This window comes from Mobula hypostoma, chromosome 3, assembly GCF_963921235.1.
Source record: "Mobula hypostoma chromosome 3, sMobHyp1.1, whole genome shotgun sequence".
Lineage (NCBI taxonomy): Eukaryota > Metazoa > Chordata > Chondrichthyes > Myliobatiformes > Myliobatidae > Mobula > Mobula hypostoma.
The window spans coordinates 130,030,477-130,318,834 of record NC_086099.1 but is presented as its reverse complement, the minus strand read 5'-3'; the positions used below and the strand labels follow the sequence as shown (position 1 = coordinate 130,318,834).

At 43.2% G+C, this 288,358-nt stretch overlaps 1 long non-coding RNA gene across 2 annotated transcripts; it reads left to right on the top strand.

Moving 5' to 3' along the window:
• The first annotated feature begins 75,098 nt into the window (after positions 1-75,098).
• LOC134344254 (uncharacterized) lies at positions 75,099-207,800 on the top strand. Of its 2 annotated transcripts, XR_010017402.1 has the most exons (5): positions 75,099-75,371; positions 144,472-144,591; positions 170,712-170,814; positions 206,779-206,903; positions 207,568-207,800. It is a non-coding gene; the product is annotated as an uncharacterized LOC134344254 (long non-coding RNA). The 2 variants fall into 2 exon arrangements; XR_010017401.1 differs by lacking the exons at positions 206,779-206,903; positions 207,568-207,800 and adding an exon at positions 178,182-180,564.
• The last annotated feature ends 80,558 nt before the right edge of the window (positions 207,801-288,358 follow it).

The following is a 288,358-nucleotide window of genomic DNA, read 5'->3' as shown; positions in this document are numbered from 1 at the left end:
CAGGAAAAGCTTTTCACTGTACCTTGGTACATGTGACAATAATAAAGCAATTCTAATTCCAATGTGGCATTCAGATCAATATCTATTACCTGCCTTTCCAAAGTGATAAATGACCAACTTATGGATTTCCTGTACATACAGATGTGCTCTTAACCAGCCTTGGAGAAACAGTCCACCTTGCAGTAATCAGACACCATTGTCTCTTAAGAACACAGACTTCCAGTTTCACCTGCAGAAAGCCATTTAAGAGAGACACTTTGCAGATTGACAAGCAATGACGGCTACTAGCACTTGTGAATGTATCATTCACCGTTACTTCATGCCCACAGAAACCAGCTATTCAGCATGGGACATCCTGATTCTGTACTATTTTAATTAAGAAGGGGAAGGCAATAAATATTCATGGCCCTTATCAACACATTCATTGCTGTGGAGGCAATGTTACCCTATTCAGAGTTATTGAGAGATTAGTGTCTTTTCTGTCATGGACAAAACCAAGTTGTAAAAGTCCATATATAAAAATGGAACCCATTCATGACTATGGGACTTCCTGTATTAGACATTGGTGAGGTGATTATAGTTGGAGTGCAGACCCAGATCTGGTATGTGTGAAAACATTCTTCTAGGGTGCATCACAACCTGGTATGGAAGTTGTCCTGTCCAAGACCGGAAGAAGCTGCAGAAGACCATGAACACAGCCCAGTACATCACACAAACCAATCTTCCGTCCTTGTACTCACTTTACACCGCACGCTGTCGGAGCAGTGCCTCCAGGATAATCGAGGACATGACCCACCCAGCCAACACACTTTTCGTCCCTCTTCCCTTCGGGGGAAGGCTCAGGAACTTGAAGGCTTGTACGGACAGATTTGGGAACAGCTTCTTTCCAACTGTGATAAGACTGCTGAACAGATCCTGACCCGGATCTGGGTTGTATCCTCCAAATATCTGGACCTGCCTCTCAGTTTTTTTGCACTACCTTACTTTCCCTTTTCTATTTTCTATTTTGATTTGTAATTTAAATTTTTATTATATTTGCTATCGATTTGTACTCCAGGGAGCGCGAAGCGTAGAATCAAATATCGCTGTGATGATTGTATGCTCTATTATCAATTGTTTGGTGACAATAAAGTAATAAAGTATGTCAAGGATACGGCCAATTGTAGGAATGCAGCAGTAATTGTAATTTTCTAGGGTAACAGACAACCAGTTCTGCTAATATTGACTTGGAACCCTTGTAGTAAAATTAGCAAGCATTCCAGATTTCACCCACATTCTAGGGAACTATGCTGTTCGGTTCTCTTCTGACATTGAGAGGTTTTGACAATCCAATATTGATTTGGGCAATAATTGTATTAAGAACATGGAAAAAGAAAGATTTAAGAATTTTCATTCAATATATTTCCTGCCCATCTAGCAAAGAGAATTAACAGGACACAGTTAAATGGAGAACGTCAAGGTGGGAAAATCTTTGGAATAGATCTGCTGAACTCATGCTGTGTCTCAGAGGACCCATTTCCCAATGCCCCTGCTGGGAAATGCAGCATGTTTGAATTCCACAACTGGATTTCATTGGATGCAAGTGTTGGAATGAGATCAATCATACAGTATGTGTTGGAATTTAGAATTTGCAAGCACGGTTATATGGGAGTCCCGAGTGTCCTCTCATTTATGAAATAAATGGTGGAAATTCCCTGTAGAATTTTCAACTATTTTGCAGAAAATCCTGACCATTTGTTCCTTAAATCCTCCTATGCTAATTAGAATTCTGGACTATGGACTCAGAATGAAATATGTTGTTTTGTAGCAGCAGTAATTTGCAACAGAATATAAAAATAAATGCTACATAAATATATAGAGGGAAAAAAAAGAAAAGAAAATATTGAGGTAGTGTTAATAGGTTCATTGTCCATTCAGAAATCGGATAGCTGAGGGGAAGAAGCTGTTCCTAAAACACTGAGTGTGTGTCTTCATTCTCCTGTACCTCCTCGATGGTTGCAACGTGAAGAGGGCATGTCCCGATCCAGGGACGTGAGTTTGAACCCCACCATGAAAGGTGGGAAATTAAATAAGAACATAGACGCAGAAGCAGGCCATTTGAACCCTTGCGCTTGATCCACCATTCTGTGCCAGTTTCCTGCATTAACTCATAGGCCGTGATAACCCTTTCTATCCAAGAATTAACTTTCCTTGGCCTTCAGAAGACTCAGCAACTGAATTTTTAACAGCCTCGGGTAGAGAAATCTAATGTTTGGATGAAGACATTTCTTTGCATCTCCGTTTTGACCCCATAATTTGAGACTGAAGCCTGGTTCATGGGAGACATTTCTGCATCTACCTTGACAGGCTGATTCAGTAAATTTCAGTTAGATCACCTCATGATCTTAAGCTGCAGCAGCCTTTCTCAACCATTTTGCCCTGAAGAACCCCTGTGTAAAAATTATTATCTCTACAGCTCACAGTACGTTAGTGTGATCAGTAAGTTGTAGATATAATAATCCAAAAATAATTGTCAATGCTCTTCTCAGTATAGAATGAATTTTTAGCCAACCTTTCTTGAAGGAAACAGATTATTAAATTTAGCTTACCTTTCTTGAAATTAATCTCATTCTTTCCCTTTCATAGATTTTAAAAACTCACAAGGCAAATACAATACATTTCTGTTTTCAATAAGACTCGAGACTTTCTGATATCCCTCCTCACTTTCAAGCTCAAGCAGCAATGGAAACATTTCAAGATTTCCTTTTGCAACATGATTTTTCCAAAGATTCAGTTTCCTTTTAAATCCAAGAATCTTGTCACATGAAGTCAAAACATTTTCTTTAGGGCTTTGCAAAGACTTGTTCAACTGGTTCATATGATGAAAACTGTCAGCTAAGTAGGCTGGTTTCTGCAGCCATTCGTCATCTTCAAAGCACTCAGCAAGATCTGGCTGCTATTTTCTGGAAAGTACCCCTGCAATTCCCCTTTCAGCTCAAACACCCTTTTGGGAACTCTTCCTCTGCTAAGTCACTGGATTTCTGTATGTACAGGAGACTGGTGTGTTCTTTGTTCAGGTTTTCACACAGTTTTTTTTTAAACATTCTCGAGTGAACTGGTCTTTGTCTAATAGAGTTAACCATTTTTGTAGTATCATCCAGAACTTTTTTTCATTTCATCTCCTAGAGGTTTTGACATCAGTACCTCTCTGTGAGTGAAGAAAGTAATGTGTTATGACAACATAAGGATTTTCTTTTTTTTACAGGAGAAATAAAACCTCGCACGGAACCAATCATTGATGAGGAACCATCAGTACACATGCCAACACAGTTCCTCCAAGACAGACCTTTTGTTTCCAGAGATGAAGTCAAAATATTAAATATAGTCATAGTCATACTTTATTGATCCTGGGGGAAATTGGTTTTCGTTACAGTTGCACCATAAATAATAAATAGTAATAAAACCATAAACAGTTAAATAATAATATGTAAATTATGCCAGGAAATAAGTCCAGGACCAACCTATTGGCTCAGGGTGTCTGACCCTCCAAGGGAGGAGTTGTAATGTTCGATGGCCACAGGCAGGAATGACTTCCTGTGACGCTCTGTGTTGCATCTCGGTGGAATGAGTCTGGCTGAATGTACTCCTGTGCCCACCCAGTACATTATGTAGTGGATGGGAGACATTGTCCAAGATGGCATGCAACTTGGACAGCATCCTTGGACTTTATATCTTGGCCTTCGCTTGTTTGGGGCAGTTCTTTGCAACAGAAAAAGCTCTTTTGGATTTTGCCATCATTTACAAATCTTACAAATGCTACAACATGACATTTATTTGTGAACTCACCAACCTGGATAGAGAAGCTGTTGTTTTTCAGTATATCACACAAAACCTCTTCAGTATCATGTGATATCTCAGCAATATGTTGCCTTATTGTACTATTTGAGAGTGAAACCTTTTCAATTTCTCATACTGCATCTTGTCTTAACACAGAGGTTAATAAAATATAAAAATAAACGGTATGATAAATAACTACAGGAAAACCACAAAGAATACAAAAACTTCACAATACAATCGCAGCGAGTAAAAATTCTTTCTTTAGAATAAAAATTTCCCTCCAGCTTTCTGCTACACCAGTAGTTTGTTCGCTCTCATTAGTCAGTCGGTGGCATGTAAGCGGGAGTTACAGAGAGAAGCTGACGTCACAGTTCAAATTGTGTGAAAACACTCAATCCTCAGAAAATGCACTTTATGCTCCTCATCAGCCTACCGTCCTCCCCTCCATGCAGTACAGCGCTCACCAATGATCAGCCTCCTGTCCTCTCCTCCGTGTAATACAGTACTCACCAATTATCAGCGTACTGTCCTTCCCCCATGCAAAGCTGTGCGCACCAATTATCAGCCAACCGCCCGCTCCCCCCGTACAATACAGCGCTCACCAATTATCAGCCTACTGTCCTGTCCTCCGTGCAATACAGCGCTCACAAATTATCAGCCTACCGTCTTCCCCTCCGTGCAATACAGCGTTCACCAATTACCAACAGCTTCCCCTATCTTAAGTCACAAACTGAGAATGGACTCAATCAAATAAACACGGTCACACTGTGCACGGCCACACTGGGCTGAGAGATCTCTAATGAGATTGCTAATGGGGCTGCTCGGTCACTGCCCACCACTGCGAGTGCTAGCATTGCGTGTTGTGCGAAGTTCAAAACATGATGCTCAGTCTGCTTAACCTCTCCTTGCATGGCAAGCTTCACTGTTGAAGGAATCAACGTGGAAAACCTCTCTCTTTCACAGGCTTGAACTGTACACAAATTGAAATTATTAAATAAATCAGAAATTAATAGCAATCATGAGGTTACTAGATTTAACAAAACTCATCTGGTTCACACATCCTTGAGGAAGGGAAGTCTGTTATCCTTACCTGGTCTGGCCTGTGCTGGACTCGAAATTCACCAGTGTGAATGTCCTAACTGCCTCGTCCATTGATAGACCATTAAAGGCGTGACAGTAAATGCTGGCATTGTCAAGGGGCACTCAGAACCCAGCTACAAGCTGGCATCTGACCAGTGCATCAGCTTTTACTGTCTATTTCGCCACAGTGTTAACTAAAGACACCCAAGAAATGAGTGTAACCTTAGTGACGTCTTAGATCACATGCATAATACGAGATGGAGGGAGAAAAGTAGGAAAATCACTGAGTCATAAGCATCGACAGCCTGTACCTATGGTAAGAAATCGCAGAGGGCCTTGTAGACATATCTGCCCTGCTTGTAGCCACTAGCGAAGTTCTAGAAGACTGGAGGGTGGCTAATGTTCTCCATTATTCAAGAAAACTAGCAAGGCCAGATTTGGGAACTACAGACCAGAGATCCTGACTTCAGTTGTAGGGGAAATTACTGGAGGGGATTTTGAGAGGTACTATCTTCCACGTTGTGGATAGTGAAGGCCAGAACAGCAGTAGACAGCATAACTCTCTGCACAGGCGGTCACGTCTGATGAACGTTTGAGGTTTTTTGAAGAGGTAATTAAGGGGATAGATGAAAGTAGGAGAGTCGATTTTGCCTATGTAACTCCCACTTCGGCTAGTGGCTTAATATAAGGGATGATAGCCCCTGGCCTGGCCAAACAAGAAATCTCATTTGGGTGGATGCTGCACGATGTGACCCCTGTTATAAATCAGTACCATGAAATAAAAAAAAGAACACAATATGTGATTAGCTGGTTGAGCTTTATAATTCTTAATTTGACTAATAGTTTAGTAAAGAAACAAAAAAAAGAAAAAGGGCCCATTCTCATGAAACAAGTCTATTGCGCAAGGATGGAGCTCACTGATAAAGCTGTTCGTCCATCATCGACCTCCTCCGATCGTCGCTGACCTTCGGACCCTCGCTCCAAGTCCTCTCCATCGGCGGTCTACCAACTCTCTCCATTCGCGTCTTCTCTCCTCATTTCTCCCTGGCAAAAGAACCTTGAATTCCCGACTCCCAGACACACAAGAAAGAACAACATCCCACTCATTGGCTAGCATGTCCCGTTATCTCTAGTCATAACCCAAACATTGCTGCTACAGAGAAACCATTACCTCAGCAGTGGTACATTACAGAGAAGCCATTACATTGGCAGTGAAACCTTTACACTCTCCCTCCACCAAATTTAGTCATGTCCTCATGACGTTCAGATAATTCGCCAACCCTTCCTGCAAAACACAAAGTCCAATCCAGGTGCACCAGGCAGTGACATAGCTTCCCAAAACAGTAGGGGTCCCACTCTGCTCCGCTGCTGCTACTTAAGCCAGCCTATCCAGTGGTCTCCTATTTCTCTGAGACCTCCGCACCCCCGCACCTAACTCTTCAGGTTCAGACACTACTGGGGTTACTTCCGGTCTACCTGGTGAGCCTCCCCCGACCTATCACTCATGCCCACCTCCAACTCGGACCCCTCTGTTCCGTGCCCAAGCCCCGCTTCCTCCCCTGCAGAGTTCCACTGCAACCCAGGCTGCCCACAGATAGTACCCCACCCCCAACTTCGCTTGACTCAGCGGGAGAAGGGCCGGAGTCTCTCTCTCAATCAATTGGGAGTTAGTGAAAGTCGGCATATACCACACATCCAGGTCCTCATCCTCTGAATCAGTATCCCTCTCAGGGGTGGGGGCCGGCCTAACCTCGCCTGCTGTGGGCCCTGCAGTTGTCCTGCATTTTTGCAGAGTTCTCTTATTAGATGGAGGCTCCAAGTTGGGCTTTGGGTCGACCTGAACCTCTTATCCCAGGGGCAGCAGGTGGTTCCAATGGAGAATCTAGACAGGCCCATTCCCATCATCTGGTTTCACCCGGAAAACTGGTAGGTTTGGCATCTGACTCTTCGCCACATAGGGCATAGCTGCCCAGCAGTCAGCCAACTTGTGCTTCCCAGGTAGCCCAGAATTCCTTATGAGGACTCTGTCTCCCGGCATGAGTTGGGAGAACCTCACCTTTTGATCATACCTCCTCTTATTTCCTCGATTCTGCTTGGCAGCCACGACCCCAGCTAATTCATAAGCCCTTTTCAGCTCTCTCCTCATATCAGACACATACTTCAGATAAGTCTTTGGGGGTAAGTCACCTTCGTCAGTTCCAAAACAAAGGTCAATGGGCAACCTTGCCTCACGCCCAAACATCAGATAATATGGCGAGTACCCAGTAGCTTCATTTCACGTACAATTGTAACTGTGAACCAGATGCCCAATATGTTGACTCCACTTGCTCTTCTTGCTGATCTCCAGGGTCCCAAGCATGTCTAGCAAAGTTTGATTAAACCTGTGGCTGGGGATCACCCTGCGGGTAATAGGGCGTGGTCCTCGATTTCTCAACTCCGAGCATGCCCAGTAACTCACGGATGAGTCTGCTCTTGAAATCCCATCCCTGATAACTATATATCCACCTGGGAAGGCCATAATAGATGAAATACTTCTCCCATAACACTTTTGGAACCATAGATGCCCTCTGGTCCTTGGTAGGAAAAGCCTGAGCATATCTAGTGTGGTGGTCCGTGATGGCAAAGACATTCGCCGTGTTGCTGGCATCGGGTTCTGTGGACAGGAAATCCATGCACACCAGGTCCAGAGCCCTGCACTCTGCAAGTGGGACAAGGGTGCTGCCCGCGTAGGCAGTGTCTTCCGCTGTATGCATCGAATGCATGAGTTGCAGTATTGTTGAACCTCCGGCTTCATTCAGGGCCAGTAAAACCGACCTCTGAGCAATCCATTGATCTTTTCAACCCCCAAATGTCCAGAATCATCATGAAATGACATCAACGCAATCCTCCGATACTTCTCAGGCAGAAACTGCTGGCAATGGCGAGGTCGGTCCGGGGGTGACGTGACCCGGTGTAAGATCTGGCTTTCCAATTCCAAACGAGGTCATTCTCACAGTAATGGAGGCACCGACACGTGTTTCATCTTCTTCACCTGAGCTACGTTTCCTTTTTCGACTGCTGCCCAAATGGTACTGATGCCCGGATCATCTCACTGAGCAGCAGCCACTTCCCCAGAACTCAATTCGGCAGCTGATTTGTCTTCAGAGCAGTCAGGTTACAGTAAACTTGGGGAACGGCGTCATCAGAAGCTCCCAATTGATCCACTGCTCGATCCTGCCCCTCCTTTCCCTCCGCCTTCGCCATGATGGCAAACTGACACATGGCCTTCACCCCTGGGGCAGGAACGCTCTCGCACTCCTCGTCCATGTCCAGTTCCTCATGCGCCCATTGGGACAAAGCATCCGCATCAATGTTCCGGCTCCCCGGCCGGTACTTCAGGCTGAAATCGTGGGCACTGGATTGGAAGCAGCATCTCCAACACCATCACACTGAGCACGAGGGCCCCCCAGGGCTGTGTGCTCAGTCCTCTGCTGTTCACTCTGCTGAACCATGACTGTGTAGCAATACACAGCTCGAAACACATCATCAAGTTCGCCGATGACAGGACCGTGGTGAGTCTCATCAGCAAGAACGATGAGTCAGCATACAGAGAGGAGGTGCAGCGGCTAACAGACTGGTGCAGAGCCAACAACCTGTCTCTGAATGTGAACAAAACAAAAGAGATGGTTGTTGACTTCAGGAGGACACGGAGTGACCACTCTCCGCTGAACATCGACAACTCCTCCGTTGAGATCATTAAGAGCACCAAATTTCTTGGTGTTCATCTGGCAGAGAATCTCACCTGGTCCCTCAACACTAGCTCCATAGCAAAGAAAGCCCAGCAGCGTCTCTACTTTCTGCGACAGCTGAGAAAAGTCCATCTCCCACTCCCCATCCTCACCACGTCCTACAGAGGTTGTATTGAGAGCATCCTGAGCAGCTGCATCACTTTCTGGTTCGGAAACTGCACCATCTCGGATTGAAAGACCCTGCAGTGGATAGTGAGGTCAGCTGAGAAGATCATCGGGGTCTCTCTTCCTGCCATTACAGACATTTACACCACACGCGGCATCCATAAAGCAAACAGCATTATGAAGGATCCCACGCACCCCTCATACAAACTCTTCTCCCTCCTGTCATCTGGTAAAAGGCACCAAAGTATTCGGGCTCTCACGACCAGACTACGTAACAGTTTCTTCCCCAAAATCATCAGACTCCTCAATACCCAGAGCCTGGACTGACACCAACCTACTACCCTCTACTGTGCCTATTGTCTTGTTTATTATTTATTGTAATGCCTGCACTGTTTTGTGCACTTTATGCAGTCCTGGGTAGATCTGTAGTCTAGTGTAGATTATGTGTTGTTTTACGTAGTTCAGTGTAGTTTTTGTATTGTTCATGTAGCACTATGGTCCTGAAAAACATTGTCTTGTTTTTACTGTGTACTGTACCAGCAGTTATGGTCAAAATGACAATAAAAAGTGACCTGACTTGACTTGACTTGACAGACAACGCAGCCAACCACCGATGGCCTGTGGCATCCAGTTTCGCCGAGGTCAGGATATAAGTTAGGTGCTGTTGTCTGTCCTCACCTCAAACTTGGCCCTGTAGAGGTGGTCACTCAGCTTATCCACCAGCGTCCTTTTCAACGCCAGAAATTCCAACTTGTGCCTGGGAGAGTTTTTCTCGGAGGGTAACAGACTCTGGCTGTCAAGTGCAACAGGCCTCAACCTGGTGCCCTGCTCCTGATACAGGACGCCCCCTAAACCCTCTTGGCTGGTATCCGTGTGCAGTACATAAGGAAATTGGGGGTCCGCAAAAATCATCACTGGCACCTGGGTGAGCAGCTCCTTCAGTGATTGAAAGGCCTCTTCACATTTTGCATCCCACCTCGGTCCAAAGGGCTCCAAAGGGCTAAGATACTCTCATTCTCCTGTCCTTTTTTCCCCAAGGGAGGGTGACTGCACAGAAGCTGATTCAATGGGTGACTCACTTTCACGTAGCCTTTTACGAACCTCTGATAGTAACCACAGAACCCGAGGAATGTGCGCAGAGCGCTCACAGTCTGTGGTCTTGGACAAGTGGTACCTGCCTCTATCTTAGCCGGATCTGTAGCTACTCCAGCCGTGAGACTATATGCCCAACATAGCTAACAGATGTTTGGCAGAAATGGAACTTGTCCAGGGAAAGTTTTAACCCTTCAGCTTTCAGGCAGCCCAGCACCTTCAGCAGCCTCACTTCATGTTCTTCCAAGGTGGATCCAAATACTATGAGGTCATCCAGATATACCAATACCTCAAGCAAGTTCATGTTCCCCACCGTATTCTCCATGACCCGCTGGAAGCTTGCAGGGGCTCCCAATACGCCCTGGAGCATTCTTTCGAACTGGAAAAATCCCAGGAACATATAAATGCCGTTTTATCTTTGTCGACCTCACTCATGGGGTTCTGGTAATATCCACTCTTCAAGTCCAGCACACTGAACCACTTCGCACCACTCAGGCAGGACAGCGCATTTTCAATCCTTGGGTCAGGGACAGTGTGCCTGTTCAGAGTCCTATAGTCCACACACATCCATACCTTCCCATTCTTCTTTCGGGCCACTACAATTGGGGACCCATAGGGGCTTCGGGACTCGGTGATGATTCCAGCTTCCATCAACTTACACAAATGCTGCCGAACATCCTCCACCTCTGCAGGGGCCAGTCGCCGAGACCTTTCTCTGAACGGGGTAACCTCAGTCACCTGGATAGTGTGATGCGTGCTCTTGGAACAACCCACATCAAATTCATCAGTGGAAAAGACGCCTTCCAGTTTCAACATCTTCTCTATCAACCTCCTCTTCCAACCCGCAGGAACCGGGGAGTCTCCAAAGTTGAATGACTCAGAGGTCAACTTTCCCCCCTTTTCCAATAGTTTCTCCCCGGCGTGTCTCGCAGGGAAACTAGACATTACTGTCACCAGGAACAGATGCGCCAGGGGCATCCCCCGCTTGAAGGTGACCTCCCTCTTCATAGTGTTCCTGGCAATCTCTGCCATCCTGCTTGCCTGTATAACCGAGGGCTCCTGCAATTCAGGCCTCACCAATACCCCAGCAGGAAATCCCAACTCCCCCTCGTGGTCTTCCAGAGTGTCCACTAAGAGAGCCTCGCCGTCAGGAACTCCGGGAAATTTGGGGGTCCAAATCTTGCTACTACCCTGGGCCGTACCACTATTGGCATCGACTGGGTGAACCACACAGTCCTTCGTCTAAATTCGGTATCCAGCCTAATGCAGCTACGCACTTCCTCAAAAGCAGCTCGAAACACCAGGTGCACAGACAATGTCCCCAGAAAGCTCTCACAAGCCTTCTTCTTGCAGGCCCCCATGAGCCTCCTCACAAGAGGGGTGTTGGTCCCCACCAGAATTGAAATGCTGCCCTTCAAAACAGGGTCAGGACAAACCAGCACTAATGTATCGAGAACCTCAGACATACCAAATCGGCCTCCAAGAACTCCAACTTCACTGACAAATAACCGTCGTACAGATAATCACTAACACTAAGCCCCCAGATCTCCAGTGCACTGAATGGGGTCAATGGCAAATGCTTCAGATACCAGTTGTAAAACGAATTATACAACAATGTGACCTGCGACCTGGTGTTGAGTATGGCTTTAGCATAAATACCCTCTATTCATAGCAACACACTGGTGCCTGGTCCCACTAAGTCTTCAGGAATTGGCCTTTCGCTTTCGAGGATTCCTTGGTACATTGCTGGGAACGTGTTTTCCCATAGACACCAGGCCATTCCCTCATTGGGTCTCCTCTAAGTTACTCTCTCTGCTTAGGTACCCAGGGACTCACTCTCCTTCTGTTGTGACACCTGCTGCCAGCAGCCCGAGCTCCATCGTATGGGGGGGGGGTGGTCACACCCACTGATAACAGCCGATATATCTCCGTTCTCAACTCTGCCACAATCTCCTCTACTGCTCCCCGGGGTAGGCTATCTGTGGTCACTTCACCGCAGGGGACCACTACCGAGGACTGTACCCTGCTGACGGAGTCTTCCCGCACCTCTGCCGTGTTCTCCTCTTCCTGTACCTCTCTGATCAGTTCAACAGAAGATGGAGGCGCATCTTACAAGACTGTCTTAGACCCCAAGCAATCAGGTCATTGGACTGGCCGCCCCGGCTAGCTGGTCCATTTTTAACTGATCCACCTCGGTTGCCTGAATGGCCCCTCTGAGCTGCAAGCAATTTAGCTGCCTCCCTAGCTGAAAAATAAAAGCAGAAAGCTTCTCCCCCTTCTCCTGACGCATGTTCTGAAACCCCACCATGAATTCCATTGGGCTTTCTGTCCGGCCAAAAGCATTGCCGAGAGCTTGCATGTAATTGACAGCTGTCACTACGGGATACCGCAACTTGACAGGTCTCACAACGTCAGCAGCCCGCTCATTCAAACTTCCAACCAATCTCTGTCACTCTACATCATCAGGGCACTGCCACACATCTAACAACAGTGAGGTCCGCTCTGCCCAAGTCTCATACTCCTCTTCCCCTTTAGGGGTGGGCGTTATTCCAGAGAACAGGTGGAGCCTGCCATAGCTGGGACTTTGAACCTGATTTTTCCATTTATTCGCCAGAGAGGTAAGGGCGGATACTATCTCAGAATTCTCACTCTTCACCGGGGGACGTGGACGAGTTAGACCAGGATCCCCAACCCTTTTTGCACCGCAGACCAGTTCAATATTGATAATATTCTTGCAGACCGGCCAACCGGGGCGGGGGGTGGGTAGTGTTCAAGTTCAACAGTGCGGGACATGGAATGAGGAAAGGTGCTGCTGACTCATATCGTTTCATATCGCCAAATCATATCGTTTCCTTGCGGCCCGGTGATTGGGGACCACTGAATTAGACTTTCCAAATCTGACCACTCTTTCCCCTCACTCCTGAGAAATGAGAGAACTCTGTCTGTGAAACCTCCGCCCCCAGCTACTGCTACGTCAGTGCTAGTCTGCATTAAAACGAGAGCTGCGCCCGCCACTTCATCAAACCTTCGCCCACAAGCGCAACCTTAACAGTACTTAACAGGTAAATTAACAATTCATCCAGATTACGAATATTTACCCCACTGGTTCAATGCTCAGGGTAATCACACAGCATCCAACCAAATGAATCCCGAACATAGCCCCCACAATTGTAACTCTCACTTCGGCTTGCAGTTTAATATAGGGGATGATAGCCCCTGGCCCGGCCAAACTTAAAAAATCTGGTTTGGGTGGATGCTGCATGATGTGCGCCCTGTTACAAATCAGTAGCCCAAAATAACAAACAGTACACAATATGCGATTAAACGATTGAGCTTTATAATTCTTAATTTGACTATATGATTAGTAAAGAAACAAAAAAAAAGAAAAAGAGCCCATTCTCATGAAACAGTCTATTGCTCAAAGTTGGAGCTCACTGATAAGGCCGATTGTCGACCATCGACCTCCTCCAATCGTCGCTGACCTTCGGACCCTCGCTTCAGGTTCACTCCTTCCGAGGTCTATCAAGTCTCTCCATTTGCGTCTTCTCTCCTCATCTCTCCCCGGCAAAAGAACCGTGAATTCCCGGCTCCCAGACACACAAGAGAAAACAACATCCTGCTCATTGGCTAGCATGTCCCATTATCTCCAGTCATAACTCAAACAGCAGTGGGACATTACAGAAAAGCCATTACATTAGCAGTGAAACCTCACAGTGTGTTACACCTATATGGACTTAAGTTAGGCCTTTGACAAGGTCCTACATGCAAGGTTAGGTTGCTTGGGATTCAGAAGGAGAAGACACCTGCTTCACCTTTCCTTTCCAGTCCTGGTGAAGGGTCTCAGCCTGAAATGTCAACTGTTTATTCCTTTCCAGAGATGCCGCCTGACTTGCTGAGTTCTTCGAGCACATTGTATGTTTTACATGTACATGTTCACTTACCTTTTGTTAATGGGCTTGCATTTCTGTTCAATACAAAATAATAATGCGGATTCTCTTTATTGCAGGACTTATTCAATATCATGCAGGAGTACCACAAATTTAAAAAGCTGGAGTTTGATGGAATGAAGGGAAAAGTGCTAAGTGGACACATTTCTCAAATGAGTCATGGGTTCTTGGAATGCTGCTTCAATTTTCAATCTCTCATTACTGCAGTAGGAAGTTCCCACCTGCGACAAGAAGGCAACAATTATACCAGTGCCCAAGCAGAGCAGGGTGAGCTGCCTTAATGACTATTGTCCAGCACCACTCATATCTATGGTGACGAAGTGCTCTGAAAGATTGGCTATGGCTGGTATTAACTCCTGTCTCAGCAAGGACCTGCACCCACTACAATTTCCCTATCACCACAATAGGTCTACAGCGGTTGCGATTTCATTGGCTTTTCCTGTCACCTTGGATCACCTGGACAGTACAAATACCTATGTCAGGATGCTGTTTATTGACTACAGCTCGGCATTTAAATACAATCATTCCTGCAGTTCTGATCAAAAAGCTCCAGAACTTGGGCCTCGGTACTTCCTCTGCAACTGGATTCCTGACATCCTAACTGAAAGACCACAATCTGCGCGGGTTGGAAATAACATCTTCGCTTCCCTGACAATTAATGCTGGAGCACCTCAGGGATGTGTGCTTAGCTCACTGCTCTAATCTCTCTACAGACATGTCTATGTGGCTCAAATGCTATTTATAAATTTTCTGATGATACAACCTTTGTTGGCAGAATTTCAAATGGTGATGAGAAGGTGTACAGGAGCAAGATTTATCAGCTAGTTGAGTGGTGTTGTAGCAACAACCTTGCACTCATTGTCGGTAAGACCAAAGAACGGATTGTGGACTTCAGGAAGGGTAAGTCCTCATAGAGGGATCAGAAGTGGAAAGAGTGAGCAACTTCAAGTTCCTGGGTATCTCTGAGAATCTAACCTGGACCCAACCTATTGATGCAACTACAAAGAAGGCATGATAGTGGCTATATATCATTAAGAGATTGAGGAGATTTGGTAAGTCACCAAAGACACTCGCAAATTTCTACAGATGTACCATGGACAGCATCACTGTCTGGTATGGGAGGGCTACTGCACAGTATTGAAATAAGCTGCAGAGAGTTGTAAGCTCAGTCTGCTCCAGCACGGGCACTGGCCTCTGTAGTATCTAGGACATCTTCAAGGATTGATGCCTCTAAAAGGCAGCATCCATCATAAGGACCCTCATCACCCAGGTCATGCCTTGTTCTCATAGCTACCATCAGAAAGGAGGTACAGGAGCCTGAAAGCACACACTCAAGGATTCAGAAACAGCTTCTTCCCCTCCGACATCAGGTTTCTGAATGGACATTGAATCCATGAACACTGCCTCACTACTTTTCTACTTCTATTTTTGCATTACGTATTTAATTTAACTATATATATATATATTTACTGTAATTCACATTTTTCTCTATTATCAGGTACTGCTGCCGCAAAGACAAGAAATGTCATGACATATGGCAATGGTATTAAACCTGACTCTGATTCTGACCCTTTGGATTGCAATGCACAGAACAAGTTGCCATATTTGGATTGGACTTTGTTGGAGTGGTGAGCCTTTGGCTCTTTGACACTTCAGCGAAGACAGGCTTCAGTCAGAGAAGGCAAAAAAGAAAAGCTCTAGATAAAGATGTTTTTTTTCCTTCCCTTCTTTACATCTGCTCAGTTAGGACAGTAGAGATGTCAGGCAGGGTAGTTGAATGCTCCTCTTGTGGAATGTGGAAAGGCAGGCAGATCTCCAATGTCTCTGATGACTACATCTGCAAGAACTGCAAGAAGCTGCAGCTTCTAACAAACCACATTAAGGAGTTGGAGCTGGAACTGGATGAACTCCTGACCAGGCAGGAGGCTGAGCGGGTGATAGATAGAACATATAGAGAAGCAGCTACACCCAAGGTGCAGGACACAGGAAACCAGGGGAAAGGGGTTAGGGAGCCAATGCAGAGTACCGCTGTGGCTATCTCCCTCAACAGGTATATCACTTTGGATACTGTTGGGGGGTGGGGGATGACCTAACAGAGGGAAGTCATAGAGGTAGTGTCTCTGGCACGGAGTCTGCCTCTGTGACTCAGAAGGGAAGGAGGAGAAGAGACATGCTGTGGTGATAGGGGATTTGTTAGTTAGCAGAATGGACAGGAGATTCGGTGGGCAAGAGTGAGATTTTCAGATGTATGCTGCCTCTTGGGTGCGAGGGTCTGGGATATCTCAGAACGAGTCCTCAGCATTCTTAGTGTGACATGGATGGCCAGAGGTCGTGGACAATGTAGATACCAATGACATGCATAGGAAGAGTGATGAGGTTCTGCATAAGGAGTTCAGGGATTTAGGTGCTAAGTTAAAGGGCAGGACCTCCAGGGTTGTGATCTCCCAATTGCTACCCATGCTACATGCTAGGGAAGTCAGAATTAGGAAGATTATATAGTTTAACATGTGGCTAAGGAATTGGTGTAGGAGGGAGGGCATAAGACTTTTGGACGGGTTATACATGAACCCGAAGGGGACCAGTATCCTGGCAGGAAGTTTTAATAGAGCTGTTATGGAGGGTTTAAACTAATTTGGCAGGGGGATGGGAACCGGAATAATAGAGTGGAGGAGGGGGAAAACAGAAATAAATCTAAGATAGTGAGCAGTAAAGATGTCAGGAAGGACAGGCGGGTGATGGGGCAAATTTGTAGCCATTGGGATGATTTGCAGTGCAATCAAAGCAAAAAGCACCAAATACTGGACTTAAGGTGTTATACTTAAATGCACACAGTGTATCGGAAGGATAGGCAGATAGGCAGAGGGGGTGGTGTGGCTTTACTGGTAAGAAATGATATTAAATCATTAGAAAGAGGTGACATAGGATAGAAAGGTATAGAATCTTTATAGGTTGAGCTAAGGAATCGCAGGGGTAAAAGGACCCTGATGGCAGTTATATACAAGCCTCCTAGCAGCTGCAGTGATGTGGACTACAAATTACAACAGGATATAGAAAAGGCTTGCTAGAAGGGCAGTGTTATAATAATTGTGGGGGATTTTAACATGCGAGTGGATTGGGAAAATCAGGTCGGCACTGGATCTCAAGAGAGAGAATCTGTAGAATGTCTATGAGATGGCTTTTTAAAACAGCTTGTTGTTGAGCCCACTAGGGGATCGGCTGTACTGGATTGGGTATTATGTAATGAAGCAGAGGTGATTAGAGAGATTGAGGTGAAGGAACCCTTAGGAAGCAGCGATCATAACATGATTGAGTTCACTGTGAAATTTGAGAAAGAGAAGCCGAAATCCAATGTGTCGGTATTTCAGTGGAGTAAAGGAAATTACAGTGGCATGAGAGAGGAACTGGCCAAAGTTGACTGGAAAAGGACACTAGCAGGAAGGATAGCAGAGCAGCAGTGGCTGGAGTTTATGCGAGAAGTGAGAAAGGTGCAAGACAGGTATATTCCGAAAAAGAAGATATTTTCAAATGGAAAAAGGATGCAACCGTGGCTGACAACAGAAGTCAAAGCCAAAGTTAAAGCAAAGGAGAGGGCATACAAGGAAGCAAAAATTAGTGGGAATACAGAGGATTGGGAAGTTTTTAAAAGCTTACAAAAGGAAACTAAGAAGGTCATTAGAGGGAAAAGATGAACCATGAAAGGAAGCTAGCAAATAATATCAAAGAAGATACTAAAAACTTTTTCAAGTATATAAGGAGTAAAAGACAGGTGAGAGTAGATACAGGACCAATAGAAAATGATGCTGGAGAAATTGTGATGAGAGATAAGGAGGTGGCAGAGGAACTGAATGAGTATTTTGCATCAGTCTTCACTGAGGAAGACATCAGCGGTATACCGGACACTGAAGGGTGTCAGGGAAGAGAAGTGTGCGCAGTCTCAATTATCACAGAGAAAGTACTCAGGAAGCTGAATAGTCTAAGGGTAGATAAATCTCCCGGACCAGATGGAATGCACCCTCGTGTTCCAAAAGGAAGTAGCTGTGGAGATTGTGGAGGCATTAGCAATGATCTTTCAAAAATCAATAGATTTTGGCATGGTTCTGGAGGACTGGAAGATTGCAAATGTCACTCCACTATTTAAGAAGGGAGCAATGAAGCAAAAAGGAAATTATAGACCTGTTAGCTTGACATCGGTGGTTGGGAAGTTGTTGGAGTTGATTTTCAAGGATGAGGTTACGGAGTACCTGGAGGCATATGACAAGATGGGCAGAACTCAGCATGGTTTCCTTAAAGGAAAATCCTGCCTAACAAACAGATTGCAATTTTTTGAGGAAATTACCAGTAGACTAGACAAGGGAGATGCAGTGGACGTTGTATATTTGGATTTTCAGAAGGCCTTTGACAGGGTGCCGCACTTGAGGCTGCTAAACAAGGTAAGAGCCCGTGGAATTACGGGGAAGTTACATACATGGATAGAGCGTTGGCTGATTGGCAGGAAACAGAGAGTGGGAATAAAGGGATCCTATTCTGGTTGGCTGCCGGTTACCAGTGGTGTTCCACAGGGGTCCGTGTTGGGGCCGCTTCTTTTTACGTTGTACATCAACCATTTGGATTATGGACTAGATGGCTTTGTGGCTAAGTATGCTGATGATACGAAGATAGGTGGAGGGGCCAGTAGTGCTGAGGAAACAGAGAGTCTGCAGCGAGACTTGGATAGATTGGGAGAATGGGCAAAGAAGTGGCAAATGAAATACAATGTTGGAAAGCGTATGGTCATGCACTTTGGTAGAAGAAATAAACGGGCAGACTATTATTTAAATGGGGAGAGAATTCAAAGTTCTGAGATGCAACAGGACTTGGGAGTCCTCGTGCAGGATATCCTTAAGGTTAACCTCCAGGTTGAGTCGGTGGTGAAGAAGGCAAATGCAATATTGGCATTCATATCTAGAGGAATAGAATATAGGAGCAGGGATGTGATGTTGAGGCTCTATAAGGCACTGGTAAGACCTCACTTGGAGTACTGTATGCAGTTTTGGGCTCCTTATTTAAGAAAGGATGTGCTGATGTTCGAGAGGGTACAGAGAAGATTCACTAGAATGATTTTGGGAATGAGAGGGTTAACATATGAGGAACGTTTGACCACTCTTGGACTGTACTCCTTGGAGTTTAGAAGAATGAGGGGGAACTTCATAAAAACATTTCAAATGTTGAAAGGCATGGACAGAGTGGATGTGCCAAAATTGTTTCCCATGGTGGGGGAGTCTAGTACGAGAGGGCATGACTTAAGGATTGAAGGGTGCCCATTCAGAACAGAGATGCGAAGAAATTTTTTTAGCCAGAGGGTGGTGAATCTGTGGAATTTGTTGCCGCAGGTGGCAGTGGAGGCCAAGCCATTGGGTGTATTTAAGGCAGAGATTGATAGGTATCTGAGTAGCCAGGGCATCAAAGGTTATGGTGAGAAGTTGGGGGAGTGGGACTAAATGGGAGAATGGATCAGCTCATGCTAAAATGGCGGAGCAGGCTCGATGGGCGGAATGGCCGACTTCTGCTCCTTTGTCTTATGGTCTTATGGTCTTAGGGATCATTGGGCTGTCTTCCAGGGAAGATAGGATCTGTACAAAAGGGACAGTTTGCACTTGAACTGGAGGGGCACTAATATCCTAGTGGGAAGGTTTGTTAATGGTGCATGGTGGGGTTTAAACTAAAGTTGCAGGTTGATGGAAACCAGAATGCCAGAACAGTTAGTGGAGAGGTTGTGGAGGCAGAGTAAGACCTCAGACAAAATCAGGAATCAAAAGGTTGAGCATTTCGCAACTAGTGTCCTCAGCTGCATATATTTCAATGCAAGAAGTATCGTAGGAAAGGCGGATGAGCTAAGGGCATGGATCGACACCTGGAATTATGACTTGGTAGTGATTAGTGGCACTTGGTGCAGGAGGGGCAGGACTGGCAGCTCAATATTCCAGGGTTCTGTTGTTTTAGACATGACAGAGCGGGAGGTATTAAAGGAGGAGGGGTGGTGTTACTAGTCAGGGAAAATGTCATGGGAGTGTTCCATCTGGACAGCCTGAAGAACTCATCTAGTGAGGCGTTATGAGTGGAATTGAGAAGTAAGAAAGTTATGACCACCACATTAATTGGACTATATTACAGACCACCCAACAAACCTAGGGATTTAGAAGAACAAATTTGTAAAGAGATCGCAGACTGTTGCAAGAAACATAATGTTGTTATAGATTTTAGATTTTAGATTAGATTTAGGTTATGAGGACACCCAGTCCTCTTTTATTGTCATTTAGTAATGCATGCATTAAGAAATGATACAATATTCCTCCGGTGTGATATCACTTAAACACAGGACAGACCAAGACTGAAAAACTGACAAAAACCACATAATTATAACATATAATTACAACAGTGCAAGCAATACCGTAACTTGATGAAGAACAGGCCTTGAGCACGGTAAAAAAGTTTAAAGTCTCTCGAAAGTTCCATATCTCACGCAGACGGGAGAAGGAAGAAAACTCTCCCTGCCATACCCGACCACAGTTCGACTCCGAGTCGTCCGAAAACTTCGAGTTCCGATCAGCCCTCTGACACCGAGCACCGAGCACCATCTCTGCCAAGCGCTTCGACCCCAGCCCCGGCCGCCAGCAGCAGGCAAAGCCGAGGATTTTGGGGCCTTCCCTCCAGAGATTCGTGATCGCACAGTAGCAGCGGCAGCGAATCGGGCATTTCAGAAGTTACTCCAGATGTTCCATCGTGCTCTCACGGCTTTCTCCATCAAAACAGAATTGTGCACGATTAAAATCATAGTAAATGATTTTAACTTTCCACATATTGACTAGGAATTCCATACTATAAGAGGTCTAGGCAGGATAAGTTTTGTCACATATGTTCAGGAAAGTTTCCTTAATCAGTACATAGATCCCAATGGGAGAGCATACAATACTGGATCTGCTATTAGGGAATGAGACAGGTCAGGTGACAGAAGTTTGTGTAGGGGAATGCTTTGCATCCAGTGACTGCAATACCATTTGTTTCAAGTAAATATGCAAAAAGATAGGCCTGGCCTGTGGGTTGATATTCTAAGTTAGAGAAAGGCCAATTTTGATGGCATTAGAAAGGATCTGGCAAGTGTGGATTGGGACAGGCCGTTTTCTAGCAAAAGTGTATTTAGTAAGTGGGAGTAGGTCAATGGGAGTAGGCAGTTTAAATGGTTTGGCATGAACTGGATAGGCTGAAGGTCCTGTTTCTGTGCTGTACTTCTTTATGACTCTAAGAGATTCCTTCTCATTTTCCTTCGTCATGCTTTAGTAAAGTGAAACTGTAGTCTTCAGAAGTCCATAGTGCTGATGTTCCTTGGAGTTCTCCTGATCTGTTACGATACCTGAGATTGGTTAAATTCTCAAAAAAACATTTGTGATTTTCTGCAGTGGAACTTCACATGAGGAAAGAAATTCTGTTGTTTCATAGACCCATCAATAATTACCTGGTCTTTTGGAAACTTGGACACAATGAAGAATTCTTTTCCTATTCCCATGGAAAGCAGCTATCTGTTTAGTTATCTTCATTAATGTATTTGATGAAGATCTGGAGTCCAAGTTAACTGATGGTGAAAATATCTCCTGAGGTAACTTGAAAGGATTCTTGAAATTCCAAGTGGACCCACCAAGTCTCTAGTAGTGACATCTTTGCAGTTGAAGCTATCTAGGTTGTTTTATATTGCTTCTGTAATTCGTCTCAAAAGTTTCCCTAAAAGGAGCTAACCAAGAAAATTTATGGCAATGCGAAGATCTGATCTGCTTGTAATATAATAGCATTGTCTTTAGACCCGGAGACATAACAGACTAGGAACATGGGCAATTCAAAGAGTTGAGCAGCATCATCTATGGTGGTGGTTGGGGGAGGGGAGAGGGGCGAGGGGCTTGCAATTGTTGATACTTTGCATTTTCATTAAAATACCCTCAATCCTGAAACATTGTCTCATACCAAAAGGATGACAAATCCTCTGCCCTCCCCCCAGAGATGCTGAGTTCCTCCAGTGGATTGTTTGTTGTTTCATCCTCAGTCTTTTTATTCTTTGCCCCTTAAGTAAAATACCTATACAGGTGCGATCATTGCAAACCCATACTGACATGTTTTGATGCCTTATCCCCTGTAAGGAAATAGGTTTCCGGATGAGCTTTGAATGCAAGGAGTGGATACAATGAGATGCTGCTGTAAAGAATTAGATTTTGCACCTGTGTTGATTTAAATGTGATGAACATTAAATTACTATAGAAGGGATTTACTAAATGCAACTCCAATTCATATTGGAGATTGGAAAAGTGCTTGATTGTCAAAATGGTCAAGTAATTCACATTTTTTTAGGATAATGTACTTGTGTTAGCATCAGGATACATATTTAGCTGCAGCCATCTTATGAAAGATCAATAACATCACTGATGATGGAGCTTGTATTCCTATTTGAATCCGCAATAATGTTTTGTTTAACAAGATATTATGCAGGGCAAGAAAGTGAGATGTGTTAGATATTTAAGGCAAAAATTCTATATACATAGATAGAATCAGGAATTGTGACTCCACAGAAAATGGAACTCTGCAGCACAGGAATAGTTCCTTTATCCCTCAGCGTCTATGCTAACCATGATGTACATTGGCTGCACCTGCTGTATATTCCTCAATTCCCCACCTGTTCATCTGCCAGTTTAAATGCCTCTTTAACATTACTACACTATCTGCTTCCATCACTTCACGTAATGGCACATTTCTACCACTCTACATTAATTTAAAAAAAGCATTGTAAATCTCTTTAATTTTCCCCCCACTTAACTTAAAGCTATGCCCTCCAATATTTGACATTTTCACTCTGGGGAGATATGCCCTGACTATCCTTTCTTTGCCTCTTTTAATGTTATATACCTGTATCAGATTGTTCCTCAGCCTTTAAAGCAGCAGAGAAAACAACCTAGTTTTATCAGCTAATATTCTGTCATCCAGGAGCATTTTAAGCTGTGGTCACTCACTTTGAAGTGGCTATACCAAACTTCTGCATTAATATTTGAGTAATATTGTAAATATATTGTTTGATTAAGCATTTTTTGTTGTTTACATTATTCATTAGAGGTTATATGTAAGAAGTATGTGAATGGCATATGTAATTATGCTACAACGCCATTTCTGTGTGCCTCACTAAAGAAAAACTAAATACACACCCTTCCCAGTTCCTGGTTCCCGGTTTCTCAATTAGTTTTTGAAGTTACAAAATAGTGGGGATGAGACAGTTTTAAAATGAACCCAAGGTGACTACCTATCTGTTGAAGTGCAGCATGTTTTATCTTGGGGAGGGGAGAGAGACACTCGAGTTAAAAAGAAGACAGATAATGGACGAAATTCACAGATTCATAGACAGTGAGTACCAGGTGATAATAATAATAAATTTTTTAAAAAGCACAATTGGCTGGCTACATTGGAAAGCTAGATGCATTCAGTTGTACACCGGATAACTAGATAATGCATACTAAATGAATTGAGCAATATTTTGAAGCAAATGAAATAACCAATGAAATGTAAGTGCCAGTGTTACTGAGTGCAATACGTGGAAAATTATACAGTTTGTTCAGAAGTTTAACTGTGCCAACCAAACCAGCTGAAAGTAATGCTGGAACTTTTAGAAACAAAACCATTGTTGATTGCAGAATGCTTTAGGTTTCATAAGCAGAATCAAAAGGAAGGGAAGTCCATATCAGCGTATGTGGCTGAACTGAAGGGATTTCTGAACATTGTCAGTTCAGTAATGAGCTTAATGATACACAGAGAGATCGTTTAATTTGTGGAATCTTACAAGAAACACTCAAAGATCAGAGGCATTCACATCTGGTGACCAAGAAAGTTACAAGAGGTCCAGGTACAATCTCTGGAAATCCATCTCATGGAGGAAGTGGCAATTCCGGATGAAACTTGAAGCATGTAGGATGCTCGACAGTTGTGGCAGGGCATGAATACTGTCAACTCTTATAAAGTTAAATCAAGCGACATAGATGTCAGCAGGGCTTTGCTTTGCTTCCAGATGAGCTCAATGCCTTTTAAGCTCAAAATCACTGTCAAAACTTGGAGGAGCCATGATAAATTCCCACTGCCCACTGTAGTAGACCATGTATATATGTTGTAACTCGGTTACCTGTCTGGACACACCCCTCTGCTGACTGCCCCTGTGGCTCCTCCCACAGAGTCCTGTATAAAGGTGTTCGTCTTGCCCCTCCCCCTCAGTCCAGGGGCAGACACTCACTGTGGAGGTCGTATTGTACAGCGAATAAAAGCCTTTCAGTATTTTTACCAAACCTCAGTCTTTTGGAGTAATTGAAGGTGCTTCACCCACAAAGTGATTTCAGTCACTCAGGCCGATATGCAAGCAAGCCTTTAGGAGGGTGAACCCATGAAAAGCATCCAGCACAGACAGAGTAACTGGCCAAGTACTTGAAGACCTGAGTTGATCAACTGGCTGGAGTCTTCACTGAAATCTTCAAGATCTTGTTTTGACAGTACCCATCTGCTTCAAGCGGGCTTCAATTATACCGGTGCCCAAGAAGAATATGGTAACCTGCTTCACTGATTATTATTCTGTAACAATTACGTCCACAGTAATGAAGTGTTTTGAGAGGTTGCTGATGAAACATATTAATGTCTACCTGAGAAGCAATGTGGATCTGCTCCAATTTGCCTACCAGCACAACAGGTCCACAGTAGATACCATCTCACTGGCTCTTCACTCAACCTTGCAACATCCGGACAGCAAAGCTGCATACATCAGGATGCTCGTTATCAATTTCAGATCAGCATTCAATACTATCACCCACTCAAAACTAATCAATAAGCTTTTAGACCTTGGCCTCTATACCTTGTTGTGAAATTAGATCCTCAGTTTCCTTACTTTCAGATCCCAGTCAGTTCAGATTGGCAACAATATCTCCTCCATGATCTCCATCAGTACAGGTGCACCACAAGGCAATGTGCTTAGCCCCCTGGTCTACTTGTCTTACACTTGTGAATGTGTGGCTAAGCACAGCTCCAATGCCATATTCAAGTTTGCAGCTGGCACCACTGTCGTAGGCCAAATCAAAATTGGTGATGACTCAGTATATAGGAGGGAGATTGAAAATCTGGCTGAACGGTGCCATAACAACAAACTCTTACTCAATCTCAACAAGACCAAGGAGCTGATTATTGACTTTAGGAGAAGGAAATGACGTCCACGAGCCAGTCCTCATCGGAGGACCAGAGATGGAGAGGGTCAGCAACTTTAAATTCCTCTGTGTTTTTATTTCAGAGGACCTGTCCTGGGCCCAGCATGTAAATGCAATTACAAAAAAAAAGCACAACAACACCTCTGCTTCCTTAGGAGTTTGCAAATATTCAGCATGATATCTAAAACTTTAACAAATTTCTATAGAAGTGTAGTGGACTACATTGCAGCCTGGGATGGAAACACCTAAACCCTTGAATGGAAAAATCACCAAAAAGTAGTGGATAAGGCCCATCATAGGCAATGGTCTCCCCACCATTGAGCCCATCTACATTAATAGCTGTTGCAGGAAAGCAGCGTCCATCATCAGGGACCACCACAGGACATGCCCTCTTCTCGCTGCTGCCATCAGGAAGAAGGTACAGGAGCCTCAGGACTCACATCACCAGGTTCAGGAACAATTACTACCCCTCAACGATCGGGATCTTGAACCAAAGCGGTTAACTTCACTTGCCCCATCATTGAAATGTTTTCACAACCAATGGACTCACTTTCAGGGACTTGTCCCTGATGTTCTTTATATCTATTGCATTTATTTATTATTATTGTTTCTTTTTTTGTACTTGCACAGTTCTTTGTCTCCTACACTCTGCTTGAACGTTCAGGTCGAGCAGTCTATCATTGATCCTGTTATGGTTACTATTCTTTAGATTTATTGAGTTTGTCCACAAGGAAATGAACCTCAGGGTTGTATTTGGTGACATATATGCACTTTCATAATAAATGTACTTTGAACTTTGAACTTCAAAATGCTCCAAACTGAAGCACAACTCACATTAAAAAGAGCTGTTGATATTGCTGTATCAATGGGAACAGCAAACAGAGGTGTAATTGAGGTACAGTCAGGAATGAAATTGAGCCTGAACAAAATTGTAACATTTAAATAGAAACCTGCCTGGCCAAAAAAATTGTGTTACCATTGTGGTAGGAACTCACATACACCAGACCAATGAAGGTTTAAAGATCAAATTTGTAGAAAATGCAACAAAGTAGGACACACATAAAAAGCATGTAAATAGACTGCACAGAGAAGAAGAAAAGATAAAACGTCAAGTTGCAGTTTCAAAAAGAGAACTAATCTGCATGTTGTTGACGAAAAGTCTGATGTGAGCGACACAGGACTGCATAGACTTGAGATTTACAATGCAAATACTAACTGTAGGCAAGCAATCAGGCTTACACCAGAAAAGAACGGCAAATTAATTAAAATTGAATTGGACACTCCCTCAGCTGTTTCTGTCATTCCACAAAATGAGTTTGAACATTTCAAAGATATTAAACAGTTCCTCCTCATCTTTTCAACTCTCATTCCTTTTGTCAACTCACAAACCCTTTGTTTAACTCATCCATGATTTAAAGTAAATGATCCCTTGGTATCTTGGGGGAAGGGGAAAAAGCAATATCATTGGCATCAAAACAGGTCCTTCAACAGCGATCGTATGCAGACTCAAACTGTAAGTTAACCTTTAAGGAATCCTCCTCAAGGACTCCCAAGTCCCTTTGTGCCTCAGTGTTTTGTATTTTCTCTCCATTTAGAAAATAATCTGCTCTTTCATTTCTTCCATCAAAGTGCATGACCATACAATACCTGACACCAATCTTCTTACTCTTAGCATATCTATAGAATCTGTTAGGATTCTCCTTTACCTTATCTGCTTGGGCAAACTCATCTTCTTTTAGCAATCTTGATTTCTTTCATTCCTGGGATAATTCTTGTGAACCTCCTCTGGACCCTCTTGAATGCCAGCACATCTGTTCATAGGTAAGGGGCCCAAAACTGCTCACAATCCTCCAAGTACAGTCTCAACAATGCCTTTAAGGCCTCAGCATTACTTCCTTGCTTTTCCATTACAGTCCTCTCTAAATGAATGCTAACATTGCATTTTCCCTTCTTACCACCAACTCAATCTACAAGTTAACCTTTAGAAAATCCTGCACAAGGTCCAAAATCCCATTACACCTCTTGTTTTTGAATTTTCTTCCTATTTAGAAAATAGTCCTTCTACCAAAGTGCATGACCATGCACTTCTCTACACTATATTCCATCCGCCAATTCTTTGTCCATTTTCCTAATTCTTTCTGCAGACACCTTGCTTCCTTAACACTACCTGCCCCTCCACCTACCTTTGTTTTGTCATCCAAATAATTGACATATAATGTGAAAAGAAGCAGTCCCAACACCTGTCCCTGTGAAACACCACTGGTAGCCAACCCCAATAGGTTCTCTATATTCCCTCTTTTCACCTCCTTGTCAGCCAATCTTCTATCCATGCTGAAATCCCTCCTGTAATACCATGGGCTCTTATTAAACAGCTTTACGTGCAGTAACTTGTCAAAGGCCTTCTAAAAATCCAAGTAAACAACATCTACTGATTCTCCTTTGTCTATTCTTCCTGTTATTTTCCTCAAAGAATTTCAACAGATTTTTCAGGCAAGATTTCCCTTTAAGAAAACCGTACTGACTTCAGCCTCTTTTTATCATGTGCCCCAAGTACCTGGAAACCTCATCCTTAACAATGGACTCCAATACCTTCCCTACCACTGAAGCCAGGATAACTGGCATTTAATTTCAATTCTCCTGACTCCTTCCCTTCTTAAAGAGTGGAGTCACATTTGCAATTTTCCAATCCTCCTAAACCATTTCGAGATTTTAGTGATTCTTGAACGATCATTACGAGCGCCTCCACAATCTCTTCACCTACCTCTTTCAGAACTCTGGGGTAAAGTTGATCTTGCCGCGTGACTCACTTACCTTCAGACCTTTCAGCTTCTTAAGCATCTTTTCCTTACTAATAGCAACAACACTCACTTCTGCCTCCTGACACTCTCAAATTTCTGGCATTCTGCTAGTGTCTTCCACAGAGAAGACTGTCACAAAATACATTTTAAGTTCATCCACCATATCTTTATACCCCATTACTACCTCCCAGAAGCTCTAGCCATTTCTGTTCTGCCGTCATCCCTGCTCAGTTCCCCTTTGGCCAGCTCCACTCTCATGATGCTGTAATTCCCTTTACTGCCATGTAATGCTGATACATCTGAATTTAGCTTCTCCCTCTCAAACTGCAGGTAAATTCTATCATTTATAATCATTGCTTCCTAAGGCTCCCTTTACCTTGAGTTCCCTAATCATACTCTAGAACCTAGAGTATGTCACCACCTTTGAAGGATTTGATTTTCTTTTTTACTATCAGAACCCCTCTGTTTACTTGCCTGTTCTTTTGATACAGTGTGTATCCTGAGATGTTTATCTCCCAACTGTGATCTTCTTTGAGCCCCGACTCAGCAATGCCCACAACATAATACCTGCCAGTGTCTAACTACACTACAATGTCATCTACCTTATTCTGTATACTGTGCTCATTCAAATATAACAGCTTCAGTTCTGTATCCATCACCCTTTTTGATTTTGGCCCCTTTGGCCTACACATTAACTCATCTTACTGACTGCAATTTTGCCCTATCATCTGCCTGTCCTTCCTCACAGTCTAGTTGTATACTAACTGCCCCATCCTCAGCCCTGTCACTCCATTTCCCACACCCCTGCCGAATTAGTTTAAACCCTCCCCAATAGCTCTAGCAAGCCTGCCCGCAAGGATATTGGTCCCTCTTGGGTTTAGGTGCAACTCGTCCTTTTTGTACAGGTCATCCCTTCCCCTAAATGGATCCCAGTGATCCAGAAATCTGAAACCCTGAACCCTGTACCAATTCCTCAGCCACACATTTATTTGCCAAATTAAAAAGAGAAAATCTGCAGATGCTGGACATCCAAGCAATACACACAAAACGCTGGAGGAACTCAGCAGGCCAGGCAGCATCTATGGAAAAGAGTACAGTCGACGTTTCAGGCTGAGACCCTTCAGCAGGACTTTCATTTTATTCTTACCCTCACCGGTGCAAATATTTACATGATCATCACCTCAAAAAGCTAAGTTTAATATATTTTTAAAATATACAAATTTTACAAGTCTTTTAATACGTTTTAAACTTTTAGGTAAGTCCCCTTTTTATGATCTCTGATCTCCTGTCACAATTTGCTGAGAGATCGGGCTTGGTGAAGATTTGACCTTGCACAAGTTAACAGGCTCCATAGATGCGGGCATGAAACCAAAGATGGCTAAACCATTGAATAGGATAACCATAAAGTGGCCTGGATGACTGAACAAGACTATTCTTTTTAAGTATCTCTGTTCATATTGGATGCAGAATTGACCGGAAATTCACCGTCCATTATTCATGCCTGATGTAGCAGCGGCTGCATTATACACCGCTTCCTGAATACAGTTCTATTGACTTCAACGGACCCAAACTGTAGAAGTGAAGTAAACCACACACTTACAATTAGTGTATGTATGCACATTTAACAGGAGAGCAAAGGATTTTTAAAAGAAATTCTGAAAGATACGGTGGGTATGTTTTATTCCTTTGAAGGTAGATGTTTGCAAGCCCAGCTCTTGTTGCCCCATGGCTTATTAGAATAATACGGTGCAGTGAAAGACCATAAAGGCTTTGCTGGGCAAGAATGGGCTCAGTTAATCTCACTCCTCAGTTTATAGACCTGCAGGCTATGGTTCCTGAAGTGCTCGTCTGTACATTAGGATGGCACCATGGCATAACTAATTGAGCTGCTCTGTTATAGTGTCTGAGACAGCCATTCAATCCTGATCTTAGGTGCTCCTGGTGTGGTTTGCACATTCTCCTGATTACATGGGTTCCCTCTGGGTACGTTAGTTTCCAACCACATCCCAATGATACTGGGGTGCCAGGTGGGGGGAGGGTGGTGTAGTTGATGGGAATGAAGGGAGTTTTTAAAAAATGTACTTAATGTAGGGTTATAGACAATAGACAATAGGTGCAGGAGTAGGCCATTCGGCCTTTCTAGCCAGCACCGCCATTTAAGTGAGTAAATGATGGTCAGCTTGGAGTGGGTGGGCTAAACAGCCTGCTTCCATTCTGGATGACTCTCTGGTGAAGAGCAGTTTGTGAACATAAAGTCGTAGAGCTATACAGCGTAGGAACAGGCTGTTCAACCCAACTCATTCATACCATCTAAGATGTCTACCTGACAGAGTTTCACTTGCCTTGTTTGCGACTTTCCTAAATGTGTATCTATACCAAAGTATTTCAGATATTGTAATTGTATCATCTCTACCACTTTTTTTGGCGTCTTGCTCCACATCCCCACCATCCTCCATGTAAAAACCTTCCCAATCAGGACCCTTTAAAATCTTTCCCTCTCACTCCAAACCTATGTCCACTAGTTTTAGATTTTCCTACTCTGCGAAAAAGGCTGACTGTCCACGTTGTTTATATCCTTCATAATTTTATAAATCTTTATAGTCACTACCCAACCTCCTAAACTTCAGGTAAAAGAGTCCCAGTTTATCTCATCTCTTCTTACAGTTGTAACTCAAGACCTCCAATGCCAGCAACATACATATGAATCTATTCTGCACCCACGCTAGCTCAATCATATCCTCCCTGTAGCATGACAAACAAAACTGCACACTAACTCCATGCAGTCTCACCAATGTCTTGTATATCTCTAACATGATGTCCCAGTTCTTGTACTCATTGCCACAATTGATGAAGGCAAAAATGCCCTATTTCTTCTCCACCACCTTGTCTACTGCTCCTGCAGCTTTCAGGAAACTATGCACTTGTACCTTCAGGTCTCCTTGTTTTATGACCTTCTGTAGGGTCCTGCCATTCACTGTGGATAGCTTGCCCTGGTTTGCTTTCCCAAAATGCATCACTTTGCACTTGTCCGGGTTAAATGGGATCTGCCATTCCTTTGACTGCATTCCCAGTTGACCTTTATCCTATTGTAACCTTAGATAATCTTCTTCACTCTCCATCACACCAATTTTGGTGGTATCTGCATACTTATTAAACATACCTCCTACATTCTCATCAAAATCGTTAACCTATATGACGAAGAACAGGAAGCCCAGCACTGATTTAGGCAGCAAGCAACTGCAATCTCAACAAATGTTCACTCGACCACCACCTTCTGACTCCTCCCACCAGATCAATTTAATATCTAATTGGCTAGTTCACCCTGGATCCAGTAGTGGCCAATAAAGCTTTCAACCTCCATGTCTTTGTTGTGGGTGTAATTCTATTTGTAGGCCTTTGTATTTTGTTCTGAATTTTTCTTTCCACTCAATATTCTTTACGTTGTGTCTGTACAACTACTTATCGGTTAAATAAAAGCATAGATGTGGGAGAAGAGGTTAACTGGAATATTCACATTGCAGGCAGAGAGAGAGAGACAGAGAGATAATATAAATATTATATATCAATGCCCCTAGGTAAGTTATCAAACCATATACAGTATAGTGCTAAAGGGAGTCATAGCTCTAAAACAAATAGTTCCATACATTGTACTTTACATCCTGTAGATTGTTTGTGCAGCAGAGGGTAAAATTTAGTGATCATGTTACCAGTTTATTAACTTGTGAAATATTTTAAATGACATTAAAATATTATTCCCAAAGCCAATGCGCCAAAAGCTCTCTTTACATCCCTATCAACCTGTTGATGAAACATGGACCTGTATTCCTAGATCCCTTTGTTCTACCACACCCTTAGTTCCCTACCTACCCTATCTGGTCCTAACGTCGTGCAACACATCACATTCATCTGCATTCAATTCCATCTGCCATTTTCAGCCCAATTTTCCAGCTGATGCAGATCCCTCTGCAAGCCATGATTGTCTTAGTTGCTGTCCACTATACTTCCAATCTTGGTGTCATCTGTAAGTTTGCCGATCCACTTAACTACATTATCATCCAGATCATTGATATGGATGACAATCAATAAAGGACCCAGCATGGACCTCTGCAGCACTCCACTAGTCACAGGCCTCCAGTCAGAGGCAACCATCTACTACCACACTTTGGCTTCTCCAACAAAGCCAATGTCAATATATTATGTATATACATACATACAGATCAAACTTTTGTTGCTATATATATAAAGTTTTCAAAGGAAGTAATTCAATTATATATTACCTGAGTTTGCTCTTCTCTTTGAATTCTCAGAAGGATCTGGGTTCATGTCCCACTCCAGAAACTTGAAAATGTACATTGATTCCTCACTGTTCTACTTTGGGAGTGGTGTACCCATTCAAAGTGTAAAGAGCCTGAATAGGTGTAAATTTGACACCAGTGTTTTAAATAAGAATTACCTCTATTGACCTGGCAAATATTTTTCTTTGGAGGTGAAAAACATAAAGTGTATAATCACATTGCTGTTTATGATTTCTTGCTGTGCACAATGTCACTGTCAGAAACCCTTTGTACAGTAATGGCCACAGTCCAAAAGTTTGTCTTTGAAGTGCTTTGTTACTTCCAGATATCATCAAAATCATTATGTGAGTGTAGCTCTTTGCTTTCATTGAATAGTATATTATTTACGAGAAATGTCGTCTCCTCATATGAGCTATCAAGGATATTATCAACAAGTTGCTGCACGGAAGTCAACCTTTTCCTTACGTAAAGCTCTGCGGTCTCCATCGAGGTGCTGACTCAAATTTACTTCTTATTTAGGTTCATAGGGATGACAATCAGAAGATTAGAAGATTAAAGATTAAGATAAACTTTATTTCAAAGTTCGAAGTACATTTATTATCAAAGTATGTATACTATATACAACCTTGAGATACGTCTCCTTACAGGCAGCCACAAAGCAAAACAAAAACCCAATTGAACCCATTACAAAATAGAAGACCGTCAAACACCCAATGTGCAGAGAGAAAAAAAAACTAATTGTGCAAGCAATAAAAGTAAGCAAATAGCATTCAGAACAGAAGTTCAGGAAAGAGAATCCACAGACACAAAGCCAGCAGCTGATTCAGGAGCCTATTAGTTGCAGACCGTACCCTCAGATCAGCGCAGAGATGTGTAAACCTAGCAGAGCAGCTAGCTGAACCGGCCTGTCCCTCGCCTCCGGCCCTGACACCCTAACCTTTTCAATCTGGCCTGCTGCTGAAATTGTCCAAACCTTGAGGTATTCCTTGCTATCGGTGTTACGAACTCACGGGTTTCGTTTACTGTGGACTGTCACTTCAAGAGTGCCTAAATAAAGTGCCTAAATAAGAGCGCCTAAACAGGCTGCAAGTCAGTCAGTGAACTGACTGTTCACTGATGTTGTTCGCTGACTGACTTGCAGCTTGTTTAACTTTAGAACAAGGACACAGGCAGTCACGGTCAGAAGTCAGTCGAGAGAGAGAGAGAGAGAGAGAGGGAGAGAGAGAGAGAGAGAGGGGGAGAGAGAGAGAGAGAGAGAGAGAGAAGCTGGTAGGTTCAGCTTGTCGCAGCTGAGGCTTGGAACTCTGTTATGCCCACAAGGGTGGGTTAAACATCGGCACGGAGTGCATAACAGAATGTGTGTCTGTCACTTTGTATAATCCCAAAGGAGTGGATTTTTCGGAATATCCTATGGAGACCACTCCTGTGTTAACCCTTGCCCGGGTATGTTGTGTGGTAATCCCTTGAAGACGATATCACTGTGACAGATCATTTTCGGTGATAACTCGTATGTGGATTTGGAACAAAACGACGGACAAGATCTTCGACGACAATATTTTCGTTTACCTGGGGAATTCGATGTAACCACCTTTTCTCTACGTTTCACCCTGGATTACAAATATCTCTCTCCTCTCACTTATTCCGTGGATGACTGAACTTTCCCTACTTTACCATCTTAAGACTCTAAGCTTTATTTCCCCAAGCTTAACTTAGTTTGGGAGCTATATTACACACATAACACTGTTAACATTTGTTTATCTTGGTTAAGTTACGATATTATAAATAGATATTAATAAGATTGGGGTTTTAACATTAAAACCCGACTCAGTGTGAAATCTCTTGCTGCTTGTTTATTTCTAAAATGTTACAGTTTGTAATATCAGACCCAGGCGTTACCACTTCGGTAACCTCTTGGACCCGGGTAAATGTCACATGTACAGTGAAACATGCAATCGAATGCATTGTTTTCAGCAAATCAAATCAGCGAGCATTGTGCTGGGCAGCCTGCAAGTGCTGCCATGCTTCTGCTGCCTACGTCGGAGCCAGAGAAAGGAGTTCAAAGACATGTGATGAAGGGCATCTGTGGATGAGGAAGAGGGCTGGCGGCCCTCCAGGTCGACAGGTTAGGAGAAGACCAGGGAGCTGTGTGGATGTGACTAAGTTAGAAAGAGTGCAGAGAATATTCACAAGAATGTTGCCTGGATTGGAGGATCAGAGTTATAAAGAGAGATTGAATAGGCTGCGTCCATTTTTCCTGGAGCAAAGGAGACTGATTATGAGAGGCATGGGCCTGGTAAAAAAGCATTGTTTGTTTCCCATGGTGTCTGGAAAACTAGAGGACAAAGGTTTAAAGTGAGAAGGCGGGTGTTTAAAAAGGATCTGAGGGCAAAATCACACAGATTGGTTAGTATCTGGAATGTGCTGCCAATGATGGTCGTACAGATGGAGGCAGGAATGGTTTACAAAGCACTGGCCAGGTACATAAATGAGCAAGACATAGCGGGATGTGGAATAAATGCCGGCAAGTGGGATTAGTAGAGTGAGGCACAATGACTAGCATGGAAACGATTTGTTGAAGGGTCTGTTTTTATGCTGTATGACCCTATCGCTCTATTCTTGAAGACAACTAATTTCACACATTGATTAAACCATCGAAACGGTAATAACAAAAATACCATCAAGATCTATTAAGAAATTTTAAAATCTTATGATGTTAATCAAAACCTATTTTTGTTTTTTTCTTGCAGTATCTACAGTTTATAAATTAATTAGAATGAATGTTGAAACATTTCTTTAGAAATCTTGAAGGCCAGTTAGGAATGTAAATCAGAAATATGCAGAGATGCTGACATTGCTGATAAGTGTGAGGAACAGATTTGTTTGTCATGGACAAACAATGTCCATATGATCTGCCAGTTCACCCTGGATCAGCCTGGATTCATAAAGAGCAAATGTAAAACAGATTTATTTAGTGTGAACTTTGACCATCAGGTGTAATTAGAGAAACATAGAAACACAGAAAATCTATAGCACAATACAGGCCCTTCGGCGCACAATGCTGTGCTGAACATGTACTTACTTTAGAAATTACCTAGGCTTACTCGTAGCCCTCTATTTTCTAAGCTCCATGTACCTATCCAGAAGCCTCTTAAAAGACCCTACTGTTTCCGCCTCCACCACCGCCGTCGGCAGCTCATTCCACGTACTCACCACTCTCTGCGTAAACAACTTACCCCATGTCCTCTGTACCTACTTCCAAGCACCTTAAAACTGTGCCCGCTCATGTTACTCATTTCAGCCCTGAGAAAAAGCCTCTGACTCTCTACATGATCAATGCCTCTCATCATCTTATACACCTCTATCAGGTCACCTCTCATCCTCCATCGCTCCAAGGAGTAAAGGCCAAGTTCACTCAACCTATTCTCATAAGGTATGTTCCCCAATCCCAGCAACATCCTTGTAAATCTCCTCTGCACCCTTTCTATATTTTCCACGTCCTTCCTGTAGTGAGGTGACCAGAACTGAGCACAGTACTCCAGGTGGGATCTGACCAAGGTTCTATACAGCTGTAACATTACCTCTTGAACTCAGTCCATTGGTTGATGAAGGCCAAAGCACTATATGCCTTCTTAACCCCACAGTCAACCTACGCAGCAGCTTTGAGTGTCCTAAGATCCCTCTGATTCTCCACACTGCCAAGATCTTACCATTCTGCCATCATATTTGACCTACCAAAATGAACCACCTCACACTTATCTGTGTTGAACTCCATCTGCCACTTCTCAGCCCAGTTTTGCATCATATCAATATCCCGCTGTAACCTCTGACAGTCCTCCCAACACCCCAACCTTTGTGTCATCAGCAAATTTACTAACCTATCCCTCCGCTTCTTCATCCAGGTCATTTATAAAAATCATGAAGAGAAGGGGTCCCAGAACAGATCCTTGAGGCACACCACTGGTCACCATCCTCTATGCAGAATATGACCCGTCTAAAACCACTTTTTGCCTTCTGTGAGCAAGCCAATTCTGGATCCACAAAGCAAGATCCCCTTGGATCCTATGCCTCCTTACTTTCTCAATAAGCCTTGCATGGGATACCTTATCAAATGCCTTGCTGAAATCCATATACACTACATCTACTGCTCCACCTTCATCAATGCGTTTAGTCACATCCTCAAAAAATTCAATCAGGCTTGTAAGGCCCGACCTGCCTTTGATAAAGCCATGCTGACTATCCTACCTCTCAGGATCTTCTCCATTAACTTACTAACCACTGAAGTAGGACTCACTGGTCTATAATTTTCTAGGCTATCTGTACTCCCTTTCTTGAATAAGGGAACAAATCTGCAACCCTCTAATCCTCTGGAACCTCTCCTGTCCCCATTGATGATGCAAAGATCATTGCCAGAGGCTCAGCAATCTCCTCCCTCACCTCCCATAGTAGCCTGGGGTACATCTCGTCCGGTCCTGGTGAGTTATCCAACTTGATACTTTCCAAAAGCTCCAGCACATCCTCTTTCTTAATGTCCATATGCTCAAGCTTTTCATTCTGCTGCAAGTCGTCCCTACAATCGCCAAGATCCTTTTCCACAGTGAATGCTGAAGCAAAGTATTCATTAAGTACTTCCACTATCTCCTCCGATTCCATACACACTTCTCCACTGTCACACGTAATTGGTCCTATTCTCTCACATCTTGTCCTCTTGCTCTTCACATACTTGTAGAATGCCTTGGGGTTTTCCTTAATCTTGCTCACCATGTCTTCTGATGGCCCCTTCTGGCTTTTCTAATTTCATTCTTAAGCCCTTTCCTGCTAGCCTTATAATTTTCTAGCTCTCTATCATTACCTAGTTTTTTGAACCTTTTGTAAGCTTTTCTTTTCTTCTTGACTAGATTTTCAACAGCTTTTGTACAGCATTGTTCCTGTACCCTACCATCCCTTCCCTGTCTCATTGGAACATACCTATGCAGAACACCACGCAAATATCCCCTGAAGATTTGCCACATTCCTGCTGTACATTTCCCTGAGAACATCTGTTCCCAGTTTATGCTTCCAAGTTCCTGCCTGATAGTTTCATATTTCCCCTTACTCCAATTAAATCCTTTCCTAACTTGTCTGTTCCTATCCCCCTCCAATGCTATGGTAAAGGAGATAGAGTTGTGATCACTATCTCCAAAATGTCTCCCGCTGAGAGACCTGACACCTGACCAGGTTCATTTCCCAATACCAGATCAGTACAGCCTCTCCTCCTGTAAGCTTATTGTGTCAAGAAACATTCCTGAACACGCCTAATAAACTCTACCACGTCTAAACCCCTTGCTCTAGGGAGATGCCAATCGATATTGGGAAAATTAAAATCTCTCACCACGACAACCCTGTTATTATTGCATCTTTCCAGAATCTGTCTCCTTATCTGCTCCTTGATGTCCCTGTTACTATTGGGTGGTCCATAAAAAACACCCAGTAGAGTTATTGACCCCTTGCTGTTCCTAACTTCCACTCACCGAGACTCATTAGACAATCCTTCCATAGCTTCCTCCTTTTCTGCAGCCGTGACACTATCTCTGATCAGCAGTGCCACGCCCCCACCTCTTTTGCTTCCTTACCTGTCCTTTCTGAAACATCTAAAACCTGGCACTCCAAGTAGCCATTGCTGCCCCTAAGTCATCCAAGTCTCTGTAATGGCTTCAACATCATAGCTCCAAGTACTGATCCACGCTCTAAGCTCATCTGTTTTGTTCATGATACTCCTTGCATTAAAATAGACACATCTCAAACCATGTCTGAGCGTATCCCTTCTCTATCACCTGCCTATCCTTCCTCTCACACTGTCTACAAGCTTTCTCGATTTGTGAGCCAACCGCCCCTTCCTCTGTCTCTTCAGTTCGTTTTGCACCCACCAGAGATTCTAATTTAAACTCTGCCCAATAGCCTTAGCAAACCTTCCTACCAGGATATTGGTCCCCCTCGGATTCAAGTGCAACCTGTCCTTTTTCTACAGGTCACTCCTGCCCCAAAAGAGGTCCCAATGATCCAGAAATCTGAATCCCTGCCTCCTGCTCCAATCTCTCAACCACGCATTTATCCTCCACCTCACTGTATTCCTGTACTCACTGTCATGTGGCACGGGGACTAATCCTGAGATTACTATCTTTGAGGTCCTACTTCTCAACTTCCTTCCTAACTCCCTGTAGTCTGTTTTCAGGACCTCCTCCCTTTTCCTACCTATGTTGTTTTGTACCAATATGTACCACGACCTCTGGCTGTTCACCTTCCCACTTCAGGATGTCATGGACACAATCAGAAACATCCTGGACCCTGGTACCCGGGAGGCAAACTACCACCTGTGTTTCTTTCCTTCATTCACAGAATCACCTGTCTAACCCCTGAACTATAGAGTCCCCTATCACTGCTGCCATCGTCTTCCTTTCCCTACCCTTCTGAGCCACAGGGCCAGACTCTGTGCCAGAGGCGCAGCCACTGTTGCTTCCCCCAGGTAGGCCATCTCCCCCAACAGTCCTCAAACAGGAGTACTTATTGTTAAGGGGGACAGCCACAGGGGTACTCTCTAGTATCTGACTCTTGCCCTTCTCTCTCCTGACTGTTACCCACTTATCTGTCTCTCGAGGCCCCAGTGTGACTACTTAGCTATAGCTCCTCTCTATCACCACCTGACTTTCTCTGACCAGGTGAAGGTCATTGAGCTGCATCTCCAGTTCCCTAAAGTGGTCCCTGAGGAGCTGCAGCTCGATGCACCCGGCACAGATGTGGCCGTCTGGGAGGCTGGGAGTCTCCCGGACGTCCCACATCTGACACCCAGTACAGAACACCAGCCTCACAGACATACTTCCTATTCGATTAGATTAGATTCAACTTTATTGTCATTGTGCCGAGTACAGATGCAAAGCCAATGAAATGTAGTTAGCATCTAACCAGAAATGCAAAGAATAGTGCTATTTACAAAATAACTGTGAATAAAAATTAAGTGGTACAGCACACAAATATAAAAGTACTGAGACAGTACAATATGGGTGCAATACTGCTTAGTGCTGTGATGTGAGGTTCAGCAGGGTCACAGTCTCAGGGAACAAGCTCTTCTTATCCTTCGCAAGTAACTTACCTCACCTCAGCTCGTTATCGCCGAAGCCCCGTTGAGCCAAGGCCTTCCTACTCTGACTCTGTTTGCCACTCCTCCGATGCCCGCTGTATAAAGCTGTCTTCTTTTTTAATTTTTAAATTCTTCCCGCAGGTCTAACTCATTGATGTCCACATGCCTGCACAGTCATTCCTTGATTGACTGATCTTATGATTAAGAATGTAAAAATGAAGTCTATAAAATACGTCCTGGAATTTCAAGGGAATTCTTTAAATTGTTGTGTTATTAACATATACATGGTTTTCATAGACCTTCCCTAAACCTAGTAATCTTCTGCCAAGGTTACACCAAGAGGGGGGAACATGGAAATTGTCCCCTGGAATATCTTGTAATTCTGCCTGACTGGAATTACATGGGTGAATTCCTCAATAATTTTTCTGTAGATGATAGGAAAAATGATTAAGCCTCATTCCATTGAATATAATTCACTTATTATAACCCAGGAGCAAATCATATGGTTTCTGTGGACATCTCTGATGAGCTCTGCATCAAGAGGTTCTTATTCCTTAAAAATTGCACCGGAGCTGTTTAATGAGGATCTCAAATTATTCTCATCTCTTTCGGTGATTATGGAGGTAACACTGATGTCAGATTTTACAGCGTAGATTCCTTTCCAGTAATATTTCAAGTTTTTGCAGTATTAGTCACTTACACTGAGATTGTTGTTTAGAACAGCATGCTCTTCAGTAGTTTGCATTCAACAGCTCAGTAAAAATGCCACAAAATCCCATGGATTGCCTTCATTACTGTCTTTGTTTAATAGCAAATGCTCAGTATGCTGGAGTTGACTTCATTGTGTGAATGCACAATTTGTCCTATAATTCAGAAAGTGCTTCAAGACACGTCAGTGGTTAAAACTGCACGAGAGCTTCCATAGTCAGGTATTCAGTATTCCCCAAGTCTCAATGAAGAAATTGCTATAAATGAGTGATCTACAGAAAGCAGATATATACCCTCCTGTAGCTGTATCATGACTAAACAGTAACACTGCTGTGGAGCTTGAAGTGTTGATAATTTTCTCTCAGTTTTCCAGACTTTATAGCTTACACTTACTTTTAACCCAACCTCCATCTCCTCTGCTTGATTAAAGGTGTTAATCTTTCTTCCAAGATTTCAGTCACTCAACATCATAATTTCTCCTCAATGTCTTCCCAGAAATGCTTCTAGCCATCCTCTGGCTCTTTTCCTGTTAATATATTTCATTTTTGTTTTATGTAATCACAGGCAAATACATGGCAGGTGAAGGGAAATAGAGTCGAGCCCTATGAAAGAAATGTTATATATATAATTCATACTTGATTTTCTTCAGATTTTTTTGAAAATGGCTGTTTCTTAGTCAGAAGTTCTTTGGATGTCATGATATTCTTAGTCAAGTTTAATCTGGGAATCCCAGTCACTTATGGAAGTGAAATTCAATGGCTTTCAGAAGTCTGGGGCCAAAATGAATAATTCTCAAATAGGTAGGGGAATTGTGACACAAAATTACCCCAGTTGATTTAATCCAGGCAATAAGACCTCTTCATGTCCCCTCAGGGCCTGGTATGGAAACACTGATGCCTTTGAGCTGAAAATCCTACAGTAGGTAATGGATTCGGCCCAGTACATCACGGGTAAATCTCTCCAAATTTTTGTGCACATCTACATGAAATGCTGTCACAGGAAAGCAGCATGCATCATCAGAGATCCTCACCACCCAGGCCATGCTCTTTTCTCACTGCTGCCATCAAGTAGAAGGTACAAGACTCACACCACCAGGTTCAAGAACAGTTACTACCCCTCAACCATCAGGCTCATGAAAAAAGGGGATAACTACACTCACTTACCCATCCACTAAGATGTCCCCACAATCAATGATCTCACTTTAAGGACTTTTTATCTTATTATCTCCTGTTCTTGTTATTTATTGCTATTTATTTATTTGCTCAGCTTGTCTTCTGCACTCAAGTCTCCTGTTATAGTTACTATTCTATAGATTTGCTGAGTATGCCTGCTGGGAAATGTATTTCAGGATTGTATATGGTGACCTACATGCACTTTGATAATAAATTTACTTTGAACTTACATAATTTCAGCTCTAATTCCCACACTGATTGCCAGAGTTCTATCAGCAGGGGTTCCATAATCAATGTGAGAGTTACTTAATTCTTGACTGGATTTCCCACCGGAAAGGAATGTTGTGGCTAGTGCAGATGTGAGAGCTAAATTTAACCATGGAAAGAAGAACAGTAGCTGACCACAGAAGAACACTGGTATCCATTGTCTTTGCTGAAATGGTAGGTAGAACATAAAACATACAATGAAGAACAATAGAGTACAGAACAGGCCTTTTGGCCCGCGGTGTTGTGCAACCTTATAAACTACTTTGAGATCAACCTAACCATTCCACCATTCCCTCCTCCATTTTGCTATCAGTCATGCGCCTATCTAAAAGTTTCTTAAATGTCACTAATATATCTGCTTCTACCACCACTACTGGAGCCACATTTCACGCACGCATCACTTTGCGTTAAAAGAAAGTTACCTCCGATATCCTCCAATCACCTGAAAATTATATCCCCTCACATTAGCCATTTCCATCCTTGGACAAACTCTCTGGCTATTCATTCTCCTCCCCTCCAAAGGGAAAAGCCCTAGCTCACTCAACTTTTCCTCATAAGGCATGCTCTGTAATATAGACACCTTCCTGGTAAATATCCTGTGCACACTATGCTTCCACATACTTTCTACAGGGAGGTGAGCAGAAATGAACATATTATTACAAATGTGGTCTAACCAAGGTTTTATAGAGCTGCAACATTGCCTTAGATACTTGAACACAGGCAGACTATGCTCTATCTGCAACCAAACTCTTCCGACTCTGCGTAAGCCTGTTCTGAACCCACACACCCATGTTTGTCTGGATTGAATATCTCCTGATTTTCTGAGCTTACCATAGGGAACCTTTCAAAAACCTGACTAAATCTATAAACACCACATCTACTATTCTATTTAATCAGTGTGCTTTGTCACAACCTCAAAGAATTCAATCAGGCTCCTGAGGCATGACCAGCCCATCAAAAAGCCATACTTTTTGACTGTCCCTAATCAGACTATGCTTCTCCAAAGGTTTGTAAATCCTGTCTCCTGAAGTAAGATTCACTGGGTTGATAATTCCCTTTGTTGAACACAGGAATAACACTTGCCATGCTCCAATCACCTGGTCCTGTTGCCAACGAGGACACAAAGATCATCATCAAAGGCACAGCAATCTCTTCCCTCACTTCCTGTAATAAACTGGGGTATAATCCCATCTGGGTCTGGGGAAGTATCCATCCTAATGTTTTCCAAATTTTCTAGCAGATGCTCTTTCTTATCTTCGACATGTTCTAGTAGATAAGCCTGTTTTACTTTGTCTTCACGTATGTCTAGGTCCCTCTCACAGGTGAATACTGAAACAATGTATTCATTAGCAACCTTCCCTATGTTCTCCAGCTCCATGCACATTTCCTCTTCTATCCCTCCCTCTGGTCATCATCCTGTTTTTTTCAACATATGTGTAGAATGCCTTGGGGTTTTTCCTTAATCCTACTTGCCAATGTCTTCTCATGGCCTCTTCTAGCTCCCCTAAATCTATTATTCAGCTCCTTAGAGTCATAGAAAAATACAGCACAGAAACAGGCCCTTCGACCCATCTAGTTTGAGCTGAACCATTTAAACTGCCTAGTTGCATCAGTCTGCACCTGGACTATAGCCCTCCATACTCCTCTCATCCGTGTGCTGTACCTATTCAGACTTCTGACTATCTTGTAACTCTCTTGAACCTTGTTTGATCCTTGCTTTCAAAAGTAAGCTTCCTTCTTCCTCTTGACAAGTTATTCCATACCTCTTGTGAACTATGTTTTCTTCATCCTTCTATCCTTTACCTGCCTTATTGGGACAAACCTATCCAGAGCACAATACAAGTGTTCCCCGAACAACCTCCACATTTCTGTTGTGTATTTCACTGAGTACAGATGTACCCAATTTATGCCTCCAAGTTCCTGTCTAATCACATCGTAATTTCCCTCTCTCATAGTTAAATACTTTCTCATACCAACTGCTCCTATCCCCATACAAGGTTATGGTAAAGGTCAGGGAGTTGTAGTCACTGTCACTGTAATGCTCACCCATTGAGAGATCTGACCTAGTTCATTACCTAGCACCAAATCCAGTATGGTCTCTCCTCTAGTTGGCCTGTCTACATGTTGAGTCAGGAATTCTTCCTGGACACACCTAACAAATCCTACCCCATCCAAATCTTTTGTACCATGGAGGTGCCAATTAATATTATGGATAATGAAGTCCCCCATGAAAACAACCCTGTTCATTTACCACCTTTCCAAAACAGCTGCTGACCTGTTCCTTAGCGTCTCTGTTGTTTTTTTTGGGGGGGGGAGGTGGGGTTTAAAGAATAATTCCTTGAAGAATAACTTCCTGTTTCTGACTTCAACCCACACTGACTCAGTAGACAATCCCTCCATGACATCTTCCCTTTCTGCAGCTGTGATACTGTCCCTGATTCGTAATGTCACTTCCCTACTTCTTTTATCTCCCTCCCTATTCCTTTTGAAACATCTAAACCCCAGAAAATTCATCAGCTATTTCTGCCTTTGTAACAGCCAAGCCTTCATCTTCATAATGGGCATCACATCTTAGGTCCATGTAGTGACCCATGGCATAGTTCATCACCCTCGTTCCTGATTCTTCTTGCATTAAAACAGACATACTTCAACCCATCCTACAGACTGCAAATTTGCCCGATCAACTGCCTATCCTTTATCACAGTCTCACTACACACTGCAACTACACTGCACCAACTGTCCCATCCTCTGATCTACCACTCTGGTTCCCATCCTGTCACCCAGCTACCTGCCTCCTGCAACTTAGGGGCGACTACCTCCCTGTAGCTCTTATCTATCACCTCCTCATTCTCCTGCACGAGCTGAAGGTCAGCCAGCTGCAGCTCTAGTTTGCTAGCACAATTAGTAAGAAGCTTCATCTGGATGCACTTTATGCAGACGTAGTTCAGAACTCCTACATCTGATATGAAGAACACACCAGTGACCCTAGAACCATTCCCTCTACTCTAGCTAGTCCTATAGACAAGGAGAAAAAGGAAACTTACCAGAAACCTACCTTAGCTGCCACCTCTTTTCACCGAATCCTCTTGAGCCAGTGTCTCGAGCTTTCCACTCTTAAAACACTATGCGCTCCAGTAATGGCTGCTCAGCTTAACCCACACTTATTTTATATGCCATGGCCGAGAGCCTAATAAAGCACAATATCTCAAGCCTGCTGAAAATTTCTAAAAGGTCCTGCTTTTGTTTTAAATCTCATGGTCAGTTCACTCAACAAGTGACTCGTTGTAATGTCTCAAGCCCCCTAAAAAGATTTGATAGGCCCTGCTTGTGCACTCTGGTTCGGCAAGGCCCTGTCTTATTTGGTAGTGTACATGCTGAATGACAGTGGACTACACTTGACTTGACTTTAATAAGTAGCTGGAAGTAGCTAAGCGACATCAACCTCCAAAACAAAATAAAACGACCAAGGCTGATCAAACGACTTCCAAACAAAAGAAAGAGGAAGTGTCTCAAGGCTTATATCCCCCACCTGGTTAGGCTAAGACAGCCTGAGCCCACCCAGATTCGGGTCCGGATGAAGTTTTAATGTTACCAAAAGCTATATGACAGAATCCAAGAACCCGACCCCTGCCTTATAATATTCTAGCAACCGAAGCCGATGAGCAGCAGGGGTCCAATCCCAAGCCAAAGAATTATCTAGGAAAGATGTGCCCACTTTCAGGGTCGCTTCTGCACTGGTGGAAAGGACTGAAAAAGTGGGACATGGCTATAATTTGCGCAGTAGATCAGGAAACGGGGTGAAACAAAAAGAAGCGAAGTCAGAACTAGATTCTGTTATGCAATATCCAAAAATTATGATTGACACCTCTGCAGTAATCCAGCCGTGGCTTCGTTTGAAGTGTGGGTTGTGATATAGGATGCCCCTAATCCCATCAATAAACTGCGCACCTTCCATAATTGGTTGGGACAAATTAGTGAAATTTATAACCCCTTGCCAGGAGGTGTTCAGATGTTATCGAAAGCGGTGTACGGAACCACTTGGCATGCAGTACAAAGCACTTTTTAAGTCATTAGAGGAACAGAGGGAGATTGAGCACAAAACAAGAATGACGTAGATGTTACCTGAGAAACATGGTTAAAGGGAGAGTGCAGGGCTGCCCGTCAGCATAGTGATTTTGGAGAGGTCATTGGGTGTATGCAAAAACAAGGAGAAAATGTAACTGACTTTATTTCCTATTCACATATAACATGGGAGCCGTCTGCTGGAATAGACTTGCAGGATGGCTCTGCTCTAGCAGTACAGACACTCTGTAACTGCCTAGCGACACTTAATATCTACAAAACCTCCTCCTGACATGAAAACCTCTGATGCATTTACATTGCACCGCCCTATATACTGAAACATCTCTGCCGAGTTATTAACAAAAGGTCCTTTCCATACTTAGGGGAGCAGAAACTCTTTCTTTTACCGGACGCATCTGTTGCGGTCCAAAGGCCGTAATGGCAGAGGTGTCATTGAGTGAAGAACAGAAGGAATGATTTAAAATGCCAAACTCAACACCTCATGTCACTATAGACATCTAACCCCTGTGACTCCCAGACAGCTTGGACCTACGCTGAAGACTTTACAGGAGTTAAACCCCACACAGTGAATATCTCTGCCCAATACTCATGCTACTCTGCAGCTTTATTCCACTCAGGCTGGATGTATAATCTTTACCCCTATCCATGTTAAACCAGAGTCTGAATGCTTGCTCGCCCTGCTCTGCCAGAGTATGCCGTACCCCTGTTGCTATCGCCCTCCCTGGGGGCGATGCACAAGAATCATGTGGGACTTGTACATTCCGCCCCGCCAAGCAAAGTATGTCTGACGACCAATGCTGTTCTCCAATTTTACTAATTCCGAAACTGGGCTATAATAATGAGTGGCATTTATATAGCCTAAGGGCTATAACAAGATATCTGTACTTCGTTCTCCCATAGTACTCGATACCAATGTTATCCTCTCCAGTATTCCCGGCACATCTGAATGTTATTTTGGTTATTTTGGCCTGTTCTACCCATTTCTCCATCCCAGTACATAAGGATAGTCAATTTATTTTTCTTTTATGTACAGAGGTAGACAATATACTTGGACCAGGTTGCCTCAAGGACATACTGAGCTCACCCCCCGCCCCCCACCCCGTTTATGCCACAGTAGTCAGACAAGATTTAAATGCCCTTTGGGCTGCCAGGGGAAAGTAGAATTTTACAACATGCCAACGATCTGCTTGTTGCCTCTCCGCCCAACTCGATTGTGAAGAACGCACTGTTGCCTCACTGAAACGGGAGATAAGGTGGCCCTCACTAAACTGTAGCTTTGTCAGCCCATTGCACAGTATTTGGGACACATGCTTTCACAAGGAACTCTGCAACTTACCAAAGAACAAATTGCAACTATTTTAATGCGTCACCTCCTCGTATCCGAACTGAAATGCTTTCCATTTAGGGAATAGTCAATTATTGTAGACATCGGATTCCTGAATATCGAATGATGGATGTTCTTCTTCAACAAACGTCATTACCGAGCATGTCTGTCGAAATACGATGGACTCAGGAAATGAACAATGTATTTCATGCTCTTAAAATTGCTTTGTGAGCCTCCCCTGCTTTGGGCATATCTGACTGTTCAGTTCCTTTCCAATGATTTGTTAATGACCGCCAAGAATTTACTAGCAGCATTTTAACGCAAAGACATGGGGGCCTCAGTTGAGCCATTGCTTATTTTCCTGTCTAATTACCAGCAGTCGTAAGAGGCATGTCTGGTTGTCTACAGTCTGTAGCCACCACTACAGTTACGGTAGAAAAGTCCAATCCTATAGTTTCGGCCCGAAATGTTGGCTGTGCTCTTTTCCACAGATACATCCTGGCCTGCTGAGATCCCCCAGCAGTGGGTGTTGCTTGGATTTCCAGCATCTCCAAATTTTCTCTTGTTTCCAATCGTATTGTATTTGATCACCCATGTACAGTTTTGGCTTCCCAAGCAGTTTTGCGTCTTTTAAATTCAGCAGCCACGCAACATCTTACGGCAGCAAGGCGAACAGGTTATGAGGTCATGTTGCTCTCTAAACCCAATCTTTCCTTCCAGTGTGCTCCTGCACTAAACCCCGCTTCTCTTCTTTCATTAATTGAGATTGAGGATAACACACCTTGCATGATTCTGTGGCAGGTAGTGGAAGCCACCACATCTCCTTGTCCGGACCTGCAAAGTACTCCTCTGGACAACCCAGACCTAATTCTCTTTATTGACCGATCTCCCTTTCGCCCATCCGATACACAGAGGCTCTCTGGAGATACTATTGTTTCTTCTGTTGAGTTATATGCACTTGGGTCTGGTACTTCAGGACAAGCAGCTGAACTGATTGCTCAAACCCATGCTCACACGTTAGCAACAGGGAGGTCTGCTACCATTTATACTGATTCTCGATATGCTTTTGGAGTGATGCATGATTTTGGCACTCTTTGGCAACGCAGAAGATTTGTCATGTCCTCAGGTAAGCCGGTTCAACATTTTCAATTAATTATTAATTTACTCCAAGCTATTCTACTACCTTTACAATTGGTGATTGTCAAGTGTGAAGCACATATGGGGGAGAAAGATGAAGTCTCCCACAGTAATGCTGTGCCACCTCCACTGTTAAGCAAGCTACAATGTCCCAGACCTCTGTCATCAAAGTTACGTCCCGGCAGCAACAGTATTCACTCAACTTTCTGCTCCATGACATCAGTGCAGCACAAGAACAGGTCGATGCAACGGATTTCTCAGGCAGCACACAGAGTCTGGCTGGTGAACTCACCCAGATAGACGCGTTGGGATTCCTGCATGCCCTCATAAACTAGCACATGGGCAAGATCATGCAGGAGATGGAGAGACCTCTCATGCCATCACACAACAATGGTTTGCCCCGGGAATATCGGCAGCCGCTCGGAGAGAATATGAAACCTGCGTGATTTGTTTACAAAACCATAGAACATTACATTACGGCATAGAAACAGGCCTTTTGGCCCTTCTTGGCTGTGCCGAACCATTTTTCTGCCTAGTCCCACTGACCTGCACACGGACCATATCCCTCCATACACCTCCCATCCATGTATCTGTCCAATTTATTCTTAAATGTTAAAAAAGAACCCACATTTACCACCTCATCTGGCAGCTCATTCCATACTCCCACCACTCTCTGTGTGAAGAAGCACCCCCCCAATGTTCCCTTTAAACTTTTCCCTCTTCACCCTTAACCCATGTCCTCTGGTTTTTTTCTCCCTTTGCCTCAGTGGAAAAAGCCAGCTTGCATTCACTCTATCTATACCCATCATAATTTTATATACCTCTATCAAATATCCCCTCATTCTTCTACGCTCCAGGGAATAAAGTCCTAATCTATTCAACTTTTCTCAGTAACTCAGTTTCTCAAGTCCCGGCAACATCCTTGTAAACCTTCTCTGCACTCTTTCAACCTTATTAATATCCTTCCTGTAATTTGGTGACCAAAACTGCACACAATACTCCAAATTCGGCCTCACCAATGCCTTATACAACCTCACCATAACATTCCAACTCTTATACTCAATACTTTGATTTACAAAGGCCAATGTACCAAAAGCTCTTGTTATGACCCTGTCTATCTGTGATGCTGCTTTTAGGGAATTTTGTATCTGTATTCCCAGATCCCTCTGTTCTACTGCACTCCTCAGTGCCCTATCATTTACCTTGTATGTTCTACCTTGGTTTGTCCTTCCAAAATGCAATACCTCACACTTGTCTGTATTAAACTCCATCTGCCATTTTTCAGCCCATTTTTCCAGCTGGTCCAAATCCCTCTGCAAGCTTTGAAAACCTTCTTCACTGTCCTCACCTCCGACCTTTTTGTCATCAGCAAATTTGCTGATTCAATTTACCACATTTTCATCCAGATCACTGATATAGATGACAAACAACAATGGACCCAGCACAGATCCCTGTGCCACACCACGAGTCACAGGCCTCCACTCAGAGAAACAAAAGAGGTAAAACCCCAGCGAAGTTGGATCATTTACCAACACCTTCAATAGTTTACAAATTGATTATGCACACATGCCCGCACAAAATGGATCCAGGTATATGCTGGTGATTGTTTTCAAAACGGATCGAAGGTTTACTAAAAGAAGGATGACGCTCGCACCACAATAAAGTGTCTCATGAGAGATATAATCCCGAGGTTTAGTGTCCCCACGAATATTAATAGTGACAAGGGACCTCATTTCACAGCTCAGATCACCGATGCTCATCAACCCCACTCATCATGATTGGTAGAATGTGTGAATGGGATACTTTAAAACACACTTGCAAAGGTTTGCTAAGAAGCACGAGTAAAGTGGCCTGAGGTGTTGCCTGTTGACTCCTGCGCAGACAGGCCTTATGCTATAAGCATGCTATAAAAATGATGGAAATACCTTACAATATTCATAAACTCTCTATGAAGCTGTACAGGCAAACAATGCTAAGGTTATGCAGGCATTGCCCAGGCTAGGGGCAAAAAACACTCACCCCTTCAAACCAGGATATCATGTGCTTATTAAATAACTAGATAAAAAAAATCTTTCTCCGAATGGAAAGGTCGATACCACGTTTTTCTGACCACTAGAATGGCATTGAAAGTGGCAGGAAACCTGAGTGGTCGCACTCACGGAACACGCTGTAAACTCGGTTGCCTCTGACAGCGGCAGTGGTGCTTGAGAAAAACACAAGAATTAAAAGGAAGAGAAGTGGGTCAAGAAGCACTGGCAGTGAATAACAAATAAACATTTCAAAACCATGAGGCAAAACCGTAGAAATTCTATGGAGCTGGGCCTGGCCGTCTACTTGAGCACTTCAACCAGATGTAAACGTGTCGTTTTGTCTTGCCAAAAAAAACTTTGAACATGCGAAAGGACAAACCCACCTGAATTTACAGAATGCGTGTAATCATAAGGACGATTGTGACAGTTTCACCAACTGTTATGTTTGTATGGCTATTCTCCACTCATCACAATGCCCATTCCAATTAAGACATCTGCCTGTGGCAAAGGAGCCATCATTATGTTAGCTAGTTGGGTTGCAATCTTATAATATCTCTAATAGCAGTTTGGCTCAGACTTGTTTGAATTCTGTAAAGTATCCAGCTTTAAGTAACTCTAAGGTAGGGGGAAATACCACCAACAATTTTACAAAGTTATGCTCTCTTAATTTTTCCAAGTTCCAGACCGAGTAAACAGCTCCAACACTACAACAGTACCGAGAGAAGTGTTTGTGAAGACCCGTGTTGTCCTAGCCGCGGTCTGTTTGTGCTCAGGACCAGAGTCTAAGGGAAATCGGTTAGGAATTCACCACAGAACATAGAACATAGAACAGTACAGCACAGTACAGGCCCTTCAGCCCACAATGTTGTGCTGACCCTCAAACCCTGCCTCCCATATAAGCCCCCAACTTAAATTCCTCCATATACCTGTCCAGTAGTCTCTTAAACTTCACTAGTGTATCTGCCTCCACCACTGACTCAGGTAGTGCATTCCACGCACCAACCAATCTCTGAGTAAAAAACCTTCCTCTAATATCCCCCTTGAACTTCCCACCCCTTACCTTAAAGCCATGTCCTCTTGTATTAAGCAGTGGTGCCCTGGGGAAGAGGTGCTGGCTATCCACTCTATCTATTCCTCTTATTATCTTGTACACCTCTATCATGTCTCCTCTCATCCTCCTTCTCTCCAAAGAGTAAAGACCTAGCTCCCTTAATCTCTGATCATAATGCATACTCTCTAAACCAGGCAGCATCCTGGTAAATCTCCTCTGTACTCTTTCCAATGCTTTCACATCCTTATCTATAGTGAGGCGACCAGAACTGGACACAGTACTCCAAATATGGCCTAACCAGAGTTTTATAGAGCTGCATCATTACATCGTGACTCTTAAACTCTATCCCTCGACTTATGAAAGCTAACACCCCATAAGCTTTCTTAACTACCCTATCCACCTGTGAGGCAACTTTCAGGGATCTGTGGACATGTACCCCCAGATCCCTCTGCTCCTCCACACTACCAAGTATCCTGCCATTTACTTTGTACTCTGCCTTGGAGTTTGTCCTTCCAAAGTGTACCATCTCGCACTTCTCCGGGTTGAACTCCATCTCCCACTTCTCAGCCCACTTCTGCAACCTATCAATGTCTCTTTGCAATCTTTGACAATTCTCTACACTATCTACAGCACCACCAACCTTTGTGTCGACTGCAAACTTGCCAACCCACCCTTCTACCCCAACATCCTGGTCGTTAATAAAAATCACGAAAAGTAGAGGTCCCAGAACAGATCCTTGTGGGACAGCACTAATCACAATCCTCCAATCTGAATGTACTCCCTGCACCACGACCGTCTGCTTTCTGCAGGCAAGCCAATTCTGAATCCACCTGGCCATACTTCCCTGGATCCCATGCCTTCTGACTTTCTGAATAAGCCTACCATGTGGAACCTTGTCAAATGCCTTACTAAAATCCACATAGATCCCATCCACTGCGCTACCCTCATCTATATGCCTGGTCACCTCCTCAAAGAACTCTATCAGGTTTGTTAGACACGATCTGCCCTTCACAAAGCCATGCTGACTGTCCCTGATCAGACCATGATTCTCTAAATGCCCATAAATCCTATCTCTAAGAATCTTTTCCAACAGCTTTCCCACCACAGATGTAAGGCTCACTGGTCTATAATTACCCGGACTATCCCTACTGCCTTTTTTGAACAAGAGGACAACATTCGCCTCCCTCCAATCCTCCGGTACCATTCCCGTGGACAACGAGGACATAAAGATCCTAGCCAGAGGCTCAGCAATCTCTTCCCTTGCCTCGTGGAGCAGCCTGGGGAATATTCCGTCAGGACCCGGGGACTTACCCGTCCTAATGTATTTTAACAACTCCAAAACCTCCTCTCCCTTCACATCAACATGTTCCGGAACATCAACCCCACTTATATTGTCCTCACCATCATCAAGTTCCCTCTCATTGGTGAATACCAAAGAGAAGTATTCATTGAGGACCTTGCTCACTTCCACAGCCTCCTGGCACATCTTCCCACCTTTATCTCTAATCGGTCCTACCTTCACTCCTGTCATCCTTTTTTTCTTCACATAATTGAAGAATTTCTTGGGGTTTTCCTTTACCCTACTCGCCAAGGCCTTCTCGCTCTTCTTGCTCTTCTCAGCCTCTTCTTAAGCTCCTTTCTTGCTTCCCTATATTCCTCAATAGACCCATCTGATCCTTGCTTCCTAAACCTCATGTATGCTGCCTTCTTCCACCTGACTAGATTTTACACCTCACTTGTCACCCATGGTTCCTTCACCTTACCATTCTTTATCTTCCTCACCGGGACAAATTTATCCCTAACATCCTGCAAGAGATCTCTAAACATCGACCACATGTCCATTGTACATTTCCCTGCAAAAACATCATCCCAATTCACACCCGCAAGTTTTAGCCTTATAGCCTCATAATTTGCCCTTCCCCAATTAAAAATTTTCCTGTCCTCTCTGATTCTATCCTTTTCCATGATAATGCTAAAGGCCAGGGAGCGGTGGTCACTGTCCCCCAGATGCTCACTCACTGAGAAATCTGTGACCTGACCTGGTTCATTACCTAGTACTAGATCTAGTATGGCATCCCCCCTAGTCAGCCTGTCCACATACTGTGACAGGAATCCGTCCTGGACACACTTAACAAACTCTGCCCCATCTAAACCCTTGGAACTAATCAGGTGCCAATCAATATCAGGGAAGTTAAAGTCACCCATGATAACAACCCTGTTATTTTTGCACCTTTCCAAAATCTGCCTCCCAATCTGCTCCTCTGTATCTCTGCTGCTACCAGGGGGCCTATAGAATACCCCCAATAGAGTAACTGCTCCCTTCCTGTTCCTGACTTCCACCCATATTGACTCAAAAGAGTATCCTGCTACATTACCCACCCTTTCTGTAGCTGTAATAGTATCCCTGACCAGTAATGCCACCCCTCCTCCCCTTTTTCCACCCTCTCTATCCCTTTTAAAGCACTGAAATCCAGGAATATTGAGAATCCATTCCTGCCCTGGTGCCAGCCAAGTCTCTGTAATGGCCACTACATCATAATTCCATGTATGTATCCAAGCTCTCAGTTTATCACCTTTGTTCCTGATGCTTCTTGCATTGAGGTACACACATTTCAGCCCTTCTACCTTACTGTCTTTACACCCTTTATTCTGCTTCTCTTTCCTCAAAGCCTCTCTATATGTTATATCTGGCTTTACTCCATGCACTTCTTTCATTGCTCTATCGCTCCGGGTCCCATCCCCCTTGCAATTTTGTTTAAACCCTCCCGAACCATGCTAGCAAACCTACCTGCAAGGATATTGCTCCCCCTCGAATTCAGGTGCAATCCATCCAATCTGTACAGGTCCCACCTTCCCCAGAAGAGATCCCAATGATCCAAAAATCTAAAACCCTGCACCCTGCACCAACTTCTCAGCCACGCATTCAACTGCCATCTCCTCCAATTCTTACCACCACTGTCATGAGGCGCTGGCAGCAATCCTGAGAACGTCACCCTTGAGGTCCTGTTCTTCAGTCTTCTGCCTAGTTCCAGAAACTCACACTTCAGGACCTCATCCCTCTTCCTGCCTATGTCATTGGTCCCAACATGTATCACAACTTCTGGTTGCTTTCCCTCTTGTACCAGGATGTCGTGCACCCGGTCAGAGACATCCCGGACCCTGGCACTCGGGAGGCAACAAACCATGCGGGTGTCCTTCTCATGTTCACAAAATCTCCTGTCTGCTCCCCTGCCTATAGAGTCTCCAATGATGACAGCTCTCCTTTTCTCCATCCCACCCTTCTGCACCACCGGGTCAGACTGAGTGCCGGAGGCCCTGCCACCGTGACTCACACCTGGTTGGTCGTCCCTGCCAACAGTATCCAGGACGGTAAACCATGTGCTATTTTTTTTGAACCCCTGACATAGTGGCCCAACAAATCTGAGAACATGACCAACAAGGTGTACTGGGCAGGTCAGAAATGGGCTAATATCACTATTCTTCATTCTTATAGCATGTGGACCACTGTGGAAATATATGGGGTGCCTGGGATAATGTGGACTTGTGGATCAAGAGACTACCAGGTGACTTTAAAGGTATAACTCATGTATTGGAACATATGTGCCAACTATGAGATGAAATATAGAGGCAAAATTCTCAGGCTTCTCCTAAGGGCTGGGATTTCATTAGATGGATTAAATCAGTAGTTGTTGATGGGGTGTTTGCCTGGTTACAGCCCCTCTTTTATGGACTTATTGCCCTCATTTGCTTGGCAGTAGTTATTTGTTGCACCTTGCAACTGTGTATTTGACCTGTACCCCTTCCCAGTCAAAGACAAAAGAGACTGTCGCATTACTGTTGTGAAATTTGTTAACTTAGCGGCAGAAGTACAATGCAGTACATGATAATAGATGTAATGCCCTGGTTCAGGTTTCTACTGTTATGCTGTGAGGTAGCTTATATTAGCAGTTTTCTGTAAAAGCCATGCCAAGTGTTGCATGCTGGAAAATGTATTTTGGCTTCAGCTAAGATAAGGACCCTTGTTGTCCAATTTAGGAATGTGAATCAGCCAATCAGGATTGTGGGATTTAAGAGGAGGTTGTAGAGAGTTGTGGGAAAGAGTTTTCTCAAGACAGTAGTCTGGTTTGGGGTCTTTGGTGGGAACTGCAGAGTGGGGCACAAGGGAAGATACCGCAGAATTCCATTGGAAGGGAAGTCCCCACTGCAAGAAGTGCTTTGTGCAGATGAATGGCTCCAAGGAGGAAGGGCCAATACTCCTGAGAGAGAGCCAGTTCATTCGTTATGTGCACATTGGACTGGTTTAACTGTAATGGGCCCTTTTATTTTCCTTTTCTTTTTCTGTAACTATTTATTAAAGTTGACAATTTGGTACATATACATTATTTATAATTTTATGATCTGTTATTTCTGTGCTACTGATAACTGTGTATGACCAGCATTTACACAGCATTCGCCCAGATTGAGGTTCCTTTAATCAGAACATCATGACATTCATGTATGGTTGAACCCCAAATCATACTGACACTAGGCGTATATTACTTATGAAAGGTGGCCTTCTCATCACCGACTCATGTGGCTTCTGGCAGAATTAGCTAATGAGCCAAGTCTGTATATGCAACCCAGTGAGAGGGTTATATCTGTGGGGTGCCCGTCCGGACTTTGGGAATGCTGTGTGAATTCTGTTTAAGAATTGATTCAGCAGTTTATTTGTGTATTTAAGCCAGTGTTTAAACTAGTGTTTGTGGAAAGTGAGGTGCATCATAATTAAGGTACTTTATCATGGATGTTGGTACGTGGCCAGTGGTTAAGATGTTTGTTTAGTGATCTGAAGGTTGCTAGTTTGAGCCTTGGCTGAGGCAGCGTGTTGTCTCCCTGAGCAAGGCACTTAACTATACATTGCTCTGCGACGGCATCGGTGCCAAGCTGTATGGATCCTAATGCTCTTCCCTTGGACAACGTCGGTGGCGTGGAGAGGGGTGACTTGCAGCATGGGCAACGGCTGGTCTTCCATACAACCTTGCCCAGACCTGTGCCCTGGAAACCTTCCAAGGTGCAAGTCCATGGTCTCAAGAGACTAACAGATGCCTATATATAAATATCATGGATGCCCCGGGGATTAAGGTTTGGTGCAATTTGAAAAAGATATCCATAAGTAACTCTTGTGTCTTGAGCGGGGTGGATGTCAGCATTGCTGATGAATTGCTACTGAGAGTGTTGAGCTCTGTAGAAGTATTGGGAAAAGTTGCATTGATTGAAAGGCATTTTGACCAACCAGCTGGTAAGGATGTCGTGTTAGTCCAGGCTACAAGTGATATATCTGAAGTCATGCTCCCTGATGGGAAAGGGGCACCAGGAGAGGCTGGGCCAAGGGCAGTTCATATTTTTAGAGAAGTAGGGAATGTAACTGAGGGTGAAGACTTTAAAGAGAAGTTTTTCTCATTTCTGCAAGATGAGGGAAAGGAGTTGTCTAATGGGTCCTTCAGTGATTAATTTAAATTCTGAGCTGGTTTCAGCTATTACATCATTGGTTGATAAATGCCAAAGTATACCTGTGGAAAGCCAAGGTTATTGTAGGTTGGGAGTGTTCTCCAGAGTCAAGCCTGCACCTGGTGGGGAAGAAGAATATGAGGCTTGGGCAGAGCAGATATCTCAGTTACTGGACGAATGGCAATGCTCAGATAATATGAAAAACAGAGAGGGTTAGAATTCAAAGAGTCCGGCGGATGATATAGTGAGGTTCCTAAAGGCCGAAAACTGATTAGCCATATCTGCTAATTACTTCCAAGATCTGGAAGATGCTATTGGCATTGCTGAAAGTGCAGCCAATCTTAGGATGAAGTTTAGGCACACATTCCTGGAGGAAGGAGAGAAGTTGTCTGCCTACCTTTTCAGACTGGAGAAACTGCTGCATTGTTCGTGCTACAAAAGAGGCATTCTACTGTCTGAGAGAAATTGATTGAGGATGGAGCAAGCTGTGAAGGGTGTGGTGTTACATGACATGATCGCTCTACGTATTCGAATGACCTGCCCTCCTCCATCTTCTACCAAGTAGAGAGGAGGAAAACGTGATTGAGAAGTGGAACATTTCCAAAAGCCAAGTAGTGTCTTCAGTGGCCTCTGCTGCTAAATTGACGCCTGATCCACAGAGACAGAGCTTTGAGGGAGGCATGAGGTGGAAAACCTTCAAGTTGAGCTGACTCGATGGATGTCTGCTAATGTTTCAGCTAAATGTGACGTGTCCGATGGGAAACCTGACCCACCTGTAGGACTTACAAAGCAGAAGAACGCTGCTGAAAAGGATCGCTTGCCCGGAGAAGCAACCAGTATTTTCTGCTACAAATGTGGAGAAGATGGACGTTTCAAGCAACACTGTGAGGGACAGGAAAATCATTGAAGAATAAGTCAGCAGTTAATAAAACAGAAATGAAAAACTATGGAGGGACCTAGTAAGGGAACAGGCTGGCATCTTGGAGAGGATACATTCCCATCAGTGTATCAAGGGAAATACTAAAGTTCAAAGCACTATTCTTGAAGGCTTAGTGGGACTGAGCTCTGATGTATTCATACAGATTGAAGGTGCTTATGCTAGAGCCATACCTGACACAGGTTCTCAAGTTATTTTGCTTTATAGGTCCTTTTCCGACCAGTATTTGACACATTTGCCATTGATGCCCCTCAGTGCCCTTGAGCTTTGAGGGCTTAGTACTGATGAGTACCCGTACGATGGTTATTTGTTGTTAAGACTGAAGTTTTTGGAAGTAGATGTTGGAGTAACTGAGACTATTGACACACCAATGTTGGTCTGCCCAGATCCAGTTGGAAAAGGTGAAGCTTCCATTCTTGTCTGAACAAATACATCCACTGTGAGCAGGCTTGTGGGAAATTGCAAGGAGAGAAATGGAGAGAACTTTTTGAAAACATTGTCCATTCACCCTGTGTTCGGAGCTGCTTTTAAGAAAGTGCAAGTTCCTCCTAAGCGGGATGATAAGCAGATGTGAGGATCTGTGTGTAACACCCAGTCTAAACCTGTCATGTTACATCCTGGAGGAGTAGCTAGAGTGACAGGAATCCCCAAGTATGCTGGAACGCCCAATGCCTTGGTCATCCAGGTGGATGCTCCTGATGATCAGGAGGAAGAGTTGCAATTACCTGCAGGATGTGCTGGTGAGACCTGAAGTGCAGAAACCTTCAGCTGTCTATGCAAACCGGATGACGGTGATTGTTAGGAACACCTCAGAAAGAGATGTTACCCTCAGACGTAGAATGCCGATTGACCATCTTTTTCCTATGATGGCGGTGTCTAGTTCTCCTGGATCAAGGAAGTTGACATTGAAGTCATTCAACTTAAGAGACTCACTGATACCTGAGGAATGGAAAAGGAGATTAACTGAGAAGACGTTGGAACGTGAAGATGGCTTTTCTACTGACAGGTTTGATGTTGGTGGCTCCAGGATTACTTGCCATACTATTAGTGACAGAGGACACACCTTTCCAAGAGAGGTCATACCAGTTAGCACCAGTGGAGATTGAACATATTTAGCAGCACCTGCTTGAACTGAAGGAAGCTGAGTTCAGTCACGGGGCAGGGGGGCCTGAGCTGCTGGAGGGTACGAGTGATAGACAGGGGGTGGCATCCTCTGGTAGACAGGAAAGCTCACAAGAAGGTGCTAAGCAACACACATAAAAGTTGCTGGTGAATGCAGCAGGCCAGGTAGCATCTCTAGGAAGAGGTACAGTCGATGTTTCGGGCCAAGACCCTTTGTCAGGACTAACTGAAAGAAGAGTAAGTAAGAGATTTGAAAGTGGGAGGGGGAGGGGGAGATCCAAAATGATAGGAGAAGACAGGAGGGGGAGGGATGGAGCCCAGAGCTAGACAGTTGTTTGGCAAAAGGGATATGAGAGGATCATGGGGCAGGAGGCCCAGAGAGAAGGAAAAGGGGGAGGGTGGGAAAAACCCCAGAGGATGGGCAAGGGGTATAGTGAGGGGGACAGAGGGAGAAAAAGGAGGGAGAGTGAAAGAATGTGTGTATATAAATAAATAATGGATGGGGTACGAGGGGGAGGTGGGGCATTAGCGGAAGTTAGAGAAGTCAATGTTCATGCCATCAGGTTGGAGGCTACCCAGATGGAATATAAGGTGTTGTTCCTCCAACCTGAGTGTGGCTTCATCTTTACAGTAGAGAAGGCCGTGGATAGACATGTCAGAATGGGAATGGGACGTGGAATTAAAATGTGTGGCCACCGCAAGATCCTGCTTTCTCTGGTGGACAGAGGTGGACAGAAGGCTGAAGAAACTGACAATGAGCTAAGAAGGTCTCAGTGAGTCAGGAGACCCCCAGATAGGCTGGCATATGATGCACCGGGGAGACCTGACTGTTGTGTCCATCCCAAAAGTCCATTTACAAACAGATTGCGGCTCCTGAAATCACAAAATTCATTTGATAATGGTTCAGTAAGTTCCAAAGTCATGAGGATATGACTATTTTTGGTGGGGGGAGAGCGTAATGTCATGCTTAGGATTTCTACTGCTATGCTGTGAGGTAGCTCATATTAGCAGCTTTCTGTAACAGCAGTGTGGCACGTGGGAAAGTGTGTTTTGGCTTCGACGAAGATAAGGACCCATGTTGTCCAATTTAGGAATGTGAATTAGGAATGTGCTAGTTTGCTAGCACAATTAGTAAGAAGCTTCATCTGGATGCACTTTATGCAGACGTAGTTCAGAACTCCTACATCTGATATGAAGAACACACCAGTGACCCTAGAACCATTCCCTCTACTCTAGCTAGTCCTATAGACAAGGAGAAAAAGGACACTTACCAGAAACCTACCTTAGCTGTCACCTCTTTTCACCGAATCCTCTTGAGCCAGTGTCTCGAGCTTTCCACTCTTAAAACACTATGCGCTCCAGTAATGGCTGCTCAGCTTAACCCACACTTATTTTATATGCCATGGCCGAGAGCCTAATAAAGCACAATATCTCAAGCCTGCTGAAAATTTCTAAAAGGTCCTGCTTTTGTTTTAAATCTCATGGTCAGTTCACTCAACAAGTGACTCGTTGTAATGTCTCAAGCCCCCTAAAAAGATTTGATAGGCCCTGCTTGTGCACTCTGGTTCGGCAAGGCCCTGTCTTATTTGGTAGTGTACATGCTGAATGACAGTGGACTACACTTGACTTGACTTTAATAAGTAGCTGGAAGTAGCTAAGCGACATCAACCTCCAAAACAAAATAAAACGACCAAGGCTGATCAAACGACTTCCAAACAAAAGAAAGAGGAAGTGTCTCAAGGCTTATATCCCCCACCTGGTTAGGCTAAGACAGCCTGAGCCCACCCAGATTCGGGTCCGGATGAAGTTTTAATGTTACCAAAAGCTATATGACAGAATCCAAGAACCCGACCCCTGCCTTATAATATTCTAGCAACCGAAGCCGATGAGCAGCAGGGGTCCAATCCCAAGCCAAAGAATTATCTAGGAAAGATGTGCCCACTTTCAGGGTCGCTTCTGCACTGGTGGAAAGGACTGAAAAAGTGGGACATGGCTATAATTTGCGCAGTAGATCAGGAAACGGGGTGAAACAAAAAGAAGCGAAGTCAGAACTAGATTCTGTTATGCAATATCCAAAAATTATGATTGACACCTCTGCAGTAATCCAGCCGTGGCTTCGTTTGAAGTGTGGGCTGTGATATAGGATGCCCCTAATCCCATCAATAAACTGCGCACCTTCCATAATTGGTTGGGACAAATTGGTGAAATTTATAACCCCTTGCCAGGAGGTGTTCAGATGTTATCGAAAGCGGTGTACGGAACCACTTGGCATGCAGTACAAAGCACTTTTTAAGTCATTAGAGGAACAGAGGGAGATTGAGCACAAAACAAGAATGACGTAGATGTTACCTGAGAAACATGGTTAAAGGGAGAGTGCAGGGCTGCCCGTCAGCATAGTGATTTTGGAGAGGTCATTGGGTGTATGCAAAAACAAGGAGAAAATGTAACTGACTTTATTTCCTATTCACATATAACATGGGAGCCGTCTGCTGGAATAGACTCGCAGGATGGCTCTGCTCTAGCAGTACAGACACTCTGTAACTGCCTAGCGACACTTAATATCTACAAAACCTCCTCCTGACATGAAAACCTCTGATGCATTTACATTGCACCGCCCTATATACTGAAACATCTCAGCCGAGTTATTAACAAAAGGTCCTTTCCATACTTAGTGGAGCAGAAACTCTTTCTTTTACCGGACGCATCTGTTGCGGTCCAAAGGCCGTAATGGCAGAGGTGTCATTGAGTGAAGAACAGAAGGAATGATTTAAAATGCCAAACTCAACACCTCATGTCACTATAGACATCTAACCCCTGTGACTCCCAGACAGCTTGGACCTACGCTGAAGACTTTACAGGAGTTAAACCCCACACAGTGAATATCTCTGCCCAATACTCATGCTACTCTGCAGCTTTATTCCACTCAGGCTGGATGTATAATCTTTACCCCTATCCATGTTAAACCAGAGTCTGAATGCTTGCTCGCCCTGCTCTGCCAGAGTATGCCGTACCCCTGTTGCTATCGCCCTCCCTGGGGGCGATGCACAAGAATCATGTGGGACTTGTACATTCCGCCCCGCCAAGCAAAGTATGTCTGACGACCAATGCTGTTCTCCAATTTTACTAATTCCGAAACTGGGCTATAATAATGAGTGGCATTTATATAGCCTAAGGGCTATAACAAGATATCTGTACTTCGTTCTCCCATAGTACTCGATACCAATGTTATCCTCTCCAGTATTCCCAGCACATTTGAATGTTATTTTGGTTATTTTGGCCTGTTCTACCCATTTCTCCATCCCAGTACATAAGGATAGTCAATTTATTTTTCTTTTATGTACAGAGGTAGACAATATACTTGGACCAGGTTGCCTCAAGGACATACTGAGCTCACCCCCCGCCCCCCACCCCGTTTATGCCACAGTAGTCAGACAAGATTTAAATGCCCTTTGGGCTGCCAGGGGAAAGTAGAATTTTACAACATGCCAACGATCTGCTTGTTGCCTCTCCGCCCAACTCGATTGTGAAGAACGCACTGTTGCCTCACTGAAACGGGAGATAAGGTGGCCCTCACTAAACTGTAGCTTTGTCAGCCCATTGCACAGTATTTGGGACACATGCTTTCACAAGGAACTCTGCAACTTACCAAAGAACAAATTGCAACTATTTTAATGCGTCACCTCCTCGTATCCGAACTGAAATGCTTTCCATTTAGGGAATAGTCAATTATTGTAGACATCGGATTCCTGAATATCGAATGATGGATGTTCTTCTTCAACAAACGTCATTACCGAGCATGTCTGTCGAAATACGATGGACTCAGGAAATGAACAATGTATTTCAAGCTCTTAAAATTGCTTTGTGAGCCTCCCCTGCTTTGGGCATATCTGACTGTTCAGTTCCTTTCCAATGATTTGTTAATGACCGCCAAGAATTTACTAGCAGCATTTTAACGCAAAGACATGGGGGCCTCAGTTGAGCCATTGCTTATTTTCCTGTCTAATTACCAGCAGTCGTAAGAGGCATGTCTGGTTGTCTACAGTCTGTAGCCACCACTACAGTTACGGTAGAAAAGTCCAATCCTATAGTTTTGGCCAGAAATGTTGGCTGTGCTCTTTTCCACAGATACATCCTGGCCTGCTGAGATCCCCCAGCAGTGGGTGTTGCTTGGATTTCCAGCATCTCCAAATTTTCTCTTGTTTCCAATCGTATTGTATTTGATCACCCATGTACAGTTTTGGCTTCCCAAGCAGTTTTGCGTCTTTTAAATTCAGCAGCCACGCAACATCTTACGGCAGCAAGGCGAACAGGTTATGAGGTCATGTTGCTCTCTAAACCCAATCTTTCCTTCCAGTGTGCTCCTGCACTAAACCCCGCTTCTCTTCTTTCATTAATTGAGATTGAGGATAACACACCTTGCATGATTCTGTGGCAGGTAGTGGAAGCCACCACATCTCCTTGTCCGGACCTGCAAAGTACTCCTCTGGACAACCCAGACCTAATTCTCTTTATTGACCGATCTCCCTGTCGCCCATCCGATACACAGAGGCTCTCTGGAGATACTATTGTTTCTTCTGTTGAGTTATATGCACTTGGGTCTGGTACTTCAGGACAAGCAGCTGAACTGATTGCTCAAACCCATGCTCACACGTTAGCAACAGGGAGGTCTGCTACCATTTATACTGATTCTCGATATGCTTTTGGAGTGATGCATGATTTTGGCACTCTTTGGCAACACAGAAGATTTGTCATGTCCTCAGGTAAGCCAGTTCAACATTTTCAATTAATTATTAATTTACTCCAAGCTATTCTACTACCTTTACAATTGGTGATTGTCAAGTGTGAAGCACATATGGGGGAGAAAGATGAAGTCTCCCACAGTAATGCTGTGCCACCTCCACTGTTAAGCAAGCTACAATGTCCCAGACCTCTGTCGTCAAAGTTACGTCCCGGCAGCAACAGTATTCACTCAACTTTCTGCTCCATGACATCAGTGCAGCACAAGAACAGGTCGATGCAACGGATTTCTCAGGCAGCACACAGAGTCTGGCTGGTGAACTCACCCAGATAGACGCGTTGGGATTCCTGCATGCCCTCATAAACTAGCACATGGGCAAGATCATGCAGGAGATGGAGAGACCTCTCATGCCATCACACAACAATGGTTTGCCCCGGGAATATCGGCAGCCGCTCGGAGAGAATATGAAACCTGCGTGATTTGTTTACAAAACCATAGAACATTACATTACGGCATAGAAACAGGCCTTTTGGCCCTTCTTGGCTGTGCCGAACCATTTTTCTGCCTAGTCCCACTGACCTGCACCTGGACCATATCCCTCCATACACCTCCCATCCATGTATCTGTCCAATTTATTCTTAAATGTTAAAAAAGAACCCGCATTTACCACCTCATCTGGCAGCTCATTCCATACTCCCACCACTCTCTGTGTGAAGAAGCACCCCCCCAATGTTCCCTTTAAACTTTTCCCTCTTCGCCCTTAACCCATGTCCTCTGGTTTTTTTCTCCCTTTGCCTCAGTGGAAAAAGCCAGCTTGCATTCACTCTATCTATACCCATCATAATTTTATATACCTCTATCAAATATCCCCTCATTCTTCTACGCTCCAGGGAATAAAGTCCTAATCTATTCAACTTTTCTCAGTAACTCAGTTTCTCAAGTCCCGGCAACATCCTTGTAAACCTTCTCTGCACTCTTTCAACCTTATTAATATCCTTCCTGTAATTTGGTGACCAAAACTGCACACAATACTCCAAATTCGGCCTCACCAATGCCTTATACAACCTCACCATAACATTCCAACTCTTATACTCAATACTTTGATTTACAAAGGCCAATGTACCAAAAGCTCTTGTTATGACCCTGTCTACCTGTGATGCTGCTTTTAGGGAATTTTGTATCTGTATTCCCAGATCCCTCTGTTCTACTGCACTCCTCAGTGCCCTATCATTTACCTTGTATGTTCTACCTTGGTTTGTCCTTCCAAAATGCAATACCTCACACTTGTCTGTATTAAACTCCATCTGCCATTTTTCAGCCCATTTTTCCAGCTGGTCCAAATCCCTCTGCAAGCTTTGAAAACCTTCTTCACTGTCCTCACCTCCGACCTTTTTGTCATCAGCAAATTTGCTGATTCAATTTACCACATTTTCATCCAGATCACTGATATAGATGACAAACAACAATGGACCCAGCACAGATCCCTGTGCCACACCACGAGTCACAGGCCTCCACTCAGAGAAACAAAAGAGGTAAAACCCCAGCGAAGTTGGATCATTTACCAACACCTTCAATAGTTTACAAATTGATTATGCACACATGCCCGCACAAAATGGATCCAGGTATATGCTGGTGATTGTTTTCAAAACGGATCGAAGGTTTACTGAAAGAAGGATGACGCTCGCACCACAATAAAGTGTCTCATGAGAGATATAATCCCGAGGTTTAGTGTCCCCACGAATATTAATAGTGACAAGGGACCTCATTTCACAGCTCAGATCACCGATGCTCATCAACCCCACTCATCATGATTGGTAGAATGTGTGAATGGGATACTTTAAAACACACTTGCAAAGGTTTGCTAAGAAGCACGAGTAAAGTGGCCTGAGGTGTTGCCTGTTGACTCCTGCGCAGACAGGCCTTATGCTATAAGCATGCTATAAAAATGATGGAAATACCTTACAATATTCATAAACTCTCTATGAAGCTGTACAGGCAAACAATGCTAAGGTTATGCAGGCATTGCCCAGGCTAGGGGCAAAAAACACTCACCCCTTCAAACCAGGATATCATGTGCTTATTAAATAACTAGATAAAAAAAATCTTTCTCCGAATGGAAAGGTCGATACCACGTTTTTCTGACCACTAGAATGGCATTGAAAGTGGCAGGAAACCTGAGTGGTCACACTCACGGAACACGCTGTAAACTCAGTTGCCTCTGACAGCGGCAGTGGTGCTTGAGAAAAACACAAGAATTAAAAGGAAGAGAAGTGGGTCAAGAAGCACTGGCAGTGAATAACAAATAAACATTTCAAAACCATGAGGCAAAACCGTAGAAATTCTATGGAGCTGGACCTGGCCGTCTACTTGAGCACTTCAACCAGATGTAAACGTGTCGTTTTGTCTTGCCAAAAAAAACTTTGAACATGCGAAAGGACAAACCCACCTGAATTTACAGAATGCGTGTAATCATAAGGCCGACTGTGACAGTTTCACCAACTGTTATGTTTGTATGGCTATTCCCCACTCATCACAATGCCCATTCCAATTAAGACATCTGCCTGTGGCAAAGGAGCCATCATTATGTTAGCTAGTTGGTTTGCAATCTTATAATATCTCTAATAGCAGTTTGGCTCAGACTTGTTTGAATTCTGTAAAGTATCCAGCTTTAAGTAACTCTAAGGTAGGGGGAAATACCACCAACAATTTTACAAAGTTATGCTCTCTTAATTTTTCCAAGTTCCAGACCGAGTAAACAGCTCCAACACTACAACAGTACCGAGAGAAGTGTTTGTGAAGACCCGTGTTGTCCTAGCCGCGGTCTGTTTGTGCTCAGGACCAGAGTCTAAGGGAAATCGGTTAGGAATTCACCACAGAACATAGAACATAGAACAGTACAGCACAGTACAGGCCCTTCAGCCCACAATGTTGTGCCGACCCTCAAACCCTGCCTCCCATATAAGCCCCCAACTTAAATTCCTCCATATACCTGTCCAGTAGTCTCTTAAACTTCACTAGTGTATCTGCCTCCACCACTGACTCAGGTAGTGCATTCCACGCACCAACCAATCTCTGAGTAAAAAACCTTCCTCTAATATCCCCCTTGAACTTCCCACCCCTTACCTTAAAGCCATGTCCTCTTGTATTAAGCAGTGGTGCCCTGGGGAAGAGGTGCTGGCTATCCACTCTATCTATTCCTCTTATTATCTTGTACACCTCTATCATGTCTCCTCTCATCCTCCTTCTCTCCAAAGAGTAAAGACCTAGCTCCCTTAATCTCTGATCATAATGCATACTCTCTAAACCAGGCAGCATCCTGGTAAATCTCCTCTGTACTCTTTCCAATGCTTTCACATCCTTATCTATAGTGAGGCGACCAGAACTGGACACAGTACTCCAAATATGGCCTAACCAGAGTTTTATAGAGCTGCATCATTACATCGTGACTCTTAAACTCTATCCCTCGACTTATGAAAGCTAACACCCCATAAGCTTTCTTAACTACCCTATCCACCTGTGAGGCAACTTTCAGGGATCTGTGGACATGTACCCCCAGATCCCTCTGCTCCTCCACACTACCAAGTATCCTGCCATTTACTTTGTACTCTGCCTTGGAGTTTGTTCTTCCAAAGTGTACCACCTCGCACTTCTCCGGGTTGAACTCCATCTCCCACTTCTCAGCCCACTTCTGCAACCTATCAATGTCTCTTTGCAATCTTTGACAATCCTCTACACTATCTACAACACCACCAACCTTTGTGTCGTCTGCAAACTTGCCAACCCACCCTTCTACCCCAACATCCTGGTTGTTAATAAAAATCACGAAAAGTAGAGGTCCCAGAACAGATCCTTGTGGGACAGCACTAATCACAATCCTCCAATCTGAATGTACTCCCTGCACCACGACCGTCTGCTTTCTGCAGGCAAGCCAATTCTGAATCCACCTGGCCATACTTCCCTGGATCCCATGCCTTCTGACTTTCTGAATAAGCCTACCATGTGGAACCTTGTCAAATGCCTTACTAAAATCCACATAGATCCCATCCACTGCGCTACCCTCATCTATATGCCTGGTCACCTCCTCAAAGAACTCTATCAGGTTTGTTAGACACGATCTGCCCTTCACAAAGCCATGCTGACTTAAATGCCCATAAATCCTATCTCTAAGAATCTTTTCCAACAGCTTTCCCACCACAGATGTAAGGCTCACTGGTCTATAATTACCCGGACTATCCCTACTGCCTTTTTTGAACAAGAGGACAACATTCGCCTCCCTCCAATCCTCCGGTACCATTCCCGTGGACAACGAGGACATAAAGATCCTAGCCAGAGGCTCAGCAATCTCTTCCCTCGCCTCGTGGAGCAGCCTGGGGAATATTCCGTCAGGACCCGGGGACTTACCCGTCCTAATGTATTTTAACAACTCCAAAACCTCCTCTCCCTTCACATCAACATGTTCCGGAACATCAACCCCACTTATATTGTCCTCACCATCATCAAGTTCCCTCTCATTAGTGAATACCAAAGAGAAGTATTCATTGAGGACCTCGCTCACTTCCACAGCCTCCTGGCACATCTTCCCACCTTTATCTCTAATCGGTCCTACCTTCACTCCTGTCATCCTTTTTTTCTTCACATAATTGAAGAATGTCTTGGGGTTTTCCTTTACCCTACTCGCCAAGGCCTTCTCATGCCCCCTTCTTGCTCTTCTCAGCCTCTTGTTAAGCTCCTTTCTTGCTTCCCTATATTCCTCAATAGACCCATCTGATCCTTGCTTCCTAAACCTCATGTATGCTGCCTTCTTCCACCTGACTAGATTTTACACCTCACTTGTCACCCATGGTTCCTTCACCTTACCATTCTTTATCTTCCTCACCGGGACAAATTTATCCCTAACATCCTGCAAGAGATCTCTAAACATCGACCACATGTCCATTGTACATTTCCCTGCAAAAACATCATCCCAATTCACACCCGCAAGTTCTAGCCTTATAGCCTCATAATTTGCCCTTCCCCAATTAAAAATTTTCCTATCCTCTCTGATTCTATCCTTTTCCATGATAATGCTAAAGGCCAGGGAGCGGTGGTCACTGTCCCCCAGATGCTCACTCACTGAGAGATCTGTGACCTGACCTGGTTCATTACCTAGTACTAGATCTAGTATGGCATCCCCCCTAGTCAGCCTGTCCACATACTGTGACAGGAATCCGTCCTGGACACACTTAACAAACTCTGCCCCATCTAAACCCTTGGAACTAATCAGGTGCCAATCAATATCAGGGAAGTTAAAGTCACCCATGATAACAACCCTGTTATTTTTGCACCTTTCCAAAATCTGCCTCCCAATCCGCTCCTCTGTATCTCTGCTGCTACCAGGGGGCCTATAGAATACCCCCAATAGAGTAACTGCTCCCTTCCTGTTCCTGACTTCCACCCATATTGACTCAAAAGAGTATCCTGCTACATTACCCACCCTTTCTGTAGCTGTAATAGTATCCCTGACCAGTAATGCCACCCATCCTCCCCTTTTTCCACCCTCTCTATCCCTTTTAAAGCACTGAAATCCAGGAATATTGAGAATCCATTCCTGCCCTGGTGCCAGCCAAGTCTCTGTAATGGCCACTACATCATAATTCCATGTATGTATCCAAGCTCTCAGTTTATCACCTTTGTTCCTGATGCTTCTTGCATTGAGGTACACACATTTCAGCTCTTCTACCTTACTGTCTTTACACCCTTTATTCTGCTTCTCTTTCCTCAAAGCCTCTCTATATGTTATATCTGGCTTTACTCCATGCACTTCTTTCATTGCTCTATCGTTCCGGGTCCCATCCCCCTTGCAATTTTGTTTAAACCCTCCCGAACCATGCTAGCAAACCTACCTGCAAGGATATTGCTCCCCCTCGAATTCAGGTGCAATCCATCCAATCTGTACAGGTCCCACCTTCCCCAGAAGAGATCCCAATGATCCAAAAATCTAAAACCCTGCACCCTGCACCAACTTCTCAGCCACGCATTCAACTGCCATCTCCTCCAATTCTTACCACCACTGTCATGAGGCGCTGGCAGCAATCCTGAGAACGTCACCCTTGAGGTCCTGTTCTTCAGTATTCTGCCTAGTTCCAGAAACTCACACTTCAGGACCTCATCCCTCTTCCTGCCTATGTCGTTGGTCCCAACATGTATCACAACTTCTGGTTGCTTTCCCTCTTGTACCAGGATGTCGTGCACCCGGTCAGAGACATCCCGGACCCTGGCACTCGGGAGGCAACAAACCATGCGGGTGTCCTTCTCATGTTCACAAAATCTCCTGTCTGCTCCCCTGCCTATAGAGTCTCCAATGATGACAGCTCTCCTTTTCTCCATCCCACCCTTCTGCACCACCGGGTCAGACTGAGTGCCGGAGGCCCTGCCACCGTGACTCACACCTGGTTGGTTGTCCCTGCCAACAGTATCCAGGACGGTAAACCATGTGCTATTTTTTTTGAACCCCTGACATAGTGGCCCAACAAATCTGAGAACATGACCAACAAGGTGTACTGGGCAGGTCAGAAATGGGCTAATATCACTATTCTTCATTCTTATAGCATGTGGACCACTGTGGAAATATATGGGGTGCCTGGGATAATGTGGACTTGTGGATCAAGAGACTACCAGGTGACTTTAAAGGTATAACTCATGTATTGGAACATATGTGCCAACTATGAGATGAAATATAGAGGCAAAATTCTCAGGCTTCTCCTAAGGGCTGGGATTTCATTAGATGGATTAAATCAGTAGTTGTTGATGGGGTGTTTGCCTGGTTACAGCCCCTCTTTTATGGACTTATTGCCCTCATTTGCTTGGCAGTAGTTATTTGTTGCACCTTGCAACTGTGTATTTGACCTGTACCCCTTCCCAGTCAAAGACAAAAGAGACTGTCGCATTACTGTTGTGAAATTTGTTAACTTAGCGGCAGAAGTACAATGCAGTACATGATAATAGATGTAATGCCCTGGTTCAGGTTTCTACTGTTATGCTGTGAGGTAGCTTATATTAGCAGTTTTCTGTAAAAGCCATGCCAAGTGTTGCATGCTGGAAAATGTATTTTGGCTTCAGCTAAGATAAGGACCCTTGTTGTCCAATTTAGGAATGTGAATCAGCCAATCAGGATTGTGGGATTTAAGAGGAGGTTGTAGAGAGTTGTGGGAAAGAGTTTTCTCAAGACAGTAGTCTGGTTTGGGGTCTTTGGTGGGAACTGCAGAGTGGGGCACAAGGGAAGATACCGCAGAATTCCATTGGAAGGGAAGTCCCCACTGCAAGAAGTGCTTTGTGCAGATGAATGGCTCCAAGGAGGAAGGGCCAATACTCCTGAGAGAGAGCCAGTTCATTCGTTATGTGCACATTGGACTGGTTTAACTGTAATGGGCCCTTTTATTTTCCTTTTCTTTTTCTGTAACTATTTATTAAAGTTGACAATTTGGTACATATACATTATTTATAATTTTATGATCTGTTATTTCTGTGCTACTGATAACTGTGTATGACCAGCATTTACACAGCATTCGCCCAGATTGAGGTTCCTTTAATCAGAACATCATGACATTCATGTATGGTTGAACCCCAAATCATACTGACACTAGGCGTATATTACTTATGAAAGGTGGCCTTCTCATCACCGACTCATGTGGCTTCTGGCAGAATTAGCTAATGAGCCAAGTCTGTATATGCAACCCAGTGAGAGGGTTATATCTGTGGGGTGCCCGTCCGGACTTTGGGAATGCTGTGTGAATTCTGTTTAAGGATTGATTCAGCAGTTTATTTGTGTATTTAAGCCAGTGTTTAAACTAGTGTTTGTGGAAAGTGAGGTGCATCATAATTAAGGTACTTTATCATTGATGTTGGTACGTGGCCAAGTGGTTAAGATGTTTGTTTAGTGATCTGAAGGTCACTAGTTTGAGCCTTGGCTGAGGCAGCGTGTTGTCTCCTTGAGCAAGGCACTTAACTATACATTGCTCTGCGACGGCATCGGTGCCAAGCTGTATGGGTCCTAATGCTCTTCCCTTGGACAACGTCGGTGGCGTGGAGAGGGGTGACTTGCAGCATGGGCAACGGCTGGTCTTCCATACAACCTTGCCCAGACCTGTGCCCTGGAAACCTTCCAAGGTGCAAGTCCATGGTCTCAAGAGACTAATAGATGCCTATATATAAATATCATGGATGCCCCGGGGATTTAGGTTTGGTGCAATTTGAAAAAGATATCCATAAGTAACTCTTGTGTCTTGAGCAGGGTGGATGTCAGCATTGCTGATGAATTGCTACTGAGAGTGTTGAGCTCTGTAGAAGTATTGGGAAAAGTTGCATTGATTGAAAGGCATTTTGACCAACCAGCTGGTAAGGATGTCGTGTTAGTCCAGGCTACAAGTGATATATCTGAAGTCATGCTCCCTGATGGGAAAGGGGCACCAGGAGAGGCTGGGCCAAGGGCAGTTCATATTTTTAGAGAAGTAGGGAATGTAACTGAGGGTGAAGACTTTAAAGAGAAGTTTTTCTCATTTCTGCAAGATGAGGGAAAGGAGTTGTCTAATGGGTCCTTCAGTGATTAATTTAAATTCTGAGCTGGTTTCAGCTATTACATCATTGGTTGATAAATGCCAAAGTATACCTGTGGAAAGCCAAGGTTATTGTAGGTTGGGAGTGTTCTCCAGAGTCAAGCCTGCACCTGGTGGGGAAGAAGAATATGAGGCTTGGGCAGAGCAGATATCTCAGTTACTGGACGAATGGCAATGCTCAGATAATATGAAAAACAGAGAGGGTTAGAATTCAAAGAGTCCGGCGGCTGATATAGTGAGGTTCCTAAAGGCCGAAAACTGATTAGCCATATCTGCTAATTACTTCCAAGATCTGGAAGATGCTATTGGCATTGCTGAAAGTGCAGCCAATCTTAGGATGAAGTTTAGGCACACATTCCTGGAGGAAGGAGAGAAGTTGTCTGCCTACCTTTTCAGACTGGAGAAACTGCTGCATTGTTCGTGCTACAAAAGAGGCATTCTACTGTCTGAGAGAAATTGATTGAGGATGGAGCAAGCTGTGAAGGGTATGGTGTTACATGACATGATCGCTCTACGTATTCGAATGACCTGCCCTCCTCCATCTTCTACCAAGTAGAGAGGAGGAAAACGTGATTGAGAAGTGGAACATTTCCAAAAGCCAAGTAGTGTCTTCAGTGGCCTCTGCTGCTAAATTGACGCCTGATGCACAGAGACAGAGCTTTGAGGGAGGCATGAGGTGGAAAACCTTCAAGTTGAGCTGACTCGATGGATGTCTGCTAATGTTTCAGCTAAATGTGACGTGTCCGATGGGAAACCTGACCCACCTGTAGGACTTACAAAGCAGAAGAACGCTGCTGAAAAGGATCGCTTGCCCGGAGAAGCAACCAGTATTTTCTGCTACAAATGTGGAGAAGATGGACGTTTCAAGCAACACTGTGAGGGACAGGAAAATCATTGAAGAATAAGTCAGCAGTTAATAAAACAGAAATGAAAAACTATGGAGGGACCCAGTAAGGGAACAGGCTGGCATCTTGGAGAGGATACATTCCCATCAGTGTATCAAGGGAAATACTAAAGTTCAAAGCACTATTCTTGAAGGCTTAGTGGGACCGAGCTCTGATGTATTCATACAGATTGAAGGTGCTTATGCTAGAGCCATACCTGACACAGGTTCTCAAGTTATTTTGCTTTATAGGTCCTTTTCCGACCAGTATCTGACACATTTGCCATTGATGCCCCTCAGTGCCCTTGAGCTTTGAGGGCTTAGTACTGATGAGTACCCGTACGATGGTTATTTGTTGTTAAGACTGAAGTTTTTGGAAGTAGATGTTGGAGTAACTGAGACTATTGACACACCAATGTTGGTCTGCCCAGATCCAGTTGGAAAAGGTGAAGCTTCCATTCTTGTCTGAACAAATACATCCACTGTGAGCAGGCTCGTGGGAAATTGCAAGGAGAGAAATGGAGAGAACTTTTTGAAAACATTGTCCATTCACCCTGTGTTCGGAGCTGCTTTTAAGAAAGTGCAAGTTCCTCCTAAGCGGGATGATAAGCAGATGTGAGGATCTGTGTGTAACACCCAGTCTAAACCTGTCATGTTACATCCTGGAGGAGTAGCTAGAGTGACAGGAATCCCCAAGTATGCTGGAACGCCCAATGCCTTGGTCATCCAGGTGGATGCTCCTGATGATCAGGAGGAAGAGTCGCACTTACCTGCAGGATGTGCTGGTGAGACCTGAAGTGCAGAAACCTTCAGCTGTCTATGCAAACCGGATGACGGTGATTGTTAGGAACACCTCAGAAAGAGATGTTACCCTCAGACGTAGAATGCCGATTGACCATCTTTTTCCTATGATGGCGGTGTCTAGTTCTCCTGGATCAAGGAAGTTGACATTGAAGTCATTCAACTTAAGAGACTCACTGATACCTGAGGAATGGAAAAGGAGATTAACTGAGAAGACGTTGGAACGTGAAGATGGCTTTTCTACTGACAGGTTTGATGTTGGTGGCTCCAGGATTACTTGCCATACTATTAGTGACAGAGGACACACCTTTCCAAGAGAGGTCATACCAGTTAGCACCAGTGGAGATTGAACATATTTAGCAGCACCTGCTTGAACTGAAGGAAGCTGAGTTCAGTCACGGGGCAGGGGGGCCTGAGCTGCTGGAGGGTACGAGTGATAGACAGGGGGTGGCATCCTCTGGTAGACAGGAAAGCTCACAAGAAGGTGCTAAGCAACACACATAAAAGTTGCTGGTGAATGCAGCAGGCCAGGTAGCATCTCTAGGAAGAGGTACAGTCGATGTTTCGGGCCAAGACCCTTTGTCAGGACTAACTGAAAGAAGAGTAAGTAAGAGATTTGAAAGTGGGAGGGGGAGGGGGAGATCCAAAATGATAGGAGAAGACAGGAGGGGGAGGGATGGAGCCAAGAGCTAGACAGTTGTTTGGCAAAAGGGATATGAGAGGATCATGGGGCAGGAGGCCCAGAGAGAAGGAAAAGGGGGAGGGTGGGAAAAACCCCAGAGGATGGGCAAGGGGTATAGTGAGGGGGACAGAGGGAGAAAAAGGAGGGAGAGTGAAAGAATGTGTGTATATAAATAAATAACGGATGGGGTACGAGGGGGAGGTGGGGCATTAGCGGAAGTTAGAGAAGTCAATGTTCATGCCATCAGGTTGGAGGCTACCCAGACGGAATATAAGGTGTTGTTCCTCCAACCTGAGTGTGGCTTCATCTTTACAGTAGAGAAGGCCGTGGATAGACATGTCAGAATGGGAATGGGACGTGGAATTAAAATGTGTGGCCACCGCAAGATCCTGCTTTCTCTGGTGGACAGAGGTGGACAGAAGGCTGAAGAAACTGACAATGAGCTAAGAAGGTCTCAGTGAGTCAGGAGACCCCCAGATAGGCTGGCATATGATGCACCGGGGAGACCTGACTGTTGTGTCCATCCCAAAAGTCCATTTACAAACAGATTGCGGCTCCTGAAATCACAAAATTCATTTGATAATGGTTCAGTAAGTTCCAAAGTCATGAGGATATGACTATTTTTGGTGGGGGGAGAGCGTAATGTCATGCTTAGGATTTCTACTGCTATGCTGTGAGGTAGCTCATATTAGCAGCTTTCTGTAACAGCAGTGTGGCACGTGGGAAAGTGTGTTTTGGCTTCGACGAAGATAAGGACCCATGTTGTCCAACTTAGGAATGTGAATCAACCAGTCAGGATTGTGGCATGTGCGAGGATGTTCTAGAGAGCTGTGGGGAAGAGTTTTCTGAAGGACAGTAGTCTGGTTTGGGGTCTTTTGGTGGGAGCTACAGAGTGGGACACAAGGGAAGATCCTGTAGAATGCCGTTGGAAGGAAAGTCCCTATTGCAAGAAGTGCTTTGTGCAAATGAATGGCTCCAAGGAAGAAGGTCCTATACTCCTGAGGGTGCCAGTTCATTCGCGATAGTCTTCGAGGGGAGTTCTGAATGTGACAAGTGCTTTCACGATGACCGTGGGTCCAGCACGTGAGTAAAGAGATACACCATCAACTACTTCATTATGAGCTCCAACATTATGTGCACATTGACCTGGTTTATCTGTACTGGGCCCTTTTGTTTTTCTTTTCTTTTTCTGTAACTGTTTGCTAAAGCTGAAAATTGTTAAATATACTTTCTTTATAATTGGTGTTCAATCTGTTATTTCTGGGTTACTGATAACTGTGTATGGGCAATATTTACACAGCATTCACTCAGATCGAGGTTCTTTTAATCAGAACATCATGACATTCATGTTTGGTTGAACCCCAAATCATACTGACTCCGGACGTTTATTGCTTATGAAAGGTGGCCTTCTCACCACTGACTCATGTGGCTGTTAGCAGAGTTGGCTAACAAGCCGAGTTACTATACGAACCCCATTGTGTGGCTTAAGTGTAGAAAAATAAAGAAGTAAATCTATAACAGAAAGTATATATATGCATATTAAATAGTTAAATTAAAAACATTGCAATAACAGATGTAACATTAAAAAAGTGAGGTAGAGTTAATGGGTTCAATGTCCACTTAGGAATCGGATGGCAGAGGCTGTTCCTAAATGGCTGAGTGTGTGCCTTCAAGCTTCTGTACCTCCTTTCAGACGTTAACAATGAGAAGAGGGCATGATTTGACCGATGGGTGTCCTTAATAATGGACACCGCTGTTCTGAGGCACCACTCCTTGAAGCTGACTAATTTTACAACTTTCTGTAGGTTCTCTCAATCCTGAGCAGTAGCCTGTCCATACCAGACAGTGATGCAGCCTGTCAGAATGCTTTCCACGGTACATCTTTGAGTGTTTTAGGTGACAAACTAAATCTCCTCAAATTCCTAATGAAATATAGATGCTGTCTTGCCTTCTTTGTAGCTGCATCAATATGTTGGGACCAGGTTAGATTCTCAGAGATCTTGACACCCAGGAATTAGAAGTTGCTCACCCTCTCCAGTTCTGACCCACCTATGAGGATTGGTATGTGTTCCTTCGTCTTAGCCTTCCTGAAGTCCACAGTCAGCTCTTTTGTCTTACTGACATTGAGTGCAAGGTTGTTGCTGTGACACCACTCAACTAGCTGGTATATCTTGCTCCTGTACGCTTGTCCATTTTTGTTCCGAATGCTATTTGCTTTCTTTTATTGCTTGCTTGTTTTTCTTTTCTCTCTGCACATTGAGTGTTTGACGGTCATTTTTATTCGGGTTCTCTTGGGTTTCTGTGCTTTGTGGTTGCCCAGAGGAGAAAATTTCAAGGTTGTATAATGTATACATACTTTAATAGTAAATGTACTTTGAACTTTAAGAGGTGAAATACCTTCAGATGATGAATCAATCTGACATCACACTTGGAGCTGCAGCTGTCTTTGAGAAGTTGTAAACTCTGACTAAGGTTTTTTAACTTTGCCTTTTCTGAAGAAGTGTGTATTATTCCAATGAGGCATCATAATTTTATTTTAATTAATACATGAAAAATACTCAGTTAAAATTACTTTGGCAATGAGATTGATTGGTGTGTTCTATTTTATGGAGGTCACTATTTCAGAGTACAGTAACCTGTCAGTAAGAGAGATATCTAGAGGAATTTTAATTTACCCCAAATACCCTCATCACTATCCTGGCCTCTTGTTAATTTTTTTGGAATTGGTGTTAATGTCCTGTTTGATCTCTTGAGATTAGTGTCTTTTAAAATATGTTTTATTTCCCTAAAAGTTAACTGAATCCACTTTAGTACAGGATTTAGAAGGTTTAAGCATGTAAAATAGGCACATGGATGATAAAAATGGATGGTTATGCAGGAGGGAAAGGTCAGATTGATGTTAGAATATGTTAAAAGTTCGGCACAACATCACGGCTGAAGGGGCTGTACTGTGCTGTCATATTCTGAGTTCTCTATGTTCATGTAGTTAGCATTGGAAAATTCCACTGCATTTACCATAAATGAGTCATTTTTTGGCCTTTGTGTAATAGAAATTGTGACTGCCAATGAAAGGCATTGGAGAGAACCTTTATCCAGCACACACAAGCTGACAGTATTTGGAAACACACTGGAGAAAGGCTCTCTGACTCAGCATTACATCACTTTTTTATATGCTAAGGATCAAAGGTAATAACAGGATAATTTCTACAGTTACAATGCATTGATATTGCTTCCTTTGAGTTGCATATAATTTTCAATCACCTAATCTTTACACCAACAGCCCCAAAATGAGTGTTAATCACTGCTATCTCTGAGCTGATGCACACATATGCAGAGGGATAGATAAGACAGAAGTAGGAAAGTTGTTTCCATTGGTAAGTGAGACGAGAACTAGGGGACATTGCCTCATGATTCAGGGGAGAAGATTTAGGACGGAGATGAGGAGAAACTGTTTTTCTCAGAGAGTGGTGAATCTGTGGAATTCTCCGCCCGGGGAAGCAGTTGAGGCTTCTTCACTAAATATATTTAAGAAACAGTTAGATAGGTTTTTACATAGTAAGGGAATTAAGGGTTATGGGGAAAAGGCAGGTAGATGGAGCTGAGTTTACGGACAGATCAGTCATGATCTTATTGACTGGTGGGGAAGGCTCGATGGGCCAGATGGCTTACTCCTGCTCCTATTTCTTATGTTCTTATGTTCTCTGCTGTCAAGTCCCAGTCAAGGATTTCAGATTCTGAATAAACCAACAATTGCAGGCTTCAGGCTTTCGAGCTACATAGGATTTCCTGACTGAAGGCACAACAAGGCTTTTGTCCACCATCTGAATCTTGTCGAGCAAGTAACCTCAGAGGAGCAACAGCTTAATTGTTTTTTGTTCCTCTTCAGATGTGGACAAGATCATGAGACCAGCTTCCTGATAATGCGTGCTAAAGCTCAGAATCATTAATGCTTCTGACCTGGCTGGTCTACACATGGGGTAAAATTCTTAAACTTGCAGACCATCTTACTTCAGATCAGTTCATCAGTGTGAACTGTAATAGCAATTATTTGCAATTCAAGTTGAGAGTTTAGCAAAATTTTGAATTCTGGTGGGTATTTAGAAAGATATTTATAAGCATTATATTTGAATACTAGAAATATAAGTTGTAGGATTATCAGAGATGTTTGATAATGATTGCTACTCATTGCACACAATAGATTCTGCAGATGCTGGAAATCCAGAGTGACATTAATTTCTCTATCTTCCGGTAATTTCCCCCACCCCTCCTTCCCTCTTCTTTCATTCCCCACTCTATTTCCCCTTTTTCCTCTTCTCTCCTCCTTCCCTGCCTATCACCTCCTCTGATATCCCTCCTCCTTCCTTTCCTCCCATGGTCCACTCTCCTCTCAGATTTCTTCTTCAGCCTTTACCTTTCCCACTTATTACTTGCAGCTTCTCACTTCACTCCCACTGCCCCACCAACTGGGCTTCACCTTTCACCTTCCAGCTTGCATGTCGTCCATCCCCCTAGCTTCTTGTTCTGGCTTTTTCCCCCTTCCTTTCCAGGAAGGGTCTCAGCCAAACATGTTGAAAGTTTATTCCTTCGCATAGATGCTTACCTGACCTGTTCAGATCTTCCAACATTTTAGACCAAAAGACCACAAGACTATAAGACCTGGGAGCAGAATTAGACCATTGAACCCATCGACTGTGCTCCACCATGCTTCCGTCATAGCTGATTTATTATCCCTCTCAATCCCCATTCTCCTTCTCCCTATAAACTTTGACACCTTGACAAATTAAAACCCTGTCAACTACATTAAATATACCCAATCACAGCCTGCGCTGCTGACTGTGGCAAAGAATTCCACGGATTTACCACCATCTAGCTAAAGAAATATTTTCTCATCACTGTTCCAAATGGACATCCCTCAATTCTCTGCCTGTGCTTTCTGGTCCTAAGCTCCACCACTATAGGAAACATCCTCTCCACAACCAACCTGTTCAATATTCAATAGGTTTCAATGAGATCCCCCTTGATTCTTCTAACCCCTAGCATATACAGGCCCAGAGCCATCAAATACTCCTCGTATGTTAACCCTTTCATTCCTGGAATCATACTCATGAACATCTTCTGGACACTCTCCAATGGCAGCACATCTTTCTAAGGGGCCCAAAACTGCTCACAATACTCCAAGTACAGTCTGGCCAAGGCCTTATAAAACCTCAGCATAAGATCCTTGCTTGCGTATTACAGTTCTCTCGAAATGAATGCTAACATTACATTTGCCTTCCTTACCAGCAACTGAACTTGCAAGTTAACCTTTAGGGAATCCTGCATGAGGATGCCAAATCCCTTTGCTCCTCTGATTTTTGAAGTTTCTCCCATTTATAAAATAGTCCCTGCCTTTATTTATTCTACCAAACTGCATGACCATATACTTCAGTACACTGTATTCCATCTGCCACTTCTTTGCCCATTCTCTGAATCTGTCTAAGTCGCTATGAAGGCACCCTCCTTCTTAAACACTACCTGCCCTTCCACCTACCTTTGTATCATCTGTAAACTTGACTACATAGCTATTAATTCCTTCATCTAAATCATTGACGTACAATGTGACAAGAAGCGGTCCCAACCCTAAACCCTGCGGCATACTGCTAGTCATGGGCAGCCGATCAGAAAAGGCCCACTTTCCCCCAATTTTTGCTTCCTGCCAGTCAGCCAACCCTCTACCCATTCTAGAGTCTTTCCCAGAATACCACGGGCTCTTACTTTGTTAAGCAGCCTCATGTGTCGCAGCATGTCAAACGCCTTCTGAAAATCCAAACAAACAACATCCACTGACTCTCCTTTGCCTATCCTTCCTGTTATTTCATCAAAGAGTTCCAACGGATTTGTCAGGCAAGTTTTCCCCTTTAGAACACCAGCTGACTTTGGCCTATTTTGTCATGTGCCTCCAAGTACCCTGAAACCTTATCCTTATTAATGGACTCCAACATCTTCCCAATCACTGAAGTTAGACGAACTGGTCTACAACATCTTTTCTTCTGCCTCTCTCCCTTCTTAAGGAGTGGAGTGACATTTGCAATTTTATGGCCCTCAGGAAACATTCCAGAATCTGGTGATTCCAAAAAAGGTCATTACTAATGCTTCCACAATTTCTTCAGCAATCTCTTTTAGTACCCTGGGGTGTAGTCCATCTGGTCCAGGTGACCTACCTACCTTTAGACTATTCTGCTTCCAGACACCTTCTCCTTAGTAATACCAACTTCTGCCCCATGACACTGTCACATTTCTGGCATTCTGTTAGTGTCTTCCACAGTGAAGACTGACACAAATTGTAAGTTCCTCTGCCATTTCTTTGTACCCCATTATTCCCGCCCGGGTGTCATTTTCCAGTGGTCTGATATCCACTCTCGCCTCTCTTTTACTCTGTATATATCTGAAATTTTTTTTTTGTATCCTCATTTATAGTATTGGCTAGCTTATCTTCATTTCATCTTTTCTTTATTTTTAGTTGCCTTTTGTTGGTGTTTAAAAGCTTCCCAATCCTCTACTTCCCACTAATTTTGGCTATATTGTGTGCCTCCTCTTTTGCTTTTATGCTGTCTTTGACTTCCCTTGTTAGCCATGCTTGTCTCATCCTCCCTTCAGAATACTTCTTTATAATTGTGATGTATCTTCCCTGTGCCTACTGAATTTCCCCTAGAAACACCAGTCATTGCTGTTCTGCTGTCATCCTTGCCAGTGTTCCCTTCCAATCAATTTTGGCCAGCTCCTCTCTCATGGCTCTGTAACTCCTTTTACTCCACTGTAATACTGATACATCTGATTTTAGCTTCATTTTCTTAAACCACAGGGTGAATTCTATCATATTATGATCATTGCCTCCTAAGGGCTCCTCTACATTGAACTTCCTAATCAAATTTGGGTCATTACATAACACGCAAACCAGATTTGCCATTCGCCTAATGGGGTCAACTACAAGCTGCTCTAAAAGACCACCTCATAGGCATTCTACAAATTACCTCCCCCCTAATCCAGCACCAACTGTATTTTCCCAATCTAACTGCATATTGAAATCCCCCATGATTATCGCAACGTTTCCCTCTTTACATGCCTTTTCACATGCCTTTTCTATCTCCTGTTGTAATTCATAGCCTACATCCTGGCTACTGTTTGGAGGCCTGTATATATGGTAACTTCTGTCTTTTACTCATTGCAGCTTCTTAACTGTACCCACAAGGATTCTCCACCTTCCGAACCTACAGTATGTCACTTCTTTCTAAGGATTTGATTTCATTTTTTTTAACCAACAGAGCCACTGCATGCCCTCTGCCTACCTGCCTGTCCTTTTGATACGATGTATGTCCTTGGATGTTAAGCTCCCAACTATAATCTTTCAGCTACAATTTGGAGATGCCCACAACATCCTAACTGCCAATCTCTAACTGCACAACATGATCATCCACATTATTCCCTATACTGTGTGCATTCAAATATAACACGTTCAGTCCTGTATTCATCACCCTTTTTGATTTTGGCCCCCTGTTACACTTTAACTCATTTCACTAATTGCAATTTTGCCCTATCATCTGCTTGTCCTTCCTGGCAGTCTCTCTAGACACCGCAACTACCTCCCTGTAGCTCCAATCTATCACCTTCTCATTCTCCTATATGAGCCAAAGGCCATCAAACTGCAGTTCCAGTTCCTTAACACAGTCTCAAAGGGGCTGCAACTCAATGCAATTCATGAAGTTGTAGTTATCAGGGAGACTGAAGATCTTCCAAATTTCACACAGCTCACAAGGAAATTACCACAACCTCTGATCCATTCTCAGTTCACCATATACTAACAGAAAAGAAAACTTTAGAAACTTTCTTTCTTACTTACTTAAACCCTCTGCCTGTGCTGGCTCAAGCCTGTTCTCACCTAACCATTTTGAGCCAAAGCTAGACCACTCTAATAGTGCCCCACTCCAACAATGGCAGCTCCTCTCTCACCTCCTTTCTTGTTTTTGGCCCCGTGCTGGTTGCTGCCCTCTGAAAACAAGCCAGAAAGTACCCAAGTTTTTTTTAACCTAATGCTGCATCACCAAGGTACAGCCTCTCACGCTCATTGCTGCCCATTGAGAAAAAAGCCAATAAGAACCTGTGCTAATTTTAAACCTTGTGCTATGCCATCAATTAACAACCTCTCAAGTTGATTGCCACCTGCCAAGAAAATATTTGTATGTGCTACTGATTACAACTGCTTCAATATCCTCTTTGAATCAAAAAATCCATAGCTAAATAACTATGCTTTATCTGTTCCCTGGCAATAAATAAGCTTCTAATCCAAATACGTTAGATCTGAGTGATTTTTCTGTACCTTGAGTATGCTATGCTGTAGAGGGACATCAATTCCTTAAAAGAGTTTGATAACTTTTGTTATAAATATGCAACACATTGTAACCTAGTTACAATGATCAACTACTTACTTCCATCTGATTTCATTATTGTTATTAGAGGGATATGATTATTTCTTCCAATCAGAAAGTATTGTTAACATTCAGTCAGTGCTTTAAACTTGTCAAATTAAAGATGCTGCTTTAAGCAAATAATTATTCAATTCATCACTCATTTGTCCGTTTTTGATTCAGAATGTCCTTCAGGCTATTCTGGTAGAAAGTTACTATTAATAAAGTAAAACCCGCTAACTATTGCTTACTATTTGTAAATGCTTTGGTATGTAGGAGCCTTGGATTTAATATTGAAATGGTACAATAAGCTGAAACAGACAGATTTTGGAAGTGCAGTTGATTTGCAATGAACTGGTAGCTATTGATACACGGTTGAAAGCTGGTGAGGAAACAGTTGCCTGGCAGAGCAAAAATTGTTGGATCTACGTTATGCAATTGATAGATATGGTATATGATGACAAGTTGGGTTCAGAAGACAGAAGGAAATGTGGCAACTATAAACTTACTGTTGAAAACTTGGACTGAATGCCCTAAGTTTACAAGGAAATATACCTAATAGGATCCTCCGATGAACTTGGACACCAGAGAAGACAGAGTAGCCAAACGTTACAAGTTGGTGAGGGAGTCTGAATCCACAATACACAAATTAGTTAAGGTATGCTTGAAACATGATTTGATAAGTATGAACATACATGATTTCCATCTACAGTGCTGCTTTGAAAGTTATTGGGTGTGCCACAACAAAGGACAAATCCATAATTTAGACACCCAAGCAAGTACTTGCCTTTGTAGGAAATTTAAATAGTGGATTCTGCAGCCAAAAAATGGGAAGAATAACATATCAGTAGATTTGAGGTTACAAAAGCTGCATATTTTACAAAGAGTAATTATCAACTCTATTTAAGAAATGAGAAACCGTTGTTGCCAGTTCAATACAACACATGATAAATGTGCACCATACAATGACTTTGGAAAACCACTGTGCTCCTTTATAAATCACAACTGAGACGCACAACATTATTTCAATCACTTAACTCTGTGCTTTCATAACTCTTAATTAATTGCACAACTTTCACAACTTCACAACGTTTACTTTCACAGCTTCCAGTGCTCGCAACTTGTATTCAGATATTAGCCACTCTTGATGAAGGACTTGTGAGTCCCTGACTCAGGGTTATCTTTTTGAGTGGTTGAATTCTGGAGGCACTCTTGCTGGTCATCTCATAAGCAGGTTGTTATAAGCAGTGGATTATTGGCACCCAATTGCCCACCATTGAGAACATCTACCATAAACGCTGCCTGGGCAGGGTGAAAAGCATTATCAGGGATGCATCTCACCCTAACCATGGACTTCTTACTCTCCTCCCATCCGGTAGGATCTACAGGAGCCTCCGCTCCCGCACCAGCAGGCACAGGAAGAGCTTCTTCCCTGAGGCTGTGACCCTGCTGAACCTCACATCACAGCGCTAAGCAGTATTACATCCGTATTGTACTGTCTCAGTACTTTTATACTTGTGTGCTGTAGCACTTTTTTATTCACAGTTATTTTGTAAATAACACTATTCTTTGCATTTCTGGTCAGATGCTAAATGCATTTCATTGGCTTTGTATCTGTATTTGGCACAATGGCAAGAAAGTTGAATCTAATCTAATCTAATCTTAATGTTCTTTCACGCACCTTCCATACATTGTTTAGTTCTTTATTGCTTTTCTGCAGCTTTAATTTCAATCCTTTTCCATAGGAGCCTGTGTTTCCTTAAAATCTTCAAATTGCTGTGAGCTGAATCCTACAATTAGCTACTTGGATCGCAAATTACCAGAGAGTTTATCTGAGATTTGTAATCTATCAAACAATATGATCCCACAATATGTCAAGTTCCAAACACCCCGATCTGCTTATTCTCTGTTCCAGAAAGCTAACAGAGCAATCTTTATAACCTCTACAGGGCTATAACCGTCTCAGCAATATTATCACTTGAGGCTGACCAAGCATAGATTGCACAAACTTCCCTCACTGTGCCCCTTTGTTCTGTTGTTTCTGACATGTCTTCCTGCGCAGCAGAGTATCCACCCATCTCCGGGCAGGATACTTGACGTCGCCCTGGCTGCTGAACCATTTTGCCTTCAGTGCTTTCTTTTGTTAAAAAAAAAACAAACATTCACGTAAACCCAGTGGCCACTTTATTAGGCATCTCCTGTACCCCTGCTGTTTCCCAGGCGCTTCAAGGTTCGACGTGTGGTGCATTCAGAGATGCTCTTATACACACCATCGCTCTGACACATAGTTATTTGAGCTACTGTTGTACTGTTGGAGACTGTTGTAGATAAACATCTCCGGAGATCAGCGGTTTCTGAGATACTCAACCCATCCTGTTAAGCACTAACAATCATTCCATGGTCAAAGTACTTCTACTTTCTACTTCTAATAAAATAGCTACTGTGTGTATTATTAATCTTTGATTCCAATAAACAGTTACAGGGAATATAACCCTTTAATTCCTTTTTAATAGAAGTGGATTTGGTTGTGTACTCTGAGGGCTCTAAGTTTTTTTTTACTTTTGTTTGTATTCTCTGTTTTTTTAATTACAACTATCTGTGTTGTTGCACTTCGGTTTTTATGTTAAAAATGTGTTATTGTCAGTTCTTCTCTAGTTTACATTTAAGCTACAATTGTCCTTGATTTCTTCCAATTAATTCTCCGCGACCTTGCAGATGTCTAATTAAGTATCCTTGGACTTTTGTCTCTCATCAGAATAGAATTTCGTTAATGATTCTGGGGTTTTATCAGCTGGGCGCAGATTCTTCCGTGCCCTGGAATTTATTTAAAGGGCTATGCTAACACGTGCTTATTCAGTCGTCTGATTCTTGCCTAGTGTAGTTCTGATCGAGTTATCCAAGGTGTTGTAAATGTAACTGTTTTAGTTCAGTAAGATTCCTAACCTTTCCGAGTCCCTATGTGATCCTGAGCTTGGGTCCGAAGATACAGCGTGACTTTATGACCGAGACACCCTTGGATCTAGCAAGATTCAACATTTGGTTGACTGTGGTACAGTGCGGTAGCCGGTCGGCACGAAGAGATGCTGTAAGAGGTGGCCGTGTCCGTCAATACCTTTTCAAAGATCTGCAGAGCCGGGTGATTCAGGAACATCTCCGACTGGGCCAGAAGGAGTTGAAAGGTCACCCAACCTGTCCAGGCCCTAGCACTTTGATGGGGACCTTCCCATGGCTTTCTAACTGCTCTTTGCTCTTCGATCCTTTCAAGTTTCCACTGAACGGAGCAGGGTACCAGATATGATTTCCCTCCTGTCGGAGAAGTCACTGGCACCGTGGGAGACAGATGCTCCGGAATGTTCGACTATTGACACCGTTCGTGGGTTCCTTGAGAAGGATCTCCTACCAGCCGGTCGGGTGCCAGCAGACGGCTGGCGGACTCCCTTGTATGCGATAGGAGTTGCGGAATGTGGCCGAGTTCCGGACACTGGCACTTGAGAGCGGGTGAAATAGAGCAGCTCCCGTCGCCATGTTCCACAGAGGACTGAATGAAAAGATCAAGGATGGACAGGCCGCCCGTCAACGGGCTCATGAGCGCGGTGGACTGATTGACTTGGCTATCCGACTCCAATATCGGATGTCGGAGCGCCACAGGGAGCATCGCGTGAGTTCTCCTGATCTGGCTCCTTCTCCCATCCCCGTTCTTCACCCACATTGGCGACCATTCCAAGTAAGTCACCGTAAGCGTTCCCACCCGCAGCCGAGCAAGACCTGACTCTCCCCTGCTGTGCGGGACAGGAGGATGGGGGAGAGGCTTGCGCCTATTTTGCGGAGAAACGGGGCACTTTCAACCTCCTTGTCCAGAGGTCGGGGAACTCCAAGGGCCTCTAGTAGAGGAAGGTTTGTGACGGTCCGGGAGGTACCTCCTAATCCCACGGCCTTTGGGGTACATGTGCTCTCTTTATTGGCCTGGGAGGACGAGGCCCTTCGGGGATATACAGACACCGACTCTACAGGTAATATTTTGGTTCTGGAGATGGCCCGACTGATGGAAATCTTGGCAGCGACCGCTCTTGATGGTAGACCACTTCAGCCAGGAAAGGTTTAGAGCCCCTTCGCTTCCTGATAAGCGACCATTCTCATTTCACCTCGTCTATCCCCTGGGATTCTTTTCATCTGGTTGTCACAGCACGGCCCCCGTTATAGACTGGTCTTCTGGTAATATCCTGGGCTGGGCTTCCCAGCTGCCACAAGGTCTGCCGCTCCAAGCTTTCCGCGTTACCAAGCCTGTCGCCCGTGTTTCCGAGTTTGAGACCCATCTTCTCAAAGAAGTCTCGTCTTCTCTCCCCGCATTCCCCCCTCCCTCCTCAGCATCCCGACCTACTTGAGTTTTTGAGTGAACAGATACCGCCCCATCGGCGCTTATGATTGTGCCACAGAGTTATTGGCAGAGACCTCTCCACCACGAGCAAGACTATTGTCCCTATCAGACCCGAAAGGCTGGCCCTGGGCAAGCGTATTCAAGAGCTACTCGCCTCGGGGATTATCCGATCCCACACTTCTGGGGAGCAGCGTTCTATTAATAGTAACCAAAAGAGCCTGAGCTCTTGCATCGACTATAGGGACTTAATCAAAATGAGAATCGCTACCAATTTCCTTTAATCAATACAGCGTTTGAATTTCGCAAATCTGGACCCGATGAACGCCTATAAATTAATTCGTATTCGGGAAGGGGATGAGCGAAAGAAGCCGTTACTATCCCGACAGGTCATGATTAGTGATGTCTTTTGGGCTGCTCCACGCTCCAGTGGTCTATCAGTTCTTCACAGCCTGTTAAATAATCGCCTGTTTGTGAAGCCAGAGGAGAGATCTCCACGTCCCCAGAGTGTCCTATTTTGTGGGGGGGGGGGAGAGGGGTGTGATTTGTCATCTCCCAAGAAAATGTTCTCGTCGACCGTGTGGAAACCCGTGCATTGCGAGACTGCCCTCCACCTACTTCTATTAAACAAGTTAAGCTAATTTTTTTTGGGGGGGGGTGTTTCGTAAACTTTTAAAGGTTTATTTGAAACTTTAGCTAAATGGCGACCCCTCTGCGTAATCTGACCAAAAAGACACCGGGTTCTTTCCGTTGATCCTCGAAGGCGGAGAAAGCTTTTAATAAATTCAAGAGCCCGTTTCGTTACGGCCCTAGTTCTGCGTCCACCTGATCTCGAGCTACCCTTCATGTTGAGGTAGACGCCTCTGATATTAGGGTAGATGCCGTTCTCTCGCATCTCTGTGCTTATTTTTCAAGACTTGTCCCACCAAATGAGGTGAAGTTCGACATCGGGATTGCAGAACTCTTGGCGGTGGAGTTGGCACTAGAGGAGTGGAGGCATCGACTTGATGGTCTAGGCAGCCATTCATCGTCTGGATGGACCATATTGGCTTCTATTCAGGATGCGAAAAGGCTGAAACCCGGCAAGATGGCTGGCCATTGTTTTCAATTGTTTTTAATTTTATTATAATGTATCATTCTGGATCTAAAAATTAGAAAACCTGATGCATTAGCGAGACAATTCGAGCCCCCCAGATATGGTGGCGAGACTGGAGCCCATTATACCGGGAGATAGGTTAATGACTCCAATCTCCTGGTACGTCGATTCCCAAGTTGGGCAAGCTCTAAAGGGAGTAAGTTTTCAGAAGGTGGTTCCCAAGTCGATTGTGTGCCCTGCCTAAATTGCGATCTGAGGCTCTTTAAATGGTATCACCCGTCTAGGATCAGCGGTTGGTGGCGCTGGTCGTGAATGGCGTGGGGATGTTGGGAAATGATGTAGGCTCAGGTGGGGGTGGTGGGGGGAATCTGGAAAAGGAGCCACAAATGGAAGGTTCGGTGAGTGCAGGTTGGCGGGAGGAAGTTGGTATGAAGCTGAATCTAAATCTAGAACACGGAAAAAGAAACATAACTGGCGTACCAATCGTGAGTTAGAAAGCTACGACTGAGGAGGCGGCGCAAAGGGCGGGGAGCGAAGTTTAAAAGGAAAAGCTTCGCGGGAACTCGGCTATAGGAGGGCAGCTGACCGAATCATAGTGCGGAGAGGTGGTTGGAGTGTGGGCTGCTGCTGGAAGCTGGCTGTGTTTTGCTTGATGCGTGAGTGTGTTTTGGAACCTGTTGAGGGAAAGAGAGTGGGGAAGGAACGGAAATTGCTGGGAGGGGGTCGTGTGGGTCCGGTAATGGCGGACAAGATAAGAGGCGGGGTTGAGGGAAAGAAAGTGGAGAAGGAGAGGGATAGAGATAGAGACTTGGGACCAGAGGTAGGCAGCTGGGGAGAGGTGGATTATTGTGAAGGGAGAAATAAAGGGAATGAGGAGGTAGTGAGGGGTTGGATGAATAAAAACCAAGACAAAGGGAATAAAAGAATAAGAAATGATAGTGGAGAAAGCTCTGAAAGTGAGGAAGATGAACAAGCTCAGAGAGGAGGTGTTGTCATAATTAGGTTTAATGAGAAGGCTCAGGGACATATGAAGAAAATTAACCTGTTTGTGCTAACAACAACACTGACAAATAAGATAGGGGAAATAGTATTTGCAAAAGTCCTTAATGATGGCAACTTATTGGTAAGATGTGCGAATGAGGAACAACTTGAGAAAGCACTCAAGCTAAAAGAGATAGGAAAATGCAAGGTGGAATGCACTGGGAGAGTGGGAGCACAAAACAGTGGTTGTAAAGGAGTGATCACTGGGATACCAATGAGTATAAATATGGAGGAGATCAAGAGGAATATCAAAGGAGGGAAAGTAATGAATGTTCAAAGACTGAAAACAACAAAGGAGGGAGTGAAAAATGAAAGTGAATCAGTATTGATTGAATTTGAAGAAGAAAGAGTGCCAAGGAAGGTGTTCCTGGGTTTCATGAGTTACCCAGTAAGGGTGTATGTGCCAAAGCCATTGAGGTGCTATAATTGTCAAAGGCTTGGACACGTGGCTAAAAACTGTAAAAGGCAGAGGAGATGTGCTAGATGTGGGGGTGATCATGAATATGGAAAGTGCGGAACAGGAGTTCAACCAAAATGCTGCAATTGTGGAGGAGCTCATAATGTGGCATATAGTGGGTGTGAGGTTGTGAGACGGGAGACTAAAATTCAAGAAATAAGAGTGAAAAGAAAGATCACTTATGCAGAAGCTGTAAGAATGTCAAGAGAACAGAATAATGCTCCTAATGAACAGGGAGCAATAGGGATATGAGAGATGCAACAAAGAACAAATGACAGGATTTATGTAGACAAAAAGGCTCTAGTAACATTCATTGCAGGAGTGATTAATAGTACTGCTGAGGTAAAGTCAAAAAGTGACAAAATTCAGCTGGTGGTAAAAGCTGCAGTAAACCATTTAGGGTTAGTAGGACTGACATGGGAGGAAGTGAGGGAGCACCTCAGTAATCAGTCAAGCCAGGAAGTGTCATGTGTTGGTTAATACTAATTATGGTGATTCTTTTACAATGGAATGCAAGGAGCTTACTGGCCAATAGCCAGGAATTCAAGCACTTTATTAAAGAAATGGTTGTAAAACCGGATGTAGTGTGTATTCAGGAAACTTGGTTGAAACCAACTTTAGACTTTGTGGTATATGGGTATACAATGATAAGGAAAGATAGAAATCTAGGGGGCGGAGGGGGTTGTGCTATGTTAATCAAGCAAGGTATACCATATAGGGTACTGGAGAAAGGAGATGATCAGGAATACATAGTGGTGGAAGTGTGGGAGAGTGGGGAGGGAGTGGTTATAATTAACTACTACAATCCATGTAAAAGGTTGGATTTGGACAGCCTATTAAAGATACAAGGACAAAACAGACATAAAGTAGTGTGGTGTGCAGATTTCAATGCTCATAGCACAATATGGGGGGATCAGATTACAGATCAAAATGGAAAGGTAATTGAAGATTTGATGGAAGAAAGGGATTTGGTGTGTATGAATGATGGTAGCGGCACAAGGATAGATATAACAACAGGAACTGAGTCAGTGTTAGATATTACGTTAGTGTCTAATACCTTGGCTGGCATTAGTAACTGGGGAGTTTGGACTGCTTCAACAGTAGGCAGTGATCACTACCCAGTTTTGTGTTCAGTGGGTGAAAGAGTTGAAGTAAGACCAGGTGGCGGAACCCCAAAGTGGGTGTTTGAAAAAGCTGATTGGGGTAAGTTCCAGAAGTTGAGTGAAGAAGGGTTGACAAAGATTGATATTTCTGGAAATGTAGATGAATTAAACAGTCAGGTGACTTCAGCAATTATCATGGCAGCAGAAGGGTCTATACCTAGGAGTAAAAATAGGATGAATAGAAAACTGGTACCATGGTGGACAGAGGAATGTTGTCAGGCTGTAAAAAACAGAAATAGAGCATTCAGGCTAGTTAAAAGAACCCATAATATGCAGCATTTGGTTCAATATAAGAAAGCACAGGCAGTGGTGAGAAGAACTATACGTCAAGCTAAAAGGGCAAGTTGGAGGAGTTTTTGCGACAAGGTAGGAAGAACAACACCTGTGGGAGAGTCTCACAGTTAAGCAGGAGGGAAGGAACAGATGATATAATTGTTGATCCATTTACATTAGCAGAAATGGTGAGAGCAATAAAGAGATCGAGACCAACCTCCCCAGGGAAAGATCTGATATGCTCTGTGATGCTAAAAAATCTAGGAGAAGGAGCGCTCTTGAAGTTGCTGCATTTTTATAACAGAGTGTGGGAGGAGGGAAGATTACCAAGTGCATGGAAAGAAGCAGTAGTAATTCCAATAAGGAAGCCTGGCAAGGATCTGTCAAAACCCACTAGCTACAGACCAATTGCATTAACATCAAGTATATGTAAGATAATGGAAAGGATGATAACAGAAAGGTTATCATATGAGCTTGAGAAAAGGGGAATGCTGGCAAGTTATCAGAGTGGTTTTAGAAAGGGAAGGAATTCCATGGACTCAGTGATTATGTTAGAGACTGAAATAAGGAAGGCCCAGGCAAATAGAGAGTCAGTAGTGGCAGTGTTCTTTGACATTGAAAAAGCCTATGATATGATGTGGAAGGAAGGATTATTAATTAAACTGCACAAGATGGGGGTTGGTGGGAGACTTTTTAATTGGATTAAAGATTTTTTGGTTGGTAGAAAAATTCAAGTTTGGATTGGATCAGAATTATCAAAACAGTACATAGTGGAAAATGGCACACCTCAAGGTAGTGTGATTAGCCCATTACTTTTCATGATTATGATCAATGATGTCTTCACAAAGGTACCAGTGGATATAGGTAGGTCACTGTTTGCGGATGATGGGGCCTTGTGGAAAAGAGGCAGGAACATGGACTATATAATCAGGAAACTACAAGAAGCAATTGATGAAGTGGTGGAGTGGGGTTATGATTGGGGATGTAGATTTTCAGTAGATAAGACTCAAACTGTATTTTTTACCAGGAAAAGGGTTGAGGTAGGGAAGAAGTTAAGGATGTATGGGGTTGAATTAGAAAGGGTTGCATCATTTAAATTTCTGGGAGTTATATTTGATTCACGATTGACATGGGCAGACCATATCAGGAAAGTTGAGGAGAAATGTAAAAAAGTAATAAATGTGATGAGATGTTTGACTGGTAGGGAATGGGGAGCAAGTTGTTCAGCTTTGAAGAGAATGTATGTGGCTTTAGTAAGATCTGTATTGGATTATGGAAATATAGTATATGGATCAGCAGCTAGGTCTCTTATAAGGAAACTGGATGTGATTCAGGCTCAGGCCTTGAGAGTGTGCAGTGGGGCTTTTAAAACGTCACCAGTGTCAGCCCTACAGGTAGAAATGGGAATAATGCCTTTGGAACTAAGAAGGATGCAACTGATGGCAAACTACTGGGCTAACTTGCAGGGGCACAATGATTCTCACCCTACTAAAGGAGTGTTGCAGGAGTGCTGGGAAAATGGGAGGTTTCAGAGGGATACCTTTAGTCGGGTAGGGAATGATATCGCGAAAGAATGTGGAGTGTTTGATCTGAGGATAAGTCCTTCAGTAGTTTATCCGGTTGTAGCTCCATGGAAGCTTGTATGGCCTGACATAGACTGGCATTTGTTAGAGGTAAAAAGGAAAGAAAGATATAAAACAGATTTGGTAAATGCATTTAACTGTCATGTGATGGAAAAGTATAGTGATTATACTCACATTTATACAGATGGTGCGAAGGAACCTGAAACAGGAGTGACAGGGTTTGGGGTGGTAATACCGGCAAAAGAAATTGGAATCAGCAGAAGAACATCTAATTAGTTAGGGGTGTTTACAGTGGAGATGCTGGCAGTGTTGGTTGCGTTGCAATGGGTGCAGAAAGCCAGACCATCCAAAGCATTGATATGTTCAGATTCATCCTCAGTTCTAGCAAGTTTAAGGTCTTTTCACACAAACAGTCGGCAAGATGTACTTTATGAAGTCCTTCAGTTAGTTACAAGAATTGCAAATCAGGGAGGTCAGGTAAAATTTCTATGGGTTCCAGTACATGTAGGGGTGAAGGGGAATGAGAGGGTGGATGAGTTGGCAAAGAGGGCGTTAAAGAAAATGTGGAAATGCACATTAGTATCAGTAAAGCAGAGGTTAAGTGTGCAATCTGGGAAAAAGTCAACCGAATGTGGCAAGAAAGATGAGACGGAGGGGAAAGGGAGGCATTTATATCAAATACAAAAGAGTATTGCAGTTACTAGGGTAGGTAATGGAAACAGAGGAGAGGAAATTGTGTGGACTAGGTTAAGGCTGGGGCATTGTGCATTAAACAAAACATTGAAAATGATAGGGAAACACCAGACAGGATTGTGTGAGGAATGTCAGGAAGAGGAGTCAGTAGAACATGTAGTTCTGAGTTGCAGGAAGTATGGGATACAGAGAGAGATGATGAGAAATAAATTAAGGGAGTTGGGGATGCAGGAATTCACATTAAAAGGGTTGCTGGGCATGGGTGAGAGCACAAGTCTGGGTATTTTTAGCGTTTTTAAGGGGTACAAGGGTTTTTTATAGAATATGACGAATAAACAGGAATAGGATACTAGGATGGTCAAAGATGGGAGGGTGGTGTGTGTGCGTGTCTAGTGCACATTCTGGAGCAGAGGGTGGCGGTAATGTACCATTAAGCTGGATGCCAACCGCCGTTAAACAAGATACAGACAGACAGACAGAACTCGGCTATAGCGGAACGAGAGAGCAAATTTATTTGTTTGTTTGGTTGGTTGGCTGGCTGGCGGCTAACGCGTGGCTGGGCTGGCTGAGGTGGACTGTGGAAGCGGGGCGGCGGCTGGCGGACCAAGCGAACTGCTGGGGTGTTGTGGGGGACATTCTGTGGGAATATTGACCGACAGCCTGTATAGGTCCGGAACGATATTCGTACATGGTCCCTTGCAAACTCTGATAGGATGGCAGGGAGGGAGACTGATGGTGATAGCAACAGCACAGAGTGTGAGTGGGAAGAGGTGGGGAGAGGGACTAAGAAAAGGAAGGTGATGGGTCGGAAGAGAAAGAAAGGAGGTGGGTCTAGTGTAGCTGGATCGGAAAGTGAGGGAAGAGAAGTTGAGGGGAAAGGCCCGAGAGCAAAGTTGCTAAATGCTGTAGGGAGATTTGAGGGGGAAGGGGGAGTAAAGAAAATTGATCTGCTTAAGGTAACAAAAAAAAATCAGAGGGCAAGTAGGGGAAGTGATCCATGCGAGAATTTTAGGAGATGGAAACCTGCTGATAGGATGTAAAACCGAAGAGCAGATGGAGAAGGCAATGAAAGTGACTAATGTTGGGAAAGTCAAAGTGTCCAGGGTTGTAAGAATTGGAGCACAAGGGTCAATGGTTGCAAGGGGTTGATCTCTGGGGTTCCCCTCAGCGTTAATATGAAGGAGCTAGTGGAGAACTTGAGGGTGAGGAATAGCTCAGTGAAGAGTGTGAAAAGAATGACAAGGGGAGCAGAGAAAAGGGAGACTGAAACTGTTCTGGTAGAATTTGAGGATGATGCCTCCAAAGGAGTGATATTTTGGATTTCTAAGATAGTGTAAGAGAATATATACCAAAGCCTGAGGTGTTTCAATTGCCAGGAGTTTGGGCATGTGGCCAAAGTATGCAAAGGAAAGAGAAGATGTGCAAGGTGTGGTGGGGAATATGAATATGGAAAATGTAGAGAAGGAGTGAGACCAAAGTGCTGTAATTGTGGAGGTAACCATAGTGTAGTGTACTGGGGATGTGAAGTGTTGAAAAAAGAGATGGAGGTGCAGTGGATAAGGGTGAAGAAAAAGTCTCATATGCTGAGGCAGTCAAGTTGGCAGGACAAAAGAAAATGAATGAGGAAGGATGTAGCAAAGAGCAAGCGGCAGCTAAAGAAAGACAAGATAAGAATGCATGGATAGAGAAGAAGAAATTGGTGACCTTTATAGCAGGAGTGGTAAACACAACGTATGAGATCAAATCTAAAACTGTAAGGATTCAAATTACTGTGAAAGCTGCAGAGCACCATTTGGGTATGATAGGATTAAAATGGGAAGAAGTAAATGATGAACTCAGAGTACAGTCGAGTCAAGAGACAGTATGTGTGGGTTGATATTACTAATAATGCTGCTACTTCAATGGAATGCAAGAAGCCTGATTACTAATGGACAAGATTTCAAGCAGTTTATAGCTAGTAGGAGAGAAAAGCCAGATGTTGTGTGTATCCAGGAGACCTGGTTAAAACCTAATTTAGATTTTGTTTTATATGGTTGTGAGGCAGTAAGGTGAGATGGAGGTGGGGGGGGGGTGAGGAGGAGGATGTGCAACTTGTGTAAAGCAAGGTATTCCTTATAGAATACTAGATATAGGAAGTGAACAAGAGTATGTAGTAGTAAAAGTATGGGCTGACAGGGAAGAGGTGGTGCTTGTGAATTATTGTAATCCATGCAAAAGACCAGAGTTAAACAAGCTTGAGATAGAAGGGCAGGATAGTAGGGCAGGATAGTTGTAACGTTGTTTGGTGTGGTGATTTTAATGGACATAATGTATTATGGGGGAGTGACAGAATGGACATCAATGGTCAGGTAATAGAGGAGTTGCTAGATGAGAAGTATTTTGTGTGCCTAAATGATGCCAGTAGTACTAGAATTGATGTTAATACAGGTGAAGAATCTGTGCTTGATATTACATTAGTATCAAACTCCATTGCATCAGTGTGTGATTGGTTAATGTATCAAGAAGGAACTGTAGGGAGTGATCATTACCCAATCTGGTGCAAGATAAATATTTCTGCCTCATTGGTCACAGAGAATACAGGTGGGAAATGGATCCTTGAGAAAGCCAATTAGGAGAAATTTCTGGAAAAAAAGTGTTAGATATCTAAGTCAGGTCAGTGATGGAGTGGACACAGAAACACTTGACAGCCGTATTAAAACAAGGTATAATATCAGCTGCATTAGAATCCATTCCTAAAAGTAAAGAATGAAGAAGAGAATAATACCATGGTGGGAGGATAAGTGTAAGGAAGCAGTGAGAAATAGAAATAAGGCATTTAAACTGGTTAAAAGAACTCATAACTTCCAACATGTGATTCAGTACAAACAAGCTCAGGCAGTAGTAAGGAGGACAATAAGACATGCTAAAAGAATGCACTGGAGAAAGTATTGTGATTCAATCCGAAACACAACTCAAGTTGGAGAAGTGTGGGGGATGATAAAAAGGATGGGAGGGGACAGGAGAGAATGGAGGTACCCAGTTCTGGTTGATGGAAATGTGACTGCAGTAACAAATAAGGAAAAGGCAGAGTTGTTGGCAAACACTATTGTTATGGTACATAGTTCTGATAATTTGTCTGAGAAGAGAAGAGGTAGAGAGAGAACAAAAGCTGAAAATATGGAGGCTTTATGTAGGAAAACTAACCTTGATGGTGTGCAAGATGTCCCTTTCAGCATGGGAGAATTAAGAAAGGCACTAGATAGAACAGGAAAGACTGCACCAGGTAAAGATGAAATATGTTATAGTATGATAAAACACTTGAGTGAAGGAAGTCTGGAGAAACTACTTCTGTATAACAAGGTCTGGGATGAAGGGAGCTGGAAAGGGGAAATAATTATTCCAATAAGGAAACTTGGGAAAGATGCTAGCAGGCCAGGAAACTACAGGCCAATTGCCTTGATGTCACGTGTATGTAAACTTATGGAACATATGATAAATGAGAGGTTAGTGTACTTGGAAATAGAGGTACGGTGGCTACGTATCAAAGCGGGATCAGGAAAGGAAGGAATACTATGGATCCAGTGTTGTGTCTAGAGGATGAAATAAGAAAAGCTCAAGTAAAGAAAGGGAGAGTGGTTGCAGTTTTTTTGATGTTGAGAAAGCTTATGATATGTTATGGAAAGAGGGGCTCCTAATCAAGCTACATTTAATGGGAATCGGGGGGGGGGCGATGTTCAATTGGGTTAAGGACTTTTTAAATGGGAGTACTATTCAGGTGAAGATAGGATCAGAGCTATCAAGCCAGTATGTTGTAGAAAACAGGATGCCTCAGGGGAGTGTAGTGAGTCCAACTTTATTCTCCATTTTGATAAATGATATATTCATAAATATTCCAATGAAAGTGGGGAGGTCATTGTTTGCAGATGGGGTTTTGTGGAAAAGAGGGAGAAATATTGAACATATAGTTACGAAAATGCAAGATGGAATTGATCAAGTTGAAGAGTGGGGGACAAAGTGGAGTGTTAAATTTTCAGTGGAGAAGACAAAAGCCATGTTCTTTACAAAGAAAAAGCTCGGGACCTAATTTGAATCTGTATGGAAGTAACCTGGAGAGAGTTGAAAGTTTTTGGTTTTTGGGAGTGCACTTTGACATGAGATTAACATGGAAAGAACATGTTAGATATATAGTTACTAACTGTAAAAATGTGATAAATGTCATGAGGTGTCTTGCTGGATTGGAATGGGGTGCTGATTTTGCATCACTGAGGTATATTTATGTAACATTAATAAGATCAAGATTAGACTATGGAAGTATTGTATATGGGTCAGCAGCAAAATCTGTGCTAGCAGAACTGGATACCGTGCAAGCTCGGGCTCTAAAGGTGTGCTTGGGAGCGGTTAGAACTTCCCCAGTGTGTGCACTCCCAAGTTGAAGCAAATGAAATGCAATTGGGGCTGCGGTGTAAACAGCTGGAGGCCAATTACTGGATTAATTTAAGGGGGCATGGTGATAGCCATCCTACAAAATGGGTGTTGCAGACATGCTGGGAGAAGGAGAGGACACAAAAAGAAAGTTTTGTCTGGACAGGAGAGAAAACAGCAAAAGATATGGGTGTATACGATAAAGAGTTTTGTCCAAGTGTGGTGTGGCCTGTCAGACATTTCTGGGTATTAGAAGATCCCTCTATAGATTTGGAATTGCTTAAGATTAAACACAGTAATGAGATGGCTGATATACTCAGTGAATATCATCGTTATAGGGAATGTAAATATAAAGACATACAGATTTTTATGGATGGATCAAAGGATCCAGAAACAGGTGCAACAGGGTCTGCAATTGTTGTGGCAAGTTATCGAGTGGAAGTTAGCAAGAGAACACCTGATTGCTTGAATGTATATGCAGTTGAAATGTTTGCCATATTGTTAGCACTAGAATGGAGTGAGCAGGTTGATTGTAATAATATTGTGATATGTAGCGATTCTGTATTGGCCCTTGCAAGCATTAAGGCGGTTACAGCTAGAGGTCACCAGGATCTGCTTTATGAAATCCTGTTTGCAAATTCAAGACTGGCTGGACAAGGCAAAAATATTGCATTCATGTGGGTTCTAGCACATTTGGGTATTATGGGAAACGCGACAGCGGATAAGCTGGCAAAGGCAGCTGTCAAAAAAGAATCTATAGAGGTCAATATCAAACGATCAAAATCAGAGGGGAAAAGTATAGTGTGGAGAAGGATAAATCAACAATGGCGGCAGCATTGGGATAGAGCAATAAAAGGAAGACATTTACATTCAATTCAGAACAGAGTAGATATGGGAAGAAGTAGGGGAATAAAGCAAAAGGAGCAAGTAATTATAAGTAGACTGAGAACTGGGCACAGCAACCTTAATGGTACTCTGGCCGTCGTAAATAAACATCCAACAGGTTTTTGTGATCTATGTCAGGAGACTGAAACAGTAGATCATATCCTTATTTCATGCAGGAAATTTGCACAGGAAAGGCAACAAATGTTACAACAATTATGCAAAGTAGGACTGGTAGAGAACAGTGTTAAAGGGTTATTGGAATGCGGGGAGTGATCGGGGAAGAAATGGTTGTTTAGTTTTTTAAGGGCGACGGGACTGGAAAGACGGCTTTAAAGTGAATGGACAATGAGGGCGATAAATCCTGAAGATGGCAGTAATGCAACAGTGTGGCTGCCAACTGCCGTAAAAACTCAAGGAAGAAGAAGAACTCGGCTATAACCGGCTCACCAATCGTGTGTCGAGAGCAGGAAGGTTCCGGCATAAAAGGGAGACACTACCTAGCGGAGTGGTCTGAGTCACAGTTGTAGGGCTTTAGCTCATTAGGGCTTCAGCGAGGTAAGTGGATAAGTGGACTTCGTTTTTCCCATGCATTTTGTTTAGGAATAGAGAGCATGTCTGTAGGGTTAGTACTTTGCTTTGGCTGTCAGATGTGGGAATCCTGGGAATTTTCCAGTCTCCCAGATGGCCACAGCTGCGCCAGGTGCGCTGAGATGCAGCTCCTGAGAGACCGTGTTAGAGATCTGGAGCTGTGACTTGATGATCTACTGCTTATTGGGGAAAGTGAGCAGGAGATAGATGGGAGCTACAGGGAGTTGGTCACCCAGAGGCTGCAGGAGTTAGATAAGTGGGTTAGATGAGGGAAGAGCTCCGATAGTAGAGAGCATCCCTGTGGCCATCCCCATCAGTAATCGTTATCTCGTTTTGGATGCTGTTGAGGGGGATAACCTGACCGGATGACCATGGCGATTGGGTCTCTGGCACAGAGCCTGGTTCCATGGAGCAGAAGCGAAAGAGGAAGATGAGGAATGTGGTAGTCATCGGGGATTCCATTGTGAGGGGAACCGACAGGAGGTTCTGTCAGCCTGATGGAGATACCCGCATGGTGTGTTGCCTCCCAGGTGCCAGGGTACAGGATGTCTCGGATTGGGTGCAGAGTATTCTGAAGGGAGAGGGTCAACAGCCAGAAGCCTTGGTATGCATTGGTACCAATTACATGGGTAGAAAAAGGGAGGAGGTCCTGAAGAGAGAATTCAGGGAAGTTGCGTAGGAAGCTGAAAAGCAGGATCTTTGGGGTAGAAATCTCGGGATTGCTGCCTGTGCCACGTGCTAATGAATGCAAGAATATCATGATCAAGCATATTAATGTGTGGCTGAGAGACTGGTGTAGAGGGCCGGGCTTCAGATGCCTGGATCACTGCGGCCTCTTCTGGGGGAGGTATGACATACATAGAAAGGACGGGTTACTCCTGAACCCAAAACGGTCCAATATCCTAGCAGGCAGGTTTAATAGAGCTGTTAGGGAGTGTTTAAACTAATTTGGCAGAGGGATGGGAACTGGAGTAATAGGGCCGAGGAAGGAGAAAACAGAAATAAATCAAAGATAGCATGCAACAGAGATGATAGGAAGGACAGGCAGGAGATGTGGCATAATCACAGCCAGTGAGATGAGTTACAGGGCAATAGAGGCGTGGTGCAGTTAAAATAGAAAGCAACAAATACTGGACTGAATATGTTGTATTTGAATGCACGCAGCATAAGAAATAAAATGGATGATCTTGAAATTCGGCTACAGATTGGCAAGTATGACGTTGTGGCCATCTCTGAAACTTGGCTAAAGAATGACTACCATTGGGAGCTGAACATCCAAGGATATACGGTCTATCAGAAAGATAGGTTAGTAGGTAGAGGGGGTTGTTGGCCAGAGATCAAGGACAGGGAAGGCAGACAAGCTAGTTGTCTTTATTCTTCCCCCCCCCCCACCCCCATTTTGTGGACTCTGAACAGTTTCTTGCTCTTGGATAATCTAATCGGAGCAACTGAATGTGGACACAGGAAGCTTCAGGTAATGATCGGCTAAACCTGAGACCATTCTCAAACAAGTAGCCATTTGTTATGTAAAGGACATGGACTCTAAACTGATTCTTGACTCTGGGACAATCTAATCAGAGCAATAAACCTGAGACCATTCTCCAAGAAGTAGCTACTTGTTATGTAAAATTCCAGACCTGCAATCGGTAATCTTGTTAGACTCTGTCTGGGTTGCTTCATTTAACTGGTTTGGTCCAGTAAAGGCACAAATACACAAGGCTGGGATGGGCGGAGCCATGAAACAATGTTGGCCGTAGCCCTGAACAATGACCAGTAGGAAAGTGACTCAGGTAGGTCAGGTGACCTTGAGCCAATGGGATGGAGATCCAATGGCTCAATTGATGAGGAACAGTATAAGAGTTAGGAGCTCCAAATACGCAGGGGTGATAACTCTCCAGCAACCAGAGACCAACTATTGTGGGTGAAGAGTATCCCACAGACATGTGGAGAGTGGACCACGAGGGACGCCTGGCCACTATAGACTCCTTTCCCAGGTAATATCTTTTTGTCTTCATTGACTGTTCATAGGGATCAATGGTTCTAGTAGTGTCAGGGGTTCTAGAAGGGAGCATACAGATAGATAAGAGTGTGAGTCCACCTACTTTTTTTAGTTGAAATATTACTTGTCGGTACCTACATATTCTCTGTGCCTCACTGATCATTATTACAAAGGGTGATTCTTGTAACAGGGTGGTGTGACCCCTGTGTATAAGAAAAATAATAAATCATTAGAAAGGAATGACATAGGATCAGAAGGTGTAGAGTCTCTATAGGTTGAGTTAAGAAATTACCATGGTAAAAGAACCCTAATGGCAGTTGTATACAGGCCTCCAAACAGCAACCGGGATGTGGATTACAAATTACAGCAGGAGATAGAAACATAGAAACATAGAAAATAGGTGCAGGAGTAGGCCATTCGGCCCTTCGAGCCTGCACCGCCATTTATTATGATCATGGCTGATCATCCAACTCAGAACCCAGCCTTCCCTCCATACCCCCTGACCCCTGTAGCCACAAGGGCCATATCTAACTTCCTTTTAAACATAGCTAATGAACTGGCCTCAACAGTTTGCTGTGGCAGAGAATTCCACAGATTCACCACTCTCTGTGTGAAGAAGTTTTTCCTAACCTCGGTCCTAAAAGGCTTCCCCTCTATCCTCAAACTGTGACCCCTCGTTCTAGACCTCCCCAACATCGGGAACAATCTTCCCGCATCTAGCCTGTCCAATCCCTTTAGGATCTTATACGTTTCAATCAGATCCCCCCTCAATCTTCTAAATTCCAACGAGTACAAGCCCAGTTCATCCAGTCTTTCTTCATATGAAAGACCTGCCATCCCAGGAATCAATCTGGTGAACCTTCTTTGTACTCCCTCTATGGCAAAGATGTCTTTCCTTGAATTAGGGGACCAAAACTGCACACAATACTCCAGGTGTGGTCTCACCAAGGCCTTGTACAACTGCAGTAGTACCTCCCCGCTCCTGTACTCGAATCCTCTCGCTATAAATGCCAGCATACCGTTCGCCTTTTTCACTGCCTGCTGTACCTGCATGCCCACTTTCAATGACTGGTGTATAATGACACCCAGGTCTCGTTGCACCTCCCCTTTTCCTAATCGGCCACCATTCAGATAATAATCTGTTTTCCTATTTTTGCCACCAAAGTGGATAACTTCACATTTATCCACATTAAATTGCATCTGCCATGAGTTTGCCCACTCACCCAACCTATCCAAGTCACCCTGCATCCTCTTAGCATCCTCCTCACTGCTAACACTGCCACCCAGCTTTGTGTCATCCGCAAACTTGGAGATGCTGCATTTAATTCCCTCATCCAAGTCATTAATATATATTGTAAACAACTGGGGTCCCAGCACTGAGCCTTGCGGTACCCCACTAGTCACCGCCTGCCATTCTGAAAAGGTCCCGTTTATTCCCACTCTTTGCTTCCTGTCTGCTAACCAATTCTCCACCCACACCAATACCTTACCCCCAATACCAAGTCAGAAGGGCAACGTCATGATAATCGTTGGGGATTTTAACATGAAAGTGGATTGGGAAAACTAGGCCAGTACTGGACCAAAAGAGAGAATTTGTAGAATGTCGAAGGGATGGCTTTTTAGAACAGCTTGTCGTTGAGCCCACTAGGGGATCGGCTCTGCTGGATTGGGTGTTGTGCAATGATTCAGAGGTGATAAAAGAGCTTGAGGTTAAGGAATCCTTGGGGAACAGTGATCACAATATGATAGAGTTCATTTTGAAATTTTAGAAGGAGAAACTGAAAGCCGATGTGTTGGTATTTCAATGGAATAAAGGAAATTACAATGGCCTGAGAGGGGAACTGGCCAAAGTTGACTGGAAAGGGACACTAGCAGGAAGGACAGCAGAGCAGCAATGGCTGGAGTTTCCGTGAAAAATGAGGGAAATGCAAGACAGATGTATTCCAAACAAGGATTTTTTTGAATGGCAGTAGGATACTACCATAGCTGACAAGTGAAGTCAGAGCAAAAGAGAGGGCATACAAGGGAGCAAGAGCTAGTGGGAAGATAGAGGATTGGGAAGCTTTTAAAAACTTGCAGAAGAAAACTAGGAAGGTCATTAGAAAGGAAAAGATGAATTGTGAAAGGAAGCTGGTGCCTAATATCAAAGAAGACACTAAAAACTTTTTAAGTGTATGAAGGGTGAGGGTTGAAGGTAGATACAGGACCAATAGAAAATGATGCTGGAGATATTGTATTGAGAGACACAGCTGGCAGAGGAATTGAATGTGTATTTGGCATCAGTTTTGGTGGAAGACATTTGCAGTATACGGGACATTCAGGAGTGTCAGGGAAGTGTAGTACATGCAGTGAAAATTACGACAAAGTGCTCAGGAAACTTAATGGTCCAAGGGTGGATAATTCTCTTGAACCTGATGGAATGCACCTTCGGGTTCTGAAGGAAGTATCTGAAGGAATTAACAATGATCTTTCAAGAATCAATAGACTCTGGCATTGTACTGGATGACTGGAAAATTGCAAATGTTACTCCGCTATTTAAGAAGGGTGGGAGGCAGCAGAAGTGAAACTATAGACCTGTTAGCCTGACATCAGTGGTTGGGAGGTTGTTGGAATCTATTGTTGGAGATGAGATTATGGAGTACTTGGAGGCACATGACAAGATAGGCCAAAGCCAGCATGGTTTTCTGAAAGGAAAATCCTGCCTGACAAACCTATTGCAATTCTTTGAGGAAATTACAAGCAGAGTAGACAAGAGATACAGTAGATGTGGTGTACCTGGATTTTCAGAAGGCCTTTGACAAGGCGTTGCACATGAGGCTGCTTAGCAAGATGAGAGCCCATGGAATTACAGGAAAGTTACTAGTATGGGTGGAGCATTGGCTGATCGGCAGAAAACAGAAGGAATAAAGGGATCCTACTCTGGGTGGCTGCTGGTTACCAGTGGAGTGCCACAGGGGTCGCTATTGGGACCGCTGCTCTTTACAATATGCCAATTATTTGGGCTATGGTATTAATGGATTTGTGGCTAAATTTGCCGATGATACAGAGATAGGTGGAGGAACAGGTAGTATTGAGGAAACAGAGCCTGCAGAGAGACTTGGATAATTTAAAGGAATGGGCTAAGAAGTGGCAAATGAAATACAATGTTGTAAAGTGTATAGTCCCACACATTGGAAGAAATAAACAGGCAGACTATTATTTAGATGGGGAGAGAGTTCAAAATGCAGAGATGCAAAGGGACTTGGGAGTCCTTGTGCAGGATACCCTAAAGGTTAACCTGGTTGAGTCAGTGGCGAAGAAGGCAAATGCAATGTTGGGATTTATTTTTGGAGGTATAGAATATAAGAGCTGGGATGTGATGTTGAGGCTCTATAAGGCACTCAAGCGACCACACTTGGAAGTATTGTGTGCAGTTTGGGCTCTTTATTTTACAAAGGATATACTGACATTGGAAAGGGTTGAGAGAAGATTCATGAGAATGATTCCAGGAATGAAAGAGTTACCATATGAGGAATGTCTGGCAGCTCTTGGACTGTATTCCCTGGAGTTCAGGAGAATGAGGGGGGATCTCATAGAAACATTCCAAATGTTAGAATGCCTGAACAGATCAGATATGGCAAAGTTATTTCCCATGGTGGGGGGGGGGTCTAGGACAAGAGGGCACGACTTGATGATTGAAGGACACCTATTTAGAACTGAGATGCAGAGAAATTACTTTAGTCAGAGGGTGGTAAATCTGTGGAATTTGATGCCACGAGAGGCTGTGGAGGCCAAATCATTAGGTGTATTTAAGGCAAATAGGTTCTTGATTTGCCAGGGCATCAAAGTTATTGGAAGAAGGCAGGGGAGCGGGGATGACTGGAAGACTCAGCCCATGATTGAATGGTGCAGCAGACTTGATGGGCTGAATGGCCTACTTCTGCTATATCTTGTGGTCTTATGGTCTTATAATATTGGAATGATTTCAAGTGATGGTGAGGCAGGGTGGGATATTTTGGGGGGGGGGGCAAGTAAGGAAAAAAGATTTCAGAGTACAGTATTGTTTAAATTTGACCCAGAACAGTCTTCTATCAATCCCATTAAATTAACTAGAGTTAAAAACCAGCTATAGGGCATACAAATTGTGCTCTTGCTTTAAGAGGAGGTGATGTGTTCACCTTTCTTAAGATTAAGAAAGTGTGAGAAGGCATTCTGTTTGAGGACTTTATTTGGGGGGAAAAGTTGATACCTATGTTGCCTAATGAAATAGAGATATTAAAAATGTTATAATGGATGTTCCAGTAGATTTCAATAGATGTTAAATCTCATTTATTGGAAGGCATCATTGTTGTTCGTCCTTCGTAGTTGAAGATGACCATGGCTTCAAAGTCAAATGGGAGATTGGTGGCTGTGGGTCTGGAGGTGACTGATGAGGCCAATCCGGGCCCTGAAGGCTCACCCACATGTGGGACACAAGTGGGTGGGTGCTGTCGTGGCAGTGGATGCTGTTTGGGCCTTGCACACAGCACGCTTTCGTTGCGTCTCGATGATGTGCCTGACTTCAGCTGCACGGGCTCCTGTGGTGATCTTGCTGCACCAAGCTGGACGGTCGAGGGCAAGCGTCTCCCATGTGTTGATGTCGACACCCAGGCCTTTGAGGGACGCTTTGAGGCAGTCTTTGTAACGTTTCTTCTGCCCCCCGACAGCGCTTGCCCTGACACAGTTCTCCGTACAGCAGCTGCTTAGGCAATCGGCTGTCTGGCATTCTGACCACATGTCCAGCCCACCTGGCTTGGGCTTTCAGCAGGAGGGTGTAGACGCTGCAGAGCCCAGCTCGTTCCAGGATTTCCGTGTCGGGGACTTTGTCCTGCCACCTGATGTGGAGGAGTCTGCAGAGACAGCTCAGGTGAAAGTGGTTGAGCTGTTTGGCGTGTCTGCTGTAGACAGTCCAGGTCTCGCTGGCATAAAGGAGGGTGGTAAGGACCACTGCACAGTAGACCTTCAGCTTGGTGGTAAGACTGAGTCCTCTCCGTTCCCAGACGTTCTCACGGAGTCTCCCAAAGGCGGTGCTGGCTTTGGCAATCCTGTTGTTGACCTCAGCGTCTATATTCACTGCGCGAGAGAGTATGCTGCCCAGGTAGGTGAAGTTGTCGACTGCCTGGAGGTTCTGGCCCTTCACCGTGATGCGCGGCTCCTGGTATGGCTTTCCTGGGGCAGGCTGGTACATAACTTCGGTCTTTTTGGTGCTGATAGTGAGACTGAAGTTGTCGCAGGCTTGTGAGAAGCAGTCCATTTCACGCTGTATCTCCTCTGTGCTGGCGTTGAGTGCGCAGTCATCAGCAAACAAGAAGTCTCTGATGACAGTCTCTCGCACCTTTGTAACTGCCTGCAGGCGCCTAAGGTTGAACAACCTGCTGTCAGTCCTGTATCTGACGTGGATTCCTTCTTCGTAGTTACGGAAGGCATCTGTCAGCATGGCAGAGAATACCATACTGAACAGAGTTGGGGCAAGAACGCAGCCTTGTTTGACGCCATTTGTCACTGGGAAGGCCTCCGACTCGTTGCCGTCATCCAGAACTTTCACCATCATACCGTCGTGGAACTGCCGGACGATTGTGATGAACTTGCTGGGGCAGCCAAACTTCTCCATGATCCTTCCACAAGCCTTCTCTGCTGACCGTATCGAAAGCCTTGGTTAGATTGACAAAGGTCACGAAGAGGTCGCTGTGTTGCTCCTGGCATTTTTCCTGGAGTTAGTGCGCAGCAAAAATCATGTCCACGGTCCCACGTTCAGCACGGAAGCCGCACTGGCTTTCTGGGAGCAGACCTTGCTCAAGATGTTGGAGAAGGCAGTTGAGCAGGATGCGGGCCAGAATCTTCCCCGCAATGGATAAGAGGGAGATGCCTCGGTGGTTGTTGCAAGACTGGCGGTTGCCTTTCTTCTTGTAGATGTGGACTATGCTGGCATCTTTCAGCTGTTGCGGGACCTGTCCCTTTTTCCACATGGACTGGAAGAATACAGTCAGCTTTTGCATCATGACAGGGCCTCCTGCTTTGTATACCTCAGCAGGGATTGCATCGGGTCCTGGCGCTTTGCCACAGGAGAGCTGCTTCACTGCCTTTCTGACTTCATCTACTGTGGGGAGGGTGTCGAGGTTCTTGTTGATCTCTGCCTGGGGCAGGCGGGCAATGGCCTCGTCGTTGATGTCGGCAGGGTGGTTAAGGATGTTGTTAAAGTGCTCAGCCCACCGATCCACAATCTGCTTCTTCTCTGTCAGCAGCTGCGTCTCATCTGCTTTGAGGAGGGGTGAGGAGCCGGAGGACTGAGGTCCGTATACAGCCTTAAGCGCGTCGTAGAAGTGCTTTATGTCGTGGCTGTCTGCATAGCCCTGGATTTCATCGGCGTTCTTCCTGAACCAGCTGTCCTGCATCGCAAAGTTTTTCCTGCACCTTTCTTCTTGCGTTGGTAAAGGCATCTTTCTTGTCTAGCGACGGGTCGTTCTGATGCGCTCTGTAATGTTGATGTTTCTCCGTTAGTAGTGCCTGTATTTCTTCATCATTCTCATTGAACCAGTCTTGGTTTCTTCGGGTTGCTGGTCCGAGATGTTCGAGGGTGGAAGTGTAGACAGCGTGTCTGAAGGCTGTCCACTGTTCCTCAACGCTGGTCCTGTCATCCTGTGGTGTGTCTGGCAGTCTGCCTTCAAGATCATCGACGAATTCTTCTGCAACCCTGCTGCTTTTCAGCTTGGAGACATTCAACCTCTTTGCAGTCTTCTGCCCTTGGGGTCTTCTCATGGGCAGAATGCGAAGCCTGAACTTGGACACAATGAGGCGGTGATCGGTCCAGCAGTCGGCACCACACATGGCTCTTGTCACTCTGACATCCATCCTGTCCCTCTTCCTGGTGATGATGTAGTCAATCAGATGCCAGTGCTTCAAGTGTGGGTGCATCCATGAAGGTGAGATTAAGGAGGTAGAGATTGCAAATAGAAATGGGGAAAGGATGGATAGTTTATCTGTATTGATATATTGAGGTGGAACTTCCTGATAAAGTCTGGGATGTTAGTTATAATGTACAAGCTTGTATTCCATCTCTGCTTGTATATTACAAATGTCAGATTTGTTCATGTTGCAGCAGTATGTCGTGGAAAACTGTTGTAAGTGTGGTGGGGAGCAGGAATGAAGCTTGTGAAGGTGTAAAGTTCAATCACAATTGTGGAGGAAAATGTGTAGTTTGGAGGATGAGAAGTACTTAAGAAGGTAGCTGAAGTTCAACAGGTTAAATTCTGTTAAGTGTATCTTGTTCAGAGGCTATGCAAAAAGTTGAACCAAACGTTGATAGTGTTAATATTCAGGGAACAGAATGTGAAGTCAGTGCCTATGTTAGCATCACAGTTGTCTTACTAAAGATGCTTTACTAGTTGACAAACTGAAATTTGTGATGTTTATAATGGATGCAGTGAATTGAACTGCTCAGACATCTAGTTGTACTGAGAAAATAAAATGATGTGCTAAGTTGCTGAAGTGTCTTTGTATAATTGCTTTTATGGATCCATTTGGAAGAAGTGCACAGATGCAGTAGCTTGTCATCATGCAAGGCTGCTAAGAGGGTTCCAGGATAAAAGGAAGACACTGCCCAGCGGAGTGGTCATCGAAGAATGGTTGTCGGAGTAGCATGAGTCAAGGTAGTAGGGCTTTGGCTCATTGGGGCTTCAGCGAGAACGGGCCTAGGTGAGGTAAGGAAGTAAGTTACTTTCATATCTTTTCTTCCTCTAACTTAAGAATAGTGGGTATGACTGCAAGGCCAGTTTTCTGCTCTGGCTGTCAGGTGTGGGATACCTGGGAGACTTCAGGCCTCCCTGATGGCCACATGGCACCAGGTGCATTGAGCTGCAGCTCCTTGGAAAGACTGAGTTGGGGAACTGAAGCTGCAACTCAATGACCTTTGGCTTGTTAGGGAAAGTGAGGAGGTGATTGATAGGTGCTACAGGCAGATAGTCACACCAGAGCTACAGGAGACAGTTAAGTGGGTGACTGTCAGGAGAGGGAAGGAAGAGTGTCAGGTAGTGGAGAGCACCCTTGTGGCTGTTCCCCTTAACAATAACCACTCCATTTTGAATACTGTTGGTGGGGGTGGGGGGTGGGACTGACCTAGCAGGGGAAACAATAGTGGTCGTGCCTCTGGTACTGAGTTTGGCCCAGTGGCTCAGAAGGGTAGGGAATGGAAGAGGATGGCAGCAGTAATAGCGGGGCCTGTATAGTTAGGGGGACAGATGGATGATTCTGTGGGTGTGGAAAAAGAAGCATGGATGGTCGCTTGCCTCCCAGGTGCCAGGGTTGGTGATGTTTCAGAACTTATCTACAATATTCTGAAATGGGAGGATGAGCAGCCAGGGGGTAATGGTACATATTGGTACCAATGATGTAGGTTGAAAAAGGGAAGTGTTCCTGAAAGCAGAAAACAGGGCTGAGAAGCAGGACCTCAAGGGCAGTAATCTCAGGATTTCTGCTTGTGTCACACTAGCAAGGTTGAGGTGGCGGATAAATGCATGGCTGAAGGATTTGAGCAGGGAACGGGGGCAGGGATTCAGATTTCTGGATAATTGGGATGACTTCTGGGGCAGGTGTGACCTGCACAAGAAAGACAGGTTGCACTTGAATCTGGGGGGGGGGGGCAATATCCTGGCGGAGAGGTTTGCTAATGCTATTGGGGAGGGTTTAAACTAGATTTGTGAGGTGGGGGGACCAAAGTGAAGAAGCAGAGGATGGGGTGGTTGCTGCACAAGTAGAGACAGCCTTGTAGGGAGTTTGTGAGGAAGGATAGGCAGATGATAGAGCAAAGATGAACTCGGCCAGATGGTTTGAGGTGTGTCTATTTTAATGCAAGGAGTGTCATAAGCAAGGCAGATGAACTTAGACATCCAAGTCTCTGTAATGGCCCCAACATCATAGTTCCACACATTGATTGGCAGTCTCGGGCAGGAATGGCTACTGAGTGTGCCAGGCCTTAGGACGGGGAAGGAGGCAAAAAAGGTGGGGGCATGGCATTGCTAATCAGGAATATTGTCATGGCTGCAGAAAAGGAGGAAGTCATGGAGGGATTATCTACTGAGTCAGTGTGGGTGGAAGTCAGAAACAGAACGTGGCAATAACTCTATAACTCTACTGGGTGTTTTTTATAAACCCTCCCCTTTCCCCCCCCCCCCAATATTAACAGTGACATCAAAGAGCAGACAGGAGGCAGATTCTGGAATGGTGCAATAATAATAGGGTTGTTGTAATGGGAGATTTTAACTGACATCCCCTTAGAGCAAGGGAGTTAGATGGGTTGGAGTTTGCTAGATGTGTTCAGGAAGGTTTCCTGGTGCAATATGTAGATAAGCCAAGTAAAGGAGAGGCTGTACTAGATCTGGTAATGGGAAATGAATGTGGTCAGGTGTCTCTCTTGCTGGGAGAGCATTTGGAAGAAGTGATCACAGCTCTATCTCCTTCACCATAGCACTGGAGAGGGATAGTAGAGAATTTGGGAAAACATTTAATTGAGGTAGGGGAAAATATGATGCTATTAGGCAGGAGCTTGGGAGCAGAACTTCTCAGGCAAATGCACGGCAGAATTGTGGCAAATGTTCAGGGAACATTTGCATGGCATTCTGCATGGGTACATTCCAATGAGTCAGGGAAAGGATGATGGGGTAAAAGAACCATGGTGCACAAAGGATGTGGAAAATCTAGTTAAGAAGAAAAGTTCAAAACCTAGGTAGTGATGGTTCTAGAATATTGAGGTTGCCAGGAACAAGCTTAAAAATGAAATTAGGAGAGCCAGAAGGGGCTATGAGAAGGCCTTGGCGAGTAGGATTAAGGAAAATCCTAAGGCATTCTACAAGTATGTGAAGAGTAAGAGGTTGAGCCATGTGAGAATATGACCAATCAGGTGTGATGGTGGAAATATGCATGGAGTCACAGGAGGTAGCAGAGGTACTTAATGAACACTTTGCTTCAATATTAACCAGAGAAAAGGACCTTGGTGATTATTGGGATTAGTTGCAGTGGACTGAAATACATGAGTGTACAGACATTTAGAAAGAGGATGTGCTGGAGCTTTTGAAAAGCATCAAGTTAGATAAATTACAGGACCGGATGGGATATACCCCAGGCTACTGTGGGAAGTGAGGGAGGAGATTGCTGAGCCTCTGGCGATGATCTTTGTGTCATCAATAGGGATGGGAGATTTACCAGAGGATTGGAGAGTAGCAAATATGTTCCCTTGTTCAAGAGACGGAGTAGAGATAACTCAGGAAATTATAGATCAGTGAGTTACTTCAGTAGCGGGCGAGTTGTTGAAGATTCTGAAAGGCGAAGTTTATGAGCATTTGGAGATTAGGGATAGTCATGGCTTTGTCGAGGGCAGGTCATGCCTTATGAGCCTGACTGAATTCTTTGAGGATGTAACAAAACACATTGAAGGTAGAACAGTGGATGTAATGCATATTGATTTCAGTAAGGCATTTGATAAGGTTCCCCATGCAAGGCTCATTCAGAACCTAAGGAGGTGTGGGATCAAAGGAAACCTTGCTCTGTGGATCCAGAATTGGCTTGCCTACGGAAGACAAAGAGTGGTTGTAGATGGTTAATATTCTGTGTAGCCCCTCCCCCCCCCACCACCCTCAGGGTTGCTCGGCTCGCTGTCGTCTAGGGAAACCGCCTCGGCCCTGCCAAACTGAGTAATCCGTTTGTGTGGATGCTGTGTGAGGTACCCCACCCCGCCCAAATAACAGACAATACACCAGATGCAATTAAATGATATACAGTTTATAGATATTACTGGAACTATATATTTAAAAGAGAATGAAATATAAAAGGAAAATAAAAGGCGCCACACTTATCAAAGTTCAATCTCTTCGTGCACAATAACCGTTGGAGCTCAAGGACCACCTTCTTCACCCTGCGACCCCTCGGACCACCTCGACCGACCGCCTGAGACCAACAGCAGTGGTCGACCAGACGCTCCACACGAGTCCGTCTCCGTTTCCTCGCCGAATGTCCCGCTCGGGGTCTGACCCCGTTAGCGGACTCACAGCACCTGGTCCATCCTCTTGTCTCGCTCTCCTTCCTTCTCCCCCAAAACCCTGCGCATACAGTATCTTCAAATACACCAAAACCATAACAACTATCCCAATTTGTTAATAGCACTCTCTTATCACACACTAAAGCAAAAACAAACTGTTAGCGCAAACTTTCTCAGCGTTTAACACAACAAAGCCGCATTCCCCAGATTAACATAACAAAGACGCCATTTTAATTAGCCTCTGCAGTAACATAAAAGTCGAAACCCCCTTACATCTGCATGGAGGTCGGTGACCAGTGGTGTTCTACAGGGATCTGTTCTGGGACCCCCTCCTCCTTATGGGACCGATGGCACCTAACGACAACTCCTTTGCTTGCATCTTTGGAAACAGCTCTATTTCCATCTTTATTATCTCTATTTTCCCATTCAGAGTTCTTCTGAAGACCCTGACCTGCAGTTACACACTGACTATAGTTCTTTGCAGGAATGGGACCTGTTCTCGAGGTTTCACAAATGGCTGTTATTTGGCATGCCAAGGACATGGCCTAAGAGATTTGCTAGCCTTCAGAGGACTGAGATTTCATTGGTCTGGAGATTGGGGGTGGTGGGTGCAGGTTGGAGGTTGGTGTCCAGGCAGGAGATTCATGCGTCGTGGAGATGGAAGATCTAAGGGTGTGTGCCCTGAGATCTTTGGGCACAGAGCTCAGAAAAAGCGATGCAACAGACTTTTAACGTAAGCCAACGAGTTGTTTGTTATGTCTCTCCTCTCGCTGTGAAACAGACACCTCTTTCTCCCTTATTGGGGGGAGAGAGCCTGTGTTATGTCGAATACCAGGTGAACAAGTTGTTGAAGTGCTGCAAGTCTGTGTCTTTGCTGTTGCTTTGCTCGCACTTGGTGCTCAGTGGCGGGTGCCAGTGCCTTTTCTTTACCGGCGGGGGGAGGGGGATTGGTGCTGCTTGCACACGAGACGGAGGGGAGCTGGGGGGACTTTGGGCTTCTAACATTTAACTGTCATTCATTCTCTGGAGGCACACCTGCTTTTTGTGGATGGTTGCAAAGAAAAAGCATTTCAGGATGTATTTTGCATACATTTCTCTGACATTACATGTAACTTTGAAATCTTTGATCTGGATGAAGATGTAGAAGGGTGGGTTAGTAAGTTTGCAGATGACACAAGTTAGGGTGTTGTGGATAGTCTGGAGAGTCATCCGAGGTTACAGTGAGACATCAGTAGGATGCAGAACTGGGCTGAGAAGTGGCAGGTAAGTGTGAAGTGGTTCATTTTGCTAGGTCAAATTTGAAGACAATATAGTATTAGTGGTAAGACTCTTGGCAGCGTGGAGGATCAGAGAGATCTTGGGGTCTGTGTCCATAGGACACTCAAAGCTGCTGCGCTGGATGACAATGTTGTTGAGGTGTATGGTGTGTTGGCATTCATCAATTGTGGGATTGAGTTCAAGCCGTGAGGTAACTTTGCAGCTATACAAGACCTTATTTAGACCCCACTTGGAGTACTGTGTTCAGTTCTGGTCATCTCACTACAGGAAAGATGTGGATACTATGGTGAGTTGTCTGGGTTGGAGAATATACCTTATGAGAATAGGTTGAGTGAACTTAGCCTTTTCTCCTTGGAGTGCCAGAGGATGAGAGGTGACCTGATAGAGGTGTATAAGATGGGGCATTGATCATGTGGATAGTCAGAGGCTCTTTCCCAGGGCTAAAATGGCTAACATGAGGGGCATAGTTTTAAGGTGCTTGGAAGTGGGTACAGGGAGAATGTCAGAAGTAAGTTTTTTCCTCACAGTGGTGGGTGCGTGGAATGCAATGGTGGCAACAGTGGTGGAGGTAATTACAATAGGGTCTTTTAAGAGACTCTTAGATAAGTACATGGAGCTTGGGGAAATGGAGGGCTATGCAGTAGGGTAATTCTAGGCAATTTCTAGAGTGGGTTACATGGTTGGCACAACATTGTGGGCTGAATGTCTTGTAATGTGCTGTAAATTTCTATGTGGGAAGCAGTAAATGAAGCTCTGATGGGTGGGGTATCTATTTCAGTCTCATTTTGAAGATATGTAATGGGATTAAGAATTTGGCAGTAGAATGCAAGAAGCTTGATATCTAATGGTCTAGACTTGAAGTTTATTTCAGATTTATCAAATCCTCCCAATATTGTTTGTAACCTGGTTGTTACCACATTTAAGTTTTTCTTTGCAGGACTATATTTTAATTGAGAGTGTTGGGTTAGTTGGCAGAGGGGATAGTGTTCCAAGTTTTACAGGGAAAGGGATAAGGTATTTTTGGATGTGAATGAAGTTTATGAGGCACTTGTACTAGAAATATTTGATTCAACAAGTAGGGGTATTAAATTTCTAAATTTTTACAACCCTTGTGGAAATTTTTTTGATTTGTTAGGAAGTATGTAACTCTAGTTCAGTAAGGGTTTTGTGGTGTGGGGATTTTAATGTGCATTGTTCACCGAGGATTTGATAATTCTGTTTGCAGAATGATGGTAACAGTTTGGTTGTAGAATAATTTTTTAGATATTTCCCATCTTGTGTGTCTTAATGGTGGGAGGGATATAAGATTTAATGTTCATGATGGTTCTGAAACTGCTATAGATTTAACTATAGTTCCTAACATTCTGGCTGGAGTGACCGAGTGGGATGCCATGGGAGGTGAAACATTGGCAGTGATCATTTTCCTACTTTTATAAGCTTGGATTTGTGTAGGGAGCAGGAGACCACTTCTAGGAGTTGGAATTTTGGTAAAGCAAATTGGGAGGAGTTTAAGGTTTGTGGTGAATGTCTGTCAGGGCTGAATGTTGAGAATGATGTGGGTTTTTGTAAAGAAAGGTAATGTCACATTCATCAAACTGAGTAGGAAGTGATTCCTATTTTTAAAAAAAGCCATTAATAGAAGGGCTGTATCATGGTGGACTGGAGAATGTGCAGGGACAACTGGGAGAGAAACAAGGTGTTTAGGAAAGTTGAGAAGTATCACTCTGAGTGACCTTGAGTATAAAGGGCAGAGTCCATGGTGAGGAAAATGAAGTTTGCAATAAAGGTTTACTGAGGTCATAGTGTGATGGTATTGGGAGGGATATTAAACTTAGATGTTTGGGGAATGATTAAGAAAATGAGGAGGGAGAGGAATTCATAGGGCTAATAACATTCCAATATTGATTAAAGAAGGTAATGATTGTTACTGAAATGGAGAAGGTTGAGTTATTGGCTTGGTCATTACCTGCAGTTTTTAATCAAGATAATTTAAGTGAAGAGGCTAAACAATGTAGGAAAAAGGTTCTAAGTGAATACCCTGAAGCCAGCTGTAGCAATGATTGTATAGGTGATGCAGAGTTTTCTTTGTGTGAATTTAAGAAAGCTATTAATAGTACAGGTGACACAGCTCTAGGCAAGGATTGTTATTGTATGTTTAAACATATTGGTGATACCTCCCTTGATAATATTTTGCATTTAGGCTATCTCCCCCCCCCCCCCACCACCCCATGGATAGTGGCAGTAATAGTGCTTATTCTGAAAGTGGGGAAACCCCCGTTGGATCCTTATAGTTATAGACCAATATCACTAATATGCCATTTGTGTAATCTTATCGAACATATGGTAATAGAGCAGTTGAACTGTATTTTGGAAAAGAGAATAATAGCATTTTATCAGAGTGGATTTTGGAAAGGTAGAATGGCTGTGGATTCAGTTTTGTTTGGAAGATTTTGAGAAAGCACTAGTAAATAGAAGTAATAGCAGTTTTTGATATTAGAAAGGCAAATGTTATGGAAGGAAGGCATTTTGATTAAAATATGGAAATTAGGAGTGAGCAAGTCTATATGATTTGTTTCTTTTTGGATGGTCTATACAGGTGGGTAAGGTGTATTGGGGTTTCTATATATGGAGAGCAGGACCCCACAAGGCAGAATTTGTAGCCCTTTATTGTTTAATGTTATGATTAATGGTATTTTCTCTGAGATGGGCACTGGGGTGGGTAAATCACTTTTTGAAGATGTAGCTTTATGGAATAGAAGTTAAAAAAAAAATTCAATTTGACTATATAGGACGCATTTGGCAATAAATAAGGTTGAACAGTGGGCAAATAGATGGGGGGGTGGGTTAAGGTTTCAGTAGCTAAAACACAAGTTGTGTTTGACAGAGGATCAATTGACCTGCACTTGATTTGAAATTGTATGATCAAACTCTTGACGTGTCAGTGGTAAGATTTCACTGCATATGACTAGGTAATAAGCTGACATGGAAGCACCATATCAGTAAAATACTTGATAAATGTGAAGGAGCACTAAATATTCTCGTGTTTATTCTTGGTGCTACAGTAAAATCTTTGAACTACTGTGACAAGAATACACATAGATTAAGATGTTAGCTGGCCTGTGCTGGCACCAGTGGGATCAGCAGTTGGTCTGCCACCTGTCTTCAGGAGAAAGAGAGATAAGGAAAACAATGGAGCAGCACTTGGAGATGTTAATGAAGGGACAGGAGAGTTTAACAGAAGGAGACACGGTCTGAGAGCTGTCAAGATTGGCTCCTCTTTGAACCCTGAACTGTTTGAAGTGATAGACAGGCGATCCCCAGCAGGGGGATAAAAAGGGACAGGTTCGTTAAGGCAGACACACACGACACCCTGAGGTAACGAGACCCTGGAAGCGGTGCATCTCCCACAAGTCGGTGGGAAGTTTTGGAAGGCTGGTTGCGGGACCAAGCCATAGACGCACAGGGTGGAAAGGCACGATCGGCGGGAACCTCGTGTGTGTATGCCCTTGCCTGGGTGCCAGGTTCACTGCAGAGAAACGATCGTATCTGGAAACGGAGGGGTCACGGTTGGTGACCTCAGAAGACATCACAAAGGGCTCGCCCGAAAGCTGACTGCGAAGAATATCGAAGGTCTATGTGGAAGCTGTTTGAATATTCATTTGTTTTGCTCTCTCTCTCTCCTCCCTCCCCCCCTCCCCCCCCCCCCACTGTCCATCTCCCACGGCAGTGATTACTGCGAACTGAACTGAATTCAATTGAACTGAACTTTGCGTCACTTTGAAACTGGTCATTTACCCCTGGACAACGATAGAGCTTGACTGATCCTGTTATCCTAATTCTGTGTACATGTGTGTTTATCATTGCTGAACTGTTGCATTTATTATCCTTTTGATTAGAGTACTGTGTTGCTTGTTTCTTTAATAAAACTTTCTTAGTTCTAGTAATCCAGACTCCAACTGAGTGATCCATTTCTGCTGGTTTGGCAACCCAGTTACGGGGTACGTAACATAAGTGGGGTTCTCGTCCGCGATTTTGAACGCTAAATTTGGGACAGAGTAAATTGATTGGGTTAAAATTCCCGAAAGAAAGAAACGACAAACAGCAGAAATGGAGGTTGAGGGATTTATAAAGGCGCCGACCTTGGAGGCATTAGAGGATGCCAGGAAAGCGGAATTGGTAGCTGTGGCCAAACGGTTGAATCTTGCTAAGGGGAAGTCGACAATGAGAGAGGAGATACACAGAGCTATCGTAGAGCACTATGTATCTAAATGTGTGTTTCCCCAAGGGGAGCTGGAGGTGGTGTCTATTGAAAAACCTGCTGGAGACGCGGTATAGGTGCAGCTTGAAAAACTGAGACTCGAGCACGAGTTCCGGGTAAGGCAGTTGGAGCGAGAAAAAGAGAGGGACAGACAGTTGGAGAGAGAAGAGTTAGAAAGATGGGAGAAAGAGAAACAGTTAGAAAGGCAGGAGAGAGAGAGACAGTTGGAGAGAGAGGAGAAACAGAGGGAAAGGGAATTCGAGCTGGAGAAGTTAAAGATAAGGGCAGAGCAGGGGCCCGTGCCGAACCAAGGTGGAGGGTTCCGGGCGACCCAGGAGGTTAGGCTGGTTCCCCCATTTGACGATACCGACGTGGATCGGTACTTTCTCCATTTCGAAAAAGTTGCTACAAGTCAGGACTGGCCGAGGGATAAGTGGGCTGTTTTGCTTCAGAGTGTACTGAAAGGGAAAGCCCAACAAGCTTACTCAGCTTTGTCCCATCTTTGATGCCCAGAGGTATGAGGTGGTGAAAGAGGCCATCCTCAGGATTTATGAGTTGGTCCCAGAGGCATACCGGCAGAGGTTCCGGAATGCGAGGAAGCAGTGGGACCGCACGTATTTAGAGATTGCCCGTGAGATGCAGACATATTGTGAGCATTGGTGCGCCTCGAAGGGGGTAGAGGGGGATTAGGACAGACTGCTACAGCTGATCCTGAATGAGCAGTTTAAAGGTGGTGTCCCTGAGGGTATGAGACCCTACCTAGATGAGAAAGAGGCAGCCACGTTAGCCACAACTGCTAAGTTGGCGGATGAGTACGTGTTGACGCATAAAATGAAGTTTGCCCCGAGTAAAGGCTACCAGAAGGGTCGCCAGGATGGCGGGGAGAGTCCGCCAGAAAAGTCAGTAAGTAAGCCGGGGACTCGTGAGAAGGATAAGGTAGACCGGGAGCAGTCTGGTAGGAAGTCTCCTGGGGTTGTCTGTTATAATTGTGGGAAAGTCGGACACTTTGCGTCCAGGTGCTTTGTCCCAAAGGAGGAGACGGGAAAAGGAAAAACGGGGGTTCCGACTGGCTGTTTTGAGCTGGCAAACCAACCTCCAGGAGAGAAGAGGTCAGATAAAGTTCAGGAAGGGTGCGAGAGATTTATCTCGGCCAGATTTGTGTCGGTGAAGGAGGGGTTAAACCCAGTTCCAGTACGGATCTGGAGAGACACGGGAGCTTGTCAGTCACTGATCTTGAGGAGTGTTTTAGACTTTAGTTCAGAGACCGAGACTGGGGAGGTCAGTGTGATCAAAGGCATTGGAAAAGGGACGGAAGCCGTGCCTTTGCACCAGATACACCTACAAAGCAATTTGGTCTCTGGACTAGTCACGATTGGGGTGAGGCCCAAGTTACCGATGGAAATCTTGCTCGGTGATGATCTCGCCGGGGGAATCGTGTTCCCAGCTGTGAGATTGACAAGTCAGCCTGCCAGCATTGAGGCCCCGCCCATGGACTCGCAGGTTTATCCCATTTGCGCAGTAACTCGACGGATGTCGAGGAAGGCTGCAAAGGCTGAGATACAGCTAGCTGAGACGTTTCTGCCAGCCTTGTACGAGGAGGGGGTAGAAAGTGAAAAGGAGGAGCGTGGTGGAACAAGAGGAGGTGAGGGTGCTGAAGCAGACTTAGCATTAGCCAGGAAGGACTTTATACAGGCACAAGAGCGAGACGAGGAGCTGATGGAGTTGGCGGAGATAGCTCTCTCTGACGCAGAATTGAAAAGGGAGCCAGTGGGCTATTATGTAAAGGAGGGAGTACTAATGAGGAAATGAAGACCACGTACTGTGCCCGCAGATGAGGAATGGGGAGTTGTACACCAGGTGGTAGTGCTGAATATTTATAGGGGTGAGATTTTTAACCTGGCCCACAAAGTACCCCTTGGTGGACATTTTGGGGTGAGGAAGACAGTCGACAGAATTATGAAAGAGTTTTACTGGCCGAATATGAGGAAAGATATTGTTGAATATTGTAGGCGATGTCATTTATGTCAGGTGGTGGGAAAACCAAATCAGGTCCTGCCTAAGGCGCCCCTTTGACCGATACCCACTTTCGGGGAACCTTTTTCTCGAGTAATTGTGGATTTTGTCGGTCCCCTGCCCAGAACTGCGAGTGGGCGGGAGTACGTGGTGACTATGATGTGTGCCGCCACCAGGTTTCCGGAGGCCGTGCCCCTGGCCAGCGTAAAGGCTCCCGCAGTGGTAAAGGTGCTTGTGAAATTTTTCACTACGGTGGGACTGCCCAGGGAAATCCAGTCGGATCAGGGGAGTGTCTTCACATCTCACACCTTCCGACAGATGTTGGATGAGATGGGAGCAAAGCAGATTTTGGCCTCCGCGTACCACCCTGAGTCACAAGGGGCGTTGGAACGATTCCACGCCACATTAAAGACCATGATTAAAATTTACTGTCAAGAAAACGCTAGGAGCTGGGATGATGCTTTGCCCCTCTTATTTGCCGTGAGGGACACAGTTCAAGAGTCATTGGGGTTCAGCCCATTTGAGCTCGTCTTTGGTCATCGGCCCAGAGGACCCCTGACCTTACTAAAAGAGCAATGGTCCAGTCTGGCCGTCCAGGTTAATGTGATTGATTACGTTTTAAAATTTCGTGAGAGGCTTGAAAGGATCTGTGACCTTGCAAAAGAAAATCTGCGACACTCCCAGACTAGAATGAAAAAATGGTATGATAGGTGTGCCCGCGAAAAAGTGTTCCAAGTGGGCGATCGGGTCTTAGTTCTGTTCACAGTGGTAGTCAACCCCCTCCAGGCGAGATTCCACGGTCTGTACAAGGTAATTCAAAAGATAGACCCTTTGAATTATGTTATCGAAATGCCGGACAGGCGCAAACCCACACAGTTGGTACACATTAACATGTTAAAAGCCTACCATGATCAGAAAGAAAACCTGGTTGGTGTTATCACGGAAATTAATGAGGCTGGGGTGTCGAATGAGACGGGGAAAACCCATCTCGAGAAGATGAATATGGTGCCGACCCGATTGGAGAACTCTATTGTTCTGGCTAAGTTTGCTGATAAGGTCTCTCACCTAACCCCCGAACAAAGCGGGCCATTGATAAAGCTAATTCACCGGCACGCAGATGTATGTCCTAATGGCCCGAGGCGATGCAAAGGGACGGTGCATGATGTTGTGGTCACCTCAGACCAGCCTATTAAACAACACCCCTATAGGATGAACTTGGAGAAGGGCAAGCTAGTGGAAAAAGAAATTGAACACATGCTAGCCACTGATATTATTAGGCCATCCAAGTCGGAATGGGCATCTCCCTGTGTGGTTGTCCCGAAAGCCGATGGGAGCATCCGATTCTGTACAGATTACAGAAAGGTGAATGCTATCACCAAAACTGATGCTTACCCCATCCCGGGGTGGATGATTGCATCGATAAAGTGGGCAGAGCTACGTACATCACCAAGATCGATTTGCTGATGTGTTCCTTTAACCGACCGGGCTAGAGAAATCTCGGCATTTGTCACTCCCTCTGGTTTATACGAGTATAATGTTCTACCTTTTGGCATGAAAAACGCCCCAGGAACCTTCCAGAGGGTGATTAATTCAGTAATAAAGGGACTAAGGAACACAGAAGCATATATTGACAATTTAGTGGTCTGGAGTGACACGTGGGAGGAGCACATTGTGGCGGTAGAGGAACTGTTTAAACGGCTGTCCGAAGCCACCCTGACAGTGAACTTCGCAAAAAGGGAGTTTGGCCACATGAAGGTCACTTATCTGGGATTTGTGGTAGGACAGGGGCAGCTGGCTCTGATGCAGGCTAAGGTGTGGGCTATCTCGGAGGTCCCCACCCCGACAGACGAGAGCCCTGAGAAGGTTCTTGGGGATGGTGGGGTACTATAGGAAGTTTTGCAAAAACTTTGTGGATATTTCCCTCCCTCTCACTAAGCTTTTGCCAAAGAATGCGAAGTTTGTGTGGAACGACCTTTGCCAACAAGCCTTCGAGAATCTGAAGGCGATTCTGTGTCACCATCCTGTGCTAAATGCGCCTGATTTTTCAAAATCCTTCTCCCTAGCAACAGATGCTAGCGACGAAGCTGCCGGGGCGGTGCTGTTGCAGACCGACAAAGAGGGGGTTGGGCACCCAGTCGCTTACTTTTCCAAGAAATTTAATACCCATCAGAGAAATTATTCCACTGTGGAAAAGGAGTTACTGGCCATCATACTAGCATTGCAACATTTTGAAGTTTGTTTGGCCGGCATGGAAACCACTGGTAATTTACACCGACCACAACCCTTTAGTGTTTTTGGCCACTATGAAAGATTAAAACAAAAGATTGCTAAATTGGAGTCTGGTGCTACAGGAATTTGATATCAAAATTACACATATAAAAGGAACGGAAAAGGTGATTGCTGACTGTCTGTCAAGGTGTTGACAACTTCAAATTTGCTGTATTAGCCAAATAGCTGATAAAGATGTATATTTGTGTGTATCAAATAATATATTCATGTTTGTAATTTTTACCCTGGTAAAAACCCTTAAAGGTGGGAGGTGTGACGAGAATACACATAGATTAAGATGTTAGCTGTCCTGTGCTGGCACCAGTGGGATTAGCAGTTGGTCTGCCACCTGTCTTCAGGAGAAAGAGAGATGAGGAAAACAATGGAGCAGCATTTGGAGATGTTAATGAAGGGACGGGAGAGTTTAACGGAAGGAGAGCTGTCAAGATCGGCTCCCCCTTTGAACCCTGAACTGTTTGAAGTGATGGACAGGCGATACCCCAGCAGGGGGATAAAAAGGGACAGGTTCGCTAAGGCAGACACACACGACACCCCGAGTTAACAAGACCCTGGAAGCGGTGCGTCTCCCACAAGTCGGTGGGAAGTTTTGGAAGGCTGGTCGCGGGACCAAGCCATAGACGCACAGGGTGGAAAGGCACGATTGGCGGGAACCTGGTGTGTGTCCGCCCTTGCCTGGGTGCCAGGTTCACCGTAGAGAAATGATCGTATCTGGAAACGGAGGGGTCACGGTCGGTGACCTCAGAAGACATCACAAAGGGCTCGCCCGAAAGCTGACTGCGAAGAATATCGAAGATCTGTGTGGAAGCCGTTTGAATATTCATTCGTTTTGCTCTCTCTCTCCTTCCCCCCCCCCCCAACTGTCCATCTCCCACGGCAGTGATTACTGCGAACTGAACTGAATTCAATTGAACTGAACTTTGCGTCACTTTGAAACTGGCCATTTACCCCTGGACAACGATAGAGCTTGACTGATCCTGTTATCTTAATTCTGTGTACATGTGTGTTTATCATTGCTGAACTGTTGCATTTATTATCCTTTTGATTAGAGTACTGTGTTGCTTGTTTCTTTAATAAAACTTTCTTAGTTCTAGTAATCCAGACTCCAACTGAGTGATCCATTTCTGCTGGTTTGGCAACCCAGTTACGGGGTACGTAACACTATTTATATTAGCTTAATTGGATCTACACTCGATTATGGCTGTGTGGCTTGCTAATGAGCTTCATAAAAAAAAAAATTAGTTTGGATATGATACCATCACAGGCTTTAAGACTGTGGTGCAGTAAGTTTGTCTGCAGATTTCAGCTTTACTGGTCGAAGTGGGACAATTACTCTTGCAGTTATGGAGGTTGAAGGTGATAACATGCTGGATTAATTTGAGGGTGCAGAGAAATAGTTGCCCTGTTGAGTGTTGTGAACATCACAGGAGTATTTTGTTTTGGGTGGCAGGGTTCTTATTGCGTTAGGGATGTGGGTTCGCTGGATTATAGTGTCATAAGAGTACAGCACAGAAACAGGCCCTTCAGCCCATCTGGTCCATGTCAAAGCCAGTTAAACTACCTACTCCATACCTCTACCATCCATGTACCTCTAATCTTCACTTAAACATTGAAATTGAGCTCGCATGCACTACTTGTGCTGGCAACTCATCCCAAGTGCTCACAGCCCTCTGAGTGAACAAGCTTCCCCTCATGTTCTCAATAAACTTTTCACCTTTTCCTGTTAACCCATGACCTCTGGTTGTAGTCCCACCCAACCTCAGTGGGAAAGTCACCAGGATCAGATGGGTATACGGCAGAATGGTACAAAGAATTCAAAAATGAGTTAATTCCTGTCTTACTCCCCACACTGAACTGGGCTCTAAAAAAGGCGCAAATGCCACCAAGCTGGAAGGAAGCGATAATCTCAGCTATACCGCAAGAAGGCAAGGATGAAATGGAATGTGGGTCATTTAGACCAATACACGTTCTTAATGTAGATTATAGATTATTTACCTCCATGGCCAAACGATTAGAAGAGTTTCTACCCATACTGATACATAAGGATCAGACAGGTTTTATACAACAATGCCAAACACAAGACAATATACAAAGGACACTTCACATTATGGATCATATACAAAAAAAATAAAATTGAAGCAATAGTGGTAAGCGTGGGCGCTGAAAAGGCATTTGATTCGGTTAATTGGAATTTTCTGTACAGTGTTTTGCATAGATTTGGTTTCAATGACACAATTATTAAAACTATACAGGCACTATATGACAATCCTACTGCTAGGATTAAAACAATGGATATTTATCAAATAGTTTTACCTTAGTGGCGCAAGACAGGGTTGTGTATGGTCACAGCTACTCTTCGTATTGTATCTGGAACCATTAGCTCAATACATCACACAAAATGAAGATATCGGGGGAATTACTATTTAAAGGACAGAGCATAAATTGACCTGTTACAGGGATGACATTTTGATCTATCTAGGGCAACCAACTTGCTCTTTACCTAAATTGATGCAATCCTTTGAAAATATGGTCAATTATCAGGATACAAGATCAACATAGATAAAACCCAATTACTTTCATATAACTATAGCCCACCAAGAGAAATTGAAAGTAGATATCCCTGGGCATGGCAAACAGAGTCTTTCAAATATTTGGGCATCATTATGCCAAAAGATTTGGCAAAATTATCAGAATGCAATTATCAGCCTATATATAAAAAGTTAAGTAAGATATAACAAGATGGAACATTATTCCTTAGTCTCAGTTCAAGGACTGAATCTATTAAAATGAATATACTGCCCAGACTACTATATCTCTTTCAGACCCTACCAATAGAGATTAATCAAAATCAATTCAATAAATGGAACAAAATGTTATCAAGATATATTTGGCAAGGTAAAAGGCCTAGAGTGCATCTCAAAACTTTGCAATTAGCCAAGGGAAAGGGGGGATGGGGCCTACCTTCTCTTAGAGATGATTATTTTGCAGCACAGTTGAGAGCTGTGATATGTTGGTGCAACCCATCCTATGACACTGAATGGAAAAACATTGAGGAGAGGATACTTCCCATCCCCATACAGGCAATTTTGGCTGATCACAACCTACAAAGGTACTTAAATACTATTGATAACCCATGGGTGAAATGGACTCTTAAAATATGGAAAACCATTAAAAAAAAGAATATAAACTAGAGGGAGATATTGCAATTCTTAAGTGGTGTGCATATGACTCAGATTTTACGCTGAATAAACTGAATGCTGGATTTAAGGACTGGACAGCTAAAGGAATGACAGTTCTTTGCAATATAGTGAAAGAAGGAACACTGTTCAGTTTTGAAATGCTCAAAGAGAAACACTTATTAGAAAAACAAGACTTTTATCAGTATTTACAGATACGACAGTATATTAATAGGATGGTTAGAAATGTAACCAAGGCAAGAACATGTTTGATAGAGCTATTTAGAAAAGCATATAATTCAGGTAGTGGTAGTAGAATCATTTCAAGCGTGTATAAGGGTTTGTCAAATCTTAAAACATATTTGACTTCATACATTGAAACAAAATGGGAGAAGGAAGGAGGGATAATTATAGCTGAGAAAGAATGGACAGTAATATGGATGTATCAATGGAAGTGTACCAGTTCACAGAAATGGAGGGAGTTCGGTTGGAAAAACTTGATAAGATATTTTATTACACCCTCTCAGAAATCCCATTATGATAGTAACCTCCCTGTTTGCTGGAGAAATTGTGGAAATCAAAATGCAAACCGTTATCATATTTTCTGGGAATGCCCCATTATCAAAGACTATTGTAGTGGGATACACAATGCCCTACAAGACATCTTTAAATGTGAAATACCCTTAGCCAGTAAGACCATATATTTTGGGTATATACCTGAAGAATGGTTGAAAAGAGATAAATATTTAATGAATATACTGCTGGTGGCTGGTAGAAAGACTCTTACCAGGAAATAATTATCACAGGAGAGCCCAACTTTAAATGTATGAATGGAAATTACAATGGACATTTACAAAATGGAGAAGATAACAGCATCTGTTAATCATAATTTGGAACAATGTTATTCATACTGGGAAAAATGGTTTAACTACATAACACCTCATAGGCCTGATTTTATTCTCACAAATCAATTAATATGTTGTTTTAAAAAAAAATCACTCCCTACTTGTACATAGTTTTCTCCTTTTGCTTCTTTCTTTTCTCTCTTTTCCATGTGTATACCTCAGATAAATATTATGTGGAAATTTGTGGCAAATATGACTATGATATATATGTGCAATATCTGAAATACATCTTATGGAAATGTTTCTTTGATGATGAACTTCAATAAAAAATAAATCACAAAAAAAAGAAAAAGCCTAGTGGCATTTACCCTATCTATACCTCTCTTTATTTTGTATACCTCTGTCAAATCTCCTCTCAGATGTGCCCTTTCTGCTAGGATAATTACATTTGTATATAATATGTTCCACTGTAGCTTTCTCAGTAACCCCAGCTTGTGTTTTTTTTCCCTAATGGCTTTAGTTGATTATTAGGTTGCATGATTTAACAATGTCTATGGATCCTGATATGCCTGAGGGTCTGCTGGTCCATCACATTCCTTGCCACTATTTCAGTTGGGGTCGATAAGTTTGCTGATTCATTCCTTTAACCATGCTACCTGAGAGAACACAGAAATTCTCATGCAGCAGGATTTCTGTATACATAGTTTCCCTACTGGTATTGTTTCAGACAGAGGTCCCCAACTTGCCTGAATTCTGCAAGCATTTTACAAGTTGATTGGGGCTACCTCGAGGCTTTTCTTGGTTCTATCCTCAGAGTAATGGACAGACTGAGAGGACGAACCAGGACCTTGACAGAACCCTTCGCTGATGAGTATCCAGTAATCTACCCTCTTGGAGTGACCATTTAGTCTGGCCCACAATGCCCTTCAACATTCATCATTGGGTATGACTCCTTTCAAATGTCAGTGTGCGTTTTGGGCTCCATTCTTTTCTGATCAGGAGGCAGAGGTTGGGGTCCCTTCAGCTGAACAATTTGTTCATAAGTGCCAACAAAGTTAGCTCAAGACCAAAGAGATCAGCCTGGCAACAGGACAAGGCCAACAGAAAGCACAGGCTGGGTCCCTCTTTCAATATTGGTCAGCAGGTCTGTCTTTCAACTAAATATCATCCATTCAAACTAGCAGAAACTACCCCCTCACTTTATCAGTCCCTTTAAAATCACTAGGAAAATTAACCTGGTAACAAAGAAGTTACATCTTCCCTGTTCTGAGGATTCATCTCACCTGTCATATTTCAACTGAAACTTTTGCATTGCAGCCCCTTGGTCCTGATTCCAAAGCCACCCCCACCATCACCCCCATCCCAAGGGTCATAGATGGCAAAACTGTCTACATCTGCAAACTGCTTAATTCCTGGAAATTAAGGAGAAAACTACAATACTTGGTAGTCTGGGAAGGATGTGGTCCAGAGGAATGGTGTTGGGTTCCTTCCAGGAATATTTTGGATCCTGACATTGTTTCAGAATTCTACAAATGTTTGTATTTATACCTACATAATCCTGGGCTGCCACGACCTGGTTCTGTCACAACCTCTGGCTGTTGGTAGATTATTGAGGGCTCTGAGATTTTTGATGTTTGTTTTGTATTCTCTGCATTTTATGACTATCTGTATTGTTGCGCTTTGGGTTTTTGTTATTGTTGGGTCTTCTCGTGTTTATATTTAAGCTGCAACTGTTCTTGATTACTTCTAATTCTGAGACTTTGCAGATGTCCAATTAAGTACTGTATCCTTGGACTTTTTTTTTCTCATTAGAATGTTAATTGTTAGCTTGTAATTCGAGGGTTTTATCAGCTGGGCAGATTGTTTCGTGCTCTGGAATGTGTTTAAAGGGGCAGTGTTAACCCCTCATTTGCTAGGTTGCCTTGATCCTTGCTTAGTGTAGTTCTGGCTGAGTTCTCCAAGACTTAAGTTCAACTGTTTTGTTAATAAAACTCCTAGTTTCGTTTAGCCCTTCTAAGTCTGTGATCCTGTGTGTGGGTGCAAAGATGCAGCGTGGCTGTCATGGTCCGGTCTGTGGACTTGGGACTCCAGGTCTTCCAGCTGTCGCTCGTTTGGTTGAGTTAATCATAGGCACCTGATTCCCGTCTTGGGGCTTGGAATATAAGTGGCCTTGGGGTCAACTGTGGGCTGTTGGTTTGTCTTGTCAAGATTCCCTGGGAGCAACCTGCTGGTGGAAGGTTAGAGCGGCCACTTGCCATCTTTAGGCTGCATTAGAGAACCATCACTTCATGGAGCCTTGTTGTCAGTAGTTGGAGCCATCTTTGCAATATGGATTTGGCTCTTTCCCGGGCCAGCTGAGTAGCTGTCAGCCACTCTGAGCTAGGTAGGGATCTGGCTGTTTCCGTAGCCAGCTGAGGTTGCTGGCCAAACTGAGACTTGGAGCTTCCCCAGAGCAGAGATGGAACTGTCTGTTCTTTGGTGTTTGTCTCTTCTTGTCCTTGCCTCCGTGGGGTAAATCAGGCCGTTTTGCCCTTGCCCTGTGGGGGGGATCTGTCTTGTCCTTGCCTCTGTTGGGTAAGTCCGGCTGTTCTGCCATTACCCAACAGGTGGACCTGCCCCACCTTGGTGTGGAGATAAAGTTGAGTCCCGGCTTGTCTATGGATGAGTGCCGGGTCTATGTCTATGTTCTGTCCAGTCTCATGTTAGTGTTGTGTTAAAGATGAGTCCCGGCTTTTCGAAGGCTAAGTCCCGGCTCTCTGTTGATGTACAGTTTCCAGTCTGTCTCTAAGCTCCAGCTTCCGAGTTATCAGACTCTGCATTCCAAGATCCCAGACCCCAGCCTGCGACCTGAAGACTCTAGACCCCAGCCACGTCCTGTCCTGTAGTCATGTCATGTCCTTGCCTGGTTCTGGGGTCCGAGCCTGAGGCAAGACCCAGGTTCTGGGTCCTTGTCCAGTGTCTGGCTTGGAGCCCAAGCCCAGGCTCCTAGTGCATAGTTCCTTGTCCAGTTCCCTGTCTTGTCCATGTCCTAGCCCAAGTCTGTGTTCTTGTCCCTGCTCCTTGTCTGTATCCTATCACATCCCTACTCTAGTCAAGTCCTGTTCCTTGTACTTCAGTGTCTGTGTCTTGCTTTTGGGTCCACTGCCAGTGCCCTCACTGACAGTGGCAGTCTTAAGAATCAGGAGTAATTCTACTGAACATACAGAATCTGAGTTTTATCATCGTTGTGTTCAAATTCAATGAACAGTCTTGCCATCGGCGTAAGAGTACTGCCAGACGATCTGTCTTTTTCACTTTGAGTTTGCTGCAGTGCTCTGGAAAATCTCCAGTTCTGATTGTCATGTATGTGATGTAAAGGATGTAAGATCAGCTCAGTGCAAATCCAAAAACTACAGGAGCTAGAATTTTAAAACCAAATCTATAATCTGTATCTATGTAATTACTAGGTAATTCTATATCTGTGTGTCATAGCAGCGTAGCAGTTAGTGCAACTTCATTACAGTTTGAGTGCCAGAGTTTGGAATTCAATTCTGGTGTCCTCTCAGGAGAGTGTACATTCTTCCCATGAACGCATGGGTTTCCTCCCACAGTCCAAAATTGTACTGGTTAATTGGTCACTAAATTGCCCTGTGAGTAGGCTAGGATTTAAATGGATGAGTTGTTGGGAGGCATAGCTAGTTGGGCCAGAAGGGCCAGTTCAGTGCTGTAACTCTGGCTCAGTGGAATGTCATAGCAGGAGCTATGCTTGCATGGTACAGCCCTGACCTCAGACTCTCATCCCATTGCAGCATACCACTACAATTTCAATAATGCCGACAAACTGCCACATCTTGTCTACGTGGAAGGCGTTGCAGTTCGCGGTTCTAACACATCGCAGCTTTGTCACACTTGATCACCTACAAGAGAAAATCTGCAGGCGCTGGAAATCCGAGCAACACACAATATGCTGGAGGCACACAGCAGGCAAGGCAGCATCTACTGGGGTTGGGGGTGGGGGGGAGGGGGAATTCAGTTGACATTCAAGGTAGAGTCCTGCTGAAGGGTTTCGGGCCAAAACATCGACTATACTTTTTTCATAGATGCTGCCTGGCCTGCTGACTTCCTCCAGCATTTTGTGTGCTGTCAGACTTGATGGGGTATGTTTGTTTGACGTACTGTATTGCCATTTGGTTTGTGTTCATTCTTAAAATGAAGTGGTTACAACTTGTTTTGTGAATGGAACAGATTTTGTTTTAAATCTCCAAAGATGTGATCACGCAGTATTGTTTTCTGATTGACAGGAGAATCTGACTGTTAAACGCAGCTGTGGTTACTGACTTATGGAAGGCCCATCTGGAGTAAATTGATAATAAAGTTTTGCATGATTTCTTCAATGCTATTTTATGCTCTCTGGAATTCCTCATGAGAGTATTGAAGCTATATTAAAACCACCTCTTCTGTTTGTGTCACAAATGATTCCAAATACACCAGAGACCACATTCAAACTATCACTAGACAAGAATGCTGCTGATGGATTCTATGATTCAGTTGAAAGGATTAGTTAGCAACACTTACAAAATGGCTGCACAAATGAAGCAAGTTTCTGATAGCCTTCAAGTGGATAATTACCAGGAAATTCTATATCTACTCCTATTAAATTTTAATACAGTGAAAGTTAAAAATGAGATGTTGCAATCCAATTTTTATCATCACTGCTGGTGGCTGCAAAACTGGAAATGTTTGACTTTTACTACCTTAGTTTGAATTTTTAAAATGGTTGCTTTTCAATGATCCTTGCTGTAACCAAATTTTTAGGCTTTATATTATAGGCCTTATGGTAATAGCAAAACAGCAGACATGAGGAAATCTGCAGATGCTAGAATTTCAAGCAACACACATAAAAGTTGCTGGTGAACGCAGCAGGCCAGGCAGCATCTATAGGAAGAGGTACGGTCGATGTTTCGGGCTGAGACTCTTCGTCAGGACTAATTGAAAGAATAGGTAGTAAAAGATTTGAAAGTGGGAGGGGGAGGGGGAGATCCAAAATGATAGGAGAAGACAGGAGGGGGATGGATGGAGCTAAGAGCTGGACAGTTGATTGGCAAATTCTGTCTGGGTAGCCTCCAACCTGATGGCATGAACATTGACTTCTTAAACTTCCGCTAATGCCCCACCTCCCCCTCGTACCCCATCCATTTATTTATTTATATACATACTTCCCCTCCCCCTCCCTCTCCCCTTTGCCCATCCTCTGGGCTTCCCCCTCCCCCTTTTCTTTCTTTCTCCCTAGGCCGCCTGTCCCATGATCCTCTCATATCCCTTTTGCCAATCAACTGTCCAGCTCTTGGCTCCATCCCTCCCCCTCCTGTCTTCTCCTATCATTTTGGATCTCCCCCCCCCCCACTTCCAAATCTCTTACTAGCTCTTCTTTCAGTTAGTCCTGCCGAAGGGTCTCGGCCCGAAACGTGGACTGTACCTCTTCCTACAGATGCTGCCTGGCCTGCTGCGTTCACCAGCAACTTTTATGTGTGTTACTCAAAACAGCAGGATGCTCCCAACTGCCAATTGTACATCAGTAACCAAGAGATTGAACAAAAGACCAGCTTTAATTACCTTGGTAGCTTTATATCACAAGATGCTAGAAGTAAAGTAGAAATAAAAAGAAGAATTGCCATTGCCAAAACCAACTTCAGGTACATAAAGCGTAAAGGAGGTGAGAGTACATATCAGAATAATGGGGGACAAGGAAATGGTGGGCAAATTAGGTAATTTGCATCAGTCTTCACTTAAAGACACTAGCAGTATGGTGGAAGTTCCGGGGGTCCAGGGTTATGATGTGTGTGGAATTGCCATTACTAGGGAGAAAGTCTTGGGGAACCTGGAAGGTCTGAAGGTAGATGAGTCACCTGGACCAGATGGTATACACCCTACAGTTCTGAAGGAGGAGGCTGAAGAGATTGTGGAGGCATTAATAATCTTTCAAGAATCACTAGATGCTGGAATGGTTCTGGAATACTGGAAAATTGCAAATATCACCCCTCCAAGAAGGGAGAGAGGCAGAAGAAAGGGAAATTATGGGCCAGTTAATTTGACCTCAGTGGTTGGGAAGATGTTGGAGTTGATTATTAAGGATGAGGTCTCAGGGTACTTGGAGGCACATGATAAAATGGGCAGTAGTCAGCATGGTTTCAAGGAAAAATCTCACTTGACAAATCTGCAGGTATTTGAAGAAATGACAAGCTGGATAGATGAATGAGAATTCGTTGATGTGTACTTGGATTTTCATAAGGCCTTTGTCAAAGAGCCACGCATGACGCTGCTTATGTTACAAGCCCATAGTATTCCAGGAAAGATTCCTAGCATGGATACAGCAGTGGCTGATTAGCAGGAGGCAAAGTGTGCAAATAAAGGGCCCTTTCCTGGTTGGCTGCTGGTGACTAGTGGTGTTCCACAGGGGTCTGTTGGGACTGACTCTTTTTGTTGTATGTCAATGATTAGGATGATGAAATTGATGGCTTTGTTGCTAATTTTACAGATGATACAGAGATGGGTGGAGAGGCAGATAGTTTTGAGGAAGTAGAGGGCCTACAGAAGGATGGGCAAAGAAGTGGCAGATGTAGACATGCACTTTCGTAGAAGAAATGAAGAGGTTGACTATTTTCTAAATGGTGAGAAATACAAGAAACTGAGTCACAAAGGAACTTTGGAGTCCTTATGCAGGATTCCGTAAAGGGCTGCTTACAGGTTGAGTCTGTGGTGAGGATGGTATAAGCAATCTTGGCATTCGTTTCAAGAGGACTAGAATGTAATATTGAGATTTATAAAACACTGAGGCCTCACTTGGAGTATTGAGCAGTTCTAGGCCCATTATCTTAGAATGGTTTTGCTGAAACTGGAAAGGGTAAAAAGGAGATTCATAAATGATTCCTGGATTGAACAGCGTGTCATATGAAGAGTATTTGATTGCTCTGGGCCAGTATTCACTAGAATTCAGAAGCATGAGGTCTTAACAGATTGAAATCTATTGAATGGTGAATCTTCTCATAGTGGATAAGGAGATGATCATCCTTTAGATGAGTCTAAGACCAGAGGGTACAGCCTCAGAATAGAGGGGCACTTTTTTAGAACAGATGAGGAGGAATTCCTTCAGCCAGAGACTGGTGTGTCTTGTATTCACTGCCCGAGACTGCTGTGGAGGTTAAGATTTTATGTATATTTAAGGCAGAGGTAGATAGATTTTTTGATTGGTCAGGGCATCAAGGGGGATTGCAAGAGACTGGGGCTGATAGGAAAATGGATTACATGATGAACTGATAGAACACACATGAAGGGCCAAATGGCCTAATTCTGCTCTCGTGTCTAATGGTCTTGTCGTCTGCATGGCTCCATGCATGGTAAGTCGTGTCTAACCAATCTTGCAAAGTTTGAGGAAATTAGCAGGAAGGTGGTGGATGTTGTCTGCATGGACTTCAAGTCATTTGACAAGGTCCTGCAAGGGAGGTTAATCAAGAGTTTCAATTGCTCAGCCTTCGATATGAGGCAGTAAATTGAATTAGACCTTGGCTTTTTGGGAGAAGCCAGTGACTGGTAGTAGATGCTTGCCTCTCTGGAGCCCTGTGACTTGTACTGTGCCTTGGATTGGTGTTGGTTCATTGTTTGTCAGCAATATTAATGATCTGGATGTTGTGGTTAATGGCACCAGCAAATTTGCGGGTGCCACCAAGATTAGGGGTTTTGTTGGACAGCACCGGTAGTTATTGTGGCTTGCAGAGAGATTTGCATCAGCTGGAAAAATGGACTGAAAATGGCAGATGAATTTAATACAGGCAAGTGTGAGGTTTTGCACCTTGGTAGGACCAACCAGGGTAGGTCTTACACAGTGAAGGTAGGGCACTGAGGAATGTGGTAGAACAAAGGGACCTGGGAATACAGGTTCATAATTCATTGAAAATGGCATCAATGTTAGGGTCATAAAGCTTTTGACACATTGTCCTTCATAAGTCAATGTATTAAGTACAGGAGATGCAATGTTACATTGAAGTTATACAAGACATTGAGGCCTAATTTGGAATATTGTGCAATTTTGGTCACCTACTTACAGGAACAATGTAAAGAAGGTTGAAAGAGTAGAAAGAAAATTCACAAGGATTGCAGTCTGGAGAACCTGAGTTATTAAGGAAAGATTGAATAGGAAAGATCAAATGGGTTAAGACTTTATTCCTTAGAATGTATAAGATTGAGAGGAGATTTGATAGAGGTATTTAAAATTGAGGGGTATAGACTGGGTAAATGCAATCTATACTTTTCCACTGAGGTTGGATGGGACTACAACCAGAGATTGTGGGTTAAGGGTGAAAGGTGAAAAGCTTCAGGGGAATATGAGTGGAAATTCTGTAAATAAGGTGGATGATTGGTGCATCACTGCTCTTAATGACGATGATATCTGTGAAATCTCTCCCTTAGAACAAGATAACACTATTGGGCAATGGAATTACCGGTTACACAAGAATAAAAGAGACCCTTTCTATTTTTACCAATTCAGCTCACCAGGAGCTGAATGCCCTGAAGGAAGTGATTACAAATGCAAGAGATAAGCCAACCTGTTAGTAGTGAGAACATAAACAAGTAAAGCAGTGCCGATGAGACATTTTTCTACTGACTGGGATATTATTGTGTATGTGAAGGTGAAGTGCATGGATGTATTTTTGTTAAGATAAAACGGTGTTTTCTTTGCATTTCCTTGAGTTCTCATCCTTTATACTGAGACAGCGGTGTTGATCAGGGTAAGCAGCAGAACAAGAGCAGTGTAACTAAAGTTACCTGACTGAAAATAGAATACATTCTACAAAGGGCATGGTTGCTATATCATTAGATATTTCATTTGCACAGAAAATGACAGCTTGCAAAACATGCACCATCCATAGAACTGTCTATTGAACCATACTGCATATGAAAAGGCCCTTTAGCCCATAAATATCTGTGCCAACCAAACAAATTTTTAACTAACCCATCTGTCTGCACAAGGTCTGTATCCCTTCACTCCCTTTGTTTCTCTCCCTGTCACTAACTCGTGGAAGCCCATTCAAAGCATCTCTGTGCACAAATAGTATGTCTTTAAAAATTGCCCCCCTCACCTGTATCATTTGTATGCTGGGGAAAAAGACTACCTACTCCATGCTTCTTAATTTGGTATACTTCTGTTGGGTCACCGATCAGCCTCTGGCGCAAAAGGGAAACCAGCGCGAATTAGTGCATCTCTGTTATCGCTCGTTCTCTAGTGCAGGGTCCATCCTGGTAAACCCTCTGCACCCTCCAAATCCTCATTCTTCCTGTAAGTCAGTGACCATGTAATACTCCAAATGTGACCTAACATACATTTTGTACAGCTGCAATATAACTTCCCCACTTTTTATTTACTGAGATACAGGGCCCCGTAAAGCCATGCCACCCAGCAAACCCACCCCCTCCCTCGATTTAATCTGAGCCTAATCACGGCAATTTACAATGACCAATTCACCTACCAACAATTTATCTGCCTACAATTCAATTGATCCTTGTAGAATCCTTTGACAATCTACCTCATTATGCACAACTCCACCAATTTGTGTTGCATGCCAATTTATTAATCAGCCCATCCACCTCTTTATCTAAATCAGAAACAAATCCAAATCCTTGAACACCACTGCTCAGAGACCTCCAGTCAGGAAAAAATGGCTTCCCCACTCTTCTGTCTAATATGGCCAAGCCCATGGAATCTATCAAATCTCCATTTGTCTTCATCATTGGATCAGGCTACACAATGGACCTTGTTGAAAGCTTTACTGGAGTCTATGCAGACAACATCTGCTGCCCTACCCTCATCAATCATCTTTTTTTCACCTCCCTAAAAATAAACTCAGTTTGTAAGACATGACACTCCCTGCTCCCTGCGCTAAGCCGTCCTGACTAAATTGAAAAAGTCAGTTTTTCAGTTCAGGCATAGGATCAGGTCAGATCCTATCCCAAAAAAAAACAATAATTTCATACTTTTAATGTAAGGTTTACCAGCCTATAATTTTCTGGTTTGTTTCTACTGTCCATTTTTAAACAGGAACTATATTGGTTATTCTCCACCTCTGTGACCTTGCCTGTGGCTAATGAAGCACCTTCAATTATTCCAAAAGACTGAAGTAGGGTAAATATTGAAAGGCTTTTATTCGCAGTAAAATGTGACCTCCAGCATGCTGAGTGTCTGCCCTGGACTGAGGGGGAGGAGCAAAGGTGAAATCACCTTTATTCAGGGATCTGTGGGAGGAGCCACGGGCAGTCAGCAGAGGGGCGTGTCCAGACAGTTAACCCAGTTACAACATATATATAGTTTACCACAGCTAAGGATACAAAGATCACTGTCAAGGCTGCAGCATTCTCCTCTTGTGCCTTTCCCAATAACTTGGGATAGATCCTATTAGTGCTTGGGGACTTGACCACCTTAATATTCTCAGACCCCAACAACTGTTTCTAGATATCAACATGCAGAATCAGCATCTCCCCTCTCTGATCTATTGGCCGGACAGCTTTGGTTTAAAGGAACATTCCTGGTGTGAAGTACTGGCTCAATTTATCATTCACCACTCTCTGTTTGAAGAAGTTTTTCCTCATCTCGGTCCTAAAATGCATCCCCTTTATCCTTAAACTGTGACCCCTCGTCCTGGACTTCCCCAACATCGGGAACAATCTTCCTGCATCTAGCCTGTCCAATGCCTTTAGAATTTTATACGTTTCAATAAGATCTCCCCTCAATTTTCTAAATTCCAGCGCGTATAAGCCTAGTCGATCCAGTCTTTCATCATATGAAAGTCCTGCCATCCCAGGAATCAATCTGGTGAACCTTCTTTGTACTCCCTCTATGGCAAAAATATCTTTCCTCAGATTAGGGGACCAAAACTGCACACAATACTCCAGGTGTGGTCTCACCAAGACCTTGTACAACTGCAGTAGCACCTCCCTGTTCCTGTACTCGAATCCTCTTGCTATGAATGCCAGCATACCATTCGCCTTTTTCACCGCCTGCTGTACCTGCATACCTACTTTCAATGACTGGTGTACATTGACACCCAGGTCTCATTTCACATCCCTTTTTCCTAATTGGCCACATTCAGATAATAATCTGTTTTCCTGTTCTTGCCACCAAAGTGGATAACCTCACATTTATCCACATTAAATTGCATCTGCCATGAATTTGCCCACTCACCTAACCTATCGAAGTCACCCTGCATCCTTTTAGCTTCCTCCTCACAGCTAACTCCACCGCTCTGCTTCGCGTCATCCGCAAACTTGGAGATGCTTCATTTAATTCCCTCGTCTAAGTCATTAATATATATTGTAAACAACTGGGGTCCCAGCACTGAGCCTTGCGGTACCCCACTAGTCACTGCCTGCCATTCTGAAAAGGTCCCGTTTATTCCCACTCTTTGCTTCCTGTCCGCCAACCAATTCTCTATCCACATCAATACCATACCCCCAATACCGTGTGCTTTAAGTTTGCACACTAATATCCTGTGTGGGACCTTGTCAAAAGCTTTTTGAAAATCCAAATATACCTCATCCACTGGTTCTCCCCTATCCACTCTACTAGTTACATCCTCAAAAAATTCTGAGATTCGTAAGACATGATTTTCCTTTCACAAATCCATGCTAATTTTGTCCGATGATTTTACCGCTTTCCAAATGTACTGTTATTACATCTTTGATAACTGACTCTAGCATTTTCCCCACTACCGATGTCAGGCTTACCAGTCTATAATTCCCCAGTTTCTCTCTCCTTTTTTAAAAAAGCGGGGTTACATTAACCACCTTCCAATCCTTAGGAACTAATCCAGAATCTAAAGAGTTTTGAAAAATTATCACCAAAGCATCCACTATTTCTTGGGCTACTTCCTTAAGCACTCTGGGATGCAGACCATCTGGCCCTGGGAATTTATCTGCCTTTAATCCCTTCAATTTACCTAACACCACTTCCCTACTAACATGTATTTTCCTCAGTTCCTCCATCTCACTAGACACCCGGTCCCCTACTATTTCCAGAAGATTATTTATGTCCCCCTTAGTGAAGTCAGAACCAAAGTAGTTATTCAATTGGTCTGCCATGTCCTTGTTCCCCATGATCAATTCACCTGTTTCTGGCTGTAAGGGAGCTACATTTGTCTTAACCAATCCTTTTCTTTTCACATATCTATAAAAGCTTCTACAGTCAGTTTTTATGTTCCCTGCCAGCATTCTCTCATAATCTTTTTTCCCTTTCCTAATTAAGCCCTTTGTCCTCCTCTGCTGGACTCTGAATTTCTCCCAGTCCTCAGGTGTGCCACTTTTTCTGGCTAATTTGTATGTTTCTTCTTTGGAATTGCTACTATCCCTAACTTCCCTTGTCAGCCATGGGTGCACTACCTTCCCTGGTTTATTCTTTTGCCAAACTGGGATGAACAATTGTTGTAGTCCATCCATGTGATCTTAAATGCTTGCCATTGCATATCCACCATCAACCCTTTAAGTATCATTTGCCAGTCTATCTTAGCTAATTCACGTCTCATACCATCAAAGTTACCATTCTTTAAGTTCAGAACCTTTGTTTCTGAATTAGCTATGTCACTCTCCATCTTAATGAAGAGTTCCACCATATTATGGTCACTCTTACCCAAGGGGCCTCGCACGACAAGATTGCTAACTAACCCTTCCTCATTGCTCAATACCCAGTCTAGAATGGCCTGCTGTCTAGTTGGTTCAGAAAACTATCCCACATACATTCCACAAAATGCTCTTCCTCAACACCCTTACCAATTTAGTTCACCCAATCTATATGTAGATTGAAGTCACCCATTATAACTGCTGTTCCTTTATTGCACGTATTTCTAATTTCCTGTTTAATGCCATCCCCAACCTCACTACTACTATTAGGTGGCCTGTACACAACTCGCACCAGCGTTTTCTGCCCCTTAGTGTTATGCAGCTCTACCCATATCGATTCCACATTCTCCCGGCTAATGTCTTTCCTTTCTATTGCGTTAATCTCCTCTCTAACCAGCAATGCCACCCCCCCCTTTTCTTTCATGTCTATCTCTCCTGAATATTGAATATCCCTGAATGTCGAGCTCCCATCCTTGGTCACCCTGGAGCCATGTCTCTGTGATCCCAACTATATCATATTTATTAATAACTATCTGCACATTCAATTCATCCACCTTGTTACGAATGCTGCTTGCATTGACACACAAAGCCTTCAGGCTTGCTTTGACAACATTCCTAGCCCTTATACAATTATGTTGAAAAGTGGCCCTTTTTTGATTTTTGCCCTAAAAGACAGCATAGTTCCTTAAGGCTAGGCAGAGATAACCGAATGTCAGTTGAACCATGTTGTTAATAGTTCTCTCATCTGATTTTGTGGGCTTCATGCAGAGTTTCATATGGTTCAAGGTTCCAGCAATGCATTGGTCTCCTTTCTCCAGAAAAGAGGCAACCCCAATTCTGATATGCTATTGTGAGCCTTCCTCATAGACGGTAGTGCTTGTCCAGTTCTATTTCCAAGCACATTCTAAGGTACTCACTGAACATGTCTTGCAATTCTTTAATTTGCAGTGCTTAGATTTTTTTTGCATCTTCCTTTATATCTATTAATACAGCATGGAAGATGATCATTTTATCCAAGGGCCCTCAGTGCAACCATCCCATTCGTTCAATTCTTCCTCTCCTTACTTTCTTGTACCACTACAGCTTTTTCCTCTCACACTTGCTCCCCACTTTACCTTTTTTTGCCATACTCAGGCACACAGTCTGAAGTGTAGAGTAAGCACCACTCCAATGCAATATTTAAGTTTGCTGACGACACTACTGTCATTGGCCGAAACAAAGGTGGTGATGAATCAGCGTGTAGAAGGGAGATTGGAAAATCTAGCTGAGTGGTGCCATAACAACAACCTCCCACTCCATGTCAGAAAAACCAAGGAGTTGATTACAGGTGTCCCCCGCTTTTCGAACGTTCGCTTTATGAAACCTCACTGTTACGAAAGACCTACATTAGTTCCCTGTTTTCGCTAACAGAAGGTGTTTTCACTGTTACGAAAAAAGCAGTGTGCGAAATAAAATCAGCGCGCGATAAGAGGCAGTGCGCACCCCGAGCAGCCGCTCTCCCCCGGATTCAGAATGGCATTCTAGCCGACATTGCTTAAACACGTGCCTGTGAGCATCTGTTAGCAAGATGTGTTCTAAGGTATTGGAAAAGCCTGAAAGAGCTCATAAGGGTGTTACACTTAGCGTAAAACTGGACATAATTAAGCGTTTCGATCGTGGTGAACGAAGCAAGGACAAAGTGAGTTTGGCTTGTGGAAGTTGACGAAGATGATGTTGAAGAGGTTTTGGCATCCCATGATCAAGAACTGATAGATGGAGAGCTGATGCAATAGGAAGAGGAAAGGATAACAATCAAAACCGAATGCAGTAGCGAACAGACTGAAAGTGAAGTCGTCCAGGAACTGATCGTGAGGCAACTACATGAAATTTTCACTGCAATGATAAAGTACGACTTTAGTTTTGAAAGGGTACCTTGGTTTAGGGCATATTTGCAAGATGGTTTACAAAGAACTGTATGATAGAAAAATGTGTGAGGCTAGCAGTCAAGCATACTGTCGTTTTTCAAGCCTTCCACATCAGCCACAGCAGACGATGAACCTCGACCTTCGACATCGAGGCAGGCAGACATGGAAGATAACCTGCCTGCCCTGATCGGCGATGAGATGACACCCCGGTGTCCCACCACCCCATCCCCCGGGCCGCAGACAGATACCGATTCGCAGAGAATGCAACGGTAGCTGGGACGCACCCAGCACGTCTTTAAGAAAAAAAAGTCAAAATAAACATGCTAATTAACTTGGTGCTGCCCGGCACGTAATTGTTGGCCCAGATCAGAGGCGATTGCAGATTGCCTCGCCTCTGATCTGGGCCAACATTTACGTGCCGGGCAGCACCTAATTAATTAGCTTGTTTATTTCGGCTTTTTTCTTAAGGTTGTGCTGGGTGCATCCTGGCCACCGCTGGACCCCTCCATGCTTTGCGGATCGGTATCGGTTCCTTGCCCGGAGGGTGGGGGCCCCTGCACCACCCTAACCTCCGACTCAGCCCAAGACACCATCATCAGTGTCCTCAGCGCTGTCTTCCAGATTCCTGTAAGTGATATGACACAGTACATACATTATTTCTACTTTATATAGGCTGTGTATTTTTATGTGTTATTTGGTATGATTTGGCAACTTCATAGCTTAAAGGTTACTGGAGAGAGCCTTCCTGCTGAGAGCGCTTGCGTGAGATTTTCGCTATGGAGTACAGTGCAGGCAATTGTTGTAGAGAAGTATTTCTACTTTATATAGGCTGTGTATTTATCATATCATTCCTGCTTTTATTATACGTTACTTTAGGTGTTATGTGTTATTTGGCATGATTTGGTAGGTTATTTTTGGGTCTGCGAACGCTCACAAATTTTTCCCATATAAATAAATGGTAATTGCTTCTTTGCTTTACAACATTTCAGCTTACGAACCGTTTCATAGGAACACTGTACCTTCGGATGGCGGGAGAAATCTGTATTGACTTCAGGAGGAAAGCAGAACTCCGTAAGCCAGTCCTCATCAGGGGATCAAAGGTTAAGAGGGCCAGCAACTTTAAATTCCTCGGTGTTATAATTTCACAGGACCTGTACTGGGCCCAGCATGTAAGAGCAATTATGAAGAAAGCATACACCATCAGTCACATTAGACCAGTGGGTACTTGAAGACCAGTGATATTAGCTAAATGTGGAGATCACATGATGGCATTTGCCATCAGGAGCCGTGAAAATCCTCACCAACATCACAAAGGACTTAACTGTTGGATCTGGCACCTATATAATCCTCTTGAATAACCACAATAAATCTATTTGAACTTTGCTAACTGCCCTGGAACGCTCTCCCATTTCCACTTACCTCCGTTCATGCCCAAAACTAGATCTAGTACCCACTAGTGCATATTGGGCTTATATGCACTTATTAAACCAAGCTCTGTCAAATGCATTTACAGAAAATTGTTCCCTTTTTAATATTTATTAGGGTACTATCCCAGATTATATTAGAATAGTTGAAATTCCCAACTTTATTTGGTTTGCACTTTTGACTTGTTACTTTTTTTCTTCAATTTCCTCTTGCAACATAGCCAGGATAAACAGCACAACCTGGAACGTTCAGTTGCCTCTTTTGCCCATATTTTGTCCTTTTCTCTCTGAAACATCTCTGAAGTTTTCTATTCCACTGAAGAGCTAGTTAAAAGGGTTTTTTTATGGCTGCCAGCCACAATTAAAGGGTGTTTGTCTTGGCCCTGCCTGTCTGGCTTGTATTAATGTCACATGATGCGGTATAGCCCCAAGAACTTGAGCTCCCTGGGTGATTTCTTTAGTTGGTTGAATTTTAACTTCAAAGATAGCATATACTAAATTACTACCAATGCAACACATCCGTGTGAACAAGAAATCCTTCCCTTTGTTTAACTGAGAGCCTATTTTTATTTTCTCTAGTGTTGAGCACCTGTTGGGTATATTCTATCCTCGGGAGGAAGTTCTTTGGCGTAAGGTTATTTGTTTATTTATTTTATTAGCAATACATCTTCAGGCCCGTCGAGCCATGCTATTCCAGCAGCCTCCAATAACCCTGATGAACCCTAACCTAATCACAGGACAATTTACAATGACTGATTAACCTGCCTGCTACATCTTTGGACTGTGGAATGAAACCAGAGCGCCCAGGGAAAAACCACACATTCCACAGGGAGGGTGCACAGAGAATCCTAACAGACAGCATCGGAATCGAACTCTGAGCTCCGTCTTGAGCTGTAATAGTGTCGTGCTAACCGCTGCGATACCGTGGCGCCCACGGCATGTTTATGGCTGGCATACTCCATTGCCCTTTATACTAACAGTAGGACTCTCTCACTTTGAAGGCTCAGCTGAGTAAGACTATTACACTGAATCTCAGAAACGTTTGATCGTAACTTGGAAAATGTTGGCTTTGTGTGTCACTTTCCATGAGCATTTCAAGATGAATTCCTTATTGCAGTACAGTCGGCCTTGCTGATGTTTTTGTTACTTTCAGGAATATTGTAAATGCAAGAGGTCTGTACGGGCAGGAAGTGGAAGGCCAAGGATGCGGAGGAGATGGCTGAGTCACACGCGAGGCACAAGGACTGAGGTGTCTGGTCAGGCGGGACTGGGCAGCTTCTCGTCAACCTGCTTCAACAACGCCCAGGGCAGGGACAGATGTAAACTCCAGGAAGAGGAGTGAAACTACTGAGGCAGTGTGTCCCACCAGGATGGTGGGAATGGGGCAGGGGGAGGTTGGACAAGGTGAGGGTGTGCTGAAGCAGACTATCTCCTGGTCCAGCATCTGACAGGCAGAACCCCAGTGCATGGAGTTCATGATCCAGGCTGTGTACAATGTCCTGCCCACGAGCCTCTGTGCTTGGGTCAAAAGTGGGGCACTATCGTGTCCTCTCTGCCCTGACAGAGGGGCACTGGAACATATCCTGAGCAGCTGCCCAAAATCCTTGGGAGAAGGCTGCTGGTGCCATGACCAGGTGCTGGAAGCAGTGACAGAAAGTATCTCCTCGGCCATTAAGAACAGTAGGCACCCCCACCCATCCAGAAAGCTCGTAGTTTTTGTCAAAGCTGGAGACCTACCATACCTCAGCCCAGATCACCAGCAGGCTTGCATACCAGAGCGTCTGACTGGAAACTGAAAGTCGATCTTGACAAGCAATTTTAAAGTTCCCTGACTTCATTGCATCATCATCACTGAGGCCTACCATGGTCATTCTATGAGAAACCTCAAAGTAGTGGTCGTGGTGGAACTGACATTTGCTTGGGAAGATAGGATAGGTGGGGTATTTGAGCGTAAGAAAGCCAAATACCACAAGCTGGTGGAGCAGTGCCTGAGACGGTGGTGGGGTGTAGAAGTTATGGTGAGTGATTGCTGTGCAGAACTTGCTCTCTCCTTGGTACTACGGGGTCTGCAAAGAAAAGAGTCATCAGGACCGTCACAGAGGCTGCTGAGCAAGCCTCCAGATGGCTATGTATCAAGAGGTGTGACCTGTGGATAATTGCTGCCGGGGCACAAGCCGGGGCCTGATCATCCCTGGCTGGGTCACCTGGCTGTGAATGTCTGATGTTGGAAGATCCAAACCACCCCAGGTTACAGTAGTAATTGTGTCCCTGTGTAGGATGTATCTCAGCATCAAGTATTTATCATGCATTTCTCTCTCCTGTAGGCTTGAAACCAAATATTTACTTTCCCAAGGATTCGCTGTGTCTTCAGTAGACCTATTGGATATCCTTTCCAAAGGAACACAACCTAGATGGGCATGCTATTGATTACAGAAGTTATATTAGTAAGTAATAAAGCAAATGTGCAGATAGGTTATTTGCCAAGTAAAGATTAAAGAGCCAACACTTCATTTATGAATATGATCTCCTGACAATGGAACACACTTGGAAAATGATCACCATTTTGAAAACATGCCAAACTGAATGAAAACAATTCATGCAATTGTTAGTAAAGGAGCTGGATAAAAAACATTAATTAATTGTTGAAACTGAGACTCAGAACTCAATATAATTAAAATGCTGTTTGTCTTTTCAGTGTTACATTTAATGGCATCAAAGAAAAGTTGTAATGACTGGACAGTTCATTGTTTCTTTTGAGTATTAATCCCTTGAGAACTACTAATCATGGAGGGTAGCCATTATTGAAATGGAAGTCTATAAATTTGTTTTACTTGATTTGAATATGTATTTCAACTTATTTTTGCAATATTATTCTAAGCTTTGAATGCATTTGCGTCAAATTTCTATATTATGATACTGAATTCAGACATTTACTTTGATTTTAATTAACCAACCAGATTTAATGATAGTAGGTAAAATTTGAAGCATATTCATTAAATGTACTAACAAAACATGCATGTTTGCCCACTGTGACATGTTGATAAGGTCAAGTAATTAATATCAATTTATCAGTCTGTTACAATGCAGCAAAACAAGCAGACACTATATAATCAATACAAAGAATGCTTTAAGATAAATGTAGCCATAATAAATTTAATTGAATCTGTTATTGACAAAAACTTTGTCCTTTTGAAACAGTTTATGGTATTGTTATATCCTCAGAGTTATATTCTATTTAATAGATTTGATTATTTGGAAAGAATTGGCATTTTTCTCCATTCATGTCTTTCTATATGTTGATATGTATTGGTGGGGTATGAGAAAACCCATGCATTCCATATACAGATGATGTCAGATGGGACTCTGAACTCTGCCCTAAGCTGTAATGGCATCATGCTAACTGCTACACTACCGTGGTACCCTATTGTGTAGGCATAAGGAGACTGATATTCTTGCAAGAAGGGTTACTATTGCTCTTCTGGGATTTTAATCTCGAGTTGGAGGAGGATGACGACCAGTGTCAGGGCAGATAGGAGTGGTTGTGGGGAAGATGTTAAACCTACAGAGAAAAGCGGGAATCAGAATGTTGCGCATGATGGGAATAATGTTTTGAGTTGCATCTATTGTACATAAGGCATTACATTGTCTGTAAACAGCTGAGCTCAGCATGGATCCGCAAGTGGAATTATGACATTGTAGGCCTTAGTGAGACTTGGTTGCAGGAGGGGCAGAACTGGCAGCTCAGGATTCCAGGGTGCTGTCGTTTTGGACATGATAGATTGGGAGAGATTAACAGGACAGGAGTGGCTTCTGTTGGCAAAAATACAAAATCGAATAGGGTGACATAGAGTCGGAAGGTGTTAAATCATTGTGGATAGAGCTGAGGAACTGCAAGGGGGAAATGTTTCCTGATGGACATTGTACACAAACCACCCTCCACCCCCCAAAGCTGAAGTAAGGACGTGGCCTGCAAACTACAATGGGAGATAGAAAATGTATGCCAAAAGGGCAAAGTTACAATAGTAGTTAGATTCTGGAATGGTTTTGGAAGACCAGAAAATTGCAAATGTCACTCCACTCTTCAAGAAGGGAGAGAGGCCGAAGAAAGGAAATTATAGGACAGTTAGTCTGACCTCAGTGGTTGGGAAGATATTGGAATCATTTAATAATAAGGATGAGGTCTCAGGGTACTTGGAAGCACATGATAAAATAGGCCATAGTTAGCATGGCTTCCTCGAGGGAAAATTTTGTCTGACATATCTGTTGGTCTTTGAAGAAATAACAAGCAAGATAGACAAAGGAGAATTGGTTGACATTTTGTACTTGGATTTTCAGAAGGCCTTTGACAAGGTGCCAACTATGAGGCTGCTTAACAAGCTACGAGCCCATAGTATTACAGGAAAGATTCTAGCGTGGATAAACCAGTGGCTGATTGGCCGGAGGCAAAGAGTGGGAATAATGGCTGCCGGTGACCAGTGGTATTCCACTGGGGGTCTGTGTTTGGATAATGGAATTAAAGGCTTTGTTGCAAAGTTTGGGGACGAAGTGAAGATGGGTGGAGGGGAAGGTAGTTTTGGGAAGTAGAGAGGCTAAAAAAGGACTTGGTTTAGGGGAATGGCAAAGAAATGGCAGATGGAATAGATTGTCGGGAAGTGTTTGGTCATGCACTTGGATAGAAGGAATGAAAGTGTTCCCTATTTTCTAAATGGAGTGAAAATACAAAAAAACCAAGGTGCTAGGACATGCACAGTGCACTGAGAAGTGTGGTAGAATAAAGGTATCTGGGAATTCAGATCCATAAAGGGTGGCAAAGAGGTTTTGCACAGTGGCCTTCTGAAATTACTCAATATTTTAATTTCGGAACAAATGGCTGGCAAGCTTGGATGGGTATTAAGAGCTGTGCTTGCTGACAACGTCTGCATCCATGAATTGTAATCAGTGGGGCCTATGGGTTGAAGGGCTGCAAATCCATTCCTTGATGCTGTCAGGAAGGTTGTTCACAAGAACATGTCAAATTTGAAGTAAATGATCAACAAGAACCAATCATACCTATATATGGATAATGAAGGATGTTGCAGCTTTGTTTGCCTGATGAGTTTCATGCAAGCTGTTACTCTAAAGCAACCCACTGGAGTACTGCAACTGAAATAATAAAAGAGTTGAGAAGGATTTGACAGAACTATCACAATAGGTTACAAAAGATAGGAAAGTGAAGAGTCACCTGACACTTTGTATTAATAAATCTGGTGTTCATCTGATTTTATAACTTGAGCTAGCATTTTTTTCTGCACATATTTCAGAGAAAAGGCTAACAATGACATATTACAAGGAATGTCTCTCATCTACAAAAAGGTTATAAGACAAAAGGGCATAGGAGCTCAATTAGGTTTTATGGCCCATCGAGTCTGCTCCATCATTTGGTCACGGCTGATTCATTTCCTACCCAACCCCATTCTCCTGCTTTCTTCCCATAACCATTGACATCCTTGTAGAGTCTTAGCAAAGTGCAGTATAGAAACAGGACCTTTGGCCTATCTAGTCCATGCTAAAACCATTTAAACTGCCTACTCTTATCAACCTGCACTGAGACCAGAGCCCTCCATACCCCTACTATCCATATACCTATCTGAACTTCTCTTAAACGTTGAAATCAAACTCGCATGGACCGCTTGTGCTGGCAACTCATTCCACACTCTCATAATCCTCTGAGCGAAGAAGTTTCCCGTCATGTTCCCCTTAAACTTTTAATCTTTCACCCTTAACCCATGACCTGTTTGTAGTCCCATCCGACACAGTCGAAAAAGCCTGCTTGCATTTACCTTGTCTATACCCCTCATAATTTTGTATAGCTCTACTGAATTGCCTCTCAATCTCCTATGTTCTAAAGAATACAGTCCTAACCTATTCAATCTTTCCTTGTAACTTGGGTCCTCCAGACCTGGCAACATCCTTGTAAATTTTCTCAGCACTCTTTCAACCTTGCTTACAGCTTTGGGTGGCACGGCAGTGTAGGTTTGCACAACGCTTTGCAGTGCGGGTGACCCGGGTTCAATTCCCATTGCTGCTTCTAAGGAATTTGTATGTTCTCCCCGTGACTGCATAGGGTTTCCTCCGGGCTCTGTTTCCTCCCACTGTCCACAGACCTAATGGGTTAATTGCTAATTGTAAATTGTCTTGCGATTGGGCTAGCATTAAAATTGGGGGGGGGTTAGTGGGCAGAGTGGCTGGAATGGCCGACTTCACACTGTATCTCGAATCTTTCCTGTAGGTCGGTGACCAAAACTGCATACAATACTCCTAATTAGCTCTCACTAATGTCTTATAGAACTTCAACATAACATTCTATCTTCCATACTCAATACATTGATTTATGAAGACCAATGAGGCAAAAGTTCTCTTTACCTCCCTATCTACCTATGACATCACTTTCAACGAACTGTGGACCTATATTCCCAGATCCCTATGTTCTACTACACTCCTCAGTGCTCTACCATTCATTGTGAAAGACCTACCTTAGTTGGTTCTACCGAAGTGCAAAATCTTGCACTTGCCTGCATTAAATTCCATTTACTATTTTCAGCCCATTTTTTCAGCTGTTGCAAGTCATGATAGCCTTTCTCACTGTCCACTACACCCCCAATCTTGGTGTCATCTGCAAATTTGCTGATCTAATTAACTACATAATCAAGAACCAATCAGACTTGCTTCAAATATACCCAATCACTTGGCCTCCATAGCCATTTATGGCTTTGAATTTCCCAGATTTTCCACCACTGCCTAAAGAAATTCATCTTCAGCTCTGTTCCAAAGGGATGCCTTCTATTCTGAGGCTGTCCCCTCTGGTTGTATTCACGCCCAATATTGGAAACATCTTCTCCACATCCACTCTATCTAGGCCTTTTAATAGTTGGTAGGTTTCAGTGATATCCCCCTCACTCTGCTAAACTCTAGCAAGCATGGGCTTGGAACCATCAAACACTTCTCGTACATTAGCCTTTTCATTCCCAAGGTCATTCTTGTAAATCTCCTCTGAACCCTCTCCAATGCCCATACATGCTTTCTTAGAAATGGGATCCAAAGCTGCTCAAAATACTCCAAACGTAGTCTGACCAATGCCTTATAAAGTTTCAGTATGACATCCTTATTTTTATATTCTAGTCCTCCTGAAATGAGTGCTAGCATTGTACTTGCCTTCCTTACTACTGACTCAACCTGCAAGTTAACCTTTAGGGAATCCTGTAGTAGGACTCCCAAGACCCTTAACGCTGCCAATTTCTGAATTTTCTCCTTGTTTAGAAAATAGTCTATTGTCCTTATCCCTTCTACCAAAGCGCATGACCATACACATCAGAATCATGCAGTGGTAGCCACCACCAGATAGAAAACAAATTAAATATCCTTTCAAACCCCACATATCTCGCTTTTTGTAAAGTCCACCCTTAGGTTACTCATTTCACAATTTCAGCATCTGGTTTTATTTTTCTGCCTAAAGTGGTATATTTATATTCAGAAGCTTGGATGATTTACAGTGCCCACGTCACATTGTGTGGGATAGGTATTTTGTGTGGAAGATGAAGTTGGGTATTCTAGCTAAATTAAGTTGCCTAAGTTTTCTGCCTTTAAACAACACTGCCTGTCTACCAAGATAACTGTAGCAATGCAGTTGCTGAGAAACTCTGACATTTGACTCATTATTTGTGAACCTGGTAGCATAACCAGCGTATCAGTGTCAGATGATTTCTCTTTGCTATTTGTCATCTGTGCCACAGTCAAACTTTCACAGAACTGTGATTTGATGTTCGTTTATATAAAAGCAGGCTCTCCTCTGTCTTTTCAAGGTTAAAGCTTAATTAAATCGAATGGAGGCAGCTGTCATACAGGAAACCGTATGTCATCAGGCTAGAGAGGCTGTAGCAGTTTGAGGAAAGGCCGTCAGATCAATGGATTTTTGACCACCTTGCTCAGATGGCAGTCACTGGCTCACAAATGAAACACCACTGAAGGACTGGTAATGGTGGATAGGGGCCAGTTGGGCTGCTATTCAAGCATGGAGGCAGGATGCAGAGGTAGAGACTATCTATAATTGAAGGCCAAGATCAGCAGATAGTATCAGAGTATTGAATATATGTGGAAACTGACCAGATTAATAAGTGAGAAGGGAGAAAAATATTTGTCTCTAGGGGTGGGGGGGGAAGAGGAGAAAGACCGTAAGATCAAAAGGTATAAGAGATGAATTAGACCATTTGGCCCATCAAATCTGCTCATTTCATCATGACTAATCCATTTCTCTCTCAGCACCAATCTCTTGCCTTCTCCCTGTGTATCTTCGTGTTCTGACTAATCAGAAATCTATCAATCTCTGCCTTAAACACATCCAATAAGTTGGTCCCCACAGCTGCCCATGGCAACAAATTTCACAGATTTGCCTCTCTCCAGCTAAAGGAATTCCTCCTCATCTCCATTCTAAAGGGACGCCCCTCTATTCTGAGGCTGTGTCCTCTGGTTTTGGACTCCCCCACCATAGGAAGCACCCTGTCCACATCCATTTTATCAAGGTCGTGATAGTGAATGAGGAGAGGATGTTTCCTATGGTGGGAGAGGCTCAGATCTGAGGATACAGTTTCAGAATAGAGGGGCATCCTTTTAGAACGAAGATTGGAAGGAATTTCTTTAGCTAGAGAGTGGTGAATCTATGAATGTGTTACGACAGGCAGTTGTGGAGGCCAAGTCTTTATGTATACTTAAGGTAGAGGTTGGTAGATTCTTGACTGGTCAGGGCATGAAGGGATATTTCTTCAGCGGTTTGAATGGGGCACAACTGCGCAAGCGCGTGGAGGTCGGCCGGAGAGTACATCGGGAAGAGTTTAAAAAGAAGATGGATTTACAGAGCAGGTGTCAGAGTAGTGGGAGACAGGGTAGGAAGGCTTTAGCTCAATGGGGCTTTGGCAATAAAGGCCTGGTAGGTTATATGTTTAAAATAAAAACTGAGGGTATGTGTGTGAGGCCGTTTTTTTGTGCTCGGTGTCAGATGTGGGAGGTCCTGGAGACTCCCGGACTCCTGGGTGACCACATCTACACCAGGTGTGTCAAGCTACACCTCCTTGGGGACCGCGTTAGGGAATTGGAGCTGCAGCTCGATGACCTTCGTCTGGTCAGGGAGAGTGAGGAGGTGATAGAGAGTAGCTATCGGCAGGTAGTCACCCCGGCACCACAGGAGACAGAAAAGTGGCTAACAGTCAGGAGAGGGAAGGGCAAGAAGCAGGTGCTAGAGAGTACCCCATTGTCTGTCCCCCTTAACAATAAGTATTCCTGCTTGAGTACCGTTGGGGGGGGGGGGGCGGTGGCCTACCTGGGGAAAGCAACAGCGGTCGTGCCTCTGGCACAGAGTCTGACCCTGTGACTCAGAAGGGTAGGGAAAGGAAGAGGATGACAGCAGTGATAGGGGACTCTATAGTTAGGGGGTCAGGTAGGCGATTCTGTGGACGCAGGAAAGAAACGTGGATCGTAGTTTGCCTCCCAGGTGCCAGGATCCAGGATGTTTCTGATCGCACCCACGATATCCTGAAGTGGGAAGGAGAACAGCTGGAGGTTGTGATACATATTGGTACCAACAACATAGGTAGGAAAAGGGAGGAGGTCCGGAAAACATACTACAGGGAGTTGGGAAGGAAGTTGAGAAGCAGGACCACAAAGGTAGTCATCTCAGGATTACTGCCTGTGCCACATGGCAGTGATGATAGGAATAGAGTGAGGTGGAGGAGAAATGCGTAGCTGAGAGATTGGAGCAGGGGGCAGGGATTCAGATTTCTGGATCACTGGGACCTCTTCTGGGGCAGGTGTGACCTGGACAAAAAGGACGGGTTGCACTTGAATCCGAGGGGGACCAATATCCTGGCGGGAAGGTTTGCTAAGGCTATTGGGGAGAGTTTAAACTAGAATTGCTGGGGGTTGGGAACTGAACTGAAGTGACAGAGAAAAGGGAGGTTGGCTCACAACTAGAGAAAGCTTGGAGACAGTGGGAAAGGGAGGATAGGCAGGTGATAGAGAAGGGACGCGCTCAGTCTGATGGTTTGAGATGTGTCTGTTTTAGTGCAAGGAGTATCATGAATAAAGCGGATGAGCTGAGAGAGTGGATCAGCACTTGGAGCTATGATGTTGTGGCTATTACAGAGACTTGGATGGTACAGGGGCAGGAATGGCTGCTTCAAGTGCCAGGCTTTAGATGTTTCAGAAAGGACAGGGAGGGAGGCAAAAGAAGTGGGGGCGTGGCACTGTTATCAGATATAGTGTCACGGCTGCAGAAAAGGAGGAAGTCATGGAGGGGTTGTCTACTGACTCTGGTGAAAGTTAGAAACAGGAAGGGGACAATAACTCTACTGGGTGCTTTTTATAGACCACCCAATAGTAATAGGGATATTGAGGAGCAGATAGAAAGATAGATTCTGGAAAGGTGTAATAATAATAGGGTTTTTGTGGTGGGAGATTTTAATTTCCCAAATAGTGATTGGCATCTCCCTAGAGTGAGGGTTTAGGTGGGGTAGAGTTTGTTAAGTGTGTTCAGGAAGGTTTCTTGACACAATATGTAGATAAGCCTACAAGAGGAGAGGCTGTACTGAATCTGGTATTGGGAAATGAACCTGGTCAGGTGTCGGGTCTTCCAGTGGGAGCGCATTTTGGAGATAGTGATCACAATTCTATCTCCGTTACCATAACATTGGAGAGGGATAGGAACAGACAAGTGAGGGAAATGTTTAATTGGAGTAAGGAGAAATATGAGGCTATCAGACAGGAACTTCGAAGCATAAATTGGAAACAGATATTCTCAGGGAAATGTACGGAAGAAATATGGCAAATGTTCAGGGTATATTTGTGTGGGGTTCTGACTAGGTACGTTCCAATGAGACATGGAAAGGATGGTAGGGTACAAGATCCTTGATGTACAAAGGCTGTTGTAAATCTAGTCAAGAAGAAAAGAAGAGCTTACGAAAAGTTCAAAAAACTAGGTAATGATAGGAATCTAGAAGATTACAAGGCTAACGGGAAGGAGTTTAAGAATGAAATTAGGAGAGCCAGAAGGGGCCATGAGAAGGCATTGGCAGACAGGATTAAGGAAAACCCCAAGGCATTCTACAAGTACGTGAAGAGCAAGAGGATAAGATGGTGAGAGAATAGGACCAATCAAGTGTGACAGTGGAAAAGTGTGTATGGAACCGGAGGAAGTAGCAGAGGTACTTAATTAATACTTTGCTTCAGTGTTCACTACAGAAAAGAATCTTGGCAACTATAGGGATGACTTGCAGTGGACTGAAAAGATTGAGAATGTAGATATTAAGGAGGAGGATGTGCTGCAGCTTTTGGAAAGCATCAAGTTGGATAAATCACTGGGACCAGAGGGGATGTACCCCAGGCTATTGTGGGAAGTGAGGAAGGAGATTGATGAGCCTCTGGCAATGGTCTTTGCATCATCACCAAGGACGGAAGAGGTTCCAGAGGATTGGAGGAATGCGGATGTTGTTCCTTTATTCAAGAAAGGGAGTAGGGATAGCCCAGGAAATTATAGAACAGTGAGTCTTACTTCAGTGGTTAGTAAGTTGATGGAGAAGATCCTAAGAGGCAGGATTTATGAACATTTGGAGAGGCATAATATGATTTGGAATAGTCAGCATAGCTTTTTCAAAGGTAGGTTGTGCGTTACAAGTCCGATTGAATTTTTTGAGAATCTGACTAAGCACATTGATGAAGGTAGAGCCGTAGATGTAGTGTATATGGATTTTAGCAAGGCATTTGATAAGGTACCCCATGTAAGGCTTATTGAGAAAGTAAGGAGGCATGGAATCCAAGGGGACATTGCTTTGTGGATCCAGAACTGGCTTGCCCACAGTACAAAGAGAGTGGTTGTAGACAGGTCATATTCAGCATGGAGGTTGGTGACCAGTGGTGTGCCTCAGGGATCCGTTCTGGAACTCCTTCTCTTCGTGATTTTTATAAATGACCTGGATGAGGAAGTGGAGGGATGAGGTAGTAAATTCGTTGATGACACAAAGGTTGGGGGTGTTGTGGATCGTGTTGAGGGCGGTCAGAGGTTACAATAGGACATTAGACAATAGACAATAGGTGCAGGAGTAGGCCATTCAGCCCTTTGAGCCAGCACCACCATTCACTGTGATCATGGCTGATCATCCACAATCAGTACCCTTTTCCTGCCTTCTCCCTTTATCTCTTCACTCCGCTATCTTTGAAAGCTCCATCTAACACTTTCTTGAAAGAATCCAGAGAATTGGCCTCCACTGCCTTCTGAGGCAGAGTGTTCCACAGAACCACAACCCTCTGTGTGAAAAAGTTTTTCCTCAACTCCATTCTAAATTGTCTACCCCTTATTCTTAAACTGTGGCCTCTGGTTCTGGACTCCTCCAACATCGAGAACATGTTTCCTGCCTCTAGCGTGTCCAATCCCTTAATAATCTATGTTTCAATCAAATCCCCCCTCATCCTTCCAAATTCCAGTGTATTCAACCCCAGTCGCTCCAATCTTTCAACATATGACATTCCCACCATCCCGGGAATTAACCTCGTGAACCTGCGCTGCACTCCCTCAATAGCTAGAATGTCCTTCCTCAATTTTGGAGACCAAAACTGTACACAATACTCCAGGTATGGTCTCACCAGGGCCCTGTACAACTGCAGAACGACCTCTGCTCCTATACTCAACTCCCCTTGTTATGAAGGCCAACATTCCATTAGCTTTCTTCTCAGCCTACTGTACCTGCATGCTTACTTTTAGTGACTGATGAACAAGGGCACCTAGATCTCGTTGTACTTCCCCTTTTCCTAACGACATCATTCAGATAGTAATCTGCCTTCCTGTTCTTGCCACCAAAGTGGATAACCTCACATTTATCCACATTAAACTGCATCTGCCCACTCATCCAACCTGTCCAAGTTACGCTGCATTCTCATAACATCCTCCTCACATTTCACACTGCCACCCAGCTTTGTGTCATCTACAAGTTTGCTAATGTTACTTTTAATCCCTTCACCTAAATCATTAATGTATATTGTGAATAGTTGTGGTCCCAGCACTGAGCCTTGTGGTAGCCCACTAGTCACTGCCTGCCATTCTGAAAAGGACCCATTAATCCCTAGTCTTTGTTTCCTGTCTGCCAACCAATTTTCTATCCATGTCAGTACCCTACCCCCAATACCATTTGCTCTAATTTTGCACACTAACCTCCTATGTGGGACCTTATCAAAGGCTTCCTGAAAGTCCAGGTACACTACATCCACTGACTTTCCCATGTCCATTTTCATAGTCACATTCTCAAAAAATTCCAGAAGATTAGTCAAGCATGATTTCCCTTTCGTAAATCCATGCTGACTCAGACCTATCCTGCCACTGCTATCCATATATGCCGTTATTTCATCTTTTATAATTGATTCCAGCATCTTCCCCACCACTGATGTCAGACTAACTGGTCTATAATTGCCTGTTTTCTCTCTCCCTCCTTTCTTAAAAAGTGGGATAACATTAGCTACCCTCCAATCCGCAAGAACTGACCCTGAGTCTATAGAACATTGGAAAATGACTACCAATGTGTCCACGATTTCTAGAGCCACCTCCTTAAGTACCCTGGGATGCAGATCATTAGGCCCTGGGGATTTATCAGCCTTCTGTCCCATCAGTTTACCCAACACCATTTTCTGCATGATACAAATTTCCTTCAGTTCTTCTGTTACCCTGGGTCCTCTGGCCACTATTACATCTGGGAGATTATTTGTGTCTTCCCTAGTGAAGACAGATCCAAAATACCTGTTTAGCTTGTCCGCCATTTCCTCGTACTCCATAATAATTTCACCCGTTTCTGTCTTCAAGGGCCCAACTTTGGTCTTAACTAATTTTTTCCTCTTCACATACCTAAAGAAGCTTTTACTATCCTCCTTTATATTCTTGGCTAGCTTACCTTCGTACCTTATCTTTCCCCCCGTATTGCCTTTTTAGTTATCTTCTGTTGCTTCTTAAAAGTCTCCCAATCCGCTGGCTTCCCACTCATCCTTGCTGTGTTATACTTCCTCTTCTTTATTTTTATACTGTCCTTGGCTTCCCTTGTCATCCACGGTTGCCCCTTACTCCCCTTAGAATCTTTCTTCCTCTTTGGAATGAACTGATCCTGCACCTTCTGTATTATTCCCAGAAATACCTGCCATTGTTGTTCCACTTTCATCCCTGCTAGGGTATCCTTCCAGTCAACTTTGGCCAGCTCCTCCTTCATTGGTCCATAGTCCCCTTTGTTCAACTGTAATACTGACACTTCTGATCTTCCCTTCTCCCTCTCAAATTGTAGATTAAAACTTATCATATTATGGTCACTACCTCCTAATGGCTCTTTTATCTCGAGTTCCCTTATCAAATCTGGCTCATTACACAACACTAAATCCAGAATTGCCTTCTCCCTGGTAGGCTCTAATACAAGCTGCTCTAAGAATCCATCTCTGAGGCATTCCAAAAACTCCCTTTCTTGGGGTCCAGTACCAACCTGATTTTCCCAGTCTACCTGCATGTTGAAATCCCCTATAACAACCGTAGAATTACCTTTGCGACATGCCAATTTTAACTCTTGATTTAACTTGCACCCTATATCCAGGCTACCGTTTGAGGGTCTGTAGATATCTCCCATCAGGGTCTTTTTGCCCTTATGGTTTCTCAGTTCTACCCACACTGAGTCTACATCTCCTGATTCTGTCCCCCCCCCTCGCAAGTGACTGAATTTCATTCCTCACCAACAGAGCCACCCCACCTCCTCTGCCAATCTGTCTGTCCCTTCGATAGGATGTATATCCCTGAATATTCATTTCCCAGCCCTGGTCCTCTTGCAGCCATGTATCTGTTATTCCCACAACATCATACTTGTCAATTTCCAACTGAGCCTCAAGCTCATCCACTTTATTTCTTATACTCCGCGCATTCATATATAATACTTTAAATCCTTTTAAAGTAATACTTTTACTCCCCTCACCTTTCACATCGATTCCTATTGCACTTGGCCATACTGTCCGATCCCTTCCTGAGCTTTCTGCCCCTTTAATTCTGTTGTCTTTCTTAACTTTTCTTATTCTCTCTTTCGCTTTAACTCCATTCTTATATTTCCAGTTCATCCCCCCCCTCCCCACCACTTAGTTTAAACACACCCGTGTAGCAGTGGCAAACCTGCCTGCCAGAATCCTGGTCCCCCGTCTGTTAAGGTGCAACCTGTCCCTTCTGTACAATTCATCCTCACCCCAATACATATCCCAGTGGTCCAAAAATCTAAATCCCTGCTCCCCACACCAGCTCCTCAGCAACACATTCAGATCCCCTGTCTCCCTGTTCCTGTCCTCTCCAGCACAAGGAACAGGAAGCAAACCGGAGATAACCACCCTGGAGGTCCTGCTTTTCAGCCTTCTTCCGAGTTCTCTGAAGTCACGCTTCAAAATGTCTCTCATCTTCTTCCCGACGTCATATGTGCCGACATGCAGCACCACCTCCGGCTGATCACCCTTGAGGATGCCCTGCAATCGGTCCGTGATGTCCTGGATCCTGGCACCAGGGAGGCAACACACCATCCTTAAATCCCGCCTGTTGCCGCAGAAACCCCTATCTGTACCTCTCACTATGGAGTCCCCTACTACCACGGCTCTGCCTGATGTCTGTCTCCTCGGCTTTGTTTCAGCACCAATTTTTGACTCGCAGACCTGTCTGCCTCTCAGACTGGCACTGTCTTCTGTCCGGACAGCTTCCAAGAGGATGAACCTGTTTTCAAGAGGTACATCCCCTGGGGGCTCCTGTACTCCAAGCATCCATCCCTTCCTCATCGTCGCCCCCCCCCCTTCTCTCTTCCAGTATCTTCAGTGTGACCATCTCGATGCAGGTCCTGTCCAGAAAAATCTCTGTTTCCCGGATGAACCCCAGGTCATCCAGTTGCCTCTCCAGTGCCTCAACACGGTCCTTCAGGAGCTGAACCTGGACACACTTTCCACAGTTGTAGCAGCCAGAGGCACCATCAATGTCCCTAACCTCCCACATCATGCAAGCAGCACACTGAATCAGTTGACCTGTCATTTCTTCACCAATTCTCACCCTCTCCAACTGTGGCATAGTCTCCCTCAGCCTCCTCACCGAAGACTCCTGAGCATTGATAGGATGCAAAACTGGGCTGAGAATTGGCAGATGGAGTTTAACCCAGATAAGTGTGAGGTGGTTCCGTTTGGTAGGTCAGATATGATGGCAGAATATAGCAGTAATGGTAAGACTTTTGGCAGTGTGGAGGATTAGAGGGACCTTGGGGTCCGAGTCCATAGGACACTCAAAGCTGCTATGCAGGTTGACTCTGTGCTTAAGAAGGCTTACGGTGCGTTGGCCTTCATCAATCATGGGATTGAGTTTAAGAGCCGAGAGATAATGTTGCAGCTATATAGGACCCTGGTCAGACCCCACTTGGAGTATTGTGCTCAATTCTGGTTGCCTCACTACAGGAAGGAAGTGGAAATCATAGAAAGAGTGCAGAGGAGACTTACAAGGATGTTGCCTGGATTAAGGAGCACGCTTTATGAGAATAGGTTAAATGAGCTCGGCCTTTTCTCCTTGGAGCGATGGAGGATGAGAGGTGACTTGATAGAGGTGTACAAGATAATGAGAGGCATTGATCGTGTGGATAGTCAGAGGCTTTTCTCCAGGGCTGAAATGGTCAGCATGAGAGGGCATAGTTTTAAGGTGCTTGGAAGTATGTACAGAGGAGATGTCAGGAGTAAGTTTTTTTTACGCAGAGAGTGGTGAGTGCGTGGAATGGGCTGCCGGTGGTGGAGGCGGGAACGATAGGGTCGTTTAAGAGACTCCTGGATGGGTACATGGAGCTTAGAAAAATACAGGGCTATGGGTAAAGCCTAGGTTGTTCTGAGTTAAGGACATGTTCTGCACAGCTTTGTGGGCTGAAGGGCCTGTATTATGCTGTTTGTTTTCTATGTTTGTATGTCTGTGATATGGTGAGACAGCAGGAGATTGGGGCTGAGAGGAATCATGGGTCAGCCATGATGAAATTGTGGAGCAGATATAATGGGCCAAATGGGCTAATTCTGCTTCTATATCTTATGAACTTGGAAGGGGCCCAAAACTGGAATGGTCTGCAAGTCAAAACTCCAAGTGAAGCCTCACCGGCACTTTATAAAGCCTTAACATTACATTCTTGCTTTTATGTTCTAGTCCTTTTGAAATGAAGCCTAACATTGCATTTGCCTTCCTCAGCACAGACTCAACCCGCAAATTAACCTTTAGGGAATCCTGCACAAGGACTCTAAAGTCAATTGGCACCTCAGATTTTTGAATTTTCTCTGCATTTAGAAAATAATAAGCACTTATTTTTTCTACCACAGTGCATGACCATGCACTTCCTGACACTGATTCCATCTGCCACTTCTTTGCCCATTCTCTTAATCTGTTTAAGTCCTTCTGTAGCGTCTGCTTCCTCAAAACTACCTGCCTCTCCATCTATCTTTGTATCGTCTGCAAACTTGGTCACAAATCATCAATTCCATCATCAAAATCACTGACCTTTGACATAAAAAGTGGTTCCAACTCAGACCCCTGTGGAACACCACTCGTCCCTGGCAGTAAATCAGAAAAGGCTCCTTTTATTTCCACTCTTTGCTCCTGCCCATCAGACAATGCTCTACCCATGTTAGTATCTTTCCTGTCACAACATGGGCTCTTAACTTGTTAAGCAGCCTCCTGTGTGGCACTTTGCCGAAGGCCATCTGCAAATCCAAGTGCATAACATCCACTGATTCTCCTTTGTCTATCCTGTTTATTACTTCTTCAGAGTTCCAACTAATCCGTCAGGCCAGACTTTTCCTTAAGGAAACCATGCTGATTTTGGCTCATTTTAACATGCACTTCCAAGTACTCCAAAACCACATCCTTAACAATCAACTCCATCTTCCCAACCACTGATGTCAGACTAACTGGTCTATAGTTTCCTTTCTTCTGCCTCTCTCCGTTCTTGAAGAGCGGAGTGACATTTGCAAATTTCCAGTCCACCAGAACCATGCCAGAATCTTGTGTAAGATGTTTCTTCTTTTATGTTACTGCGAAGGCTAACAAAATGGCTTCTTTGTTATGTTATGATAAAAATGGCTTTTCTGTAATAATAACTGCGATGTAAGGAGTTCTCTCTCTCTCTCTGCTTGTTTGGGTTATATTATTGATAAGAGAGCTAATGAACCAATTGGGATATATGTTATTCTTTCTTGTGTGTCTGTAAGCTATTGTTTTTCGTGGGCTTAGGGCAGAAGGCGTGATGGGGACAGGGAGAGGAGGCGCGATGCTGCAAGCTGGGCGGTGGAACGGACCCCGAGTGGGAGTCCGAGGGTCTTCAGCAAGGAGAGGAGATGAAGACAGACTCGTGTAGAGTGTCTGGTCGACCACTGTGGTTGGTACCAGGCGGTGGGTCGAGGAGGTTAGAGGGGATCGAATGGTGGAAAGAAGACTCCGTTAATTGAGCCCCAACTGTGTGCACGAAGTGGTTGAACTTTGATAAATTTGGCGCCTTTTACTTTCCTTTTATATTTTATCTCTATTAATTACATAGTTCCAGTAAGATCTATAAAGTGTAATCACTTAATCGCATATGGTGTACTGTCTGTTACTTGGCGGGGTGGGGTACATCACACAGCATCTACGCAAACTTGATTACCTAGTTTGGCAGGGCCAAAGGCAGAAGCGAGCTGAGCGAGCCTGAGGCTTACCGGGGGCTAAATTTGGGGGCTTCGTCCGTGATTGGATTCAGTGGGGTGCTGTATGATTGCCCTGTTTAAATCAGTGCTGCTGTGTGTTGGTGGGATTGCGGTTAGTAATGTGTGTCTCTGTGGGATTGCTGGTTATTACTGCAGGCGTGTTGGGTGGGGTGGCTCTTGGTACCCCGGAGGTCTTTGTTCGAGTTCAGAGTAGTGCTGACGAGTTGGTGGTGGGACTGCCAGTGTCTATTGGTGCCCCAGGTGAGGTGGGACCATGGGCTGTCCATACTGTTAGGAGAAAGAGGAAAAAGTGGTCTGATTCAGAGGTAGTGTCTGCGAATAAGTGTTCCAGCTATGGCAGGCTCCGCCTGGCTTTTAGGATATTGTCCATCCCTAAAGGGGCGGAGGCGTACGAGATGTGGGCGGAGTGGATCTCTCAGTTGTTAGATGAGTGGCAGTGCTCGGTTGAGGGAGAGCGGCAGGGATTGGTTGAAAGTTTGAGTAGGCGGGCCGTTGACGGTGTTATAACTGTTCGGGTCAATTACCCCGTAGTGACAGCTGCCAGTTATCTGAAAGTGGGGGAAAATACGTCTGGTTCGACTGGAAGTAAAATGCAGTGCCTGGGGGGCTTTCCATACCTGTATCAGGAGATTGGGGAAAAGCTTTCAGTGTATCTTTCCTGGCTAGGGGGGCAGCTAAATTTCTTGCAGTGCCAGGGAGATCATTTAAGGGGATCAGTCCCTTCCTCAGTTGTTCAGCTGATCAGAGAGGTGACGGGAAACTTAGTGGAGGCCCAGTGGGGGAATGGCTTGGGGTCTCTGGGGGAGCACATTCCGAGCAAGGTACCAAGGAACTTCTGGAAGGAACAGACCTTATTCCTGACGGCTTAGAGGGACCACGCCCCGTGTGTCATTACGGATGGATGGAAGCTATGCTAAAGCCATCCTTGACACCGGGGCGCAGGTCAAGTTGTTGTACAGTTCATTTTACAACCGGTTTCTGAAGCATTTACCCTTGACAACATTAAGGGCACTGGAGATTTGGTTGCCAGTGATTACCCAGAAGATGACTATTGATCAGTGAAACTGGAGTTCATAGGGGCATTGTCTGTGCACCCAGTGTTTCGAGCTGCTTGTGAGGACGAGTGAAGCAGCCTTGGGCCAGTACTGAATTTAAACGAGAGCCGATTGTGGTACGGCCTGGGGGAAGTATCTGAGGGTGAGACCCTCTTAGTAGATGCTGCGAAATACCACGAGGGAGGGGAGTTGACCGCTGAAGACACCTCGGTGAGAGAGAGGTCACAGTGACTGGACCCTGTAGCCGTGGAAGATGTAGGCAGTGTGTGTGTGGATTATTGGAACCTGAAGGAAAAGAAACGGGGCCCTGGACATGGGACAGGGAGCTCCGAATTGCAGTGGGGGCATGAGTGAGAGATTGAGAGAGGAGTTGGCAAGCAGACCCGAAGTATCCCCAGTAGTGTCCGAGCCTGAAGGTTTTAGGTGAGGGGGTACGGAGGTCTCGGAGGATTAGGAAACTCCCAGACAGGTAGCTAGGTGTTCTTATACATCAGTCACTGAAAGCAAGCATGCAAGTACAGCAGGCAGTGAAGAAAGCTAATGGCATGCTGGCCTTCATAACAAGGGGAATTGAGTATAAGAGCAAAGAGGTCCTTCTGCAGCTGTACAGGGCCCTGGTGAGACTACACCCGGAGTACTGTGTGCAGTTTTGGTCTCCAAATTTGAGGAAGGACATTCTTGCTATTGAGGGAGTGCAGCGTAGGTTGACAAGGTTAATTCCCAGGATGGCAGGACTGTCATATGTTGAAAGATTGGAGCGACTGGGCTTGTATACTTTGGAATTTAGAAGGCTGAGAGGGGATCTTATTGAAACATATAAGATTATTTAGGGATTGGACACGCTGGAGGCAGGAAGCATGTTCCCACTGATGGGTGAGTCCAGAACCAGAGGCCACAGTTTAAGAATAAGGGGTAGGCCATTTAGAACGGAGTTGAGGAAAAACTTTTTCACCCAGAGAGTGGTGGATATATGGAATGCTCTGCCCCAGAAGGCTTTGGAGGCCAAGTCTCCGGATGCTTTCATGAGATGGATAGAGCTCTTAAAGATAACGGAATCAAAGGTTATGAGGATAAGGCAAGAACTGGATATTGATAGTGGATGATCAGCCTGATCACAGTGAATGGTGGTGCTGGCTCAAAGGGCCGAATGACCTGCTCCTGCACCTATTATCTATTGTCTATTATTGTCTATTGTTTGAAGGAAGTGGGAGGACCAGTTCCACCAGACAGAGGAGAGTGGTGGTGGAGGAGAACTGGTTGGGTCTGGTGTCCAGAAAGAAGCAGAGAGCTTTGAATCCCTCCTGATGGTGGATGGAAGTGCATAGGGACTGGAGTGTGTTAAGTGTCATGGATGTAGGTAGGCAGGAACTGAACCGGTGGGGATAAAACAGAGCTGAGGTATGCAGATGTAAGTTTGGTGGGGCAGGAACAAAGAGAAACAATGGGTCTACCTCGACTGCTGGTTTATGGATCTTGGGTAGGAAGTAAAAATGGGAGGTGCGGGGTAAGTAACTATAAGGATTGTGGCAGTGGATGGGATTAGATTAGATTAGATTATGAGAACATGCAATCCTTTTTTATTGTCATTTAGTAATGCATGCATTAAGAAATGATATAATGTGCCTCCAGAATGATATCACAGAAACACAAGACAAACCAAGACTAAAAAACTGACTAAAACCACATAATTATAACATATAGTTACAACAGTGCAAAGCAATACCGTAATTTGATAAAGAACAGACCACGGGCACGGTAAAAAAAAAGTCTCAAAGTCTCTCGAAAGTCCCATCATCTCACGCAGATGGTAGAAGGAAGAGAAACTCTCCCTGCCATGAGCTTCCAGCGCCGCAAACTTGCCGATGCAGCACCCTGGAAGCACCCAACCACAGTCCGACTCTTGAGTCCGTCCGAAAACTTTGAGCCTCCGACCAGCCCTCCCATACCGAGTACCGAGCGCCATCTCTGCAGCGCGCTTCGACCCCGGCCCCGGCAACAGGCAACAGGCAAAGCCGAGGATTTGGGGCCTTTGTCTCCAGAGATTCTCGATCGCACAGTAGCAGCGGCAGTGAAGCAGGCATTTCAGAAGTTTCTCCAGATGTCCCTCTGCGCTTCTTACGTCTGTCTCCATCAAATCAGGATTGTGCACGGTACCTACTTACAAATACAACATCGTTTCGGAGCGGCCACGTGCGCTGCATCGCGCCGCCATCTTCTCCTCCCCTGGTGATCCCCAGGGTTAATATGATCAGTGAAAGTGTGGGTGACAATGGCCTGGTGCTCTTCAGTGGGGTCCTGTTTGAGGGATATGTAAGAGGTGGTGTCTGGGAGTTGCCGCCTAGCCTCAGCAAGGTAGAGGTCAGTTTGGCAGACTACTACTGCACCCAGTATTGATTCTTGAAAGTTCATTACTAATGTCTCCACAATCTCTTCAACCACCACTTTCAGAATTCTCGAGTGTACACCATCTGGTCCAGGTGACTTGTCTATGTTCAGACCTTTCAGTATCCCAGGCACCTTGTCCCTGGTAATGACAACTTCATTCACTTCTGACCCCTAACACTCTCGAATTTCTACCATACTGCTAGTGTCCTCTACAATGAAGACGGATGCAAAATACTTATTCAGCTCATCCACCATTGCCTTGCCCCCCCATTACAACCTCTCCAGCATCATTTTCCAACAGTCCAATATCTACCCTTGCCTCTCTCTTATACTTTATATATCTGAAGAAAGTTTTGTATTCTCTTTAATTTTACTGGCTAGCTTACCTTCATATTCCATCTTTTTCCTCCTCTGACTTTTTTTGTTGCCTTCTGTCAAGTTTTTTTTTAAAAGCTTCCCCATCCTCTAACTTCCTATTAACCTTTGCTCTATTATAGGGCCTCTCTTTGGCTTTATGTTCTTTGACTTGTCGTGTCAGCCATGGTTGTACATCCCTATCTTTGGAATACTATTTCTTCTCCAGGATGAATCAACCCTGAGCTTTCAAAATTGCTGCCAGAATCTCCAGCATCGCTGCTCTGCCATCATCCCAGCTCCGCTTCCATTCAATTTTGGCCAACTCCTCTCTCATGCCTCTGTAATTCCCTTTACTCCACTGTAATACTGATGCATTTGACTTTTAGCTTCTCAAATTGCAGGGTGAATTCGATCATATTATGATCACCGGCCCCTGGCCCTTAAGGATTCATTTACCTTAAGCTCTCCAATCAATTCCAGTTCATTGCACAACGCCCAGTCCAGAACAGCTGATCCCCTAGGGGTTCAATTACACTCTACTCTTAAAAAGCTATTTCATAGGCATTCTTACAAGTTCCCCCTCTTGGGATTCAGCACCAACCTGATTTTCCCAATCTACCCCCATGACTATCATAACATTGCCCTTTTGGCATGCATTTTCTATCTCCCATTGTAATTTGTTGACCACATCCTTACTACTGTTTGGTGGTCTGTATACAACTCTCATCAGGGTCTTTTTACCCTTGCGGTTCCTTAGCTCTATCCACAATGATTCAACACTTTCCGGCCTTGTGTCCCCTCTTTTTCTAATGATTTGATTTTTTTTTAACCAACAGAGCAATACTGCCCCCTCTTCCTTCTTGCCTGTCCTTTTGGTGTTAAGCTCCCAGCTATAATCTTCCTACAGCCATGATTCAGTGATTCTTAATGTCATACATGCCAAACTATAATTGTGCTACAGGTTCATCTGCATTATTCTGTATACTGTGTGCATTCAAATGTAACACCTTCAGTGCTGTATTCATCATCCTCTTTGATTTTGTCCCCCTTTTACATTTCATCTCATCCCATTGACTGTAATTGTTTTTCTATTATCAGCCTCTCCTTGCTAGGACTCTCATTGCACACAGCCTCAGTATGTAAACCAACCACCCCATCCTCAGCGTTATCACTCTGGCTCCCGTAGCCCTACCAGTTTAGCTTGAACCTGCTCCCACAGCCCTAGCAAACCTGCCCGCAAAGATATCGGTCTCTCTAGAGGTTTAACCCATTCCTTTTGTATAGGTTGTACATTCTCCAGAAGAGTTCCCAATGATCCAGAAATCTGAAACCCTGCCCCCTGCACCAGTGCCTCAGCCATGCATTCATCAGCCTAATCATCCTATTCTTACCATCACGGTCATGTGGCATAGGCATCAGTCCAGAGGTTGCTACCCAGGAGGTACTGTTTTTCAGCTTTCTACCTAGCTCCCTAAAATCTCTCTAGGATCTCCTCACCTTTCCTACCTATGCCTTTGGTGCCAATATGTACCAAGACTCCTGCCTGCTCACCCTCCTTTAGAATGCTGTGGACCTGATCAGAGACATCCCTGACCCTGGCACCTGGGAGGCAACCTACTATCTGGGTGTCTCTGTCGTGTCCACAGTATTTCATCTCTGCTCCTCTATCCATGGAATCTCCTATCAACTTTGCAGTCCTCTTCACCTCTGTTCTCTTCTCAGCCACAGTGCCAGAGACCCAGTCACTGCAGCTCCACCCGATAGGTCATCCCCCTCAACAGTATCCAAAGTGATGTACTTATTATTGAGGGGAATCTGCACTGGGTGCCCATTTCCCTTCCTTCTCCTGATAGTCACCCAATTACCTGCCTCCTGCAAGCTAGAGGTGACTACCTTCCTGTAGCTCCTATCCATCACTTCCTCAGTCTCCTGGATGAGCCTAAGGTCATCGAGCTGCAGCTCTTGTTCATTAACATCTTCTCTGAGGAGCTGCAGTCAGTGCACCTGGCACAGATGTGGTTATCTGGGGGGCTTGAGGTCAATCAATTCACACAAAGAACACAACATTGACCCTGGAGCCATTCTCACTGCACTAATTGTGCCTTAACATTCAAAGATGAAGAATAACGAAGACAAAGAAACTTACTAGGTACTTGCCTCACCAAAGCCACTCCAACACTAACCCACTCACACAACTTGTCCTGCCTTATTTTTATTTACCGTTCACCCTGTTATGGATTCTGTTCACTGCCTGGGCACAGTTTAACTCCAAAAATTGCCACGAAGCCCTGCCTTTTTTTTAAATCTTCATTCGCGGCCCTGTATGAAGTTGCCTTTTCTTCTTGTGCTCCCATTCACTGATTTGGCACAGTCGGACTGTGTTTTGCGGGGCAGTTAGCATCTTGATGAAAGGTAGTACCTGTAACAGGCATCACGTTTGGTCATGAAGTCAAGATCTGGGGAATTATAAAAAAGAATTGTAGAGCGGGTGATGGCCTGAAAATCAGAGGATGGTTCATCAATGAATAGTGGCACCTACTTTATTGGTAGAGCTTGTGACAAGGTTAAGTTTGCACATGAAGGAATGGATTTCTGTAAATGGAAGAGCGGGTTGTCTACAGGAAGTTAATTCCTGGGACCATTATTGTAGCACTGGTTATAAGCATCTCAGTCATGTCCATGTGGATTTAGAATTCTGATGACAGGGTATAGGATACATAAATGGTGAGGGGTTTAAAAAAAAGAACAGTATGTTGAGCATGAAATTCATTGTGTAAGGACATAAAGGTAAGAACTTTGAGGGTAGTTGTTCAGAGTCGAAGCAGATAAGCAACAGTAGGAAAATAATGGAAAAAAGATAACTGGAAGGAGGAATGGGATCAGTTAATAACTCATCAGGGGAGATGAGTTATTAACTTCAAACTTTCTGCATAATCACTCAAAGAGTTGAACTGCATGTGCATGTAACGAGAGCTGTATAACTCATATCCTTCTACCCTAGGCCACGAACTTATTAATCACCCCTGCTGTGGACACTTTCTGGAGGTCCAAGATCCGTATGCTCCACGACCGCTGGACTAAGTGTGTAAATGTAGGAAGGGACTGTGTCGAAAAATAAATGTGCTAGGTTTTCTAAAATTGACTCCTTCTACCTTAGGCCACAAACATATCAATCACCCCTTGTAATACAAATCAAGTCTGCATTTTCTCTTTTGACTGTACCTCATCCTCTCTTCCACAACTCATTTTCTATGTGTTCCAAAAAGATTGATACTGAAGCTTGGGAAAAAGCACAGGCACATTCAACGGCAGTAAACTTATTTGAGCTGACATACCTGGATGAAAAGTGATAAACCAGTTCATTGGATGTCAGCTTCTCCAAAGTTCCACGTTTTGGTAAAATAACATGTCAGCTTTGCAAAGATTCTTGGAAGGAAGCTCTTATGAAAAGTGCTCCTAATCTTAAAACTAACGCTGTCTTTGTCAGAGTAGATATGAGCTGTCAAGGGAAATAAGCAGTTGCTTGATAGCCTTAAAGCCATATTCTCTTTTTAGTTAGATTCCATTCTTCAAAAGACGTCAGCATTTACATGCTTATTTGTGGATTGTGCTATTCTTTTGGAATAATAAATGAACCAAGCAGCATCCCTGAACTCCCAGTTGACTGAACCTCCATTCAGTTGCCAGTTTCAAGTAATTCTGACTGATTTCATGATTTATTTTATCTATTGAGATACAGCACCGAATAGGCCCTTCCGTCCCTTTGAGCTGTGCGCCATGTAACGTCTAATTTAAAACAAAAGAGGAAATGTGCGGATGCTGTAAATCTAATTAATCCCTAGCCTAATAGAGTCATAGAAAAGTACAGCACAGAAACAAGCCCTTCGGCCCATCTGTCCATGCCGGACCATTTAAACTGCCTTCTCCTCCATAGCCCTCCAGATCCCTATAATCCACTTAGCTATCCAAATGTCTTGAAAACGTTGAACTCGAACTCGCGTGCACCACTTGTGCTGGCAGCTTATTCCACACTCTCACAGTCCTCTGAGTGAAGAAGCTTTCCTTCATATTCTCCTTAAACTTTACACTATTCACCCTTAACCCATGCCCTTTAGTCATAGTCCCCTCCAACCTCAGTGGAAAAAGTTTGGTTGCACTTAAACTATCTATGTATACCTCTCAAAACGTTGTATACCTCTATCAAATCTCCACTCAATCTTCTATGTCCTAGGGAATAAAGTTCTAACCTGTTAGGCAACCATCGACTACCACTCTCTGGCTTCTCCCACAAGGCCTCATCTTGAAGGCCGAGTGACTGAACCTTCTTGACCAACTTCTCATGCGCTACCTTGTCAAATGCTTGTTGAAGTCCATGAAGTCAACATCAGCTGCTTTGCCTTCATTAACTTTCCTGGTAACTTCCTCAGAAAAACTCCGTAAGATTGATTAGACATGACCTACCACACTAAAGCCATGAACCACACCTATCCTTTCCCATATTTACTTTGAAACTTAAGGCATTATGATCACTAGGTGCAAAGAGTTCCCTCACATAAGCTTCTCTCGCCTGCCCTGTCTCATTCCCTGAAACCAGATCAAGTATCAAACACTCTGTCATTGGGACTTCTATGTACTGATTAAAGAAACTTTCCTGAACACATTTAACAAACTTTGCCCCATCTCTAGTCCTTTTACGGTATGGGAGTCCCAGTCAATATGCGGAAAGTTAAAATCACCTCGTGTAACAACCTTGTGTTTCTTACAACAGTCTGCAATCTCTCTGCAAATTTTTTCCTCTAAATTTCTTGGACTGTTGAGTGGTCCATAATATAGCCCAATTAACCTGGTCATACCTTTCTTATTCCTCAGTTCCACCCATAAAGCCTCACTAGATGAGTTCTCCAGTCTGTCCTAACTGAGCACTGCTGTGATATTTTCCTGACTAGTAACGCCACACCTCCCATTCTGTCACGTCTAAAACAATGGAACCACCGGACAATTTACATTGAACCTACCAACCAGTGCATTTTTGAGGAAACCCATGAGGCCAAGGGGAGAATCTACAAACTCCTTAGGGACGTGGCAGGAATTGTCCTCAACCGAAATGCATTGCATGAAAAAAGTCTTAAAATAATGTATAATTTATACATGTATCTGTGTCTTCCTGTAACAGATATTAGGCACTCAAAATGAAGCATGTTATCACTTCCATCCAGGTGTTTTTAACCATCTTTGTTACATGTATAAATTAAGATTTTTTTCACGCAGTACATTTCAGTGTTTCGTCAGGTCCCAAAGTTTTTGTAGTGACTAAAGCAAATGAATATGTACAAAACATTGTTTTCAAAATGCTCAAAATTAGATGACTAATTCTTTTGTTCTTCCAGGGCAGAGGTCTCAAAAGAACTGGAATAGTTATTTTTAATAAAGTATAAGTGCAGATATTTCTATTATCAGCTGAAGATAGTATTGCATTATACTGCAAAACATTTAATTGAGGAAACAAGGTTTCAACCTGTTTGGGTGGTATTAACTAATCTATGTTGTAATTCAAAAAAGACATTTAAAATGGTAAAGCAAAAAAAAGATGTATCTTTGACTGCATTCCAAAATGTATAGAAAGCAATTTCCCTGCAATACTGCAGTCCCTGCTGGTTAATGCACATCTTCAAATGTGCCTTAAGAGGCTCCAAGCCATCTAGCTTAGAAGCTTATGCAAAACCAAAGTGCAACAGATTTCAGTTTTCTCATGTGAAAACATTGCCCTGGAGTCATTTTAAGTGCTCATTGCTACCAAATGTCATAGATGATAGTTTTAAAATTTATTAGATTGGCAGAAACATTTCAAGTTTATAGAAATTCAATTGTAATTCAATTAAAACAGAAATTACAGAGATTTATGTAGTGTAAAATATGGAATACACATACTTAAGATTTTTTAATAGATTTGCAACTTATTAAATAGAATGAATTTGTATCTTTTGCAGCAGCTATCCCTAGTATCAAGCTGAGCGGCTGGATGGAAACTGCATTGAAGCTCTCAACTCAATATGCTAAGGCTGTGCCACCAGACTTGAAGTAGAGTGGAAGGTATGATGCATCTCATCTTTGACTTTTGCATTTCAACATTGGCACTTGAAATTTGACTCTTCCAGCCATGCAAAACAGAAATGGGCCCTTCAGCCCACCATGTTTATCCTAACCTTTAGGTATCTATCCATATTAATCCCACTTTCCAGGACTTGGGCCCTAGCCTTCAAAGTATTCATGATTCACGTGCTCTTCTAGATACTCTTTAAATGTTGTAAGAGTGTCTGCCTCCACCATCAATACATATAATGCATTCTAGATTCCAACCATACGCTGGGTAAAAAGTCCCTAATTCAGATTCCCTCTAAACCTTTTATCCCCCACCTTAAACTGTGCTCTGTAGTTTTCTCTCAACACCGAGACGAGCAAACACAGTTTATCCAGGTGCTCGAACTTCAACAACGTCCTGATAAACCTCCTCTTGCAGTGTAGTCCTGTCCTTCCTAGAGTGAAGCAAACAGATCTCTGCACAGTACAACCAGTGATTTACGAAGCTTTATAGCCCGTTATATTTTACCCCACCTCCTCTCCCCCAACCCAGCACCAATGGAAGCGGTTGTCATAGTCATAGAAAACTACAGCACAAAAACAGGCCTTTTGCCCCATCTAGTCTATGCTGAACCATTTAATCTGCTTACTCCCATCGACCTGCACCAGACCATAGCCCTCCATACCCCTCCCATCCATGTGCCTCATCAAACTTTTTCTTAAACATTGATATTATAATGTCATCCACCACTTGCACCCTGGATGTGCATTCCACTCACTACCCATGAATGAAGGAGTCCCCCCTCATGTTCCCCTTAAACATTTTACCTTTCAGCCTTAACCTTTGACCTCTAATTCTAGTCCCAACCAACCTCAGTGGAAAAAACCTGATTGTATTTACCCTGTCAATACCCCTCATAATTTTGTATACCTCTATCAAATCTTCCCTGAATCATCTATACTATAGGGAATAACCTATTTAATCTTTCCTTATAACTCAGGTCCTCCAGTCCCAGAAATATTGTTGTAAATTTTCTCTGTATTCTTTCAATCTCATTTGCATCTTTCCTGTAGATACGGGACCAAAACTGCACACAATACTCAAATTAGGTCTCATCAACTTGTTATACAACTTCAACATATCATTCTAACTCGTGTACCCAATACATTGATGTATGAAGGCCAATGTGCTTAAAGCTTTCTTTGCAACTCTATCTACCTGCAATGCCACTTTCAATTAATTATGGAGCTATATTCCCAGATACCTTTGTTCTACAGCTCTCTTTCATGCCCTGTCATTTACTGTATGGGACCTATCCTGCTTTGCTTTCCCAAAGTGCAACACCTTACCCTTGTCAGCATTAAATTCCATCTGCCAATTTTTTTTTTTAGCCCATTTTTCCAGCTGGTCCACATCCTGCTACAAATTTGGATTGTCTTCCTATCTGTCCACTACAACCCCCCCATCTTGGTGTCATCCTCAAATTCGCTGATCCAGTTAACCACATTGTCATCTAGATAGTTGATATTCAGTAGATTACAAACAACAATGGACCCAACATCGATCCTTGTGGCACTCCACTAGTCACAGGCCTTCAGTCAGAGAGGCAACAATCTACTACCACTCGCTGGGCTACTCCTGCAAAGTCATGTCTAATCCAATTTATGACCTCATTTTGAATGCCAGTTGACAACCGTCTTGTTGACCAGTCTGCCATGCAGGACCTTGTCAAATGCATTGCTGAATTCATGTAGACAACATCTACCACCTTGCCTTCACCGATTTTCCTGGTAACATGCTTGAAAAACTCTATGCAATAGGTTAGACACGACCTACCACGCATAAAGCCATGCTGACTATCCCTAATTAATCCATGTCAATCAAAATACTCATATATCTGGTCCCTTAGAATACCTTCCAAAAAGTTTCTCACTATTGATGTCCCCCTATAATTTCGTAGTTTATTATTGGAGCCTTTTTTAAACAGCAGAACAACATTAGGTATCCTCCAAAACTCTGGTACCTCACCTGTCACTAAGGATGATTTAAATATCTTTTCTAGGGTCCCTGCAATTTCTGGTAAGGGTGGGCAGCCAGACGTTTTGCTACACATTGGCACCAATGACATAGGTAGACAAGGTGAGGAGGCCCTGAAGAGAGATTTGAGGGAGCTAGATAGAAAGCTGAGAAACAGGACCTCCGGGTTAGTAACTTCTGGATGGCTGCCTGTGCCACATGCCAGTGGAGGGAAGAATAGGATGATTTGGCAGATGGATGCATAGCTGAGGAACTGGTGTAGGGGTCGGGAGTTGAGGTGTTTGGGTCATTGGGATCTCATCTGGAGGATTACAAACTGTACGAAAGGGAGGGATTACACCTGAACCTGAGGGGGTCCAATATCCGATACACTTGCGGGGAGGTTGGCTGGAGTCATTTGGGAAGGTAAGGGGAAGGGAACCAGAGTGATAGTGCTGAGGATGAGGTAGTTGGTTTACAAATAAAGGCAATGTGTAGTGAGACCCCTAACAAGGAGAGGCTGATAATAGGGCAAAATTGCAGTCTACAGGATCAGTTGCAGTGTAAAAGGCAGACAAAAATCGAAAGGTGAATTCAGGACTAAAGGTGTTATATTTGAATGTGTGCAGCATATGGAATAAGGTAGATGAACTTGTAACACATTTGAAGATTGGCAGGTATGATGTTACAGACATCACTGAATCATGGCTGAAAGAAGATTCTAGCTGGGAGCTTAATGTCCAAAGATATGCATTCTATTGAAAGGATGGGCAGGAAGGCAGCAGGGGTGGCATTGCTCTGTTGGTAAAAAATGAAATGAAATCATCAGAAAGAGGTGACATCAGGCCAGAAGGTGTTGAATCATTGTGGATGCAGCTAAGGAACCGTAAGGGTAAAAAGACCCTAATGAGAGATGTATACAGGCCCCCAAACAGTAGTAGTAAGGGTGTGGTCAACAAAGTACAATGGGAGATAGAAAATGCATGCCAAAAGTGCAATGTTACAGTGGTCATGGGGGATTTCAATATGCAGGTAAATTGGGAAAATTAGGTTGGGGTTGGATCCGAAGAGGGGAATTTCTAGAACGCCTATGATATGGCTTTATAGAGCAGCTTGTGGCTGAGCCCACTAGGGAATCAGATATTTTGGACTGGATTTTGTGTAATGAACTGGAATTGATTAGTGAGCTTAGGGACAAGTGATCATAATGTGACAGAATTTACCCCACATTTTGAGAAGGAGAAGATAGCCAGATGTATCAGTATTACAGTGGAGTAAAGGGAATTACAGTGACGTGAGAGAGGAGATGGCCAAAATTGATTGGAAAAGAACACTGGCAGGGATGATGGCTGAGCATCAAAGGCACAGGATATATACATCCCAAAGAGCAAGAAGCTAACAAGGGAAATCAAAGCCAACACAAAAGCCAAAGAGAGGGCATATAATAGAGCAAAAACTAGTGGGAAGTTAGAGGATTGGGAAGTTTTTAAAAACCAACAGAAGGCAACTGGAAAAAGTCATTAAGAAGGTAAAGATGGAATACGAAAGCAAGATGGCCAGTAATATTAAAGAGGGTACCAAAAGTTTCTTCAGATACATAGTGTAAAAGAGAGGTGAGAGTGAATATCGGACTGCTGGAAAATGATGCTGGAGAGGTAGTAATGGGGGACAAGGAAATGGCAGACAAACTGAATAAGTATTTTGTATCAGTTTCACAGTGGAAGACACTAGCAGTATGGTGGAAGTTCCAGGTGTCAGGAGTTATGAAGTTGTCATCACTAGGGTGAAGGTTCTTGGGAAAGTAAAAGGTCTGAATGTAGATAAGTCAACTGGATCAGATGGTATACATCCCAGGGTTCTGAAAGAGATGGCTGAAGAGATTGTGGAGGCATTAATAATGATCTTTCAAGAATCACTAGGTACTGGATGCTTCCAGAAGGCTGGAAAATTGAAAAAGTCACCTCAATCTTCAAAAAGGGAGAGAGGCAGAAGAAAGGCAATTATAGGCCAGTTAACCTGTCTTTAGTGGTTGGGAAGATGTGGAAGTCGATTGTTAAGAATGTGGTTTCTGGGCATTCGGAGGCACATGATAAAAATACATCATAGTCAGCATGGTTTCCTCAAAGAAAATCTTGACAAATCTGTCAGAATTATTTGAAGAAATAACAAGCAGGGTAGACAAAGGAGAATCAGCTGATATTTTGTACTTGGATTTTCAGAAGGCCTCTGACAAGGTGCCACACAAGGTGCTTTACAAGTTATGAACCCATTGTATTATGAGAAATATTTTGGCATGGATACAGCTGTGGCAGGAGGCAGAGTGGGAGCCTTTTCTGGTTCGTTGCTGGTGACAAGTGGTATTTCATAGGGGTTTGTGTTGGGACTGATTCTTTTTACATTATATGTCAATGATGGAATTGAAGGCTTTGTTGCAAAGTTTGCAGATGATATGAAGGTAGATGGAGGGGCAGGCAGAAGGACCTAGACAGCAGTTTTGGGCCCTTTTTCTTAGAATGGATGTGCTGAAACTGGAGAGGGTTCAAAAGGGCTTCACAAAAATGATTCCAGGATTGAACAGCTTGTCACATGAAGAGCATTTGATGGTTCTGGACCTGTATTCACTAAAATTCAGTAGAATGAGGGGTGACCTCATTGAAAGTTATCGAAAGGTAAATGGCCTTGATAGAGTGGATGTGGAGAAGATGTTTCCTATGGTGGGAGAATCCAAGACCAGAGTGCACAACCTCTGAAAAGATGGGCGTCCTTCTAGAAAAGAGATGAGGATGCATTTCCTTAGCTAGAGAGTGGTGAATCTGTGGAATTCTTTTCCACAGGAAGCTGTGGAGACCAAGTTTTTGTGTATATTTAAGACAGAGGTTGATAGATTCTTGATTGGTCAGGGCACGAAAGGATACGGGGAGAAGGCAGGAGACTGGGGGCCGAGGAAATTTTGATCGGCCGTGATGAAATGGTGGAACATGTTCGATAGGCTAAATGTCCTAATTCTGCTTTTATATCTTATGGTCTTATATCTGAGATGTTGTGGCAATGTTCATTGCTCAGAAGGCATGTTAAGAGTATTGATTACAAATTATCTGTGGATTTATCTTTTTTGTATTTTTTTGATATTTGGTAATTTTTTAACTAAACTATAAGATATTGCTTTTTGGTTCGATAACTTCTCTTCCAGTTACATGCTCACTAGCCTTTGCTTGGTTATCCCAGTTGAGGCATTGTTGGGACATCAACTAGGCTCACTGCTTTGCTGGCATATGTGTGATGCTAACGTTCCATTCGCTTATGAATATCTAGGGAACACTCCTCAACTTGTGATCTCTCCTTTCACTGGTAGTTAAGTAATAGTAACTAATATTATATAATTGCACTTTGATTTATATAAAACTTTTACTTTGAATTAATGTTAGTGTATCTTTCTTACCACGATACATGAAAAGACTAGTCTTCACTCTGTATAGGTAATGAACAGGCAGTATGCCTCAAATCGATACTGCTGCTTGTGGTGATAGCAAGGCCTCACTCAGTTGTTCTGTAAATTGGGGCTTTTTAACATTTGCAGTAATCAAATAGATTTTGCTGTTGCAGCTCAGTGACTGTGCAGGGTGCGTTGTTGGTCAGCTTCAGCTCTGAACTGCAGCCGAGAGGAGGCAGTCATGTTCCTCTTGGTCGCAATGAGACCTGAACTTCCCTGCTGTTTGTTAACGTTGACAGACCTTCTCTAGTCCACCAGCCATGGCTTCCTTCATACTTAATATTACCTAAAAATTATGGCTGTAAAATGACATCCTACCTGAAGCCATCACATATTCTACCTGCTGGTCTCATGACCTTAGGATGATAGTAGCCTTGACATTTTGAAGCTACTTCTGCTTGGATGCATCCAGCTTTTTCAATTCAAGTAGAAGTTAAACTAATGGTCAGGAGAAGCAGAATTAGAAATCAAATCTTTTTGTTGCACCAGTCCACCTCCTCCTCTTGTCTCTTTCCATTTACATATGGATTGTAAAGCTTAAAAGATGGTCTTGGAAAGACCTCAGCCAAGCATGGGCCTCGCTTGAGCGATGGATCAGCCAAAAGCTTCAGACTTTTACTTTACTTTATTGTCACCAAACAATTGATACTAGAGCGTACAATCATCACAGTGATATTTGATTCTGCGCTTCACACTCCCTGGAGTACAAATCAATAGTAAATATTAAAAATTTAAATTATAAATCATAAATAGAAAATAGAAAAGGGAAAGTAAGGTAGTACGAAAAAACCGAGAGGCAGGTCCAGATATTTGGAGGGTACGGCCCAGATCCGAGTCAGGATCCGTTCAGCAGTCTTATCACAGTTGGAAAGAAGCTGTTCCCAAATCTGGCTGTACGAGTCTTCAAGCTCCTGAGCCTTCTCCTGGAGGGAAAAGGGATGAAAAGTGTGTTGGCTGGGTGGGTCGTGTCCTTGATTATCCTGGCATTAATGCTCCGACACCATGCAGTGTAAAGTGAGTAAGTGAGTCCAAGGATGGAAGATTGGTTTGTGTGATGTGCTGGGCTGTGTTCGTGATCTTCTGCAGCTTCTTCCAGTCTTGGACAGGACAACTTCCATACCAGGTTGTGATGCGCCCTAGAAGAATGCTTTCTACGGTGCATCTATAAAAAATTAGTGAGGGTTTTAGGGGACAGGCCAAATTTCTTTAGCTTTCTCAGGAAGTAAAGGTGCTGGTGGGCCTTCTTGGCAGTGGACTCTGCTTGGTTGGACCAAGTCAGGTCATTTGTGATACTGACCCCGAGGAACATAAAGCTTTTGACCTGTTCCATTAGCGCACCACCAATGTAAATGGGGTTGTGTGGTCCGCTGCTCCTTCTGAGGTCAACAACCAATTCCTTCATCTGGCTGATGTTGAGGGATAGGTTATTGTCTTTGCACCATGCCACCAGGTTCTTAATTTCCTCTTTGTACTCAAACTCATCATTACCCGAGATACGGCCTACAATTTTACGACCTGAGTATACAGATGAATTTTAATTCACATTTTTACTGTCATACATTGTTATTTCATTTTATATTTTCATCAGAGATTTTGTTACTATCCTTCTAATAATGAATTGTGAATAGTTATTTCCCCAATCTCTTGAAGTGCATATTGATTCTACATTACATTTTAATTCTAAATGTTAGATGATATTTGACTTGGTAAATGAAGTGCTTAATTTTTAACTCCTTATCTGCACATTTTCCTGCAAGTAGAAGTAAAATTCTTGCTTGGACATTATGCACTTGGGTTAAAAGGCTGATACACGGGTCTGATAAGTTTGAAACAGTGTATTGTTAAAATTGCAAAAAAATCTATTTTTGGCAGGTGTCAGTGTAATGAAAAGTTGTGACGAAGAAAAGCAGACCATTTCACAAGAAAGGACATGTAACTGAAGAATTTTTATTAATACCTCAGGAGCAGAAAAATACTTATTTTATTAACTGTTTTTGAATAAAGCATTCTTTGATAAAGTCTTTCAATTCTCATTCTATAGGATGACAACACAGCAGCAACACTAAATGACAATGTCAGAGGTTAGAACAATATGATTCAGAAACCCATTGCAAGGATGATAGCTTCATCATTTTCTAAAGTGCCCTTGACTGTAGGCAAATTATAAGTTAGTTAATTATATAGAGAAGTTGAGTTTGTGCTCAGTTCATTAAAATTTTACATTTAACTTGAGGGCGACAATTTAAACCATGGAAAGGCAGATGTGATTAGACAACAGTGAGAACAATTTTTTCTTCATGCAAAGAATGAGCAATGTATAAAAAGTAAATCAATTGGTGACTATGAGTGAACTTCTTATCAATGAGATAAGACATTCCTGATTTTTGATTTATCTTTTTACCTTATGTGATAGCTTTAAAGTATGTCAGTCCCAATTTCAATATATCTGTATGCTTAATTTAAGAGATGCTCAAGAGGATAATGTATCTTTGAAAATTGTTATTGCAGAGCACTTATATGTAGTCAATAATGCTTGCTGTGTAATTAACTCAAATATTCTGATATCGACGCTGTATGGCAAACATATGGATGTGCTCTGTGATTAGTTGTTCGAACTTAACAGAATATGTCTAGTCCACTGGTTTACTGGATGGCTGTTCTTCGTGAAGGAGGATTTTATTGAAAAAGTACTCCCGAAACCAAGCTTTATATAAACAAAGTTTATGACATTTCTAGGAGTAAAATAATAAGAAAATAGATATAACAGGTATTAGCAAACTTGGCACAAGAATTTATAAAGAAAACAGTTTACAACCTTTGGTTCAGATTTTCGCCTATCATCAGTGCACTTAAGCAATATTTGAAGGTGGAGATTGGTTTAGTAATATTAATGGAGTTAATCCTACCTTACCCAACATTAAAAAAGTATTGCTGTGCTAAACACAGAAAGCAAAACAAAAACATTTCTACTGTGTATCTAAATAAAATATCAGGCAGCATCCTAAAAAAGAAAAACAAAAAAAATTCTGGTTAAAAGTCTTATTTTTGTTTTCATAAATAATATTGAGAGAAAACAAGTTAGTTTTTAATTTGCAGGATGGTGGCACAGACTGATGGGACAAAGGGAGTGCCTTTGATAGTCTGAAGCATGGTTGGCCTTGAGGATATATTATAGAGGTAATTTTCTAAGAAGGTTATTAGGGGTGATTGGAGGGAGAGAAGTTGAACAAAAATGTTGTGTTGAGGGCAATTACAAAGTGAGTGAGAACACAAACAAAGGAGCATAAAGGATGTGAAAATAGAACTGTAGGACATGCCCAGCTGGCCACACTGTGCAATTGATCAAAGAAAAACTAAGTCAATGTGACTTACACCAGAAATGGCTAATTTTCGACGGACAAAAGAAGCAGTATTGAATTCTCCAACTTCTGCTACCTGAGTCTGGAAGATTGTACAAAATGCAAAAAGGTTTAACATGAGAGCTAGGAGATTCAGAGGGAATCTATGCAAGATGTTGTGACTGTGATCTAAATCACTGGAGAGACACTGAAGCTGGTGATATAGTAGTCTTTATTCAGCACAACGATCAGGCATCATTCTGGAGACATTCTCGGTAGAGGGTCACAAACCCAAAGGTACATTACATTTTTATACCTTTAAGATCAAAAGTAATAGTAGGTGATTCAATACAATTTTAGTAGTTACAATGGCATTGTTTACTTCAATACTTTGGCTTAAAAAATGGTTCCTTTCAGATACATAGTGGAAGCACATTGTAATTGATTCAACACCTTTGATAGTCCAAACGCCTTTGGGAAAAACTGATTAACACAAATATTCTAAAATTTTTTGATGACAGAGAGCTAGACACCCAAAGTTAATGTTGTCAAAGCTGTCTCAGAGTCCGCAAATATGGTAAGTACACAGAAACTATTGATGACCTATATCTGTGACCATGTTTGATATGGTAAGTGACAATATCCATCTGGTCTGCTAGCTTGCACTCAAATCACAATGGTGGAAATAACTTAGCCCATGTTGCCTGGTTGGATGCAATCCAATTAATACAACCCCATTGTTTTAACATTTGGTATGTGCAATCTCTCAGTCTGTGGAGCAACCTGTGCTTTTAATTTGAATTTACTGCTTGCAATTTACGAAAAAAAACTGAAGGCTGATGGCAAACTTCCTGAACTTATTTACATTTACAGAACTGATGCTTGGTTCTTGTTTGAGTTAATATCTGCTATATTTACTCCCTAACAGGATTTTTTTTTTCCCAAGCAGGGTAGTTGCAATCAAATGTGCTGTCTGGAGCGGTGGTGGAGTCAGATACACTCACAATTTTTATGAAACAGCTAAACAAGCATTAGAATTGCCAAGGCACAGAAGTTTGTGGACCTAAGGCATGGAAATGATTTAGTGTAAATCGGTACAGCAAGTGGCATGAATATGAACCGAAGGACCCAGGTGGAAAATAAAAGAAAGTTCTTCAAGCTTGCATCAGGAATTCTGTATTGAGCATGTGCTGAAGAATTGGAATAACAGGCAACAGGAAGATCTGAGTTACCTTCATCCAGCCCAGGGGATTTATCCACCTTTAATCCTGCTAAAGCATCAATTACTTCCTCTTGATTTATAGAAGCTTGATCTAAAATGTCACTTTCCCCTTGCTAAATTCATTTTCGGTCATTTTGCCATCAAAGAGGTGTGAAGGTAGTTTACCTGGACTGGTTCCTGTGATGAAGGTTTTAAAAAAAATTTATTTAGGTACAAAGCAGAGAAGGCCCTTCTGGCCCTTCTAGCCACGCTGCCCAGAAATCCCGCGGTTTAACCCTAGCCTAATCAGGGAACAGTTTACAATGACCAATTAACCTACCAACTTTGGACTGTGGGATGAAACCCACATGGCCACAGGGAGAACGTGCAAACTCCTTACAGGCAGCGGTGGGAATTGAACATGGGTTGCTGCTACTGTAAAGCATTGTGCTATCTACCGTGCCGTCCCATAGAACATAAATATGGAACACTACATCACAGTACAGACCCTTCAGCCCACAATATTGTGCCAACCTATTAACCTACTCTAATGTCAGTCTAACCCTTCCCTCCTATTTGAAGAGAAAGAAAGTCCTTAACTCCGAGCGGAGTCTTTGGGACACCGTCATGACAGCGTTTTTTTAGCAGCCTTTCTTATTTTTACAAGGCCGAATTGCGAGCTCGACACTCAACCCAGTATGGCTGGAAAGCGTGCAAGGGAGCCGGCTGGATTCAAACTCGTGAGCCTTTGCTCCAAAGTCCAGTGCTGATGCCACCACGCCACCAGCCGGCTCCCTCCTATGTCGTCCTCCAATTTTTCTATCATTGATGTGCCCACCTAAGAGCTTTTCAAATATCCCCAATGTTTCTGCCTCTTCAACAATCCTGGCTGGGCATACCTTGCACCCACCACTCACTGTGTTAAAGAAAAAAAACAAACTTACTTCTGACATCCACTGTTATTTTCTTCCTATCACTCCTGATATTAGCCATTTAGCCATTTCCACCCCGGGAAAAAGTCTCTGGTTATCTACTCAATCTATGCCTCTTATCTTGTACGCCTTTATCAAGTTGCCTCTAGCATGCTCAACTATCCTTGTAAGACATTCTCTCTAACCTAGGCAGCATCCTAGTAGATCTCCTCTGTACCACCGCTACATTTTCTACATCTTTCCTCTAATGAGGTGACCAGATCTGAACACTACACACCAAGTGTGAACTAACCAAGGTTTTATGGATTTGCAACATATGGAAAAATTGAAGGGACCATGCCTGTATTGTTTAGGATTTATAAGGATGGTAGGTTATCTAACTTCAACTTTAAAACTATTACAAGGCTTGAAAGGGTGAATACAGGGATGTTTTTTTCCCCAAGCTGAGGTGCCCAGAACCAAATGCCACCTTCTCTGACAAGGTATGTACGCCATTTAGGACATAGATGAGGGGAGATTTCTTCTCCAAACTTTTGGAGCCATTGGGAGGAGTTGGGGTTATTTGAAACAAGATTTATACAGTAGGTTTCTGGATGTTAAGCATGGTTATATATGGTTGTTATATGTTAAAGAAATGAAGGGTGACCTGATGTAGATTGGGAGACTGCTTTGCCGAGCATCTATGCTGTCTGCCAGAACAAGTGGGATCTCCCAGTGACCACCCATTTTAATTCCACTTCCCATTCCCATTCCGATATGTCCATCCATGGCCTCCTCCACTCTTGTGATAAGCCCTCACTTGGGTTGGAGGAACAACACCTTGTATTCGGTTTGGATAGCCTCCAACCTGATGGCATGAATATTGATTTCTCCAACTTCCGGTAATGCCCCCCACCCCTCCTTCACCACTTTCCATCTCCTTTTCCCTCCCTTGCCTTATCTCCTTACCTGCCCATAGCATCCCTCTGGTGCTCCTCCCCCCTTTTTGTCTTTCTTCCATGGCCTTCTGTCTCTTTCACCAATCAATTTCCCAGCTCTTTACTTCATCCCTCCCCCTCCAAGTTTCACCTATCACCTGGTGTTTCTCTCTCCCCTTCCCCCACCTTTCAAATCTACTCCTCAACTTTGTGTCTCCAGTTCTGCTGAAGTGTTTTGGCTTGAAATGTCGACTTTTTTCTATAGATGCTGCCTGACCTGCTGAGTTCCTCCAGCAATTTGTGTGTGTTACCTGGTAATATTACTGCTTGTAGTATAGAAACATAGAAACATAGAAAATAGGTGCAGGAGTAGGCCATTCGGCCCTTCGAGCCTGCACCGCCATTTATTATGATCATGGCTGATCATCCAACTCAGAACCCAGCCTTCCCTCCATACCCCCTGACCCCTGTAGCCACAAGGGCCATATCTAACTTCCTTTTAAACATAGCTAATGAACTGGCCTCAACAGTTTGCTGTGGCAGAGAATTCCACAGATTCACCACTCTCTGTGTGAAGAAGTTTTTCCTAATCTCGGTCCTAAAAGGCTTCCCCTCTATCCTCAAACTGTGACCCCTCGTTCTGGACCTCCCCAACATCGGGAACAATCTTCCCGCATCTAGCCTGTCCAATCCCTTTAGGATCTTATACGTTTCAATCAGATCCCCCCTCAATCTTCTAAATTCCAACGAGTACAAGCCCAGTTCATCCAGTCTTTCTTCATATGAAAGACCTGCCATCCCAGGAATCAATCTGGTGAACCTTCTTTGTACTCCCTCTATGGCAAAGATGTCTTTCCTCAGATTAGGGGACCAAAACTGCACACAATACTCCAGGTGTGGTCTCACCAAGGCCTTGTACAACTGCAGTAGTACCTCCCTGCTCCTGTACTCGAATCCTCTCGCTATAAATGCCAGCATACCGTTCGCCTTTTTCACCGCCTGCTGTACCTGCATGCCCACTTTCAATGACTGGTGTATAAAATGACACCCAGGTCTCGTTGCACCTCCCCTTTTCCTAATCGGCCACCATTCAGATAATAATCTGTTTTCCTATTTTTGCCACCAAAGTGGATAACTTCACATTTATCCACATTGAATTGCATCTGCCATGAGTTTGCCCACTCACTCAACCTATCCAAGTCACCCTGCATCCTCTTAGCATCCTCCTCACTGCTAACACTGCCACCCAGCTTCGTGTCATCCGCAAACTTGGAGATGCTGCATTTAATTCCCTCATCCAAGTCATTAATATATATTGTAAACAACTGGGGTCCCAGCACTGAGCCTTGCGGTACCCCACTAGTCACCGCCTGCCATTCTGAAAAGGTCCCGTTTATTCCCACTCTTTGCTTCCTGTCTGCTAACCAATTCTCCACCCACACCAATACCTTACCCCCAATACCGTGTGCTTTAAGTTTGCACACTAATCTCCTGTGTGGGACCTTGTCAAAAGCCTTTTGAAAATCCAAATATACCACATCCACTGGTTCTCCCCTATCCACTCTACTAGTTACATCCACAAAAAATTCTATGAGATTCGTCAGACATGATTTTCCTTTCACAAATCCATGCTGACTTTGTCCGATCATTTCACCGCTTTCCAAATGTGCTGTTATCACATCCTTGATAACTGACTCCAGCAGTTTCCCCATCACCGACGTTAGGCTAACCGGCCTATAATTCCCCAGTTTCTCTCTCCCTCCTTTTTTAAAAAGTGGGGTTACATTAGCCACCCTCCAATCCTCAGGAACTAGTCCAGAATCTAACAAGTTTTGAAAAATTATCACTAATGCATCCACTATTTCTTGGGCTACTTCCTTAAGCACTCTGGGATGCAGACCATCTGGCCCTGGGGATTTATCTGCCTTCAATCCCTTCAATTTACCTAACACCACTTCCCTACTAACATGTATTTATTTAAAGAAATTCTATTGTTGCAAATACTTATTACCCAAATTTCTTAATTGAAGCATATTAAAAATTAATTAGTAATAATAATAGTTAACTAAATCAAATATGCTTTGTCTACGGATAAAATTGATAGTGATAATCATGCATTTTTGAAAGAGTTTGGACTTAATTTTAACTTTGAGCAAAATCACAGGGGTCATTCAGTATATATTTCTCCACATTTTCATTTAATCAGAACAGATGTTCATCAGTACAGCAAAATTACCGAAAATTGTATATTGAATATGATTGACTGATATTGTGGGTTAGCCACACACAGGACTTCTGAAAGAAAACAAAGCCTTCATAGGAAATGCATTTCACCATTATTTTGTTGTTATTTGTCCATTTCTCACTGGAAGATTGATCTGGCACAGTTCAAAATACAGGTAGCATCCTTGTTAGCCCTTGGACATCCTTAGAATACTGATTTATTTATCAGGACACATTATAATGGATGAGTAACAAACAACTACAACTCCCAAGCACAATCTTGAAGTTCAAGTTGAGTGAGTAACTTAATTAGCATATCTTGGCTGAGCTGCTGGAGGTTACTCAAAATGCACACCAAGAAATTTTTTGTTTTGGGAGGCCAGAAATGCTCCACGTTGAGGGCAATTAGATTAGATTAGATTATGAGGACACACAGTCCTCTTTTATTGTCATTTAGTGCATTAAGAAATGATACAATGTTCCTCCGATGTGATATCACAGAAACACAAGACAGACCAAGACTGAAAAACTGACAAAAACCACATAATTATAACATATAGTTACAACAGTGCAAGCAATACCATAACTTGATGAAGAACAGGCCATGGGCACGGTAAAAAAAAAAGTTCAAAGTCTCTCATAAGTCCCATCATCTCACGCAGACGGGAGAAGGAAGAAAACTCTCCCTGCCATGAGCTACCAGCGCCGCAAACTTGACGATGCAGCATCCTGGAAGCACCTGGCCACAGTCCGACTCTGAGTCGTCCGAAAACTTTGAGCCTCCGACCAGCCCTCCAACACTGAGCACCGACCACCATTTGTGCCGAGTGCTTCGACCCCAGTCCCGGCCGCCAGCAATAGGAAAAGCCGAGGATTTGGGGCCTTCCCTCCAGAGATTGTCAATCGCACAGTAGCAGCGGCAGCGAACCGGGCATTTCAGAAGTTTCTCCAGATTATCCAATTATCATCTACATTTCCACAAGCACTTTAACCCATTGGCACTTAATGCCTATGCTTTCTTAGATGAGCTCCGATCCCTCTGATATGATACCTTGGTCCAGCTTGTTGACTGCTCAATTATCAGGTCGTCCACAGAGTGAAAGCTTCAGTACTGCTCCTTGCTCATAGCCTGAGTTTAAGGTCCAAATGATGGCTTTATTTATTAACTGGCATAGAAATGTGTTTTTTTAATTTGTGAGCTTGATCAAAAGGATCTTTTAGTGAGAGAAAGTGGGGATGCACACTCTCCCCACTATGGGCATACATGTGAGGGGTCAGAGGGGAATTGTAGGTCAGAAGATGGCAGCCCTCATGTACTGAATTTGAACGGAGAAAGTAAAGTTGTTTAAACAAAAGAAAATCTTATTTTGGTGTTTGGCATTAACACATTAGTTAGTTTTGGCAATCAAAATCAGATAATCACCTTTAATTGCTTGTCAGAGGAGCAAAGTGAAGTGATGATGGTGCTAAACAGTGACTCCTTTGCTTTCATCTTCAGAAACAGCTCTATTTCTATCTTTGATATCTCTATTTTTTTCCTTTTCAAGGTTCTTTTGAAGACCCTGACCTGGAGTCATACTCTGACTTTGGTTCTTTGCAAGAATGGGATCCACTCTCAGGGCCTCACGATGGCTGCTTTTTGATATCCCAAGGACGTGGCTTTTTTGCTGGTGGGAGTGGGGGGTGGGGTCATTGAGGTTCTAACGTTTAACTACCATTCAATCTTTGGGTCACTCCTCTGTTTTCATGGATGTTTGTGAAGAAAAAGAATTTCAGGCTGTATATTGTATACATTTCTCTGACATTAAATGTACCCATTGAAACCTATTATTGCAAAGTTCACACTCAAAATAATTTCAAAATTTTATAAGCAGTGATCTTGAAAATCAGGAGATCAACCAAACCTGTTTTGAAAGCAGCTATTTGCAAAGAGTGTACAAAGTAATACATTTCCTGGTTAACAATTTGGTATCTAAAAGCCCTTCAGCAATCAGCAAAATTTCTCAAACCCGTTCAATATCAGGAACCACCATTGCACGAGGTCTGAAAAGAAACAACGTTATAATAACAAATACTTTATTCCACTGCATCCGTGTTAATATAAATATACCAGTGTCTTAAAACTCAAATTTCCATGATTTTTGTACTTGTGATGATTTCTGTCCTGGCATGTCTGTTGAGTCTCCAGCTGCAGTCACATCAGCACTGTTTGTGTCACAGTTGAGCAACTCCGTTGGGTCCTGTGCTGCACTCTCTGTGTTATGTGATGTATCTGAAAGTGCTTTTCATTTTTTGTGTCATTCTCCATGGATTCTCTTCAGTTTGTGCTTTACTAAGTCTGGAATGAATCTCTCTCACATATGTACCTCCATGTCTCACAAATACCATAACTCCCTCATGACCAATGACAACTCCAGGACCTTTTCATAATGTACAGTCTGTCCTTTTTATAATGCACTTTGTCCTCTGTCTCATATTTGTCATCTGTAGTATGGACCTGTGCCTTCAGTGCTCTTTAAATTCTCTCTGAACACTCCGCTTCAGTGAAAGCTTTCCTTGATGCATGCAGTGCTGAAATGTAACCCGACACGTTCACTCCTTGTAGTGCCGTCTAGAGCAGGTGACTTGTCAACCAGTACAGAGGGGAGGCTTGGATTCTGGCCAAACACCAATTGGTATAGGCTATAGCCAAGTACATTGTGCATGGTTTCTTTGCCACAAGGGTCAGTCCAGGGTTGTGTTCCAATCACAGCCATCGGTTTTCTTTACCTTCAGCATTATTTCAGTAAGCATTCGATTATACCGCTCCAGAAGTCCATTACTCCAAGGTCTGTATGCCGTTGTTGTCTCTGTTTCAATGTTAAAGTTCTCCACCATATCTCTGAGTTCATCAGTATTAAATTTGCCACCATTATCACTGAATACTTTCCGAGGTGGGCCATGCACACTTATCTGAGAGTCTCTTGGTGTTTACAATGCTACCAGCACTGAAATGTGAAAACTCAACAATGATGTGGAGATACCACACTCCTTGCTCCAGTTCAAGTAGGTCTACGGCTACAGTTTCATTGTATTCCAATGTTAGTGGCAGACCAACCCTGCAGGCACTGTAGGAGAAGGACATGATGGACGCAGTGGGGTGTTTCCCCGAGCAGGCTGTCCAGTTCATCTGACAAAATGCCTTATCACCAGATCTCACCAACAGGCACCAGGACCTCGCCTGGCTGGTGGTGAGAGGGGCCCTCCCAGTCAGTTCCCTCCTGTACACCCGGAACGTTGTCTCCACACCCCATTGCCCACGGGAGGACTGCAGTGAGGAGTAGTCTGTGACCCACTCTTCGCACACTGTCAGTTCGCAAAGAGGGTGTGGAGGAGGATGGACGGGCTAGTGTCACGTTTCATCCCCAGCAGCTGCGTAACAGACGACTCTCTGATCTACGGGCTGTTCCCGGGGACGCACACGGAGACCAACATCCGGTGCTGCTGGCAGATCATCAAGTCGGTGAAAGACGCTCTTTGGTTGGCCCGAAACTTGATGATCTACCAGCACATGGAGATGTCCGTGGGAGAATGCTGCCGACTGGCACATTGTCGGCTGCAGGAGTCTGTGCTGAGGGATGCCCTGAAACTCGGTGTAGCCACCTCAAGGGCCTGATGGGGAAGGACCACGGTATAGGTTTCTTCACCCATGGGAGTGGGAGGGGTCGGATGGCGGGAAGTATACCCCTCAACAGTGGTGTGGTAAGGTGAACAACTGGAGTGCCACGTGGGTGGCTATAAGTATGGATATGTACAGGCTATAATGGAAACGTAGGTAAAGGATGGAAAGTTATTGAATGGTTTATTGTATATAATTTTATTTTTGAATAAAGTATATTTTGAAATAAAGAAAACAGCAGGCTTAGGTTTGAGTTTTCCAAACTTTTGGCATGCCTCACAGCTGTCAATTATTTGTTTTGGAATGGAAAAATAATATGCACCTTTGTTTCCTGAACTCCTGTGCGGTTTCTGAAGTCTGTCAGTCAAAGTGTGTCCAGACTGTTTGTGAAGCTTGAGCAACACTTTGTGTTTCTCACCTATGGTCATGTTTTGTGTGACAGTCAGTACCTCACTCTCACATTGGTTCTCAGTAATGTCTTTATTTAGAATGTTCACACAGCATGTCCAGAGGCACTGGCTGTTGAAATGTTGTTGTTTGGTCATTCTCCATATCCAGTACTGCCCCTGCTTTCTTTAGGGAAGTTTTACTCAAGAGTAATGGAATGTTCACTTGTACCACCTCCACTTTGATGTAATATTTTGTCTGCCCTATTTTTGTGGGAATTTTCACTCTTTTTGGTAGAATGTACAATTTTTCTATCTCCAACTTTGAATGCTTTGTTGCTGGGTGTATCTGTGTTCACCAGTTTATGCACTTCATTCTGATTTAGTTCACCTACGTAGCTTTCAAGTCATTTTTCTCCACACTGTACATGCTGATTCAATAGCAACAGATCCTAGAGATTCTATCATCAAAATCTCTCTCAGATGTATCTGCATTAGTAAGTGATTTCTTTGCAAACAATATGATATGACATTCTACTACATCTTCAGATTTATTACTTTCTTCAGTTAGCCTAACTTGTTCGTTTCTATGTGGACAATTTCTTGCCCAGTGGTAAGCACTTTGTCCTACCGCATATTTCATTCTCCTGCTGTACTTGTTTTACAGATTTCTGCCAGGCTTAACTAACTGCTCTGGAACTATGTTTGCTCTACTCTTGTTTCTGCTCAGTGAAGTATACTGTTTCCTGACTCAAACTAATTTCGACTGTTGTCTTGGCGGACTTTTCTCCAAAAATCCTCTTTCATAGATGCAAATGTAAGTTCTACATATGTGGTTAATGCCAGATGTCTGTCTTTTATGTCTAGACTTGCAGTGTCCAACAATTTGGAGGATCAGAGGGATCTTGGGGTCCGAGTCCATAGGACGCTCAAAGCTGCTACACAGGTTGACTCTGTGGTTAAGAAGGCATACGGTCCATTCACCTTCATCAATAGTGGGATTGAGTTTAAGAGCTAAGAGGTAATGTTGCAGCTGTATAGGACCCTGGTCAGACCCCACTAGGAGTACTGTGCTCAGTTCTGGTCGCCTCACTACAGGAAGGACGTGGAAACCACAGAAAGGGTGCAGAGGAGATTTATAAGGATGTTGCCTGGATTGGGGAGCATGCCTTATAAGAATAGGTTGAGTGAACTCAGCCCTTCCTCCTTGAAGTGACAGAGGATGAGAGGTGACCTGATAGAAGTGTACAAGATAATGAGAGGCATTGATCGTGTGGATAGTCAGAGGCTTTTCCCCAGGGCTGAAATGACTAGCATGAGAGGGCATAGTTTTAAGGTGCTTGGAAGTAGGAACAGAGGAGATGTCAGGGGTAAGTTTTTTTCACGCAGAGCGTGGTGAGTGAGTGGAATGGGCTGCCAGCAGTGGTGGTGGTGGTGGAAAAGACTCCTGGATGGCTACATGGAGCTTAGAAAAATAGAGGGCTATGGGTAAAGCCTAGGTAGTTCTAAGGTAGAGACATGTTCGGCACAGCTTTGTTGGCTGAAGGGCCTGTATTGTGCTGTATGTTTTCTATGTTTCTATTGTTCAAATTTAAAAGCTACTACTGCATCAGGAAGTTCCATTTTGTATTTACGCATGCGACTGCACTTTTGTTCGAAGTCAATAATATAATCGGCCTTATTTCTGAGCAGTCTCTGGAAATTTTGTCAAAGTCTGAATATGCCTCATAAATCCAATCCTTTTCTTCCTTCAGAAAAACAGAATCAAATGTATTTAACAGTGTATTTGTACCGTCATCTTTGTTCAAGTCTTCCACCGGAGTCCCCATCCCGGTTTATCTCACTCTTCCTGAAAGAAACAGCCTGCCAGGTCACGCCCATGCTTAGACTGGACCCAGTAAAGCTGGCAATTGCGAAGGCTGAGTTTGTTAACATGAAAAGATTTCGCATTCTACCCTGGTCAAATAGCCCCTGGGCTTTGCCCGTTCAGACGGTCCCTAAGTCCGATGGTGGTTGCCACCCATGTAGCGATAACAAAGGCTTTGACGAGGACCCCACCCCACCCCCACCATAGTTACCCAGTCCCACACATCCAAGACTTTCCAGTATACTTAGCTGGAAAATTAATTTTATCCAAAGTCAGGGCCACCACAGCTGTCTTGTGTGCTTGGAGGACATTCCCAAAATGGCTGTGATAACCGTTTGACCTCTTTGAGTTTCTGTGCATGCCATTAAGGCTGAAAAATGCAGCACAGACTTTCCAACAGCTGATGGAATCTGTATTAAAAGACTTAGATTTTCTTTTTGTTTACCTGGATGACATACAGTTGAAGTCAGAATTTTACTTACACCGTAGCCAAATACATTTAAACTCACAATTCCTGACATTTAATCCTAGAAAACATTCCTTCTCTTAGGTCAGTTAGGATCACTACTTTATTTTAAGAATTTGAAATGTCAGAATAATAGAGAAAATGATTTTTTTCAGCTTTTATTTCTTTCATCACTTTCCCAGTGGGCCAGAAGTTTACATACACATTGTTAGTATTTGGTAACACTGCCTTTAAATTGTTCAACTAGGGTCAAATGTTTTGGGCCGCCTTTCACAACCTTCTCACAGTAAGTTGCTGGAATTTTGTTCCATTCCTCCAGACAGAACTGGTGTAACTGAGTCAGGTTTGTAGGCCTCCTTGCTTGCACACGCTTTTTCAGTTCTGCCCACAAATTTTCTCTCGGATTGAGGTCGTAGCTTTGTGATGGCCATTCCAATACCTTGACTTTGTTGTCCTTAAGCAATTTTGCCACAACTTTTGAGGTATGCTTGGGGTCATTGTCCATTTGGAAGACCCATTTGCGACTAAGCTTTAACTTCCTGGCTAATGTCGAGATGTTGCTTCAATATATCCACATAATTTTCCTTCCTTTTGTGAAGTGCACCAGTCCCTCCTGCAGCAAAGCACCCCACAACATGATGCTGCCACCCCCACGCTTCGTGGTTGGGATGATGTTCTTTGGCTTGCAAGCCTCACCCTTTTTCCTCCAAACATAATGATGGTCATTATGGCCAAACAATTCAATTTTTGGTTCATCAGACCAGAGGAAATTTCTCCAAAAAGTAAGATCTTTGTCCTCATGTGCACTTGCAAGCTGTAGTTTGGCTTTTTTATGGTGGTTTTGGAGCAGTGGCTTCTTCCTTGCTGAGCAACCTTTCAGGTTATGTTGATATACCATAGAAACTGGTAGCACGAAAGCTTGTGTGACATGGCCTTTGAAAGGATGTGCATGATTGGACTGCAGCCTGTTTGGAGTGCCAATGAGCAACAGTGAACTGTCATGTTTAAGTGCCATTGGCATCTTTTTAGGTCCCTGAGCGATGCTTTGACCATGTCAATGTGGACCTTGTTGGTCCTTTACCCCCATCCTGCAGTTCCATGCACCTACTTACCATGATGGACTTCATCACTAGATGGCCAGAATTCATCCCTATAGAATCAACAGAGCACCAGACATAAGTCAAATGTTCTCCTGCACCTGGGTTGCTCGGTTTGGCACCCCATCTGATATCTCCTCTGACCGTAGTCCCTAATTTATATCAAACCTCTGGGCTGCAATGGCCCAGAACATCAGCGTTAGGCTATGTCATACCACAGCATATCACCTGCAGCCCAATGGCCTGTGTGAGCGGTTTCACCGCTCCTTAAAGGCTGCTGCGAGGGCTTCCCTGATGGATGCATATTGGCATGATTGTCACCCGTGGGTCCTGCTGGGGCTCAGAACAGCTCCAAAAGAGGATCTGCAGTCGTCCATGGCTGAGTTGGTATATGGGCAGCCGTTATGAGAGCCAAGTGATGTTATTTCTGACACCACGAGTGCCTGCCTGTTGGGCCTTGGGCCTCTCAACAGCACTCCACCCTCCTCAGTAAACTCAATTACTTTGCACCTATTCCTACCTCCCATCATGTTGTACAGCACTCTTGGGTTCCTGTCGACCGACATCCCACCTCGTTTGTTTTCATCCGCCATGATGCACACCAACATCCCCTTAGGCCATCTTACAGGAGTGGGTAAAAAGAGCTATCTTTCAGTCAGGATGGCGATCAAGAGTTTAAAGGCAGAGTTTCTCTGAGTTGGACGGTCGGTGCCAGGGTGTGCGTAAAACGAAGAGCTAACTTTCAAACTGGACAGCGGTTGAGAGTTTAAAGGCAGAGTTTCACAGCCGTTTCCCTGAGTTGTGGAGCGACCAATCAGCAGGAGGGACTCATTAGCAAGCGCCAATAAAAATAGCACAGGTGCAAGCGGAGCGGCCATACTTCTGGCGTGTGCCAGTATTTGGAATCGCTTTGGCTTATCACGCTTGGGTGAGGTAAAATATTCTGTACATTACTCTCTTTCTGTTCCTGAGAGAACGCATGAAGCAACTAGAGCTGCAGCTCGATGACCTTTGATTCATACGGGAGAATGAGGTGACAGACAGGAGCTACAGGGAGGTAGTCACCCCTCGACAGTAGCAGATAGGTATCAGGGTGACTGTCAGGAGGTGGAGAGGAAATACACAGCTGTTGCCGAATGCACCTACAGCCTTTTTCCTTGATGTTATGTTGAGAACTTTAGATATTGCTGGGGGCAGGGGAGCAACCTACCAGAGGGGAAACACAGTAACCGGCTCTCTGGCACTGAGTCGGGTGCTGTGGTTCAGAGCAGTGAAGAGCACTTCAGTGTCGACAGGAGATTCCCTAGTTAGAGGAACAAAGATGAGGTTCTGTGGGCGTGATAGAGACACCTGGATTGTTTGTTGTCTCCCTGGTGCCAGGTTCAGGGATGTCTTGGATCATGTCCATTGCATTCTCAAGGGCAAGGGTGAGCAGCCAGAAGTCTTGGTACATATTGGCACCGATGACATAGGTAGACAAGGTGAGGAGGTCCTGAAGAGAGATTCTAGGGAGCTAGGGAGAAAGTTGAGAAACAGGACCTCCAGGATTGTCATCTCTGGATTGCTGCCTGTGCCATGTGCCAGTGAAGGTAGGAATAGGATAATCTAGCAGGTGAATGTGTAGCTGAAAAAGTGGAGTAGGGGTCAGGGTTCAGATTTATGAATTATTGGGAACAGTTCTGTACAACCTGTACAAAAGGGACAGATTAAACTCGAGAGGGTCCAATATCTTTGCGGGCAGGTTTGCTAGAGCTATGGAAGAAGGTTTAAGCTAAACTGGCAGGGGAATGGGAACTGGAGTTGAGAATGGGGTAGTTGGTTTACAAACAGAAGTAGTGTGTCATGAGACTCCTAGCAAGAAGAGGCTGTGGATAAGGAAATATTACAGTCAATGGGATGAGATGCAATGTAAAAGGGGGACAACATCAAAAAGATGATGAATACAGGAACGAAGGTGTTATATTTGAATACACACAGTATACAGGATAATGTGGATGAATTTTTGTAGCACAGCTACAGATTGGCGTGTATGACATTGTAAGCATCACTGAATCATGGCTGAAGGAAGATTATAGCTGGGAGCTTCATGTTCAAGGATACACATTGTATGGAAAGGACAGGCAGGAAGGCAGAGGGGGGCGGTGCTGCTCTGTTGGTTAAAAATGAAATCAAATCACTAGAAAGAGGTGAAGTAGGGTCAGAAGGTTTGAATTATTTAGATAGTGCTAAGGATCTGCAAGGGTAAAAACTCCCTGATGGGAGTTATATACAGACACCCAAACAGTAGCAAGAACATGGTCTATAAATTACAATGGGAGATAGAAAATGCATGCCAAAAGGCAATGTGCAATAGTCACGGGGGACTTCAATATACAGGTGGATTAGACAAAATCAGTTTTGTGCTGGATCCCATGAGGGTGAATTTCTTGAATGCCTCGAGATGACTTTCTAGAGCAGCTCGCGGCTGAGCCCACTAGGGGATCAGCAATTCTGGACTGGGTGCTGTGCAAAGAACCAGCATTGATTAGAGAGATTACCCTTGGGGGTAAGTGATCATAATACAATTAAATTCACCCTGATATTTGAGAGGGTGAAGCTAGAAGTCAGATGTATCAGTATTTGAGTGGTGTAAAGGGAATTACGGAGGCATGGGAGAGGAGTTGACCAGAATTGAGTGGAACAGAATACTGGCAGGGATGACAACAGAGCAGCAATGGCTGGAATTTTTGGGAGCAATTTGGAAGGCACAGGATATGTACATCCCAAAGAGGAAAAAGTATTCTTAAGGCAAAAAGACACAACTGTGGCAAACAAGAGAAGTCAAAACCAACATAAAAGACAAAGAAAGGGCAGAGAATAGAGCAAAAATTACTGGGAAGTTAGAGGATAGGGAAGCTTTTAAAAACCAACAGAAGGCAACCAAAAAAGTGATAAAGAAGGTAAAGATTGAATCCAAAAGTAAGCTAGTCAGTAATATTAAAGAGGATACCAAAAGTTTCTTCAAATACCCAAGATGTAAAAGAGGGGTGAGAGAGCATATACGAAGATTGGGAAACAACGCTAGAGAGGTAGTAATGGGGGACAATGAAATGATGGATGAGCTGAATAAGAATTTTGCATCAGTTTTTCCTGTGGAAGACAGTAGCAGTATGGTGGAAGTTCCAGGTGTCGGGGTGTTATGTAACTGGCAACAATGAATATCAATCGAGACAGGTTATATAAAAACAACCAAACATTTATTAAACACATATAAACGATAAGGGAAAAAAAACAAAGGAAAACTTTAAACCGGAGGTTAACAGGTACGCAGCCGTTCACCAACTCCACTCGGCTCGGGTTCTTAAAGCGATACAGTCAGATATAGTTCTTAGAGCGATAACTTTGAAAGTCCAACAGTTTTACACATTCAATTGGGAGAGACGTCTCTGGAGAAAGATTTCTTCACAGACGCACCTTTACTGCTGGTTCTGTCCACAGGATTCACGATGCTGAAAATAAACAGTTTAAATCGACTGACCTTAAATTCTCTTTAGAGAGAGAGCACCTTTTTGCATGAACTCATTGCTCTTTCCGGCAACAGTTATCTCGATGCAGGTAGCTACTCCTCCAACGAAGACTCAATAAGATCGATTTTTTATTAAACTGCCCAACGATGCTGACTCCTCTCGATCCTGTAACTTTGATGAATTCTTCACTCCCCCTTCAACTGTTGGAATTGAGTAAATTGGCACATCCAGCCACAAATTTCCAGTCCAATAATATACTATATCTTATAAGAGAACGCACCCTCGGTTTTAAAAATGAAACTGAGTCACAAAAACAGACATGCAACAGAAACGGAGGCTCAACACATTCCACCTGGAAATCTACAAACTCAAAAACTAACCGCGTCACCTGGGTCGACCCTTATATAGTCACGGGGGGGGGGGTCACATGTCATCACGTGACCTCACATCGGCAGGAAAATCACATCAGGTGACCTCCAAAAAACCATTACATCATTCTCACAAAAAAAAAACAGATCTCCTTGAGCATGTAACAACTCCCTCCAAAAAAAAATTGGTCCCTTGAAGAACAAAATTTTAACAATTTATACAAAAAAATACAAAGGTATAAAATTTACAAAATACACAATATATACAACCTTATCTTTCAGCCCTTTACAAACTAACGTACAGTAGGAGTGTTACAAATGATAAAATATCACTCCAAAAAAAACAAATCTTCATTGTACATTTAACATCTAGACAGTCAGCAATCACATTGTCTTTACCCTTGATATGAGTGATCAAAATATGTACTCCTGTAACATTAAACTGGATTATTAAATTGGAGTTTAATTTCCTTAACCCTTTTCCTTAATAGTCACAGTGGCAACTTCTCTCTCATAATACGGTTTTATCATATTTATATGACACAGCTGTGTTGTCTTTCTCCAATCTGGGGTTTTTACCACATAATCCATCTCATTTACCTTCGATTTAATCTCATAAGGACCATGGAATTTTGCTTGTAATGGGTTCATTTGCACTGGGAAAAGAACCAACACTTTATCTCCAGGCTTAAATGACCTCATCTAAGCTTCCTTATCATACCATGTCTTCATCTTCTCTTGAGCTAACTTTAAATTTTCCTTGGCCAATCTACAAGTTATGTACAATCTGTCTTTAAATTTCAAAACATAATCTAACAAACTAGTGTGTACTTCTTTATCAATCCACTGTTCCTTCAACAAAGCCAAAGGTCCTCGAACTCTATGTCCAAACACAAGTTCAAAAGGACTAAAACCTAATGAATCCTGTACTGCCTACCTTACTGCAAAAAGTAGTAAATATATACCTTCATCCCAATCCTTTTCATTTTCTACACACTATGTCCTAATCATAGTTTTTAGTGTGGAATGAAATCTCTCCAAGTCTCCTTGCTTTGCTCCCAGTTTATAAACTATCTGCTGAAACTACCCAGACATAAAATTACTACCTTGATCTGATTGTATTTCCTTAGGCAACCCAAAATAATTAAAGAATTTCATAAGAACTTTTGTCACAGTTTTAGCTGTTATATTCCTAAGAGGTACTGCCTCTGGAAACCTAGATGCTGTGCACATAATAGTTAATAAATATTGATGTCCAGTTTTAGTTTTTGGCAAAGGACCTACACAGTCTACAATGATTTTTGGAAACGGCTCACCAAATACAGGAATTGGTTGCAGTGGAGTCACTGGAGTAACTTGATTAGATTTACCAACAATTTGACATGTATGACACGTTTTACAAAATGTCGCCACATCTTGTCTTAAACTAGGCCAATAGAAATGTTTAGAAACTTTGTTCATAGCTTTCTTTACCCCTAAATGACCACCCAAAGAAATACTATGAGCCATAGTCAAAATCTCATTTGGGTAAATTTTAGGAACAACAACCTGATGATTAACTTCCCATTCCTCATTAGCAGGAATTGTAGGCGATCTCCACTTTCTCATTAATACCCTCTTTTCAAAATAATATCAAACTGGTACTTTTCCAATTTCACTATCTGGAAGAGCTTGTTCTTTTAATTTAACTATCTCAGGATCCCTACCCTGCTCTGCTATCATCTCCTTCCAAGATAGAGACAAATCTTCCTGATCAGACTTACCACCAAAATCCTGATCAAATAAGGTCGGCAAGAAAGTTTCTGATACATCCTCAAAATTCGAATCTTGATTTGAACTGTCATGGGTAACAACCTCATCCTTTATATCAGTCTTTTTAGCCATAGCTCTTGTTACAACACAGGAAGAATTTGTGTTAGAATCCCTCTGTGGTTCCTCAGAATTTGAATTTATTGTCAAATGCACTTCAGGAAAAACTTGTCCACCTGTTAAATCATTCCCTAACTAAAGAGAAACATCATTCACAGGTAAACTGGATTGTAATCCTACTTTAACAACCCCTGTAACTAATCCTAACCTTAAATTTACTCTATGTAAATGTACTGGCATAAGGGCACTCCCTACGCCCCTTATATAATTTACCTCACCAATGTCAGACTCATCACTAAACCTTAGCACACTATCTAATTTTAGTGATTGTGAAGCTCCAGTATCTCTAAGTATCCTTATCGGTACTGCATTGGATCCTTCTTTCAAGGATACAAATCCTTCTGTTATAAAAGCTTCATATCTGTTCTTAACTTGGTCAGACTCTGACACATCTTCATTAATATTTTCTAAACGCTGTAGCTTTACAGGTTTTTCCATATGCTGCACACAAGTATCTGGGGCCACTTCTTTCTCTTTCCATTTCAATCGGAAGCAATTAGCCACTACATGTCCAGGTTTCTTACAGTAATTACAAATAATACCAAAATGTCTTACCTTCACATGTCTCCCTTCAGCCTTACTTTTCTCTCTAACTTCAGATTTAATGTCTGATTTACCTTGACTCTCTGTGCCGGTTTTCCTTTTAAAAATTTTACCTAGAGAAAATTTATTCTTGTGAATTAAAACATATTCATCAGCCAACGTAGCAATCTCCTGCAATGTAGCAGTGTCCCATTCATTTAAGTATGTTCTCACTTCAACAGGAATGCTTCTTTTAAATTCCTCCTGCAAAATCAGCTCTTTCAATTTATTATACTCCCCATTCACATTTTTAGAGGAAACCCATCTCTCAAAACACACAGATTTCTCATAGGCAAATTCCACATAAGTTTTTTCCACAGATTTCTTCAAACTTCTAAGTCTTTCTCTATACGCTTCCGGAACCATCTCGTATGCCTTTAATATATTCTCTTTAACAATATCATAATCCAGTGCTTGTTCAGCATTTAAAGCTGTATAAACTTGTTGTGCCTCGCCTTTAATTACACTTTGTAACAACACTGGTCATTGGTCCTTCGGCCACTTTAAACTCAGAGCAATTGTTTTGAAATGTTGGAAATATGTGTCCACGTCAGCTTCATTAAATGGAGGAGCCAAAACAACCTCACGACTAGCAATGAATTGTTTCGTTGAACAAGAAGACTGACTCCCAAACTTTAATTTCTGCATCTCTAATTCAAATTTCCTCTGGTTTTCAGCTTCTCTTTCTTCAAATTCCCTTTTTTTATTAGCCTCTCTTTTGGCCATTTCCACTTTAAATGTTTCAAACTTTAACTGTTCAAGAAGCAACTGCATTTCCAGATTACTCAGTGGAAATTTATCTAACACCTCCTGATCAAACAATTCTACAATTAACATAATGTTCAGCAATTTTCCTTTGTATGAAAGCCTTGGTGGAATTTCTCATAATCCCTTTAATATCCAAACTCTTAGCAATCAGCAATACCACAGGTTTTCTCGCAATCTCTAAAAATCCCGAGTCACGCGCCTTCAAAAAATCGTCAATATCCATTGTTGCCGAATACAACACACACACCAATCAAACCAAAAAAATCGGGTATTCCCCTTTTCCAAATCAAAATGTCAATTACCAGCACTTAAACTCAAAATCGGAACACTTCCTGGCCGAGCCCCAACAAATTATGTTACGTAACTGACAACAATGAATATCAATCGAGACACGTTATATAAAAACAACCAAACATTTATTAAACACGTATAAATGATAAGGGAAAAAAAAGGAAAACTTTAAACTGGAGGTTAACAGGTACGCAGCCGTTCACCAACTCCACTCGGCTCGGGTTCTTAAAGCGTTAAATGCGAAAACAGTTCTTAAAGCGATACAGTCAGATATAGTTCTTAGAGCGATAACTTTGAAAGTTCAACAGTTTTACACATTCAATTGGGAGAGACTTCTCTGGAGAAAGATTTCTTCATAGACGCACCTTTACTGCTGGTTCTGTCCACAGGATTCACAATGCCGAAAATAAACAGTTTAAATCGACTGACCTTAAATTCTCTTTAGAGAGAGAGCACCTTTTTGCATGAACTCATTGCTCTTTCTGGCAGCAGTTATCTCGATGCAGGTAGCTACTCCTCCAACGAAGACTCAATAAGGTCGATTCTTTATTAAACTGCCCAACAATGCCAACTCCTCTCGATCCTGTAACTTCGATGAATTCTTCACTCCCCCTTCAACTGTTTGAATTGAGTAAATTGGCACATCCAGCCACAAATTTCCAGTCCCATAATATACTACATCTTATAAGAGAATGCACCCTCCATTTTAAAAATGAAACTGCGTCACAAAAACAGACACGCAACAGAAATGGAGGCCCAACACATTCTACCTGGAAATCTACAAACTCAAAAACTAACTGCGTCACCTGGAAATTGCAAATGTCACTCCACACTTCAAGAAGGGAGAGAGGCAGAAGAAAGGAAACTATAGGCCAGTTAGACTGACCTCTGGTTGGTAAGATATTGGAATCAATTGTTAAGGATGAGGTCTCAGGGTAGTTGGAGGCACATGATAAAATACACCACAGCAAGGTTTCCCCAAGAGAAGATCTTGCCTGCCAAATCTGTTGGAATTCTATGAAGAAATAACAAATAAGATAGAGAAAGGAGAATTGTTTGATGTTGTTTATTTGGATTTTCAGATGGCCTTTGACAACATGTCACACATGAGGCTGCTTTACAAGCTACAAGCCCATGGTATTACAGGAAAGATTCTAGCATGGAGAAAGCAGTGGCTGACTGGCAAGAGGCAAAGAGCAGGAATAAAGGGAGCCTTTTCTGGTTGGCTGCCAGTGACTAATGGTGTTTCACAGGGGTCTGTGTTAGGGCCGATTCTTTTTACATTATTTGTCAATGAATTGGATGATAGAACTGATGATGATAAAATGACAGAGCAGACTCGATCGGCCGAATGGCCAACTTCTGCTCCTTTGTCTTATGGCTTCGTAGCAAAGTTTGCAGATGATTTGAAGATGGGTGGAGAAGCAGGTAGTTTTGAGGAAATGGAGAGGCTACAGGAGGACTTAGATAAATTAGGATAATATAAAAGCAAGGATGCAATGATGAAACTTTATAAAACTAAGTGTCGTCTCACTTAGAGTATTGTGAGCAGTTTGTTGCCTCTACCTTAGAAAGAATCAAAGGTCGAATTTAATGTCAGAGAAATGTATACAATATACATCCTGAAATGCTTTTTCTTTGCAAACATCCACGAAAACGGAGAAGTGCCCCAAAGAATGAACGACAGTTAAAGATGAGAACCCCAAAGTCTCCCTCCATGCATAAGCAGCAGCAAGCAACGATACCCCCTCCCCCACCAGCAAAAAAAAACTTGTCGGTCCCGTCATCAAGCCCAAGCATGTGCTAAGCAATAACAAAGACACACACCAAAGTTACCCCAAAGGCTTCGCATTTCATCGAAAATTTGACAAACCACAGGTTTTCTCTCTCCCTGGCAAGGGAGAGGAAGGTGTCCCCCATTTTCATAGCGAGCGGGAGACATAACAACAACCCACTGGTTTATGATGTTAAAAGTCCATTTTGTTGCTTTTTTCGGGCTCTGTTTCCGAAGATCACAAAAATCTCGGGCCTTTGGGCCCACAGTGAAAGATTTTCCTGCCTCCCCGATGACACACGAGTCTCCTGCAGTGACACCGACCTTCAATCCGCCCGCCTCCAGAGTCCCGAGATCTTAGGCTTCCGAACACGATCGAGACTCTCAGGCCAAACCCTTGGCATGTTGAGTAATGGCCAGTCGTGGAACCCCGAGAACGGGCCCCACTCCCGCAAAGAACTGAAGCCTGTGTGTAACTCCAGGTCAGGGTCTTCAAATGAACTCTGAAAGGGATAAATAAAGATATTAAAGATGGAAATAGGGCTGTTTCCGAAGATGCAAGCAAAGGAGTCGCCGTTAGGTGCCATCATTCCTCCTAAGCTCCGTCTGAATGTCCTGAAACTGGAGAAGGTTCAGAGGAAGTTTACAAAAATGATTCCAGAGTTGAATGGCTTGTTATATGAACAACATTTGATTGCTCTGGGTTTGTGTTCACTGGAGTTCAGAAGAATGAGTGGTGCCCTTATTGAAACCTATTGAATGGTGAAAGGCCTTAATAGAGTGGATGTGGAGAGGATGTTTCCTCTGGTGAGAGGACACAGCTTCAGAATAGAGGGAAATCCTTTTAAAATGGAGATGAGGAAGAATTTCTTTAGCCAGAGAGTGGTTAATCTGTGGAATTCTTTGCCATAGTCTTTATGTATATTAAAGGCAGAGGTTGATAGATTCCTGATTGGTCAGGGCCTAATTCTGTTCCTATATCTTGTCGTCTTATAGTCTTAACTTGTGGGTCTCTCCTTTTAAATTAATGAGCTGATGTAGGGTTCTGTTGAAGTGAACTACACCCTCATATTAAAAAAAGCACCAGCGAAACACTTGCTTCCAAGCTGAACACAAAACAAGCTTTTCTGCTTCAACATCATTAAAGGCTCATTTCTTTACTGCACAGAAATGTTGAAACTATGTAATAGCAGTACACACTGAAGACTGTGTTACTGTTTGCTATTCAGATCTTCCATTTTTTTTTGTTAAGGACCATTATGATTGAGTGAAACCTGTTTTAGTTGTTCCTCGTTCCCTTGAGAGAGACAAATAAGATTACCAGAAGATCAGGTAATCAAAAGTTTAAAAATAAATTGTCTCCCTTCATCCTCACCTATTTTTAACTCCAAGTGAGCCAGCAAATTTTCAGACAAATTGCAGTGATAGTTTTTACTAATTCAAAATTATGATCTCATACAAACATTTTTGTTATAAACCTGAATCTATAGTGTGCGTGCAAGATGGCATGCACTAAAATTTTGTTGTATTGCCCCTCATTGCTTTAAACCCCACCCAAAATAAGTAATGGGTGATTTTTTTTTACAGCCCATGAGAAGAGGGCATGTCCTGGGTGATGGGGGGGGGGGGGTGGGATCCTTAATGATAGATGTGCCTTTTTGAGGCACCACACCTTGAAGATGTTCAGGATGCTGGTGAGACTAGTGCCCTTGATGGAGCTGAATGTGTTCATAACTTTCTGCAGCTTATTTCAAATCCTGTGCAGTAGCTCCCCGCTCCCCATACCAGATGGTGATGCAGCCTGTTAGAATGCTCTCCATGGTACATCTGTAGAAGTTAGCAAGTGTCTTTAGTGACATGTCAAACCTCCTCAAACTCTAAATGAAATATAGCTGCTGTCTGCCTTCTTTGTAATGGCATCGATATGTGGGCCCAGGATAGATGCTCAGAGATGTTGACACCCAGGAATTTGAATTTGCTCACCCTTTCCACTTCTGATCCCTTTGAGGACTGGTGTGTGTTTGCTCGTCTTACCCTTTCTGATTTCTTTGGTCTTACTGACATCGAGAGCAAGGTTTTTTGCTGCAATACCACTCAACCTGCTGATCTATCTCACTCCTGTATGCCTTCTTGTCACCATCTGAAATTCTGCCAACTATAGTTGTGTTGTCAGCAAATTCACCAATGGCATTTGAGCTGTGTCTAGCCACACAGTCATGGTCGCTGCGAGAGTAGAGCAGTGGCTAAGTGCACATCCTTGAGGTGAACCAGTATTGATTATCTGTGAGGTGGAGATGTTGTTTCTAATTAGCACCATGGTCTTCTGGTGAGGACGTTGAGGATCCAGTTGCAGACGGATGTACAGAGGCCCAGGTTTTGAAGCTTTTTGATCAGAGCAGTAGGAATGACTGTGTTAAACACTGAGTTGTAGTCAATAAACAGCATCTTGACGTAAGTATTTGTATTGCCCAGGTGATCCAAGGCAGAATGAAGAGCCAATGACATTGCATCTGCTGTAGACCTGTTGTGGCGATAGGCAAATTGCAGTGGGTCATATCGGTAGTTTATTCTCCCTTTCAAAGTGAGTATAAAAGACATTGACCTCAACTGTGAATGAAGCATTGCTGCCATTCATGATGTTAGGTTTTGTGTTGTAGGTAAGTAATGGCCTGCAAACCTTGTCAGTGTTGACGTGCATCCTATTCTGCCTCTAACCTCAATCAGAGTTGTTCTTTTACTCTTGAGATAGTTGTACCTGGTTTCCTCGTATAGACCTGTGTCGCCAAACTTGAATGCCCAGATCTAGCCCTCAGCAGACTATGAATCTCCTGATTCATCCACAGATTTTGATTCAGGTGTATTCTTATTGGACGCATTCATCCAGTGACGGCTATGGTATATTCATTCAGACTTGAAGATGAATCCCTGAATACAGTCCAGTCCATAGACTCGAAACAGTCCTGTAAGCACTTCTCCTCCTCCCTTGGCCATACCTTCCTGTTACTCTCTATAGGTGATGCAGTCTTCAGTCTCTGCCTATTCTCGGAGTAGAAGTACAGCCAGGTGATCAGAATTTCCAAAGTGTATACATGGAATGGTACAGTAAGCATTTTTGATGGCAATACAACAATGAGTCCAGTGAGCTAACTCCTCTGATTCCACAAGTGATAACTATTTAGTGATTTTTTTCAATCTGGCCTTTGTTTAAATCCCCCAAAATGAGGGGAAAAGCACAGGGTGTGCTGTTTCATACCTGTTGATTATGTCTCTCAGTTCATCTGCAGGGGTTTCCAACTTTGGGACTATGGACCCTTTGCTTAATGGTATTGGTCCATGGCATAAAAAGGTTGAGAACCCCTGATCTAGAGCCTTTTTGACATGGGCTTGAGGTGGGCTGTACCCTGCTATCAAGATGGTGGCTGAAAACTCCTGTGGCAGATAAAATGATTACACTTGATTGTTGGATGTTCCAGGTTGGGCGAGGAGGATTAGGACAGAACTACCATGAGGAGTTAATCATAAGGTATACTCCACCTCCTCTGCCTTTGAAAGATTCAGCAGGCCTATCATGAAGCTAACGAGCTGTATCTGGAATGGTGGGGGATAGCCAAGTCTCCATGAAACATAAAGCACAACAGACTCTGAAGTCCCTCTGATACAACAATCTTGCTCTGAGGTCTTCAGATTTAATTTTCTTGACACTGTATGTTTGCCTGCAGAGTAGTCAAGGGGAACTGCACTTATGACCGGAGACTGCTGTCCAAGATTCTACAACTTTGAGTTGTGATAGACTTTTTTAAACGGTTTAAACATGTTGCTCACTGTATCGTCCATGGCTCCAGCTGTGGATTTTTCATTGGAGCTCTGCACACAAGTCGCATTTTTAACGGTGCCACCGGACACAGAGAGAAATACTCCATGTAGTTTAGTCTCCTCGTGAATATTCATGCATGTCATTGTTTTCTGTGGTCAAGTCTAATTACAGGAGTAGACATTGATAAAACTCTCAAAACAATCAAATATAAGCCGGATGTAAAAATATTTGTTATTGTTAGTGTAGCAGCAATAAAGGTTGCACTGAGAGTAAATCATGTTTATTTTCCTTCCTTTGATCTACTATGAATATGCACCAAAGTTAATAATTTCACGTTCTCATTTTGTATGTTATATGTACGATAGCAATACTGTTTAAAATTTATGCCATTTTCAATTTTCTTTTTGAAAGATTAATATTAACTTTTGAACAGGTTTTCTAAAATGCTTCATTTATTTTAATCTGTACCTGTTATACATTAATAGTAAAACAATAAATACAGGTAAGTAAGCAAAAAAAAGGATTAATGCAGTAGTGTTCATGGTTTCATGGGCCATTCAAACATTTGACCTCAGAAGGGAAGAAACCATTTTTGAATCATTGAGTGCAGGTCTTCAGACTCCTGTGCCTCCTCCCTGATAGTAATAATGAGAAGAAGACATGTCCCAGGTGGTGAGGGTCCCTATTGATAGATGCCGCCTTCCTGAGACACCTCCTCTTGGATACATTCTTGATGGTGCCCTTGTACAGCTGCAGTAGTTGTGTAGTTGGTCCAGCCTAAATTTTGGTTGACTGCCCCTTTCAGTGAGCAGTCTTTGAAGTGCTATAGAAAAATAATTAGCTGTGATGTAATGTATTGTCCTAGTTGAAAGTTATACTGACTGTTTACAGAAAGTAGTGGACTCTGCCCAATATATCATGGGCACATCCCTTCTCTGATATTTACGTTATCTGCAGGAAAGACTGCCTCTTGAAGGCAACATCCATTACCAAAATCCTCACCATCCTTTCACAGCTACCAGGAAGTCCAGAAGCCTAAAGTCCCACACCACTAGGTTCAACAACAGTTACTTCCTTCAACCATTTGGTTCTTGAACCAACCTTATGCATATGACAAAAGCTTTACTTTAATGGAAAATGTTCATTCACACTCTTTAAATCTCAACCTGGCTCTCAGATGCAAATCTGGGAGGAGATTAAGGTCTTTTGTATTGTTATGCATTTGGAATAGAAATAATACCAGTAGGGATACTTTTTTTCCCAAGTTATTTCTTTCCAAGGAGTTAACACATGCCTTAAGGGATTTCAATTTGCCAAAAGTGGTGACAGATGATAAACCATTTTTTTTATAGGACTTATTGGCAATCTGTTCCCTAGCTTGAAAATTCCCAGAATGTTAGAACAAGAATTTGAACAGGTCCCCAGGCAATCCACTTTGGAACTCAATTTGCAGCCTGAAGAGAGGTTCATCGTCAAGGTATGAAGTTTTCTATTTTCATAAAACCTTCAGTTTTCTTTCACTGGTGGGGAAACCGGAGCAAGATTGTACATGGAAAAACGTAAAGTTGTTTAATTTCGGTGCAATGAATGTGTACCATCTCACAATTTTCTTGCAATTTTTATTTGTCTACCCATTAAATATAGCTTTTATTCCTTAAAACAAGCAACTCAAATAAATACCCTGAAAAGAAAACAGATTACAACTCCCAATTCCAATAACTTGTTCAGTAAACCAAAGGGCAAAGGAGTTTCCATTGTTTTACTTGTATTTGCGAAAGCATGTGCAGGCTTGATTCAAGAGTACTGCCACAAAGAAAGGAAACAGTATTCCACTTCTATCACTTGCAGTCAGTATCCTACATGGAGAGCAACTCATGGTTAAAACATTTAGGCGTCAAGTCAACAAGGATGACGCTTCGATTTGAAAGGGTAACAATGTGGGCTGTTAGTGGTTTCTTATAGAAAATACACAAAAGAAAAGTGAGCAGTAACAGATGGCTGATCTGTGCCCAAGTCAGTGCTGACATTCTCCGCCCATGATCATTATCGTGTCACCCAAACTTATTTTAAACCTGTGATGTGCACATCATATTTTCACAACTGAACATTTCAATGACCTAACTCGTTTATTCGTTTTATAGGATTGGAAAACTGTTTGCAAAGTGCCAGACTGGGGGCGAATGGAACCATACAGCGTAACCTGAGTCAAATTCCCAAAATTCTTTTCATAGCAGAAGAAAGAATTATTACAGAACAAAATGAGATAATAAGTTTCACATTGGAGCTCAGATTAAATTGTAATACAAAGCCATGAAAATGCAAAACTTTAATTATATAGCCAGCTGTAGCTGCCATTTTCTAAAATAAAAATCAGTTTTTGAATCCCCTTACAGTTTAAATAATCATTATCAATGTTTCTTTGATCCCAGGTGGCTCAGCTGGGGGAGGTGGTAACTGTTCAGTCTTCATAGTAGGGAGTGTTGGGACAGGAACAAGTTGGGTAAATAAAGTAGCATCTACTAAGTTGCAAGCTTCCTTAGAATAACAGTAAGACAAAATGATATTACTTTTTTAGAAAAGCATTTCACTTATAAAGTACCTTTCAAGATATTCCAAAGCACTTTTGAAATGTGAGGCTGTTGAATTGTAGGAAACATGGCATCCAATTGCAAATGTCCAAAGTTTTACTGTTTCGTAGTTCTTGAGATGTTGAATGGCATGAGGGGCCAAATAACCAATGTCTACCTCTGTTTGTTCTTGTGCTTTTCTTTTAATGATGCTATGTAAAGGGACCTTCAACAACTTGGAGATTAGTTGCTGGATAATGGTTTTTAAGATGCTTCAATTTTATAAAATTTTTCATCATTTTGTAAGATGCAATTGTAGATGCTAATGGATTTTTGCTGGTTATTATGCACATAATAGTCACTCCCAAACATTGTTCCATTGGGAAGAACCCCCTTGAAATACAGTATTGTTAAAAGAATAAGCAGAGAGAAGGAGAGCATGACAGTCTGATGGATGGATGAGGAATAGCTGGAAATGAATGGAGTAGAAGCTGAGTGAAACAGGCAATCAGCGAGCAGATATGTTGTGCAGTGTATTGAAGAACAATTTTGCTAGTTGTACCTCATTGAGGAACTGTGTGAGATATCTATTTCAGTAAGGAATATCTTTTTCAATTCATTTTATTAATTTTATTTCCCTAATACTGATTCTGATATTTTCCAATCTGATCCAATGTTAGTTTGTATGAGACATTCAGTAGTAATGTTTTTATACTTTACGTATTAGAAAGTTTGACATTTTTTATTTTTTATTAATGTTATGAGACTTAACTGGACTCCCTGTGACCCTGTTCACCTCCTTTTTCCTAATGCACATGGTAGATTATATTCTACTGTTATCACTGATAAATGGACTCAACCATACTTTATTTAGACCATAAGACCATAAGACAAAGGAGCAGAAGTCGGCCATTCAGCCCATCGAGTCTGCTCCGCCATTTTATCATGAGCTGATCCATTCTCCCATTTAGTCCCACTCCCCCACCTTCTCACCATAACCTTTGATGCCCTGGCTACTCAGATACCTATTAATCTCTGCCTTAAATACACCCAATAACTTGGCCTCCACTACCGCCCGTGGCAACAAATTCCATAGATTCACCACCCTCTGACTAAAAAAATTTCTTCGCATTTCTGTTCTGAATGGGCACCCTTCAATCCTTAAGTCATGCCCTCTCGTACTAGACTCACCCATCATGGGAAACAACTTTGCCACATCCACTCTGTCCATGCCTTTCAACATTCAAAATGTTTCTATGAGGTCTCCTCTCATTCTTCTAAACTCCAAGGAATACAGTCCAAGAGTGGACAAACGTTCCTCACATGTTAACCCTCTCATTCCTGGAATCATTCTAGTGAATCTTCTCTGTACCCTCTCCAACGTCTGCACGTCCTTTCTTAAATAAGGAGACCAAAACTGCCCACAGTACTCCAAGTGAGGTCTCACCAGCACCTTATAGAGCCTCAACATCACATCCCTGCTCTTATACTCTATTCCTCTAGAAATGAATGCCAACATTGCATTCGCCTTCTTCACTACTGACTCAACCTGGAGGTTAACTTTAAGGGAATCCTGTACGAGGACTCCCAAGTCCCGTTGCATCTCTGAACTTTGAATTCTTTCCCCATTTAAATAATAGTCTGCCCGTTTATTTATTCTGCCAAAGTGCGTAACCATACACTTTCCAACATTATACTTCATTTGCTACTTCTCTGCCCATTCTTCTAATCTATCCAAATCTCTCTTCAGACTCTCTGTTTCCTCAGCACTACTGGCTCCTCCACCTATCTTCGTATCGTCAGCAAACTTAGCCACAAACAAGGAGAACAGCATGGCCCCTGTCACCCACATTGTTCTGAACCCAGGACAGAAAAATGCTATTTTTTTACAGAATTACCTAATCAGTTACAGATTTTGATCATTTGGTAAGTTGTGTATGTTTGAACTCGTTATTTGCAAGATCAATTGCCATTCACAATAGAGATGTTAAAGGTCAATAGAAACTACAAGCTGGCAGCCAATTATACTTTGAAGTTAGTAAGGCAATCGTCCCATGTGTGTTTCACATCTTTCTGTTGTATTCCTATCTTGCCTGCCCGCTACTGTGTAAAGGGAAGCTGTGTTCTTCAAAGACTTTTCTAGAAAAGGTCTTACTTCAGAGTTCCCATTTGTCTTGGTTCAGTACAACTGCCCCAGGCTATTCAAAGACTCAATGCCGTGAACAGTCCATGTACTTGGCACCACACTGTCCCAGAACATCGTCATTGATGATGAAGTAAATGCCAGGATTGCCAAAGCAAGTGTTGGCAGATTTTACACCAACACCTGGACCAGAAGGGGCATAAGTCTACAGATGAAGCTTAAGGTATATAGAGTCATAGTACTTTCCACTCTGTTTTACACCTGTGAACCATAAACTGTGTACCAACAACATGCCAATAAGCTGAACCATTTCCACACAGTTTGCCTCAGAAAGCTTCTCAACATTAAGTGGCAAAACAGAATCCCTGACACTGCGGCACTTACCAAGTTGGGCCTGCTCAGTATCTACACCATCCTGATGAAGTGCCAGGTATGCTGAGCAGGCCACATAGCTCATATGCCAGACTACTGGCTGCTTAAGGGACTGTTTAATGGTGAACTACTGAAAGGAAAGTGTTCCTGTGGAGGCCAAAGGTAACACTATAAAGATACCCTGAAAACGTCACTAAAAGCCTTTTGGCATTAATCCAAACACATGGGAACATATTGGTCAGGATTGGATTGAGTAGTGTTCCTACACCTCCCCCCCACCCTCATTAGGTTGCAGTGACACATAAGACAGAAAGAACAAAGCAGCAAAGAGATGTAGGCTGGCTAGGAAAGGCTGAGCCAGCGATCTCCATCCAATGTGTCTGCCTTCGTTTGTCCACACTGACGAACAACTTTTCAAGTACGGTTTGCCCCCTTCCTGCCATCTGCGTACCCACAGACCAGTCTAGCCACAACAAATCACAGATTACTAGAGTGGTTCTCATCGTTACATGATGGACAAACAAACAAATGTTGCGTGGATGTTGTCTTTAACCCTCGCCTTTTTGCAACTCCCACACTACTTTTGAAAAACGCAGCTATTTTTGAGGTCTTGATGTACAGTAGCTTTGTGTGATAAATCCAGCATCATAAGAAAAATTAAAACATGGCATCAGAAGATTAAAGTAGGTTTTCAAACTAAAGCTAGTTGTGGAATAAGATAATGAAGTGATATGAAGAATATGAGGGAAAATTAGATTAATAGAGTAAGAGTGCTATGGATGTAATGTTTAGGAAAGTCAACAGTACAGTCATGTCATTAAAGAGGAATCATCTTGAATGCACTTTTAAATAATAATTGTAAAATTCATATTTGTGCATTGTGATTTTCTTGATGACCACTTTTGAAACTAATATTTTTTTCTATGTATTTTTCTATGTTTTTACTATTGAAGACATTATACAGGATATATATATACAGTAAAGATGAAACAGAAACTTGTAAGGAATAATCTCAGCCCAAAGGCAATCACCACAGATGACATGTTTGTCTTTATACATCCTCTGTCCAGAGAGTGGAAAGATGGCAAGTGCTTATGTTAATATCACAGTACTACCAATGAGGCTACAACTGAAGATGATGAAATTCCGAAACAAAGTTGAAAAAGCTGAAGCACTCAGCATTGTTAGAAAAACTGTCAATGTTTCAGATTTGCTATTATTGCACCAAAATTAATGTTTTTGAACAAAAGTTGTTTTTCTTGTGTGTCAGAGACTCGGCGACCACCTTTTCAAGTGGTTGTCTATGAGTGGTTCCCCCATGTCCTTCTCACAGTGCAGTTTGTTTTTCACAAGGTCGAGTTGCGAGCTCGACACTCAACCCAGCACGGATGGAAAATGTGCCCGGGAGTGGTCCAACTGGATTCGAACTCGGGAACCTTCGCTCTGGAGTCTGGCGCTGATGTCACTGCGCCACCTGCCGGATTCACTGCGCCACCAGCCAGAACAAAAGTAGTTCTGACAATATAAGTGTGGTCTGACTTTAAACACAGGAATACTAGAAATGGGGGGAAAGGGTTGATCATGTCTTCTCATTGTTGCGTTCCTAATCAGAACGATTGAAGCAGTGGTGGCTCCAACACTGCATTCCAACTTTGTCCACAGACCATTTGAATCCATTTTAAATCTCTGTCAGTCTCTGCCTTGATTATATTCAGTGATCAGCCTCCACAATTTCTGGGATAGAGATTAAGAATCCTCTAAGGAAAGTTGTTTCTCTTCATCTCTATCTCAAATGTGCACACCCTCCCTTAGAATCAATAACCCTTCATGCCCCACCAGCGAAGCCATCGTATCAGCATCCACCCTGTCAGTTCCTCTTAAAATCTTGTGCACTTCAATAACTTGCCATTAATTCTTCTGTACTCTACTGAGTTTAATTCAACATGCTGAGCCTTTCTTTATATGCCAACCATTCCATCCCAGGAATTCAGTGGGTTAGGCAGCATCTAGGGAGAGGAATAAACAGTTGGCATGTCGGGCTGAGACCCTTCATCAGGACTGGAAAGGAATGGTGAAGAAGCCAGAATAAGAAGCTGCGGGAGGTGTTGGTGGAAGGTGAAACCAGGTGGTGGGGGAAAGGTGATGAAGTGAGAGACTGGAAGAGAAGGGTATGAGAGGTCACCTATAAGACTGTCAGAGTCATAAACTGTGTCGGATGCTCCTGGTATGGCATTTTCTACATCGGTGAGACCCGAGGTAGATTGGAGGACAGCTTCGTTGAGCACCTTTGCTCTGCCTGGCGCAAAGGGTGGGCTTTCCCAGTGGCTACCCATTTTAATTCTATTTCCCATTCTGACATGTTGGCCTGTGGCCTCTCTTACTGCCATGATGAGCTACTCTCAGACTGGAGGAGCATCTTGTATTCCGTCTGGGTCGTCTCCAACCTGACAGCATGAACATCGATTTCTCCAACTTCCACTAACTTCTATTCTGCCCCCCCCCACCTATTCTCTCTTTTTCCATTCCCCTTTCTGGTTCCCTCCTTAGCCCTCTGTTTTCTTCACCTGCCTATCACTCCCCTTGGGTTCTCTTCTCCTTCCCTTTCTTCCATGGTCTACTCTCCTCTCCTGTCAGATTCCTCCTTCTTTAGCCTTCAATCTCTTGCAACTAGCACCTCCCAATTTCTTACTTTATTCCCCCCTTCCACACCCACCCACCTTATCACCTGATAGCTTGCTCTGCTTCCCTTCCCCCACCATCTTCTTCTGGCTTCTTCCCCCTTCCTTTCCAGTCCTGGTAAATGATCTTGTCCTGAAACGGGTTTCCAGTTTTTTTTAATGCCATGGACCAATATCATTAAGCTGGAGGTCCATGGACCCTAGGTTGGGAACTCTCATTGGGAATCTAACATATTTTTTAGATCGCAAACACAAGGAAATCTGCAGATGCTGGAAATTCAAGCAACACACATCAAAGTTGCTGGTGAACGCAGCAGGCCAGGCAGCATCTCTAGGAAGAGAAATGTCGATTGTCCCTCTTCCTAGAGATGCTGCCTGGCCTGCTGCGTTCACCAGCAGCTTTGATATTCTTTAAAGCATTGCTCTAGATCTCCAGCACCTACTTAATGAGCCTCTTTAACATGCGCTCCATAGCAAATATTTCTTTTCTTAAATGGGGGGACCAAAACTGTTTCAATCTCACTAATACTTTCTGAGGTTGCATTAAAACCTCCCTACTTTTATACTTCATATTCCCTGCAAATGTTGGTCAGCATTACAGTTAATTCCTTACTTCAGTTAAATTGCATCCTTTTGTGTCTTATATACTCAAGCCCCCGATTCCTTTGCATTGCAACATTTTGTAGTTTCACTCTGTATAAATAATAAACAATCTGCTGGAGGAACTCAGGGGGTTAAACAGCATCGGTCGGAGCAAATAAACTGTCAACGTTTCAGTTTGAAACACTCCATCTGGATTGAGAGTGGAGAGCTGAGATGGCCAGTGGAGAGGAGCAGGGGAGTGGCAAGAAAGGATTCTGAGGTGATTGCTGGACTGAGGATGGATGAAAAAAGACAGACAGTCAGTACCAGGCAAGGGAGGGGAGTGGGAGTTGGTTTGGATGACTGGCAGATGAATGATAAAAGGAAGTAGACAATAAGAGAGAGGAAAAAAAACAGATGGAGCAAGATGGAGAGTGGAGAATGTGACACCTGTGGGTGTGGGGGAAATAAGGAGGAATTCAAAGTGCTACTGCTGCTGGCATTGGATAAGTAAAGGAGAGGAGAATGGAACCATGAGAGGAATTTCCTCACTCGCCTCCCCTCCACCCCTTTCTCTTTCTTATTCTCTGGTTCTCCCCCTTTTATGTCCCCTTCCCCTTCTCCTTTAATGGTTCCTATTATTCTCGATGGCTGTGGCTCAAAAGAGGGGAGCCATGGAGTCATAAGTAGCTAGCCATCTGACCACAAGCTGGGGTCTGATCAGTCCCGGCTGGGTCACCTGGAGGAGGTTGTATGATGTTGAAAGACCCAAAACACCCGATGATTCCAGGAACATCACTGAAGATGTGTCCAGAAGCATCAATGGATGTATGTACACAGCTTACACCCTGAGTTCATCAGTGACAACCAGGAAAGACTGGGTGACAACCGCGAAAAGAGTGGTGACGACTGGAGAGTCAGTGACAGCCCGGAGAGACGGCAACTGGGGCAGAACGGGCTGGCAACCCAATCTGTGTCCTCTGAGAGGAGGACCCCCACAAAAGCTACAATGAATCTAAGGAAAAGATACCCCCGGGGCACCCGAGAGGTGGGGAGGATGAGCACCCCAGTCAGATGGACACAACGACATCAGACCCAGGCAATGAACAAACGACGATAAGGAAGCAGTGTGCATGTGGCAAAATCTATAAGAATGATCATGGCTTGAAGATCCACCAAGCGAGGATGAAGTGTTTGGCGGGAGCAGGAGCAGCACAACGTGCAGGTGTCCAACCTGGTGAGACGAAGGAGGGGCCAGGCCCGGAGTCACCCCATAGTGCCCGGAACCTCAAAGTGTTGCAAACTAATCCCTCGAACATGAAGTCTAACAGGAGGCGGATCAAATGGCCTGCAGCTAACATGACTTCACTGTGGAAGCAGTTTGATGAAGATGTTAACCAAATTCTGGAGGCAATGGCGAAGGGAGGGGTTGATAGGAAGCTGCAAGCCATGACAACAATTATTGTCAGTATCGCAGCTGAACGGTTCGGAGAAGAGGAGAAGGAAGGCTCCAAAACATCTTACTTGAAGAACCAAAGAGCATTGAGGCAGCAACTGTCAGCAGGCTGGATGGAGAGTGAGGTGTCTCCCAGTGGAGGTTGGTTGTAGGGGATTCATAGCCCGTTCTTTAGTTAGAGCCTTCAGCATTTTGGGCATCGAGGGAGAGAGAAGAGGAGAGCCATCCACAGTACCATCGATGCGGCAGAGAGGGCCTCAAGATGGCTGTGGCTCAAAAGAGGGGAGCCATGGAGTCATAAGAAGCTAGCCATCTGGACACAAGCTGGGGTCTGATCAGCCCCGGCTGGGTCACCTGGAGGAGGTTGTATGATGTTGAAAGACCCAAAACACCCGATGATTCCAGGAACATCACTGAAGATGTGTCCAGAAGCATCAATAGATGTATGTACACAGTCATATCCCTAATCATGAAGTGAATTCTGCCACCTTTGCTTTTACTGATGCCATGCAGTGGGTGGTGGAGTACTAAGAGTGAGCTACATCTCTGTGAAACAGTGTCTGATAATGCTCTTATACTGCAATTTTGCTCTCGGGTCTTAAATTTTACTTTCCAGTGATTATCCATTAGCTAGTTGGATGGTGGGGGAAATGGGAGGAATGCCTTTCGGCCCTGTGTTTCAGATTTACCTGGAAACCTCCCCGGCAGCCACATTTTCTGAGACAATGGCACCATCTGAGCTTCCAGCTTCAGTACTTTCTCCATGGGTGATCTGGATTACCAAGTCTGCCAGTTCTTCAGATGGCAAATTCACTTAAATGTTTTGAAACCTTGTTACTTATTGCAATCTCTGTCCGCAATTTTCAGCTGTGGAGCTCTAAACAAGAAAACCTGATTGCCTCAGGAGCTGAACACAAAATGTCACTGCTCTCCAGCTCCACTCTTTGAAAATTTAATGCAAAGCATGTGAAAGGTGACGTTTATCATTCTTTCTTGCCAGCTGTGTTTTAGCCCTAATATTTGCTTAACAGCTCTTATTGCATTTAGTAAATAATGTACTACCCATCAATTTGTTGGAAGTTCTTGCCTTGGAATATTGTGAGCACTTCGTAGACTTGATCACAAATATCTAGCATGACTCAAATAAATGTCTTTTCAAAATATATATACAATTACAAGCCATTTGCAGTAAAGCTATGTATATTGGCTGTTTTAATTTTTTTCTTTCTCTCCATGTTTGCTTACCTAGGTCTTTTCTCTATCATGAGTAAGTAAGCCAGTATATCACATCATGGTCCAAAATAGATTGTACTTGATGCTGCTATAGATCCCATGTGGATTGAGTCACTAAACATGATTGTGGATGAAAATAAGTTAGATAACACCATTATAAGTGAGTATATTAAATCCTTGATATGGGCACTCATCTGAAAATATTGTTTAAATTTTCACAATATGTATTCCTGTTGTCTATTCTCTTGCACAATTCTATTAAATCACACCAGTGTCTCAACCTGTCAGAATCAATCTACTTTAGCAATTTTTAAAAAATAGTTTAGATCTACTCTTAATGGTGCTGAACAAATGTTATTTAAAAAATAAATTCTGATTCTTCAGTATTTTTGTTTTGGCAAGATTATGATTTTTTTTGGACAATCACTGCTGACCAACAGTCAACTTATGAACACCTTTAAACTTAAAGTTGACTTTTCAGCTATTTTCTATTTTCCTATTACCATTATGATCCTGGTGAAGAGCCTCGCTCCATACTCTGTTTGATTTGATTTGAGTAACAGCTTCTGGAATCTGTTCCTTATATCCTTTCTTTCCCCAGGATTTCTTTTGATATCTATATTCATGCTTCCTGAAGTGTGTTATCTGTTAGTTTAGTAATTAATCTACATCCTCTTCTGAAAGGTTGTTGCAATGCAAAGTATCCCAGTGTCCTGCTATTGTTTTATATTCCCAAAATCATCAATGTCTCTTGATAAATTTCATCTAGATTATGTGCTGCAGTGCACAATGTCTCCAGGTACCTCAGAGTAGAGTCTGATTCATCACATTTTGATTTGTGTCATGTATAAAAATTCAAGATTTCTTTAAGTTCTTCAAAAACACAAGCATAAATCTTGTAAATATATCCAACAGCTACCTTGGGTTTATTAGGTAGAACTCCTTCATCTTCTATTTATCTTTCATCAGCTTACAAATCTATTTTTTCTAAATACACATAAATATCTGAGCACTACAGTTGTCATGTTGTTTCTCCATCAGCCTAAAATTCTCTTCCCCTTTTTTTTGTGTGTGATTTCTTGTATTTATTTTACTGCTGCTGTTACGAAGCAATGTTCAGTAAATCAAGGTAATTCTGATTATAAAATGCTCCTATCCAAGCATTGCATAATTTTTTTGCCAAGTGGTAAGTTAATTTTGCTGAGCTGATCTCTCATCAACCACTGGTATTCATAGAATCAACAAATTAAAGAAAGAATGGAGAGGTTCCTGTGCTAATAGTTCAGATCTATTGTTTGTTACTTCCCTTGTCTGCTTTCATTTTATCATATTTCCCTTGGCTTTCTATTTTTTTAAGTGCCTCTATACCAACTTGTTCATTTCCAGGATCTACGTGTGGCTAGCAAGGTTTGCATTGATTGCATGTCCTCTAATTTCCCTTGTAAAGGTTTCTCGAATTGCCTCCTTCAACCACTACTGATCTTTAGAGAGGGTTTCTCACAGTGCTGTTGTGTAGGGCAGGGGTTCCCAAGCTTTTGTATGCCATGGACCAGTACCATTAAACAAGGGATCCATGTTCCCCAGGTTGGGAACCCCAGGGTATTCCAGGATTTAGATACAGTGACAATGAAGACTGGCACTACAATTCCAAGACAGAGTGCTGTGACTTGAAGGGGAATTAGCAGGCGGTGATGTTTCCATCTTGCTCTCGTGCCTCCTGATGGTAGATCTGTGGAGATGGATGAGTATTACTAATCTATGGGATTTTGCTTGTGGTGGGAATGAACAGTTAAGGAGTTTTATGGGGTATCAGACAAACAGGCTGCTTTGTCCTGGAAAACGTTAAGCTTTTTGAGTTGTTGATGCTGTACTCATCCAAGCAATAGGATAATCGTCCATAATACTTTTAACTTGTACTTTGTAGGTTGTGTCAGGTGAGTCATATAGAACAGGATACAGATCCTTGACTTGCTTTAATATGGTTGGTTAAGTTGAATTTCCAGTCAGTGGTGATTTTCAGCATGGGGAACTGGGGGATTGTGATGCCTTTGAAAGTTAAGGCTGGGTAGTTGGATTCTGTCTAGTTGGAAATCATCAGTGCCTGGCATTTTTGTGACATGAGTGTCACTTGTCATTTATCAATGCTGTTTAGGTTTTGCTGCATGTAAGCATGGACAACTTCATTCACTAAAGAGTCTCGAATAGAATTGGATATTGTGCATTTAAGGTGGGCGTCCACACATTTGACCTATACTTGAGAAAAATCATTGAAGCAACAGAATTTGGCTGGGCTTGGCATAGTAGCACTGTCTCCTGGAGTGGGATGACTGATCTCTGACAACCACTTCCTTTGTTTGATATACGGCTCTAGCCATTAGAGTGTCATTTTCATCTGTGAGCTTTGATACTGCACTTGTTTAATGCAGTCTTGAATATAAATTGAACTCTTTTGTCTATGATGACATCTCGGTTCAAGTAATTCTGGCAAAATTTCAACCCGTGTTATTGACTGCTACTCGTTAATAGTATTAATGACAACTGATATTGAGAACAGGCTGATTGGGCAGTATTATCCACAATGAACTTACCCTGCTTTTATTGAATTGGACATGGTAGGTTCTAGTGTTGTAACTGGCACATCAAGTTTCGGAAAGCTGTTCCTCATTTCTGCAGCTGGAATGTTGTGAAGTCTTGAAGCCTCTGCTGTATCTAATACTCTCAGCTGTTTTCTTTTTTGAAACCACATGGATTGAGTCAAATTGACTAGAAGCCATTTTCTGTGGTGGTAGGTGTCTAAGGAGAAAGCAGAAATGGATCATCCATTTGGCACATCTAGCCAAACGTGGTTAAGAATGCATTAGCTATCTGACTGCACTTCCCCTTGCTTTGCCTCTATTCCAGTCTTCAGATTTTCTGTCTCTGTTACATCAGTTCTGATGATTCCCTCTTCCCCAACAGCGGTTCTTCAACCTAACTTTGATTTCTGCTCTACCACAATCAACAGGGCTTTGTCCTACAGCTATTCCATTTCCTGCACTTCTGCTCGTATCCCATCCTTTCCCCACTCTCACCTCCTCAGCTTCCACTCCACCAGATTTACAGTCAACAGATGACATCCGTAATTTCCAACGCTTTCAAAAGGGACAGGATGCTTTTGTCCATTCTTCCTATTATCCACTTCTTTCTTATGGTATTGTTCTATGCAACTCCAGCCTGGCCTTTTAATTCCTCCCTTTTTGCCATCAACATATAGAAATGTACCCTTGGAGTGGTGGAAAAATTTATTTATACTTCCAGTTTTTCATATTCTGTTCACTTCACACGATGTGATTTCATTGCAGAGGACATTTGAGCGATAACTTGGCAGAACATTCTGCAGGTATGTCCCTGAGCTTCCAATTCCCTGCCACCTTAATTCTCCATCCCACTTTGACCTTTCTGTATTTGCACTGGAGAATATTACAACAAAGCTCAGAATAGCTCCTCTTACTTTAATTTGCCACATTACAGCCTTCTGGGTTTAAAGGTTCAATTCAACAAATCAACCATTCCAGCTTTGTACCTCCAACATCCTCTTCTCCCACAGACTTTCCCTTTACATCTTTCTGCTCTTCTCATTTTCAATGCAATTTAAAGCCTGTAATATTAATCAGTTCCTCTCTCCCATAAATGTTGCTTCACTTGAAGATTCCTAATACTTACTGTCTTTGTTTAATTTCCAGCATCTGGATTCCTTACATTTGCCTTGGTTATCTATCCAGTACTACAGATAAAACAGATCCCAACTTTTCAAGCCTGTCCTTATAATTTTCAGCTCTAATTATGGAATAACATTCTTCAGTGAATTTCCATGTATCTAATAACTTTGAAGGAAACTTGAATTCCACAGAATTTTGAGGCGTGTATTGACTTTTATGAATCTAATGTCACTTGGTTCAGGAATTATAGCCAGGCAATTCATATTATGGCTCATGCTATTAATAGGGTCCACCAGAAAAAGGTGAGCCTTAATGAAAGAATATATCTCACGAGGCTGATCTGCAACATCTGTACTCATTATGTTACTGATCCTCTACTTTAAAGATCTTGTTTTGAAATGTTTCCATTTTTTTCCAATTGCCTTGACTTTCCACTGCTTTTTCACTTGGTTAATGACTCAGCTATTATAGAAATATTCATTTTTATTCACTTAAACTTTAAAACCAAGCTTTTAACTATTGCTGCAAGTTGCTTTCTAGACTGTAATAATGTTGAAACACTCTTTTTGATATTTCGATGCTTTCCTGGCTCTTCCCTGCAATGAATATATTACACTTAATCCTTCCACGCATCTTTTGTTTGAAATAAGTCATTTAAAAACTGCAAGATCAGCTGTATTTTCAGAACAGACATTTTGTACATTAATCTTCAGGGCATGGGCTGGAATCCATGAGTTACTGATTTTAGTGACTGAATGTTTTGCAATGCACCTTTTTTAACAGAGATGATTAAATCATGTCAGAGACGTGAGGAAAATTTGCAGATTCTGGAAATCCAAAGCAACACACACACAAAATGCTGGAGGAACTCAGCAGGACAGGCAGAATCTATGGAAAAGAGTCAAAAATCTATGTCTTGGGCCGCGACACTTCATCAAGACTGGAATGGAAGGGAATAAGTCAGAATAGGAAGGTGAGGGGGGGGGCGTAGGAAAGGGAAAAATACAAAGTGGCAGGTAATAGGTGAAACAAGGGGGGAGTGGGTGGGGGTGTCAGTGAAGTGAAGAACTGGGACGTTGATTGGTGAAAGAGATAAAAAACTGGAGAAGTGGAAATCTGATGGGAGAGCACATTAGGCCATGGAAGAAAGGGAAGGGGAGGAGCACCAGAGGGAGGTGATGGGCAGGTAAGAAGAGAACGTGTGAGAGGGAAACAAGCATGGGGAATGGTAAAGGAGAGGAAGGGGACCAATTACCAGAATTTTGGGAAATCAATGTTCATGCCATCAGGTTGGAGGCTACCCAGAGGGGATACAAGGTTCCTCCAACCTGAGTGTGGCCCTCACACTGGAAGAAGAGTAGGTCATGGACTAGCATGTCAGAATGGGAGGGGGAAGCAGAATTGAAATGGGTGGCCACTGGGAAATCTTGTTTCTTTGTGGTGAACGTTTTTACTGTTTTTTTGTAAGTGCTCGGTGAAGCAGTCTCCCAATCTACAAACCCCATTTCCAGAAAAGTTGGGATATTTTCCTAAATGCAATAAAAACAAAAATCTGTGATATGTTAACTCACGTGAACCTTTATTTAACTGACAAAAGTACAAAGAAAAGATTTTCAATAGTTTTACTGACCAACTTAATTGTACTTTGTAAACATACACAAATTTGGAATTTGATGGCTGCAACACACTCAACAAAAGTTGGGACAGAGGCATGTTTACCATTGTGTTACATCACCTTTCCTTTTAATAACACTTTTTAATCATTTTGGAACTGAGGATACTAATTGAAGTAGATTTGCAATTGGAAATTTTGTCCATTCTTGCTTGATATAAGACTTCAGCTGCTCAACAGTCCGTCGTCTCCGTTGTCTGATTCTCCTCTTCATGATGCGCCATACATTTTCAATAGGAGATAGATCTGGACTGGCAGCAGGCCAGTCAAGCACAGGCACTCTGTGTCTACAAAGCCACACTGTTGTAGCCCATGCAGAATGTGTCTGGGCATGGACGTCCCGGGAAGAGACATCGCCTTGATGGCAACATATGTCTCTCTAAAATCCTAATATACGCCTCAGAGTCAATGGTACCTTCACATACATGCAACTCACTCATGCCATGGGCACTGATGCACCCCCATACCATCACAGATGCTGGCTTTTGCATCTTTCACTGATAACAATCTGGATGGTCATTTTCATCTTTGGCATGGAGAACTCGACGTCCATTTTTTCCGAAAACTAGCTGAAATGTGGACTCATCTGACCACAGCACACGGTTCCACAGTCTTTCGGTCCATCTGAGATTAGCTCGGGCCCAGAGAACTCGCCGGCGATTCTGCATAGAGTTGATGTATGGCTTCCTCCTTGCGTAATACAGTTTCAAGTTGCATTTCTGGATGCAGCGACAGACTGTGTTGAGTGACAATGGTTTTCTGAAGTACTCCCGAGCCCAGGTGGCTACAATTGTCACAGTAGCATGACGGTTTCTTAGGCAGTGCCGCCTGAGGGCTCGAAGATCACGTGAATTCTACAGTGGTTTCCGACCTTGCTCTTTACGCACTGAGATGTCTCTGAATTCTCTGAATCTTTTCACAATATTATGTACTGTAGATGTTGAAAGACCTAAATTCTCTGCAATCTTGCATTGAGAAATATTCCTTTTGAACTGACTAACAATTCTGTCACGAATTTTGGCACAAAGGGGTGAGCCACGACCCATCCTTGCTTGCAAAGACTGAGCCTTTGATGGATGGTACTTTTATACCCAGTCATGATACCTCATCTGCTACCAATTAGCCTGCTTAATGTGGAGTCTTCCAAACCAGTGTTACTTGAATATTCTGTGCACTTTTCAATCTTATTTTAACTCTGTCCCAACTTTTGTTGAGTGTGTTGCAGCCATCAAATTCTAAATTTGTGTATGTTTACAAAATACAGTTAAGTTGGTCAGTAAAACTATTGAAAAGCTTTCTTTGTACTTATGTCAGTTAAATAAAGGTTCACGTAAATTAACATATCACAGATTTTTGTTTTTATTGCATCTTGGAAAATATCCCAACTTTTCTGGAAATGGGGTTTGTACGTCGGGACTCACTGATGTACAGAAGGCCAGGTAGGAGATACAGAAGCCTGAAGGCACACACTCAGTGATTCAGAAACAGCTCCTTCCCCTCTGCCATCCAATTCCTAAATGGACTTTGAAGCTTTGGACACAGTATATACAGTATTTCTGTTTTCGCACATTTTTAAAAATCTATTCAATATACATAATTGATTTACTTGTTTGTTTATTATTGTTTTATTTTATTTATTATTATTATTTTTGTTCTCTCTCTGCTAGATTATGTATTACATTGAACTGCTGCTGCTAAGTTAACAAATTGCACGTCACATAATAAACCTGATTCTGATTCTGACATGACCCTAAGAGTCTCACAGGTGAAGTGTCACCTCACCTGGAAGGACTGTTTGGGACCATCAATGGCAGTGACGGAGGAGGTGTAGGGGCAGGTGAAGCACTTGTTCCACTTGCAAGGATAATTTCCAGAAAGGAGATCAGTGCAGAGGGACGAGTGGATAAAGGAGTCACATAGGGAGTGATCCCTGTGGAAAGTGAGGGGGGAGCGAAAGATGTGCTTGGTGGTGGGATCCCACTGGAGATGGCAGAATTTACAGAGAATAATGTGCTGGGTGCAGAGACTTGTGGGGTGGTTGGTGAGGACAAGAGAAACGCTATCCCTAGTGTGGCGGTGGGAAAATAGGGTGAGAGGAGGTGTGCGCAAAATGGAAGAGATGTGGTTGAGAGCAGCATTGATGGTGGGGGAAGGGAAACTCCTTTCTTTGAAGAAGGAGGACATCTCCTTTACTCTGGAATGAAGTCTCACCCTGAGAGCAGATGTGGCGAAGACGGAGGAACTGAGATAAGGGAATATCATTTTTACAAGTGACAGTGTGGGAAGAGGTATAGTCCAGATAACTGTGAGAGTCAGTGGGTTTATGAAAGGTATCAGTAAATAGACAGTCCCCAGAGACGGAGACAGAGAGATTGAGAAAGGGAAGAGAGGTGTCAGAAATGGACCGAGTAAATTTGAGGCCAAGGTGGAAGTTGGAGGCAAAGTTGATGAAATTGATAGGCTCAGCACTGGGGCAGGAAGCAGCACCAATGCAGTTGTCAATGTAGCTTAGGAAGAGTTGGGAAGCAATGCTAGTGTCAGCTTGGAACATGAACTATTCCACATCACCCACAAAAAGGCAGGCATAGCTGGAACCCATGCAAGTGCCCATGGCTACACCTTGGGTTTGAAGGAACTGGGAGGAGCTGCAGGAAAAATTGTTGAGGGTGAGAACCAATTCTGCCAGAGAGAGGAGAGTGGTGGTGGAGAGGCAGTGGTTGGGTCTGGTGTCCAGAAAGAAACCAAGCTTTAAGGCCTTCTTGAAGGGGAATAGAAGCGTAGAGAGACATGACATCCATAGTGAAAATGAGACAATCGGAGCCAGGGAACTTGGTCTTTGAAAAGAACACGAGCTTGTGAAGTTCCACAGATGTAGGTTAGGAGCGGACTGAACCACGGGAGATTAAACAGAGTCAACATATGCCGACAAGCTTGTCAGCCATTGCTTAGTTAGTGACAGCCCGCAAAAATCAAAAAGTTGTGGTTCAATCTTCAATTTAAATTGAGTTGACACTGTACTGCAATACTGAGAGAGCGCAACAATGTTTCAGGTGCCATCCTTCAAATGAGGCTCTCACTTGGGTCTAAGTGAACCTAGTGTTCTGTTTTGAAGATGGGCAGTTACACTGTTCCTAAATCTCAAACAATACGAAATTACACTGAAATCTAATTAGCTCATGATTTTCGTTGTGCTGTTCACATATCAGGCAGTGTTTAAAACAAATACCTATTTGCATACCTTACAAGAGTGAATACTCTCACAAAATAATGAATTCTGGGATGTACTAAAGCTTTCTAATTGAATAAGTACACTAACTACCCTTTATAAATTTTTTTAAATATTCCAGAAGTATTTTGCAATGGCAAAAATGATAGGAATAGGATGTTGTTGTGTTCTTATATTTATACTTACCATGGGTTAACAATAAAGAATTATCTTCTGGAAGAATTAAGAACTTTTATTTACAGCAACAAAACCAAACCACATTTTTACCAAGCCATGTTCCAGATCATTCTATCATTTCTGTGCATGCTCAGAACCCTCTCCAATCATGTTCTGACATGTCATTACACGTGATATCACCACATCTTCCTTTCTTTAAAAAGAAAAACAATTAGCAACATTAACCAGAACAAATGCATAATTTAATATGTCTCTATCAGTCTCTCTGGGGGTTTACGAACACAAGTGGACCTTCTAAGTGGTTCACACAGTTCTTCTGTTTCGTTGTTATTTCCATGTTTTGTCTGGTCTGCATCAGTTAACTGAAACTCTGAAGTTGGTTCTTTCTTAAGGTCTTTGCGATTTCTTCTTAACACTGCTCCTTCTTCTGTTTGTACCATGTATGATCTGGGTTGTACTTCTTCAAGTACTGTAGATTTCTTAATTCCTTCACTTCCATTTGTAATGAAACGTGAATCTTCTTTTCTTCATCTAATTCATTCATTAACTGTGTAATCTCTTTTTAATGCTGAGATTTCATCATTTCAATCAAACTTCTCAATTCCTTCACTTGTGCTTTCACTTCTTCAATTGGATCCTGACTCTTGTTACTCTTTGGCGTCAGATCAGTATTGTACTGTACCGGCAAGTTTGGCTTCTGTCCTCCTGCAGAGGTGAGATTGTGATGGAATGCATGGCCCTTTGATGCATGTGCGTTACTTCCAGAGGCAAAATTGCAACTCCTGGGTTTTGGTGGCAATGTTTTGTCAGATGCTGGTAACAAAGGGATGGGTCTGGGAGCTTTCTTTATGACTTCTAGCCATTCCATTCTGTCACTGTATTCCGACTCTCTGTCACCCAGGACTAATACTTTTTTCACCAAATTCGGTTTCTCACAGGCAGATAAACCCAGTATTGACTGTATATTCTTTGGCACCACCACAAATGAAAACATGTGCACAATATTTTTTGTGTGAGACTTTTGCCACACGTTTCTTTAACTGGAATGTCTGCACCTGTATACCCAGTCACTTTTATATTTGTTTTATGTAACTTTTGTTTTGGCTTTAATGCATTAAACTCAGATTCTGCAAGAACATTTACTTGTGCTCCAGTATCAAGTTTAAACTGAATATTGTTTTGGTTCACTTGCAATGTAATGGTCCAGTCATTCTTACTTTGTTTGTTTTCACAAACATCTATATAAAACTCCTCAAGTTCATTTTCAAGCACTGCATTTACTTGTTTTATTTTCTTTCTACTTCTGCAACAGCGTGAAAAATGATTACTCTTACAGCAGTCATTGCACATTTTCCCATACGCTGGACACTGTTTTGGTTGATGCTGCCACCCACAGCGATCACACATCTTTTTTTTTAATCTCAGATGACTTCTTGAACCTTGTCGGTTTTGTTCTCGTATTATTATTTTTTCTAATATCTTTGCACTTTTTCACAGCGTGTACATTGAAAAGTTCTTTAGCCTGTAACGTCACAGTTTCCAAAGCTTTGCAAAGCATCAAAGCTTTTTCCAAGTCTAAATCTTGTTCTCTTAACAGTCTTTCTCTCGGACCATTATCCTGAATGCCACAAACAATTCTGTCTTTAATGAGAGAGTCTGTCAATTCTGCAAACTCGCCTGTTTTACTCCGGTGTTTCAACTTCGTAACATATTGATCAATCGTTTCACTAGCTGTCTGCACATGTGTAAAAAAATTTATGCCTTTCATATGTCAAATTACGCTTCGGTATACAAAATGCTTCAAATTTGTCCATTGATTCCAATTTTAAATTATCTCCATTTTCAAAAGTAAAATGATTATATACCTCAATAGCATTGTCACCTATTACGTGGAGTAGAAGTGCAGCTTTTGTTTTTTTCCCATTTTTCATCAGCTTTGATTGCCGATAAATAAATTTCAAAACATTGCTTAACTTTTCTCCATTTCTCAGCTATGTTCCCAGTCAGCTGAAGAGTCAGTGGAGGATGCAAACCTTCCATTTTTAAAACTGTTGGCAAATATCGAAACAGTTCAAACTCTTTTTTTCTTCAATTATCTTCGCTTCTCCCGTCTTAACGAGCGTGTTATTCTTCCAGACCGACTTCTGACACCATATTGTGTTCTTATATTTATACGTACCGTGGGTTAACAATAAAGAATCATATTCTGAAAGAATTAGAACTTTTATTTACAACAACAAAACCAAACTATGTTTTTACCAAGCCATGTTCCAGATCATTCTATCATTTCTGCGCATGTTCAGAAAAAACCCTCTCCAATCACGTTCTGACATGTCATTACACGTGATATCACCACAGATGCCATACAAAAGGAGTACATAGGAAAGGTGATTGTATCAAGGAGATAAATTTTATTATAGGGATTAAAAACTTGAGGGAAATGTTTTCAGAATATGGGACCTAGGTAGTTGATGGCAAACCCCTAAGCGTTGGGTGAAATCATCTACAAAAAGTATAGAAGACTGGAATTGAACTAGAGTTATCACAAGTTATTTAATGGAGAACCAATGTTTTACAGTGCTTATGGGACTGATACTGAATTCACAGTAATTTTTTTTGTGGGGATTATATATTTGGACTTTTATTCCTTCAACTACAATTGTAAGTCTGGTCATAATTCATTCAACTGAACGGGTGGGCAAGATGGCGCCAGCAAACAACACAGTTAATGGTGATGACATGCAGACAGTTCAGAGAACTACTTCTTCTTCTCCTTCTTTTAAATATGCTGGTACCACAAATCTGCATGCGATCTCCAATCGCATGCAGTAATTTACATTTTGATAATGTGTTTTTGGGATGAATGCTTTTGCTGTCTCCGAGCGAATTCGGCGTGGTTGAAAGCGAGGTTGGAAACAGAGTGTGCGGCCTAATGGTGAAGTGCGAACCCATGACGGACTCCAATTTGCGACCAACTTGCTGATTTAAAGTGTTGAACAAAATTGAAATCAACGAGGACAAGAGCAGAGTGCGAGTGGATGTTAAGCATCGTACGCCTGCGTTTGACTGGTGCCCCTCTCCCTCTCGCCCGCCGTTGCTGGAGGAAGGTGCTTAGGTCTTGGGCAATGCTTGATCGATGCAGCTTTTGGAATAGACTCATTTTTAGAGGACTCTGCAGTTCATGTTACGTGTTTCTGATTTCTGGATACTCCTTTTTTTAAATTTGCGCAATTTTGATCAGAACGAACTGGCTCTGAGGCCTGTAGTCAACGAATGACACAGCACTAAATTGAACTGAAAAAAACTGAACATTCCTAGAATGTTTCAAGGATTCTACAGTTTGACGTTGAATATTCTGTGTGTTATTTGCTCCGTTTTTGCCATTTGCTCAATTTGTTTTTTGCGCATGGTTGTTTGACACTTTCTTTGGATGGCTTCCATAGTGTTTCTTGGTTTCAGGGCTGTCTGCAAGAAGATGAATCCCAGGGTTGCATTTTGCATACATACTCTAATCAATGTTCTTTGAGTCTTTGGAAGAACAATTAATTTACTATAATATTTGAAACGTGCTGCTGTTGAAAATACTGACTTTCAGGTGGAATGCCTCTATAGATATTTACACTTTTAAAAGCTAGTGGAGCATATGTTTTGCTGGGCTAAATAGCAACTGCAAATTTGTTACATTTAATGCTTAGGTATATGACCAGCTGGATTGGCACAATCAGAGAAAATCAACCTGCCTATTCTTTTTGATAAGTATGTTCATTTGTGCCTGGAACAGCTGCGATGCTAATTTCTAATCTATTGCTCCCATTCCGGAAAGCAGCATGGTACAGATAATCATTAGTTCTACTCTCCCCCATGGTCTACGTCTTTAAATTGCAGGGTTTCATAATAGTCCACCTTTTGAGCTGCCACTGATATCTCAAAAGAATTACATCATATCTGTTTACAACAATAACTTCTTTTCAGTGTTTTTACTAAGGAAATGGAACCTTTGTATGTACAAGGTGTCTCAGATGGTGGTTCAAATGTTCAAAGGTACAATTTAATGTCAGAGACATGTATACAATATACATCTTGAAACGCTTTATCTTCACAACCATATATTGCAGACTTTTGGATGTAGCACTAGGTCTCTGTTATAAAGGTATAGTAGTGTAGTGATTGCATAACTAGGTGGGTATGATTGCCCTAACTTTAATAGTCTCTGATAACTTTATTGAATCCAGCCCCTTGTAGAGGTTTTCACCCACCACTTACGGCTCTTTCTTCTGTATGCATTTTTCACTTATTTAAAAAAAAATCTGGCAATTTTCTTTGCAGTAGTTGATATCTAGAACTTATTGACAGATGAGGGTGAAATTGCATATAAACACTAATTTTAAGAACCACTTGCGTAGGCACTTGAATAGATGAGGCACAACAGGGTATGGACCTAGTGCGGGCAAATGGGGTTACTGGAAGTGCACATAAAAGTTGGCATGGATATAATGGGCTGAATGGCCTGCTTCTATGCTGCATAACTCTACAATTCTAGTTTAAATGCAGCCAGTGTTCTGAGACCTTTTCTGTATTGAGAGACACAACTCTTGAATCTGATAGCTCCTATGTCATGGTCCCTTCTGGCAATCCCCCACCATGCTATGTATCTCAGGAATTGGGCCGCAATCCCCTCATTTAAATTCCAATCATTCCCAGGTTCCACTAACTACACACACCTGCTTTCCATCAGAAAATGCAGGATAAAGACCCTGTGATCACAACAAGGAGATACCAGTATGTTGGTTGACTCTGGTGTGAGTAATCTCGTTTCATGGTTCTTAGGACTATCAGTTCTAAGTCTAACATTGCTCCTGGATTCTCTCCAAACCCAAGACTCCGGGTAAAGACTCTCTTGGATACCAATTCCACACTCGCTATAGCAACAACGTCTCCCAACTCTGCCCCTGCGCCCGTGTTCTGCACTTGGGTTTGTCCACCGCCATGCTCGTGTAACAGAATGAACTGGCCATAATGAACCCAGCGGACATGGATCCTGTACAACAGGCCCTCGCCAGCCAGGGCTACCTACTGGGTGCCCACGACCAACTACTAGGGAGGTCACGGAAAACCTTTGTGCGCTATCCATGAATATACGGAAGGTCAGTGAACAGGTGGACCGAGTTTCTGCTTCCCTATCTCCGTCCCCTGCAAGAACCCCGACTACCCAAACCGCATTGGTCGGGATGGCGTCGCCCCTGGGATCAGCAACACAGTTCCCTCGAGAGCCATACGTACCCGAGCATGAACCCTATGCTGGGGACCTAGGGAGGTGCCGGGCCTTCCTGTTACAATGCTCTCTGGTCTTTGAGCTACAGCCACATACCTACACTTCGGATAAATCCAAGATTGCGTACATCATGGGGTTGTAACGAGGGGGTGCCTTGGCTTGGGCAATCGCGATATGGGATAACCGACCAGAGGTTTGTTCCTCCTTCCTCTCCTTTGTTGCTGAAATGAGGAAGGTCTTCGAACAACCCACTCATGGTCAGGATGCCACTAAATGCTTGCTGACTCTTTGTCAGGGTTCGCAAAGTGTAGCAGGGTACTCCATCGAGTTCTGAACCTTAGCCACAGACTCAGGGTGGAATGACGAGGCCCTATGGGAGGTGGCCTCTCGGACAAGATTAAGGTTGAACTGGCAGTGAGGGCCGACCTGGACTGTCTGGACTCTCTGATCTCGCTAGCCACTAGATTAAATAATCGACTTCAAGAGCGGCTGAGAGAAAGAACCAGTCGCCCCACTCCTTGGGGAAGCCCATGGTCCACCTTATCAGTCTCAGCCAGCCTCCCTTCCCCAGCTACTCCAAGTGTAGCTCCTGCTCCGACCATCCCCACCACCCTGGGGGAGGAACCGATACAGCTGGCACGGAACCGTCTCTCCCCGGCCGAACGACTTCGGAGATGGAGAGCTGGGGATTGTTACTATTATGGCCAGCCAGGACACTTCTGGGATACTTGCCCTCAGCAGCCAAAAGGGAGGGCACCAGTGAAAAAGGGGGCCCTGGTGAGCCGGACGACACTCCCTTCAGTCCCCGAGACCCGGATGCAGATGTGAATTACCAACGACAGTCCCTGTCCCTATCTGCTTTGGTGGATTCCAGTGCCAACGGCAATCTGCTGGACAAAGACATAGCCTCCCAGGCCAGAATACCTCACGAGCCGCTATCTACCCCCCAAGGAGGCCCAGGCCCTGGATGGAAAACTGCTGGCTCGAGTGACCCACTGTACACTGCCCCTGACCTTGATCCTATCTGGCAACCATCGGGAGGAGGTACAATTCAGTCTCATTCATTCACCTCAAGCCCCAGTAGTTCTAGGGTACCCATGGCTGACTCAACACAATTCCCACATCGACTGGTCTACCGGGAGGATAGCCAAATGTTGCCAGTCTTGCCATGCCAACTGTCTGTGGTCAGCCCCACTCTCCCAGGGAAGCTACCGTGACCCCGCCTGTCCCAGAACCCCTCGATTTGTCCTGAGTCCCCAAAGAATACCATGACCTGGGATAGGTGTTCAGTAAACAATGGATCCTTTCCCTGCCTCCACACCGCTCATATGATTGTGCCATCGACCTTCTCCCCGAGGCCCCGCTACCCACCAGTCGCCTTTTTAAGCTATCCCATCCGGAGAGAGAGGCCATGGAGAAGTACATTAGCAAGTACCTCGTGGCGGGCATTATCAGACCTTCATCCTCCCCAGTAGGTGCTGGTTTCTTCGTTGTAGAAAAGAAGGACGGTTCGCTTCATTCTTGTATTGATTACAGAGGACTAAACAGTATAACAGTTAAGAATAAGTACCCTCTACCCCTCATTAGTTCGGCTTTTGAAACATTGCATGGATCCACCATCTTCTCAAAGCTGGACCTTCGTAACACCAACCATCTAGTCAGGATGAGGGAAAGGGACGAGTGGAAGACAGCCTTTAATACACCTCTGGGCCACTTTGAATATTTGGTCATGCTGTTTGGCCTCACCAGTGCTCCCGCCGTTTTCCAAGCCCTGATCAATGACGTACCGAGGGACTTTATTAATCTGTTCATATTTGTTTACTTCAATGATATCCTGATATTTTCTAGCAACCCCCAAGAACACGTTCACCATGTCCATCAAGTCTCCAGAGACTGTAGGAAAACCAGTTATTTGTGAAGGCAGAGAAATGTAACCAGGCTTACCTCACCTACTACCCCCTTCTGTTGGAACTCTGAAACTGACTCTGCGTTCACCGACCTGAAGAGGCGTTTCACCACCGCTCCCATCCTGGTCCATCCGGACCCAGCCCGTCAATTCATCGTTGAGGTGGACACCTCTGACTCCGGGATAGGAGCAGTCCTATCCTAACAATCAAGTTCGGATGAAAAGCTTCACCCCTACGCCTTCTATTCTCACCGACTGTCCCCCACCGAGTGGAATTACGATGTGGGGAATCAGGAACTTCTGGTGGTCAAACTAGCATTGGAAGAATGGAGGCACTGGCTGGAGGGGGGAAGAACAACCGTTTGTGGTGTGAACTGATCATAAAAACCTGGGGTATATTCAGACCGCCAAACGATTGAACTCCCGCCAGGCCCGTTGGGCATTATTTTTTGGACGGTTTAAGTTTTCCCTCACATACCGTCCAGGGTCCAAGAACAGGAAGCCGGACGCGCTTTCCCGCCAATACGACTCCAAGACGGACACTTCCAGCCCAGGGACTATCCTCCCACCATCCTGCGTGGTTGCCACCCTCACTTGGGAGATCAAGTCCAGAGTAAAAGAAGCCCAACCATGACCCCAGCAATCGACCCAGTGATCACCCGTTTCCATCAGGTCTCAGGTTCTTCAATGGGGGCATACATCTTGGTTCGCCTGCCGCCCCAGGAGTGATCAGACCCTAGCGCTCCTGAAAAGACACTTCTGGTAGCTGTCCATGGAGGCGGATACCCGTTCCTATGTCTTGGTTTCTCTGTGCCCGGAGAAAAGCCTCTCATCGGCCACCTGTGGGTTTACTTCATCCTGTATCTGTCCCTGGTTGTCCTTGGTCTCACATCGCCCCAGACTTCGTCACCAGTCTACTCCCATCACACGTAAACACCACTGTACTCACCGTGGTAGGCCGGTTCTCCAAGGCTGAGCACTTCGTAGCCCTCCCTAAGCTCCCTTCCTCTCAAGAAACCGCAGATCTTCTCGTCTGCCGCGTCTTCCGCCTCCACGGAATCCCACGGACATCATCTCCGATCGAGGTCCCCAGTTCGTCTCGCAGGTATGGAAGACCTCCTGTCAAGCCTTGGGTGCATCGGTCAGCCTGTCATCTGGCAGACGAATGGGCAGGCAGAACGGATCAACCAAGACCTGGAGGCGACGCTACGTTGTGTCACAGCAAACAACCCGTCGACCTGGAGCAACCACCTCCTGTGGGTCGAGTATGCCCACGACTCTCTGGTGAGTTCTGCCATTGGAAGGACTCCATTCAAGTTCTCCCTGGGGTACCAACCCCCGCTGTTCCCCGGTCAAGAAAAGGAGATTGCTGTACCGTCGGTTCAGGAGCATATCATTCAGTGCCTTAAGGTTTGGGAGGAGGCATGCACGGCCCTAACGGCCGACCGACACCTCACTCCGGTGCCTGAGTACCAGCTGGGGCAGATGGTGTGGCTTTCATCCAAAGACATCCCTCTCAAAAACGAGCCAAAGAAACTCGCCCCTCGCTTCCTGGGACCATTCAAGGTCGAAAGTGTTATCAATTCCACAGCGTTCCACCTAAAACTGTCAAGATCTATGCGCATCTGCCCGAATTTTCATGCTTCCCAGTTGAAGCCCGTTTCTGTCAGTCCCTTGTGTCCCCCGGCTGAGACTCCCCCACCTGCCCGTGTCATCGACAACCATCCAGCATACACTGTTCGATGACTACTGGATGTGTGCCATCGGGGCAGGGGTTTCCAATAGCTGGTAGACTGAGAAGGGTATGGACCAGAAAAGCGTTCTTGGGTCCCCCTCTCCTTCATCCTAGACCCTTCCCTCATCCAAGACTTTCATCGAGACCATCCAGGCAGGCCTGGAGGATCACCTGGAGGCTCCTGTTGAGGGAGGGATACTGTCACAGTCCCTTCTGGCAATCCCCCACTGTGCTATTTACCTCAGGAATTGGGCCTCAATCCCCTCATTTAAATTCCAATCATTCCCAGGTTCCACTAACTACACACACCTGCTTTCCATCAGAAAATGCAGGATGAAAACCCTGTGATCACAACAAGGAGCTGCCAGTTTGTTGGTTGACTCCAGTGTGAGTAACCTTGTTTCATGGTTCTTGGGACTGACAGTTCTAAGTCTAGCATTGCTCCGGGATTCTCTCCAAACCCAAGATTCTGGGTAAGGACTCTCCTGAATACCGATTCCACGCTTGCTACGGCAATAACATCTCCCGACTCTGCCCCTGTGCCTGTGTTCTGCACTTGGGTTTGTCCACCGCCACGCTCGTGTAACATCCTGGGATTGACAAAAGTTAGTTACCTACTTGCTAGCATTCACTCCTTTCTGATGGTAAAAACTGGCCTGTCACTTGGTTTACCCATCAACAATGTGGAAAGGATATGAAGATCTAAAAACTAACTGGCTTGAGGTAGCCAAGAGGTAACTGCAGTCATATCAAATGCAAAAAAACCCGCTGAACAAGTTCTGCTGTCGTAATCCCCAGTTACTGGTATTCATCTCTCAATAACTTCCAAGGTTCCCTTTTTTTGTTTCTTATTGCTTCTTCAGAGAGATTTGAACCACCTTGTTGGGCAACACGCTTTTAATCCAGGTGGAAAATCTCATGCTGCTACAGCACTAGAAGGTATCAGTATAAAGACAGAAAAAGCTGCATTTTGTGTCTGTAATACTTGAATCTCCTGCAGAGTCTGATTCTTGTGTATCCTTCAAAATAACCTTCACAAAAAAGCCCTGTTAAATCCTTCGAAGCTTTGGTCATGGCACTCAGGAATGTCTTGTGGCAGCCAAGTTAAATTCAGCTTTTTTGCTTAACATAGAAGCTTGCACTTTGTTGTGCTCTGGTATTTTGTACCCAAAAGTGGTATTTGTAGGCACCTTTGTGTTGTTGCTCAAATAATTTTTAAAAAAATGGAAAAACTATCACCAGAATATCCTTTATTGAAGGCAAGAACTCGAACTGAACACTGCAACTTCTGTCAAGGTCATACCTCGCGACACTGAGGAACAGATCAGGAGACTGATTTTGGAAAGATGCAAAAATAACAGGCTATAATGGGTGAATTCAAATTCCCCAATAATGTTTGGTACCTCCTTAGTTTTTTCAAAAAAATGGTTTAGATTGTGCAGAATTTTGTGGGTGTGTCCAGGATGGATTCCTGACCCAAAAGACGTGTGATTTAGGTTAGTTGGTCACATGGGTGTAATTGGGCTGCATAGGCTTGTTTGCCAGAGGGGTCTATTACTGTGCAGTATCTAAACATTTTTTTAAAAAGTCAAGAGGAAGAAAGACCCTTCCTTAAAGTTTCAAGTGCAAAGTTCATACACTGCTTTAGAGAGTTACAAAGTAGCCAGGAAGGAACTGAAGAATGGACCTAGGAGATCTTGGAAGTGGGTTTAAGAAGGTCTGGGTAAGTAGGATTAAGGAAAACCCAAAGGAATTCTACACATATGTGAAGAATGGGAGAATGACTAGGGTGAAAGTAAAACTGATCAGGGATAGAAGAGAATAAAAGGGGAGGGTGCCTGGGGTTGGAGATGTGTGAGATTCTTAATAAATACTTTGCTTCTGCATTCACCATGTGAGGGATCTTGATGTTTGTGAGGACAGCTTAAAGCAAGCTAATAAGGTAGTCAAGTCAATATGATGGAACTTTTGAAAAACAGGATAGGTAAGTCCCCAGAGATGGGCGGGACTTCACGCAGGTTATTACGGGAAGCCAAGGAAGAGCTTGCTGCACCCTTGGTAATAATCTTTGCATCCTAATTGGTCACAAGAGTTGTATCTGATGATTGAAGGGTGGCAAATATTATACTTTTGATCAAGAAAGGGAGTAAGAAAAGGGATAACTCAGGGAATTGTAGGACAGCAGGTCTTACTTCAGTGGTGGGCCAATTATTGGAGAAGATTCTTAGGGTCAGGATTTACAAGCATTTGGAGAAGCAGTCTGGTTAGGGATAGTCAGCATAGCTTTGTTAGGGGCAGGTCATACTTCACGTGCCTGATTAAATTATTTGAGGATGTGATATGGCATACTGATGATGTTAGAACAGAAGATGTGTATATGGATTTTAGTAAAGTGTTTGATTAAGTCCCTAATGGTAGGCTCCTTCAGAAATTTAGGAGGCATGGAATTCAAGGCAACTTGCTGCATAGATACAGACTAACTTTGCCTATAGGAGGCAGAGAGTGGTTGTAAATGGAACCTATTCTGCCTGGAGGTCAGTGACCAGTAGTGTTCTGCAGGGATCTGTTTTGGGACCCCTGCTCTTTGTAATTTTTACACAGAGAATGGTAGGTGCATGGAGGCAGATATGTTAGGGACATTTATGAAACCTCAGACACATGATGTGATAGCACTTGACAAAGCCCTAAGCTTAAGCTCCATCTGATATAGTTATCTGTTGTTGCCCTCACTATAGGGCGGTTATACCTTAGCAACCTATTCATCAAACATTAGCTTACTTCTGTGTCTATTCTCTGTGGGGTGGTCTAGCTATCAATACTCACTGTATGAGTAGTGGATTTCTTCACCTTACCAAGGACGAGCTATTTCCAGGTAATGTAGTTTTGACATAGTTTATTTTACTTTTAATAATACACTTTTTAAAATTTAGACTAGCAGTTTTTAACTCGCATTTAAAACTCAGAGGACTTCTGAATCATAGAAGAGTTCGGCACTCCAAAAGGTTTAAAACTATGAAGGATTTTCAAACACAGCTATAATTCTTACGAGCTAAATAAAAGAAGCATGCCAATGAGTTGCAGACAAATGAGTTATCCATCATAGAAACTGAAGGTTGAGGAATTAATTCTATTTTTTTTTGTCAAATCATCACTCCGTCATTCTCTTTGTCATTTCCAATACTTTCTAATATTTATGCTGTTTTGCTGCTAGTTAACATTGTTGGCTTATGTTTTTAGATACCTTTGCTGGGACAGAGTAATTCACACAGATGGTCTAAAAGCCTCCGGGGACAGAGATTCCAGGCACTCAAAATCAATGCAGCGAGAGCTGACTCTCTGAATAAATGTTGAAGCCAACCCAACATCCACCTCTTCAGCATACTGCTTGTTCCGCACTCTCACATCCTCTGAAGAAGTTCCCCCTCAGCTTCCCCTTAAACATTTCACCTTTCATCCTTGACCTATGACCTCTAGTTCTAGTCTCACCCATCTTCTGTGAAACGAGAGAGGAAGAAGTTATCTAATGGCATGATGACACAATTGCAGCTAACAAGAGAAGTCAAAACCAACATAAATCCAAAGCAATGGCTTATAATAGAGCAAAAATTAATGGGAAGTTAGAGAATTAGGAAGCGTTTAAAAACCGAAGAAGGCAACTAAAAAATGATTAAGAAGGTAAAGATGGAATATGAAAGTAAGTGAGGCAATAATATTCAAGAGATTACCAAAAGTTTCTTTAGATGCATAAAGTGTAAAAGAGAGGTGACAGTAGACATTGGACCGCTGGAAAACAATTCTGGAGAGTAGTAATGGAGGACAAGGAAATGGTGGACGAACTGAATTAGTATTTTACATCAGTCTTCACTGTGGAAGACATTAACAGTATGGTGGAAGTTCCAGGTGACAAGGGTCATGAAGTCAAAATCAGAATCAGGTTTATTATCACTGGCATGAGTCATGAAATTTGTTAACTTAGCAGCAGCAGTTCAATGCAATACATAATATAGAAGAAGAGGAAAAAATATAATAAATAAATTACAGTATACATGTATTGAATAGATTTAAAATCATGCAAAAAGCAGAAATAATATATATTGAAAAAGTGAGGTAGTATTCACGGGTTCAATGTTCACTTATGAATCGGATGGCAGAGGGGAAGAAGCTGTTCCTGAATCGCTGAGTGTGTGCCTTCAGGCTTCTGTACCTCCTGCCTGATGGTAACAGTGAGAAAAGGTCATGCCCTGAGTGCTGGAGGCCCTTAATATTGGATGTTGCCTTTCTGAGACACTGCTCCTTGAAGATGTCCTGGGTACTTTGTAGGCTAGTGCCCAAGATGGAACTGACTAGATTTACAACCTTCTGCAGCTTCTTTCAGTCCTGTGCAGTAACCCTGCACCCACCACCCCCCCCCCCATACCAGACAGTGATGCAGCCTGTCAGAATGCTCTCCACGGTACATCTATAGAAGTTTTTGAGTGTATTTGCTGACATACCAAATCTCTTCATCTCCTAATAAAGTACAGTCGCTGTCTTGCCTTCTTTATAACTGCACCAATATGTTGGGACCAGGTTAGGTCCTCAGAAGTTTTGACACGCAGGAACTTGAAATTGCTCACTCTCTCCACTCCTGATCCAGCTATGAGAATTCATATCTATTCCTTCATCTTACCCTTCCTGAAATCCACAATTAGCTCTTTCGTCTTACTGACACTGAGTGCCAGGTTGTTGTTGCAACACCACTCCACTTGTTGGGTTATCTCGCTCCTGTACGCCCTCTCGTCACCATTTAGATTCTACCAACAATGGTTGTATCATCAGCAGATTTATAGATGATATTTGCCTAGCCATGCAGTCGTGGGTATAGAGAGAGTAGAGCAGTGGGCTAAGCACATATCCTTGATGTGCACCAGTATTGATCGTCAGCAGGGAGGAGATATTCTCACCAATCTGCACAGATTGTGGTCTTCCAGTTAGAAAGTCAAGTATCCAATTGCAGAGGAGGGTACGGAGGCCCAGGTTCTGTAACTTCTCAATCAGGACTGTGGGAATGATGATATTAAATGCTGAGCTATAATCGATGAATAGCATCCTGACATAGGTGTTTGTATTGTCCAGGTGGTCTAAGGCCATGTAATGAGTCATTGAGATTGCATCTGCCGTTGACCTATTGTGAAGTTCAATCTGGTCATGACGAACCTCTCAAAACATTTCATCACTGTAGACGTGAGGTTACCATTACAAGGGAGAAGTTTCTTGGGAAACTGAAAGACCTGAAGGTAGATAAGTCAGCTGGATCAGATGGTGTACATCCCATGGTACTCAAACAACTGGCTGAAGAGATTATGGAGGTATTTTATTAATCTTTCAAGAATGACTAGATTCTGGAAGGTTCCAGAAGACTGGAAAAGTCCTCAAGGGAAAACCTTGCTTGACAAATCTGTTGGAATTCTTGGAAGAAATAACAAACATGATTGACAAAGGAGAATCAGTTGATGTTGTATACCTAGATTTTCAGAAGGCCTTTGGCAAGGTGCCACACATGAGGCAGCTTTGCAAGTTTAGAGCCCATGGCATTGCAGGAGACATTCTAACGTAGATAAAACAATGGCTGATTGGCAAGTGGCAGTGACTAGTGGTGTTCCACAGGGGGTCTGTTTTGGGATCGATGCTTCTTACATTATACGTCAATGACTTGGATGACAGAATTGATTGCTTTGTTGCAAAGTTTGCAGATGACACAGAGATAGGTAGAGGGGCAGGTAGTTTTGATGAAACAGAAGCACTTAGATTAAGAAAATGGGCAAAGAATGGTCCCTTATCTTTGAAAGGATGTGCTGAAACTGTAGAAGGTTCAAAGGAGGTTCACAAAAATGATTGCAGGATTGAATATGTTGTTATATGGTGGCTCTGGGGCTATAATCACTAGAATTCAGAAGAATGTAGTGTGACCTAATTGAAACCTATAGAATGGTGAATGGCCTAGATGGAGTGGATGTGGAGAGGATGTTTCCTTTGTTGGGAGAGTCTAAGACCAAAGGCCACAGCCTCTGAATAGAGAAAGGTCTATTTAGGATGGAGATGAGGAGGAATTCCTTTAGCCAGAGAGTGGTGAATTTGTGGAATTCATTGCCACAGGAAGCTGTGGAGGCCAAGTCTCTCTCTATATTTCTGGCAGAGGTTGATAGACAGGTTCTTGATTGGTCAGGATATGAGGATGATGGCAGGAGACTGGGGCTGAGCAAAAAAATTGGAATAGCCATGATGAAATGGCGGAGCAGACTTGACAGGCCAAGTTGTCCTAATTCTGTTTCTATATCTTATCGCCTTGTGGTCATAAAATCTTTGGTCAAGGTTTGAGTCTCAGTGGCAGGAAGTAAAAGGTAATAGTGATGGTTATTATTCTGACAGAAACGCTGTCACATTTGGAATTTTCATGATCTCTACACTTGCTCCACTTATTTTTTTTTTAAATATCTATACATGTAGGTGCTATACATGTAGCAGTGGGTGTGGTGTATATGAATTATAGTAAGGTGTTTGATGATGTTTCCAATAGAAGGCTCGTTCAGAAAACCAGGAGGCATGGGATCCAGATAAACTTGGCTGTGTGGATACAGAATTGCCTTGCCCATAGAAGGCAGAGGGTTGTAGCAGATGAGGTCTATTCTTGCTGGAGGTCAGTAAACAGAAATGTTCCACAGGGATCTGTTCTGGGATCCCTGCTCTTCGTTATTACTTGGATAAGGAGGTGGAAGGTGGGTTAGTAAGTTTGCAGATGATACAAAGGTTGGTTGAGTGTTGTTATTGGTTGCAGTTAGACATACAAAGGGTACAGAGCTGGGATGAGAAGTGACAGATGATCTGAAGTTATTCATTTTATAAGGTCGAAATTGAAAGCACTAGACAGGGTAAATAGCAGGTTCTTGTCAATGTGAAGGAACAGAGGGACCTTGGGGTCCATATTCATAGTCCCTCAAAGTTGCCATGCAGTTGATAAGATTGTAAAGAAGGCATATGGTTTGTTGGCCTTCATTAGTCAGGAGATTGAGTTCAAGAATCGCAAGGTAATGTAGCTCTATAAAACTCTGGTTAGAACACACTTGAAATATTGTGTTCGGTTTTGGTCGTCTCATTATAGGAAGGATGTGAAAGAATTAGAGAGGGTTCAGAGAAGATTGAGCAGGATTCTGCATAGTCCAGAGTCTTATGAAAATAGATAGAATGAGCTAGGGCATTTCTCTTTGAAGCTTAGGAGGATGAGAAGATGTACAAGATGATAAAAGGCCCTTGAATAATGAATAACCAAAGATTTTTTTTCCCTGGGTGGAAATGGCTAATACCAGGGTAGTTTTAAGGTGAATGGAGAAAAGTATAGGAAGAATGTCAGGGAGAATTTCTATGTTTTTTTTACATAGAAAGTGCTGGGTGCATGGAACACTCTGCCAGATGTGGTGGTAGGGGCAGAAGAATTAGGGGCATTTAAGAGACTCTTAGATAGGCACATGGATGATAGAAAACTGGAGGGCTACACAGGAGGGAAGGGCTAAATTGATCTTGGAGTAGGTTAAAAGGTTGGCACAATGCTGTGGGCCAAAGGGCCTGTACTACACTGTAGTGTTCTAGGTTGATATGTTGCTGTCCCTGAGAGCTTGCTGTGTGAAAACTGGCTGCCAGATGTGCTGAAATCAGCAGGTCTTTCTACAGATGGGCCAGGATGTGCCTGATGGGGTAAGCAGGTGGACGGTTTGTAAGATAATGCACTCCCTGCACTGGCTTTCTGAGTCTGCTGTACTGTATCTCATGTTTAAAGGTATCCGTTAGTCTTGCGAGACCATGGATCTGCCACGACACCAATGTTGTCCAAGGGAAGGGCAATTAGGACCCATGCAGCTTGGCACCAGTGTCGTCGCAGAGCAATGTGTGATTAGGTGCCTTGCTCAAGGACACAACACGTTGCTTCAGCTGGGGCTCGAACTCACGACCTTCAGGTCGCTAGTCCAATGCCTTAACCACTTGGCCATGTGCCCACATGTTCTTAATACTATCTCAAATGTGCCTTCTTCCAACTTGGACCGCTATGGATCAGAGACACCCACGTGTCATTTGGGGTGTTATATTTCTTTAAGGAGGCTTTGAGCACATCCCTGAATCTTTTTTACTGTTCTGGCTGGTCAGGTTTATCCATGACAGAGCTGAGAATGCTGTTTCTGAATATCATTGTAAGCGGAAGGGTCAAAAAGGTTCACCATTTCCACAGAGGAATTACCTGAGCCACTGGACTTGTCTATTACAGTTTACCCCTCCAGAAAAAAAGGTGAGTTTAATGCACTGTTATTTAAACTGCTATCTCCAGTCTGCTATTTCTTACTTACTGCAGTAATGTTGATGTCAAAGTGCCTTAACTTCTGAGCTATGGTGGCAGTGCAGCATTTATGTTTGTCACAGTTCAGAACATTCACAAAGCTCCTAACATTTTAGCTCCCAAAGCTCATGTTGTGGAGTTGAAGCTACCTATGCATGATTTATTTTCACATGAGATAATTGTTGCACAAATGGGCTTCACAGCTGGATGTCAGGCTCTGCTTCATGGGTGAATGCAAACGTACTTCCGTGCAAGAAACCACATTTGGATGTTATGAATAGAGGAAAGAAACCATGATACTAATTTAAGTCTTTTCTATGATCCCCGAGTAGGAGGCAGCACTTAATAATCAGTGAATAGTTTTCTGAAATGTAGTCACTACTTTTATATGGAAAAAGCTGCAGCCAATTTTATCCACCCAGTTCTTAAAAAAAGTGACAAGATGAGTGACGAAATAATTTATTTTAATAGTTTTTGTTGAGGGATATCCATCAGTTAGGCATCAGAAAATCTCACTGCTTCTAACTCATTCTGAAAAGTCTTGAGGGGTCAGGTTTTACTTACCTGAATGCTGTATAGAGATTGGACCACTGAGTGCGGTATTTCTGAAGTGCTTCACTGAATTATCGCCCAGACAAATTTTGGAGTGGTTCTTGAGTCATAACCTTGTGTTCCATTTGGGAATTCTGTGCCTGAATTGAGGGTTGGGAGTCTTCAGCTAAGACTCACTTTGTGAATTTGAAGATTCAAGATTTATGTTTGTGACAGATCAAGTATAAACATTTCTTCTAGCTTCTAAGAATGTGGATTTCTAAAACTAATTTCACATATCGTATGCCAACATCATACTTAATTACTTCTGGTCGTTTTGCTACTTTATCCATCCTGACTGGAAAAATATTGAAGCTATGTGGGATACTTTCTGGCCCTATTCTGGTCCAAGACTGGGTCGTCAGCGTGGCTATCCCTCGAGGTCGAAGATGATGGTCTTCATTCTGAAGAAGTGGCCCACAGCGTGAAGACGCCTGTGCGTGTATTTGTTTAACATGTACTTGATGTTGCACTCCAAGAAGCACGAGATACTTCACAAATCAACCAACTGATTCCAATAGCATGGAAACCACGACGATTGGAGCTGATGGATTTGTTGCAGCCTTCATCTGCCTTCACAGCCGCTGAGTTCGAAGTAACTTCATCTGCCTGTTCCACTGTTGAGGTCTTGGTTGGATTGTTCTTTGTCAGGGACCTCACCCTCGACCTTACCGCCATGTAATTTATTACATAATATTATGTAATAAAAAAGAATAATTAGCAAACTTGTTGTGTGAGACCTCTTTAGGGAGGAGGAGTGACTATAGAACATAGAAGAGTACAGCACAGGAACAGACCATTTGGCCCACAATGTTGTGCTGAACCAGCTAAAAACCAAATCAAAAACACCCTAACACTAATCCCTCCTACCTACAGAATGTGCATATCCCTCCATCTTCCTTACATCCATCTGCCTATCCAAACGTACGTTAATATCCTCTAATGTATTTGCCTTTACCACCATACCAGGCAGCACATTCCAGGCATTCACCACTCCCTGAGTAAAAAAAAACTTGCCCCTCACGTCTCCTTGAACCTACCCCCTCTCGCCTTCCATGCATGTCCTCTGGTATTAGAAATTTCTACCCTGGGAAACTGTCTGTCCTCCATCTATGCCTCATGGATGACTGGAATGCACTGCCTGCTGTGGTAGTAGAGTCAAATATATTAGAGGCCTTTAAGAGATGTATGAATAGGCACATGGGTATAGGGAAGATGGTGGGATATGGATATGGTGTAGGCAAGAGGGATTAGTGTTTGAATGTTTTTGATTTTCTTTTTAGCCAGTTTGGTACAATATTGTGGGCCGAATGGCCTGTTCCTGTGCTTTACTGCTCTATATTTTCACAACTCCACCGACTTTGCTAAAGCCAGTTCTGAATCCAAATAGCTAATTTGGCATGGACACCGTGCATCTTAATCTTCTGGATTAGATTACCATGAGAGATTTCGTCAAACACTTTACTAAAATCCATGTAGGCAACATACACTACCCTACCCTCGTCAGTCTCTCTCCTCGCCTTGTCAAAACACTCAACCAAGTTAGTAAGGCACAACCTACCATGTGCAAAGCCATGCTGGCTCCTTCTAGTTAGGCCAAGGGTTTCCATCCTATCCTTAAGAATTTTCTCCAGCAGTATCCCTGCAACTGATGTGAGACTCACCGATCGATAGTTCCTGGGATACTTCCTTGTTTCCTTCTTAAGTAGAAGTGCAACATCACCGGCTTTCCAGTCCTCTGAGACTCATCTGTGGCTAGAGAAGACACAAAGTTATTGGCCCAGCAATCTCGTTTCTTGTCTCCTTCAATAAGGTGGGGTAAATCCCATCAGCCCCTGTGGATTTATCCACCTTAATACTCAGGTGGCCCAACACTTCCTCGTCCTTGACCCCTAAATGCCCTAACATATTTATACACTCAGCACTGATCTCCTGGTCCTCAATATCCTTCTCCTTGGTAAATACTGAAGCAAAACACTCAGGAAGCACTTCAAGCACATTCTCTGCATCCAAGCAAATGTTCCACACCTTTATCCTTGAGTGGACCCACTCCCTCCCCAGTTATCCTCTTGCTCTTGATGTATGTATAGAATGCCTTGGGATTCACCTTAATCTTTCTTGCCAAGGACTTTTCTGCCCCCTCCTGGTTTTTCTAATTCCCTTCTTTATTTCTTTTTTGGCTTCTTTATACTCCTCATGTGCTTTGTCTGATCCTGACTTCCGAGGCTTTACATACTTTTCCTTTATCTTCTTGACTAAATTCATCATCCCTCTGGACGTCCAAGGTTCTCTTATATTTCCATCCCCGTCCTTCCTTCTATCCAAGGTTCTCTTATCTTTCCATCCCCGTCCTTCCTTCTAACAGGAACATACCTTTCCTGTACTCTGTGCAATTAAACTTTAAACACCCTCCACATGTCTGATCTGGACTTGCAAAGAAAAAGTGTTCCCAGTTGATACTCCTAAGTTCCTGCCTAATGCCCTTGTAATTTGTCCTACTCCAATTTAAAACCCTCCAGCAAGGACCATACCTATCCTTTTCTATAGCTGTCCTGAAAGTTAAGGAGGTCTCGCTGTTCCCGAACTGTTCACCCACTGAAAGGTCAGTCACCTGGCCAGGCTCATTAGCCAACACCAGGTCCACTACAGCCCCTCCTGTCGTTGGACCATCACATAGTAATTTAAGAAACCTTCCTGGATACGCGTAACAAATTCTGCTCCAGCTAAACTCCTTGCACTAAGAAGATCCCAGTTGTATTTGGGAAGTTGAAATCCCCCTTGACAGCAACCCTATTATTTTCACACATTTCTTTACTCTGATTAGCTATCTGTTCCCCAATATCCCATTGGCTATTAATGATTCTGTAGTGCAATCTCATCAGAGTGATTGCACACCTCTTATTCTTGAGTCCTACCGAAATGGCCTCAGTGTTTGACCCCTCCATTATGTCTCTCCTGAGTGCAGCTGTGATATTGTTCTTAATTAGACCATAAGATAAAGGAGCAGAATTAGGCCATTTGGCACATTGAGTCTGCTCCAACATTTCATCATGGCTGATCCAATTTTCCTCTCAGCCCCAATCTCCTGCCTTCTCCCCATATCCCTTCGTGCCATGACCAATCAAGAATCTATCAACCTCTGCCTTAAATGTACATAAAGACTTGGCCTCCACAGCTGCTTGTGGCAAGGAATTCCACATATTTGCCATTCTCTGACTAAAGAAATTCCTCCTTCTCTTTGTTCTAAAAGGACACCCCTCTAGTCTGAGACTGTGTCCTCTGGTCTTAGACTCTCCCTCACAGGAAGCATCCTCTCCATACCCACTCTATTGAGTCCTTTCACCATTCGATAGGTTTCAATGAGGTCATCCCTCATTCTTCTGATTTCTTGTGAATACAGGCCTGGAGCCTTCAAACGCTCTTCATCAGCCAAGCCTTTCAATCCTGCAATCATTTTTGTGAACCTCCTTTGAACCCTCTTCAGTATTAGCACATCATTTCTAAGATAAGGGGCCAAAAATTACCCACAATACTCAAAATGAGGCCTCATCTGTGCTTTTTAAAGCCTCAATATTACATCCTTGCTTTTTTATCCTAGTCCTTTTGAAATGACTGCTAACATCACATTTGCCTTCCTCACCACAGATTCAATCTCCAAATTAACCTTTAGGGAATCCTGCACAAGATCTCCCAAGTGCACTTGCACCTCAGTTTTTGTATTTTCTCTCCATTTAGAAAATAGTCAACCTTTTCATTTCTTCCACCAATCTGCCATTTCTTTGCCCATTCTCCTAAACCAAGTCCTTCTGTAGTCTCTCTACTTCCTCAAAATTACCTGCCCCTGCAACTATTGTTGTATCATCTGCAAACTTTGCCACAAAGCCATCAATTCCATCATCCAAATCATTGACATATAACGTAAAAAGAATCTGTCTCCAATACAGACCCCTGGAATGCCACTTGTCACTGGCTACCAGACAGAAAAGGTTCACTTTATTCCCACTCTTTGCCTCCTTTCAATCAGCCACTGCTTTATCCATGCTAGAATTTTTTCTGTAATACCATGGACTCATAGTTTGTTAAGCAGCACCATGGTGGCAACTTATCATAACTTTCCGAAAATCACAACATAACATCAACTGATTTTCCTTTTTCTATCCTGCTTATTGTTTCTTCAAAGAATTCCAACAGATTTGTCAGACAAGATTTTCCCTTTTTATCATATTTTATTATATGCCTCCAAGTACTCTGAGACCTCATCCTTAGTAATTAAGTCCAACGTCTTCCAAACCACTGAAGTCAGACTAATTGGCCCATAGTTTTCTTTCTTATGCTTCTCTCCCTTCTTGAAGAGTGACGTGACTTTCCAATTTTCCAGTCTTCCGGAACCATTCCAGAATCTATTGATTCTTGAAAGATCATTACTAATCTCTCCACAATCTCTTCAGCCACCGCTTTCAGTTCCTGCCCTCCTTACCTCGTCCTCTATCTTTTCTAAAGCTTTGAAAACCTGGTATGTTAATTACCCATCCCTGTCCCTCTCTCAGCCAAGTTTCAGTAATGGCTGTCACATCATATTTCAATGTTCTGATCCATGCTCTAAGTTTATCATATCTGTTATTTCGATTTTGCCTTTCAATAATTTCCCTCACCTCTACCTTCTGTTCCAGTCCATCCCTTACTGACCCGGGACTCTGGTTCCCAGTCCTCTGCAAAAATTGTTAAACTCTCCCAAATAGCATCAGCTAAACTCCCAGCCAGGGTATTGGTTCCCCCACCCCCCCCCCAGTTCAGGTGCAATTCGTTCCTCTTGTACAGGTCACCCCTTACCCAGAAAAGGTTCCAATGATTCATTGAAACCCTGTCCCTTGCACCATCTCTGCAGCTTCTCTTCACCCCATTCCTACCTGCACTAGCCCATGGCACCAGGAGTAATCCAGAGGTTACAACATCGGAGACCCTTCTCTTCAGCCTCTTCCCTAAACGGTGATTTATTCTTCTGCGTCAAATCGACACCGTAGGTACGGCGTAGCTGCGAACCCTATGCAGAGCCTACGCGGATCCCTATGCCGTAGCCTGACGCGCACCTCTCCCAAAACATAACTATGCGTCACAGCAACAGCTGTGATTGGTCTGCTTGGTAGCATCGCATTTCCTCCTACTCTCAATAGCTTCCCATTGGGTGACTGAACGGCAGGGAAGGAACTCTGGCTGCAATGCTTTCTATAAAGCTTTACAGACCTCTGAAATTATGGAGGACATATTTCGCTTTTACGAAAAAAGACGCTCGCTTTAAACTTTTTTACCCCTAGAAAGACTACCATGACCATGAAGCCTTGCACGGGCAAGTGTGTGCGCATGCGTGACGTGCGCGAATCGCAGAGCAATGCAGATACACCAGCGCACAAGTATAAATGCTCACAACGCACATAGGTTACGGCGTCCATTTGACGCAGAAGTATATATCAGCCTTAACTCTATATACTCACTGCATCGGACTTCTTCCCCTTTTCTGCCTATGTCATTGGTGCCAATATGCACCATGAACTCTGGCTGTTCACCCTCCCCCTTAGGAATATCCTGCAGCCACTCCAATACATTATGGACCCCGGTACCTGGGAAGCAACACCACATCCTTTTGCTGCCACAAAATCTCTGTTCTGTCCTCCTAACTATCGAGTCTTGTATAACTACCAAACTGCCCTATCGAGCCCTGGAGACTGTCTGCTGCCGTTGTGATCTGATGGGTCATCTACCCCAATATCCGAAAAGGTATGATTGTTGCTGAAGGGAATAGTCACAGGGAAACCTGCACTGACTTCTTAATCCCCTTATCGCTCCTGGTGGTTACCCATTCACTGTCTGAAGTTTGTACATTGGTTGTGACCACCTCTGTCAGTCAGTCAGGTACTGAAGTTTGGTGCATGTCCACAGATGTAGTCATCGGGGTAACGGTCAGGGATCCTGAAGTCCCACATCTGATAGGAGGAACATTCCATCCTGACTACTCTATACCAAAAAAGAACAAGGCTTGCCTCTTCTTAGCTGTGCCTTTGAGTCTGCAATAAAACTAAGGAGCTAGGAGGCTATATTCTGACTCTCATGTTATTTTAATTGGAGGTTGGCTGAGTGTCTTGTTGATATTACAACACCTCAGTGGGGGCAGTACAACTATAGTGTATCAAAAGGCCTCTGGGTGCAGTCTCTGTGCTTTTTTTTGTATGTTTCTGTTCATATTTATAGCTGGTAAAATACTTCATCCTTTCTGTGCTGCTTATTGGGATCAAAGCTCATATTTCATGAGATAGAATTGTTTTTCTGAAGAAATAATTGTTATTCTTCTTTCCTTCCATTTCTAGAGACATCTTACTGTGTTTGCAGGGATTTTTCCTTCTGAAGATGATCTACAGCAAGATTAGAAATTTCCACTTTCAATATTAAAATTTTGCAGCATCAGTCATAAAGACTTCCTGCTGTGATTCAAGCAGTGATTTCGCTTCATCACAAAGTGACCCAAAATTTCTTGCCAAAAGCAATTAAATTTCATTCCATTTTTAACCTCCGTGACTACAATGGACTGTATTTCAGATAGGATTACAATTCACATTGTGCAGTTTGTTCACGTAGTAATATTGTTTGAAAGCACTTAATTTTTCTGCAATTATTTTCTGACTTACTGGACTGGATACTTTAATTATGTATTGACCTTTCATGTTTGGGGCTTAAACTCATCAGATTATCAAATCCTCTTCTGCCTCCTAACTATTACCTTAAAGAATGCAATGGGATGGCAATAATGCTTTGAAAGAGTGACTGGTTTGGATACTCTCTGGTCACATTTTAAGTAACTTCTGATTATTGTCTTAGATATTAATTTTGTGCATGGAAATGTGATGCCTGGTATGTCTCTCCTATAGCTGGACTTGGGAAGATAGCTACAGGTTGGATTGGCTTGTGGTTAACAGATGCGAGTACTGAGTTGGAGAGGGGAATGCACAGCCAGCAGGGGACATTGGGGAGGCCAATTGAAACGGGACAGATTGAGGGTTTGAAATATTGGTACTGAGACCGAAGAATTGGGCTGTAAGTCAGAACAACTGGCAATGTTTGAAAGTGGGCTAATGATTTGAATACATTTCCTACCTACCCAGTGGTCTCTCAGAATAGTACAACCACTTTAAGATCATGCTCTCTGTATGACTGTTTTCTCCAAAGCAAAAGGAGTTTTACAGACAGGGAGGAGTGTATTTTTGCATATCTACCACAATGGTAAAGATGATTCAATGCTGGTCATATCCATTTCAATTAGCATTGTGAGGTGACATGAAATGGTTGCACACATGATTTACTGCTTGTTTAAACAATTTTTAATGATGTGGTACTAAAGATATTAAATCAAGACATTATTTGTTGCTTTCGATAAATCTCCAGATTCCCTATTCCCTTTTCCTTATTATTCCAGCCTGTTCAAGCAAGTTCTTATTATCCCATCCAAACACTATTATTTGGTGACAGCTTTGCTGAATGGCTGTTCATCATTAATTAAAGAGGACATTCATCTTATAAAAATAGAAACTGAAAATATTGAAATGCTCTCAGCAGCTAAATCATCAATGTAGAAGGAAGCAGAGTTAATGGTAGAAAGTTAAGACAGAAGAATGTATGTATTTATCCAGTTCTGGTTTAAGATGGTACTGGTGAAACACAGTGACACCTTACTGGCAGCAAACCAATCTACTAGTTACTCTATTAATCAGACTTTTTCTGGACACCAGTTACTGCAATCAATAGCCTGGAGCCTCCTTTTTGGAGCTGAGCTTTTGAATTACCTGTGCAACCTGGCATTTTTGCGGTGTGAACTGAAGTCTCGAAGGTGCAGGACGGTTGTGGCAAGGTATGTGCAGGCCGAATTAAAGCAGTGGGACCAGGGCCCAACAGTGAGGAATGACCCAATGTTTGGCCATTGCTGGAGCGGACTTGGAGTCGACTTGAAGCAGCAGATCTGAGGAGAGTCAGTAGATGTTGTGTACTTGGATTTTTGGAAGGCCTTTGATAAGGTGCTGCACCTAAGGCTGCTTAACAAGATAAGAGCCCATGGTATTACAGCAAGGATACCAGCATGGATAGATGATTGGTGAATTGGCAGGAGGAAAAGAGTCAGAATAAAGGGGGCCAGTTGTGGTTGGCTGCTGGTGACAAGTGGTGTTTTGTTGGGTTCGGTATTAGGACTGCTTCTTTTTACTACATATGTCAACAATTTGGATAATGGAGTTGATGGCTTTGTGGCTAAGTTTGCAAATGATACAAAAGGTAGGTGGAGGGCATGCAGTGCTGGGAAAGCAGAGAGTCTGCAGGAAGACGTGGACGGATTGGGAGAATGAGGAAAGTGGCAGATGAAATATAGTGTAGGGAAGTGTCTGGTAAGGATCTTTGGAAGAAGGAGTAAAGGTGTAGACTATTTTCTAAATGGAGAGAAAATTCACAAATCAGTGGTCCTTATGCAGAATTTCCTAAAGGTTAACTTGCAGGTTGAATCATAAACAAGAGAAAGCTTGCAGATGCTGGATATCAAAGTAATACACACAAAATGCTGGAAGAACTCAGCAGGCCAGACAGCATCTATGGAAAAGAGTAAACGGTTGGCATTTCATCGGGTCCTGATGAAGGATTTTGGCCCAAGACGTCGACTGTTTACTCTTTTCTAATGATGTTGCCTGGCCTGCTGAGTTCCTCCAGCATTTTTTGTGCGTTACCTTGCAGGTTGAGTCACTGATCGGAAGGCAAATTCAATATTAACATTCATTTTGAGAGAACTAGAATGTAAGAGCAAAGGTGTCATGCTGAGGCTTTATAAGGCATTGGACTGACCACAGGGAGTGCTGTTAGCAGTTTTGGGCCCATAGCTTAAAAAAAATGTGCTGCCATTGGAGAGGGGTCAGAGGAGGTTCATGAAAAAGATTCTGGGATTGAAAGGCTTGTCACGTGAGGAGTGCTCGATAGCTCTGGGCCTGTACTCACTGGAGTTCAGAAGAATGAGGGCAAATCTCATTGAACCCTATTGAATGTTGAAAGCCTTAGACTGAGTTGATGTTTTCTATAGTTGTTGAGTCTAGGACTAGAGGGCACAGCCTCAGAATAGAGGGAGGTCCCCCTGGAACAGAGATGAGAGGAATTTCTTTCGCCAGAGGGAGGTGAATCTATTGAATTCATTGCCACAGACAGCTGTGGAGGGAAAGACACTGAGTATATTTAATGCAGAGGTTGATAGCTTCTTGGTTAGTCAGGGTGTCAACGGTTAAAGGGAGAAGAAAGGAGAATGGGGTTGAAAGGGATAATATATCAACCATGATGGAACGGTGGAGCAAACTCGATGGTCCAAATGGACTAATTCTGCTCCTACAGCTTATACTCAAAAATGGCAACTATCAAGGGGTCTAAAGCCATGACAATGAAATATACAAAAGCACTTGATGTGCTTGTTACAGCCTTTGTTAAGAGTATCGGTGCTGACAAGTAACTTTGAAAGTGAATTTGGACACTTCAAGATTCTGATTTGTGCTTTGAGGCTTTGATCCATGAGGTCAGCATGGATGACACATTTGAAGTGATGAAGACAAAGATATTCATCCTCAGAAGATGCACCTCCAACTTGATGCTTTCAGATTAGTACTGATAGTACTGATCCTAGGGGCTGTATCTGATACAAAGTGTATCAGGAGAAGTGGTTCCTCCCCAAGTCAGAGTATCTGTGACTGAAGAGCTTGGTGTTGTGTCGGGTGATGGCAAAATATTCGCAAGAAACGGAAACAAGACTTTTGACATCAGGCCTGTAGTCAGTCTTCATTGATGATTGTCAGTCACACAACTTTTGCCTCTGGATCCATTGTAGGAACGTTCAGCATTTTTCAGTTAAAAAAAAAATAAAGAATGGTCTTGTTGCTCGGTTTTTCAAATCTGACAGTAACAAAATAAACAGGTGTATCAGTTTATAATTCTTTGTGGCTTCAAGTAGATTCTGGGTGTCATTGAATCAGACATCCCACCCTGCAAAAACTCATTTCAGGGAGATAGCATCATCAATTCGTGGGAGACTCCTGGAACTTCCGGGAGAGGTGGGATGTCTGCAATAGAGCAGCTCTTTAGCAGCTAGCCAGCTGGTTGAAATAATGTTAGCTATGCTAATGAACGAATGACACCTGTTAAACTCACCTCAACATGTCTTTTACAGTCTTAACCCACCATGGGCAATAGAAAAGTCACTGTTGCAAACAGCGCAGCGAGCAACTCTGTCATTATTTTTGACCCCTATTCGGCAGGGGTACACTTTAGTGTAGTCTGGGGTGATGTACGTTTTATATTTTCTTGTTTTTGGAACACTGCCATGGTGCGCTCTCTCTCGCACTCTCTCTTGCTTGCTCACAAAAAAATTGATTTCCAGGATATTGTGTATAATTTGCGAGCATCAGGGAGCCACTATCAATATGCGGGAGACCCCCAGAACTTCCAGGAGAAGTGGGATATCTGTTGAATGAAATGTAACACTTGAAGCTGTTAACGCCCACCCCATCTCAACCCAATCACCTAGAAAAGTTTATGAATTGCAAAGGCTACTACCCTATAATATGCAGCTGCTATGAGCAAGGCTCCTAGCCACATGCCAAGGTATACTTAACCAGCGGAAGTTTAACTTCCCTGATTGCAATTATTTTGTATATTTTTGCAAGAACTGGGCCCATTGCTCAATAAGTGAGACTCATTTGCATACACATCCTGGTAATTAGGTTATATTATGCTCAAGATTTTATAGCTGCAAATGAAATACTATATATGCCTTCACACATCAAAGTTGCTGGTGAACGCAGCAGGCCAGGCAGCATCTCTAGGAAGAAGAACAGTCGACGTTTCGTGCTGAGACCCTTCGTCAGGAATAACTGAAAGAAGAGCTAGTAAGAGATTTGAGGGGGGGGGAGATCCAAAATGATAGGAGAAGACAGGAGGGGGAGGGATGGAGCCATGAGCTGGACAGTTGATTGGCAAAAGGGACATGAGAGGATGATGGGACAGGAGGCCCAGGGAGAAAGAAAATGGAGAGGGGGGGAAACCCCAGAGGATGGGCAAGGGGTATAGTGAGAGGGACAGAGGGAGAAAAAGGAGAGAGAGAGAAAAAGAATGTGTGTACATAAATAAATAAATAACAGATGGGGTACGAGGGGGAGGTGGGGCATTAGCGGAAGTTTGAGAAGTCAATGTTCGTGCCATCAGGTTGGAGGCTACCCAGACGGAATATAAGGTGTTGTTCCTCCAACCTGAGTGTGGCTTCATCTTTACAGTAGAGGAGGCCATGGATAGGCATATCAGAATGGGAATGGGATGTGGAATTAAAATGTGTGGCCACTGGGAGATCCTACTTTCCATTCTGATGCTGCCTGGCCTGCTGCGTTCACCAGCAACTTTGACGTGTGTTGCTTGAATTTCCAGCATCTGCAGAATTCCTCGTGTTTGTGACTGTATATGCCTTGATTGTTTTTGTCTATTTAAATTTGTATCACTCTTGCTGGGCATCTATCTCATTCAGGTGATAAAAGCACAAATTACTATGGATACTCACAACTAGGCAGCATTGGAGGAGAAAGAAATGCTTAATGATCATACAAAGCCCTTTACCCACCTGAAAGATTAGCCCTATTTCTCTCCTTGGATATTGCTGAACTTGTTCAATAGTTTTCATTGCTTAATTCATGCATTTAGGGAACATTTCTTGTCGCTTTTCACATTTGTACAAGTGCACTTTGCATTATTTCAGTATGTTCCCATTTTATTTCTTTCCAGGGTCTATTATTTACACTTTCTGATTGTTTAAATCACTCTGTGAATTTGATATTGCTGTGATTTTGTGAATCATCCCATGTCTACAAGAACAAACAGAGTTGACTCAAAAGACCCAGAGCTCTCCCAAAGAATTCTGTTGGACACAGCCAAAAAAATTATTTGAAGTCAGCTAACTATTAAAGGATTATAGAATGATATATTAAATGAAATAACACTTTTAGCTCATTCATAGTTAAGCTAGCCATTTGAAAGAGCTGTCCACTTCAATCAGATTTTAATTTTCAATGGTCTTTGACAAGAATGTGTACAGTTACTACTTCTGAATGTGAACAAGTTTAGGAAAGTTCTACTGAATATTAGCTTAATCAATTGAATAATATTTTTCTGCCTATATGCTGTTAAATCCAAAGACTTGATATGTGTTTCAGCATTTTTTTTCGCACAGTGGTCATGCCAGCTTTCTCAACAGTAGCTTCTGTGTATTTAAATATTTATAAAGTTAGTTATATTTCCAATATATGGTGAAGATATTTTTCTTTAGAAGCCATTGATGTTTTGCTATTTTGCTCTTGGAATTAGAAATTCTCATTATATGCCTGTAAAAAAACTAGGAAGTCCTGAAGAAAACTCTAATTGAAACTCTTGATAATTATAATGAGCTGAATGCTTTGATGAGCCTAGTTTTATTTGAAGGTGCAATGCAACATGTGTAAGTGTGAATAAAATAATTATTTTATATGCTTTTTTTTTCAAATTCTCCATTCATTTTTTGTGATGCATCTAACAAAACAAAATACACGGGCAAATCAGCAATATTATCCACCAGCATCTGCCATGCATTCACTGACAAAATGGATGTAACTAAAAAGGATAGGAATTTGATTTCTTAAAATGTCGGTTTGCCAAATAGTTATGATAGACAACCCCTGTTTACTTATTGTAGACCAACAACTGGGAACTAATGTTAAAACACTTCCTGAAGCCATTTGACTGGTGCTTTGCTTGGTCACTCTTTGACTAATTCACAGGGGAATTGACACTCTGTCCATGAGGTGATCCATAACACCAAAGAGGTCCCATAGTCCTTCCTAATTTCCACTTCATCGTTCCTCAGTTATTCTTATCTCAACAATTGATTGGCATCATAGTATGTTCTTCCAACTCTCCAAGTCAACTGGTGGGATTTCCCAGCTACTGTTCCTGAACTACTAGTCAGCAGCCAGAAGAAACAGGATGCAAAGACTACAAAAATATCATAATTGATTTCAATTCCAAACTATTGCATCTGATATTCCATGAACGTGGAATTTTGGGGATTTTTAGCAATATTACTGTATGTGGGACAATGTATGTTGCTGCGGAGTTAACAATGTGATGTTGCCTCACATCCTTTTTTCCAATTGCATGCATGATGTAACATAGCTTTCCTACTTATTAGGTGTAAGAAATGTCTGAACTGCACGCATCAGGATCTGATAAAGTTTGCACATACTACGTTCTCCTCTAATTACTGAGAGAATTTATTGTCCTCATAATTCCAGTTTGGTCTTGTCATTGATTAGATTTCATCTTGTATGATTTTACTGAAATATTATAATATGTGCATCAGCAAAACAATGCCAGCCGGTGTTGCAGTGGCATTGGCACTGCGGTTTGAGGCCAGTGCAACTGGGTTTGCACACTTCCCATTCACACTGGCTTCAGCATCAACCTAGCAAATCTGCCCAGTGAAAAAAACAGTCAACTGCAATGAAAATGGCAAAAAATGCCACCTAATGCGTCACAAAGCACGAAAAGAAACAACAGCATCACCAGCTTGTCTCATTATCATAAGGTGTCAGATAAATCAAATATTGGAGAACATGCTCTGCTGCTGGGTATTGGTGACAGTGGAGAAACAAGGCCATCCAGACTGGCTGCTCATATTGATGCTCGTTAATTAATTAATTCCAAATCACACAAGAAAAGCTTTGGGATTTCAGACCTAAAGTAAATGTTCATAATTTATAATTCTGCATTGTTAAAAATAATTATCATGACTTGGTGTATGCTAAGACTCCAAATAGCATCAGAGTTGCTCTTCATGACATAAAATTTCTTATTTCTAATATGTTTCCCTAAACCATATCATTTAGTTTAGGTCACTATATGTAATTTAATAAATTTTCGTATGATAATCATCTTGCAAAGTCCCTTGGGTGTTTTCCTATTTTATAAGTGCTAAATTAATACTAATTATTGTAATACAATTACTTGTTTTACGGTCTCAAACTACAGCCGCACATTAATTGAGAGTATACATTAATGACCCTTTACAGAGCTGGAAAAAGATTGACTCAGTATCTACAGAAGGATAGGGAGATATGGAGAAGCAATTGTAGAAATTAACAAGAAAAGCTCGAAAGGCCTTGCTGAATTAAACAAGACTGCATTAACATTGGTAAATTCTTTTCCTGGACAAGTGGTTAGGATGATGTGCTGTCAACAATGAAAGCCTAATAGTTAGACATTATTCTGAAGTTTTCAGCATTATGAATGATTTGCATGAAACATTTTCATCATCAAGACTTCACCCAGACCTCTTTAAAAGTGCTCTTGAGAAATCAAGGAAAACCTCTTGGGCCTTTCATCACTGATATTGCTGATAGCTTTGTCACTTGGCTGTCTGCTCCCAACAACAACGTCTGGTGAGCTCACTGAGGCACCCCTATTCAGAATCTCCAGTACAAATAGCTGCCGACACTCACAGAATGGCTTCAATGGCTATGAGAGTTCACCCACCCACCCACCCACCCTCCCCCTTTCCTGCAATTCTCCACCCCTATTCACATTAACACCCCAGCTTCAGGGATCACTGATCGGGAATATCTTTGATATTTATTATTTAAAAATGTGTAAACATCATAATATGTTTAAACCTTACTGCTAAATATTGAAAAATTTTCACGCACCATTGACAACAACTCACCTGTCTATGATGTTCCCCTGGGTTCCCTCCTTTTTTCCTTTCTCCTACAGTCCACGCTCCTCTCCTATCAGATTCCTTCTCCAATTCTTTACTGTTCCCACCCACCTGTCTTCACCTATTACCTTCCAGCTAGCCTCTTTCCCCTTCCTCCCTCTTTTTTCATTCTAGCATCTTCCCCCTTCCTTTCCAGTCCTGAAGAAAGGTCTCAGCCTGAAACGTCAACTGCTTATTCATTTCAATAGATGCTGCCTGACCTACTGAGTTCTTCAGCCTTTTGTGTGTATCGCTAGCGATTAAATACATTTACATGAACCAAGTTAACTCTCAATTGTCTGTTTAATGTTTTACCAATAGCTGCCTTTCCCAATACATCTCTTCAGTGCTGCTAAATTATGTTAGGTTTGTTATGACTCATCTTTCCAAGCCTGAGAACTCACACTGCTCTGTTGGACTTCTGGCACCACCATGCAAGTGACATAGAGGAAGGTCCCACTGCCGATTCAAGCCTGGACATAAATAATTATGAAGAGACGCTGACAGCCATGTAGAGCTATCAAAAGATTCAAGGTACATTTTTTATCAAAGAATGTATAAGTTATGTAACCATGAGATTTGTTTGCTCACAGGTGGCCATGGAACATGATAAACCTGAAAGAACCCAATTAAAGTAGACAAAAAGACTAACATCTGATGTGCAAGAAAGAAAATGTAATGTATTGTGTGAGTATTCGTAAGGTCAGAGTGCATATGACGTCAGGATGTGGAGAAGTAAAACTGGAAGCCTGGTGAATAAACGTGGTTGTTCAATCTACAGCGGTGTCCGAGTCACATCAATATTACATGGTGTCAGAAGAAATCACAAAAAAAAGGAAGAGAAGACACGTAAAAGATGTTACAGTTACAGCCAGCGTCAAGTTTAAGCCTACAAGGTAATCTTGCTGAGAACTGGAAAATAAGGATCCGGAGGTTTGAGCTGTTTTGCACCGCTAGCAGTGCGGCTGAAAAAACGGAGAAAGTGCAATGTGCTACGTTTCTGCACGTAGCGGGAGAAGAGGCAATAAAGGTTTGCAACACATTTGTCTTCCAAGATGATGAGCAAGATAAAATTGAAGTGTTGAAGAAAAAGTTTTGAGATTACTGCGAACTGAGGAAAACCCTACCGTACATCCGACAAAAGTATTTCAAGAGGGCTCAAGGACCAATAGAGACCATGGACGCCTATGTAACAGATGTGTAGAGCAAGGCAAAAAGCTATGAGTTTGGACAACTGCATGACTCTTTAATACGTGACAGGATTGTATGCTGCAGACGAGATGATCAAGTGAGAGGCAGGCTATTGAGAGAGGCAGATCTTACATTAGAAAAGGTGATTGATGTTTGCCGTGCCAGCGAGATCACGTCAAGTCAGGTTAAAGTGCTCAATGAAGAGATTGAAGTGCACAAAATGAAAACTGTGAAAACTAACAAGAGTAGAACAAAGCCAGCTCCAGGATGATCAAAAGGAAGTTAACTGCAACAGATGTGGTTATAAACATGGATACAGAAAATGTCCAGCCTTTGGTCAGACATGCAAGTTATGCCAGAAAAGAAATCACTTTGCAAAGATGTGCAAATTGAAGGAGGACGCAAGGAAAATGCACGCTGTGGAACAGAGTGAGGGCAAAAGTGACACGTTCATTGGCACAGTTGAAGTGGAACAGGAGGTATGTATCAAGAATATTGACAATGCAGAGATGGAGGATGAAGATGATTGGACCCAAGATCTGATAATAAACAGGAGGAATGTGAAATTTAAGCTTGACACTGGGGCAAAGTGCAATGTAATGTCAGCAGAAACATTCAACTCACTAGGCATCAGAGGAAGACTGAGAAAATCCACCTGCAAGCTTATTGCATATTTTGACCACAAGACGGCGCCACTAGGCAAAAAAGCACTCACCTGTGTGTACAAAGGTCAACAATATACAAGATCGACTTTGAAATAGTACAGCAACATGTTCCAGCAATACTGGGCAAAGCAACATGCACAAAGCTAGGCCTGGTGAAGCGAATCTATGGTGTTGAAAAAGAAAATGACATTCTCAAAGACTTTGATGACTTGTTTTCTGGATTAGGATGTTTACCAGGGAAACATCATATCCAGATTGATCCAACTATTGCACCAGTCGTGCATGCCCTGAGAAAGATTCCAGTAGCTTCCAGTAAAGATTCCAGGGATCAAGTAGTGGAGGAGCTACACAGAATGGAACAGATGGGAGTCATAACAAGACAAACAGAACCGACCGACTGGGTGAATAGTATGGTGACAGTGGTCACAGAAAAAAAGACGAGGATTTGCATGGATCCACAAGATCTCAACCAAGCCATCAAAAGAGAGCACTATCCGCTACTCATGGTTGAAGAGGTTGTCTCCCGCATGCCTAATGCAAAATACTTTACAGTATCAGACAAAAATCAAGGTTTCTGGCGGATCAAGCTGGATGAAGAAAGTTCCAAATTTTGCACTTTCAACACTCCCATAGGGAGATATCGTTTCCTGCGTCTACCCTTTGGGATTTCTTCTGCATCAGAGGTATTCCAGAAATCTGTGGCACAAATGATTGAAGGCCTGGACGGGGTGGTCACCATCACTGATGATTTGCTGATATGGGGTGACACAATTGAGGAACATGATCAGAGACTGAGGAAGCTCCTGGAGAGAGCACGTGAGTACAACCTAAAACTGAACAAAAGTAAATGTAAGATCAGAACTACAGAGATCAAATACATACGTCATGTGCTCAGTGCTGATGGGCTAAAATCAGATGATGAAAAGGTCAGAGCTGTGGTACAGCTACCACCACCCAAAGACAAGCAAGAACTATTGAGGGCATGATACAGTATCTTGCCAAATTCATTCACAAATAATCAGAGGTCAGCGCTCTACTCCAAAAGCTACTAGAGAGAGACACTGAATGGCATTGGGAAGACGAACAGAAGAAAAGTTTTGACACATTGAAGCAGTTGGTTACCAATGCACCAGCACTCAAGTTCTATGATGTCAATAAACCAGTGACGATGTCTGTGGATGCCAGTTCAGAGGGAATAGGAGCTGTTATACTGCAGGATGGGAGGCCTGTGGCGTATGGATCACGAGCACCTATGGACTGCCAACGCCGATATGCTCAAATCAAGAAGGAATTACTCGCCATAGTTTATGGGTGTAAGAAGTTCCACCAATATGTATATGGCAAAGAAATCCAGGTTGAGAGTGACCACAAACCACTTGAGAGCGTCTTCAAAAAGCCACTCCACCAAGCTCCTATGAGGCTGCAAAGGATGCTTCTCAGGCTACAGAGGTACACTCTTGTAGTCACCTATAAGCCAGGAAAAGAATTGTACATCACTGATGCTTTGAGCTGTGCTTACCTCCAAGAGCAAAAGGAAGAGTTGCTAGGAAGAGGGCTGGAGGTCAACTGGGTTACACCTCAGCTACCCATCTCTGAGGAGAAGTTGAACATGTTCAGGAAAGCGACTGTCGATGATCCTGAAATGCAAATGCTAAGACACTGACACTGCTGAAGGACAAGCACAGTCACAGTTGTATCACACACGGTCTGGGAGACAAGTCAAACTTCCAGCTAGATACAGAGACTAGACATACATACAGTCTCACATGGTTTGAGGCAAAGTCACACATGTTATAAGTCCCAAGGTGTGAAATAAAAGGTTTATTAGTCTATGTTAGTAAAAGGAAATACACTGCTGTTAGTATTGTAAGATACAATGCAGAATACAGTACAAGAAGCTAAGATTTTTTGAGTTTATGTCATGGTTGTTGCACTGTAAGAAAGGCATACCTAGAGGCATTGTTTTGGTAATTCACAGTGTTGGAAAAAAACAAAAAAATCTTGAGAGGGGGGGCGTAATGTATTGTGTGAGTATTCATAAGGTCAGAATGCGTATGACATCAGGGCGTGGAGAAGTAAAAATGGAAGTCTGGTGAATAAACATAGTTGTTCAATCTACAGCGATGTCTGAGTCACATCAATATTACAGAAAACACAAATCATGCAAACATTTGAAGTGAGCAGCAATGTTCTGAATCAAATTGAGTCCTCTGATCCAAACCTCTGAGTAGGCCCAAAGCCTTGCTTTTCGGTTCACTGTATTAGTGGATACGGAGCACAGTAGCCAGAGCCATCTTCATAGCCTCAATGCCATAGAGAGAGGATTGAACATGCAGAGAACAAGCAAAATCGGCTCTTGCCTCTGATCTGGGCCAGTATTTAAATTGTCTAAACAGAGGATCGTATCTCGCACTAGGATCTGGCTACTGCAAAGGTCTAAACCGTGGCACCCAGTGACTCGCTTCGGGCCCAGATTTCACCGCCCAGCCCAAAGCCACTTTCTAGCTCTTCAAACAGCTCTGCACCCAGAGCAATTCAACCTCCACCCATGGCCAGTTGTACAGACACTGAATCTCCTCTGCCCCAGATTCTCCTCTCAGAGTCCAGAGTGATCCAACCTCGCTCGTTGGATTCTACCATCTTGCTGGAATATAATTGTTTTTAACTTAAAGCTAGACACTTTAGCATGTTGTGCAGTTCATATACTATGATCTCCTGATTATGGAGGTAATCTAAAACTGCAGAGGGATAGCAATGTGTTGCTAAAATGGGCTTAAAATGGCAGATTAGGTTTAATTTAGACAAATGTGATGGGATGCAGGTTGGGAGCACCAACGTGGCTAGGACATACACCATGACTAGTAGGGTCTCTTGGAGTACTGAGGAATAGACTGGAAATGATTTACACATACTGTGTCCTTGGAAGTAGCAATGCAGTTAAAGTGATGTGGTTAGGAAAGCATATGGAATACTTGTCTTCGTTAATTGGAGCTGTTACGAGAATACACATAAAATTAAGATGTTTGCTGGCCTGGGTTAGCATCAGTGACATCAGCAAGTGGTCTGCCACCTGCCCTCAGGGGAAGGAGAGATAAGGAACAATGGAGCAGTGTCTGGAGATGTGTAATGAAGGAACGGGGGAGAGAGAGCTGTCTGGAGCGGCTCCCCTCTTTGAACCTTGAACTGTTTGAAGTGATGGACAGGCGATACCCCAGCAGGGGGATAAAAAGGGACAGGTTCACTAAGGTAGGACACATGCCACCCGAGGTAACGAGACCCTGGAAGCGGTGCGCCTCTCACGAGTGGGTGAGAAGTATCAGACAACGACCAGGGTGGAAAGGTACGATCAGCGGGAACCCGGTGTGTGTCCGCCCTTGCCTGGGTGCCGGGTTCACTGCAGAGGATCGTCCGCATCTGGAGGAGGGGTCACAGTCGGTGACCTCAGGTGACATCACCAAGGACCCGCCCAAAAGTTGCTTGTGAGCCATCTCGCCGGTCTGTGAGTGAAGCAGTGTTCTGAATGATCAGTTGTTCCTGTTCCCTCTGTCTCATCCCCCACCTTGTCCATCGCCATGGCAACGATTACTGCGAACTGAACTTTGAGTCACTTGGAAATTTGGTCATTTACCCCTAGACAACGATAGAGCTTGATTGATGCTGTTATCTTAATTCTCTGCACATGAGTGGTTATCATTGCTGAACTGTTGCATTTATTATCCTCTCGATTACTGTGTTGCTTATTTCTTTAATAAAACTTTCTTAGTTCTAGTACTCCAGACTCCAACTGAGTGATCCATTTCTGCTGGTTTGGCAACCCAGTTACGGGGTACGTAACATAAGTGGGGTTCTCGTCCGCGATTTTGAACGCTAAATTTGGGACGGATTAAATTGATTGGGTTAAAATTCCCAAAAGAAAGAAAAGACAAACAGCAGAAATGGAGGTTGAGGAATTTATAAAGGCGCCGACCTTGGAGGCATTAGAGGATGCCAGGAAATCGGAATTGGTAGCTGTGGCCAAACGGTTGAATCTTGCTAAGGTGAAGTCGACAATGAGGAGAGAGGAGATACACAGAGCTATTGTAGAGCACTATGTATCTAAAGGTGTGTTTCCCCAAGGTGAGCTGGGGGTGGTGTCTATTGAAAAACCTGCTGGAGACGCAGTACAGGTACAGCTTGAAAAACTGAGACTCGGGCACGAGTTCCGGGTACGGCAGTTGGAAAGAGAAGAGAAAGAGAGAGAGAGACAGTTAGAGAGAGAGGAGAAAGAGAGGCAATGGGAGCGAGAAGAGAGAGCGAAACAGAGGGAAAGGGAATTTGAGCTGGAGAAGTTAAAGATAAGGGCCGAGCAGGGGCTCGTGCCGAACCAAGGTGGAGGGTTCCGGGCGACCCAGGAGGTTAGGCTGGTTCCCCCATTTGACGATACCGACGTGGATCGGTACTTTCTCCACTTCGAAAAAGTGGCTATAAGTCGACTGGCCAAGGGATAAGTGGGTTGTTTTACTTCAGAGTGTACTGAAAGGGAAGGCCCAAGAAGCTTACTCAGCTTTGTCCGCGGAAGATGCCCAGAGGTATGAGGTGGTGAAAGAGGCCATCCTCAGGATTTATGAGTTGGTCCCGGAGGCATACCGGCAGAGGTTCCGGAATGCGAGGAAGCACGTATTTGGAGTTTGCCCGTGAGATGCAGACATATTGTGAGCGTTGGTGCGCCTCGAAAGGGGTAGAGGGGGATTATGACAGACTGCTGCAGCTGATTCTGATTGAGCAGTTTAAAGGTTGTGTCCCTGAGGGTATGAGACCCTACCTAGATGAGAAAGAGGCAGCCACGTTAGCCGCAACTGCTAAGTTAGCGGATGAGTATGCGTTGACGCATAAAATGAAGTTTGCCCCGAGTAAAGGCTACCAGAAGGGTAGTCAGGACGTCGGGGAGAGTCCGCCGGAAAAGTCAGAAAGTAAGCCGGGGACTAGTGAAAAGGATAAGGTAGACCGGGAGCAGTCTGGTAGGAAGTCTCCTGGGGTCGTCTGTTATAATTGTGGGAAAGCCGGACACTTTGCGTCCAGGTGCTTTGCCCCAAGGAAGGAGACGGGGAAAGGAAAAGCGGAAATTTGGAATGGCTGTATCGAGCTGTTAAGCGAACCGCTAGGGAAGGACAGGTCTGAAAAAGTCCAGGAAGGGCGCGAGAGGTTTATCTCGGCCGGACTGGTGTCAGTGAAGGAGAGGTTAAAACCAGTTCCAGTGCGGATCTGGAGAGACACGGGAGCGTGTCAGTCACTAATACTGAAGAGTGTATTAGAGTTTAGCTCAGAGACCCAGACTGGGGAGGTAGAGGTCAAAGGTGTTGGGGAAGGGACAGAGTCAGTCCCTTTGCACCAGATACACTTACAGAGCAACCTGGTCTCTGGACTAGTCACGATCGGGGTGAGGTCCGAATTACCGATGAAAGGCGTGGAAGTCTTGCTCGGTAATGACATCGCCGGGGGAATCGTGTTCCCAGTCGTGAGATTGACAGGTCAGCCTGCCAGCAGTGAGGCCCCGCCCATGGACTCACAGGTTCATCATGGGGCTGCAGTAGTGAATTTAGCTGTGGTGGTAAATTTAGCTGAAACATTTCTACCAACCTTGTATGAGACAGGGTGTAGTGAGATAAGAGGTAGTGAGGGAGCTGGGACGGACGTAGCAGTAGCCAGGAAAGAATTTGTGCAGACGCAGGAGCGAGGCGAGGGGCTGATGGTTTTTGCCGAGACCGCTCTCTCTGACACAGCCTTGACAAGCTATTGTGCGGATGAGGAAGTGCTAAGGAAGAAAGGGAAATCAAGGACAGTACCAGCAGATGAGGAGTGGGGGGTGGTGCAAAAGAGTTATGGGGATGGGGTTTTTAACATGGCCCACGAGGTACCCCCCGGTGGACATTTTGCGGTGCTGGAGGAAACAGTTGGTGGAATCATGAAAGAGATTTACCGGCTGCCCAGGGGGAAGAATGTTATTGATCATGACCGACGCGAACTGAGACGGTCACCGGCTTTTGATATGCTAACAAACCTAGTCGGTGTTAGCGTGGAAATCAATGAAGCTAGGGGCCACCTGATAAGAGGAAAAAACCATTTTGAAAAGATTAGGATGGGATCGGTCAGATGGGAGAAGGCTATTGTTTTGGCCAGGTCTACTGATAAGGTCTCTCCCTTAATCCCCGAACAAAGCGAATCTTTAGAAGGAGTAATTAAACGACTCGCACCCATGTGTTTGATTGTCCCGAGGAAATGCAAAGAACTGGGACGTTGGGTGATTGTGGTTACAATAGGGCAGCCAAGTAAACAACACCCATATTTTTTGAGTAATTCAGTGACTAAAGGGCTGATGAACACAGAGGTGTGTATTGGCAATTTAATACGGCTGTCTGAAGCCAGTTTGATAGTGAACCTTGAAAAAAATGAATTCGGCCATACGAGGGTCACTTACCTGGGAATTGTGGTGACACAGGGGCAGCTGGCAGCGATGCAAGCTACAGTGCAGGCTATCGCTGACCTCCCAACCCCGACAGACAAGAGGGCCCTCAGAAGGCTCTTGGAGATGGTGGGGTACTGCAGGAAGTTTTGCAATAACTCTGCGGTCAATACCCGCCCCCCTCCTACTAAGTCCTTGCGAGAGAAAACTGAGTCGGAATGGGACGACCCTTGTTATTGTGGTCCGGGACAAAACCAAATAAGAGGTGACATTGGTCGCAATTCATCAGTGTTTTTGGCCACTATGAAGTTTGCTGAGTTGGAGCCTGGTCTAAGGGATTATTAATAACATGTGTAAGAGGAACAGAAAATGTGATGACTGTCTGTCAAGGTGTTGACAGCTTCAAACTCGCTGTGTTAGCCAAATAGCTGATAAAGATGTATATTGTGTATGTATCAAATAATGTATTCATGTTTGTAATTTTTACCTCCCGGTAAAAATCCTTAAAGGGGGGAAGTGTTACGAGAATACACATAAAATTAAGATGTTTGCTGGCCTGGGTTAGCATCAGTGACATCAGCAGTTGGTCTGCCACCTGCCCTCAGGGGAAGGAGAGATAAGGAACAATGGAGCAGCGTCTGGAGATGTGTAATGAAGGGATGTGGGAGAGAGAGCTGTCTGGAGCGGCTCCCCTCTTTGAACCCTGAACTGTTTGAAGTGATGGACAGGCGATACCCCAGCAGGGGGATAAAAAGGGACAGGTTCGCTAAGGCGACACACACGCCACCCGAGGTAACGAGACCCTGGAAGCGGTGCGCCTCTCACGAGTGGTGAGAAGTACCGGACAACGCACAGGGTGGAAAGGTACGATCAGCGGGAACCCAGTGTGTGTGTCCACCCTTGCCTGGGTGCCGGGTTCACTGCAGAGGATCGACCGCATCTGGAGGAGGGGTCACAGTCGGTGACCTCAGGTGACATCACCAAGGACCTGCCCAAAAGTTGCTTGTGAGCCATCTCGCCGGTCTGTGAGTGAAGCAGTATTCTGAATGATCAGTTGTTCCTGTTCCCTCTGTCTCTTCCCCCATCTTGTCCATCGCCATGGCAATGATTACTGCGAACTGAACTTTGAGTCACTTGGAAATTTGGTCATTTACCCCTAGACAACGATAGAGCTTGATTGATGCTGTTATCTTAATTCTCTGCACATGAGTGGTTATCATTGCTGAACTGTTGCATTTATTATCCTCTCGATTACTGTGTTGCTTATTTCTTTAATAAAACTTTCTTAGTTCTAGTACTCCAGACTCCAACTGAGTGATCCATTTCTGCTGGTTTGGCAACCCAGTTACGGGTACGTAACAGAGCCTTGAATACTCCAACCTTGTGCAACTTAACTGGAGTACTGCAAGCAGCTCTGGTCCCCAAGAAATGGGAAGGATGCAATAACAGTGGGGAGAGTGCTGAGGTGATTCGCCGGGATGTTTCCTGGGATGGAACAATTCAGCTTTCAGAAGGTTTTGGAGAAACTGGGTCTATCCTTACTGGAGCACAGAAGGTTAGAAGACATGTTTAAGGTATATAACATTTTGTGGGATACAGAACTTAGAACAGTAGAGAACTGTATAGGCTCTTCGGCCCATGATGTTGTGTCAGCTCCTTAACCTACTCCAAGATCAATTGAAACCATCTCTTCCACTTAGATTCTAATTTTTCTTTTATTAATGTGCATATCTAAAAGCAACTTAAGACTCCCTAATATACTGTATCTGCCTCCTTCACCATCCCTAGCATTATGTTCCATGCACCCAAAACTCTATGTCATTAAAAAACTGTCTGACATTCCACCTTACACTCTCCTTCAATCACTTTAAAGTCATGCCCTCTCATATTAACTGTTTATGCCCTGGAAGAAAGGTGCTGGCTGTCCACTCTATCTGTGCCTCTTTGCATCTTATACACATCTCATGTCACCTTGCAGCCTCCTTCGATCCAAAGAGAAAAGCCCTAGCTCGCTCACCTTTTCTTATGCACAAACTCTCTAATCCAGGCACTATCCTGGTAAATCTCATTGGCATCCTTTCTAAATCTTCCACATTATTCCTATAATGAGGCAACCAGCACTGAAGACAATGTCTCAAGTGTGGTCTAACCAAAGGTTTATACAGTTGTAACATTTCCTTGTGGCTTTGGAATTCAATCCACCAGCTAATGAAGGCCAATACACCATATACCTTCTTAACCACCCTATCATCCACAGCACCATAGAGAATCTATGGACGTGGATGCCAAGATCCCTCTGTTCCTCCACACTACTGCGAATCCTGCCATTAACCCTGTCCTCTGCCTTCTGGTTCAGTCTTCCAAAGTGTATCACTTCACATTTCTCCCCATTAAACTTCATCCGCCTCTTCTCAGCACAGCTCTGCACCCTATCAATGTCTTGTTGTAATATACAGCACTTTCTACACTATCCACCATGACACCAACCTTCATGTCATCTGCAGACTTACTAACCCACCCTTCCGTTTCCTCATTCAAGTCACTTTTAAAAATCACAAAGAACAAACCCTGTAGAACACCACCGGACACCAACCTCCATGCAGAATAAGCTCCATCTACTACCTCCTCCTGCCTTGGGCAAGCCAATTCTGAATCCACACAGCCAAGTTTCCCCAGATCCCATACCTCCTGCCATTCTGAATGATCCTAACATACGGAACCTTACTAAAATCCTTATACGTTACATCCACTGTTCCACCTTCAACAATTTATTTGTCACTTCCTCAAAGAATTCAATTAGTCTCATGAAGCACGACCTCACAAAGCCGTGAAATCTCCCTAAATGCTTGTAAACCCTGTCTCTAAGAATCCTCTTCAATAGTTTGCCCACCGCTGATGTAAGAATCACTGGTCTATAATTACCTTTCTTTTTATTTCTTTCTATTGCCTTTCTTGTTCACACGAATAATATTTGCCAACATTTTTCTGGTAAGATTCCTGTGATCAGTGAGGATACAAAGATCATCGCCAAAGGTGCAGCAATCTCTTCCCTCAGTTCCAAAAGCAACCTCGTGTATATCCCAACCAGCCTGAGGGACTTATCTGTACTAACGTTTTTCAGAAGTTCCAGCACATCTACTTTCTTAACATTGACATGTTCTGGCATATTAGCCTGTCCTCACAATCATCAAGGTGCTTATCACTGGTGTATGCTGTCTGTTCCCTAAACAATTAAATCCTCTGTCACGACTGCTCTCCCTTCTTCTCTGCCCTCCCCACTGCCTTCTGAGCTACAGAGCCCGACTCAGTCCCAGAGACCTGGTCACTGTAGCTTTCCAAGTATCCAAAGTAATATACTTGATATTGAGGGAAATGGCTGCAGGGGTATTCCGCACTTCCTGCCTTCCCTTTCCTCTCCTGGCAGTCCCCTGGCACCTGGGAAGAGGAGGATGGAGTATATCGGTGAAGGAGACTGCAGGAAACCTTTCCCCATATCAAAGCTAGATAAACTGAGAGGTGACAAACAAGAGAAAATCTGCAGATGCTGGAAATCAAAGCAACAGACACAAAATTCTGGAGGAACTCAGCAGGCCAGGCAGCATCTATGGAAAAAATACAGTCGACATTTCGGGCTGAGACCCTTCAGCAGGACTGGACTTTTTTCCACAGATGCTGCCTGGTCTGCTGAGTTCCTCCAGAATTTTGTGTGTGTTGCTAAAATGAGAGGTGAGTGATTTAAGGTAACACAGAAGAGGTTTAGAGAGGACATGTGGGGACCTTCATCCAGTAAGCGGTAAGTACTCGAAATGTATTTTGAGTAGTTGAAGCTGGGTGCCTGATAATACTTGAACATGAGTTTAGATGAGCATTTAAATTATTTAGACTATGGAACAAGTTCTGGGTGATGGGATTAATATGGAAGAATGCATGTTGGTATGGAAAAATGGTAACAAATGGCCTGTTTCCATGCTGTATGTTTCTATGAAATGCAAAATAGTACAAGTGTAATAACATAGCTGACTTTAAATGTGCAACTATTGCTTTTGATACTATCAATTTGGTTGTAATTTCTTATTTAACAACAAATTGGTGCATTTGGTTTGTTTTAAAATCTAAAATGACTAGAAAATTTCAAATGGTGGTTAGTAAATGGTCCCTCCCCAACTGAAACAAATACAAAACTGAAAAAGTTCTGAAATATGAAGGGTGATTGATAAGTTCGTGACCTAAGGTAGAAGGAGATGAGTTATTAACTTAAAACTTTCTGCATTTTCACTCAAAGAGTTGAACTGCACGTGCATGTAAAGAAAGCATCTTGGACCTCCAGGTGGTCCACAGCAAGGGTGATTGATAAGTTCGTGGCCTTAGGTAGAAGGAGATGAGTTATACAGCTCTTGTTACATGCACGTGCAGTTCAACTCTGAGTGCAAATGCAGAAAGTCTAAAGTTAATATCTCATCTCCTACCTTAGAAGATGCTGACTTCTACAAAGAAGGGATCCATATGCTCCATGACTGGTGGACTAAGTATGTAAATGTAGGGAAAATAAATGTGCTAGGTTTTCTAAAATTGACTCTTTCTACCTTGGGCCACGAACGTATCAATCACCCCTTGTATACTATTTACGTATATAAAGAAAAAGTAACCATGGAACTTAGGAGTTAAATTTTAAGTGCTTTATCCCATTTTCTTTGTTTGAAACACTGGATTGAATCTGATAAAGGAGGCAGGTGCCACAGGGCTTTGCCAGAGCACTTCATATCCAGCAGGTAAGGGCAATGAAGGTCAATCTCCATGACCAGTTTCTCTTATTGGTTCAGTGCAATAGTTATGTTTCACATGTTGTTGGCTTTCAATTCTCACTCTTGCATTTGCTGTGCTTTTCTCTGATGGGTTATGGCATAGGACCACCCCATTGTTTCTCGTGGCTTTGATAACACTTCACTTTCTGCTCAGTTTAGGTTGGTCTTGCTAATTTGTTCATAAGCACTAGAGCTAAAAACTCGCCAATAGTTTTCATTCTGACAGGTGCTCAAGTTCCAGATGAACATTTCCTGGGCGTGATGAATGATCTTTTGGCATCAGGTAAAAGGCAAACTGGAGCATAGGCTGCATTTCAGAGCAGTCACTGTGTAGGTAATAAGGCTTTGGGCAATGCACTGGGAGACATGTTATAGCCTTACTCTCACTTCACTCCTCCCTCTGAAAAATCAGCTGCAGTTGTCAGTCTCTAATGTGGAGAAATCCATTGGTCATCTGCTGTCAACCTTCAACTGTGGCATCAATCTGACCAATCATAAAGGACCAATGAATGGCAAGTGATCTGAAATTAAGAAAAATGTTTTTGTTCATTCTGTACTGAAATTAAAACTCATTGCACATTATCTTACTCTATTTCAACCTTTCTGTTAGATCTCTGAACTGTTTCAGTTAACCTTCTCTGCACGTTTCAAATGTTTGAAATCTAAACTTTCCACCACCTAGCCTCACTTATATATTATGTTAAACTTGCTGATTTTCATTTTTTGCATCTCTTCAAATGTAAAATGTTTTGGATATGCCAAGATCATGAAAGACACTGTATTATTAGTAGATAGCTGTTGATCCCAGGGGATCACGTGTTTGAACCTCTGGTGGACTGTGTCCTCTCCAGGGTGCAAGACTGGGCAGGAAGATTTGCTGTTGCCCATGCAGAGGGTTCCCCCTCTCCACATCACTGATGTAGTCCAAGGGGAGGTCAAGCGCCGATACAGCTTGGCACCAGTGTCGTCACAGGGGTTACCAGAGTGAAGTTGTAAACATGATCAAACTGCCTTAGGGATGCCGGCTCCAGATTTCATCCTCGGGATTTACTCCCGAAGCCTTTCCCATGGGCATGGTCACAAAGCAGCAGAGATTTAAAATCAGAATTTTCCTTCTCCTAGGCGGGTTGCCGTCCAAGGCTGGTGATCCCCACCTGCCTGAAGCAATTGGTTTTGAGGAGCCAGTGGTCCACCTTTGCCCCTTCTCTTGTCAGTAGAAACAGTTCCGCTGGGCCTAGTAGCTAAGTCACATGTGAAGGCCAAGAGTTGGACTTGGTTGTCGGAGGCTGTTAGTGACGTGCACATCATTTGGAGCATTTTATAGGTAGTGGGAGCTTATCCCTATTATTATCCCCATTATCACCCTTGGCTATGACAACTTTAGGAACCGCTCTGTATTAATACCAGTCCTTATTGAACACTTTACCTTGTTTTTTTTTTAATGTCAATAAAATTAGAATTCCAACAGAAAGGTCAACTGGAGGCTGAACATTCTCTTCTGAAAACACCACACACTTCCTCCCCCACACCCCCCACACCAAGCATGCTTGTATACAGAACTAGGATCAAGACATAGGATCAGAATTAGGCCACTCAATCAGCGATCAAGATTATTTGGCAAGAAAAAATTAAAATAAGGCATGGGCAAGCAGAGTGGCCATCGCTGAAGTGAACAGTGTTAGAGTGGCTATTTGAGGCTTTAGATCTTAAAAGCTTCAGCGAGGAGAGGGATGAGTGAGAGAAGACGAAAAAGCTGTAGGTAGATTTTTTTTTCCTCCCATTTATTTATTGTTTTCCTTCTTTATATTAGTACAGTTAGAATTGTAGGGATGCCGGTCAGGATAATTGAATGCTCCTGTTGCGGGATTGTGGGAAGGCAGGTGACCTCCGATGTCCCTGACGACTTCGCCTGTGAGAAGTGCATCCAGCTGCTGCTTCTGACACTCCACTTGAAGGAGCTGCAGCTGGAACTGGGTGAACTCCAGATCACTTGGGAGGCTGAGGGGCTGATAGATAGGACATACAGAGAAGTAGTTAAAATCCAGTTGCAGGACACAGGAGCATGGGTGGCAGTCAGAGCTTGCAGTGGGATTTGGACACGCTGTAAAAATAGACTGAAAATGGCAGATGGAATTTAATACAGACAAATGTGAGGTGTTGCACTTCAGTAGGACCAACTAGGGTAGGTCAGACGCTGTGAGCAGCAGAGCAGTAGAGCAAAGGGATCTGGGAATACAGGTCCATAATTCATTGAAAGTGGTGTCACAGGCAGATAGGGTCATAAAGAAAGCTTTTAGCATATTGGCCTTCATAAATCAAAGTATGAGTACACGTGTTGGAATGTTATGTTGAAGTCGTATAAGACGTTGGTGAGGCCTAATTTGCAGCATCGTGTACAGTTTTGATCACCTACATAAAGGAAAGATGTAAATAATGTTGAAAGAGTACAGAGAAAATTTACACGGATGTTGCTGGGACTGGAGGACCTGAGTTTTAGGAAAGGTGGAATAGATTATGACTTTATTTCTTGGAACGTAGAAGACTGAGAGGAGATTTGACAGTGGTATACAAAATTGAGAGAGTTGTAGGGAGGGTAAATGCAGGCAGGCTTTTTCCCCTGAGGTTGGGTGGGACTATAGCCAGAGGTCATGGGTTAAGAGTGAAAGGTTAAAAAGTTTAAGGGGGAGATGGGGAGATGAGGGGTAATTCCTTCACTCACAGGATCATGAGTGTGAGATACGAGCTGCCAGCAGAAGTGGTGCATGTGAACTTGATTTCAATGTTTAAGAGAAATTTAGATAGGTGCATAGATAACAAAGGTACGCCCCTTGGTTCAACATGGACTAAAGGCCAGAAGGGTCTGTTTCTCTGCGGTACTTTTCTATGACTCTATTTGGCCCATCAAGCCTACTCCGCCATTTCAACATAGCTGATCCGTTTCCTTCTCGACCCCATTCTCCTGCCTTCACCCCATAACCTTTCACGCCGTAAATTATTGAGAATCTATCAATATCTGTATTGTATCTGTACAACTACATATCAAATAAATAAAAGCACACACTCGGAAAAGAAGTTAACGTGTACTAACTTTGCAGAGACAGCAAAAAATCATGCGCATGGGTAAGTTATCAGTCAATAATTACTGCTAAGGGAAGTCATTGTGCTAAAAGAAATAGATCCATATATTACATTTCCTCTCCCTTTAGACTAATGTAATATAAAGCTGTACTGTAACAAAATATTTGATTTCCCTTTTACAGGCCATATTCAAATAAACATGCTTTCACAATTACAGTCCGTAACTAACTTCACTATACTAAAGATTCAGTCTTTTGGGTGGCGCTCTGTTTCTTTCAGGGTAGCACCTTTGGACATGTGGAGTGGCATCAAGTTTGGTTAGTGTCTTGTCAGACAACTTTCTCTATTGCAGGTGTCTCATTGCGTTGGTGACATGATCATCATTGAGTGGCAAGTCCAATGGCTGAAATGTGTCCATCTTGTTGGACGCAGACGACCCAGGTATGTTCTTCAGCTGAGCATCCAGTATCTGGTCCACATGATGTCTCCATGTATGATTTCCAACATCCACTGTGTACATCAGTAGCCCAGTTCTTGTAACTATCCTACTGGGTGTTCACTTGTCTTCTTGGTAATCACACGCTAGGATTTCCTGCCCAATCTCGAAGCTTCTTGCTGATTCACTTAACAACTGGCTGAACTGTTTACTCTGCACTTCCCTCCGTAGATTTTTTTTTTCCCGGAGGTCTATGCAAGATCTCAGATTCCTGCTCATGAACAGCATTGCAGATGTTTGATTCGTCATCGCATGAACAGAGTTCCGATACACAAAAAGGAAGTTGTCTACCTTATGCTGTAGAGAAATTGCCTCCTTGTCCATAGCTTAAATGGACTTCTTATATAAACCTTTTAGCCATCCCATTCATTGCTGGATTTTGAGGAGCTAACTTCAAATGTCTGAAGCCATTTTTCTTCATGAATAGTCTGAATTCTCCTGACATGTATTGTGGTCCGTTGTCACTCGCAATTTGTTCTGTTACGCCATTTCTGGAGAAGATGGTCCTCAGGGCTTTTATGAGGTGGTTGACTTCATTGGTATGACTTCAGGCAACTTCTAAAGAACATGCACAACAATCAGAAACATGGAGTTAATGAATGGCCCAGCAAAGTCAATATGTACTCTTTGCCATGGTGTAGATGGTCATAGTGTAATAGTGCCTGTATGGGTGCATTTCTACACTTTGTAGCATCCCAAAGAGCTTTTGGTCAAACCTTCAATCTGTCTGTCTATTCCAGGCCATCACACGCAGCTCTGGATTGGATTTTTCTTCTTGAACTGTACCCATGTTTTCATCATACTGATTCTCTAACACTCTGGTGTGCAATTTAGAGGGAACCACAACACAAGATCCACATATCAGCATTCTTTGCCAGACAGGTGTTTAGCTGGCAGCCGATCCACAAATGCTGTGCAGAACACCTCCGCTGGGTCACAGAATGAAGATTTTCTTCTTCAGTTGTCAACAGTGGAAGATATGACAAGCTATCAGTGTTGCTGTGTTGTTTGGTACCCTTGACTCAATTTTTTTCTTTGAACCAACAGTTATTTGCATCATGGGAGGATTTACCACATCAATAACGTTTTTGGCTTTTTGCTCCATTTAGAGATATTTTGTGCATTTCACATACTAAACTCCTTTTCTGTAGTTCTACCACATCCTTTGCTGCACTCTCTAATGCTAGAACGGTCATTGAAAATTGTACTGAGGTTAAGTCTCTTTCAGACAGTAGCCTCTTTTGAGTGCTTTGACTATGCATGCCAGATACAAGCCTGTCCCTTAATGCATCAGAAAGTCCATCCCAAAAGTTACAGTATTGGGAAACTTTGCGCAGTTCTGCAATGTATTCAGAAATGCTTTCATCCTTTGATGAGTTCCTTTGGTGAAATTTAAATCAGTCTGCTATTACTAACGGTTTTGGGCTCAAGCGATTTTGCAAAATTGCAACAAGTTCGTTGAACGTCTTGCTTGCTGGCATTTCAGAAGTTACTAAGTTGCGTAAGAGACTGTACATTCTAGCACCCATTAAGCTAAGAAGTGTGGAGACTTTCTTTACCTCATCCACATCATTAGCATTACAATACAATTCAACCCTCTTGGTATACGATTCCCACTCCTCATCAGTACTATCAAATACATCAATTGCCTCGACTAAGGTCATTGTCAAATTATATTCCCATTAGCTTTGCTAGTTGTGTTTACTGTAAACTGTTACTTACGCACCCTCTTTTAGCACCTGTGACTGCCTTCTCCATCACCATACGGGTTCAGTTCACTCTTTCCTCTCGCTGTCTCTCCCCCTTCCTCTGAATTCTGTCATCCCATAACTATCGGTGCAGTTGGTGATATCCGATGGCATTTAGGTTCATACTCATTGCCAGTTTGTTGCATATGTAAACTACGTATCAATTAAATAAAAGCACACACTTGGAGGAGAAGATAATGTATATTCACTTTTCAGAGACAGCAACAAATCAATGCATATGCGCAAGTTATCAGACAATAATTAGTGTTAAGGGGAGGCTTTGCACTAAAAGAAATAGATCCCTGCATTACAGACTGCATTAAGTACACCGAATGACCTGGCCTCCAGTCACCTCTGGCAAAAAATTCCAAAGATTCACCACACTCTGGCTAAAGAAACTCCTCCTCATCTATCTAAAGAGATATCCCTCTATTCTGAAGTTGTGCCCTCTGGTCCTAGACTCCCCCATTATAGGAAGCACCCTCACCAGATCCAGTCTATCGCGGCCTTTCAACATTCGATAGATTTGAATGAGATCCCCCACCCCACCCTCATTCCTCTAAATTCCAGTGAGTACAGGCCCAAAACCAACAAATGCTCCTCATATGATAAGCCTTTCATTCCCTGAATCATTTTTGTGAACCTCTTTGAACCCTCTCCCAATGTCAGTATACCCTTTCTTAGATAAAGGGCCCAGAACAGCTCATAATATTCTAAGTGAGACCTCACCAGAACCTTACAAAGCCTCAGCATTACAACCTTGTTGTGATATTCTAGTCTTCTCTAAATCAATACTAATATTGCATTTGTCATCTGACCCAACCTGCAAATTAACCTTTAGGGAATGCGGCATAAGGAATTCCAAGTCCTTTTGCATCTCAATTTTGTCATCCAAATCATTGTCATACAGCGTAAACAGAAGCGGCCCCAACAGCGACTTCTGAAGATCACCACTAGACACCATCAACCAATCAGAGCAGCCTCCCTTTATCCCCACTCTTTACTTCCTGTCAATCTAGCCATGCTGGCAGCTTTCCTGTAATACAATGGGCTCATAACTTGCTAAGCAACCTCATGTGCAACACCTTGTCAAAGGCTTTCTGAAAATCCAAGTACACAATATCAACAGATTTTCCTTTGTCTATCTTGCTTGTTATTTCCTCAAAGAACCCAAACAGATCTGTCAGGCAAGATTTTCCCTTAAGGAATCCATGCTGACATTGGCACATTTTTTCATGTGCTTTCAAGTACCCCAAAAACTCATCAACTCCAATAACTTCACAACCACTGGCGTCAGGCTAGCTGGCCTATAAATTCCCTTCTTCTGCCTCCCTCCCTTCTTGAAGAGTGGAGTGACATTTGCAATTTTCCAGTCCTCAGGAACCACGCCTGTCTCTATTGATCCTTGAAAGATTGTCACTAATGCCTCCACAATCTCTTCAGCTACCTCTTTCCAATCCTGGGGTGTAGTCCATCTGGACTATGTAACTTATCTACCTTTAGACCTTTCAACTCCCAAGCACCTTCTCTCTAGTGATGCCAACTGCACTCACTTCTGCCTCCTGACACTCTCAAACTTCCAGCATACTGCTAGTGTTTTCCACAGTGAAGACCGATGCAAAATACTTTTTCATTTCCTCTGCCTTTTCCTTGTTCCCCATTACTACCTCTCAGCGATCCAATATCTACTCTTGCCTCTCTTTTACTCTATATTTTTCTGTAAAATCTTTTGGTATCTACTTTGATATTATTGGCTAGTTTACCTTGATATTTCATTTTCTCCTCCTCATGGCTTTTTAGTTGTCTTAAAATTTTCCGAACCCTCTAACTTCCCACTAATTTTTGTTCTATTATATGCCATCTCTTTTACTTTTATGCAGGATTTGACTTACTTTGTCAGCCATAGTTGTGTTATTCTGCCTTTAGAATACTACTTTTTTTTGATGTATCTATCCTGCGCCTTCCAAATTGCTCCCAGAAACTCCAGCCATTGCTGCTCTGCTGTCATTCCTGTTGCTTTTCTCTTCCAATCAATTTTGCCAGCTCCTCATTTATGCCTCTGTAATTCCCTTTTCTCCACTGTAATACTGATGTATTTGACTTCAGCTTCTCCCTCTCAAATTGTAGGGTGAATTCACTCATATTATGATCACTGTCTCTATAAGGTTCCTTTACCTTAAGCTCCATAATCAAATCCTGTTCATTACATAACTACACAGTCCAAAATAGTTGGGCTCAATCACTTTCTGCTCTAAAAAGCCATCTCCTAAGCATTCTACAAACTTTTTCTCTTGGGATCCAAAATCAGCACCAAGCTAATTTTCCCAATCTACGTGCATATTGAAATCCCCCGTGACTATTGGAACATTGCCCTTTTTACATGTCTTTTCTATCTTCCATTGTAATTTATAGCTCATGTTTGAAGCTCACACCCTGGATATCAGTCGGAGTCCCATTAGAGTCTTTTTACCCTTGCAGTTCCCTAAATCTATCCTCAATGATTCAACTTCTTATCGTATGTCACATTTCCTAGGATTTAGTATTATCTCCATTTCTTCCTTCACAGATACTGAGTAATTCCAGCATTTTCTGTTTATATTTCAGAATTAATTTTTTTTTGAGTTGCTAAAATGGTAGCATGTTGAATATATTTCAGGCAGAGTGTAGTAATGGAACAATACCATGTAGAAACAATCCCTTAGGGCCATTGCCCGTGTGCTGAGCATCAGCCATCCATATGCACCAACCCAATATTCTTTCATTATCCTTACTTTCTCACATGTTGCTGCAGTTGAACTACTTTATATTTGCAATGTGTGATTTGAAAGGAAAGTCATCTTGTAAGAATAGAATTCAGTCAGGGTAGTAGTCTCAGACTTGGTCCCTATAGAAGTTGAACAGCCAACTCTAAAGGTAAGAATGTGAGTTTATTTGCTGTCTGTCCTGAATTAGCACTTACAATTTTTCCATCCATGTGAGCCAATGGATGCAAAATCATACACTGTCTAATGTAGAAATGGGAAATACCAAGATGTACCTTTGTTCAATATAATTTTAAATATTGGCAGTTTGCAATGGCAATCAATTTGACATCAAAAATCATGGAAATGGGTTTCCCTCCTCATTAGTCTCATTCTAATTCTATTTTCATTGAATTAGAATCAGGTTTATTATCACTGACATATGTCATGAAATTTGTTGCTTAGTGGTGGCAGAACATTGCAATCCATAAAAATTTACAGTAAATTACAATACAAAATAAGAATTAAATCAATACTACAAAATGAGTACAAATTAGTGAAGTAGTGTTCCTAGGTGCATGGACCTTTCATAAATCTAATAGCAGAGGAGAGGAAGCTGTTGCTGAACCGTTGAGTGTGCATCTTCAAGCTCCTGCACCTCCACCCCGATGGTGGAAATGAGAAGAGGGCATGTCCTGGGTGAAGAGTGTCCTTAATGATAGATGCCAGCTTTTGAATATATCCTTGATTACGGGAAGCTGGAGACCATAATGAAACTGCCAGAGTTTAAAACCCTCTGCAGTTTGGCCCACAATTAAACTAAGTCTCTTCTACTTGTCTAAGATTAATTTTTCTCCATTTTCTGCATATTTATTTAACTATTTTCCTTAGTAATAGTTAAGTTGGAAATAAATAATTTGATAATGTGATTAAAATGCCTACCCTGGGAAAGCAATAACGTTTTATTTTGAAAATATTTGTATGACATCTTTGCTCTACTATTACCAGCACGTTTCCCTAAAAATTCAAGATAAATATAACAATTATACTGTTTTTGTTTTTGTTTCTGTTAATCAGTATCCTAAACTGTCTAAAACAGGTGAAATTGCTTATCTGCTCGGTGATGAAGAGGGCAATGTACTTAATGAAGTCCGAGGTTTAGGCATGTTGGATAACCATGAAAACTGCTGGAAGCTCATTTTGAACAGAACATGGCAGCAGCTTAAGGTATTCACAAAAACTTCAAATTCATCTACAAGACTTTTCCTTCAAAAGGACACCAATTTTTCTTAACTATAAATTTAATCCAATCAAATGAAAGAACCAAATGCTGGGAGTACTCAGCAGATACAGCAGCATCTGCAGATGAGTAACAAAACCAACATTTCAGGCCATTGATGAAAGGCAGATGGCCCGAAAGTTAACTCTCTTTCTCCTTCAAATGCTAACCGAATTGTTTAGTCCTTGTATACTTTAGAGCAAAGAAGAGTACAGCACAGGAACAGGCAATTCAATCCACAATGTTCTGCCGAACTAGCTAAAAAGCAAATCAAAAACACCCAAACACTAATTCCTCCTACCTACACTATGCCCACATAACCCTCCATCTTCCATATACCCATGTACCTATCTAAACATCTCTTAAAAACCTCGAATGTATTTGCCTCTATCATCATAACAGGCAATGCATTCCAGGCATCCACCACTCTCTGAGTAAAAAACTTACCCCTCACATCCCACTTGAATCTCTCCACCACCCCCCCGCACCCCACCTTCTGTGCATGGCCTCTAGTATTAGACATTTCAACCATGGGATACAGCTACTCTCTGTCCACTCTATCTATGCTTCTCATTATCTAGTAAACCTCCATCGGATCTCCACTTAGCCTCCAGCACTCCAGAGAAAATAACCCAAGTTTATCCGGCCTCTCTTGATAGCACATGCCCTCTAAAGCAGGCAGCATCCTGGTAAACTTCTTATACACCTCTCCAAAGCTTCAACACCCTTCCTATAGTGAGTGACCAGAACTGTATGCAATACTCCAGATGTGGCCGAACCAGAGTTTTATAAAGTTGCAACATAACCTCCTAACCTTTGAAGTCAATGCTTTGACTAATAAAAGCAAGCAATCCATAAGCTGCCTTAACCATCTTTTGGCCTGTGTAGCCACTTTCAAGGAGCTGTGAACATGGATCCCAAGATCTCTCTGCTTAGCAACCTTGTAAAGGATCTTGCCCTTAACTATGTACTGTCTCCTTGCATTTGCCCTACCAAGGTGCAACACCTCACACTGATCTGGATTAAACTCCATCTGCCATTTCTTAGCCCACATCTGCAACTTGTCTATATCATGTTGTATTCTTTGCTCGTCTTCTACACTATCCACAGCTCCACCATTTTCCGTTCAGTTTAGATGTTTGGGATCTTCTGTACTTTGCTTATATACTCACTCTTATGATGAGATGATTTGATTTTTGTTTTTGAATGGTTTATCAGGCTCCAGTTAAGGAACTGGTCATTAATCAAATTGCTCAACTTTTCCAATTATAAGTCTGCTGGGGTCCCAAGCACATGGAGCATAACAAATCCATTACTAAAACTAGTTGTATCTGATTTGGAAATCAGAAGTAATATTTTAGTAATAGATTTAGAAATTTCAGTAGCAGAATTGTAACCTTACCCTCTGAAATGACATGCAGCACATTTTCTGAATGCTGCATTAAAAATGTGATTATGTACGTCAGTGTGACTTGTTAATGTGACGATGGGTTAATCCCCTAAAGAGTAGGGTTTTGAATTAAACCTGCAGTTCCTCTCAGCTGAGCCCAACAGTGCCGGCACGGCTGGTGCCACATAGAACCCAGCAACATCACCACACTTGGAGATTAGAGTTAGAGTTGAGCTCAGCTGCATTTACACACCTCCTAGTGGCTGTTCTAGAAATGCTGCTGCAAAGAACCTTGAAATCACTTACAGTACAGAATAAAACGATTCTTTGATTAGGCAAGGTGAGAAAATGTGGAGGAATTTAAAACCAAGAAAAATGTGATTTTATTAGTGATAGAAACAGAAAATGCTGGAGATACTCAACAGACTAGGCTGCATTAGTGAGGAGAAAAACTGTGTTAATGTTTCAGTTATATCACCTTTCAAGTTCATCAGAACCTGAAGCATTAACTGTTTTTCTTTTCACAGATGCTGCCCAATCTGTGGAGCTTATCCAGTATTTTCTAGAATTTCATTCATCTTTTCAGCACCTACAGTTTCTTTCTCCTTTTCACTATTCTGTTAATGTTTTATACTATACATAACTAATGAAATACCTTTGTATTTCTCATAAAAGTTGCTGGTGAACGCAGCAGGCCAGGCAGCATCTCTAGGAAGAGGTGCAGTCGACGTTTCAGGCCGAAACCCTTCGTCCTGACTGTACCTCTTCCTAGAGATGCTGCCTGGCCTGCTGCGTTCACCAGCAACTTTGATGTGTGTTGCTTGAATTTCCAGCATCTGCAGAATTCCTGTTGTTTACCTTTGTATTTCTATTTGTTTTGCAATTATTAAGCATTTTCAGGCCAAACAATGGCATGAAAGCCTCCTCATAATCACCTGACCACGCTTTCAGCAGATGAGCCGGTGATGAATATAATGAAATAAATGGAGCCATTTCTCCATTTAATTAACTTGCTTTTTGGGTAACGTTGTCTGATTAGCCTCTTGTGGGCAATAATTTTATATTAAAGAGCCCTTTTTGCTCTCTGTTCAGATCTTACTGAAATATCTTACTGTACATTTCCTTAAAGACAAATCACACAGCACACATAGTCAGAACAGTGCACCACAAAAGAAGTCTCTTTGGCCCATCTAGTCTGTGAAAAACCATGAATCTGCCTAGTTCTATCGACCTGTACCCAGACTTAAACCCTGTCCTATCTAACTGTGATGCAACCTTCAATGATTTATTGACCTGTATTCCCAGATCCCTTTGTTCTACCACACTCCTCAGTGCTCTACCACTTACCGTGTAAGTCTTACCCTGTTTGGCCCTTCCAAAGTACAACACCTCACACTTGTCTGCATTAAATTCCATCTGCCATTTTTCAGTCCATTTTTCCAGCTAGTCCAGGTCCTGCTGCAAGCTTTGGTGGTCTTCTTCGCTGTCCACTACAGCCCCCACCATGATGTCATTTCCAAATTTGAAGATCCAATTTACTGCATTATCATTCAGATTATTAATATAGATGACAAACAACAATGGATCTAACACCAGTTTCTGCGGCACTCCACTTGTCACAGGTCTCCAATCAGAGATGCAACCATCTACTAGCACTCTCTGTCTTCTTCTGCAAAGCCAATGTCTAATCCAATTTACTACCTCATTTTGAATGAAACTTCTTGACCATCTTCCCATGCGGGACCTTGTCTAAGGCCTTGCTAAAGTCTATGGAGACAACATTTACTGCCTTACCTTCTTCAACTTCCCTGGTAACATCCTCAAAAACCTCTGTAAGGTAGGCTGGACATGACTTACCATGCACAAAGCCATGTAGACTATCCCCAATCAGTTCCTATCTATCTAAATATTTATATATATGATCCCTAAGAATACCTTCCATTAGCTTTCACATGACTGATGTCAGGTTCACTGGCCTTTAATTTCCTGGATTATTCTTAGAGTCTTCTTTAAATAATGGAACAACATTAGCTATCCTCCAATCCTCTGGCATGTCATCTGTACACATCTTTTTGAGATGTTGTAAATATCTCTGCTAGGGCCCTTGCAATTTCTGTACTAACCTCTCCCAGGGTCCGAGAGAACACCTTGTCAGATCCTGGGGAGATATCCATCCAAATTTTGCTTAGACGGCAAACACCTGCTCTACTGTAATCTAAGTCCATGACTTTGCTGCTGCTTTGCCTCACTTCTACAGACTCCGTGTCTGTCTCTCGAGTAAATACAAATACAAAAAGTCCATTTATGATCTTCCCCACCTCTTTTGGCTCCACAAATAGATTACCATTCTGATCTTCCAGAGGACCAATTTTGTCCCTTGCAATCCTATTGCTCTTAATATATCTCTAAGAGCCCTTAGAATTTTCCTTCACTTTGTCTGTTAGAGCAACCTCAAGCCTTCTTTTAGCCCTCCTAATTTCCTCCTTAAGTCTTCTCTGGCATTTCTTACGCTCCATAAGTATCGCAATTGTTCCTACCTGACTATACCTTCTATGCACTTCCTTTTTTTCTTAACCAGAGTCTCAATGGCCTTAGACCACCTGGACCATACTAACACCTATGTCATGATGCTGTTCATTGACAGTAGATCAGCATTTAACACCATCATTCCCACAATCCTGATAGCTAAATTACAGAAGCTGAGCCTCTGTATCTCCCTCAACTTCCTAATCAGAAGACCACAGTCTGTGTGGATTGGTGATAATATCTCCTCCTCGCTGACAACCAACACGGGTGCACCTCAGGGGTGGGTGATTAGCCCACTGCTCTACTCTCTCTATACCCATGTCTGCGTGGCTAGGCATAGCTCAAATACCACCTATAAATTTGCTGATGATACAACCATTGTTGGTAGAATCTCCGATAGAGACGAGAGGGCGTACAGGAGCGAGATATACCAGCTAGTTGAGAGGTGTCGCAGCAACAACCTTGCACTCAATGTCAGTAAGACCAAAGAGCTGATGGCAGACTTCAGGAGGGGTAAGATGAGGGAACATGAACCAACCCTCATAGGGGGATCAGAAGTGGAGAGAGTGAACAATTTCAAGTTCCCAAGTGTCAAGATCTCTGAGGATCTAACCTGGTCCCAAAATATCAATGCAGCTATAAAGAAAGCAAAATGGTAGCTATATTTCATTAGAAGTTTGAAGAGATTTGGTTTGTCAACTAAAACACTCAAACTTCTATAGATGTACCGTGAAGAGCATTCTGACAGACTACATCACTGTCCGCTATGGAGGGACTGTTGCACAGGACCAAAAGAAGCTACAGAAAGTGGTAAAATTAGTCAGCTCCATCTTGGGTACTAGTCTCCATCGTACCTGAGACAACTTCAAGAAGCAGAGCCTCAGAAAGGCGACGTCCATTCTGAAGGACCCCCATCATCTAAGGCATGCCGTCTTCTCATTGTGACCATCAGGAAGGAGGTACAGAAGCCTGAAGGCACACGCTCAGTGATTCAGGAATAGGTACTTCCTCTCTGCCATTTGATTCCTAAGTGGACACTGAACCCACGAACACTACGTCACTTTTTAAAAACAATATGTATTATATCTATTTCTGCACAAGTTTTAAAATATTCTATATATATATATACTTACTGTAACTGATTTACTTTTTTTCTACTTTCTACATTATCATGTATTGCATTGTATTGCTGCTGCTAAGTTAACAAATTTCACAACACACGTCAGTGGTAATAAACCTGATTCTGAATGTCTCTTGAAAACAAAGGTTCCCTAAACCTGTTATTTTAACCTTTTATTCTGACAGGAACATGCAAACTCTGCACTCTCAAAACTTCACTTTTGAAGGCCTCCCACTTTCCAAGTACACCTTTGCCAAAGCACAGCCTGACCCAATCCACACGTACTAGAGCCTTGCTGATACCATCAAAATTGGCCTTTCTCCAATTTAGAATCTCAGCCCCACGGCCAGACCTATCCTTTTCCATAATTATCGTGAAACTAATGGCATTATGATCACTAGATGCAAAGTGTTCCCCTGCACAAACTTCTGTTACCTGCCTTGTCTCATTCCCTATTGGATCTCGTATTCTACTCTCTCTCATTGGGACTTCTATGTATTGATTAAGGAAACTTTCCTGAATATATTTGACAGACTCTTTCCCATCCAACCCTTTTACAGTATAGGAGTCTCAGTCAATATGTGGAAAGCTAAAATCACCTACAATCACAGCCTTATGCTTCTTGCAACGGTCTGCCATCTCTCTGCAAATTTGCTCCTCTAAATCCCACAGACTGTAGGGTGGTCTGTAATATAATCCCATTAAAGTGGTCATACCTTTCTTATTCATCAGTTCTACTGATAAAGTCTCATTAGACAAGCTGTCATCTGTCCTGTCTGAGCACTGCCATGATATTTTCCCTGACTAGTAATTCTACCCCTTCCCTTTAATCCTTCCCATTCTATCATGTCTAAAACAACAGAATCCCAAAGATGTCACCAGTGAACATGTGGACTGGGTGGTGACATCAGATATTACTTCAGTGTCAACTCCCTTTGGGGCACAAGTTGGTTCTGTCTCAGTTCTGGTCCCCTAACCGACATAACCTAGGGGCTGAGTGCAGTCCATTCTATCTGCTGTGAGAGCCCTCTGCCACCATTTTAGTACTGGCGTACATTACATCCTTGGCTGATACAGGAGGATCTGAAGACCGTGATCAACAGGAATGAGACAGCACACCCTGATGCCTTCCCGATCATCATGGAAGACGTCAACCAGGCTAGCTTGAAGTTCCTAACAAATGACCACTGTCATGTCACCTGCAGAAGCAGAGGAATGAACGCACAATTATGATCAGATACATTGACCATGCTTTCACTTTTGTAAGTCTATTCACCCGGCTGTATTTCTACACCTGGCATATGGGAAGAGACTGAAGACAGCAGAATCAGTGGTGAGTACAGCAAAGGCATGACCATGGTAGATGGATGAGTATTTATGGGACAGCTTCGAATCAGTGGACTGACGAATGAATATGGGATGGACATCACTGACTTTATCAAAATCTGTGTGAACGATTGTGTGACCTCAATAACAAGCGGAGTCTTCCTAAGCCAGAAGCCTTAGATTAATGCAGGAGATTGACAGGCTGCTGAGGGCTAGCTCTGAGGCGTTAAAGACCACCAAAAGAGAATCCTACCAGAAGTCCAGGTATGACCTAGGGAAGGCCATTGTGATGGGGAAAATCAATTCTAAATGATAGAAACATAGAAACATAGAAAATAGGTGCAGGAGTAGGCCATTCGGCCCTTCGAGCCTGCACCACCATTTATTATGATCATGGCTGATCATCCAACTCAGAACCCCGCCCCAGCCTTCCCTCCATACCCCCTGACCCCCGTAGCCACAAGGGCCATATCTAACTCCCTCTTAAATATAGCCAATGAACTGGCCTCAACAGTTTCCTGTGGCAGAGAATTCCACAGATTCACCACTCTCTGTGTGAAGAAGTTTTTCCTAATCTCGGTCCTAAAAGGCTTCCCCTCTATCCTCAAACTGTGACCCCACGTTCTGGACTTCCCCAACATCGGGAACAATCTTCCTGCATCTAGCCTGTCCAATCCCTTTAGGATCTTATACGTTTCAATCAGATCCCCCCTCAATCTTCTAAGTTCCAACGAGTACAAGCCCAGTTCATCCAGTCTTTCTTCATATGAAAGTCCTGCCATCCCAGGAATCAATCTGGTGAACTTTCTTTGTACTCCCTCTATGGCAAAGATGTCTTTCCTCAGATTAGGGGACCAAAACTGCACAGAATACTCCAGGTGTGGTCTCACCAAGGCCTTGTACAACTGCAGTAGTACCTCCCTGCTCCTGTACTCGAATCCTCTCGCTATAAATGCCAGCATACCATTCGCCTTTTTCACCGCCTGCTGTACCTGCATGCCCACTTTCAATGACTGGTGTATAATGACACCCAGGTCTCGTTGCACCTCCCCTTTTCCTAATCGGCCACCATTCAGATAATAATCTGTTTTCCTATTTTTGCCACCAAAGTGGACAACTTCACATTTATCCACATTAAATTGCATCTGCCATGAATTTGCCCACTCACCCAACCTATCCAAGTCACCCTGCATCCTCTTAGCATCCTCCTCACTGCTAACACTGCCACCCAGCTTCGTGTCATCCGCAAACTTGGAGATGCTGCATTTAATTCCCTCATCCAAGTCATTAATATATATTGTAAACAACTGGGGTCCCAGCACTGAGCCTTGTGGTACCCCACTAGTCACCGCCTGCCATTCTGAAAAGGTCCCGTTTATTCCCACTCTTTGCTTCCTGTCTGCTAACCAATTCTCCACCCACACCAATACCTTACCCCCAATACCGTGTGCTTTAAATTTGCACACTAATCTCCTGTGTGGGACCTTGTCAAAAGCCTTTTGAAAATCCAAATATACCACATCCACTGGTTCTCCCCTATCCACTCTACTAGTTACATCCTCAAAAAATTTTGATATTAGGGACAGAATCAGATGCCTAGACAGCTGTGGCTGGGTTTATGTGCTATTATT